General features: G+C 36.0%; 33 protein-coding genes, 1 non-coding gene and 1 pseudogene across 51 annotated transcripts in view; 17 read left to right on the forward strand and 18 right to left on the reverse strand.

Annotated features, from left to right (window-relative positions):
- Positions 1–1789: 1789 nt before the first annotated feature.
- LOC133876475 (WEB family protein At5g55860-like) lies at positions 1790–8030 on the forward strand. 3 transcript variants are annotated; one of them, XM_062314755.1, is made up of 3 exons: positions 1790–2227; positions 4761–4976; positions 5998–8030. In XM_062314755.1, the coding sequence occupies exons 2-3, from the start codon at positions 4800–4802 to the stop codon at positions 7777–7779; spliced, it is 1959 nt and encodes a 652-aa protein (XP_062170739.1). In that variant the 5' UTR covers positions 1790–2227; positions 4761–4799; the 3' UTR covers positions 7780–8030. The 3 variants fall into 3 exon arrangements, with proteins under 3 accessions (XP_062170739.1, XP_062170740.1, XP_062170742.1); XM_062314756.1 differs by having other exon boundaries at positions 4764–4976; XM_062314758.1 differs by lacking the exon at positions 1790–2227 and adding an exon at positions 3039–3136.
- A 411-nt stretch (positions 8031–8441) lies between these two features.
- LOC133876476 (uncharacterized) lies at positions 8442–12630 on the forward strand. Its single transcript, XM_062314759.1, has 5 exons — positions 8442–9106; positions 10720–10805; positions 10892–11197; positions 11358–11441; positions 11878–12630. Exons 1-5 carry the CDS (start codon positions 8726–8728, stop codon positions 12323–12325), a joined length of 1305 nt encoding a protein of 434 aa, XP_062170743.1. The 5' UTR covers positions 8442–8725; the 3' UTR covers positions 12326–12630.
- A 560-nt stretch (positions 12631–13190) lies between these two features.
- On the reverse strand, positions 13191–19912 carry LOC133875938 (phosphatidylinositol/phosphatidylcholine transfer protein SFH1-like). The gene is made up of 11 exons (XM_062314218.1): positions 19516–19912; positions 19385–19413; positions 18312–18395; positions 18135–18188; positions 16027–16104; positions 15857–15910; positions 15383–15442; positions 15211–15306; positions 14591–14692; positions 14431–14511; positions 13191–13754 (listed from the first exon to the last, which is right to left on the reverse strand). Exons 1-11 carry the CDS (start codon positions 19568–19570, stop codon positions 13467–13469), a joined length of 981 nt encoding a protein of 326 aa, XP_062170202.1. The 5' UTR covers positions 19571–19912; the 3' UTR covers positions 13191–13466.
- A 6763-nt stretch (positions 19913–26675) lies between these two features.
- TRNAF-GAA (transfer RNA phenylalanine (anticodon GAA)) lies at positions 26676–26748 on the forward strand. The gene has a single exon. It is a non-coding gene; the product is annotated as a tRNA-Phe (tRNA).
- Positions 26749–27374: 626 nt separating this feature from the next.
- LOC133874804 (serine/threonine-protein kinase D6PK-like) lies at positions 27375–32504 on the reverse strand. Of its 3 annotated transcripts, none has more exons than XM_062312663.1 (3): positions 32287–32504; positions 30305–31397; positions 27375–28381 (listed from the first exon to the last, which is right to left on the reverse strand). In XM_062312663.1, exons 2-3 carry the CDS (start codon positions 31261–31263, stop codon positions 27526–27528), a joined length of 1815 nt encoding a protein of 604 aa, XP_062168647.1. In that variant the 5' UTR covers positions 31264–31397; positions 32287–32504; the 3' UTR covers positions 27375–27525. The 3 variants fall into 3 exon arrangements, with proteins under 3 accessions (XP_062168647.1, XP_062168646.1, XP_062168648.1); XM_062312662.1 differs by having other exon boundaries at positions 30305–31504; XM_062312664.1 differs by lacking the exon at positions 32287–32504 and adding an exon at positions 32040–32181 and having other exon boundaries at positions 30305–31504.
- Positions 32505–37058: 4554 nt separating this feature from the next.
- On the reverse strand, positions 37059–44566 carry LOC133874586 (uncharacterized). Its single transcript, XM_062312444.1, has 9 exons — positions 44177–44566; positions 42909–43094; positions 42402–42528; positions 42200–42283; positions 41874–42076; positions 40492–40587; positions 40314–40407; positions 39941–40060; positions 37059–37297 (listed from the first exon to the last, which is right to left on the reverse strand). Exons 1-9 carry the CDS (start codon positions 44393–44395, stop codon positions 37194–37196), a joined length of 1233 nt encoding a protein of 410 aa, XP_062168428.1. The 5' UTR covers positions 44396–44566; the 3' UTR covers positions 37059–37193.
- A 3283-nt stretch (positions 44567–47849) lies between these two features.
- Positions 47850–54736, reverse strand: LOC133875866 (26S rRNA (cytosine-C(5))-methyltransferase NOP2B-like). The gene is made up of 18 exons (XM_062314120.1): positions 54593–54736; positions 53800–54057; positions 53541–53707; positions 53346–53409; positions 53103–53236; positions 52854–52937; positions 52691–52765; positions 52531–52602; positions 52360–52433; positions 51752–51804; positions 51060–51169; positions 50549–50617; positions 50381–50455; positions 49922–50014; positions 49748–49827; positions 49561–49660; positions 48449–48732; positions 47850–48295 (listed from the first exon to the last, which is right to left on the reverse strand). The coding sequence occupies exons 2-18, from the start codon at positions 54050–54052 to the stop codon at positions 48214–48216; spliced, it is 1869 nt and encodes a 622-aa protein (XP_062170104.1). The 5' UTR covers positions 54053–54057; positions 54593–54736; the 3' UTR covers positions 47850–48213.
- Positions 54737–64088: 9352 nt separating this feature from the next.
- LOC133874611 (oligopeptide transporter 1) lies at positions 64089–68546 on the forward strand. The gene is made up of 7 exons (XM_062312474.1): positions 64089–64690; positions 65000–65445; positions 65983–66080; positions 66189–66761; positions 66967–67234; positions 67317–67499; positions 67702–68546. Exons 1-7 carry the CDS (start codon positions 64618–64620, stop codon positions 68320–68322), a joined length of 2262 nt encoding a protein of 753 aa, XP_062168458.1. The 5' UTR covers positions 64089–64617; the 3' UTR covers positions 68323–68546.
- A 2483-nt stretch (positions 68547–71029) lies between these two features.
- Positions 71030–71636, reverse strand: LOC133876343 (aquaporin PIP2-5-like; annotated as a pseudogene).
- A 1067-nt stretch (positions 71637–72703) lies between these two features.
- Positions 72704–76323, reverse strand: LOC133876463 (ER membrane protein complex subunit 8/9 homolog). Its single transcript, XM_062314740.1, has 5 exons — positions 76007–76323; positions 75252–75398; positions 75090–75149; positions 73160–73326; positions 72704–73057 (listed from the first exon to the last, which is right to left on the reverse strand). The coding sequence occupies exons 1-5, from the start codon at positions 76214–76216 to the stop codon at positions 73027–73029; spliced, it is 615 nt and encodes a 204-aa protein (XP_062170724.1). The 5' UTR covers positions 76217–76323; the 3' UTR covers positions 72704–73026.
- Positions 76324–79307: 2984 nt separating this feature from the next.
- On the reverse strand, positions 79308–82845 carry LOC133875440 (heterogeneous nuclear ribonucleoprotein 1). The gene is made up of 6 exons (XM_062313575.1): positions 82653–82845; positions 82411–82451; positions 81696–81859; positions 80781–80880; positions 80472–80641; positions 79308–80198 (listed from the first exon to the last, which is right to left on the reverse strand). Exons 1-6 carry the CDS (start codon positions 82706–82708, stop codon positions 79680–79682), a joined length of 1050 nt encoding a protein of 349 aa, XP_062169559.1. The 5' UTR covers positions 82709–82845; the 3' UTR covers positions 79308–79679.
- Positions 82846–88149: 5304 nt separating this feature from the next.
- Positions 88150–94717, forward strand: LOC133875513 (GBF-interacting protein 1-like). The gene is made up of 9 exons (XM_062313672.1): positions 88150–88438; positions 88990–89033; positions 89871–89937; positions 90556–90679; positions 90825–91366; positions 91656–91923; positions 92130–92430; positions 93075–93512; positions 94053–94717. The coding sequence occupies exons 1-9, from the start codon at positions 88240–88242 to the stop codon at positions 94332–94334; spliced, it is 2265 nt and encodes a 754-aa protein (XP_062169656.1). The 5' UTR covers positions 88150–88239; the 3' UTR covers positions 94335–94717.
- A 1136-nt stretch (positions 94718–95853) lies between these two features.
- LOC133875632 (nucleotide-sugar uncharacterized transporter 2) lies at positions 95854–98573 on the reverse strand. Its single transcript, XM_062313830.1, has 7 exons — positions 98042–98573; positions 97406–97557; positions 97088–97296; positions 96916–97009; positions 96655–96821; positions 96383–96553; positions 95854–96251 (listed from the first exon to the last, which is right to left on the reverse strand). The coding sequence occupies exons 1-7, from the start codon at positions 98118–98120 to the stop codon at positions 95969–95971; spliced, it is 1155 nt and encodes a 384-aa protein (XP_062169814.1). The 5' UTR covers positions 98121–98573; the 3' UTR covers positions 95854–95968.
- Positions 98574–104008: 5435 nt separating this feature from the next.
- Positions 104009–126785, reverse strand: LOC133874924 (AAA-ATPase At2g18193-like). Of its 8 annotated transcripts, none has more exons than XM_062312850.1 (3): positions 126651–126723; positions 104754–105773; positions 104009–104667 (listed from the first exon to the last, which is right to left on the reverse strand). In XM_062312850.1, exons 2-3 carry the CDS (start codon positions 105723–105725, stop codon positions 104269–104271), a joined length of 1371 nt encoding a protein of 456 aa, XP_062168834.1. In that variant the 5' UTR covers positions 105726–105773; positions 126651–126723; the 3' UTR covers positions 104009–104268. The 8 variants fall into 8 exon arrangements, with proteins under 8 accessions (XP_062168834.1, XP_062168835.1, XP_062168833.1 ...); XM_062312851.1 differs by lacking the exon at positions 126651–126723 and adding an exon at positions 106777–107294 and having other exon boundaries at positions 104775–105773; XM_062312849.1 differs by lacking the exon at positions 126651–126723 and adding an exon at positions 106777–107289 and having other exon boundaries at positions 104754–105770.
- Positions 113067–114629, reverse strand: LOC133876344 (uncharacterized). Its single transcript, XM_062314611.1, has 6 exons — positions 114527–114629; positions 114186–114424; positions 113887–114084; positions 113691–113783; positions 113503–113604; positions 113067–113438 (listed from the first exon to the last, which is right to left on the reverse strand). The coding sequence occupies exons 1-6, from the start codon at positions 114627–114629 to the stop codon at positions 113067–113069; spliced, it is 1107 nt and encodes a 368-aa protein (XP_062170595.1).
- On the reverse strand, positions 116769–118595 carry LOC133876345 (uncharacterized). Its single transcript, XM_062314612.1, has 2 exons — positions 117495–118595; positions 116769–117257 (listed from the first exon to the last, which is right to left on the reverse strand). Exons 1-2 carry the CDS (start codon positions 118593–118595, stop codon positions 116769–116771), a joined length of 1590 nt encoding a protein of 529 aa, XP_062170596.1.
- Positions 126786–134751: 7966 nt separating the features above from the next.
- Positions 134752–138891, reverse strand: LOC133876397 (uncharacterized). 3 transcript variants are annotated; one of them, XM_062314669.1, is made up of 6 exons: positions 138519–138891; positions 136902–137429; positions 136412–136635; positions 136043–136189; positions 135637–135861; positions 134752–135121 (listed from the first exon to the last, which is right to left on the reverse strand). In XM_062314669.1, exons 1-6 carry the CDS (start codon positions 138777–138779, stop codon positions 134878–134880), a joined length of 1629 nt encoding a protein of 542 aa, XP_062170653.1. In that variant the 5' UTR covers positions 138780–138891; the 3' UTR covers positions 134752–134877. The 3 variants fall into 3 exon arrangements, with proteins under 3 accessions (XP_062170653.1, XP_062170655.1, XP_062170654.1); XM_062314671.1 differs by having other exon boundaries at positions 136902–137458; positions 138519–138656; XM_062314670.1 differs by having other exon boundaries at positions 136902–137452; positions 138519–138655.
- A 1870-nt stretch (positions 138892–140761) lies between these two features.
- LOC133876396 (ABC transporter G family member 26) lies at positions 140762–144525 on the forward strand. The gene is made up of 9 exons (XM_062314668.1): positions 140762–140968; positions 141424–141713; positions 141830–141985; positions 142104–142287; positions 142382–142660; positions 142746–143030; positions 143138–143422; positions 143501–143608; positions 144256–144525. The coding sequence occupies exons 1-9, from the start codon at positions 140762–140764 to the stop codon at positions 144523–144525; spliced, it is 2064 nt and encodes a 687-aa protein (XP_062170652.1).
- Positions 144526–147188: 2663 nt separating this feature from the next.
- LOC133875495 (uncharacterized) lies at positions 147189–151099 on the forward strand. Its single transcript, XM_062313642.1, has 2 exons — positions 147189–149479; positions 150617–151099. The coding sequence occupies exons 1-2, from the start codon at positions 147605–147607 to the stop codon at positions 150713–150715; spliced, it is 1974 nt and encodes a 657-aa protein (XP_062169626.1). The 5' UTR covers positions 147189–147604; the 3' UTR covers positions 150716–151099.
- Positions 151100–152375: 1276 nt separating this feature from the next.
- On the reverse strand, positions 152376–156649 carry LOC133876421 (uncharacterized). 3 transcript variants are annotated; one of them, XM_062314702.1, is made up of 8 exons: positions 156522–156649; positions 155865–156022; positions 154903–155009; positions 154692–154733; positions 154505–154592; positions 153397–153490; positions 152959–153059; positions 152376–152837 (listed from the first exon to the last, which is right to left on the reverse strand). In XM_062314702.1, exons 2-8 carry the CDS (start codon positions 155993–155995, stop codon positions 152714–152716), a joined length of 687 nt encoding a protein of 228 aa, XP_062170686.1. In that variant the 5' UTR covers positions 155996–156022; positions 156522–156649; the 3' UTR covers positions 152376–152713. The 3 variants fall into 3 exon arrangements, with proteins under 3 accessions (XP_062170686.1, XP_062170688.1, XP_062170687.1); XM_062314704.1 differs by having other exon boundaries at positions 156529–156551; XM_062314703.1 differs by lacking the exon at positions 156522–156649 and adding an exon at positions 156311–156447.
- A 6531-nt stretch (positions 156650–163180) lies between these two features.
- On the forward strand, positions 163181–165565 carry LOC133876346 (extensin-like). Its single transcript, XM_062314613.1, has 2 exons — positions 163181–163237; positions 163868–165565. Exons 1-2 carry the CDS (start codon positions 163181–163183, stop codon positions 165563–165565), a joined length of 1755 nt encoding a protein of 584 aa, XP_062170597.1.
- Positions 165566–173403: 7838 nt separating this feature from the next.
- On the forward strand, positions 173404–177356 carry LOC133875395 (E3 ubiquitin-protein ligase At4g11680-like). The gene is made up of 3 exons (XM_062313519.1): positions 173404–174831; positions 176086–176467; positions 176853–177356. Exons 1-3 carry the CDS (start codon positions 174329–174331, stop codon positions 176997–176999), a joined length of 1032 nt encoding a protein of 343 aa, XP_062169503.1. The 5' UTR covers positions 173404–174328; the 3' UTR covers positions 177000–177356.
- A 3981-nt stretch (positions 177357–181337) lies between these two features.
- On the forward strand, positions 181338–185924 carry LOC133875625 (farnesyl pyrophosphate synthase). The gene is made up of 12 exons (XM_062313815.1): positions 181338–181634; positions 182996–183020; positions 183141–183256; positions 183386–183472; positions 183564–183680; positions 183760–183848; positions 183953–184004; positions 184531–184626; positions 184840–184884; positions 185022–185111; positions 185198–185269; positions 185510–185924. Exons 1-12 carry the CDS (start codon positions 181524–181526, stop codon positions 185636–185638), a joined length of 1029 nt encoding a protein of 342 aa, XP_062169799.1. The 5' UTR covers positions 181338–181523; the 3' UTR covers positions 185639–185924.
- A 2756-nt stretch (positions 185925–188680) lies between these two features.
- Positions 188681–188995, forward strand: LOC133876347 (uncharacterized). Its single transcript, XM_062314614.1, has one exon. It carries the CDS (start codon positions 188681–188683, stop codon positions 188993–188995), a length of 315 nt encoding a protein of 104 aa, XP_062170598.1.
- A 1816-nt stretch (positions 188996–190811) lies between these two features.
- Positions 190812–194355, forward strand: LOC133875500 (protein FERTILITY RESTORER RF2, mitochondrial-like). Its single transcript, XM_062313653.1, has 5 exons — positions 190812–190990; positions 192059–192133; positions 192809–193029; positions 193733–193802; positions 194032–194355. Exons 2-5 carry the CDS (start codon positions 192088–192090, stop codon positions 194226–194228), a joined length of 534 nt encoding a protein of 177 aa, XP_062169637.1. The 5' UTR covers positions 190812–190990; positions 192059–192087; the 3' UTR covers positions 194229–194355.
- Positions 194356–211656: 17301 nt separating this feature from the next.
- LOC133876348 (AAA-ATPase At3g50940-like) lies at positions 211657–212658 on the forward strand. The gene is given in 4 exon segments (XM_062314615.1): positions 211657–211767; positions 211809–212087; positions 212089–212208; positions 212299–212658. Coding segments are annotated over 4 exon segments (870 nt in total).
- Positions 212659–214849: 2191 nt separating this feature from the next.
- On the reverse strand, positions 214850–222202 carry LOC133875241 (uncharacterized). Its single transcript, XM_062313291.1, has 10 exons — positions 222041–222202; positions 221381–221473; positions 220714–220832; positions 218813–219576; positions 217255–218645; positions 216482–216561; positions 216285–216377; positions 216133–216206; positions 215717–215849; positions 214850–215182 (listed from the first exon to the last, which is right to left on the reverse strand). The coding sequence occupies exons 1-10, from the start codon at positions 222123–222125 to the stop codon at positions 215099–215101; spliced, it is 2916 nt and encodes a 971-aa protein (XP_062169275.1). The 5' UTR covers positions 222126–222202; the 3' UTR covers positions 214850–215098.
- A 4197-nt stretch (positions 222203–226399) lies between these two features.
- On the forward strand, positions 226400–231922 carry LOC133875975 (calcineurin B-like protein 3). 2 transcript variants are annotated; one of them, XM_062314266.1, is made up of 10 exons: positions 226400–226614; positions 229234–229305; positions 229394–229548; positions 229855–229937; positions 230121–230180; positions 230332–230440; positions 230605–230657; positions 230732–230812; positions 230975–231087; positions 231647–231922. In XM_062314266.1, exons 3-10 carry the CDS (start codon positions 229425–229427, stop codon positions 231702–231704), a joined length of 681 nt encoding a protein of 226 aa, XP_062170250.1. In that variant the 5' UTR covers positions 226400–226614; positions 229234–229305; positions 229394–229424; the 3' UTR covers positions 231705–231922. The 2 variants fall into 2 exon arrangements, with proteins under 2 accessions (XP_062170250.1, XP_062170249.1); XM_062314265.1 differs by having other exon boundaries at positions 226401–226567.
- A 1550-nt stretch (positions 231923–233472) lies between these two features.
- LOC133875807 (heat shock cognate protein 80) lies at positions 233473–237076 on the reverse strand. The gene is made up of 3 exons (XM_062314042.1): positions 236773–237076; positions 235587–235728; positions 233473–235483 (listed from the first exon to the last, which is right to left on the reverse strand). Exons 1-3 carry the CDS (start codon positions 236893–236895, stop codon positions 233652–233654), a joined length of 2097 nt encoding a protein of 698 aa, XP_062170026.1. The 5' UTR covers positions 236896–237076; the 3' UTR covers positions 233473–233651.
- Positions 237077–240452: 3376 nt separating this feature from the next.
- On the forward strand, positions 240453–244666 carry LOC133875833 (peptidyl-prolyl cis-trans isomerase FKBP16-1, chloroplastic). 2 transcript variants are annotated; one of them, XM_062314075.1, is made up of 8 exons: positions 240453–240765; positions 241518–241706; positions 241879–241913; positions 242262–242355; positions 242547–242607; positions 243436–243481; positions 243914–243984; positions 244402–244666. In XM_062314075.1, the coding sequence occupies exons 1-8, from the start codon at positions 240704–240706 to the stop codon at positions 244477–244479; spliced, it is 636 nt and encodes a 211-aa protein (XP_062170059.1). In that variant the 5' UTR covers positions 240453–240703; the 3' UTR covers positions 244480–244666. The 2 variants fall into 2 exon arrangements, with proteins under 2 accessions (XP_062170059.1, XP_062170060.1); XM_062314076.1 differs by lacking the exons at positions 243914–243984; positions 244402–244666 and having other exon boundaries at positions 243189–243482.
- A 760-nt stretch (positions 244667–245426) lies between these two features.
- On the forward strand, positions 245427–250307 carry LOC133876445 (protein transport protein SFT2). Its single transcript, XM_062314726.1, has 4 exons — positions 245427–245835; positions 249262–249529; positions 249658–249762; positions 250069–250307. The coding sequence occupies exons 1-4, from the start codon at positions 245636–245638 to the stop codon at positions 250177–250179; spliced, it is 684 nt and encodes a 227-aa protein (XP_062170710.1). The 5' UTR covers positions 245427–245635; the 3' UTR covers positions 250180–250307.
- A 9936-nt stretch (positions 250308–260243) lies between these two features.
- Positions 260244–264202, forward strand: LOC133874809 (leucine-rich repeat receptor-like serine/threonine-protein kinase RGI4). The gene is made up of 2 exons (XM_062312668.1): positions 260244–263150; positions 263259–264202. Exons 1-2 carry the CDS (start codon positions 260324–260326, stop codon positions 263714–263716), a joined length of 3285 nt encoding a protein of 1094 aa, XP_062168652.1. The 5' UTR covers positions 260244–260323; the 3' UTR covers positions 263717–264202.
- A 594-nt stretch (positions 264203–264796) lies between these two features.
- Positions 264797–269148, reverse strand: LOC133874810 (uncharacterized). Its single transcript, XM_062312669.1, has 6 exons — positions 268993–269148; positions 268387–268646; positions 267667–267808; positions 267278–267370; positions 266492–266579; positions 264797–265457 (listed from the first exon to the last, which is right to left on the reverse strand). Exons 1-6 carry the CDS (start codon positions 269064–269066, stop codon positions 265179–265181), a joined length of 936 nt encoding a protein of 311 aa, XP_062168653.1. The 5' UTR covers positions 269067–269148; the 3' UTR covers positions 264797–265178.
- A 1017-nt stretch (positions 269149–270165) lies between these two features.
- Positions 270166–271152, reverse strand: LOC133876349 (uncharacterized). The gene has a single exon (XM_062314616.1). It carries the CDS (start codon positions 271150–271152, stop codon positions 270166–270168), a length of 987 nt encoding a protein of 328 aa, XP_062170600.1.
- Positions 271153–271897: 745 nt separating this feature from the next.
- LOC133875376 (kinesin-like protein KIN-14F) overlaps positions 271898–279775 on the reverse strand; it is a 10096-nt gene continuing 2218 nt past the window's right edge. The window contains exons 3-18 of the mRNA XM_062313493.1: positions 279073–279236; positions 278602–278745; positions 277848–278210; positions 277442–277510; positions 277068–277292; positions 276743–276824; positions 276236–276331; positions 275966–276145; positions 275726–275832; positions 274927–275107; positions 274617–274779; positions 274252–274505; positions 274013–274176; positions 273736–273930; positions 272764–273575; positions 271898–272417 (exon numbers count right to left, since the gene is read on the reverse strand). Coding sequence (XP_062169477.1) covers positions 272267–272417; positions 272764–273575; positions 273736–273930; positions 274013–274176; positions 274252–274505; positions 274617–274779; positions 274927–275107; positions 275726–275832; positions 275966–276145; positions 276236–276331; positions 276743–276824; positions 277068–277292; positions 277442–277510; positions 277848–278210; positions 278602–278745; positions 279073–279236 — 3350 coding nt within the window. The 3' untranslated portion in view covers positions 271898–272266. The remainder of the gene's footprint in view (positions 272418–272763; positions 273576–273735; positions 273931–274012; positions 274177–274251; positions 274506–274616; positions 274780–274926; positions 275108–275725; positions 275833–275965; positions 276146–276235; positions 276332–276742; positions 276825–277067; positions 277293–277441; positions 277511–277847; positions 278211–278601; positions 278746–279072; positions 279237–279775) is intronic.

Here is a 279775-nt window from a genome sequence, read left to right on the forward strand (position 1 = left end):
TATTTGAAATTATGTTGATCCATTTACATATATATATATATATATATATATATATATATATATATATATATATATATATATATATATAGAGGTAATTAACTTCAGGTCTGCTAGCTGTTGGTTCACCGAAGCTGCAGGGAATTTATCTTGTTGATAATGAGTCTGGAGCTAGAAGCTATAGAGGTTGAAGATTCCTAGCAAAGTAGCAATAGACTTGACACAATAATTGAATTGCTAACCTACAAAATGTCGGTATCTCACTTTTTTATCAAATTGGGATATGATGGTACAAAGCATTAATTCCGATTTAATGAGATTAAAAAAAAAAAAAAAAAAGGTTGATATATTTACAAAATTAATTAATTTAGTGAAATTCCAAATAAGGCATATAAATATAAAAAAAGCTGTACGTGTCAGTCAAGGTGATCCAAGTCCCACCTAAAACGATGTGTGTGTGTGTGTGAGAGTGACATGATTCACATGAAAGTTGAAACAGCTAAAGCCCAAAAAGCCATACTTTTACGAAAGGTATGTTTGGAATTACAATTTTATATATAAAAAAATGTAATTTTAAATTAAATTGTAAAAAATAAATAATTTGGAAATTAATTTTTTTAAAAATTTCAATTTTAAAACGGGAAAAATTATTATTATTATTTTAAGAAAAACTACTTTTTTTAAATAGTAAACAATGTAGTATTTTTTTGAAAATACAAAATTTTAAATATTAACTTATAATATTATTAAATGCTTAATTATATTTTTAAATAATATATATTATTTTAAAAATCATACTTTCTAAAATTACAAATTCAAAAAAAGACAGTAAACTTCTAAACTACTAAAACCAAACCCTAATCCCACTTTTCCTTCTTTTTCGTCATCGTCACCGCACCTGACTTGTCTTCGACAGTGCCACCTGCTGACGTGTTTCCCCCCCACCCCCACTTTCCAGTCAAATTCGGGTTACAATCCGGTGCGGTATATCCCCTAATTTTTTTTTTTTTTTTTTAAATGTAAAACTGTAAATATTTGCATTAAGCCCCCTAAATGTAAAGTCGTTTAAATCTTATGGTGGTAAGTATAAATGATAAATAACTTTTCATTCTAAATTTTAATTTAAAGTTTTGATGAAAATCGGCCTTAGAACGATTCAGCTACCCTATCTAACCAAATCTGAGGTGGATGAACCGCCCAAGCTTGAAGATTTTTTTTTCTTTTTATATTTCTATAATGTTTAGTATATGAGGCATGTATCTTATTATTGTTGGTGTTACGGTCCGGTCACTTTTGTCAAAATTTCGTAAGAAAGTTTGAGAGAAAAATTATTTGCCGTTTACGCTTATCAAGGAGTTTTAAGATACGTCTTACGAAACTTTTTGCAAATTAGTACAATTATATGGATTAATTTTGTATTATATATATTTTTTTAAAAAAAATTGCTTAGATACTATCACTTTTATTACAATAATTTGCAAATTTACATAATAATTCATATTTTATGAAAATAATTACTACATAGACTATAATAAGTACCATGTAGAATGCTTAATAAGTGTTACGTGGACTTTTACGTTAGCATGTAATGTGATAATTATTATGTGATAATCCACATTTTTTACTGTTTATAGTGAAAAAAAATGAACACGTAAGCCATTTGAATTCGAAAATTAAGGGTAAATTTGTCCAAGGTGTACAACACATAGGCCACAACATAGAGGGAGTACATAAATAATATTGCACCTGATTTTGGCCCAACTCACTCTCTCTCTTTCAGAAACTGAGACTCGCTGATATAGAATTTGTCTCGAACAGCTTTTCCAATTTTCAAACCCAATTTCTCTCTCTCTCTCTCACGCACTCTCTCTCTTACCGTTTCGATTCTCTCTGAGACACCATTCAAATTCAAAACCCTAGAGATTGATTCTCCGTATCTTTAAATTCCTATTATACAACTTTCCTGCCCGTTGAAATTTTTTTGGCGAATTTTGTTGGAGTTTTTCTTGCCAAGCTGAGAACTTTTCTTGGTGGCCTTTCCTGTTTGGCGCGTTGAAATTCAATGGGTTTTTGACTTCTGTCAGAAGCATGAAGATCGGGGAAGTTGGTCGAAGAAGATTGTCTCTGATTGGAACATCGTGTTCGGTGGTACTGTAACTGTAAGGGGTACTGTTGCTGTTTTTAAGTTGGACCCCTTGGATGATCTCTAGGGTTTGATTAGGCTTTCTGGGTGAGCAAGTCTGTTCTTTGTTCTTTTCCGCTTTTCAAGATCAAACTTTTGTTTGCTTAGAATGATTTTCAGTGCTTGTTCTTTTTGTTTCTTTGTCTTCTTTGTTGCTTTTCAGCCAATTTTCAAAATTTTCGTATTTTCTTTTTATATTTTTCTTTGGTCTGGAAATAAATAAAAAAAATTTATAGAGAAGCTCAAGGTTTCTAATTTGGCGGTTGTATGCGTATGTGTATGTGTGTGGAATAGTTGACACATAATTTAGTTCTTTTGCTCTTGTGGAATAGCTTTGGAAACTTGTGGCAAAAGTAGTGAGCAATTGAAATTCCTTCTAAATGTCTGTGCGTTATCTTTTCTGTTGTATAAAGTTTAGAGTTTGCGGGGATGGTAGGAGTCGAATCGCTATGAGGTTTTCAAATTTTGTAGAGTTTGATAGCCTCTCGTGAGAAGGGATGGTGAGATAACTGCCAACTGATGGACAATTTACTTGTAGCTAAACTTTGATGCCCACCACTACATATTTACATTTTCTTTTTCCTTGTTGAGATGTGGCATATTTTCTTGGAAGGCTGATTAACAAGCCTAGGCTAGTGGATTGTTTAAAATTTTCTTTGTTGGCAACCAAGTATGTTTTATCACTTATTCTTTGCACTTGACTAGATACAATCTGCTTCTCATGTATAAAATTAATTATTTGATGTTTTATATCTGTTTCATGGTTAATACGTACTGTTGAGAAAACTAAGGTGCTTTTGGAGGGGAGCCAGATCGATTGCTATTGTTTGACGGTTGATTTAGGTTGCAATATACAAGGTCCATAGACTTCCTTTGTACTTGTATTCGCTTTTCATTGCTATGATTTCTGTCCTGCCTATCAAGGGTTGATTCAAGCCTCGTACTGATGAAGCATTGGTGAGTGAATTGAAATTGATGAGATTGTAAAGAATTAGATAACTTAGTTTTGGTACCATGCTTTAAATTGGAAATTTTGAGTAGTTGTTAGTTGCATGGCAGAGGTGGAAGTCATCTCTAAGTCTATGAGGATTGTTGGTCTTGGGGAATCCATTTCGCACATCTTATACCGGTAGTTTGAAAGTAGGGTCTTAGAGGATTTAGGAGGGGACATGGAAAGATTTGAGATTCAACATGGTTGTTACCTTGTTGGGAGATGGGCATACCATATGCACCATATTTATGCCAAATTATAAGGATTTTGTCTCTTAGGGCTTTCATATCCCTTGGCTTACCTTCCATGCTCTATTTGTTGAGAAACTCTAGCATAGTCTCAGAAATTGATAGATGCCTTTGTTACCTATATAGTCGTAGCGATGGCCTCAATGTCATTTGGACCTGGATTTTTTCTGTTCCAATATGCTTGTTATCGCATCGGGGTTAGCCGTTATATGTAGATAGGGGCTTGTATAGTATATCTTATGGCACATGAGTTTCGGAGATATCTTTAACAGGATTTGAAACTTAAGTCCATGTTTTTTAGGTTTTGGGAGAAGGGATTCTTTCTTGGTTCATTGTTCGGTAGTTTTGTCTTAATGAATTTTAGAAGGCTTGATAAATGATGTTTGTGACCAAATTCAGTCAATTTTGATTTGGTTTCGACTTTTGAGGTGTCGTGAGTATCTGAAGTTGAAATCATGGGTTTTCATTAAGTGCTTAGTTTAACCCACCCCACAGACATGCTCTTTAATGGAGCTTTAGCCTCCGCCGGTCATGAGCAAGATACCAATGGTTTTGATTGGTGGGCTGGGGGCATGTTATCAATTTATCTGGTAAATTACTGGGAGCTCATGTATCCATGCCGGATTGCTCCCCACATAGGTCGTAGTGGGGAAGTTATGGATACCTTTCCATACCATATGAAGGTTTGGCTCTTCCGAACTAAGTATCTCCAAATTTGAGAATGTATAATTACTGTTCCTCCCATAACTTTTTCAGGCCCATATGTTTGTGGCCCGCGCTTGGGTATCTTGAGAATTGCATCTTCATTTGTAAATGTATACTGATAGTGATGGGAAATGGGATGAAGTTAGGTTAATATGTTGTATTTCTTTCCACTCGGGGTTTATTTTCTCCTCAAAGATTGATTGAGATTTGAGGATGGTTTTGCATTTTGTTTGCATTGGAGTGTGGGAAAACCTAATCTCAGCATTAGTTTCCAAAATTGACTGGTTATCTTCCTTGAGAATATCCTGGCTGAGATTGACATGTCTCAGGAATTTTTCCAGGCTGGAGAGTGGTTTCTTTGAAATCAAGGTGCTTTGTAAATTGGTAGATCCTGTTTTATTAAGAGCCTCATGATTTTGCCATGTACGGACATATATTTTTCCTGTCTTATTATCGTCTTTTTTACCCTTAATGTGGTATCGAATTTCTTTGTAAATATAGAGGAGAATGAATTTGGGTTGAAGTTCAATTTCTATCTGCTGAGACATGTTTGATCTGTTCTCAACTTGTTCTGGTCACCCTTTTCCTTCTTCTTTAAATGAACTCAAAATTAACTTCTTTTTTAAACTGCTTTCAGCAGGTGGGATTCACAGAAACAAGTAATAGATTAAGCAGTATGGTTGCAAAAGACCCTCAAAATGTTACCAATTCGCCTAATCCTAAAGCGGAGGTGGGAGAGATAGACACCAGTGCACCATTTCAATCCGTTAAAGATGCTGTTACCCTATTCGGTGAAGGCGCTTTCTCAGGGGAAAAACATGCCATTAAGAAGGCAAAACAACATTCTGCTGAGGTATTTGTGGTTCTTCTATATTCCAAGTCTTATAAAAAACACACATGTAAGACCAATACCAGTTTTTGTTTGAACTAGTTCAATAATCACTTCCTATATCTCACAAATATTTGGAAACTTGATAGGATTGAATCTAGTGGGGCCTGTGTTTACAGATTTTTTTTTTCCTTTTAAGAGTATCATGGCTAAAAGTGGTCAGTTGTAGTATTGCTACTAAAATCTTTTCTTCTTCTTGATTGTGTCATTATTCCAGACGTAGTACTTAGTTAAGGAATGAGTGGACCTTTTTGCTATATTTCCTGTGGATGCTGGATGGTTCCCCGGATTTTAAAGTTTCCTCCCCCTCTTCTATTGGATGATGTTCCTAATTTGGATAGCAAGGATTTGTACTCAAGATTGAAGGCATTTTTTTTTTTTTGGAGCAAGAAAAGTTATCTACTTGCTATCTTGCTCCGTTGTAAAAAATTTTTAACAAAAAAGGAAAAGAAAAAAAGAATCGAGAATCAATAGTAAACAAATTGAGAAGATCTATAGCCAGTCTGAAAGTGTTATTTGAAATATTTTATGCGTGCTTGTGTCTGTAATGCATATGCTTCAGCTTTTTGTTCTTGTTTTAGAAATTGCCTATTTAATGAAATAAATCACGAGAAAACTGATTATATTCCCAATATTATCATAAGTTGTAGACTCTTGTAGCTTCTTGTTTATTTTAGGTTCTGTAGCGATGGATGCAAGTGAGGGTGATGTCGCAACTGAATTAAGAGGGAACTTGTGCTTTTAAAGGGTCTAGGGGAAAGAGTTGTGATAGCTTTTCCTTTTCTAGAAACTTAAGCAAATTTTATTTTTGTCATTAAAATTTTGTATTATCCAGGCACACTTAGTTATTGTAAGATAGTTAATTACCAGAGATTTTTGAACACTGGGACACTGCTAAGGTTTACTCAATCATGTAAAGCAAGTTATGCAGTTACTCTTTTTGAGTTTCAAGATGCTGTTTATGATTTTATGGCATCTCATGCAGAGAGTACTGGCCAAGGAGACACAGTTTCACCTGGCTCAAAAAGAGCTGAACAAGTTGAAGGAACAACTACAGAATGCTGAAACTACTAGAACCCAAGCCCTTGTAGAGCTTGAAAAGGCTAAAAGATCAGTCGAGGATTTGACTCAGAAGTTGACTTCATTTAGTGAATCCAAGGAATCAGCAATTGAGGCAACAGAAGCCGCAAAGAATCAGGCAAAGCAGCTTGAAGAAGCAAACTCGGACAACCCTATTAGAACTAATGGTGCTTGGAAACAAGACTTAGAAAGTTCAAGAGAGCAGTACATGACAGTCATTACTGAACTTGATTCTGCGAAGCAAGAATTAAGGAGAATCCGTCAGGACTGTGATGCGTCCTTGGAAGCAAAAATTACTGCCTTCAAGCAAGCAGCGGAGGCAGAAGATGCAGCCAAAGCAAACATGGAGAAAGCTATTGAGCTCTCCAAGGAAATTTCAACTGTACAGGAATCAATTGAGCAAGTGAAGGTTGCAACTTCACAAGCTCAGCAAGAGCAAGGAAAGATATTTTCTGAAAAGGATGTTCAGAGACAGTCATATAAAGCTACTCTGGAAGAGTCGGAAAAGAAATTGCTTGCCTTGAAGAAAGAGTTGGATCCTGAACTCACCAGAAATCTTGAAGCGCAGCTCGCTGACACAGTGAATGAAATTGGGACTCTGCAAAAGCAAATGGAAAATGCAAAGGCTTCAGATTTAGATTCTGTGAAAACTGTCACTTCAGAGTTGGATGATGCTAAGGAGTCGCTACAGAAGGTTGCAGAAGACGAGATCTCCCTGCGAAACTTGGTAGAAGCTCTCAAGGCAGAGATGGATAATGTGAAGAAAGACCATTCTGAACTGAAGGCGAAGGAAGCAGACACAGAGTCCGTTGCTGGGAATTTGCATGTCAAGCTCCATAAAGTTAAGTCTGAGCTTGAGGCATGCCTAGTGGAGGAATATAAGGCAAGAGGTGCTTCTGAGGAGATGATATCCACACTTAACCAGCTCTCTTTAGAAGCTGAAAATGCAAGGCAAGAAGCAGAAGAGATGAAGACTAAAGCAGAGGAGTTAAAGAAAGAAGCTGAAGCTACCAAAATTGCTTTAGAAGAAGCAGAAAAGAAGCTTAGAGTTGCTCTGGAAGAAGCTGAAGAAGCAAAAGCAGCAGAGGCAAGGGCCCTTGATCAGATTAAGGTATTGTCTGAGAAAACTAATGCTGCACGTGCATCAACGTCTGAGTCTGGTGCCAATATCACAATATCGAGGGAAGAGTTTGAGTCTTTGAGCCGTAAAGTTGAGGAGTCTGACACATTAGCAGAAATGAAAGTGGGTGCTGCTATGGCTCAGGTAGAAGCTGTTAAGGCTAGTGAAAATGAGGCCCTCAAGAGGTTAGAGGCAGCCCAGAAGGAGATGGATGATATGAAGGCTGAGACTGAGGCAACTTTGAAGAGGGCAGAGATGGCTGAAGCAGCCAAGAGAGCAGTGGAGGGAGAGCTCCGGAGGTGGCGTGAACGAGAACAAAAGAAGGCAGCTGAAGCTGCATCTCGGATTTTGGCGGAAACAGAGATGTCGTCAGAATCATCCCCCCTCCACTACAGGGTTCAAAAGCAGAATATACCAGCAAATATTATTGAGACCCGAAAGTTGGAGAAGGGGAAGACCCTTTCAAAGAAAGTACTTCTGCCTAATATTAGCGGCATCTTTCACAGAAAAAAGAACCAGATTGAGGGTGCATCTCCTTCGTACCTGCCTGGTGAGAAACCTGTGTAATTTTTGTGTTTGCCAGCCCGTTGCGCTGAGTATGAATGGTTGAGAGGGGGGAACTTGTTTGATTGTGTGTATATTTGAGACTCATGGAATTAATTTTTCGTGCTCTAGTCTGTTTTGAAGAGAATAGTGAACCATCAGAAGAAGAGTTTGGCAGCATCTTCAGGAAAGTGTGACTCTGTAAATGGGACAAGCTATTAGATTATTCGTCTGAATCTTTTCAGTAGAAATCTGAGCTTTGGCGTTTGGTACCATCAGCATTTTTCAGCTACTATCAGGATGGATCAAAATAATCTCTTGGCCACCAAAACAAATCTTGTTTAGAAGTAAGCCTTTCACATGCGTCCTTTAAAAATAACGCTTAAGCAAAAACCGCGATAACCAGTTTGGTCATAAAAGGCTACTTCTAAACAAACCCTGCACCATAATTTTTGCATTGTTTTTTTTTTTTTTTTTCAAAGTTGATTTTTGCCTTTTGAATGAAGCTCATAGTTGTAAAGGATGAAGCTCATAGTCTATTTACTTGAGGAGTAATGTTACTCTTTACACTTATTTCGTATCAGTTGATATAGACAAAATTTACTAAAGAATTTCTTCAAATAACGAGGCAAACAAATAGAAAGGGCAAAAAGAATAAAAAGAAAGGCGAGTCCAAAGCCCATAGCTTAGCCGAAAGATTTACGTAGTATCCGATACTTGGTAAGTACGATTAATAAGGTAGTCAAACAGTGCCACCAACAAAAAGAAAATTCAAGTGTCAAGAAATTTCCCCTGCATGGCACGTGTCCTCCTCTCCCAAACAACGACCAAACTCCACCAGCATAGCTCTTCCTAGTTCCCATTCCACTGGAACACATCCCTCTCTCTCTCTCTCTGACAATCCTCAAACACGCACACAGACACAGAAACAGTCACTCTCTCTCTCTCTCTCTGTGTGTCTCAGAGTCATATGGCGAGCAACAGAGATAGAGACGACGCTCTGACATTCACAAACCCATCGTCATCGTCGTCCCCAATCACTGTCTCAGACCCACAGGACAGCTTCCTCACCGACCCCGGTTCGGTCATCGGCAGCGCCTCCGGGAGCTTCCAGAACGAGGGCTTGCTATGCGCCGACAACACAACCAGTGACGCTGAGTTCGGCTTCTCTCGCCCCGACTTCCGGGCGAGCCAACTCTCCGGGACCGTCGAGTTCTACCAGCGCCACGTCTTCCTCTGCTACAAGAACCCCAAGGTCTGGCCCCCCAGAATCGAGGCCTCCGAGTTCGATCGCGTGCCGAGACTGCTCTCCGCTGCTGTGTTGGCCAGGAAGGCTGATATGAAAAAAGAGGTATGTGTCAGTCTGATTTTGTTGGTTTTAGTGAAATGAAAAGGGTTTATGTGTGCTCTGTAGACTGGTTTTGTTTGAGGGGGGATTTGGAGCCTTTTGGTTTCATTTCTGATATGGGTTCAATGTCAATTTAGTGAATTGAAACGGGTTTGTGTGTTTTGAGGATTGATTGTGTTTTAGGGTTCAAATGGAGGTTTTTGTTTTCTCTTTTAATTATGGGTTGATTTTGAATTTGGTTATTTGAAATGGGTTTTCTGTGCTTTGTGTGTTAGGAGTACTTTGGAAGTCAGATTTTTTTTTTTTTTTTTTTTAAAAAAAAAACGAATCAAAAAATTATGGAGGTTTGGTTGTGAATTTGGTGAGTTCAGTTGGGTTTCGAGTGTTTATAAATTGGTTTTGTTCTGTGAGTCATTTAGGGATTTCTGATTTTTTGATGTTCATTGGTTTGAAGTTGCTGTGGAATTATTTGTTTTTAGGGGTTTGAAGTGGGGTTTTTGGCGTCTGGTAGATTGTCTGTGTTTCTGAGTGATGTGAGGATGTGGATTGTTGAGGATTTAGAAGATTGGTAAGAGGGTTACAACGGAGGTTGCCTTTTGGGAAAATTTGGGATGACTGATGCTGTTTTAATGTTATATTATTGGAACTGTTTAAAAAATTTAAGGTTCTAGTATTGCGTCTTAATTGTAGGATCTGTGGTTTAGTTTGTGGGGAGGCTATGATGAGGAGGAAATGGTATTTTAGATCTGAGAATAAATAAAAAATGTTATGCCCCTTAAGTTATACAAAATAAAAGGGATATTTGAGTTTAAAAATATTAATCTAGATTACAGCACCTGGCTTATTCAGTTGGAATTGTATCCATTTTCTTTTATTTTAAGTTTTTGATCTTTTTGTTGTATCAGTGGAGTTAAGGAGTGCCTTATATATCATCAATCCACCAAAATGCTGAGAGCTTGGTTTTCAGAGTACCTATTTTTTTCTACTATTATTTCAAGAAATATTGAATTACATTTATCTATGTAGACACAAGCGTTTTTAATGATATTATTAGTAAATGTTAACAAATTATCAAAGCTGAGTTCTGGAAGGTTACTTCATATAAAGTATATTCATAGCAGCTGTGGTATCTTGATTACCGTTTCAGCTAGCATACTAGTGCTGTTTCAAATAATTATGTAGGAGATTAGTCCAGCTCTGTCATAATATTCATGGGTGTGGAGCTAATCTCGTGTAGGTGTGGCATTATTTTCTTTATTTGGATATATCATCTGCTAGTTGACAGTTTAGTACCTAGATTCAAGTAATGGTGTTAAATGTGGCAGCAAATTTTGAATTTGATTATGACTGTATATTTGTTTCATACAGAGAGTAGTAGTAATGAGTATACACTAGGATTTATGTCACGCAAATTAACGAAATTATGTGATATTGTAAGGTTTCTATTTAGATGGTGGATAATTCTGTTGATTGAACCTGGTGTTGCCTGGATTCCTGATTTGCATAGTTCTTTTTTGCCTAAAATAGTGTCATACATGTTGCTTGCCAATTTCCTCAACCCCCTCAGTTTTGTGGTATAATTTCAGCTCATGTTAATCTTCTTTCCTCGTATTTAGACCCGCTTGACAATATGTGAGGGACATGATGGAACTGAGACATCAAATGGGGATGTACTAATCTTTCCAGACATGATCAGATACAGGTCAATTACATTCTCACTTTGGTATTTATTTAGGTTTTTTTTCTCCCTGCAAATTCAGTACTGATTGAGTTTAGTGAAAAATGCAGGAGATTGACACATTTTGATGTTGACACATTTGTTGAGGAAGTGCTTGTGAAGGATGGTGAATGGCGTCCTGGAACTCCTGAAACACTAAAAGTTTCATATGTTTTTGTATGTTCTCATGGATCCCGGGATCGCCGATGTGGAGTTTGTGGACCTGCCCTTATCAGTAGATTCAAAGACGAGATAGAATTTTATGGTCTTCAAAGTAAAGTGTCTGTTAGCCCATGCTCACACATTGGGGGCCATAAGTATGCAGGAAATGTTATCATATTTAGATCAAATCTCAATGGAGAAGTCACTGGACACTGGTAAGGGGATGCATGTTGATTGATCTGTTTTTAACAGCTAATGTTTTCAATTTTTCTTAATTTTTTGTTAATCAGGTAGTTTTTTTTTCCTTCTCGAAAAACATTGTTTAGTTGATTGATAATGGAGTTATCTGGGTTTAAAATAAAATAAAATCTACAGGTATGGTTATGTTACCCCAGAGGATGTACCTGAATTGCTTGAGCAGCATGTTGTGAAAGGAGAAATTGTAGATGGGCTGTGGAGGTAATGTTTTTGTATCTTCCCTTATTCTTATTATTAGTATAATTTTTTGGACTGTAGGGTTGCTTTCAAGGCGGTTTGCATTTCTTGCATTTTATCCATTCCCTCTAGAATCAGACTACAGCAGAGCTGGATCCACTTTTGATATCGGTTTTAGCTGTATTTTAGGACCTTATAAGAAGCTTTCTTGGTTCATGTAATCAGAATGCTGGACACAGAAATTTTTTGTTGATTTTTTTTTTTAAAAAAAAGGTTTGAGAATTGGTGCTTTACTTATATTTCTTCAAGAACAGATGTACATGAGTTTCCCCACCCTCCTGGTTTTTGTTTTGCTACATATTTGTGTCATATATATGTTGGTCCCTATTTTTTTCCGCCAAGTTTGATTTAATTGAAAATGTTGACTAGGATTTAATGAAACATTTGATCCTGAGTTCAGGGGTCAGATGGGTTTATCAGAAGAAGAACAGAAGAAATCCCAAGAACTAAGGCTCCAGTTGAATGGCGACATAAATGTTGGGGAAAACACTGAAGAACTGACACAAACACATACGAGTGAGACGTACACTGCTGCCTGTAGATCTCAAGGTGAGGTAATGGGGTGTTGCCAGGAAAATGGGAACTCACGCTGCTGTCAGAACCCCGTGTTACCGGAAAAGCTAGATAATCTAGATGCCAATTTGGGTTCAGCCAAGGTGACGGCCGAAAAGAAGAGCAGCAAGAAACTAAGTTCCAGGGTCAACAGTGGCAAAGGTACACGCAAAGTTTGTACCATGCCAACATGGTTTGAGAGCTGGGAACGTGAAGATACTTATGCAGCTCTTGCAGTTGTTTGTGCTGCAGCGTCAGTTGCCATTGCCTATAGTTGCTACAAACAGTTGACATAAAATTAAACTTCAAATTCAATTCTTGTTTTGTTTTAATGATATAACGAGTCTCAATACTCTTTCATCTGTTCCATCTGTATAAGATATGGATGTCCCATCATGTTGTGACGTCTCTGCAGAAAGATCCTTTGATACAGAAGGGTAAAGAGTTGGAGAAAATCATTAGACAGATGTGTATGAATGCTGGCTTTGCCTTGGGGGCACTTTGAACTCTTTGTTCTTCTTGTTTTTTGTCTGCTTGATGTCTAGACCAGAAACGTGTACTTGTGCAAATTTGTATATCTTAAATCTCTGAATTCTCAAAATTTTGCCACTATACTTTCTATTGGGTTTGCAATATTAATCAAATTTTATTTAGAGCACATGCATCTTCCTAACCATATGATATTCAGGAGGATGTCTTTTGATTGTTGGAGATTCTATAAATTTGAAAATTCATTACCATAGAAGCTTTGGCTTGTGAGAAACATTCAAACCCCAAACTGGTGTGGCAATTCATGTTTGCTTGTCGAATTCAAATTGTGTTCGTGATAAGTATAAGGTTATACAAGTCAATTCTAATTCGATCCATTTAATTACACAGGTCAGACCTTCCGATTGTAAATCATTAATTTTGTATTAGATTCACGTTGAGTTCACAATTTATGTCAAAAATTATCAGCATTAAATGTCACGTGTCAGATTCAGACCATGTCAAGACATAAAAATAAAATTATATAAATTAATCATAATTCGACCCACTTAATTAAACGGAAAAGACCATTCAATTCTAATCCGCTAATTTCGTGTTAGATTTGTGTCGAATTCACAATACGTATAAAATGTTTTTATTCCTAAATAACTCAAGCAATTATCATAACTCGCAATAGCTTACACTTGTCTCATGCTTCTTTTATATCATCCACTAATGTGGTAACTTCAAATTACACCAAGTTAGCTTTGCCCTTAAAAAACCTGCATCGAGTTGATGCAAGGAAACATTTTTTAAGGTCTGATGGTTGGAGAACAAACTCTCACTCTCATTGTAGTCGTCGAGTGCTAACCAATTTAGCATCGGGTTTGAGGGCCATGAGGGCTTTGCAAGAGTATACTGTATTCTCCAAGGTCTCAAATATCAATCACAGCCAACTTTAAAAGCCATTCAGTGACGGCCATTCTGATTTTCTAACTTGTGGAACTCAGTTTCTATGGTCTTAGTGATCATGGCGTCTTCCGGGTCTTGCTCGGGAATATTTACATGGACCGAACCCTGTCTGATCGGGGAAACGGACTCCACACGCGAAGCTTGCTGCTTGATATAATCATAGAGCTCTTGATGGAATGCATGGTCTAAGGAGAAACAATTGTCAGTGTTCCCATTTCCACAATGCCTGGACGATCCAGAGCCCTCTCTTCTACAAAAATGCGGGAGGGATCCATAATCCATTACCTGAATACAAGTCAACAGTGTTATTGTCAAACAAATGGACACAACAGTGGGCAGAAGAAAACAGTAAAATATTCAGTGTATACTGCTGAGGCACCATGGGAGAGGGATTACATGTTGAAGGCAGTCGTAGCTCATAACATTATGGCAGTTCAAAACAACAATTAATAAGTTGCATGCAAGGAACAGGAAAATTTCCAAATTCGCTTCCCATATTATGAACAACTAGCCAATTACCCGCGCTATGCGTGGATTTTTTCATTATAATTTAATTTTAAAAATCTTCTGATGGAAAAAAAAAATATAAATAATAATAATAATAAACAAGAAAATAAAAGTTATTGAGGAATTCATTAAATTCAAACAACTGATATTTCTGCCCTATGGTGACAGTTGAGTTGATCGAATTAAACCAATATTAAACAACAAAAAACAGTCAAATGATGGTATGAAATCTGAGATCTTTTTGGCCAAAAGTCTTCCATCTTGAGAAAGAAGAATCTAAATGGACTAAATTTGTTATTTGTTCTAAATTCCTAAATATGATTTGATTTGTATTTATTTATTTCCTTATTTGATTTGGACATTAAAGTGACACTTGCAAGCATTTTAGACGGTCACTTGTCGCAGTTCTAAGCAATTCCAGCATGATGATAATCAGACTGGAAAGCATGCTTACCTTCAGTAACTCATCTATCCCGCAACCCTGAAGAACCTGGATTTTCCTCCTTGTCCTTTCTTGCACAAGAGGCTTTACAACCTACCAATGGTTCAAGCATTAAGCATTTTGTTGCACAAGAAGCAAACAAACTTTTCAAAACACGAAGATAGACACAAACCTTCCAACATGCTGAAAATACATAGGGGGCATTTACAACGTAATACGTATCTGTCTTCTCTGGATAGTTTAAGTCATCGATTGTAGATATAACGGACAAAAGCTGCATTAAGATTGAACACAGTGCCAAAAAGTGTCAAATATAGAGTCTCCAGAATGAGTTTACGCAGCATATTAATTTGGTATTAAAATTGAAAACAATCATCTGCTTGAGATGTATAAAGAAACAATTACACAACCTCATCAGAGAAGCATAGAATAGAGTATGATCGTCTTATAGCCACCAAAATGCACACAGGGAAAGACAATAATACAGAACTTATGCTTCATTATCGAAAGATCTGAAAGCCAAGATGACATCATGCTTCTTGTTGCCAGTGCAACAGCATAGAGAAAGATGGCTTTATTCAGTTTTAAACCAATCAAATTTCCACACAAAAAAACCCTTTAATCCACTCCACAGGTAACTACCATTCTTTTATCAATTGCCTATGGCATTATTTGTTAAATAAAAAAAATAATATGCCCACCACATGAGTTAATAGATTAAGGGCGTTTTTTTGGGGAAAAGAGTAATGGTTAAAAGAAAAGTTAAGAGTCTTACAAAATACAAATCGATACCTTTATTTGGTTCAATGCCGAAAGCTTTAAACCAGTCATGTCTAACACTTTTAGACCGGCACCAATATGTCGCCCTTGCTTCTTTGTTGCAGAAGGCTACAACAAAAGCAAAAATCAGGACATAGGGAAAGTTACAAGTTACAAAGATGATTAAATAATCTCAAGTACGTGCCAGTACTACACAATCTCTGTACTCGTTCATCTGGATGTGAGACTGCACATAGTAATGTACCTAAAATAAAAAAGAACTATGTAAGTGATAGAAAATTCTAATATTACATGATGCATATAGCAGTATTAAATGCTGCCTTGTGCATAAGAAGTTTCCAGTGGAGCATATTTGACGACCATAAGTACAGTCATGTAGTTGCAAGTAATTACTAATATTTATTCAGAAAAATCATTATATTCCATATTTCATGGGAGCATGAAACAGAAAAACCCAGTATGATAAATAGGATCGCTGGCATAATCATTTATTAGGAAAGGAATCATTTGAAATACTCAAATTGGCATACTGTAAAGCCCACAAACAAATCTCATACACGCATTCCATTATACACCAAATTGCAGGCTTACTAGTCCAACACAAATTTGTAACTGTGAAAGTTAAGGAGATTTCATTTAATATAGCCAAAATCCTTACAGATGCTTTGTCAAATGTGCTGAGCCCCACACCAAGAGCAATGACTGGAAGGCCCTGGCAAGAGTTGGCAGAAAAAATGAAAGAAAACATCACAATTAAGAATGCAGGGAGTGAAATAATAATCATTAAAGCCTTCATTTCTCAAGAATGCAACAACAAGACAGGTATACCTCTTTTGAGTAACCAGACAACCCTACAAGCTGAGAATCTCGCACTGCTCTGTACAAATCAATGGGGATGATAGGTTTCTGTATAAAGAAACAAAAGAATTTTGCAATGTAATGAATCCTTGATCACCATATGAAGTACAGGGTTGCTTTACCAACATGGTTTCAAAATAATTGAAGACTACAATCCATGAATGGGAAGCACAAAAGAGGACATAAAACCATAAATGCAACCATAAAGTTTACTTTTGATCTAGACCAAATTTTACCAAACCGACAAATACTACATTTACTTGCGGTACTTATGTTAGATGCATAAGCATTATTGCAACTCATCATGACATTTCTTTTAAAAAAACCTTTTCGGCCAGGGTTAAAAATCAACCTTGTAATCACCCCGAAAGTGCTAATTAAGGCTATACAAACTTGCCCTAGACATGCCCATAACATGACTCACGATTGATCATTAATATATGCTCTTGGCACTAAACTGAGGCACCAGAAATGTCTTGTGTTAGGGAGGTTGATCCCTTGGAAAGTCTTTTAGTGAGACCATAATATAGCATATTAAGATACCACACAACCCAAAAGCTTAAGCCCATGGATTTGGGTCCAACTATGCTATATTAACCACTCACATTTCTTACATCTTTCCATTGTGGGACTCAATCCTTTTATGCTCATACAAGTATACTCAACAGTCTCTCCCTCATGTGTGAGTCTATCACTACATAGCTATACTCCCCCTCAAATGAAAGGGGACCTTTGTTCGTGCTTGCGTCACTCTACCATACACCACCATCGGCTCTGATACTACTTGTTAGGGAAATTGATACCTTAGAGTCTTTTAGTGAACCCATAATAGCATATCGAGACACCAAAGAATCCAAAAGCTTAAGCCTATGGGTTTGGATCCAACTATACTATATTAACTACTCACTTTTTTTTTTTTTTTAATAAGTAATCTAGTCTTATTGAAAGCGTAAGGCGCCCCTAAATACACTAGAAGTATACAAAAAGAAACACCTAACTAGGAACCACTCACACTTTTCAATGTGGAACTCAATCATTTTACACTTACACATGTATACTCAACATCTTGAATGCTGAATATGTGGATGCTGCTAATTAAGGCCATACAAGCTTTCCCTAGACATTGCCTATAGTGCAGTTCACAATTGATGATGGATACATGCTCTTGGCCCATAACTGAGGCACCCGAATTATCTTGAAAGTATAAATACACAAATTATGTCTTAATATATGCTTTTACAGTACATATATCATATATCTATGCCCATGCAATTATATCTTTGATGCATAAACATTATTACCATCCATTATGACTTTTTTTTGGCTTGTCCAAAAACTCAATACGTTTAATTATCACATGCACCAGAAGCGTTAAAAACAGGTTACACAAGCGTACCCTAGAAGTTTCCTGTATATGATTCATGTACTTGAACTGCAACTTAAACCAGAACAATTGTATTCACGAGAACAGAAAATTTTACATTCACAAAATAAATTCAAAACAGTTTAACACAGCTTGCAATAGACATGCTTTGTTGACATTAGTCCAGATGGTCAACAGTTTGCTGGTAACATCCTCAGGGTTCAATAATGTGGAAAACGAGACATTGTGGATTTTGATTCTCCACATAACTTGCTGGTGTATGGAGAAGTGGAGGTTTTAATCATATACCTTAGCGAATTTTCATCATAGAGCTACTTCATCCTCACTTCTTAGGGATTATAGCATCATCCAATGCATGCATCATCAACAGGGTTTTTGATTTTTTCTTCTTTTTTTGGTTTTTTTTTTTTTTGCTCAGGATATGTGTGACAAGTAGTTTTCCATCTCTTTTATATTAGTTGCTCATCTGTAAATCTCTAATTTTACAGTCCATATGATGCTTATGACTGATGCAGAAAAAGAAACAATGTATTGATTAAATGCAAGAATTCATAAAAAAAATAAAAAAAAATAAAAATAAAAAAGAAAAAAGAAAGAAAGAAGAAGTACAAGCATCAAATAGAGAAATTTCAGTGAGTGCTTTTAGCAACAGAATTTCGTTTTTTGCTAATAATACCATAACGATATAACTCACCTCCAGTATTTGGTCAATCTCATTTTGTATTCTCCACTGTAAACAATCAACCAACTGGAACAGATTTGAATGGTCAGTAAAAGCAGAAGCAGCAAAGATAAATCGCACTAAAAGGAGAATATAAAATTTTGAGATGAAACAACTTAATAGAGAAGAAGTGAAATAAATGGATCTAACCATTTTATGTGCTTTGGCAACATTCCAGTCCCTAGCTTTGAGAAACCGGACCAATGTTTCGGTTGGATAACCCTGGTGCATATTCTGGAGATCAAAGAATGCGCTTTAAGTTAAAATATACACATCATAAAAATATACACATTGGTCACTTATCAAAAAAAAAAAATATACACATCATCAATAAAAGAATTTCAAAACAACCAAATTTCCCACTTCGATTCACTGAAGCAGCACAAAATACAAATAACCAAAAGCAAAAGAATTCAAAACTAGTGCTAAAAACAAGGGGGAAAACAACTTGAACTATACTACAAAGAAACTTGTGTTCTTCCTCAAATGCACTTAAAATGCGATTCGCCATGTTAAACTGCCCTCCAAATTATAGATGTAAGCTAATATTCCATTTGTGAATGGGAGAAAGAGAAAGGAAAAAAAAAAAAAATCAAGCTGCAAAGTTCTGGGAAAAAAAAAGCACTCGACTCAATTGAAACTCGACCTGAAGATTGCATTAAAAAAATGCAACTATTATCTTAGCCAAACTCCTCTCAGCTCTACATAAAATGCAAATATAACTATAAAGATCAGAAAGGGTTTAGCCAATTCAGAGGGAACTCAACATCATACCAAAGCAAAATGTATCAACAACTACAGTCAAAAAGCTTATCTACCCCAAAGTGAATTGGCCAAGCTTCACATTGACAAATCCATTTATTAAAAGAAAAAAAAGAATGAAAACGCAAGATCGAAGACCCAGATCACATTCAAAAGAATTCATGATTTAACAGTTTCTTTTTCAGAATTTAAAGTACAATATAAATAACATAAAGAAGAATCAGGGCCAAAATAAGCTTAATGGTTGAGTTATTTGTCATCCCCCCACCCCCCCCCCCCCCCCCCCCCCCCCCCCCCCAACACAAAATAATTTCTTTGGGCGAAGTTGAGTAGAGGGTAAGTAGCAAATACTTAAAAAGCTATACATCTCCCAAAATAATAAAACTTTATTTTCCTTGACTGCCTTTTTTTCTCAGCATCCGAACAGAAACAGATCAAAAACTAAGAAAGACGAGACTAACCTTGAATGTCTTCTTCAGTGGCTCATCTACTGCAGATTTTAAACAAACAACCAAAAAAGAAAGAAGAGTTAGCAATTCAAAGATCAAAGCAGAGGATCAAAGAAACTCAAAGTTGGCTTTTTGAAGCTCACCCTCTTCCATTATAGACTGGAGCTGCTTGATCGCCTCCTCATTGGCAATACCCATCTCCTCTTTTTGCTGTCTAAAGCGTAAATTCAAAGAATTCGATCAGAATTCGTAAAAAATACAGAAACTTCGAGCTAAATTTTGAAAGCCCCAACTGGGTCTGAGTTTTCTGATCCTTTCAGGCTCTCTCTCTCCACCCTACAGACCTCCAACTTTGAGAGAGAGAGAGAGAGAGAGATGAAAGTGCCCCTGAAAAAATATGGGTTTTAATTTGTTTATATGCTAATTCACCTCCTCCTGAAGCTTTTTCAGCTTTTGTTTTGAACTTTCCTTCTGACGTGGGTTAAAAGATAGAAAGAGTCTGAACAAACACAAATTTGGAACAAAAAACAACACAGGAAAAGAGTAGCTGGATATGTGTGATTTGTGCTACTAATTACTCTTACTTAGCTGGATTAGTTGGTGAGTAGATTTCAAACTGAATTAATTTCTCTCTAGATTTTTGTTTCTTTTTCTTCTTCTTTTTTGTGAATTTAAATAAATAAACTGAATTAATATTATGGAGGAGGATTAATTTGTTGAATTCATAAGGCGGTTTAAAATTATTAGATCAAGAAATTCAACAAATTAATTTCTTGGACATATAGCTTAACCCGGAAATATTTCAGCCAAATTTAGTAAATAGTTTAGGAAGTTGAACTAGATATTTGGGCATGAACATCACGTGGGCTTTGAATTTTTGTTTTTAATAGAAAAAATGTTTGGGATATTACAAAGTTTATTTTAATCTCGTATAAATTAATGCGGTAGTTGCGTGAGTGCTGCATGGCATAATATTTGTGAAAAAAATTAAGCAACAGGATTTAATAAATGAAATTAATTATTTAATAACTTATATAATAAGTAAGTATCAAGTGAATTGTTTTATCAATTTGTAAAATTATAATACTATATTTTAAAAATAGAAGAATACCACGAGAATAGAGTTAATGATTAATTCACAACTTTATTCAAAACATAGTTAAGCAAATTTACTATTTACTTAGGAAAATACTTAGGTTACTATAATATTTACTTACAAATTTACGTCATTTTATATTTTATGAAAATGAGTGTCACGTCGACTATCAAGTAGCATTATTCATTTTAATGCCTGACGTGGTAAGTATCACACGAACTGTGGGTCCGTTTGGGTTTACGATTTAAAATAACGATTTTAAAATGCGCTATTTGAAAAAAGTAATTTTTAAAAACGCAGTTAAGCGTTTGGCAAAATCGCAGTTTAACCTTTAAAATCACGAATTTACCTTTAAAATTCTGAATTTTCAAAAAAGCACAATCTTATTTGCGATTTGAAAAAGTAGATTTTCTGCGTTTTCAAATCGCAATTTTTAAAAACGCAGTTTCCAAACGATCTATGTTCTGTGATTTAGTTTAAAATCGTACTTATTGTCTACGAAATCGTAATCTCAAACACACCCACCCATAACCACGACAAGTGCCCATTTTGATGTAATCATACTATTTAGTCTTGCCCATAATCATTGCTTGTCAGTAAGAAGTTAGATCTCCAATCTAATTTTGAGTCAAATTCTTAATAGTCAAAGTCCTAGTTATTTTCTTAATAGACTTAGAATCTTGGTCTTAATCCATCCCTTAAATAATTTGGAGTCCTAGTTGAATTTCTATTTATTAGGGCCACTTGGATGTGGGTTTTTCAACCACCAATCACGCAGCTGAACAAGACAGACATGATGAACTTGCCCTAATTTTAAAGGAATATATGCTGCATTTTGTTCCTTCTCATGTGGCATTTTCTTTTTGTTGGGCGGTGTCCTCATGTGAATCTTTCACATGTTTGAGATGTGTTTTCCATGTTCTTCCTCCACTCCAATGATTCTGTTTGTGAGTTTCATAGCACCCCTTGGGCTCCATCTATACCATTGAAGGGTTAGAATTTTGTGTGATTAATTAAAAAAAACAGTTACATCTTACCATAAAATTTTAATAATTTGTTTTGTTGTATTCAATGGTGTAGATGATTTAACGTCATTTAAAAATTTTAAATAACGTAACAATATATATACCATCAGATCTATAAAATCTAATATATATATATATGAACTATTAGATGAATGAGACATGATACACATACATTTGAATATGTAAGACCCAATAAGACCCACATGTAAGTTATAACGATTCAAGGAAAAGCGCTAGCCACATTTGAGCTATCACTTCAAAAAGGATTAATCAATTTAGAGTTTCTTTAGAATTCCTTATAAATTTCGGTTTCACCTAATAACATGACTATCTTTATAAATCATCAACTTTATGTAAGTTATTCATCTCTTTTTAATATGAACCCGGAATGTTACATAAGTCCTACAGATTCAACGGTTAATATTTTTAAATAATATATTGGAGATGTACAAAAGATATAAAAATATCATTTTTTTTAAATGAATAATCTCTATTTCATGATCCGTATAGAAGGGACATTGGGTCAATCACAGGAGAGAAGGGCTCATGTGATTAGTTCATATGATATCATAAATGAAACGAAATTTAGAGACATAATCTCCTCACAAATAACTTGTTGCTTATTGGAGTAAAGTTTGCCTAATTGTCAGTGAATTATCTTCTTAAACAAATAGCAAAAACTTGATATGACTTGCAAATTATTCCAATTATAGAAAATCTTCCTCATTAAAAAGTAGAAATTTCCCTTTTACAAGTTCCTCTTTTTTTTCTTTTTCTTTTTTGTTCTTTATCGATAAGGGAAAAAAGGTTAAAAAAGAAAAATCTTTTTTCATTTTAATCCGAATGAAATAAAAAATAGAAAACCTACCGAAAATGCTTATAAACGTTAGGTTAGAACCGATTCACTTAGCTAAGAGTAATGATAGACAGGGGACCACCGAAAATGCTTATAAATATAAGGTGAGAAGCGATCCACTTAGCTAAGAGTAATGATAGACAGGGGACCATTAGTCGTTCCCTGTCCGGCACTTTTCACAAAGAAAGTGTTTTTTTTTGTTTTTTTTTAATACAATACACTTTCGTTGTGAAAAGTGTCGAATAGGGGACGGCTAATGGTCCCCCATCTATCATTAATACTTAGCTAAACCATATGCTCTAAAATTGAAACTACGATAAACTTTTAAAACCTTTCCAACTATGAAAAAAACCAATTGTAAGTAGATGTCAGGGATTATGCTTGCAAAGTTTCAATAAGCAAATAAGCTAGGATAATTGATTGCAAGAGTAAGGTAACATTTGGCAAATAGAATGATTATTCAATTAAGAAAATGAATAGCTTTTATTATAAATAAAATAATATGAAATATAAAAGTTTTAGTGTTAGAGTATATGAAAAGAATCATCATTCCCAATGAGCAATATGAATGGTTATTCCAACATTACTTCATTATATTTTTTTTTTATTTTCAATAAAATATATATATATATATATATATATATATATATATATATATATATATATATATATATATATATATATATATATATTCATTTTCTTAATTGAATAACTAAAAATAATAATTAGACTACAAACAACATCTAGAAGAGGGTGTTGAATGTGTATGCCAATATAATGCAGAATTAAAAATTTAATCAACCACAAACAAGCAATCACCAAAATATGAAGAAAAAAAAAACAATAAAGTAATTCACACAGATATTTGGTGAATAAGTGGAAAATCTTTGGACTCAAAGAAAAAAATCACTCTGGGGTAGCCAACATAGGAAATCAATTCAATAACAAAAAATTCGCGCATTACAAGATGTTAATACTCACAAAATATTTGTAGTCGTCGCACTCTTGAATAATAACAAATCACCCACTTGTATGCTTCTCTCCCAGATGCTCTGGAGAGTTCTTCTTCTTGATCTTTTTAACCAGAATTCTGGTTAACTTCAATTGTTCAAGGTTGATAGTTAAATAATAACCAAAACTCTAAGAGAGATATAACGTTAATACTCAAGTATAAAACCCTATCTTAGCACATTGAATTTTATAGTAGAATCCTTAATAAATTCATGCCTTAAAGTCTATTTAAATAAACTTCTGAAGAAAACCGAGTTCGAGTTGGAATAGGATCTCAGCAAAATTCGTCCAAATTTTTGGTCTAATAGTGCGGGGGGCGCAATTTTGGCATAGTAAATGTCCAAATTATGGAAATCATATTTCAGAGAGATATGTTTTCTTTTGAGTTAGAGTTCCAATGATGCTAATTTCATCTCAATCTAGAATTGACAAACCTAATTTTAACTCTACTTAATGAAATTCCAATTTACTCTTTCCCTTAATTGATTAGAATTAACCACATCATATAGGTCTTCTATTATTTGATGGGATTTGACTCTTGTACAACATCAATACAACAACTGTACAACAACCCCTCACATGAGGGTGGGCCCCAGTATGTGGGATCCGCCCTCATGTGAGGGATTGTTGTACAGTTGTTATATTGGTGTTGTAAATCTAACATTTTCCTTATTTGATTGATTAGGCTCAACAACATCTCATAGGTTTTCCCATTTAAGTTAGATTCAGCACACTTGAATTTAAGTCCATCATCATGTCTTGAATAAAATTCTTCGCGACTTTACCAATTGGCTAAAACTTATAACTAAAAAAGTTTTAACACCAAATTTACCATAACTAAAAACCTAATAATAACCATTTCACATTACAAAACCTACAATAACATTAAGAATCATTAAAAACATTCCCTTCTAAGGAAATTGAATCCACAAATTAAAGAGAGCAATTTGAACACAAATAACAAATCTGTGAGCAGGACAGTACAAATTCCTCTTCATTGGAATATAATAGGTGGCAATTGGAGAATTTAATGAGAACCTTCTAGCCCCGCAAAAAGTCATGACAAATACTCAAGGTTCGGCCCCCTAAAAAAAATCCTTTTTTTTTTTGTTTTTTTTTTTTTTTTTGATATTTAGTTGGATTGGTTTCTGATAAAATTTATTTATTTATTTTAAATAAATTATCTTTTGGTACTTACAGAAATTATTTTTAAGAGAAATTATTATTATTTTTTTTTTACGGCCCTTTTTTCATCTACCCATTTTTTTAAATTACCATTGGATATGTGGGGATTATGTAAAAATCGAGTAGATATCTTTATCTATAAAATAACAATTTTTGAATATTTTCTTTTATATAATATTTAAATTCTATTTCTAATAAAATTATTTCATACCTAAAAGAAAAATCTTGACTTTGCCACTATTAACATGTTTCTTTCCTAAGATTTATTATTTTTTTAGGCAAAAATCCCAAGATTTGTTTTACTTTTCAAAGTGAAAAGAGAGGTGATGCCAAAAAGCACACTATGCTGAAAGACATTAGAGAGGATAAGAGATGCTCCAAATAATTCAAAATTGTGTTTCCTGACTTGGTTGTAGGGTGGGGGAATCTCAAATTCTCAATCAATGCCTTATTGAAACATAAAGATGATATTTCTCTTCTACAAATTCCCTTTCATTAGGGAACGTTTTTCTTACTTATTTGGTTCCACCAAGCAAGCATAAGAAATATGCATGCCAGCAAAAGAACACCTAATAGCTTTGAAAAATGTTTGTTTATATTCTCTTATATATCTTTTGTCTATTTCCGTATGAGAGAGGTATAAATCCATCGTTAAATTTGTGGAACCCACACGTGAGTCCTTGGCATTTACTACAAAAAAAAAAAAAAAAAAAAATTATTAGGTATTGTACTTGCTCTCTTATATCCTCATAGTGAAACTCATTGTATAGAGATGTGTTATTGCTGCTATGGCAGTTACAATCCAAGTCAAGAATTAATCATGTACTTTGTTTTTAGAAGTCTTTGTACCCCTAATTACAACGTTTGGCCATTTGGGTCTCAAATTATAATGAAGGTTATTCTCTTGTTCAAGAAATATATGGAAAGAATACTATTTAGGCAATATTTACAAAGGAAGTACAAATAGATTCATAAGTTATCAATCATTGATGTTTCTAAAACTGCTATAATTATATGCAATAGTGCCTAAAATTTCTATGGAAAATTTTGTAAAAAGAAATGTTTAATTTTATTTTTTTGCACATTTCTTGTCTATTTCTCTATAAGAGAATGACATCAAACACATATTTTTTGTAAGAGATCTTTGGACCATGTGGGTTATTCATAATAATTATGACCATGTCTTTAAGGATTTAGATCTCATACACTTTAGGTGTGCAATTCGGGCAACCCCAAAGAGAGAGGAGCTGCGGGGCTTACTTGCCCTTTACATCCCCACTCTATAAAAGTTATTGAATTGTTAGTAATTCGAGCACCTAACTGCACCAAATCCTCATTTTGCCTTTAGCAAATTTAGCTCTTAAAAGTTAAAACAAGATCATTCAAGTCACTTTTTTATGTTATTGCGGTAGGTGAATTATGGATCCAACCCTTGAGGAAACAGAACATGATAATTTTTCATCATTATGCTCGAGCACAAATCAAATGAATTCAAGTAATTCTTGTATGTAAATGTCTATTGTAAGTACATGCAAAGAATTGGAAGTTTCTATCATAATGCATAGCTACTTCTTCAAGGGAGGCATTCACTGCAAATACTAGGGTTTTTTTTTTTTTTTTTTTTTTTTTTTTTTTTTTTCAAATGAGTCAGCAAAAACTAGCTTGTTTACTCTTTAGTCCAATTCTGTAGCTTTGAAGAATTGGACTAACATTTAGAACTTAATTCAATTAAAAGCAATAATTTTGAATGGATATGATAGGTAAATTTTGTTGACTTGCAAAATTCAGCAATATAAAAAATAAAAAACTCCATGTTTTACAAAAAAGAAAAAAGAAAAAAAAGAAAAAAAAAAGACTTACCTAGAGAAATTAAAGCAATAATGTAAAGATAGGACCACAAAATAATGAGATAATCTTTCATCATCTTTTTCTATTGATAGTGATGTGTTAACTATTATTTTAAAGCAATAACTAGGGTCAATGTCAACTGGAATGTTATTTCCCACCACATCTTAAAAAGAATTATTAAAAAACAAATTATATATATTGATAACCACCGAATATGCCTTTACGGGTGAATATTCGAATATTTAAGGAATATATGTAAATATTGACTGCTTTTTAACACATGCGGGGATAGCTCAGTTGGGAGAGCGTCAGACTGAAGATCTGAAGGTCGCGTGTTCGATCCACGCTCACCGCATACCCCTTTTTCCTCCAGGCCGAACCTGAAAAAATTAAAAAGGGCTGGCCGAAGCCCATCCATTTTTCTATTTCTTTTTTTTATGGGTATGCTAAGCCACTTGGTTAACCGCATACCCCTTTTTCCTCCAGGCCGAACCTGAAAAAATTAAAAAGGGCTGGCCGAAGCCCATCCATTTTTCTATTTCTTTTTTTTATGGGTATGCTAAGCCACTTGGTTAACCCTTAACACATGTTTCCATGGCTTAAAATTAAATGCACTAACTTCAAATTCTAATTCTAATCAACTGTTCTAAAAAAAAAAAAAAAAGCTTTAGCAAATAATTTTTAATTTTTTTATTTAATCTTCCGGTACATGAAAACACTTTTCCAGTCCCTAATCGTGAAAATAATTGTTTCCAAGTCTAACAAATAGATGCATCGGATTGGAACAGTAAACAAAACTGATTACAAATAGTGCCATACATACATACCATTTGATCACTCATGCATCTCTCAATAAATCAGACTACATGTGTTTTCAAAGTTAGAACAATACAGGCAGATTATGGATGGGTTCAATGGGTTAGTCGTTCCTCACAGGAGCAAATACCATGGGACTAAGAACACTGACTTCTGCAACACAAATTTGAAAATGTTTCATAACATTAACATATTGTCATTATGGATATAAAAACCCTAACTTTCACATAATCAACATTTCAGAAACTCTACATCTTTCTCAAGCAAAAAAAAAAAAATAACAAAAACAAATAGCGGATTGGTTCTGAAAAATTAACTAAAAGAAATCAAACTCTAAATAATTTTTATCAGCGGCAGAAGCAGCTTTGTCACTGGTGGACGGCATAGGGGCTGGAATTCGCTCAATCTCTACCGGCTTCGGGATCTCTGGTGGGCTAGCACACCGAATCAAAGCCCAATTTACACCTTCGAAGAAGGGATGCTGTTTGATCTCTGTAGCTCCTCGCTTATATGCCAACCTATTTTGTGGTTCTTTCACTAGTAAGCCTCTTATCAAATCCCTTGCTGAAAAGCTGACCAACGGTGACTCTGGGAACCGCAGTGGTTGACCCACAACATTGAACAACGTGGCCCGGTTCCCCGATCCCTTGAAAGGAGTCTTACCAAACAAGAGCTCGTATAGAAAGATCCCAAAAGTCCACCAATCAACAGCACTGCCATGCCCTTCACCTTTGATAATTTCAGGTGCCAAATACTCATGAGTCCCAACAAATGACATTGAGCGAGCATTGGTTGGCTCTGCAATAAGCTCTGGCAATGGACTGACTTGGTTTCCCATTTCATTCTTGGGTTTCCGGTCTTTCTTGGATTTGCTTGAAAACAGACGAGGCCCGAAACATGTCGTAGGCGCCACACAAGATGGTTGGATACAGGAGGGCTCAATGCAAGCTGGTTGCACACAATAAACTGGGTTCCTGCGCAAGGGTTCTGACTCAAGTGCAGAAGACTTGACTAGTGTTGGACTCACCGCGCAGCGGAGGGAAAGGTCGAAGTCAGAAAGCATTATATGTCCATCTTCCCTCACAAGGACATTTTCCGGCTTGAGGTCACGATAAACAATTCCAAGCATGTGGAGATACTCCAGAGCAAGGAGAATCTCTGCTACGTAGAATCTGCATATTGAAGGTTAAGAGATGATAACAATGAAAATCACAGCCAATTGTATGCAAGGCAGCAAGATTATTGGTTTGCAACTACTATGTGACACAGGACCGACGAGCGCAATTCACACAGAATTTCCTCTTGCTATGTAATTATCTATAACGAGTATCACAAACAACCAAAGCATATTCTTGACATTGTATTAGATGTATTTGGTTTCAATGGAGGCAAAAAGCCCAAGAGAACATAGGTCAAGCACAGGTCCAAGTGACCCCAGTATCTTCATTCTTTAACAAATTTCTCAAGCCTTCAGAGGGAATTCTAGCAGAAGAAAAACTAATGGAAGCTTACAAATCTCACTGGCAAGCCAGTAAACTTACTCCCTTCTCTATAGCTTGATCAATTTTGCATTACAAGTCAGAAGTTTACCGCAGTACACAAGCCACTTTCCAGAATGACTTATACTGAAGTCTCAAGGGGAAGGTGATTCTCAATGTGTACGGTAGCTCAGTCCAAGATTAAGGCCAGAGCTGTAGAAAAGCTTCTACAGCTTCTTCACTCTAGTTCAATACTGAATGTTTTTTTAATGGGCATTGTTTCTCATCTGAAAAAAAAAAGGTGGAAATACATAAAAGAGAAGTGGGTTCAGCTATCTTTGAAACAGGCCAAACTAAATTAGGGTGCTAAAACTTCATCAATCAACTCCTTGAAACTGTAATCATAATTTGTTCTCTGAATTCTTCACTGAAAAGAATAACAATACAAAAGACTTGTTTTGGCCATTTAGTATGATACCACCGTAGTAACCTGTGTTATAGCTTTTCGTGTTATTTTATGCAGTAGCACATAAATGCTTGGCCTCTTTGTACCAAGAACCCACTAACCCAAAAGTTTACCCCCCAGTTTATTCAGCCAATGATTTCATCAAATTTCTCATCATTGTGCTGTTTCATATATATTATATCTGTTTATTGCACAAGACATCTTTAGCATTACCAAAATGCATTCCAGCAAATGTCCTATTAACTGATTAACACATTTGACAAAGCAACTAGAAACATCTCTCCTACTGATATGGCCATTGGGAAAACCCATCATTATTATCCTCACAATTAGCCCAAGCAGCATAATGTCCTCCCTTTCATTCTCTCTAATGACTAGTGAGTTATACCGACTTCCTTGTTTGTTTCGCTCTTTCTAGTTAGTTCTCTTTGTATACTTCCTGTGTACTTAGGGGCGCCTTACGCTTTCACTGAGATTGGTTTATTACTTATAATAAATAAATATATAAATGAAGAATTAAGCAGACTATCCAGCATCCTGGAGATGGCCATTTATTTTAGCAAATGGGATAGTCCAGCTTGGAAGAAAAGCAAGAAAGACCCTCTGAATAAGCTATCATGTAGATAGCCAATGAATGTTAAAAAAAAATTAATTAACAGATCTTCTAGATGTATAGGGCTTTATCATTGATTCCTATTTTATTTCAAAGACACATAACTCTAGAGCTTGTTATCACGCACATGCAGAATTGCTCCTCAATGCCGAATATGCACAACACCTAATAAAGAAAATAAATTTTCCTCGAAATTGATACACATTAACATTTCCTAGAGATTTTACTGGAGACCCATATATATCCACCTGAAAAGATTTTGTTTGCATGAGTAGTATTTCATCATATTATAGATCAGCAAGATGAAATCAAAATTTTATTCCACAGCATGAGACTAATAGGTAGGCACTCTCATAAAAACTGAAGGTCCAACTTCTAACAATAAGTTTGCAATAAACCAATGAAGCAAGATGGCAAAGAAATCCAAAAAAAAATAAAAATATGAAAATATGAACCAAGACTAACACAAACAGTCAAAAGAAAAATTTATGTGCCTTGTTTGAATCATATAGATAATGTGTAGGGACAAGTTTCTTACTTTACTGCTTGTTCAGAAAAATGCTTCCCTGGTTGCCTCTGTCGAAGTGTGTGCAAGTCACCTCCTGGGCAGAACTCCATCACCAAACATGAAAACTTTTCTGTCTCAAAATGGTTATATAAGGTCGGGAGGAAGGGATGGTCTAAAGATTGTAGTATTTCTCTTTCCGTCTGAGCCCGAAGCAGTTTTTTACGGTTTGCTAAAGACTCTTTGTCCATAATCTTCAAAGCAAAATAACACTTTGTTCCAGACAACTCCGAAAGATACACGCTTCCAATATCACCACAACCCAACTTCTTAAGATGTCTAAAATGGCCCATACCCAATACACCAACTTTTGCTCGGACAGCCTGTATGGCTTCCCATCGAATGTCATTTGCCTTGTGAGGTTTGTTGATACTGCTACTTAAGGTGCTACAAGTGCTTTCATCACTCACATCACTGCTTGTGCTACCTCTACAGATACTGCTCTTCCCACTCTCAACAAAATCAGCTCGATCACTAATTTTGGCACTCCCACTGGTCTTGGCAACACTGTTGGTTCCATCACTGACTTTAGTCGAAGCTGGGCTAACTCCATACTCCGACGTTTTCTTTTCTTGATCTGCCCCACCCTCTAGTGAACTCTTAGTCTCATTCACCGCAGGTCTTACATAAGCTGGCACATGTTTTGGCTCACCCAACGATAAACTTGAGTCTAACTTTCCAGCTAAAGAACTGCTAGACTCCTTTTGATGAGAACTCAGCAATCTTTTTTCCTCTCTGGTTTCCACAGGAACCTGCTTCGATGTGACTTCTTGCACACTCTTGGATAATGTTCTTGGTGTAACTGGCTCCGATTTGCTAGTCTTCGTAATCTGTAAAGGTGAAGGCCTACGGAAATTTCCTTCTGTTGTTTGACTACCAATCAATTTTCTCTGTTTTTCCGGAGAAATTCTGGCACCAGATTTTGAGGCCATTGACAGAATGCGGACTTGTTAAATAGATCAGATTGAACAAACCCATCACTCAACCCCCAATTTCACCATATGACTCCCACCATTGATAGTATCGACTTTTTCCATCTCCAAGTCCACTAATAGCATAGTAAAATCTACAAGACATCAACCAAACAGATCACCGCTGTGCAACACACTTAATATGCTTGAATCTAAGTTGTCAAATCCATACTGTAACCTAGGTCAGACTAATTAAAGGACGCTGTTTGAGCAAAAAAAAGAAACATATCAGAGAAATCGTCATGTGCAACATACATAATATGCTTGAATGAAAGTTGTCAAATTCAGACCATAACCTAGGTCACCCAAATTGAAGGACACTATTTGAGCAAAAACAGGAACATATCAGAGAATCACAATCATTATTTTCCCGTATATCTACATGATCCATGTATTGGATCAAAAACCCAAATTCATGCAACATCCTTTAATACAGTAGTAACGAAGTAAAAAGTCTATGCTCTAGCAGCTTAGACTTCAATTATTTACTTAACAATAAATGAAAAACTTGTTATATAAAGGGGAAAAAAAAAAAAAAGATTGCACGCAAACCCAGATCACATCTCAAACACTATCAACAGACCAACCAAGAGATAGGTTGAAAATTTACAAAATAGAAAAGCACAATCATCTACCTCAAAATGCCAACCCTTTTTCCGTGAAAAATAGAACTTTCGAGAGGAAAAATGTCATGGATCAAAGAACCATAGAAAAGTAAGAAAGACTCAATGGATTACCACAAAAATGTAGATTCTTCATAGCTCTGGATACACAACAAAGGCCGAAAGAGCAAAAGATAAGAACAAAGTAAAGAGGGATGATACAGATCTCCAAGAACAAAGACCCACCTCTTTGGATCCAAGAACCCCACAAAGACACAGTTGCTAAAAAACAAAATAGAGTGCAAAGAGAAGCAAAAACCCACTCAAGCAAAATTAGAGTAACCAGTTGAAAAGTAAAGAGAAAAGAAGCCCAAAAGAGTACCTCTGATAGAGTCTCAAAGATCAGAACTTTGGAGGGGTCCTTCGCTTTAGCAGAGTGGGAAAAGAGCACTCACTCTCCACTGTAGAGAGAGATAAAAGAGACCAATGTGTGAGAGAGCTCCTTCTCCTCAAATGTGTGGAGAGAGAGAGAGAAAGACAGAGAGAGAGAGAGAAGAAAAGCTTTGAGTGTGTTAGAAAGAGTTGGGTGTCTCTGTGGGCTACCCATCCATGTAGAGAGAGAGAGAAGAGAGAGAGTCAAAGTAAAAGTGATTTTTTTTTTATTTTTTTATTTTTTTTGGGTTCAATTATTTCCATGTATTTTGTTCCCAAACAGAAGGGTCTGAGTCAACATATGGGCCTTCAAAGGCTCCAACCTGTCCCCTCATGTTTTGTGCTTTTTGAGGTTCCCATTTAGGGCTTCAGCTTTTCTTGGAATGACTATTATCTCCCTCTTTGTAACATAACATTTCTTTTTCTTTTTCTTTTTTTCTTTTTTTTTTGGGTCCTTGCCTAATGCCAAACATTGAGTTCTACATAAATCGCCTACTTTTGCCTTTTTTTGTTCATGGATAATCAAGTTATGGGCAAATGGTCCATGATGGTGTTAAGTTGATAAGTGGATGATCAGGATAGACGGCCAGGATGGGTTATTGAAAGGTCAAAGAGGTGGGGTTAGCTAATTATTGGGTTAGGGTTTGGCAGCAATGATGGATAGAAATTATGCTTACTTACCATTTTTACTTTTCTTTGATAATAAGAACCAAAACCCAAATATTTATCCCATAAAGATAAAAAAAAAAAAAAAACACCAAATCCCAATTATTTATACTACCACGAGTTCTATACAAACTAACATGATAGTTTATGTAAATGTCACTCGACACAATATGAGTGAAAATAATTAAGTAACAAAATTTAACAAGTAAATTTAATTGTTTAATAATTGACGTAATAAGTGACACATTAATTTATAATAAATGTGTAAAAACTGTAGTGTCCTTAACAACGCTCATTTAAGTGTATTATCCAAAGACCTCTCAATGGTCCAATTTTTTTGAGCATAAAATATGAGTATTCCAATGTTAATTTTATATTATAATTAGTTGTTTAAGGCAGATTGGCAAAAGAGAGGAAGATGGACATGACAATAAGAAAAAGGCTAAGGAATGAGAGAAATGTCATAGACTCGTAGCCTTGTTGGGATTTCCTCAATTGGCCTGCCTGATGAACTCTATGCTAGATTTTCCAAAACCATTTTTGGCACATTTTTTTTTTTTTTTCCCTTAATAGGATGAACCCAAGCAGACAAGGAATCAATGGAAAAATTTGTGCAGTATCTCCTTTCAGAAGTACTTGTACAAGCCTGAAGTCAGACCAAAATTCAAGAGGAACTGGACAATTCATGTCAAATGGTCAGATTCGGGTTTCTAATAATTTGCTGTCCAGATGCAAGTAATTTTGACATTAAATACGAGATAATTTTTATGGAAGCCTTACTCTAACAGGGGACGGGCAACCGGACAGATAGGTTCCATAGAGGCTCTTTCAAATTGCTATTTAGATCCATCCGAACATCAAAATTGTTGAGAATCTCTATCCCACGTAACAACCACAAAATCCACATTAATTCTAACAATATTTAGATGGGGTAAAATTAAATTATAGCCACTCATGTCCTTCAACAGAGTTGTGTCTGTCTAGGAATGTTTCAAAAGAAACCCAACAGCTCAATCTTTCCAAATTGATTTGATTCTTTACCTCCTTGGCAAGCATGGACAGCTTAGTTATTGCAATAATTCTCCATTTCCCACAACCTCAAATGGAAGATGAGTAGTTTTCTTAATAAATGCTGAAATCATATCTCTACTCTATGGTTGGTAACCAAATTGCTTGTTTACCTACAAAAGAAAAAGGCATCGATTTTTGGAGATATTTCTTAGTGTATATTTGCTGGAAATTCCAACTTAAGAAGTACCATTTTTATTTATTTATTTTTTTAGGTTTATTTCCAAATCAATCAAGTACATTGAAGACGCATGGCGACAGCATCTTGACACTCTAATCATAAATACTTCAATAGCATGCAAATATTAGGCAACCAATTTGCTGGTAATTCCATAAGCATAAGCAAGTTTTATGGAACTTAGAACTAACCCTTTGGTTTATTCACCAAGTGCGGTCAAGGATATTACAGCTTTTATTATAAGTTTCTTATAATGTGACGTGGCAATCTATACGGTACTTATTATTTACCGCGGCAGTACTAAACAATTGAATTTACTAGTCAATTTTATTTTTTTTTCACCTATATGGCACCATATGATATGACTGTTACGTAAGTTTGTAGGAATTATAATAAGAGTTGTAATACCCCATATATTTTCCTTATCAATATATTTTTACACTAAGTTTGTTCAGATATTACATGTTTATAAACTTTGTGTGAACAAAATCGATATTTAGGATCTGTCTGAATTTGCGATTTTAAAAATAGCAATTTGAAAACGTGCTATTTAAAAACATGATTTTTAAAAACACAATTAAGTATTTGAACCTTTAGTAAAATCGCAATTAGTTTTTAAAATCGCAGTTTAACCTTTAAAATTGTTCATTTTTAAAAGCTACCCTATTGCCTGCGAGTTGAAAACAATTTTTTTTTTTTAATCGTAACTTTTAGTTCCTCAATGAGACCCATTTGACCTGCATGATGGATCAACCAAATGCAAACCCTTTTAATTTAGGCAACTTGAAGCCAGACCCCTTTAGACCTTGGTTGCCAAATGATCAGAATTCAAGGTCTAAAATATTGATAGGATTTCAATTGAAACCGAGATATATTCTACATATTTGGCATCAAATTCAGGACTCTGTGCTTACACTGCTGTCCTGCTTAGCATTTTAATCACAATGCCAAATTTGGTCCTTCTAAAAGTGAAAATTACTAGCTTTATCTGATATATGGTAATAACTCGTAGGGATTAGGATTGACTGCAATTAACTGACCGAATTGCAATTTGGCCAATTCGTGAATGAGAGTGTGTCGCAATGAAGCTCACATGTTTGGACAAGTAGACGCCATCGAGATAGTCAATTGTAGAGAATTCTGATCGGAAGAAAAGATAACTTAAAAGTTGTGACTTCTCTAATATATATATATATATATATATATATTTCGAAACATTTAGAGGCTGCTTATAAACGATTAACCATGTTAGCTGATCAAGGATTCATTAGTTTAAGAAATATGATACAAGATAAAAACAAACTAGAGCCTATCTCTGACTTGTTTGCTCAATAGGGCTAGTGAGCTGCCAGAGAAACAGGATTCCTTTATTCCAAATCTCCAGGCTTGGCCACATGGTCATATAGACATCAATTACAAATGGAACTGTGCACTGACCAATAAATTTAAAATAAAAATAAAAATAATTCTTTTCATCAATTAAGAAATATATATGCACATTACAGAATCTTTTCCATCAAACCCTAAGCCTGTGGTGTTTATTTTAACACTGGCCATTACAGTTGTCCCAGGTGTATAAAGCTTTGTACAGTTTTATGTATGTGGCAATGTTTGATGATCTGGCAATCATTGTATAGAGATGGTACACGTGGAGCAACATGATTGGAGCAGTTAGCTCTTTTTTTACACGTGGCAAACGACTCACTGACGGGGTAGACGGAAGGAGAAATTTTACAATGTTAGAAAGCCTAATGACCAATTTTATCATTTCTGAAAAACTCAAAACACATCAATAGCAGGTGGACGAATTTTGTATTTAATCCTATATTTTAATGAGAAAGATGCTACAAGATCCAAATGAAGATCTCCACGACAACATTCAACAACTCTGCCAATGGATCACAGGTTTTTAAGGCATATGATTTAGTTAACTCCAATAATTTGGATACAACCCCACAAAAGTTGTGTTATTGCTCTCACTAGTGGGGGTGGCTACATTTGTAATAACCCAAGATGAGCCACAACCGCAATGTAAACGGGAAAGGACAAAAATTTTCTTTTAAAAAAAAATAAAAAAAATAAAAAATCTTCAAAACCTAGTCTATTAAACTGATATTTGTCCTTAGAGTATATAATTTTCACACGCATTAAAAAAGTAGGTAAGAATTACATACTCGGTTACGACGGTTAATATTTCAACCTAGTCTTGTTGAAATCCATTTCTCCAAGTATGCCACCTTTCCAAGACAAAAATCCTAGATGAAGCAATAGGATTATGCTACTTTAACCATCATGACAATTGACAAGACAGAAGAGCTGGAGTCCATGCAATGAGATCTATTTGGATCCCATTATAAACTTTTCACTGACTGTGCTGAATAACCTGAGAAGCACTTGATAGGACATTCATACAAAGTATCATTCAAGCCTGCTATGCCTCAGGCTGAGCTAAAGATAACATGGTTTCGAGCATTTATTCATTAAGGAAAGGGCATTAATTGTGCAATCTTTGTTTTCCTGCCATGATTTAAAGGATTTATGTGAGTTCCTGAGAATTGAGTGACTAAGAATTAGCTGGGGTCATGAGCCAGATGGAATCATTCTGTCTATGACTATGAAGCCCAAAGCAAAACATTCAAGTGAACACCAACACACCATAGATCATGTGTTCACTACAATGAGTGTAAATTTTATGCCAAACATTCAAGTGACAAACACAGAGGGAACACCAACACCCCTACCCCCTCCCCCCAAACGTAAAAAAGATAAAAAGGAGGAAATTAGAATAAAATTCATGAAGATTCAAGAAATCATGAAAGATTAGCCTTTTATATTTTGATATGAATATGTCAAACATCAGTAATCAACCATGCATAAATGTAAACTAGATCCTCTGCAGTCCTCTCTACTTCATTCTCTTTTAATTATCTGAAGAAAAAGGCATATTAAGAGAGATCAGAAATCACACTTTCACACTTGCTTTCCAAAATCTTTACAGCTTCGGTAAATAGTACATCGGGAGGTAATGCTCCAGTTGATTCAATCGTAACTGTAGATCAAGAGGAAACAAATAAAATTTAGAACTGACCTCAGAATCTTTATACAAACAACAAATATTGAACCCAAACCCTGTCGTCTAAACTGAAAATTCAAGAACTATTTATGATTAAAAGTTGTTGGAAGTCAAACAAGTGGAATCATCATCAGTTTCAGTGCCTAAAATGATTTATTTATTTTTTGATAAGTAATAGAAGTTTTATTAAAACGCGCAAGGCGCCTCTAAGTATATTGGGAGTATACAAAGGAACAACCAAAGCCAACCAAAGAAAACAAACAAGCCCAAAAAAGCTAAACCCCAAAACCTGAAAAGAACACCGAAGAAGCAGACTACAAAATAAACCCAACTAAACCCACAAGGAAACAAACCCAAAACCCAAGAACAAAACACCTCAAGACCCACAAAGGTTCTGCCTAGCCTTTGGCCTAAAATGATTACTGTTATCATTGTTTCGAATGTCTGTGTGCCGAAGAAAAAAGAATAAAAAAATATTTCTAAATTGTATTTTATTGAAACTGAAGAAAATCTAGGTGGCCCTTGTTTGGCATTGATCCAAGTTTAGCTGTAGGAGCACTTTTAAACCACCTTCATCACTTAAAAGTAAACAGTTACAGCCCTATATTCATTTTAGTTTAAAAAGTAAAAAAGAGTTGACTTGTAATGCCCAGATTTTCAAGCTTCTACAGGTAATCTGACTCCTCTCTAAAAAACAATACACATTTTCCTCTTTTTCTTGACAAGTAATCAACAAAAAATTATTCTGAAGTTCAGGTGTTTAAAATCATGCTCTAACCAGATGAGCTTGTGGCTAAGTAGCACCTCCCCATCCGCCTTATTAGACTCATGTTCCAAGACGACACTAGTTGCTTATACTTTCTCGATCCGGCCCTCCAATACCAGGACCTTCGGCCAATACTTCTCATTCATGACAACCCCCAACCAACTAAGGGCAAGAACTATTTTTTGATCTCTTTATCGATTTTTATTTTCCAAAAGAGAATAATTCCCATCCCACCGCACGTCTATCAATAAGAAGTTTGGGCGATAGAAAGCCACGCTTTGAGGACCAACTAGTAGTTTAGGCCAGGTTCAAATGGTTTACCAGACCAGACCTAGCCTGTGATTTTTCTAGTTTGAAAAATAGCTTGATCGAGAGAGTCTTACTCAGATAATAAATAGCCCACTCTTTTCCGCCCATATCATCATGCTGTCCTAATATGCATCGCATCGACGTATAAGCCACCTATAAATTTAAAAACAGGGGCCTCCCAGGCGTTGGTTTCTAATTCAGTATGTATTGCTCTAATCCAAAAGGCAAGGAGCTACATGACCCAGGGTTATACATCCAGAAAGTCCAGTGGCTACATCTAGCTATCTGAAGCTAGCTTGTCCTTATATCACCAGAATAGATAAACTAGAGTAAGAGCTCGATCTCAAGTAATAGCAGATGAAGACGTGTCTTATTGTCCACATCTATAACAACTTTTATAAGGGAACAACCGGGAGACTATCCCCTCTCTATTCCCTCTAGTAGCTGTAGCTAGTAGCTCTCTTCTTTCCTATTAGCTAGCAGTTGCATTCCTCTAGTAGCTAGCGGGAATAACCTGGGGAACTTGCTACTTGCCTTTAATGCTGCTAGACGAAGAGCGTAGGATAAGAAAGAATATCTCTTAGGTTTTGGAAGGTAGCTTCGCTTGCTTAACTTACTGGTAGTTGCATAAGGACTCTTAGCCCAATGGGATCTTTCCGCTGTCCTATTAGCAAGATGGTTTTGCTGCTTTTTTTTTGGGGGGGGGGGGCATGTACTAGAATCCAACTTCATGGTATAGAGCAGATGATAATTGAGGTAATTTAAAAGGGGACCACATCAACATGAATCATCTTTATTAGGGGAGACGATGCAATTTGGTTCCAATACCATTGGTGTACCGTTTCATTATGTGAGGCATATGTGGACCCACATGGATCCCACATAGTACCCTGCATGGATGGTTCTGATCCTAGCAATCTCAGCACTGCATTGCAGAAGATATGGCCCTATTTAAGAATGTTTAGTTGCAGGCTTCTTTCATTCGACTGAGTTACACATGAATCTTTTACACCATTAGTTAAGCATTTTTCAGATAACTAAAAACATGGACTAAAACAACACACCTAGAACCTTGTCAAATTACGTTCTAAGAAGGATTCAAGAAGATTTCATTCTCAAGCCTCACAACCTGCCAGAAAGCATGTTATTGGAGTACCCTACATTTAGGCAAAGCTCCGGGCCATATTTCAATTGCTTCCATCTTGAAAATAAGAAATCGGCTGTAACTCAATGATTTCAGGCAGCAACCTGGTGGGCTGTAATCAACAACTTCCTTTGGGGTTGAATATTACTTTTCTTTTGCATTCATTAAACACTTAAGCCACCATGGAGTCATGGACCGAATAGGTGTTACTATCCTAATATCCTGAGAAATGTCGCATTGTTGCATTTTTAATTAGTGCCTGGCAATTAACCCACCCACTAAACAGAATACTAACCCATCAGCCCCAAAGATATGGGGGTGGAGATGCCAAGTAACGCAAAATTCATAGGCACAATGTCCAGCCTAGCTCTAATTAATGCATAAACACCACATTACTTACATATGAAATGATCCTTAACACGCCGTAATGACACGCGTTTCTCCCATTCTTCCCCTTCTCTGATGCATTCTCTACACAATGTGCAAGCTCGTGGTTGGGACACAGTTAACCTTTTTTTACCTGCCCAAGAGACAAATCGTCAATTAGGAAAGTGAGTTCTCCCAAAGAAACGGGAAAATGTGATTGCATGTACAGCTTAATGACAAGACAAAACCCAATATTGGGACAAAACCTTTTTTTCATTTTTATGAATACTATTGGGACAAAACCTGCATTCTATTTGGCATTTATAACATAAAATCCCTTGCAATCAGTCCGTACACTCTAAAGATCCTAGAGAATAAATGTCAAAGAAATAAAAAGAACACCTCACCATTGGCAACATCTTCGATGTCAAATACTCCAACTGGGCATTTACTTTTAAGATTTTCAGCCACCTCATCTTCAATCTCTTCCAATAGTACAACCTGAGCAAAGTAAACTATTAATGCACCTGCTCTTCAGAAACCTTCATGGTGTTTAGATGCAACCTAAATAAAACATCATCTCACCTCAGGAAGCATCCTATACCAAGCAGTGGCCACGGGCGACCACTTTGCATGTGTTTTACCAAGGCCTTTAACGGCATGTACTTCAAGTTCAATTTCCTACAAAAGATGGAATATATATATAAATATATATTACAAGCAACCAAGATATCATTAAAAGCGTAAAGTGCACTCAAGTACACAAGAAGTATACAAGAGAAACAACTAGCTAGAAGGAAAAAAAAGAGCTAAGCTCCAAAGGAGATACAATTGCAGTTGTCCAAAGATAAAGAATATTGAAGAAAAAAGCCTTAAGCTCCTCCAACGTCTTCTCACGGTCCTCAAAACTCTTATCCCAAGGTGGTAAAAACGAAGCATGACAGTACATTGATAGAAAAGCAAGCATTAATTGACTAAGAATTGTTTAGAATCCTATAAGTACCTATTTAAAACCAGAGACAATATTTTTATACAAAACATTTGATCCTAAAACATAGATTTATGGTGCACGCCCAAAACAATGCACAACAAATTGATTGATTTCAAATATGGAGTTCTAACTTTGTTTGGGCCAGCAGTCAGAGAAGAAGGTCATCCAGGGGTCACAGTGCATCCAAGAAAGAAGCTTAGCGTGGTTGTTAGGAAGGCAACAACTAAAAGAACACAGTTATAAATATTACCCAGATTGACATCAACGTTGGCAAATCTATCACTCTAGGAACGGAATTCTTTCGCAGAAGTTATACATATAAAATTTGATTAACTGAGTAAGGGATATTCCAAGCCAGAACTGCTCCGACATATGTGCCCAATTTGGTCAATACATGGAGTCTTCTACAGTTACTTGTATCTTTCCAGAAGTATTTGAATGTTTTCCATTAGCAACAAGCAGGGATGCTCTTCATTTTTTATTTTTCCTGAGGAAACCACCATAACCTCACTTGCCCTAAATATGCAGAGGATGAACTCACCTTTATATAACATCAACGTACACTGTGCTTCTCAATCTCCCCTCTCGGTTGCCCATTCTCCCCATATGCTAAAGTGACACTCCCATCTCATGACTACTCATTGTAAATTTACCTAATAAGTTACCATCCACAACTACTTTACTCGAAAGAGCATATTTTTCGGATAAGCACTTTATTCAATAGCATATAACAGTCCAATTCAAACCATCAAGTATACATGGTTCTAATCAACCTCCAGTTAGGCTTTTTCCAATCAATAATAGAAGTCAATTTCTGAAGTTTATAAAGTTTTAGCTTGCACTTACAAAACATCGAACTGTCCAAATAAATGGTTATGCTAATGTATACATTATTAAGAAACAACATATAACCAAACTTTATGAGTAATGGCCAAAAAAACCCCCAAAAAGAGAAGAAGGGGAGAGGGGAGGTTACCTGACCAGGGCCAAGTTTAGCAATAATAGTATCACCAAGTTTTCCCTTAAAGCCAATTGGATTGTCGGAAAATTCTGGCAGAGAGTCTTGGCGGCAAGTAAATGAAGTGTAGGTTTTTGGTTTTGAGGAGGAACTGGAATTCGAGATTTCTGATTCCAGAAACTCAGACCCATTAGGTAACCACTTCAAGTCACTTGCTTTTACTGCATTGTTCATTGCATCATCATAAAAAATAACCACAATTAGTCCAAAAGAAATAGAAATAATCAACTTAAGTTTTGAGAATTAAAGCTATAAATATCATCCAAAAAACACAAGAACTATACCTGTAAGACGGTGGCGTTTCTTTAGCTCACAACGAACATGGAGTTTAAAAACAATGGAATTCCTTTCATTCAGTGGATTATTTCCTAAGGTTGAAAAGAATAAGAAAATGCAGGCTCAGTTCCCTAAAAATGCAAGGGCAAGCAAAATGTGATATTATCTGTTCCGTCAAAAATTGGACCACTATGTCTATCTGAACCTAACCTGCATATTCAAAAAGCCTCGGATCAACACTGATCGGAATGAGCCCCAATCTGTGGGCAAGAACTTCGTCTTGGATTACTGATGTATTATTTGCAACAAGAACTTTTTCAATAGCCATCGTTGGAACCTACATGCAAAACAACACAAGCAAATTCACCATTACCACTAATACCACATGGTAAACTAAATGCGTGTACGCACATAAAATCCCAATATTCAAGAGAAGGTGCAACATAGAACATAAATATACACATCATTGACATATAATCAGCATGGTCTTTTACCATAGAAGTGCAAATGAAGCATAAGAAAAAGGAAATAGATTTCTTCCCCTTCCATAATCTAAATTAAAAAGAAAGTGACAGAGATGGATGAAAATAAAAGAAATAGGTTTCTAATCAAAATTCAACTGAGTACAACCAAATCATAGAGAATTATCTATGAAATCAGGCATATTGGAGTATTTTTTAACATTAATTGGACAGAATCATTCATAAATATCACAACCTCAGCAATGAGGATTCTCCGAAATGCATTGGCAAGTGCTGGATCTACACCAATCATATCAAACTCCATGTCTTCATCTGAGTATCGAGTCACTTCAACTCTAAATTTGTCGCGGAAATGGTCCAATCGGAAACTATTATCTACTCCAACAGCTGCAAAAGCACCAGAATACTGTATTGTATCTGTCTACATACACCAAGATCACAAGATGTAAGAAACTAAGCAACAAAAAAAGAACAACCAACAATTCCAAACCCTCACACTTCTGACCAGTTAGAAAGGAAAACTGAAAAACAAATAGGGATATAATTCAGGTTTCCTCTTTACGCCAACTGGTTCAATTATGCTGAAGGTAGAGGGCTTGAGTCTTGAAAAAAAAAAGGAACTTTATGTTCAGTTCCATATATTTATAAAAAAAATAAAAAAGAATTTTAATCCAAACTTCTATCTTACTCAACCAGCTAAGCTTATACTTGAAGTACGCTGGGAAGAGGGATAAAGCTTGTTCTTTCACTCCCAAAACTTTGGAGTGGTCACAAAGAAAAACTGAAAAAGAAAGGGTTATAATTCTGGGTTTCCTGTTTATGCCACTTGGTTTGAAGAAGTCAGCGAAGCTTATAGTTGAATTACACAGGAGGGATAAATTTTTATATTTTCAGACGAAAAAATTTAGAAAAACGAACTTTAACCCAAAGTGCTATTTTACTCAACCAACTAAGCATATAGTTGAATTATGCAGGGCAGAGGGATAAAGTCTTCTTCTGTCAGTCGCAAATAATATTTTCTTCAACTTTTTTTTTTAAAGAAAAAAAAAAAGAACTTTTGATCCAAATTTCTGTTTCACTCAATACCTCCAATGAAACAGCAAGCATAAGCAAAATCCAGATATCGGTACAACATTGGAAAAAACTTGATAACACATATTATCATAAGGCTTAGCTGCGGCTACATACATGTATATATACATATACATTCTTTCAGAAAGCATACACATATACATAAGCAAGTACTGAAACATAAGAATTAAACATTCAGCTAAAATATATTCCTAAAAAACGAAGAGAACCCATAAAGTAAAGTTTCAGGTTATTTCAAATTTCACACCATAAAAGAGAGAACAACAATAACAACAACAAGAAGCCCAGAAACAAATAAGAGGTATTTATGAAATTGGAAGAAGACCCAGTAACAAATAATGGGTAGTTATGAAATTGGAATAATTCGACATATGAAATAGTAAAAAGGGTTTGTAAGAGTCAGAGGAAAACATGGTTGGGAGCGTCAGCGTTGCAGAGGACCCGGGTTCTCTGGACCTCCATGTGCGGTGGGAGTTTCATAGGAACATCTGGAAGACTCATTATGTAATCTAGTCCTCCTTTTGATTTTTCTCCTCCTGACTGCGACTCAGACTCAGACTCAGACATTGATTCCGCTTCAGTTTCTTCTTCTTCTTCCTGTTCAGACATTCTTTCATCTCGCTTGGTCATTCTTTTAATGGACTTTTCTCTCTCTCTCTCTCTGTCTCTCTTTCTGTGTGTTTTTTTTTTTTTCTCGGGGAGGTTTTGGATGCTAGGGTTCTAAACTGAGGTTTAGTGGAAAGACACAGGCAGAGAGAGAGAGAGCGAGAGCAAGGCCTCAAGAGGTTTAAGCTACCCAAGAAAAAGACAGGTTTCGACTTCGAGGGTTTTAAGGTCGAGAATAAATAAATGTAAACGGGCCTAATTTGGGAGAGTAGTACAAGGATAAGGTCCGTTTGTATTTGCGATTTCAAAAAGTGTGATTTAAAATAACGATTTTAAAATGTGCGATTTGAAAAAAGTGATTTTTAAAAACGCAGTTAAGCGTTTGGCAAAATCGCAGTTTAGCCTTTAAAATCGCGAATTTACCTTTAAAATTCTACGTTTTCAAAAAAGCACCATCTTATCTGCGATTTGAAAAAGCAGATTTTCTGCGTTTTCAAATCGCAATTTTTAAAAACGCAGTTCCCAAACGATCTATATTCTGCGATTTGATTTAAAATCGCACTTATTGTCTACGAAATCGCAATTCCAAACGCACCTTAAGCCTAACTTATTTAAATTTATTACGAGCTTGAGCTCACATGACAAGTTTTAATTTTTTTTTTTTTTTTAGATGAATTAAAAGCTTTATAAACCAAACTTAGCAATACAAGCACTCCGGTCAAAACAAATGTTCCAAACTAGAACTACAACCAAGCTGCATACTCAGCTACAATTAAAACATAAAAGCTCAACAGAATTAAAACAACCCAGACATTACAAGGGTAATTTCGGATGAAACTTTGCCAAGACCCTAGTTTTTACTTTCCATATAATTCTAGATACCATATTCTCCTTAGTCCACAGAGTTTTACTATGGAGTAAATAATTTCTCTGTAACCACAAGTGATATACAGTAGCTCCAAGATAAATTTTCCGGATACACGCCTTCAAGCTCCCCCCCCCCCGGTCTGCCACACTCCGCAAATAAATACCGATTTTTTGTGGTAAAGTGATACAGTTACTACTAGTTCCTAATCTTTATAGTTTATATTATTACGAATTGTATACTTATGAGTTTGAATTTATGAACTATGTGACATTATATGGCTATAATTTATATATATAGATATAGATATATACTTAATTATATTACATATAAATCTGTATATCATATTCATATGAATTGTTAGATTATATTATATAATTTACATGATTATATCATACTTAGTCACTAGTCATACAAAATAAGCATTATTGTCTTGTTGATTTAAATAATGAATCATATGTTTATTACATAATTTACATTATATAATGAAGATATACAATCCTCTATCAGTATATTACCTAAATTATAAGATTTAGTATCATATAAACGAGCGAGCCGAGTTTTATATGGGTTGTATCGTTTAATAATCAAGTATATTTTTGTGTCCACGAATAACTTATTTAATAATCGAGTCGCGCACGAGCCGAGTCTGAACAAGCTCACGGGTAGCTTTGCTTCGTTTACATCCCTACTTGAGATATGTTTAGTTTCACATTTATTCTTTATATCTTTTTTTTAAAAAAAAAATCTACCATAATTTGTGAAACTCGTAAATTTAATTGTGAATTTACACATTTTTTATACAGATGAAAAAAGGAAAAAAGTGCAAAAAATAAAACCAAACATTTTTCTTTAGAGCATAGGAGGATTACCAAAAATTAAGAAAGAAAAACTCATCATAACTTCTTTAGCTTTCAACTATTTCAATTTATTCCTTACTTTTTAAAATAACATTTTTAACTCCTTAATTCTATGCCATTTCAATTTACTTTTTCGTTTTCAAAATCACATTTTAACTCCTTAAAACTTTTTTGCATTTTTCATTGGCAGACATTAACAAAAGAGTTTTTTTTTTTTTTTAAAAGGAAATAATAGAGTTAAGTATACTTAATTTGGATGATGTGGTAATAAAAATTAATTTTTAATTTTATATCTATACATAAGTCGGGGTTTGATTTTTCAACCCCCAACTTAAAATATTTTTTTTGGGGCTTCTCAAATGAATTGCCCAGCCCGCATGGTTTTTACTTTCTACTCCACATGCATGGATTAATTACCACCAAACGGTAATTATTTTAGAGCAAATCCATTGAAGTGATTCATGGCTGCCATCAAGTCCAATTATTCTTTAGTAAAAGGCGAAAGAGTAGCTCGCTTTGTGCCCACCGATTGGCTGCGTTTGGAATTTGTAACGAGTCTAACGAGTAATCGAGTATGGGTTTCATGGAGACAAAAAAAATAAAATACAAAGTAAAACTGAGGTTTCTCACGTAACGGAAAACCTATATTTGCATATAAATTTGTACTGAAAACAAAAACAAGAGCAAATTCATCAGAGTTTGAGTTACCGGCAATTAAGAAACCAAGAAGTTGGAGTTTCACTTTGCTATTATATTTTAGTTATAGCAAGTGTTTTTTTTCCCTTAACAAGTTAAAAGTTAGTAATTGCAAATAGACTTAAGGACTAGGGCTGACAATCTGAGTTAGCGTGTCAAGTTTGTATTGACGCGCTTAACTTGTTAGAGGTTAACCTCGACACGTCATATTTACAGAAGAGACACAACATAAACTATTTGACAACGAGTTGTAATGGGTTGATCCGACACACACAATCCATTTAATAAACAGGTCTATTGAGTTAATCCAAAAACGGCCCAGTTGACATGTTATTTGATAAACTCAAAAAAACAAAAAATACATTAGAGAAAGGGTTTTGTATAGGACAACTGGACAAGAGTCAAGACTATATAATGGATTTCGTATACTTATTGTTACCCACTGCACATATTTAAGCTATTGAACTATGAGGTATGAAGTGCATAAACGAACACTATATTATGCACATGAAATGCAATGTGAAGTCATGTTCTGGCAGCACCGTAACCTTCTTTCTTTCTTTTTTTCCAAAATAACTGGAAATCAGTGCAGAAAACAAACAAAGAAACTAGAGGAATGAGTCAAATAAATGAATCGGCCCATTAAGAGAACAAGAGCGGCCACAAAGGGCTACTAATAGAGGCAAAGCAAAGGGCTCCGTAAGAGGCACGAATCTCGAGAGGTCCCCAATTTTCCCGAAGGACACAAACTTCAAAAGGTTCCTCAAACCTTCCAAAACCCTCACAAGGAGTACAACAACAAAACAGGCACAGAAAGTGGTTGGATCAGCGACACCAAAAAGGGCCACACCACACAGTCCACAGCAAACAAACTCAGGAAGGAAAAGTCTCCACCATACAATAAAACAACAAAGCAGGGAGACTAAAATCCACATAAGACAACAACTAGATGCAAGAAAACAAAATTTGAATTGTGAGGATCCTTATTGTGCAGAAAATGGGGGTTAATTTAAAGTTCTCGTGCTAAGCAATTTATGCAAGTCAAACACAAAAAGAATTGCCTCCAAAACAGCGAACTGACAATATTAGGGTAATAATCAGAATTGATTCTTTGACAAAGATTAGAGAAACAAAACTTTTGGAACTTGTACAGCCCCAGAAGTGCGAGCCATTACAGGTGTTCCCTTCCACTGATGTTTACAAGAATGAATTTTGATATTTTTTTTATGAGCAAAACAAATTTGGATATTATAAATACCATGCTGGAGATCATTACAGTAAGGTTGAAGCACCCCTTGATTCCCTTGCAATCACATTGCAAAAGCATAAATGAACTTCTCTGGTGAACACTCCCCCTATTAATACAGTCATGCAGGCAGTTTGTACCAGAACTTAATCATTAGTAATTTACCGACCACAATTCATGTGCTGCCGCTGGTCGCTCCCCTTCCACCCCTCACGCGTGGAGCCTTATTTTCCCTCAATGCTCTTCTCTTCTCTTCCCTGCAGATGTTTGAAAGAATGAAGATTTGGATTTACAAAGCAGACCCACAACACCCTAATATGTGAACTTTAAACCTACATTATAACGGATGTATAGAATGCAATTATTTTAATGGATGAAAGAGGCTGGTAAAACATGGAGACTGATGTTACCTTGCTTTCGAGATCGCCTCTCTTGATAGGGATTTCCTTTTCTCCCTCTTCTCCTCTCTTGATGGGAATTTCCTTTTATTCCCTCGTTTGGCAGTTGTCTGTGCTTCATTTTTGTCATTTTTAATAACACCGTTTTCCAAAACCTCTTCTTCTTTTGTAGTGTCAACTGTCAATTCCCCAACATTATTTCCACTGTCGCCCTCATTTGTCCTCAAACCTTGCTCCAACGTTTCTAATGGTTCAGAAGGTTCAGCGGCTGGCTTTGAATTGCTTATTTTTTTCAACTGCAAGAAATTTTTGTAAAAGTAATAAGATGGAGAAATCAAAGTTACCCGCAAAAAACTGACATGCAGGACATTACATAAACTAATCCAGAAAGCAAGGTCCAAAATACTAAATTTGGACAGAGCAACTATCAAGAAAACTCATTCTGGTTGAAGTTGTCATTTGCTGCAACAATGCTAGACTGCAGGCCATTCATGTTTTCTGAATCCAACTCCAAGCCTAGACTGTCAATTCCCCAGCATTCTTTCTACTAAGTTTTGTTTTCCCTTTTCTTTTTTTGTGCAGACATTGATATAATTGGTAAGAGTACGACTTCCAATAGGGAAAATACAAACTAGATTTCCAAACTAGAAGATTTAAGGGTAAGATTTTGAGTGGTCAGAGGCACTGACAGTAAGGGCCTGTTACATGAAGAGACGTCCTAGTGGTTGTCGACTTTTGCATTTTATACTTTGGGTTTAGATAACAACATATTTGAGAAAGTAGAAAGTTTGAGCAATCTCAGAAGTAGCTGAAGAGCTACATCAAAGGCCATCGCTTACTATTACCTGTCTATGCAGTCTAGCAAGCTAAAGTTGGGAAGCTAAAGAAATAGAGTCCATCATTTCAGGCAGGTGCTTGGAATCACAAATTCATTTACTTTTGCCAGGTGTGACAAATTTAGGTGCACATGGTGCGGGCAGAAGCATTTGAATTATTGTTTTATCAAAGGTGTGGCTTCTCCAAAACCCCACTCCCCACCAACCCAACGCGCCCGCACACACTCACGTTAGGGAAAAAAAATGTCTGCTATTTAAGAAAATACATTATTTTCAAAGACTACCTACCTTCGCCACAAAAAAGCCATCCATATTGTGAACATGAGGATAGAAACGCCTTGTCTTTTCCAAGGATGGGTGAAAGCGTTGTTCCCTAAACCGGATAAACCTGGTAGATAGGAAAGCATAATTAAATGTGGAAATCCACAAGGTTTGACAAAAACTATGGTGCACAAGAGTGACGAATTATTGTTACCCTGGACGCCCAAAGTCAAGACCACAAGACACCAATTTAACATTCCTCTTCTTGAGAGCATAGTCAACAACTGCTTCATTCTGCAAGATGCAACTTTAGGATAGGAACGAAAACAAAGGGGGAAAAAAGAGACAGCGTACTTGGAAATCCTCAAGATAGTTCTTATAAACAAACCTCAGCAACCATTATGGAACAGGTGGAGTAAACAACAAATCCGCCAGATTTTGAATTGGCATCCACCATGTCGATTGCCGCAAGAATCAATTGCTACAGAAAAAAGAATACAGCTTGAGAAGAGCTTCACATGCTAAAACATCTGAATGACAAAGAAAGAGGGTAATTTTGCCACCCATCTCTGGGCAAGTAAAAAAGGTCACAAAGCCAGAATTTTTTGGTGCACTTCATTTTCAAAATATTAAGGGTAATTGGAGAACTGACTAGTGTTTCCATTTTCATATTTTGGCATTAAACTTTTCCACTTTAAGTACATGAAAAATACGTGTAATAAGAGCAATACCATAATTACTTTGTGCTTCCACCCCCTTCTAACTTATTAGTTAAACAAGCAATAAATAAATAGTTCTCCAAGATAAATCTTAGAAGGCTCAGGAACAGTATAAAGTACAAATTCACCTTCTGCAAATGTGCACATTTCTGCATTTCTTCAAAGCTTTTAGAATTCTTAACAGACTCATCTTTAGATATGACCTGCAAAATAAGTACAATCACTTAGTTTTGTAAAATAGTTAATGAAAAAAGAAGTCAAACAAGGAGAGTAAACAGTTGAACATCACCACTTACCCCAGTCCCACTGCAAGGGGCATCCAGCAAGACTCTATCAGCTGTATTGACACCCAAAACCTTGGGGAGCTGAAATAGAAGAATGATGAAACAAAAAGAAAAAAATTGTATACATGAGTCGAGTTCAAGCCCTTCTTCTTTTGGAAAAGCAAGGATAATATATCGTTAAGTAATTTCCATGTTTAGCATGCTTAAACTTGTAGATAATTGGAATGTTCTAATCATCATACATAATAAAGCAATGATAACAGTGAAGTAATTTCCATGTTCAACATGCTTAAAATTACAGATAATCAGAATGTTCCTATCCTCATACATAATAATTAATAATTATTACGCATTTCGATTAATATGAGAAGCATTTTGCAACAAAAACAAATATTTTTCTATTCCACAAAATTAACTTTGCAACATTAATGAAACAAATGCACATGCTTGATTAAATAAGCATTCCTTAAAACATTAAACTTTCTATAGATTATGCAAGAACCATGGGAAACAAAAATCATACCTCCTTCCCATCATAGTTACAAACTACAGTGTTCGTCACCCCCATACGATGCAAATTTGCAGTGAGAGACTTAAGCCTTGGTGCCTTCATCTCATTTGCGAAAATTATTCCTGGTGAAATGGCATCAGAACACCAGAAAATTAATGGAATAGAATTATGGAACTTCTAAACTATACTTAACAAATAAGAAAAGAGAGTACTGACCACGGTAGCACAAGGACATCTTAACAACAAAGCATTATGTATCTTTTCCTTTCAGGCAATATAAAACAGTTGACCCTCTGATAATTAATGTTCTACATTTTGATAGTCTGTACTAACTAAGATTTTCTCCAGGAACAAACTTGTCCCATGTTGATATCTAATGTTCCTGTTAATTTTCAAAAAACATGTACCTTACAACTATAAACAATTAACTATTAGAATAAAGTACGTACTTTGCTTTAAAAAAAAAAAAGTACTGTACTTGTTTTTAAAACACTGCAGATTTAACCGCCTTTATTTAAAAAAGTAAGCAGTTAAGGCAAGAAGAAGAACAAAGCTCAGTATTTTATAGTAACACCCCCCCCCCCCCCCCAAACAAAAAGAAAAAAAGATTCTTAGGACTTAGATTATAGATATCTTGCATTGTATTTCTCTATTACAGATTAAGACCTACATAACACGTGAATCAATTAGATATTACCACATACCACTATTTTTCATAAGAGCAGCAATGTAAGTTGTTTTGCCACCAGGTGCAGCCCTGCATGAGGGTATAAATGAATAATTGTTATAAAAACAGTAGAATGTAATGATAATTCTACTTGCAGAAGAATTGTATAAACATTCTGGCTGTTTGTATTTTCATGTTACAATAAACAATATGAAAGTTTCAGATAATTATATTTTTGAACACAAACAAAGTCTGTGCGTGCGTGTGTGTGTGAGAGAGAGAGATAGAGAGCAAGTTGTGCATGTAGATGATATTATATGTCCCACGCTTCAATTACTTTACTGATCCCTCTACCTGAGGCTTAAGCAAGTAAGTAGTTCCCCAATAAGCAAAAGATATTACTGTAACCAGCATGCATCTGTTTCATTCTCTTTACCTGAGATTGTGTCAAAAGCCTGGCTAAACTAGCACAGGTTTGCAACACAGAAATTTTAACTTTTAAGTGGAGCTACAAGTCACCCAGGCATTTGCAAAGAAGTGCACAGTTTTGCGCGGCTTGACCATAAAATCCAGAAACAACAAAGTTTGTGGGAAAAACAACACAAAATAATAGCTAAAATTTTCATCTTTTTTAGTATCACTTACGCCATATCTACGATCCGTTCCCTTTCTTGAGGAGCAAGGGCCATGACAGGCAAAAATGAGCTTGCACTTTGGAGCTGTGGAAAAACAAAAATTAGAGCCCCAAGGACAACACATAGAATAAGGGGAATGAGATACAGTGTCAGCAGAATGTTAACAAATGAAGCCACCTACCATGTAGAAACCAGCCATATATTCAGGAGTTGCACCAACGGGCACTTGTGACTCATATACAACCAGTCCAACCTGCAATGGTCATATCAGTACATATTATATTATTGAGTATGATAAGATTGAGATAGAACAGCAAGTAAACAGATAAACCACTCCTTACTTTTGACCACTTGCTTAAGGGATCTAGGTTCACTCCTCTGTTAATCAGAACATCCGCCAAATCCCGCCTCCGTGTCTAAGTTCAAACCAATATTTTATAGATTAAGAAGAAAAACATAAAGTAGTCACAGATCAGATCTAGCAGCATACAACTGTTATGTCACCTTTAAAGTATTAGTTCGCAGACATATGGGTCGAGGCTTCTCAAAGGCTTCAATAAGTTCCAGAAGTTCAACAACTGGGAACATCTGTAACAGAACACAGATCGTTATATAGAAGCCCAGAAACACCTCCAAGTTTTTTCTTTTGTTGGGGGGGGGGGGGGGGGGGGGGTTGGATTAGGAAACATAGATACAATGATTACAGGGAAAAGAGAAAGAGAGAGAGAGACAGACAGAGAAATGATCACCCACCTCCACTAAAGCCCCAATTAGGAAATCATTGTAGCCATAGTATGAACTTAAATCCTTCTTAAGCTGCTCAATGTAATCCTTCCTTGCTGCCCCCTCTTGCTTCAAAGCCTTAAAATTTGAAAGCACTCGAACAACTGAAGGTAAATATTAAAGTTAAATTTGAAGAAAAACAAAACAGAACTTTGAAAATAGTAAAGTCATAAATACAAAATAAAAAAACAAACTAACAGAAATATTACTCACTCTCTTTTATCCTCCTTTGGAGATTTGAAAGATCAGGCGGCGCACGGAACTCTTCATCAAGTTCCTAAGTTATTTTAAAAATAAAAGAAAACTAAGCATGGTAGAAGATTTCAGCCGACCAAGACAGAAAATTCAATGAAATTCAAAAGTCAAACTAATTATTTTACAAATCATAACATGGCAACAAGAATAAACCTTCTTGGTTGGCAATCTGAATTCATCAGATTCCTCTTTAATGTTGAGCTGCAATTCCTTCCCGGCTTCTTCTTCTTCTTGAGCCCTTTCAGCATCAATAGCTTTTGACTTCCCCTCAATATCAGATTCATCTGAATCTGAACCCAAGTCTGAGCCCGAACCTTTCTCTGCACCAATATAAAATAACTTCAAATAACTAAATAGCCAAAAATTGGAAGAAGAAAAAAAAATGTGAACCTTAACATATGAGAAACACAACCTCCATCATCACTTCCTTGGAGGAAATCATCAGCTAATGGATCATCCCCATCAGAAGAGATTTCTGAACCAGAACCAAAATCTTGCTCATCTCCATCAAAATCCTCGTGTTCCTCTACTTCTTCATTCATACTACCAGAATGGTCGGAAAGGTCATCTTCTTTTGTGTGTTTAGAAGTAAAAAACTCGTTCTTTTGCTTCTTTTTAGGTGGAGGCTTTTGTGACTTAGCCCCCTTTTTCTTATTAGCACCCATTACAGCTGTGGAAACAGAGAGATAAGTTGTAAATATAATCGCTAACATAAGGTGTAATGAAAAAGATCAAAACTAAGACTTAATTACAAATTCAGAATGGCAAATTTGCAACAACCCATCAAACAATTTTACACAAAGAATTATACTATCAACTGAATCAGTTAAAATGGGGTCAGAATGAACCGAGCCAATACGAATATTGGGTTATTCGAGCTCCAAGCTCTGCCCGAGCTTGGATTGACAAAAAAATTCTTAAGCTTGGAGCTAAATGGGTTTCTCTCTTTATGACTAACCTAATTCAAATAAACTTCATAACTAACACAACACCAAGCAAGCAAGCGCGCACACGCACACACAACTACATAAGCAGAAACAGCTCCAGAAGTCGATGGATTTGACGCACATTATTAAGCAATGTATGCGACGGAAAGCTCCAATTTTGAAACCATGGAAAACAAACTTTGAAGCACAAAATCAAATACAAGTTATAACTAAATATACACTGCCAAAAAGAACTAGGCTGAAGCATGAGCAGCTTACCTGGTCTTATTTCAAAGAGAGAGAGAGAGAGAGAGAGAGAGCAAGGTTTTCAGGGTTTAGACGTCGTCGTCTTCTTCTTCTTGATCGGCTAGGGTTTAGGGTTTATGAGAGAGAGAGAGAGAACGAAGTTGCCAAAGTAAAAGTAGCAAAATTTAATGGAAGTATGGGCCTTTTTTGCTTGGGCTTATTGAGTGGGTTGGCTAGGGCTCCAGTTGAGCTTTTCTGGGTACGAGGAGATCAGCCTTGCCAATACACTCAATACGGGCTGCAAAGATTGAAAAAGAGAAAGTATGATTGGTTTGGGCTATGACGGTTGTTAGCCCTTTGGGATGCTACAACTTTTCTTACATTAATGTTAAACGTCACTCTCTTGTTCTTTTTGTGTTTCACCAAAATTAATATTACTTTTAAAATTACTATTTGATTAAAATCTAATATGATCTATTACAAATTTAAAGTAATTTTTAAAAGCCACATCAATTTTGGAGACATTTAGTATTACTCATTTTTTTATAAGTGCGACACTTATCACGTCAATTATTAAATAATTAAGTTTTTCGATAAATGCTAGAGATATCAAATTTTTTAATAAGAGATGGGTATCAAAATGACGTAGAGCTTTTAAGTCTCTTTGATTCCTTATTAAGTGAGATTGAACTGTATTTAGTTCCTTATTAGATGAAAATGTATTTTATAAGTGATTATAGAACACTTCAATTGTAAGTTAACCATTTCTTTTAGAATGATAACACTAATGTTATTGGGGTGAGGAGTTTATAATTAGGTTGCCATTTCTTCTCCATCAGCAAGGGGTTCATTTCCATAGATCAATAAGTGAGGGTTAGAGAGGGTAGGAGAGAATAAGAGGTAGATAGGGTTGGTTGTTAACTTGATGAGTGTTGGAATTTGCCCTGTTTCATCTTCTAACCCGAAAGTAGTCGAAAGTCGAGAGTCAACCCTCTAATTCAACCTACACCTTAAGAGGATGTCGAGCCGAACCAACCTTAATAACGTCGGGTTGAAATTCGGTAACCAGTTTAGTGGCCACCGTAAAAGTACATAATTAGCAAATAGGTAATGACCCAAAATCTCCATCCTAGTAATTAATCATATTGAACAATTAATAGCCAAAACCATCATGGTAATCATCAAAACATAGGACCAATTCCTTCACATAAACTTCTCTTGAGCACAAACATCATTACATGCCCTTTGCTGAAATTTTCTGAAATTCAAAGAGTGGCAACTTTAGCACAAATAACAGACTAAACAAACCCTAGACCCTAAACTCTAAATCCATCATCACCAACCATAGAGGCAAAAATGATTGCCATGATTGACATCATATCTTTATCACAATCATGATATTCACCAACAACCGTAAGGGCATAGATTGCATTGATGAAAACCATCATATCTTCCCCCATCTCTCACCACATTCTTCTCTGTCAGTATGGATAAAAGTATGACAGTTCAACTAGTCATTTAGAAGCCAAATTCCGAAATTCGGGCCATTCCCATTTTAACCAATAGAAAGTGGCTGTGAGTGAATGAGGCAGCATGGAGCACGGTGGACCAACATTCTATTTTGACATCTTTTACAAGTGGGTCTGGGTGTGGCCTCAGCCTTCAGCTAGCCCATGTTTGTAGCCATCAACTTGCTTGTTCACTGTCTCATTTGCCACATGGGGGACCTTTTTACCATCTTATGGAAAATCCACTAGGCAAGTTTGTTGGGAACTAATCTATAAAATTTTATTTTTAGGTCTCGTTTAAGTTTGCAGTTTTAAAATATGCACGGTTTCAAAACGTGCGATTTGAAAACCCATTTTTCAAAAACGCCGTTAAGCGTTTGGTAAAAGTCGTGGTTAGGCCTTTAAAAGATCTGGTGTTTTTGAAAACGCACCCATTGCATGTGATTTTAAAACGTCAAATTTCATATTTTCAAACCCTAAGATGAATTATTTTTGTTTACTTAATATGTGCAAGGATAGAATTATCTAAGAATAATATCAGAAACCCTAAGATGAATTTAACCTTCTCTTTTTTTCTTTTTTCTTTTTGAAATCTTAAGATGAATTTAACCTAAATAGGATTATTATCTCATTATTATCATTTATGATTTGTGATCTTATTAGGATTAGAAATATTGTTTTATTATGATTTGAATTAGGCCAGGGGTTGTATTAGGTTTTTGGATAGGAGCACGAAGGATGAATATATTATCCTTTAGAATTGTAATTTCATTCAATAAGCTTCAAGGTGAGGTTAATCGGAAAGAAACTGCATGGACATAGAATTATTATCTCATGCATTATCTCGTTTATGATTTGTAATTTTATTTGGATTATAATTTTTATTTTTTTATTTTTTTTGAAAAGATTGGATTATAAAAATTATTTACTATTATATTCACCTAGAACTTTTATATATGTATTAGTGAAATTATTTTGTTGTATAATATTATCCATATTTTTATTATCATCACTAAAACTTATTTTTTTAAGAAGAGAAGCAACTATTTGTGATCCTCTGTGTGAAAGGGTAATTGATTCATAAGGGGATATTCTTCATGAACAATCTCATTAGTTTGTAATTTCATCCAGCTATTTTTAGCTCTACTGATTGGATCTTTGATTGCAAATAAAATGACTTCAGGATATTATAATGGTCCAGGAAGAATACCTAGGAATAATTACAAAAGAAATACACAACGCATACTTCTGTAACTCGTAATTGGTATCCTAAACTCACACCTCTAGATATACAATTTGAAGAAAGAGAATTAGGAATAAGAGCGACTTACACAGCTGATGCTTTGTATGAATAGAATATAGATGGTTTGTCAGAATATGAAATTTTGAATGTCTTACATGAAATGATGATGGTAGCAAATGCTTATAAATGTGCTAATAGATCAGATCATTAGGTAGCAAGTAGTTTAATAATAGGATTTACAGGTCAATTAAAAGGATGGTGTGATAATACATTAACAGAAGAACAAATATCATATTTAAAAACAACTTATAAAACTGATGTTGCTGGGAATTTTATAACAAATGAGCATAATCAACCTATAGAAGATGCTGTTAATACTTTAATATTTGCAATTACAAAACAGTTCGTAGGAGATCCATCAGTATATAGAGAAAATATTTATGATAGTTTATAACATTTAAAATGCCCTACTTTAACAGATTTTAGATGGTATAAGGATGTCTTTCTTTCAAGAGTATTAATCAGAACGGATAATAAAGCCCTTTATTGGAAAGAAAAATTTATAGGAGGATTACCAAAATATTTTGCTCATAAGGTTAGAGAAAAATTAAATAATGATGGTCACAATGATTATACAAGTCTTACTTATAGAGAAATTATTAATGCAATAAAACATATAGGATTAAATTTGTGTAATGATTTAAGACTAACAAATCAATTAAAAAAGGATATGAAATATGTCAAACAAGAATTATGATCTTTTTGTGAACAATATGGTTTTCCCCATTTGATAGCACCATCCACTAAACATAAGCATACAAAATATAGTAATAAGAAAATGAAGTCATATAAACCCTATAAGAAATATTATGAAGCAAAAAACTCTAAAAGTTTTCAACCAAATAAATTTAAGCATAATAAAAAACAACATGTTTGTTATAAATGTAGACAAACTGGTTATTATAAAAATAATTGCAAAGTAAAAGATAAAATTAAAAAACTTAATATTGATGATAAATTAAAATCTCAACTCTTAAATATATTATCTGAATCTGATACAGAATCTGAAGAATTATTTCAAATTGATGATAACAATACTACGTCCCAAGATGAATATTCTGACTCAAGTGAATAAAATGAAATAGGATTTTGTTTCTGCAAAGATAAGAATATGTGTACATGTAGAAAAAAAATAAATACTTTAACAAGAGAAGAAAGAATAATATTAGAACTAATAGACCAAATTGAAGATCCAGAAACAAAAATAAAATATTTATCACAAATTAGCCAAAAAGAAAAAATTATTACTAATGGCATAAATTATAATTTTACTGATGTTTTTAATAGATTTAAAAAAGAAAAACGTTCTATTACAATACAAGATTTACAATTAGAAATAAGTAATATAAAACAAGAAATTAAAGAATTAAAACTGTTATTTATATCAGGAATAATGACACCCAGAACAATTCAAAATCCTAAGCGCCTTACTCCAGCGGAGAAAGGAAAAGCTAAAGTGAATGAGTATGAAGAATTTACAGCGGAAATTCAACAAAAAATTTCTCAACGGATTAAGTTTCTTAATCCGGATAACTCTAATAGTATCATCCTGTAAGAAGTTCTTCAAACTTTTGCCAAATTTTTAGGGGATAATTCCAATAATTACCATTTTCATATTCAAACACTATTGGATAATCTAACTCGAACTTTCACTAAAATACACAGAAATCTTCATGAAAAACCTATGAAAGCCCTCGAGTATCATTTAATCTGCAATGAGATTTTGTTACAATCCATTGCCTCTTATAATAATCCGCCAGCGGCGAAGATTATTAATTGGGCCAGATCTCCCACTGAGATCTACCAGATCCAAAGAATTAGTCCTAAGGAAATGAGAAAAGCTCGACAAAGGATTCTTGACCTTTCTGGTGAGATCCAAAATCTTATTTTTCATAATCCTTTCATATACTGAATATTTTGATAGATGGATTTAGAGAATGATGATAATTGCCAATGGAGAAGATATAGAATATAAGAAAGTCTATGGTGAAAAGTCTCTTAGGGTTTTTGAACCTCATTTTAGCTTTCTTGGATTAATTTATATTCTTGAAAAAGATTATGGTATATCCAAGCAAAGTATGAATAGAGATTGGGAACATTATGAAATAGAAAGTCCTGAATTAGGAGCACATCTTTTTAAATAATGATTTTTATCATATTATCCTGTCAAGCATAATAAAAAATTACGCGACTTTCCTCCCATAATCCATAATATTGTAAAAAATATACGACGGAATTTACAGAAACAGCATCCAGGCATGAATGTTAATCAATCTACTGTCCTGAGAATTTGGAGTACAGTTCCAGAATTTGATCCAGAAAATTGTATGGAAGTCAAACCAGCTCAACATTGCATCTTAATCAACCCTTCTAGTAGTGATCAAGTTGCTGAATTAAGAATGGGAATGATTCCTCTTAAATTGCATGATTCATTAGGAATTATGAACTTATAGAGGATTTTTAAGAAAAAAAAGCTATGATAAATGCTGTCCAAGAATTATCTCCAGTAAAAAAAGTCTTAGCTAAGAATGATAGAATTATTATTTTTGGAAAAGATATTTCTGATTTAGGAATCTAGGAGAAACTTCTTCGTCAAAGCAAATATATCTACCAAAATGAGAAGTGGGGGAATCAGACAGACATGAGTCCTATAGATATTATAGATAAAAGCATTGCATTAGACTCAAATGGTACGAAACGATTAGAATATTGCACATACCGTAATGAATGAGGGCATGATAGGGGCGGAAGGGAGGGGCCCCCCTTCACCTCCCAAAAATTCTTCTTACAGTTGTAAAATTCCTACCTATGCTTGGATTGCCCACCCTCACCAACTCATGGGAGCAAATTTGCCTACCTTCCACCGTGATTTACTTTTTCTACCCTTGGTTTCATCATTTTAGCTGTTTCTGTAATTAAGTTAAAAAACTTACAGAGTTACAGTCCAAAGGTTGAAGACGACGAAAGCCCTCTTTTTTCTTTTTCTTTTTTTTTTTTTTTTCCAAAATGCACCGTTTGAGGCTTGAGCTTTGTTTTATCAAAAAAACGCACCGTTTAACTAAAAGGAAGTCATCTGGGCACACACGACTTGAAAACTTTTTGTTTTACCATTTTTTATTTATTTTTGTTTAAAAAACTGCACCTACTTTAACTAAGCTGAAAAGTGAAGTGACAAAGCACTGCCCATGACTTCATAGGCTTTTGTTTATACCTAGCTAAACACAAAATATGTTGTTTGTTGAAATTAAATATCTTGCGGCATAGATGAATTCTACAAAATATACTTTTTTGTTCAAATTTATTTATATTTTATTCATTAAAAAAAAATGCCCACTCTGGATTAAAATCCTGGGTCCGCCATTGATCATGATACATTCATATGTGATTATCCAGGAAATGAATGGTGACCTACTTTCACGGATCATGATTATGATTTATATGATGATTATTATAGTGACGATTAACAGGAATAATTGCACTAAGGGGTATTATTTGAAGAAGCATTTATGATATGAAGACTTTATGAATCCTTATCAGTTTTGTATTATGACATGAATTATGACATAAATACTTTTGAAGAAGCATTTATGATATGAAGACTTTATGAATCAGACTTTATCAGTTCCGCCGACGCAAAAGACAAAATAATCATGTTCAAGAATTATTGCTGCATCCGCCGACGCAAAAGACAAACTAATCAATGTTCAAGAATTATTGCTGCTCAAAAGACTCAAGAATTATTGCTGCTTTTACTGTTAAGAAGACATGTAGAATATTAAATTATTGTTATCTTTACTGTTCAAAAATATATGCGAAATCTTTACTATTATTCATATTTGTAATTTTCCTTTTCTTTTAGCCTATAAAAGGCTTGTAACATATGTTAGAAAGCAGAGGTCTTTTGAGACACAACTCAAAGAGAAAACTTGATTGCCTATCGTCCTTAGCCTTTCAATCTTGTAAAATTTTCTATCTTTCCTTTCCTTTCATTAAATCTTCCAGCCTCTGCATCAACGCTTTGAAGCTTGTAATTATTCCAACTTTGAATCAATATATCAAGTAAGAATGTTTGTTACTTCATCTCTATCTTCACTAAATGATTCTCCTTTATATTATGTGTTTGAATTATTTTATTAAATTATTATCTTAAATTATCTTCATTATTGAACTGTCATACTTATTACTATCACCTGAGTTAGTTTATGGTATCAAAGCCATATATATATATATATTATCCTTTAGAATTTTAATTAATTTCATTCAATTCTTATCGTAAGCCTGTTGTCGTTTGATAAAAGTATTAATTTTCTTAAACATTTATCGTTTAATTGGGATAATACTCCACAAGTAAATTAATTAAATTCGAAATTTGGGGTATTTTCCTTATAAAAGAAAAAAAGGAAGGCAGGTGTCAAGCTAAAAATGATAATAAGTCTGATAATTAATTAGACAGATAAACATCATTAAAAAGAGGATATCATTCTTCGTGTTCTTGATATGGTAGAGAGATTTTCATGAGCCCCTTGGTTACCATACTATTGCCCTTCCCATATCTTCTTCTTTTTCCTTTTTTCCTTTTTTTTTTTTAATTAATTTTTTGCACTTCCCATATCTCACACGCAAGAGATCTCCATTGTCACATCTGAAGCAGACTAAGCAGTGAAACCTTACCCCATACAAGATTGACTAAATTGATCATAACCACTTCATTAGTCTCCCAACTATCTCCATTAAAGCTCGAATTAGCTGTCAAGCAGCTCCAATCTTGAAGGTCTAAAATCAACCTGGCTCTCAACAGCCAAACCTACCTAATTCACTTCACTATATGTAGAAAACATATTATTCCGTTTGTTAATGCTTTTTTTTTTTAAAAAAAAAAATGTTATTTTTTGTTTTTGTTTAAAAAAATAAAAAAATAAAAAATAAAAAGGAAAAAAACTCCACTTTTAATCCTTGATCTTTCGTCCCTTCTTTTGAAAAAATGTATCTCAACTTTAAAAAGTGTCAATTTAGGGTATTCATCTTTTATTTTTATTTTTTTAATTTCAACATTCCATTAAAATTTTTCGTTAAATCCTATCAAAATTTTCAAAATACCCTTATGTTTATTTTTAAAAAAACAAAATTTATAAAATTTTTCCAATATCCAGGCATGAATATTTTTGCAAATTCTGTTAAATTCTAACCAACACCTAAATCTTAGCAATTTTTTTTTTAAAAAAAAAAAATATGGGTATTGTGAAAATTTTGACAGGATTTAACAAAAAATTCTAATGGATGGCTGAAATTGAAAAAAATTGAAAGATTGATACCCTAAATTGACACTTTTAAAAGTTTAGGTACCATTTTTCAAAACTGATGAAAGATCAGGGAATATAAGTGAAGTTCTCCCAAATAAAAATGATATACATACATCTTCTGCACATCTCCATACAATAACTTTTCAATTTTACAATCGAATTTGTCCCATAAATCTAATGTTAAATTTGAAAATAAGATGTCACATAAATGTGAAATAGTTTTTAATTTTTTTTTAGAGGTTGTCTTTTGTTTTTTTTTTAAATGTTCTAAATGCCATAGGTTATTTTTTTTTATTTTTTTTTTTCTAATTTCAAATACATCTATTTGTCAACATAATATGACTCAATTAATAGCATGTGATTCTTGTTTGACTATGCAACAACTATAGGGTCACGTGTGATAATTATTTATAATTACAAATATATTATAAATAAAAAATTAAAATTACCAATCATATATATATATATATTTTATTTTTTATGAAAAATTACCAATCATAAATGTTTGCAGCTTAGCAGATAGCTTTCTTTCTAAGAAACAACGAAATGATATCTAGCCGTAGCCCCATATGTTTAGGAGATGGTGGACCAGAGAAATGAGAGAATCTCCCGAATTTATCGCCTTCTGTTTGCATGTCTTGGGAGAACAAAAACGCCCCTACCATGAGGTTGATTTCTTAATTTGCCTTTCAATTGAATTTAATCTTCTAATTAAGAGTAATTCCACTCTTCACAAAATTTAGAAATTTAATAATTTAATTTAACTTTTTTTTTTTTTTTTTTTTAAGCAATTGATGGCATAGAAATCATTTAAAACATATCAGGTTAATAACTGCCGACTCGTAACGAACACCTGCTCTTTAATTAAGATTCTGACACACTCCACCTTAATAAGTATTAGAACTGTAGAGTCAAGGTTCGAATGCAATATTAATACAAAAAGGCGAGTTTATAATTATAAATAAAAAAAACTTCACTTATAATTCCTGATATTTTATCACATTTGCAAAAAAGTACACAAACTTTAAAAAATGTCAATTTATGATATTCATTTTTCAATTTTTTTCAAATTCAACCCTCCCCCGCAAGAATTTTTCGTTAAATCATGTCAAAATTCTCAAAATACCCATTTTTTTTAGAAAAAAAAATTGCTAGGGTTTTAGGTGTTGATCAAAATTTAATAGAATTTACAAAAATACACGCCTGCATCTTTTTTTAAAAAATAAATAAATACAGAGGTATTTTAAGAATTTTTGATTAAGAATTTAATCGAAAATTCTAACAGACGGTTGAAATTGAAAAAATTAAAATATTGATAATTTAAATTGACATTTTTTAAAGTTTAAGTACATATTTACAAAAATGATAAAAAAAAATCCAATTATAAGTGAATATGTGTGTGTGTGTGTGTGTGAGAGAGAAATAGGACATACTTCCTTTCCCACGCTGTGTTCTCTATCTTAAATCTTCGGTTATTGACAAGGAATGAAAAACAGAGCAATATCTTAGCCTTAATTAATTTCCAAATATTATTACTTTCTAAAGAGTCGGATCTTGTTAGGCATGAACACATATTGAAATGCATGCAAGATCAAAAAAGAGCCGTAATGTATATTCAGATTCATGCCGGAAAAGAAGGGCCCTATTTTTCCGGTCAGTTTAGTCTAGGATAGTTTCTTTACTTTGTCCAACAAACAGCTGGAACTTATCTGGGTCTCTTTGAACCACATTAAATGGAAGTTAATTTCAGCCTAAAAATAGAACTCTTCACGTAAAATTCTGAGAAGAATTTGATTTGATTTTTGTGTTCGATATATATTGGGTGTGTACAGTCTGTGTACGGTGTGAATTGCCTTAAAAAGGAAGAGTTGGGGTGTCTCTATATATAGTTTTGTGCGGTTGAAGGAACTGAGGGATTTGGCGTTCTGTGTCCAAGGAGAAGGAGCCATGACAGGTTACGCTGAAAATGGAGTCCCTGTAAAATCGCCTGAGAAGCGTGAAACCAGTATCGACCTCACCGGTAAGCCATGACAGGTTTTCTTTGCATTTGTTGTTATCACCGATCGACTACGAACATGTTTTCTTATGATTATTTACTGCACGTGTGTAGACATAATAATATAATCCCCATAGAAAAGTTGAATCTTTCTTTGTGAATTTGACATTCAATGAGAGACAGATGAGATGATGACATGGGTCTGAAATATTGTAGAAGTTGATAGAAAAGGACCCAGAGTTATTGTTATTATTCAATTCTATTCATATTGATTATTACAGAAAGGATTCTTTTTGCCTGAATGAGTTTGTTTTTGTCATTGGGTTGAAGCAGGGGGTGAAGAAGAAAACGATAGCCCAATCGAGCAGGTTAGGCTGACGGTTTTACCGACCGACGACCCAACACAGCCGGCCTTGACATTTCGAACATGGGTTCTTGGGACGATATCATGTATCGTCCTTGCTTTTGTGAACCAATTTTTCGGGTACAGACAAAATCAGCTATCAATTTCCTCAGTCTCAGCACAAATTCTTGTGCTCCCTGTGGGGAAGCTAATGGCTGCATGGCTTCCAACAACCGTAATTCGAGTCCCATTAACAGGCTGGTCCTTCTCATTGAATCCTGGGCCGTTCAGTCTGAAAGAGCATGTTCTGATCACCATCTTTGCCAGCTCTGGAGCTGGTGGAGTGTATGCAGTTCATATTCTCACCAGTGTCAAGGCTTTCTACCACAGGGGACTCCATCCAGCAGCAGCCTTTCTGTTATCACAAACTACTCAGGTATTTTTGGTTTCTTGTTTTCGTTTCAATATCATCATTGCTGTAGGCAACCGACCCTGCTTTTTCTTATAACCGGACTAATTCCCAGTACAAAAAGAGAAGAAACTTGGACAAAAAAGGAAGTAACTTGAACAAAAAGAAAGGAAATGACTTGGACAAATCTTTATTGTCGATAACCTCATACCAATCAATCGAATACTTTCATTTCAGATATGAAATGCTCCAAATGTTCCTGGAAATTCTTGCTCCCATTGGACCATTTGTATCTCTATGCATTAGGATCCTGATTCATAGATCTCTCGGTTTGAGAAATAAAAATACGAGGATCAAACCATTTCTTCTGGCTCTTTTTGTCCGGCCGACTCAAGGGAAACCTGACCAAATTGCTTACCACTCGAGCCAATTCCTTTCGGTTAACTGACCCTACTTTGCACATGGAGAATGTATGCTACAAGTGCCATCAATGTCTGTATACAGTGGTTCGTTGTATTTTTTTTTTTCCAATATCCCTCACTGTTTTGCATATGAAATTTTCAGATGCTTGGGTATGGATGGGCTGGACTGTTCAGAAAATACCTTGTTGACTCCCCTTATATGTGGTGGCCTGCAAACCTTGTCCAAGTCTCTCTGTTCAGGTACTTTGCATCCTCTTTCCCTGTCTTATTCAACAACTGCATGATACAGAGATTTCTTTCTCCATTATTTCTTCATATTGAACCAAGTTACGTACATGTGAAATACAGAGCATTGCATGAAAAGGAAAAGAGACCAAAGGGAGGACATACGAGGCTGCAATTCTTCTTCTTGGTTTTCGTTACAAGCTTTGCTTACTACCTCGTCCCAAGCTATCTTTTCCCTTCAATATCATATCTCTCCTTCGTTTGTTGGATTTGGAAGGACTCCATCACTGCCCAACAGATTGGTGGAGGCGTCCATGGCCTTGGACTAGGCTCAATGGGGTTTGACTGGTCCACCGTAGCTGGCTTCTTGGGCAGCCCTTTAGCCACTCCTGGATTTGCAATTGTCAATACTTTAATCGGATTTTTCGTGTTTGTCTATATCGTTAACCCGATTTTCTATTGGAGTAATGCATATGACGCTAAGAAGTTCCCACTCTTTTCCTCCCACACTTTCGACAGTGATGGCCAACGCTACAACTTAACCAGAATTCTAAATCAGAAGACTTTCGATATTGATTATGCGGCTTACAACAGTTACAGCAAACTTTATCTAAGTATCTTCTTTGCCCTCACTTATGGGTTGAGCTTCGCAACTCTAACAGCTACTATTTCACATGTTGCCCTCTACAATGGAAAGTAAGCTTCTTGACATCAATTACAGTTCTGTTCTAGTTCTTTTTTTCTTGTAAACCCTGCTCGTAAGAACCGTGAATCGGTTGAGTGAGGACTCTAACAGCCGATCTAGCAAGCAGTCATGTTCTATATCTTGTGCTGTAGTCCTTTTGAGTTAACCAACTTTTTCATGATATTCTTCGTTTTTTTTTTTTTTGGGACTGAGCAGAACAATTTGGCAACTGTGGAAGAGGACAACAGTTGCAGCAAAAGATCATCTCTCGGACGTGCATACAAGGCTGATGAAGAAGAACTATGAACAAGTCCCTCAATGGTGGTTTCATGCCATCTTGATTTCAATGGTGGCTCTTAGCTTATATGCTTGTGTAGGTTTTGACCAGCAGCTCCAACTCCCTTGGTGGGGACTTTTACTAGCCTGTGCCATTGCACTGTTTTTCACCTTACCCATCGGAGTTATTCAAGCCACAACAAACCAGGTATGTTCTTGCAATCAGCTGCATTTTCTGCATTTTTTAACAGGCTACATTTCTCAATAAACTGTGTTAATGTTAATTGCAGCAACCAGGGTTAAATGTGATTACAGAGTTGGTTATTGGATATCTTTACCCAGGGAAGCCCCTAGCTAACGTGGCTTTCAAGACCTATGGTTATATTAGCATGGCACAAGCACTCTATTTTCTTAATGACTTCAAACTAGGTCATTATATGAAGATCCCTCCAAAATCTATGTTCATTGTTCAGGTCAGTACAAATTTATTTGATTTTTTTTTCTTTTATTCGGTAAACCTACAACCCTGCCCCCAATAGCCGTGTTTCGGTTGAGTGAGGACTCAAACAACCGATCTCGTGGTATTAACCAAACGAGGGCAAATTTATTTATTTTAAATTCATGTTCACAATGTTGATATATAACGAGTGGTATTTTGTTAATTTGCATTCTCAGTTAGTTGGAACTGTAGTTGCTTCAAGTACTTATTTCGGCACAGCATGGTGGCTTCTCACATCTGTTGAAAACATCTGTGATCTAACATTGTTGCCGGAGGGGAGTCCATGGACATGCCCTGGAGATGATGTTTTCTTCAATGCTTCGGTTATATGGGGAGTCATAGGCCCGCTCAGAATGTTCACAAAGCAGGGCATCTACCCAGGGATGAACTGGTTCTTCCTCATTGGCTGCCTAGCCCCTTTTCCCGGCTGGCTACTTTCCCGCAAATTCCCCAACGTAAAGTGGTTTAAGCTTATACACATGCCTATCATCCTTGGAGCTACATCCGCCATGCCACCGGCTAGAGCGGTGAACTACTTGGCTTGGGGAGCCGTCGGAATATTCTTTAACTTCTATGTTTACAGAAAGTTCAAGGGATGGTGGGCTAGACACAACTACATCTTATCTGCAGCTTTAGATGCTGGGGTTGCCTTTATGGGAGTTATCCTTTTCTTCTCCCTTCAATCCAGGGATATTATTGGCCCGAGCTGGTGGGGTCTGGACAGTGATGACCATTGTCCATTGGCTTCGTGCCCAACAGCACCCGGGATCCAGGTCGAGGGGTGCCCTGTTCTATGAGATGTCTTCAACAAATCCCCATGACCAAAGGGTTAGGTCTTGCACATGCTGATAAAGGTCAAAGGTGAAACTGTAGCGTTCATATATTTGAAATATGTTGCTTCTTTTAGGGATAAGGGGTTGTAGAGATTAATTTTTTAAAATTATTATTTGTAATTAAATAAGATTTATTATTGTTTTTAATTCCAAAAGACAGGACAATTATTGGTTTGCCTCATCATATGACTGAATAATTCTTTGATATAAAATGCAATTCATTTGGAAACTGTACAAAATAGCAATTATAATGTTCACCATGAGGGAGCCTCAGCCACTACCTACCAATAATCCCTGCAAGCACAAGAACCGTCTTTGAAACAATTGACAGCAGCATGATGTTGGCTTGCTTCTTCAGCCAGCTCAATGTTTTTGTAAACTCTGCATCCACCAAGCAAAGCTCCCCACGTACACAACCCCATTGGATTTGATAGGCATGTTCATGATAATAAACTCGTAGGGCCTCTTGAAGAAGGCCTGCCCGACTGAACAAATCAACCATACAACCATAATGCTCGATTCTGGGAATTATCCCATAATCTCTAGTCATTCTCCCGATTACCTCACTGGGCTTCATGTCTATCTGATCAATCATCTCAGAGAAGAGTCTCAAAGCTTCCTCAGCTTGCCCATGCATTGAAAGCCCAGCAATCATGGCTGACCATGACACAATAGTTCGTTCTTCCATCTCCTCAAAACTCTACGAGCATCTGCCAAGCATCCACATTTGAGATACATATCGATCAAAGCGTTAGAAATCATATGCCCCCTCAATATCTTCCCTCTTCACCAATATTTGACTGATCATTATATTCCACTTCACTACATCTCGCTGCGACGTTTTCTCAAGTAACAGCCGAGCATCCCCAAGTAACAGCCGAGCATCCCCTATCGCTCCGCACAAAGCATATAAATGAACAATCATGTTTTGCAAAAACAAATTCGACTGCAACCCAAGTTTCTCCACATAACCATGAACAATTGTTCCATTCAAAATATCCAACAAATTTAGAGTGATTAGTTAATGTATAACCAGTAAAAATTTAGAAAATTAACAAATTTGACAATCAAAATTTTCCACATTTTGATGCAAACAAATATTTCATAGAACCAGGTCAACCCTCAGAGCAGATAATTAAGCCAATCTAAAGCATAATAAATTTGAAGGTCACATGCCCCTGCATTAGAAACCGTTACATAATCAAAAACGCAAATTGAACACCTTTATCAATGCCATGAACAAGAAGAGTACCCACCCTCACGTAAAGCTTCAAGCTTTTTGTTATCCTATACAGCAAAGAAGTAAAACAATATGCAGTAAAAAAATAAATAAAAACCCATCACAAGACACAGGCACAAACTCAATTACAACTAAGGGTGGCAATTCGTGTTCGGATCATGTCGAGACATCGGAATAAAATTATATTAGTCAACTTTAACTTGATCATTTAATTAATGAAATAATTGTACCATTAGTCCCTGAGGTTGGCCTAAATTACTAATCACTCCCTATGGTATAAAAAGTTCATGGAGGGTCCTTGTGGTAAACTACAATTACGAAGTACTCCTTAAACTCGTTTTCCGTCCACCAAATTAACAGATTCTGTTAGTTTGACACATCATACCTAATAAGAAATCGACACATGTCAATTACAATAAAAAAAATGAAACTTATATATATATATATATATATAGAAAATAACAAAAGGGTGGCCCAGCCACGTCTTGGGGTGGCGCAAGACCTCCCCTAGGCCTGGGGTGGCCACTTGTCGATTTTTTATTATGTATGACATGGCAACCTAACAGAATCTGTTATCTTGGTAGACGAAAAACGAGTTGAAGGCGTGATTCGTAATTCTAGTTTATCACAATGACCCTTCATGAACCTTTTGTGCCACAAAAAGTTACCTATGCCACAATTATCCCAGTTGTAAGTCATTCTCAAAAATTGTTGACCCTATTTACAACCCATCTTTCTTTAAATACGACAGCACTTTCAAAAAGAGCCGCATTTTCAACTAAAAACGATACTTATAGAAACATTCCTCTTTAAGAATAAAAAAAATACTACCGCAGAAAATTCTCATTTACCCAAAAAAAAAAAAAAAAAAAACAAAGAACTAATAATTTTTAAAAAGAACAAGATATTTCACATGACAATTTCATTCTTAAAACGACAAGTCGTAGGCTTTTATGATTCCAAACTATATATACAAATTCATTTTTCCACCGCCTTTGGACTCTAACAGCGGGAAATTTTCAGCCTCAACGTATAATTTTTTGTCTGGCTCAATGGCTTTGGCTACTCCTAAGCCTAATCGGCAATTGAGATTACTATCCCCAGTTCCACTCGGAGTAGGATTATTCCCAAAATCATATAAGTCCCACTTACTTCACATCATTCTCTTTCACCTGATCAAAAACCTCTGACTGACTTTGTTTCTTAGTTTTGCTCTCGGTGCGACGGTGGATTCTCGAATGTCCGGCGAAGCCGGTTCATGGGGAGAGTTGGGTTTATTCGGCAAACCCAATACTAGAGATATCACGATGACCATGGCACGTGACTTTTCCCGGGAGAAAAAATACCCAGACACTGTCACGATCAATCTTTCCTTAGAATCACAGGTACCTAAAGTTTTCAATGAAGATAAGTTGGACTGCATGCCATATGTCATGCCAAACGGTCCTTAGGCAAGTTGGTAGAGTAACCCTTATAAACAATGCAAGCTAAAAAGGGGCCAATTAACCCAGAAAACCCAATGGCCATGCCACAATATCCCTCCGTCCCGGACCCACAACGCTGGCCCCAAGCACCTTGCAGGGTTCAAGCCTACACCAGCATAACCAGCATGCCCATGCAGTAACCGTTATCGACACAAACACTGCCAATGCCATGGCCCCTGCCACCACCGCACACACCATGGCTAAGCCAAGTTCCTTGCACCTTTTCTTGTCAAATGCCACGGTCACAACAACAAAGAGCACCACAAACGTGCAAAAAAATTCCAAAACCAACGCAGTCTGTCGGCTTATTGCAGATGTTGCTCCATTGCTGTCAATTGTGCATCCGCCTAAGTAATACTTGTGCGAAAAAACCCATTATTGAGCCAAGACACTGCGCCAAGACATAGATGGAATCACGAGCAAGAGTTATGACACCCTCGAGGCAAGCTATGCATGATAAGATCGGGCTCATGTGGCCACGTACCGGATAAAGGAACTGTCATCATGAGGAATAAGAAGATTATAATGAAGACAACAAGCGGGATAAGATCGAAGATTTAATTTGAGCCATTAATTATTCGGCCTCTCTCTCCTAGTTTCTTTTTTTTTTTGCTAATTTTCTTTTCTTTTTTTTTCTTTTGTTTTGAAAATATTGTTGCTAATTTTCTATTGAGAATGCTAGACTTTCCAAAAATAAAAAATTTGGTTCTCAAATGAGGTGCCACAATCTTATGAAATGGTCACATATTTTTCAAAATAATAGATCACATGAGATTGTGACACATCATTTGAAAATTAAAATTTTAGAAAAAAGAAAAAGAAAAAAAAGCATTGTTCTTTTCTAATTACCTTGTATTTCTCTTTAGCTTTATCCCTATCTTTTTTTCTTTTTTTTTTCTTCCCATTCCAGGCCATGTTTGTTTTCTGTTATGTTGGAAGTTGTAAAACAACTAGCTCAGTCTTTCTTATTTGTCAAAGAGAGAAAAAGATAAGAAAATTGGCAATTACTGTAAAGTCGGAAATAAATTGATGATGAATTATTCATTCCCAACAACCAAAAAAAAAAAAAAATCCTGATTTGTGTCATGTGTATGCCAACAAGTTATTTCATGGTAGCCCAAAGAAGTAGGCAATAATAGGGGCCCTATCATAGGACTGATCATTTTTTACGCAACTCACAAATCCAACACAAAATTAGTAGATTAAAATTAAAGGACATAACCCATTTAATTAAATAAATCGGATTAAAGTTTACATATATGTTCTTATACCTCAATACGACCTGAACCCAACATGCGAACACGAATTGTCTCTCGTATATTGTATCCTACCTTGCTCAATTAAAGGACTTAGACACAATTAAGACAACTAAATTAAGAAAGTTCTCTACATTGCGGATATGTTACGTCCATGTATACAGTATACCCAGGAATATGCTAATTGCTATTGTGATCAAGATGATATCTTGACTCTTGGTTGAGTAGAAGATCCTTTCAATTGTCAAGATCCCATTACTTGAAAGTTGAAATAGGATGATGTAGAAATCCCATTGATGACCCCTCATGCCTGCCTTGACCGGTTACAAACAAGACAAAAATAACCGATGAAATGGGCACAAAAATAAGACATTCCAACTCTGTAATCATAAATTTAAGCTCTAGTGTTTTAATGAAGAAACCGCTGAGGCTCTCCACGAAACTCAAAATTTAACAGTAAATAATACATTTTCGTTTGATACATAAACCAAAAACTTTCTCAAAAGTAAAACAAGCGTGGGGACATGGTCAACCTAATTCTCAGATCAACTTAGCCATGTCACCGACACCAGCGGATCCATTTAGCCTTGTCATCCCAAATCCAACATATGAAACTGAGTTAAGCATAAACATCATTCTGCTGCAGTACAAAATGTTTGGCAGAAAAGCTGGAACCCTAAGCACAAGATTACTTGAAGAGTTCAGGATTCAGCCAGTCACTGCATATAAAGAGTAAAATTTCTGTTAGTAACAGTTAATCACATGACAGCAGAAATTGGCGGAAAAATGAGAGAAGGAAGATATGGATGTGCGGTGGTTACTTGCTGATGTCATCAAGGTGGTCATCAAAATCAACAATATCCTTCCACTTTTCTGTTGAAATATAATCCAGTAGGACTACATTTGCTGATGGCTCCCTAATGGTCAACTGGCTGCCTCCATCAGATCCAGCCAGTTTCCAATTCTTTGATGCATCCCTTGTGTAGAGCTGATTTACAAGAAAAGATAATATATAAAACCTTCTTTGACAGATATATAAGAGGTTCTGGGACAACATGCTGAAACTTAACAACCAATGTAAGAAAAAGCAACTTATATTCTAACATAACTAGATTCTACATCGGTACGAAGACAAGAGAAAGTAAGCAAAGATGACTTTGTGAAGCAGAAAAAAGACCAATAACAGCATCAAGGACCAACAGACAAAAAATATGTGTAGAAGAGTAGGGGTTTTTAATGATCAGCTAATATAAATTACAATAGCATCAAAATTATTGTCAAGTTCTTTGAAAACTCTAATATGTAAATCCGCACATAGCAATTTTCCCAAAGTCCATGCTTCTTATTAACTGATATAAAATTAGAAAAGTGATTCTGTAAAGATCATATTCAACTGATCAAGGAAACATCAGGATTAATGGATTACATGAAGACCAACATCAGATCAAGGGAAACGACGTGAGTGGACAGTTCAAATCTTGAAGAAGAGTGGCACTTAAAGAAGGTCAGAAGCAGACCTTCAACATAAAAGAACTCAAAGAAGGAGCAGTAGATTTTTATCAAATTCTGGGGCATATATATTTCTCTTGAATAAGGTTGACACAAATGGCGCCAGGCGAGGGCACTGCTCTGCTGCAGCTGGCCCCTGAAATGTGCAATGGGCAGTTTTGTTGACGCATTCCTGTTGAGAATGAAGAAAAAAGAGAGACTCTTGAGAGCAAGTTCACAATGTGGTTCAATCATCCACAGATCGTGACAAAAGCTAAAGGGTAGGTGGTGTGTTGCCGATTGTGGCAACAGCTTTGACAGTAAGCAGCAATGGATCTTATCTTAATCTGAAAGTCAATAGGGTTATCCAATAGCTACTCTCTTCTAATGTTCATTCACCAAAGTTATGGGTACAAGCAAACATACATACATGGTGGGTGTTTGTTGTTGTGGGAGGGGAGAGGCAAGTAGAAGAGAGGGGGGTGAATGAATCAGTGCAACATGAAAATAGCAACTTTCAGCTTCTTTTTCCTCTAAACGCCTCTGCACTTATGCTTGAAAGCTAACTCTTCCTCTATACTATGTTGGCAGGTGCTAGGTGGAGTTCTGAGTTCTGCTGCTGCAAGCATAACTGCAGCCATCATAAGAAGTTCATTCTAAACACTTCTTGAAGATGGAGTGAAGCGATTTCAAGGAGAATACGAGTAGACAACATCTTCTAGGAAGTCAGTATATAAAAAACATATATGTTCTAGTTAATTTACACGTCATGTATGCATGTTACCCCTACCATGTCCCATAAATTTTCCAGTAATGTATCCCCTCCATACCCAATGCCCATCACTGCAGCATAAAATTTTATGTATGCACCCAAAACATTTGCATTGTTTCACAATAAAGAAACTCATCACTGCTTTATAGCCTACACAAACTGCAATGCTCTAACGTCACACAATAAAGTTCCGCCATGAATTCAAATTCAGCAGAATATCAGAAGCACTACCATCAAACCAAGAGTCAAATCATAGAACATCTAAATTCATACGCAAAAAATTAGATAATTAACAAATTTGGCCGTCATAATTTTCCATAATTTGATACAAACAAATAATTCATAGAACCCGATTGACCCTTGGAGCAGAAAATTAAGCCAATCTAAAGCATAATAAACTTAAAGTTCACACACTCTTGCATTAAAAACCATTACATAATTAAAAAGGCAAATTGAACACATGTACCAATGCCAAGAACAAGAGTACCAACCTGCATTACAGGGCTCCTGTCCTTACCCTTAGGTAAAGCTTCAAGCTTTTTGTTATCCAACTGCAACAAATTAAAACAACGTGTGGTAAAAATCAAAAACCATCACAAGACACATGCACAAACTCGATTACAACACTTCTGCCGATGAATGCAAACACATACCAACAGGATAGCAGCTTGTGGAAAGTACCGGTAGATGTGATCACCGATATTCTTGGCCACACCACCGAGCTCATAATCATCAAACCTCTCATTGGAATGAAAATAGCCCACGATGTTCACACCTGTAGCGGCATAATGCTCCTCTATCTGAAAACCAATCAAGCAAGCATTCAAAAGAGCCACATTTTCAACTAAAAACGATTCCCAGAGAAATATTCCTCTTAAATAATCGAAGGACTAAACTTTGTTCCAATGTGAAAATTAGTATAACAGCACATTCCCATATACCCGGGAAAAAAAAAAAACATAACATAATTTTTGAAAGTGAACGAGATTTTTCACATGACAAACAGAGCCTTGGAACCTCTACCATACATACAAGCATACATTTTTATATTCATTAGAATCATTACAATGAAATTGAATATCCCTAAACTACACAATATGAAACAAAAATCAAAATTTATTCAGATAAATCATTAACAATTCCCAATAAAGCATTGTTCGTATCTATGTGAAAATTAGTATGACAGCAACATTTCCATATACACCGAAAAAAAAAACCATAAATTTTAAAGAAAACAGTATATTTCACACACGCACTCACATAAACACAGCCTTGAGCCTCTAATATCTACACAGGACCATAATTACATGAAATAGAATAAACAAATTGAAATGGATTTTCAGATAAACCCTAAACAGAAAATTAAACCTAGATCACGAGAGAGAGAGAGAGAGAGAAAGAATTATACGAGGATGAGGGAGATCTCGAGCTGGGGGAGGAGGCCGATGTGGGAGTGGAAGAGAGGGACGGAGTCGGTGATCTCGACGACGTCGTTGTGGGAGGAGGAGGGGCGGCCGAGGAGGACGGCGTTGACGGCCGAGGACTTGTGCTTCAGAGCGTGGAGTACGAGCTTTGCGTACGCGTTCTGCGCGATCTCGTACCGCACCTCGCCTCCCATGACTCCGTGAGTTCTTGAAATTATCGCTGACGCGAAAGAGATTGGCAGGAACTCTCCGTTTCGACTTGATTCGAGGAGACAACTGAGAAGGGCTTTTCGGTGCTCGCTGACTCACTCGCATATTTGCAGGAATCTTCTGAACGTAGATACCCAACGACGTCGTTTCTTTACGTGGTTGTTTACATGGACTCTAACTGAGTAGAGCCCACACCCAAATAAATAAATTTAAAAAAAAAAAAAAAAAAAAAATACTGAGTAGAAGACAATTTTATTTTTTATTTTTTATTTTTTTTAACATGCTTATTACAAAGCTAGATAATTTGTTCAAATTCTATAGATTTATTTTTTGAGTCAAATCTAAAAATTTGTTCAAGCTTTGTTCGTTTAATAAATGAATATATTACAAGTTGAGTTAATCCAAACCGAGTTAAACCTGTTTTGCGAGCAACTTTGTTTATTTACAGTCCTAACAAAACAAACTAAACATTGGGTTTTCAAATTTTATTAAGCTTAAATGGGAAGATAAACTTTCAAAGAAAAAAAAAATTGATAATTGTTTTCGAAAGCGTTTTTTGGTTTTGGTTTGAAATATATATATATATTGAAATGATATAAAGGCAAAAACAAAAAAAAATTGTGAAAGCTATATTTAAAGTGTTTTATGTTTTAAATTGTTTGTGTATTGACGGCTAAATACATGTATATATTTATTTCCTTTGATTCTTATCATAGGTAAAAATAAATCTCAATTTTTGTTTTGGCATGCCAAGAATGAATCACACAATATTAGGATCTAATCAACGTACATGATCGTTGCTAATGCATGTGTTTAGAGTAATGTTTATATTGCAAGTCTGCTTAGCTCTGCAATTTTACATGTTAAAAGTGTATTTTAAAATAAAATCATAAAAAATATCTTGTTTGAAAGTACATATTTTTTAAAAGAACAGTTTATCTACATTTTTAAATCGTTGGCAAGGGGTGAGAAGCCAAATTACGATTTTAAAAGACAAACCGCAATTGTATCAAATATTTAACTGTATTTTAAAAAAATTGTCATTTCAAATCATACATGTTTAAATCACAATTTTTTAAATTGCACATTTTAAAAACTGCAAACTAAATGGACCTTTAGTACATGGTTATTACGCAAAAGAAACGACTATTCTTCTGTTATTCCATAGTATGAATGTGATAGTCATAAGCGGTCCTTAAATTTTATTTATTTTTTTATTTTTAACAAAGACTCGCCCAAGAGTTGGGTTTTGAAACTGATATATCAACGTTGTGGAATAATGTGAAACAAAAATATAGTTTTTAACATTACTCGCACAATGATTGATTTGCTATGGTTCTATAATGTGTACAGTAATTTCATATATTATTTGCAATATCCACTAAGTTTTACAACATTTTTTCGTTTCGTAAATCCTCCATTGATAGATCATTATTGTCTTATTTTGTTTTATAAGCCACGTGCAACATTACAACAATTAGATTTAAAAAAAGTCCCCAATCCCAAACCCACACACATCGCTTGCATTTGAATACAAAAGATAGATATTAAGATGACGTGAAACTTATTCATTGGTATCTGTAACATTTCTTTTTATTAATTGTTTTGGTCATTTTCAATGAATAAATTCCACATCAAATTAGTATCATCTCGTGGTAAAAAATTTAGTACATTCAGCTAGCTTACCCAATATTTAAGGAAAATATCTGCTTAACGTTGCTTTAAAAAATTTGAAATTTTTTTTTCCTATATACAAAGAAGAAAAAAGCTGCAGAAAGTGTTAAGTCTATTAACACGTATCAGAATGATATTGAAAGGTGTTTAAAATATTTTAGTTCAGATAGACAAACACCAGACCATGTTGATTTTGCAGAGTTTGTTGTTTAATGCAAACAGGGTTGATATAACTTTCAGCTCTAAAGAGCAAGGATAAAAGCCACATAAACTCAATGAAAAGGCAGCCTTAGCATGTACGAAAATTTTATTGAAAGGTGAAAATTTTAGTTCAGATAGACAATCGCCAGACCATGTTGATTTTGCAAAGATTATTACAGTAAAAAACGAGGCCAAGTTCATAAGTCAACTAGACGTGAAAAAACATGATTTCCAAGCCATATTTGGAGTCCCCACATACAAGTTATCTACACCCGTATAGTGAGAATGCGTAAAAGTCGTCAAATGGGCACCACATTCAGCACATCACCAAACCAAAAATTGAGTAATGCTATAAACTAAATTTTTACCTCAAAATGGCAACATGACAATCAAAACCAACCCTTAAATCCGTATTTATTTTTAAAAATAAAAAATAAAAAATGGTCAAAAACTGTTGATGAAATATTTGTCGACTAAAAATGTAATTTCCAGCATTAGTCTCAAAAATATTAAAGAGAAGCCAAAAACCACAATTTTATCCCTTCCCTTATATCCACTTCGTTGACGATGCACTACCTAATCATGCCTTGTTTTTTTTTTTAAAAAAAAAAAAAGGAAAAAGAAAAAGAAAAGAGAGATAATGCTATACACAATACTTGTATCTCACTTTCCCGATGTAGCCTCAGCCATTGCATCAGCTAAGTGGTATAGAAGTGTGAGAGAGAGAAAAATTCCAAAGGCTTATCGGCAATACCATATCAGTAAAGTGAGATTAAAGTTAAGTTAGATAAAGTGTGGCTAATAACATTACTCAAAATTTAAAGCATTATATCTGCAAATGAGTAGATAAAATAGGAATCCCAACAAGAAGTTAGCATTGTACTATATTTACACACAAATGGATATGATACACTTTTTTTTCCCCACGACAAGGTAAATACAAAAATGCCACCCCAACATCACTCTTTATCGTACGCAAAACAATCAGCCGCACAAGACAACTAACTCATAGAAACTAATAGATTATGCTAAACCACAATTGCTTGTATATCTAATGTCTTGTCTATAGCACATCAAAATTCTCAATAAGCCGAACTAAGCCATCAAAGAACTTTCTATCTGCATCAATCACTCTAAAAGATCCAAATGCTAAAGTAAATAACATGCTAAACAGATATTAATAGAACAAGAATGCCTATCTAGATCAAACTAAAGTAGATTATAAATAACACCACATAAGATGGCTATAGTCTAATAGTCTACATAACAGGCTAAATGAAATTAACTAAAAATGACTGCAATAGTAGACATCAAGGACTAAGTCTGAAGCAATCTATAAGTTTGTCTAAACCACATACAATAGAACAAAGTCTTAGTAAATCTCTTCTGATCTTTTAAAGCTTTCCCTCTAGCAGTAAAAGGAGACCTCTAGTAGTTGTGAGAAAGTGCCTATCAATGCACGAGAAACAAAACTAGAGGAGCCTGCGTGTACTTCTAGGGCAAAGCTTAAGCAACTTCATCGAAAACCTTCATTTCTACCTCCCACAAGGAAGATACTACTGTCTTTCAATTCTACCTTGCATAGGGATGGTACCGACTAGTGCCACTATAGCCTCCCCTTCCATACAGCCCACCTGCTCCACCATAACTAGGACCAGGCCCAGATTCATAACCAGCACCATAGCCTGAAGTTCCATAACTTCCATAGCCTTCGCCACCTCGACCATATCCACCTAAACCACTTCCATAACTGCCACCAAAACCGCCACCATAGGGTCCAAAGCGACTAGAATAACCAAGGGAAGATTCACTTCGGTAGCCGCCTAAGCTACCAGCTCCAAAACCCCCATATCCACCACCAAATTCGCCACTACCACCACCACCACCATAACCATATCCACCACCAAGCCTACTGCCAATACCTCCTGGTGTCCTATAGGGACCAGGACCAAACCCTCCATCAAAACCTCCATAAGAACTGCCAAAACCACCGTAGCCATCATTGAAAGAACGAGACCTAGAGTTGCTACCATATGCAGGAGCAGGTGGTGGGTTTGAGGCTTTCTTTGGTTCAGCTTTCTTGATCTCCACCTACAACAAAGCAACTTAGTTAACCTAGGTTCTGCTGCATAAACTAGCATGATAGCCCTTTCCTGAGAAGATCTATACCTGTAACAACCTCCATCTAGAATTAGTAACAGTGACTAAAGTAATTTCTTTGATTAAATACCTCAAAACTAAGCAAATAATAACCCTTAAAATGTATGTCATAAATATAAATGGAGAATGCAATGATCCGTGCTCCATGATAAACAGGGATTGGTTTACATCCTGATTTCTTGGAGCCCACCTAAACAAGCTCACCTGGGTACCCGCCATATCAATCATATTTCCATTTGATAATATTTCATCTACAACGTCATCACTATCAAAAATTATGAATCCAAAGCCTCGAGAACGGTTGGTTTCATGATCACGTATGATCTGGTGTTCCACCACTTTCCCATACTTGGAGAAGAAATTCTGGAACTCATCTGAAGAATTAAAAAGGCCAATTGAAAAAGACATACCATGCAAGCTAAAACGGTAAATGCAAAACCTTAAAACTTTCACAAAGTAAACAACAATATCCAATCAAGACATAACACAACAACATAACTTAAAAGCCCCTACCTTCACTGACTGATGATGGAATTCCACCAACAAATATCTTCTTTGTTTTAAAATCCTTTGCCTGCCCTTGGCCTTTCGGAATAGTCCTCTTAATCTCAACCTGCTCCAATTTAACTTAGTGAAACTTATATTTCAGATGGGAAAAAAAAAAATACACCTCATATCCTATACAAGCGAGTCAAATACATTTTGTAGCATACAAACCACTATTTTTTTTTGCAAGTAATAAACTGGTCTTATTAAAAGTGTAAGGCGCTCCTAAGCACACCGCCACTATTTACACGACTACACTATATAAGGAAAGCAAATATCCCATATCCTACTTTTGAGGGGCTGATACATTTTCTCTTTAATCTAAATAAATGCCCTGGACTACAGGCCATCAGAACCTAAGATATTTTTAGTGTTTGTCAGAGCATTAACCAATATACGTATTATCCATATAACAAACATAAAAGGCCCACATGTCCCCACCTTATACAATTAATAAAGTGGAATTTTGCAGATCAGAAAGATGTATGTTACTAAACACCCAATAGCGTGTAGTTTCGGAAGACCCAAGCAAAAGATAAATGACAAATAACTTCGCTACTAGATTATTTGGTATCCTAAAAACTCCAAACGTGAGCTCAATTGAGATAAACTATAATATTTTTATAAGTAATTCAATCTTATAAGAAGGCTAGGTAAAGAACTATCTTAAAGCCAGTAATTGCAAGTTTTTTACGAACTATCTTAAGACCAGTAACTGCAAGTTTTTTACAATAGGATTTTCTTTTCTGCATTTGTTTCACAGCAACTGAAGTATGAGCCTCGTCAAGAAGAGAGGAAGGTGGGAAAAGCACATCCCAATGTGAACCAAAAGAATCAAATGCAGTTTCTAATATAATAGAAGCATTACAGAGACCCTTTTACCTGTTTCCCATTGATGATATGGGTGTCTTCAATGACCTTGTCAACTACTGAAGGATCAGCATAGGTGACGAAGCCAAACCCCCTTGGCTGATTAGTGTACCGGTCTCTCATTATCACTGCGTCTGTTATTTCTCCATATTTTTCAAAGTGGTTCCTAAACGTCCCTGATAGTTTCAAAAAATATAGCCAAAAAAGGCACAACAGAAAATAACGTATAAGCAAGCAACATAATTAAAATGACAAACAAAACGCCCAGATTACTATAGTGCTACAGCATCTAAGCTATTTAACTCAATTAGTAACTACCCAAGAGAAGCAAAGAAAAGGTCTAAATCACCTTACATGCACCGGATAGATTTTCATAGCACTTCTTTGATTCAGTTATATGTGCGTTCAATGATTTACTCAGATCAAACGATTGAAGCAAATTAAAAACCAACTAAAATTCATCACAAGCATAAGGGTATAAAATGCAATTACACATATAGCCATACATAAGTAGAGGGCTTCTCCTATGCTTACAGTAGATAGCTCTATTCTTCTAAATTCATCTATAAATTTGGTGAAACATATAATAGATTTGAAATTCAAGTTTCAGTTTTTCTTTTCCCCTTTCTTTTTTTTTTTTAAAAAAAAAAAAAACAGCTTTTCACAATTGAAATTTTCTCTCGAAACAAATAGAGCCTCAGAAACGATACTAAAAAAAAGGACTTACCAAAGCTCGTTTCTTTGTGCAATCCACCAATAAAAATCTTTCTGCGTTTCACAAAATAAAAGATAACAAAATGTTAGAATAACACAAAACAGATCAAAACCAAACGAAACGCAGGAGACAACAGAAAACATGCAGGAAACCCAACAGATCCAAAATCTTCCCTTCCTCTTCTCTTTTCCTCACAATTTTCTCTGGAACCCGACTAAACCGAGGCACACAGAAAGAGAGAGAGAGAGACGAACCCGGGACTAGCGCCATCGCCAGAGTGTGGATGATCGCTCCTTGATTTCGAACCCATAGCGTGTGATTTTGGACTTGGATTTTCCCGAGAAAGCGAACGAGGAAATTGGAGAGATCGAGAGCTACAAGAAGATTTGCGATCGGGTAAAGAGAGAATAGGAGGATAGTTAGGGTTCTGATCGAGGGCTATGCGAGCGAGTGGAGAATATAAAGAGATGTTGTGTATGGTGAAACGTCCACTTTGCCCCCCGATGTACCGTACCGTTTCCGCCGACCACATCTACCATCTCAGTAACGCTACCCATCACCTTTTGTCTCTAAAATCCACGTCGGTTTTAAAATTATTATTGAATTTATAACTTATTATTATTATATTTTGATAAGTAATAATTTTAAGATACAAAATTCTTCATAAAAAAAAAAAAAAATTGAGAGACAATATAAAAATACAATAATGATATATACCATTACTCTTCTTATACATCTATATTTCTTTTTGTTTTAATTTGGTGTAAATGTAATGTTATATATATCATATTTTTATTTCATAACTATATCTTAATGTTAATGTGACAATTCCAATCAACGATTAATCAATATTTAAAATATAAATTAAAGATTGATTAAAAATGTCACATCAATATTGTGAATAAAAACGTGATTTCGAGTATTATTCCTTTTTTTTAAAAAACAATAATTAATCCAAAAATTGGTTGGTATTACAACGTGACGACGTCGGCATTGCGATATAATTGTTAGATAAAAATATTATTTTTAGCATTACTCTTTATCTAAATGTGAAAAATATTTTCCCTCCAAAAAAAGAAAAAAGTGAAAAATATTTTTCGTAGGTCTGCTTTTAAAATGTGTTTTATATTTTAAAAAAGTGTTCTAAATTATTATTTTATGATTTTGAAAAATTATTTTCCAATGTAGAATGTCATTTCTCTTTTTTGTTAAGATCTTCGTACGGACTTTCATTTTCTTCTCTTATAAGTCTGAGCATAAAATTCATCTTCTATACTTTGTTATTTTCACAAAATGCAATTTCTTCATTCTATTATAAGTTTATAAGTTCCTATAAAAACTATAACTTGTAGATATTGTTAGGTTTTTGAATTGACTAATTTAGTGACAAATTTCTTTGGGTGAAGTTTTTGTATTTAGTGTGGTATTTTTATATATTTTTTGGAGCTTCAAGACATTAGAGTATGCTTTGAAGCGGACGAGATTCGTTTATGAATGTGATCAATATAGAAGAAGGCCATAGGTTATGGGTCCTTGGTAATAGGGGGTGAACGTATCGTTTGCTAGAATTACAAGATTGAGTCTTTAGGTTACAAAGATTTCGTAAATAAACGATCGGTAATATTAAGTCTTCTATAATTGATGTTTTTGGAGTTGGTTAGCTCTCATAATAGTTTTAATAATTGAAGAGTTATTTAAATAAGTTTTCACTTCGTTATCAAAATATATATATATATGTTTATTTTTTGTATGCTTGCTTCGATTTTGTTATTGATATTTGTAGTGTTTGGATTTAAAGCTTATAACGTATTTACATTATTGTTTAAAAAAGTTAGTCGAGTTTTAATTAGAGTTTTTCAAAATCACTTAAAAAACATTTTACCAATAAGGAATTAATATGAGGCTAAATGCTAATTAACACTTTTATAATTTACCCATTTAACATGAATAGTCTATCCATTACCACCCATATTAGTTGAATAATGATGAATTTAATGTGGTTTGAATTTTCATTCATTATCTCCAGGTCAATCCACCCATAAAAGAAAAAAGAATGAACCTAATGGTTTTGCCAGCCTTGTCACTTTCACAATTTTTTATTTTTTTTTAGGAGAGGTTGGTTTGCCAAGAATTTTATGAGTAATGTTATACACTAAACCATTATTTAATTTTTATCATATTTTTGTTTATGTGACATTTTTAATTTATCTTCTTCTTTTCTTAATAATGGTTGAATGTTAAATCAATAAAGTGAGATAAAAGTGTGAATTTATAGCATTTATAAACAAAAACCTTTTAGTTAGTTTTATAATAGCAATAGCAGCAGCTTCCTTAAATCACATTTCCTTGTTTACATATAGGAAAAACTCATAAAAAAAAAAAAGAATCAAATTCCGTTGTTGTTCCATAAACTAATGAAATACCAAGGAAACCAAAAGTTGTACCTTACATCTATGGAATTAAAAATGGTTCCCTTAACATTATTTTAATATAAAAAACTATATCTTTCCTCTCTCGTTGCTCTAGTATTTATTTCAAACAATATTTAAATAATTTACCATTCTTTTTTTTATTTTTTGAACAAAGTAGCCAATCTTCATTGATGTAAACAAATTGACCCCACAACATGATCTAGGAAGACACAGTCTCCCTGAGTACATCATTCAAAATAAAATTAGGACATTGTTCAAGCCAAACACAATCCATCTCTTTTGTATAGCCCTCTTTTGCTAATTGAAGATCAACATTGTTAGCATCTCTACTTACATGAGCAATAGAAGCTCCTCGTAGTCCTTGAATCTCCATGATTATACCTTCCACAAAATGTTCAGAAACATCATGTTTAGGGGTTTTTGAATTCACATCATCTACAACTTGTTTTGCATTCCCTTCCAAAATAATCTCATAAAATCCCACTTCTTTACAAAACACCACTATCTCCTGGAACAGCTACAACCATTTTTGTGAGGGACTTTGTTCAAAGGACATTTCCATAAATGTCTCTCGCCATAACACCAATACCAATACACTCATTTGTAATGTTAATTGAAGCATCCCAATTGACTTTGATGAGACCATTGAGAGGGGGGCACCAACCTGTTTGGAGTCTAGGAGTGGTCTGCATAATTTCCACATAAGAGAGATCATCCTCCTTTTTATCACATCTTTGATACTCCTCAAGGTGAGTCACTGCCTCTGGATAGATAATCCGTGAGTGGGCAAACAATTATTCAAAAATGAACTTACTTCGCCTTAGCCATATTCGCCTTGCAATAACAGCCATTAAGTTTAGTTCTTCAATTTTCAGCCGATCCAAGCAAAATTCCATGAATTGCATTATCTTGTCTCCATTGAAAGCACATTTTTGAAAAATCATAGATCCATTACCCCATACATCTTGGGCAGCCGGACAAGACCAAATAACATGTACCACCGTTTCCTCCTCTCTGCAGCAGGAATGACACATGCTCTCTTCCACCATCTTTCTCTTTAAAATGCTACACTTCGTTGGGAGAAGATCATTACAAGCACGCCACATGGACATTATAACAGAATTTGGAACCTCCAAATTCCAGATAACCTTCCAAATTCTGTTATCTAGAGAGATACTAGATGCCCTTCCCCTCCCCCTAAAATTATTTTCCATGCCCATATGGTAAGCACTCCTTACCGAGAAAACCCCATATGTGGTACCCTACCAAACAAGTTTATCCTGAGGGAGAGGACACAAAGGCATAGAAGCAATTATCTTGACCTCGTCTGGCATGAAAATGGAATTGATGAGTTCCAAGTTCCATGTGTGATCCTGATCAATAAGGGTCGAGACAAGAGAATCTTCAGGAATGACCTTGGGAGGAGACTGAACTGCATGAGTGATAAGTGTTGATAACCACTTATCTTTCCAAATTTTCACATTACGTCCATCACCTATTCTCCACACCAATCCATCATTAAGCAAATCCCTTGAAGATAATAAATTTTCCCACACATAGGAGGGCCTATTTCCCATATCAGCTGTAAAAAAGAATCAGGAGAGAAGTATCTGGCCTTCAACACATGGCTAACAAGGGATTATGAATCTTTCAAAATATGCCAACCCTGTTTAGCAAGCAGTACCTTATTGAACATAATCAAGTCCCTGAATCCAAGACCCCCCATAGTTTTTGATCTTCCCATCCTCTCCCAACTTATCCAGTGCACCCTTGAATCATTTGCCATGTGCTCCCATCAAAACCTTTGCATCATCCCCTCAAGATCCCTACATAAAGTGATAGGAATAAGAAAAACACTCATATTTTAATATAAAAAAAATTATTTACCATTCTATAAAAATGATTTACCATTCTCACGTAGGCACCTAGGGGGGAAAACAAATTCATCGTCAACTAATTACTTATAAAAATGATTTATTTTTTTCAAATAAATATTAGAGCAATGAGAGAGGAAATATAAAGTTTTTTATATTAAAATAATGATAAGGGAATCATTTTTACTTCCATAGATGTGAGAATTTACCATTCTTCTTAATTTCTCATAGCATTTAATTTAAATAATATTTAAATGATATAGGAATATAATAAAGAAATCTATTGTGAAGTGTATTTAAATAGATAAGCAAAAAGTGATTTAATTCTATAAATTGATGAAAAGTTTAAGGAAAGCTGTTGTTAGTGCTTTAAGTAATCGAGACATGCCATACATCATTTTCCTATCCTTCTCCCATCTTCCCTCTTTTTAAAATTACTATTGAATATTTGGGTCCATGTGTGAGATAACACGAGCCCCATAAATTTAATGGTGATTTTGGAAAATAGGAGGACGAGAGAAGGACAAAAGAAAAAAAAATAAATCATTTTTATAAGTAATTAGTTGACGATCAATTTGTTTTTCCCCCTAGGTGCCTACGTGAGGCCATTCCTAAATCAAAATCACGCAAAATAAAAAAGCCAAGCACCAAAATTATAAATAGATGTGTTTGATGTCATTTTCTTATACATTTTGTTTGTAAATTTATTATTGAATATGTGGTATAGATTTAATGGTGGATTTGGACATCTCTTATACGGAGATGAACAAGAGAGTGAAACCAAACATTTCACAAATTTTTTGATGAGTAAAACCAAACATTTATCAATTATAAAATGAAGAAAAGAAAAGAAAAGAAAAAGTCCATAATAAAAACCCTCTCTCTTCTTACAACCTATGGTGGTACCAAAACTAAATAAAAACGAGGGTAAATATATCATAACTCATTGAGTTGGAGTACAATTTGAAAATGATCCCTCACTTTTTAAAAATGAGTTTTATCTCCTTAAGTTTTTCACGAATTTGAAACGAGTTATTCCGTCACCTTTCCATCAATTTTCGCAACCTTTGTTAGTGCAAATCACCTTAAAACATTATTTTTTTAAATAATTTTATTTAAAAAGATATAAAAAAAAGAAGGGTTGGCGGTGGTTTGCGAGCCCCCGAAGTAGTTGGCGCCACCTCTAGGGTGGCACGTGAGTGGCCGTACGACTACCCCCAGCCACTGCGGGGGTAGCTATAAAAAAAAAGGCCCAAATATTAATGGGCCCATAAATCAAAATCAAAATAAAAAGCGATATATATATATATATATAGAAATAAAAAAAAAATACATTTTTCCTGCTAGCCCATGGAATTCGTTTTCCATTTATGATTTATCTTTTATCATTCGCTTAATTCTACTAAAATTTGTATTAGTTTTATATAAAAACTCAATCTCTCGACTCCTAGATTGATTGATTCGCCTTGTGTTTTCTCAAACACAACAAACAATAAGCGAAAGCAAAGGAAGGAAAGAAAATAAACAGAAGCGGCATGGCGGCTGTGGCTTCTGAGAGAGGAGGGGGCGGGGGAAAAGCTAGGGTTTCGCAGTCGATCCCTGACAATATGATAAAGACGATCCAGAACATCAGGGAGATCACAGGCAAGCAGCACAGCGACGACGAAATCTTCGTCGTGCTCAACGAGTGCTCCATGGATCCCGACGAGACCGCCCAGAAGCTCCTCTATCTGGGTATTTTTACAAGTCTAGCTATCTATGTATTCTTTATCTGCATTAGGGTTTTTGCTGCTTTGGGTGTGTTTCTGTGCATTAGGGTTTTGTGTATGCGTGTTTTCTTGGGGCTTGGATGGTATTTCTTGGGGTTTTTTTTGTTAATCGGTGGGGTTTTCTTGTTTTTGGGTTATATGCTAAAGGTTGTGTTTGGTGGCTGAGAAAAAGAAGCCAAAGTTGTAATCTTTTAGTCAACATAGCAAATCAACTGCATTATGGTGATCGAGAAGAAGTAGAAGTATTCTTTCATCATTTCTTTGGTTTGTGTTTGGTTCCTGATCGGTGGGTTCTTCTGACTTTTGTGTTTAATTATTCTAACGGTTGTGTTTGGTGACTGAGAAAAGTGGGGGAGTGGGGGGAGAGGGAAAATTGTAATGTTTAATGAACATATCAAAGCAACTGCATTATTGTAATAGAGAAGAAATAGAAGTACGTTTTCAGATTATTAATTTGTTTAATGGTTGGTTTTTTTGGCCTCCTGAAGATAATGTGTGTATTGTTTGGTTTGGCAGATACTTTCCATGAGGTGAAAAGTAGACGAGACCGAAGGAAGGAGGTAAGATATCATTGTCCTTGTTTATTGGCTAAAACTAATTTTTTTCCATGGTTCACTGAGAAAGCTCTCATTTAGCCCTGGTTTAATGAATTTAATGATTTAAGATGCCGCTCAGTGCTGTGAAATAGATTAAATCTGGTCTCACTGTAGCTCATTGGAGATAAATAAATTAGCTATTAGTGATTTTTATCTATTAAGTAGTTTAATTTTTGCTGGGGATTGGTGGTTTTTAGGACTTGGATCTAGAACCATTGTTTTTCATTGTTACCAACATGCTTTAACCCTCAATTTATTAATGACATGAAAAGATAACTTTTAATATTTACATAGAGAGAAATACTGTCTCTCTTCAAAATAAACTTCTGTTGTTTCATGTGCCATGTAGTCACATCTCTGGTTTGGTCATTTTTTTCGTTTGTTGTTGTTGGACTGAAGATGAAGGTGGACATTGAATGGTCAGCTGATTTTTTTCTCCACACACACGCGTATGTACATGTTCCATATTGATCAGAAAGGATTTACTTTTGATCATTAATAGTCTGACTTGTTCTTTGTTCTCTATGTTGAAATTATGTGAGCATTCAATTCCTGGACATATATGCAATAGCTATTTGAGACCAGTCTCTTTTATGGCATTTCTAAAGTGTAGTTGGTTATCTTACTTAATTTGTGTGGTTGTTTAGGGAACAAGTGTAGTAGATTATATGGGTGATGCCCTTGGAAAAAATTTTGTGGGTGAAAAATCATGTCTAATTTGATGTTTCTTCTACATCTGTTGTGTCTTCTTGTATCAAGCTTGCTGGATGACTTTATGCTTTTCTGCTTGTACTGTTGCAGAGTTTGAGCAGTGGAAAATCTGAAGGTTCTAGGTTCATGCAGGGTCGATTGGCTAGGGGTGGTCAAGGTAACTGTTCTGATATATCTTATGGTAAATTCACTTTTGATTATTGGATAAGGATTATGCCAGATGCATATGCTTCTTTCTTTCCTTTCTTTCTTGTTTCCTCTCAAGCAAAACCTCCAAAGGTCCACCTAGGATGGTTTTTATATTTAAATATGTGATGGTTTCTGGGGCTGAAGTTTAGGGCCTTTTGCTTTATCTATACTATGTGAGTAGAGATTCATGTAAAAGTCCATGATCACCCTTTTTTTTTGTTTCTGAGTGTTGCAACTAATAATTTGAGATGTTAGATTGCAGGAAATCTTTGGTTTTTATTCCTTTTTTATTTTTTTATATTATTATTATTTTTTTTTGGTTTCCGATGGAGAACTTAGTGGCCATTGTAACATGGTAAAATATATAAAATTATGACATTATATAGATATGTATTGATTCAAAGTTTAGGTCTCTGTGGGCAAGACTTTCAGATAACTTGGATTGTTGCACACTTTTAGAACCCCATTGTTTTTCTCTAATTGTTTTCAATGCTTGGATACCACAATTATATCTCTGTCAGGTTGCCTTTTTTTTTTTTCTTTTTGATCAATTTTATGTTATTTTGCCTTGCAAACTGCTCTTCAGATTATGGTGGCGGGAGGAATATGGCTGCTAGAAGGGAAAATGGTATCAATCACATCACAGAGAGGGGAGGCTCCCTCCGAGTTGCTCAGAAAACAAAAAACAATGCTGCTCCTTTCCTGAAAAAGTAATTGTTCTATCCAAGTTTGGTATTTTGGTGTTTTTTTATTGATCATACCAGTTTGCATTTTTATCTTATTCCACTAGTCAATATCTCTTGAAATAGATACATACAAATATGAAATTCACATACATGTTTTTATCATTTACAGAGCTTCAGCTGTCATGCCAAATGGCCCCACAAGTCTGTCGAATGGTAGTCTGACTCATGTTCCTTCCTCCCAATCATCTGTGGGTGGTCATGTCCCTAAAGGTAGTTCAGCTGTCCTTGCTGCCTTTCCTCCCACTGGCTGTGCAGTTAAGCAAGGAAACTCCACATCAGGTTCTGATCAACTGTCTCCTTCTGCTGCTCCAGCAACTGTGTCTGGTGCTTATTTTTCTGTTTCGGATCCGGTTCTGATGCCAACTGTATCCCAACAACCTGGTGCTGTGGTTACAAATAAACATGTAGGAAACAAACATGTTTCCCAAGATGTTAGTGACTTGGAGTTGTCCAAGAATGTAAAAGCAGCCTCAAAAACTGTGAGCTCCATGCACAAAAAAGGGGCCCCAAGCAAGTCCCAGGCGGTTCAAAAGAATAAGGCGTCTGATCCTTCACAATCCTCTTCTACAGTTTCTGATGGTTCTTCAGCCATTAGGTCTTCTTCAGATTATGCTAATCAGTCACCGGAAGAGTCTGTTGTCCCTAAAGAAGGTACTGTTTTACTAGTATATATATATATATATATATTTTTCCTTTAGGCTACTTGTTGCATTGTTGTAAGGATAAAAGTTTGTTTTTCTGTTGTTTCTTGAAACTTTGCGGTATCATTTATCTTGCACATGTTGTACATTTTCGAATTCTCCACGCTCCTAACTATGTCCTTTTCCCCATAAGGTTTCATTTGAATTGTTTTTTGAGTCCTCCAAATTTGTGAAGTTTTTGTACTTGGTTGCATTAAAACATGCTTAAATTTTTGTACTTGCTTGTGTTTCTGAAACAGTGATCGCATCTGAGGTTGCACCTACTACAGTTGAAGCTGTATCTCAATCAGCAGCTGAGTTGAATGTTAATAATGACAAGCAACTTGTTACTTTTCCAAATCATTTCCAGGTCTCTGAAACTCTGAAAAGAGGATTGACCTTTGGAAGCTTTGATTCTAATATTGAATTAAGTATGAAATCTGTCGGTGGCACTGGTGGCAACAATAGCACTTTATCTGCTGTTGAGTCTTCTCAGGAGAGTGATGAAACTGCTAAAGAACCTTCTAGGTTGGTGAATGTTTATTTGTAGCTTAGTTTTTGTTTTATGTTCAGATTTGGACTAGGCTCTGAATTTGCTCTATTGTTTGTGGATGGTCTTCCATGAGAACATGAATGTAGGGGGGTTCCCATCCTTGGTCTGTCATTTTAAAAGAATTCTGGTTTGCTTTCTAGAATAACTTGAACTAACCATGCTATTTTATATTTGTGTGCAGCAACCAAGTTGTATCCGTAGATGCACGAGAAGATTTTCTTGATCATCCAGAATCTCTGTCCGAGCCTGTACTCGAAAATGTACCTCCTTCAGAAGGCACTGTTTCATCTAATGCAGACTCAAAAGATGACCAGATGAAGCAGGAAATATTATTGCCTCCAGAAGGTTCCCCAAACACAACTGTTCAAAATGCTCCAAACTACAATTTTGGTTTAGTGTCAACCATGCTAGGGAGCCAACTTGTACACTTTGAAGGATCTGAATCTCAGGCACAGGAAACATCTCGCTTTTCAAACTTTGTTGTAAGCTCTAAATCCCATTGTTCTCAGTTATTCTCATATCCATCTTTTTTATGTTAATTTGTTTGTTCCTAGTAATTATGGGAATCCTACTAAAAGCTTCTTGATTTGTGACAATTTCTCTTTATTTCAAATTCATTTTCCATTGCTTTTGTTAATTGTGTTCAGACAGTTAAGAATTTTACTCAGTATGCTAGTTAATTATCTGAATAATGGGCCTCTGTTCTTATTGAAGTTTTCAAACTTGCAATTGGATGTATTTGTCACGTGTATTCATGTCTTTTCATCTATCAATTCATTTAAAATGTTTTAGAATTGGTTGTGTTGAGAACAATGTCTATTTGTCAAAGTCGTACCAAATTCTGTATTCAAGACGTAGGCAGTAATTTAGTATCATGGCCATGATTAAAAAAATTTGTATTTCAGTGCAATATTCATGGGAAAAGTAAGAATCATCTTGTTGGGTGTGATAGTGTTATATTAAATCTTAGATGGGCTAAGATCTTGCATGTATAGAGTAGCACACAAAATTTTAGGATCAGCATTAACTTGAGTAGTCTGCATTTATTTTCATTTTAATATCATTTTCTTCTTTTTACCGAAAATTATATGCTAATGTATGCTTCTGATTCTATGTCATATTGTAGAGTGGGAATTCTCCAGCTCTTTCTAGCCGTAGTCCAACTCCACCTATTCAGAGCTCTGTGCCTCCACAGTCGGTTCCTCTTTTGAGGCAGCCTTATCCTCTCATCCCATATGGCCACTATTACCATCCATTCTATATACCACAAATGCATCAGTATTTAGGCCACAATGGGTTTCCCCAGCAGCCTTCTCCTGGGAATGTGTATCTAACACCAGCATCTCTAGCTGCTGCTGGGGTTAAATCATCTCTGCCTCAATTGAAGCCCGGGGCAAATGCAGGAAATCCAAATCATATTGGACTTCCATTTGGTGGTTCATTCATAGCTCCCCCTGTTGGTTATAGTCCTGTTTCAGCGGTGACCTCTGGAAGCTCTACTGGTATTGAGGATCTTGCAACATCTCAGTTGAAGGAAAATCATATCTACACGACTGGACAACTGGTTGGTTTTCTTCATTCTTTCTCAACTCTTTTTTTTTTTTTTTTCACTTTGCATGGTCATCAAGATATATCCATTTCTAGTATATAGAATACTACTTTTCGATGGGGCTTGTAATCTCAGTTGTGCTATCTTATTGGTTATAATATGGAATATCCCCCTTCTCTCCTATATGTGGAGATTTTATTTGTCATTCTTTTTTTTCTAATCAGTAATTCAAATTCATTAAAAGCACAAAGGGGCACATCCCTAGTACATAGGAAGTATACAAGAGATTCAAGAGAACCCCTAATGTATATAAAAAGAAGAACAAAACTTCAAAAGCTCTATATTTCTTTTTTTTTTGTTTTTTTTTTTATGAATAAAAAAAAACTGAGAAATTAGAAATGGGCAAAGCTATTTGAACGCCACTATCTGTGTAAAGGGATTGGAACATCTTCTTCAACTCGTTTAACATCGCAGTCTCACGATTTTACGTGTCACATTTACCTCATAAATTTTCATATTCATTCACACAATGTTTTCTTTTGGGTATTTTTGCAGAATGAAGGTCCAGCTGTCTGGATTCCAAGCCAAGAAATGTCCAGCTTGCGACTCAATTCTTTGTACAACTTACCCCCTCATGGACAGCATGTGGCTTTCCCACCCGCTCAGGCTGGTCATAGTGCCTTTTCTGGAATCTACTCAGGCCAGCCGCTGGCTGCTTCTTCTCCAATGCTGCAACACTCACAGGCCATGGCTGGAGCTGTCGAAACAGTTGCGCCTCCATCTGGTGTTTTCCAGCAGCCTCAACATGCACAGATGAATTGGATTAGTAATTTTTGATCTAGCATTAGGCTACATTGTAGAATTAGATGATCATTGTGGTCCGTGGATCAAGTCTTGGGGAGCATGAAAAACTAGCCAGAGTGTAAATATGACATGCAGAGCATTTTGTGGGGGGAGAAAGGTCGAGGCGTTTTTGAGTTAGTTTTTTCCTCATCCATTTTCTAGTCTTTTATTTTTGCTAGTGAGCATTAGTTGTTTTATTAGACTTGGTAATTTCTTAAAGATGTTATAGGGAACGAAGAGGTCAATAGAATAGGTGGGCTTTACCAATTTTTCCTTTCTCTTGTCTCACCTGTATATTACATTTTGGTCGAGCATGAAACCTTGGACTATACAACTGTAATTGGTATATGAGAACTGGCACTTCTATTTTGTTTTAATTGTCAAATTCAGATTGTTTGTTGGTTACAAGATTTTGATCTTTCTTTCTTTTCTTTTTTTCCTTTTTTTCTTCTGCTGCTGGTACAAAGTTATAGTTTTTGAATCAAATTCTAGTTGTAGAAAGAATATAGGAGTCAAAAGAATTGACAATGTGATAGGAGTTCTTTTAAGGGATTTAAGAGCATCTCCAGCAGGAAGATGTAGAATACTTAATCGAAAAGCTTTATTTATTTATTTTTTATTGCTCATTTTTCAATGTAAACTACAATAAATTCCTTATTATACTCATCCGACTCTCTCCCTTTGTGAAGTGTGGAAGAGGCATGAGGGAGGGAGGAAGGGGAGAGAGAAGATGATTGAGAAAGAATAAAATAATCATCTAGTGTGCTACAGTTGCTATTCACTGTAGCACAAATTGCTAATCTGTTGGTGGAGAAAAATTGGGCAATATTGCTCTAATTGCTCTAATTTGTTGGAGATGCTCTAATTGCTCATGTCTTATCCTAATAGGTAGTTTGCCTGTAGTTTTCTAGCACGATATGATAAAAAATGAATGGTATTATATGCAATCATTTATTGATTGGGTTTTAAAGCCAACTCTACACTAATCATTCTTTTCTCTAACAAAGTTTTCTTTCAATTTGGGTCAAATAAAATTTGTCAAATTGATGTTTGTCCTTAGAGCATTTATTTTTAAAAATAAATATAATCTTACTTCTATCCTTAACGCATCTGAAAATCACATGTAACTTTCCAATTCAGTCTTTTATCTCTTCATTCCTCCCAATTAATTATTTCTTCCATTAAATTGTAAAAAAAGAAGCTGCATTGGGAAATGGTTAGGTGAATCGACTATGATTATCCTCCTAGAATAAATAAAAGGGAGCTAAAATCCTTCCCAACCATTGCTCTTCTATGCTTATTTCACATGACAAGAATGTAGTCAAGGTACTATAGTTAAGTTTCATTGTCTCATTGCAGTGAGCAAAAAGTTGGATATTTTCTGGAAATACAATAGTATCTGTCTGTGTTGACTTACTGCAGAAATTCTAGAACAAAAAAAAAAAAAAAAAAAAAAAAACAAAACAAAATTTCAGAAATAAAATTGGGCAGAATTTACATCCCATGCAAAGAGTGAATCAGGATTCCTAAGGTTGAAATGACATTAGGAACCTCTCTTTCTCTCTCTCAAGAGGGTTGATATGCCAAGACCCTATTCTCATTCGCAGAAGAATATGTTAATTCACATTTTAGACAACATTTGTGGCATCTTTAACGTCTGACTCTAAGCTCTCTTCAGCGTTTGTTTTTGGTCTCGGGGATGGTAAGTTTTGCTTTGGAAGCTGCTTACACAAACTTTCACCCGATTCGTGCAAGTTCTGTGATGTATAAACTGACATTCCAAAAAGAGCAGCAAATGCTCCACAGATGCTTATGTACCCTGGGTCTGAATCAAAAATAAGATAGCCTCCAAGCATTATCACGCAAGTCTTGAATTGTCCTAGAACAACATGAGAAGTTGCCGATGTTGCTCTGCATAATACATACAACATGCACATGTCAGGAAATAACAGAACTTGTCCGTAACACATTCCATTACTGCAGATTTTGTTTCTTTGCATGACTACTAATCTGAAAAGCTCTAGAAAGTATTAGGGTCTCACCCAAGTGCCAAAGCTCCAGACCATTGAAGGAGAAAACCAAGCGCGGCCGATATAAGAACGGCGGCAGCGCTATTGAGATTCCACTTAAATAATAGCACTCCTGGTGGATCCAGCCATGGCATCAAAGCTACTAAGAAGAAAATCGTCATTGGTGTAGTCTTCCACATCAACCTACACTCAAGAAAATGTTGTTTTTGCATATATATATCAGAGATTTCTAAATCTTCTTGCCAGGGCTGCAAGGCCAGATAACAGGTGGTAGTTATACTTACGCAAGAGCAGTCCAATTGCCTTGCTGCTGCAAGTTAGACCACAGGATTTTGTTTATGGCGCTTGGGATTATCCATGCAATAGCAACTAAAGCACCAAACAAATTGAACTCCAAATCTGTTACAGTTGCTACTGCCACACCTGTAGAGACAACAGCCAGAGCCAAAACCTGCACAAACATGGAGTACTTTTATGTAAGTCATAAGTTTTAAACTGAAAAAAGTATGGCAGTAAGAGAAAGAAAGTGCAAGGTTTTAGCTCACCTTCTTGGAAGAAATGGTTTTCCTGAAGAGGATGAACTCTGCAAGAACAATGGTAGGAGTGACAGCAATTTTAGCCATTTGGTAGAAACCAACACTGCCCATAGCTGAAGAGTGAGGACACAAGACAGAGATGAATTGGAATTTATAAAGATGTAGGATTATGGATTAGAACCTGTTATGCTTTAGGCTGGTATTGGCAAGGCCAGAGGCAAAAGCCATGACAGCCCCCAACGAGAAGAGGGAAAAAAAGGGAGTTGTTTTAGAAGATGGGGAGGCTGGAAGCAGTGAGAATGCCTTCAAAATGGCAAGTAGAAGCCATGCAGTAGAGTAGTGGATTAATGTGAGAAAAATTGGGAAGTTAAATCCAACTTTCCCCATCACCTGTAAAAGCACATACATATACCACTAATGTTATAAGCCTGATTGTATAAACAGATTAAAGAGACAAAAAATTATGCAATATATAAGAAGAGAAGGGAAAGGTACTCACCAATTTGTTTGCCAGAATAATGCCTACAGCAACTATGAAATTAAATGCCATTGCCACGACTGGCCCACAAAATCGTTGCTGTTGGCGCTTGGCACCTTCGGAGGTTCGTAGCTCATTGTAGAGAGAACTTTTTAGATCTTCCAGTGCTCGACCTGACAATTTGGAGTATGAGAGCCAGTCAAGATCATGACAAATCAAGTCATGAACAAATGCATATATCCTTTATTTTTTTTCTTTTTTTTTTTGTGAAAACATTCATTGCTTCCTTGAAGATAATGGACTAAAATTAATGAACAGTTCATATCACAGAAAAGAACTACCCATTTGCTTGAATTGATTAAATAGCAACAAATCTACAATGGTGATGATCAAGGAATGCTATAATAATCAACTAAAGAAATGAAAAAACTACCCACTTTGAACAACTCGACGAGTAACACGATGAAGGGTGACTGATAAGCCGTTTCAAAGGAAAAAGAAAAAGGTAATTAAAGGAAAAGGAGGAATCTAGCTAGCTAGCTCCTAAAAATTCAACATAACCACATGACAGATTAACTTTTTCTGGGATAAAAAAGAGATTTTGAAACTAAATACGAAACAAATAGAAAATTAATGATGCAAATGACATGATAAAACCTGCTTCGCCTGCATCGCTGTCTTTCCTTTTGATGAATTTTCTGGCAGCTCTCCCAAACAAAGAATCAGAGAATCCCATAACAACCCAACAAAAGAATATGTCGTTGGAATATCACATATTAATCATAATGCATAAACTATCTCATAATTTCATTGATATATATATATATATATATAGTGAAAGGAAGAAAACGATTTCTATAGACGAAAAGAAGGAGCTTTGTTTTGTTTGAAACTCTATATATGCAGAAGAGACTCCTATATACATTTCTACACCCAGTTGTTATTTTTGGATAAATCTTCAAAAAGGGATGAGATTTATCATGTTAATCCGATTCCAAGAGCCAATAAATAGTCCCTTTTCTTTTTCTTTTTCTTTTTTCTCTCTTTTAATCTCCATGAACTAGATATGGGGTTCGTGAGAATTGAAATAGCACTCCCATCACAATACTATGATGTTCATGGATTTACGGAGAAGTTAAGGAATATCATGTAATGTAATCAAAGAAACAGTCAAGACATGTGCGTACGATGAACGTTTACTGCTATTTAGGTGAGTAGTGATGATTTTGTGTAGCTGTCCATACAATAAGCAAGAATGAGTACTCGACTCCCGAATATTTTGATGATCATGTGCCGTCCGTCCATGTGATCGAGCATCAACGGTTGTATTGATGGGACTTCTTGTCAACCGGTCAAGATCAAAGCAACAAACTTGATCATCAAAGAAATTGAGTTTGATTGAAAAAGACTTTCTGGGAAGTAGTTCTAATGGCTATTTAATTAAGAGAGTGAATTTGATTGAAACAAATTGCTGATAATTAGTTCAGATGGTTATTTTAACCTACAACCGGGTCCCATATATTGGTTATTTAAAAAATGGGTATGGTTATGTACCCCTCAAATTACTGTCCAATTGACAATGTCCTCCCCGAACTTTTAATTTGGATAATGTTCTTCCAAAATACCCTTAATAAAATAAAAATAATTTTTAAAAAATAATAAAAAAAGGGTGGTCAAATTTAAAAATTAAAAGAAAAATTATACAGTTTTTCGTTTTCTTTTTTTAAAATTTAATCTTTTTTTGAAGAAATTAATATTTTTTTTTGAAAAAAATTAAAATTTTGTTTTTTTTTTTTGAATTTATAAGAATATTTTTGTGTTATTGAAAAAATTGTAAGATTATTTTTGTTTTTTTGCTGGCCTTGGGGGTACATTGACAATGTTTTTGTAGTTTGGGAGAGACATTGTCCCAATTGAAAGTTTAGGGGACATTGCCAAGTGGGTGGTAGTTTGAGAGGGGTATGTTGACTTTTCCCAAATTGGACTGATATAAGTTTAAAATTTTTAATAGTTACTTAATCCATAATGGGACGGTAGATCCATATTCTTATGTAGGGGTGTAAACTAGAAGCCAATTATTGAATTTCAATAACCAAATCTGGAACCGGGTGAAAACTGGTTATCCGGACCAGGTAGTGTTTTTTTAAAAAAATACTATAACTACATATCAGATTTATTGAAAAAAATACTACAACTATATGTTATATATCTCAAATGTCTTATATATTTAATGTCAGTTTACCGTGTCAAACCCAACCTAAAACATAGGTATATATGTTAAGAATACTACGAACATATATATATATATATATAATGATTCAATGCTATCCAAATATATAATTTTTCACCACTTTGCCACATTGACAAGGTGGTCCCCCACTACTTTTTGAATTTTTTTATTTTTTAAAAATAAATTAAGGTGAGAGACCACCTTATCACATAGATAAGGTGGTGAAAAGTTGTATATTTAAGTGGTAGTGAATCATTACTCTATATATATATATATATATATATATATATATATAGGGATGGTGTTAAAGCACAAGATCAATTCAATCCAAAGTCTATTACTCCAGCTCATAATGATCCTATCCTAGTTAATCACGACACTATCTCAGGAAGCAATCATTAGTATAACTATGTAACAACACTCACATAGGTTGAGTGAATCTAGTAGTCCTAGTTCATATATGTAACATATTCCTAGTATAACTCTGATATGTAGTTGTAGTATAATTCCAGTTGTAATTTGTGTTTTTTTTAAGCAGAACTCAGATTTTGTGATGAAGAAGAAGAAGAAGTTGGAGTGAAAATAAAAGTGGAAAATGAAAATAGGAAAGGGTTGAGGGACGTGTGTTTAGGGTAAAGGGTAAGGGGTAATTTTTTAATTTTTTTTTTAATACATTATAACTCGGAGCCGGTTACCTGGTTATAACCAGGTGCCTAGAAAACTAATACTCGGCTTCGACTCCGGGTAACAAACTAATTTTTCGATTTTTCGGTTATCCGGAACTTGTTTTCTTACCGATAATAACCGGTCTAGAATTACACCCCTATATGCGTTAACTTATGGACATTTTTTTTTTTTTAAAGAAGAAATTCTTTTAATCAAATCTATTAAAAGTGACATATGTTCTTACATCATATGATTTTTATATTCATTTTTTTTATTAAGATTGACAGATCACATGCATTCTCACATATGTATTTTAGGCTAAAAGGACGTGAAAAATGACAAAATACCTTGGTTGACCACCCAAAGATACAATTTTTCACCATCTTGCCTATGTGGCAAGGTGGTCCCTACTACTCTTTGAGTTTTTTTTTTTTTTTTTTTTTTTTAAAAAAAAAAAAATTAAGGTGGAAGACTACCTTACCACATATGCAAGGTGGTGAAAAGTTGTATATTTAGGTGGTAGTGAATCATTACTCTCTCTCTATATATATATATATATATATATATATATTTTTCCTTTTTAAGTTTATTTATTTATTATTTTTTTAGTTTTCAATCTTCGTATTTTTTATTTAAGAGTATTTCTGTCCTTTTACGTCTAAAAACACACATTCTATTAACGATCTCAACTAACGAAGGCTTTTTTTGCCAAGAAATGGGGAGGTTGAGTGTGACATCTAGCAGTTCATTGGGAGTAATGTCCTAATGCTTGAAACCATTATTTTTTTCTGAATTCATCCCGAACAATTGAGAAAGTGATGTGAGATGGCAAAAAGGTAATTTTGCATTTAACATCTACTTCTTTATATTATCTTTTTGTCATCCCACATCACTTTTTTTGAATTTTGAAAAAAAATGATGATGTCAAGCATTACTCAGAATGTAATTAACCCTTTATTTCAAAATTGCATACAAAAATCAACTACATAATAGATATTAGTTTAATAAATTGAGTTTAATTCCATTTTAAAAAAAAAAAAAAAAAAAAAAAAAACCTTTGTCCTATCTAAATATATAGGATGATCATATGTATGGTAGAATGTAAATTTTGAAGTTGTTGCTGTTATTCCAAGAATGCGAGTAATAAAAGAAGTCTATATCCAATGAATTGAGGTTTGTTGTGTTCCTCGATGGTCCAACAACCGAGGCCCATACATAGTAGTTAGATTGTCATATGGGAATTAGGTGCATGTGACGCAAAATTCTACCAAAAATAAAATAAAAAGAAATGCATGGGCTTAGATTTTTGTAATTGGATTCACATCAAAATGTGTTAGAATTTGAATGTGACAAAGTCCATTCATGGCATGTGAAAATGACATGGAATCAAACTCGTACTCTACTAAATATACATGGTAATCACCAAAAACAGTCCCATCCACATTAATTATGTAGATGTTCCTCTTGACATGGTGGTTCTTGAATTTGTTGTTCGTCAAGTATATCAAGTTATATTTTCTTTAAATAGATTCGTCTTATTCTGAAAAAATGATTTTTATTTAAAAATGGAATATGAGAATATTCATTATTTAAAGAATCCAAATCTGTATCTTTAGTATATCATGAAAATTATACCAAATTGTAAAGGGAGTTGCTACACTTATTTACACCTAAAGTCTCACAACCATTTTTTACACCATGATGTAGCGTTTCTATGTCAGTTTTTTTTTTTTCAAAAAAACACCCTTGAATTAGAAAAAAAAAAAAAAAAAAAAAGACATCCCAAAACAACCCATCCTAAACCACTCGACGACTCGTTCCCCAGCCAATAGGCCGGAATCCGGCCGTTTTGGCTGGGAAAGGCAAGTTCCCTGCCAGCCGGCTGAGATCCAACCGTTCTAGCAGAGGCGAGCTTTAGAGTCCGGCACTCTCTCCCGTCGTCTGGCCGTTCTCCTGATAAGAGAGAGAGAGAGAGAGAGAGAGAGAGAGAGAGAGCGTTTTGGCTTTAATGAAGAAAACGCAATAAAAAAAAAAAAAAAAAAACTGACGTGGAAATGCCGGATCAAAGTGTAAAAAATGGGTTTGAGTATAGCATTTTCCAACTGCAAAAGGCATGATGCGCCTTAGCAAAGAGACAGCTAGCCAGACGGGTTTGTCTAACACTTAGTCCCACATCGATGGAATAAGTGCATCCGGAGGTTAAACACTGCTTATAATAAACTAGGATTGAAGAAAATGAAGATGAAGACCTACTGATTCCCACAGAAAAGACCCTCTTCTCACCAACAGCTTCCTTTCGTCCATGGTGGAGTAGGCAGTGGAGAGGGAGGAGGAGAGAGCAGTAGCTGTAATTTGGATGCTAGGAGATGTTATTCAATGGGTACATTTCAGTATGTAGTTTTAGCATGGGCATATAAGGCCTTTTTGCGTGATTACTTTACTTTTATTTTGTATTAGAATGGTGGCCGGTAAGATTTATTTTCATTATTTTTGTATCACAGAATGTCACCGTCGTCGTGGCGTCCAAACAATCAGAGCCGGCTAAATGGGCAACACAAATGATTCCTTGGTTAAGGTCTTCCAATTCAGGGGACAAAAAATATATCAAATTTAGTCCTTTTTTTTTCTTCCGTTTTTAATCTAATTATTAAGTTTTTCAATTTTAACAATTACGTTTTCAGGGTCTTTTCTAATTTTAAATAAGTTCATTTTTCAATTAATTAATAATATATCATGTCAAAGCTTCTTTGTTTTTGTTTTTCTTAGAAAAAGTTGAAGGAACGAAGGCAACACGGAGAGAAAAAAAAAAGACCCCTCGGTACCATGCCACCTACTTTTTAGTAGGTGGCATGTTCTAAGCCGTGAGATATTATGAACAGAAGAGGGCCTTCCTGAGATTGAAAAAAGTGCTACATGGCAATTCTTAAAAGAATTGCCATGGATCCGAATCCATAGAGAGTGACGTTGGGCTGCTTATCTATTGTCAATGTCACTGACATGCGCACGTCTCAAGGCAAGGAAAAAAATGAAGAGAAGATGGTTTGGTGGTATATGGGTGTCCACTTGCTTTCATTTTGGTGGTATCTGGACTCCCTTTCGTCCATGGGTAGAAGGCGCAAGGAAAGAAGATGTGAGAATCATTTGTCTGTCAAAACAATGGATGACCCGGCAAGTTTCGTTGAGAAAATGGATTGAAACGACAGTAAGTGAGTATCATTTATCTTAGTCTCTTTTTTTGTTTTCCTTTTTGTTTTTTTTTTTTTTTCTTTTTCTTTTTTCTCCGGTTGTAGATGCTTATTTTTTTGTTGGATAATTTTGATATTTTGTTCTGAAATAAGAACTGCAATTAAATCTCAACAATATTTTTCTGTCGTTCTACAATGTGTTTTCAAAAAAAGACAGTAGGAAGAAGATAAACGAATGGTTATGAATTCGCTAGAATACTTGATTTGGTAACAAAGATGATTACAAAAAATCATATGCAAGAACACAACAAATTACAAATTAAGAAAAATAAAAATAAGTAATAATCATATAATGTTGAAATACATATGATCTTCACAATCTACAATCAAAGAAAACTCAATGTACAAACAGAGAGAGAGAGAGAGTACCTTTTGATAGATCAGATGCTAAGATAGTAAGATAGTAATGGAAAGCAGACAGTTTTTCTGTATAGATTGGTTTTGTAACTGTAATGCAGAATTAGAAATAAAAGTAAAGCAGAATTGTTAAAGTAAATATTATAGAACCAAATAAACGACAAACTTAACGAAGTTAAATTAAAAATATTAGAATTTCAAATATTTAGAAAAAAAGGGCACTCTTAATTAAGTCTCCCTAATGCACACATAACTCTTTTCTTGCTAGTTTTCAAAAAAAAAAAAAAAAAAAAAAAAACTCTTTTCTTGCTAGCTTGCTCTTCGTTTGTCATCAATGTTCAACCTGCATCGATTTTATTGCCCCCCATCTCTTTTTTTTTTTTCGCTCAAGGACAACTCTGTTTTGATTCAGATGCTTCGATTTCATTGACCTCCATCTCTTCTTTTCGCTTAAGGAACTCAAAAAGTTCTCCAAGAGCAACATCAGCATCATCGCTCTTCATTAATTCTTCTGCCACTGATGCGGGACTCACTTGTAGTTTCTTTAGCAAGCCTTCAATTGACTCAAAGAGTGGGTGGGTTTGGACGTCCAGGTAATTGGAGGCTAAGATCCGGAAGCCATTAACGGTGCAGAAGGACAAGTTTATGTGCATGTCCATTCGACCAGGACGTAACAATGCTGGATCTATTAGCTCTTTGTGATTTGTAGTAAACACTATGATTCGTTCGTCTCCGCTACCTGACCACAAACCATCCATGGCATTTAGTAGACCCGAGAGTGTGACCTGCAAAAACATGCAGCACAAACCAATATCCATAAGAAGTGAGAGAGCTTTGTATAATTAATTGTTTTCTGATCAACACGCGTTACCTTAACGAACTTGGGATCTACCTCAGCAGCTTCTTTGGATCGATCGTGTACCACTTTATTGCAGTCTATGTCCTCAACCACAATTACAGAACGACTGGACGTACAACGCAGCGCTTCCATGAGTTCAGAATCAGAGAAGAAAGTGGTGAGATCCAAATTGTAGACATCAAACTTCAAGTAATTAGCCATGGCCGCAATCATGCTGGATTTCCCAGTTCCAGGAGGGCCATACAATAAATAACCGCGCTTCCAAGGCTTGCCAACCTTTTTGTAGAAATCCTTCCTCCTCAGGAACCGATCCAGGTCATCGATAATACACTTTTTCAACTGAGGTTCAATGGCGAGTGTGTCGAATGTGGATGGATGCTGTAGTGCCAATGCTGTCCATGATCGACTATGAATCGTCCTATTGTAGATCTTCATCGCCTTCCTTCCCTTTTTGATGGCTCTGTATTGGCTCAGGACATGAGGCAAATAAGAATCCATGACTTTCCCCCTATCCTTTTCGCAGAAAGTTAGCTGGTACATACGCGTCACGTCTGGCTTAATATTATGATTTTGTTGTCCACCTCGCTGTTCTTCCTGAACGCAAAATCTCCAGGTGAGCTTGACGTTGCCAAAGACATCCTCCACGGCTTCTCCATCTTGGACAGCCACGGCTATCTTATCATTCCTCGTTAAACTGCCGACTGTAAGATTCTTGTTTGCATCAGTAATCTTGGAAGGCAGGAATTCTTTGACAGCATCATAGAGTTCGTTATGGTGGTCCTCCCACAGCTCATCGATGGTGATCGTGACATGAGAAACGAAGTAACCGGAGAAGAAGCGCTTAAGTATTGAGAAGATGAATGACCGAAGACGCGCAGGTAAAAGTTGATTGGTGGCGGTTTGTAAAATCATGATTGATGTGGACAGGGCTGCATACGCTTCGAACCATGTTGATGTTGAGCTCTTCAGACCAGATATCATCATTTTGATGGATGTACGTAAGACAGCTGATGAAAGAATCCACGTATTCTACTGGAACTCCAAGAAGAAGCAGTGTTTTAGTACGTATGACTACTCTGACTCTAAATTAATTAATAGCATATATATGTATAGAATAAAACTAAAAAGGATAAAGTATTGAGATAGTATAATTTTAGGGATCTCCAATTAATCATAAAATAGCAAAATAAAAAACAACACAATCGCACAAGACCAAAGAGAAGCATATATGTTCCAGTATATATAGCAGCCAAAGGGAGCTTCAAACCTCTAGCAGAAAACTTGCAACTGTGTAACAATTGGAATCTTCATCCTAATATTCTGGGAGGTGGGGCATGAAGACCGTATGTATGCAGTGTTTTGCTGACTGTTGATTTGGTTTGGATTTTATGGTCTGTTGAGGCTTAATGGCTGATACAGATTTTGCTATATTTTTTTGGAAGTTTTGAAAAGAAAATGCTAGCTGCGGTATGGCAAAGCTCTGTTTTGCAGTAGATGATGGGATTTATGGCATGCTGAGGTCTGTTGTGTGTCTGCAGTCTGCTGAATTGTTGCAGACTTGAGATGGCCAGGATTTTGGCCCTCAAAGTCATGGCGTCGAAGAGAAGTTGAAAAACCAATATAAAAGCTAAATTGAAGAGCAAAGTTTACAAGGGGCGAGGTATGTGCATCATGCCTTGGCATCCACCTTGGTTTGTGGAAGTTTGGTGATATATAGTTGGGTTAGGAATGCTCCAGATTGGCAAGCTGTTGATCAATTTCTGCAGATTATGTGTTGAGTTGTTGCTTGTTTTGATTTAGTGTCAAGCTAGAGATGCTTTTTGTTACATTCTTGTGTTTTAGGAAATTATTTGTTTCCTTTGAGTTTTCTAGCTAAAATGATTATCTAGATTGCCAATCACACAAAACACTAAGATTTAAATGGTTCGATTTAATAAGCTTATATTCATTATCAAAAGATAAGAGTATAAAATATAGTATAAAGAGAAAAAGCCCACATAAAAAGGAATTAAGTACAAAAGAGAATAATACTCACTTAATTCTGTAAGCCTTGCTGCATTCCAAACGTGAGATGACTCAAAGCAAAAATGGTGTATCTCCCTCCTTTCTATCTGCAACTCAAGTCTCTCCTCCTCCTTTTTCTTCTTCTTTTCCCACGAAGTCAGTCAGTGTGCTGGATATACTTATATAGTGGGCGGCTAAGTCGGTCAAAACTTGCCGATGAAGTAAAGAACAAAACTTCTCTGTGAAGAAAAAAATTGTACTGGTGACACAAAAGACCAGGAGAGAAAAAGGAAGAACTCTACGGGGCCCACCGTGACTCACTCACTGACTTTACATGGTGAAATACAGGTCACACATGCATCACATAAAGAGCAAATGAAAAAGCAGAAAAGTAAAAAAAAAAAAAAAAAAAAAAAAAAGAAGAAGAAAAAAAACCAGAAAAGTTTTTAAAGCTTTGCGTTTTGATGCGATTTATACTTTGGATTTCTTGCAGTGGCGTACTTGATCTTAAGCAAATAGTTTGATAGTACTTGAAGGGAGGTGTGAGGAAGTTTGAGGGGACTTGGGAGATGGGTGAGAAATGAGGGAATGGAGGCCAAAGCAATATATATATATATATATATATATATATATATATATATAGGGTAATTACCTTTTCTCCCCATGAACTATCAAAAAATGTGCGATGCTTCCATGAACTACCAACTCGACCAAAATGAAGCATTTAACTACCAAAGACAACCATTTTTTCCCATTCTGTCCGTTAGAAGGATTAAAAGAAACAGTCAACGGGTCATGTGCCATTTTACATAGGGGCATATTGGAAGATAGTGGTAGTTCATGGGGGGAAAAAGGAAGATGGTGGTTGTTCATGGGGGAAAAGAGGAAGAAAATGAGGGTAAAATGGCGTGTGACGGTCACGTGACCCGTTGACCGTTTGTTTTAACCCCTTTAATTGACCGAAGGGGGGAAAATGGTTGTCTTTGGTAGTTGAATGCCCTATTTTGGTCGAGTTGATAGTTCATGGGGGCATCGCGCATTTTTTAATAATTTATAGGAGAAAAGGTAATTATACACACACACATATATATATATATATATATATATATATATATAGCCAATTAGCCGTTGGCTCACTGTGGTTAATTAGCCACTCCTAGGTCCTAAGGGTTATTTTCTTGTTTTTGTCTTGGAAACCCCATGGTTAAATATCATGAAATGGCTACATCAACATCAAGAGTTATATAGCCGATTAGCCGTTGGCTCACTGTGGTTAATTAGCCACTCCTAGGTCCTAAGGGTTATTTTCTTGTTTTTGTCTTGGAAACCCCATGGTTAAATATCATGAAATGGCTACATCAACATCAAGAGTTATATAGCCGATTAGCCGTTGGCTCACTGTGGTTAATTAGCCACTCCTAGATCCTAAGGGTTATTTCCTTGTTTTTGTCTTGGAAACCCCATGGTTAAATATCATGAAATGGCTACATCAACATCAAGAGTTATATAGCCGATTAGCCGTTGGCTCACTGTGGTTAATTAGCCACTCCTAGGTCCTAAGGGTTATTTCCTTGTTTTTGTCTTGGAAATCCCATGGTTAAATATCATGAAATGGCTACATCAACATCAAGAGTTAACGACATGTGTTTGTCTTGAAATCCAAGAGGTACAATTTTGTAAGAAAAATGCCAGAATTCCTACCCCCATCCCACTCCAATCCCACCAACTCTAAGTGATTTTATTTTTTTATTTAATAAATCAATTTTCAGCTTTTTACACTTTAGGGGTGGTGGGATTGTGGTGGGATGGGGGTGGGAATTCTAGCATTACCCTTTCCTCAAAATCTAGGTTGTCAATTGTATGAAAGATGAATAATTACTTCTTTCGAAGGTCCTTCTCTCATCATCCTACTTTTCACAATTATTGTCAAAGATGTAAAGTCATGTATGAGATACACATAGCCCCACAGATCTAATAACAATTTTACAAAGTGAGAGGATGAGAGAAGGACTATAGGAAAATGTATAGCACGTCTCTGTAAATCACCTTATTAATCAAGAGTTTATGCTAAATTGAAGTTATGAAATTTTAGATCTCATTGTCCTATATATCAAGTACCATAAATTCAACCATTTAATCAATATGAATATCACTAGGGATGGAATCGAATTTTTCAAACTCATACGGTTTCTTTTAAAAGGCTATGATCCAATTTTTGCTAAGCTCTCTAGGCTCGATATTGAAGGCTTGTACATCTGAGCTCAACACTTTGGAGCAATTATGTACCCCGAATTTGCTAAGACTCTCTATCTAACCATCATAACAACACACAGAGAGAAAAGTCTCACCTGCATAAGCCTATTTGATGAGGTCTCACCGACGGACTTACTCAGTGCAGGGTCCTCCTTTAGAGCTTCCTTTCCCTCACCCGGGGAGAAATTTGACTTGGAATTTGATTTGGTTGTGGATTATAGCCATGTTTCTAACAAAAGAAAAAAAAAGAAACATGGCAAATAATCCTACTCCAAGTCAACTTCCAAACCTTCCCCCTTATATCGGCCATTCTCATGACACTAAAGTCTTATATAAATACTGAGATGAAAGCGTATTTACATGAATCAACTTCATGCAATTTATGTGACTCGATCAGTCAATGCACATGCAAAATTGGGATTTACCTCACAACCAAATCATGAACTTCATGCAATTTATGTGGTCACTCATGCAAAATTGGGATTCACCTCCTCAATATTTCGTAATTACTATTGAATTAATAAAGATAAAAATAAAATAAAATAAATCCTCAGTTCGATCACTTCATTATTATAAAAAGTATGTATCGAATATAGATAGAACAATTTTATGTATGTACATGCAATTTATTTTTCTTTATTTATACATGTAAATGTACGTACTAAAAAAAAAAAAAATTATACTTCATATTCTTGGGTTTTTCTTCATAGAAAAAACATCCAATGTTTTGGTTTTTTTTTTTTTTTTTTTTTTTTTTTTTTTTTTTTTTTAAGTTAATAAATTTTAATTAATTAATTAAACATCCAATGATAATGAGTATCGTAAATTTGGTTTTATTCTACTTCTTCTATCAGTTAGATCAATAAAATCTTTTAAGTGTTATTTCTGGGTTACTCTCATTTCTGAGTTGTTTGGTCGTCCTTTTCGGGTTACCCCCCTCTTTAAGGAGTTGGTCATTTCACTAATTGTTCTTAAAATTTTTGTACAAATTACATCAAAGTAATAATGTATGTTATTATTTTTTTGGCCAAGTATATGAAGAAGAGCGGATGAGACCCATCAGAGTAATAATGTTTAATTACTGAAATGAAAGAATGGTTTCAGAGACAAAAGTCACGCATTAATGATCCTGAAGGCGTTGCTCTAGGTACTCAGTTTCCTTCCTTATGGCATCGAGATCAGCTTGTAGTTTGTCTACATTTAAGCTCCGGGATGCCATGGCTGCTAGCTTCTTTTCATGGTCAGCTACTTCTCTTCGTACTCTATCAGTGGCCACAATTTTCTCAGAGATCTGCTCAAATGTCTCGTGGAATTGAAGCTGGTGAGAAGTCTATAAGCCTGTCGCCCTACTGTGTCTTTCTTGGCTTCGATCCCTGCACATACATGCTTCCTTTCAGCAAGCAAGCTATATACATATGGCTGTAAAATACATCTATCATCCAAGTTTGCCACAATTGTGTCATGATAGAGTAATGCACAAATAGGTCAACTTCAATAAGAACACTGTTAGGACCGACAATTTTTGACACGATTTGCGAATTCAACACGAAATTAACGAGTTAAGGTTAAAAGATATGGCCTGTTTAATTAAATGAGTTAGGTTAGAGTTGACATATATACCAATGTCTCAATATGACCTGAACCCGACAAGCTACATTTAGGACTTATAAAATATCAATTTAGTATATCTATCTTTTAATTTTTTTCAATTTCAACTATTTGTTAGGATTTTCGGTTAGATTTTATCAAAATGCCCCCCTCCCCCCTCCCCCCTTTTTTTTTCCCTTAAAAATAAGAGGTATTTTGAAAATTTCAACATCGATCCCTCCGTTAGGATTTAGCGAAAAAATCTTAACGGAAGGTTGAAATTGAAAAAAGTCGAAAGATGAATTAATAAATTAAATTGCCACTTTTTAAAATTTAAGGATATAATTACAAAAATAATTAAAGACGTGGTAATTGAAGTTTTCACAATAATTTTTTGTTTTGTATAGTAATCTGCACGTAAGGATTTGTCTGAGCTAAGCTGCCCAGCTCGTTCCAAAGAAAGATCAACGTACATCAGCCTTTCTTCTTCTTCTTTCTTTCTTTTCTTTTTCCTTTATTTTATTTTATTTTATTTTTTATTTTCTTAATTAACATTATGATGTATTTAATATATATTGTAATGGGTGCTGGCCATTGCACGATCTATTGTTGTATTAGTGGGCATCTAGGACTAAAATTATGTATGTACGTTGAGAGATAGAGGAATAACATCTTAGCATGATTACTACAGAGATATTGAAATCTGATTTTGTTCTTAATTTGCATGCGGATATATGATATATCACATATATAAGAGGTTGAGCCTTAAGCCTAACTTGTTATTAAATTCAACGATTTCTATTAATTTAAGATTTTTTTAGAGAAATAACAATTCAACATACCAACGATCAAAGTATTCTGAGTGTGAATTCTAACTCTATAGTTTTTTTTTTTTATTATTTTGATTATAATATTATACGCGTTGTCTGGTCCCATACGTGAAAGCTAGACTATTAATATATTAATTAAACAATTAAATTGACATTTTTCTATCAATTTTTTTTAAAAAAAAACACTTAAGAATTGCATATAATTTTCTTTTCTTCAAACTTTTTTTTTTTTAAAAAAAATTGTTGGAATATTAAGAAAGATGCACGATCGGGAGTGTGGTGTGAGTAGCATATATACACATAGAGAAATGATAAAATTACAACCCTTGCAAAATTATCTCACAACTAAGACACATTAGGTGGGTCTCACCTAATGTACCTTAGTTGTGGGATAGTTGTGCAATATGAATTGTGCATGAATCAATTCCCTACACACATATTTAGGCTTGTAATAAGGGGAGTAATTCTTACACAACTCCCCTCACGCAGTCTCTCTTATAACATTTATCTTATCTTTTCCGAGAAAGACATTCACTACAAAAAAAAAACCGTCCAGAAATCGGAAAAAACCGTCTGGAAAAAGGTCCAGACGGTTTTTTCTGGACGGTTTAAAACCGTCCAGGATAATGGGTCGGTAAAAGTATTTACGGACGGTTTTACTAGAACCGTCCGTATATGTTTATAGACGGTTTGGGCTCAAACCGTCTGTAAAAATTATGGACGGTTTGGGCCCAAACCGTCTGGGATTGAGGGAGAATACCGAATAATTCTGGATGGTTTGGGCCCAAACCGTCCAGAATTATTATTATTTTTTTAAAAAAATTTATATTTAAAATAAAAAAAAAAAACCCTAATACAACATTTCCAATCCATTTCCAAAATTCCAAATTCAAATCTAAATTCAAATACAAATACAAATTCAAATTCAAATCTATTTCCAAATTCAAACAACTCACAACATAACAATAGTCCAATAGCTTACATATTTAAAACATAATTAAACAACTCACAACGTAACCTATTACAGAATTCAAATATAAATACATAACTAAAAATCCAAAAATATTAAAACAAGTTGTTTCCATACACAATTATAATCATCAATGCATGCAAGCCAGCCCATCGGAGAATTAATCTGATTTACGACCTGTGTGCATTGCTTGCTTCAACCATCTTGTTCATTTCTGCTTCCAGTGTTTGCTGCAATAGGTATACAAATCTCAAATTGTTAGGTAAGAATCATCTTAATGAAGTTATGATTAACATGTTTTTAGGTGAAAACTAAACACAAGTAATGAGAAGGTGTTTAAAAGTTTTGTACACACAAGACTATCTCATCATACTCCCATGGCGATTCAATATTCATAATTTGATATCGATGATCAATTATTATCTTCTCAAGCTCAACAGCATTATCAATCAAATACCTGACCTAATCGACATCAATTGTTTGACGACGTTTTCCCCCAATAACTAAAAAGACATGTTCACGAGAATTCCAATATTCAACCTAAGCATATAATAGTTAAGATTCCTCTTAACTATTAGCATTCATCTTTAACCATAAATTATTCTAGTGTAATTTGAAATAAAAATATAACAATCCCAATGAACAGTAAGAGGGGACAATTAGTGACTGAAGATGGCAAAGTTAAGTGTAAACCAAAACATCACCTTCTTCGTTGTTTCCCATTGATGATTGTTTCTCTGCCATAATCAAGGCTACCATACGTTTGACAGTTGCAAGCTCTTCTTGTTGTGCTTCGTACAAAGTCTTCAAACGTTCAATCTCAGCAGCCATTTCTTGTTCTTTGGGAGTAGGCCCACTAGAGATTGATCCTTGTCCGGAGGTATAAGAGGTGGATTTACCGGGAGTCGGCCCTAGCCCTACCCCGCGTACACGACCGGGATGTTCTCGTCCTAGCACTTGTGCACACGCATCGTTATGCGACCAATAGATTGACCCCTGTGAACACACTCGTTCTGCAGGCGACTGATTCACAATAATTTCTCTTATCTTCTCCTGCACAAAACATCCGCGGGTGAGAATTTGAACCTAGAACTAATATTTTGTATTTACCACTTACGATAGTTTCTCCAGCCGCCGCATTCACAGGGTTCCCATCTTTCTTGGTGTGCGAGACAATGAACATATCATCTCGGTTCGGTGTTTCTCCTATGTCTTCCTCCTGCAATATCATTAAAATTATCAGTTATAAGCATATTATATTAATTAATTACGTACAAGCTGTGAACGTTTATCTATTAGACATACCATTTCTCGTGCAACCTGTGCGATGCTCTTGGATCCCAAAGTGTGAAGAAGTGTGTTTTGGCCACGGCTTATCTTGGACTTCAACGCTCTCTCCTATAAATTTGGTAATGTAAATATATTGATTTCTTCTACAAAGAAAAGACCAATAAGAAATACATTAAAATACCTTATCAGCTGAAGACAATCACGTATCAACTTGCATTTCGAAGTCTTCTGCATCAAACACTGGCGCTGGTGAAGCCCTATTGACCACAGATTGTACGGTATCACCTTCTTTCAACTTTAGACTCTTCTTCACCTCGTACCCGTGTTGCCTTCTTTTCTTTGCTAGGTCCTTCAACGTTAATCTTTTTATGTGCGCAAGTAGGTGAATAGGCTCAAAATAAAATTTTTGCTACACAGAAAATGATATCCCATATATTAATTAATTGGAAATGTAAGACTACAAAAACTATAAATAAGAAATTATTGACATGGAAATAGAAATTTTGTTACCGTTAGGGTGCGCCACATATCTTCCTTTCCTTCCAATGGTAATGTCCTCCAGTTACCATGCAGCCGTACGAATTTACCACTTCTTACGATCTTCCCACAAATTCTTCTAAATTTCTCAACCCTCGGGCCGGTTGCTTGGTAGGATAGGTTGAATTCGATCACCACCTTTTCCCCATCAGGTATGTGCCATATGTCCTTAGGACTACCAACAGTCCTAACATTCTTTCTACCCTGCTCATCTGCAATTCATAAAAAAAATGTTAGTCACACTTGATTATTACTATAATAGTAAAAGATTACTAAAGTGATTGACTACCATCAAATATAAAAATAATTCATACCTATTGTGTAAACTTTCCCATCCCGTAATATACGCGGCACCCGAGTAGTACCACTATGTTGTGAAGTCTCGGGTACTGATTGTGCTGATGATCCAAACTCCATACTAGGTGCTAGACATTGTTCAGAATCTACAACCCCTTGTGTCTCGTTAGGGTCCTGTGTCGTTTCGTCTGATCCTACAACCGGTTGGTCATGTACTATATGCTGAGAATGTACGCCCCCTTGTGTCTCGTTAGGGTCTTGTGTCGTATCATCCGACCCTACAACCGGTCGCTCACTCGGTGTGCGGTCTATAGGCGTCCAAAAATCCTCTCCTGGTCGTGGCATTCTTTGTTTAGGGGGCTACCTACAAACACATGAAAATTGGTCACATTTAATAGTAAATAAAGTATTCAATATTTTTTGCAACACAAACGACATGCAAAGAAAATAAAAGTGAGACGACTATAAGTCATTCTAGACACCATATAATTGAATTCTATATCATAGTTTAACCATATTCTAACATACAATTATTATGTTACTTGTGTGGCCAGTACATTAGCACGTGCACAATCAATGTCATCAAAACCAACGTCACCCGTTACGTTGACGTTGAACGGCTCGTGCTCATGATAACTGTCAGCCTCAACAGAATCATCACTTTCACCACTGCCAACATCTTACACATTTCTAGGTTTTGTCCTTACAGCAACAGCCCAATTTGGATTTTTAGGATCCTCGACATAATACACCTGCGATACTTGATTTGATAGTACGAACGGATCATCGGTTAGTCGCGCACCCGTGTGTATTAGGTTCTTGAAATTGACAAGATCGAATCCATATTCGTCTTTTTTGTATCCCTTATTCGGTTGAATGTCGGCCCAATCGCACTTGAAAAGCACATACCGTGTCAAGTCGTAGTATGTAACATCGATTATTCGAGTTAGCTTACCGTAGTAGGTGGGACCATCTTCAATGGTAACACACACTCCACTGTTTTGACTTTTTTTTTCTTCATCGACATTCAGGGTGCGGTATAACACGCCATTAACCACATACCGCTTATATTCTACAGCATCAAACATTGGGCCTTTAGCATGACTTACAAGTTTCTCTCCCAATGTTCTTCTATCCGCCTCGACCAACTTATCAACCTGTGATTTAGACACATTGTTTAATCCGGGTTTCATGATGCTTTTATAGGCAAATAATTATTCAAACCAACAATTCTCTTACGTATGACTTGTACCAATTACAGAATTGGTCCCTCTGTTGCTTCTCCAACTGTTGATGCGAGATACGTTCCCGGTTGTTTTGTTCCATTAGCGACTCCATGTGCATCCTATACGTCAACAAAAGATGTATAGGTTACTTTTCATTGTATTTAGAGGCGTATAATACGTATTTACTAATGTCACTCACGTGCGAAATTGAAGGAAATCGTCAGAGTTGAATAAAATATATCTGTGTGCTTGCTCAAACGTGATATTATCAAGTTGTATCCAATTGGTCGCCCCTCTCGATTCCTCTTGGTGTCTTGGGGCCTTATTGTGGACCGTTGGCGCCGTCACTAAATATCGCGAGCAAAATGTCAACAATTCATCTCCAATGTAACCCTCTGCAATAGACCCTTCGGGTGCGGCCTTATTACGAACGGTACGTTTATATCTACCAAGGCACCTACATTAAAGGCAGACCATGAGACCATCACATAAGACATATATATTGTAATAGGTCATTCGGTTGAACAAATATCAAGTTAACAGAATTTTAACATTACCTCTCAACGGGATACATCCACCTGTAGTGTACCGGTCCGCCCAGTTTGCATTCACGTACTAAATGTATGATTACGTGCACCATGGATGTAAAAAAACCCGGAGGGAATATTTGTTCCAATTTGCACAAGATTATGGGTATTTGATTCTCTAAACGATCCAGATTTTCCACCCTCAGTGTTTTTGAACAAATATCCCTAAAGAACCCACATAGCTCAATCAAAGGCCTCACAACATCATCCGGTAAGTTTCCTCGAAGTGCAATTGGCATGAGTTGTTGCATGATTATGTGATTGTCATGACTCTTCAAACCCCCAACAGTACATTCCTTGAGCTTGACACAACGTGATACATTTGAAGAATATCCATCGGGCACTCTAACATCATGGAACACTTGCAGGAAGTCAGTCTTCTCTTTTTTCGTCATTGTGAAACAAGATGCGGGAAAATATGTTTTACCGTTTTCCGCGATAAATGGTCAGAGTTCTGGTCTCAATTTCATCTTACGCAAGTCTTGACGTGCTTCGTGGTTGTCTTTGGTTTTACCGCTCATGTCCAATAGCGTGCCAAGTATGTTATCAACCACATTTTTCTCTGTGTGCATCACATCAATGTTATGACGTAGTAATTGATATTTCCAATAAGGCAAATCATATAATACACTTCGCCTCTTCCAATCTACTTCCCCAACCGGCAACTTCTGTCCTGTCGTTGCCCGATTGACAACACACTCTAACTGGCTCATGATCTCATCGCCATCCGGCACTTTGGGAGGACCAACCATTTCCTGCGCACCGTTGAATCGTCTCTTGTTTCTTCTCCATGGATGATCCGGAGGCAACCATCGCCTATGTCCCATAAAGCAGAATTTTTTACCATAAGTTAGCCACGTTGATTGCGTTTCATGCCTACAACAAGGACATGGTTTCCGGCCATGTGTACTCCAACCTGACAAATCACCGTATGCCTGAAAATCATTTATCGTCCACATTAAGGCCGAATGCATTGTGAAATATTTTTTCGATGTTACATCAAAAGTTTCTACCCCTACTTCCCATAGTTTTTTCAACTCACTTACAAGGGGTGCTAGATACACATCTATATTCTGTCCTGGTGCATTCGGACTAGGGATAATCAAGCTTAACATAAAATACGGTTGCTTCATGCACATCCAAGGAGGCAAATTGTAGGGTATTAACATTACCGGCCAAGTACTGTGACTAGAGGACATGTTCCCAAAAGGATTAAAGCCATCTGCCGCTAAACCAAGCCTCACATTTCGCGGGTCTGATGCGAATACTGGGTAACGTGAATCGAATGCCTTCCATGCTTCTCCATCGGCCGGATGCCTCAACACACCGTCTTTTGTACGGCCTTGAGCGTGCCACTTCATTTGTGGCGATGTATGATGGGACATAAACAACCTCTGCAGCTTTGGTATTAGAGGAAACCAACGCAACACTTTGACCGGCTTTTTTTTCAAACTTTTTGTCGACCCATCTTCATTAGTTAAGTCATCCTTCCACCTGGACTCATTGCAGAATGTACATTTGTTCAACTTTTCATTTTCCCTCCAAAACAACATACAACCTTTGCGACAAGCCGATATCTTCTCATACTCAAGGCCCAAATCCTTCAAGTACTTTTTTGCCTCGTATGTGTCTTTAGGCAAACTTGTGTCCGGAGGCATCAGCTCATTGATGAATTCGAGCAACATGGAGAATGATGTATTGCTCCAACCGCTCATACACTTAATACTATATAGACGCACAATAGCTCCCAATTTGCTATGTTTTGTATTTCCATGGAGTGGCGTATCGGCATCCTTTAGCAATTCTTCTAACTTATTCGGCACCCTGTTAGAGTCGTCAATTTCAACATCCACAGACTCGAATTCGGCTTCGGCGTTAACTCCCACTTGAGGCCCACCGACTTCTACACAAACATCGTGCATCACAAAAACGTCAGTAAGCATGTCTTGCATCCCACTGGACCCCCCATTTAGTGGAACGCTATCCACTTGAAGCGTCCTGGGAGCTTCATGTGTTGTCTCGTTATGAACGGGAGGGATAGGTAATTCCCCATGCATTATCCACTCAGTGTAACCCTCAATAATCCCAGCACCTGACGTTAAATGGGCAAATACAACTTCACAGGACCATGATTTGCCCAACAAACACTTCTTACAGGGGCACACAATGACCCCTTTTCTACTCTCATGTTCACGTGCAAATTTCACAAACGCCATAACCCCGCGAATATACTCTCGCGAACTTCGTGGCAACTTCATCCAACTCTTATCCATCTTTCTAACTACATCATGTGAAGAAGAAAAAAATAATGAAAACTGAAAAAACAGAGGTGTTGTTCCTGTGCAAAAACTATTAGAAGACATTTTTATGGTAACAAAAACATATATACCGCATAAGCTATATGGTTGTTCATGTACAGATTATGTTTCTAATAAAGGGTTAATCGTTCACGAAAGTTAGAAATATGAAAAGATGAACAAATTATGTATATGTCAAGTTTAGCAATCTTAAATCCCATGTCAAAACAAGACCTAAACACCATGTGGATTCATTTATAACTTCAATAATGTGTCTAAGCAATATTAATGTCAATAACACAGTAGTTGTCCAGTTCTAATTTGTCCAACATACAAGTTATTATATAGCCTACCAATATTTTAATTAAGATAAACATTAGAAACAATATTTTTATTGTTTAACAAAAGAAAATCATTTGATCCAAGGGTTCAGTTTGTCTGATTAGCGGTGGGTGATACAAATAACAAATCCTAAGGGCACACATTTTCAGACAGTTGGGTCCACCTCAAAGAACTCCTGTAATGGGGACTTGTTTTTATTTGGCTTGACACAAAATGAAGATGGAAAAGTAGATGGCTTGTTTGATGAATGAAGATAAAGGCTGAAATTTAGTCCTCTCTCAGCCACTTGCTTAATGAACTGGTGCAGATTGAAAGTGTAGCCAAACAAAATCACATCCTACTTCACTCAACATTTAGGTGATTGACACAAAACCCCACATTTTATCCTTTTTGGCTTTTTTTCTAAGACTTGTCCTTTTGTGGGTTTGTGCTCATTAGGCAAAATATGGAGAATCTCATTTTTTTTTTTATTTTTTATTTTTTATTTATTTTTTTTTATTTTTTTTGTGGGTTTAGGGTATAAAAAGTTATGCTCTCAATCATCGACCAATAATTTCATATTAAGTTCTAATAAAATGAAAACATATATAATCCAAGTCGTTTGGCCGATGAATTTGATGGTGTAAACTCGTCAACAAGATGTTTTCAAAAATACAAAGACTACATAATATTTCTGTGTAGTTAATTTGTTAGCTCTTATTGGGAGTGAGGGTGCTTTGTTGTTTTTGTGTACTAGTTAAGTCTGGTCAAATGAAGCTTATTTAACAAAACGAATGATTTGAAAGCAGAATTTATTTAGGCCACAAAGCAGAGTTTATGTATAGTAGGGCACAAGTTTGGTTTAATAAAATTTGTTAAAAAGTACTTTAATATTGGTTGAGTGTTTGGATAATAATAGTATAAAAAGTATGTTTTTATGGACAAATTACCAATAAACACTATTTATAAAAAAAAAAAACCTAACGGTTGTCAAGCCACTATTATCTTTTAAAATTAATGTGATAATGTGCTTAATATATATATATATATATATATATATATATATATATATATATATATATATATATATATAATTTTTATAAATAAAAATATCTATCTCTTTAACTTATGAAAATAGTTCAATATAAATCTTCTTAATTTATGTGCCCACACATGATTTTGTCGGCTATGGTATGTTTTGGAGTATAAAATCTATAAACAGACAAATAAAGATATAGAATAAGAGTAGGGCTAGGCTGAGTTTTCTTTGTGCAGGTTTGATGGTGGACTAAATTCATTGATTTTTAGTTGGTGTTACTTGTGCTACTAAATTTATTGCTGATGTAACCCTACATACAACTAAAACTTTCTTTTCAAAGCATTTGCTGCAATTAAATTATTATTATTATTTTTATATAGATATTCATTGTTGATATAAGCTCTGAGATCATCATGGGACAGGTCCAAAGGTTTAAAACACTAAAAAAAAAAAACAGCAAAATAGAACCTGGATATATATATATTTGTTCCCTAAATAAACATACTGGTTTGGCTATCTATTTTATAAATAATTGAACATTTGTTTTTTACATCAAACACTTGGAGTTAAAACTTACACGTGCATGAAAGATAGTCAAAAGTTGCAAGCAAGACAATCTTTGTGATAAAATGAAACATGGTACTTATTTGATTTTAGTAAAAAAGATCAATAGGAACTCTTGAGTGCATGATGCAGCTAATGGGAAAAGCAAACGATCCAATGTTTCCCAAGTGTCTGCCACTATTTTATACACTCCAGTTGTGTCTCAATTTTAAGAAGTTTAATTCTAATTAGAACATAACTCAAGCCACACCCGAACACCAACACCAACATCCATGTTTTCTACTACCGAAAACCCAACACCAACATCCATTCGTTCTACTACCAAAAATCTAAAAGGAAGTACCCAACCGATTTCATCCCCAACAAACCCAGAATTTAACACAGAAAAATCAATCCAACAAACACAAAATCTCCAAATAATTCGACGGAAAAACAAAAAACCTACAAAATAAAAATACACCCTAATTAAAAGTCCATAATATGCAAATCATCATCCTAATTACAAATAACCAAGTCCAATAAATAATTGCGAATAGCGAGCTAGGAAAAAATTTAATCAAACCTTTAAACCGGGCGTCGATCGGCGTATGTCGGGAAAACAGGGTATTTGTCCCGGGCTAGCTGAGACGCGTCGGGCCGTCGCCGGAGAAGATGATGTAGGGACAACCAGGGTCGACTTCCAAAGAGAGGGCGCCGAAGAAGATGATGAAGGGCCAGCCGGCGGGATTGACTTCCAGATATCGAGAGGGATCGGACGGGATACTGAGCTAGAGGGGATACAGAACTAGAGAGAGAGAGAGAGAGAGAGAGAGAGAGAGAGAGAGAGAGAGAGAGAGAGAGAGAGAGAGAGAGAGAGAGAGAGAGAGAGAGAGAGAGAGAGTGCTGGAGAAGAGGAGGAAGAGGGCAGCCGTCGATCTGGGTGTGTGTGAGAGAGAGGGTATGGATCGAGTATGGGGCGCGCGACAGGGGGCTAGGGATTTTCTTTCTACTTTTAGAATTAGGTCTAGACGGTTTTAGAAAAACCGTCCGGAATTAGAAAATTCCAGACGGTTTTTCTGAAACCGTCTTTCTATTTATAGACGGTTTTAAAGAAACCGTCCGGAATTTTCTAATTCCAGACGGTTTCTTAGAACCGTCTATATATTTATAGACGGTTTTAATATAACCGTCTGTAATTATATAATTACAGATGGTTATATTAAAACCGTCTGAGTTTTATGGGCGGTTTTAGTAAACCGTCCGTAATTTTTTTTTTTTTTTTTTTTTTTTTTTTTTTTTTTTTCAGACGGTTTAATAAAAAACGTCCATAATAGTTTTTTTATAGACGGTTTTTAAAACCGTCTACAAAAAAATGCGGTTTTTTAGTAGTGATTTATCTTATCTTTCCCTCCACTTTCTCGGCAATCAAAGAAAGGGTAAACCGAAACTGCACTACAAAAACTTGAAAGAATATAGTCACTAATCTAACCCCAAATTCACAACGGAAACAAACACATCAAACGAAACCCAAAAAAAAAAACACTCAATAAACCAAAAAAAAAATAAAAAATAAACAAACAAACGGCAAATGTTTCGTAGAGTGGCTACCCTTCATTTCACTGTTCAAATATCCCCAAAAACAAGAAACAATTAGACCCTTCATTTCTCTAATTACTTCTAAATTTTCCTTCGATTTCTTGACAACCAAATAGAGGTGTACTAACCAAGTCAACCTAATCTGATTTAGTCAGAACAAAGCATATCAGACACAGAGAAAACAACGAACAAAACGATACCGTTAAGGGTTTTGGATTATTACCTCAGAGTTAGTGAGAGTAAGCGCGGATCTGTGAGCAAAGAGGGGATCGGAGCGAGGAGCCTTGGTGAGGAGAGGCAGGCTCGATCTGATGCGCCTGGCAAATGCCATTTCCCTTTGAAACCCTAGTTTCTCTAATTCTTCTTCTTCTTCTTCTTCTTCTTCTTCTTGTCCTAAGAGACCGAGAGAGAGATTATTGCATAGGAAGAGTGGCTTTGCGTGTGCTAATATGGTTGTCTTCGCAAGCGGGATACAAGTAAAGAACTTCGACTTATTAAACTCATTTTCCAAATAATTCAAACAATTTTTTTTAAGAGAAAATTACATTGGTCAATGTAGTTGTCTTAAATTATAGACCGCTTCTTGTGGTATCAAAATTAATTTAGATATCTCTAAGGTTGGCCTAATTTACAAATAGCTCACTTAAGTCAAATTATGCATCAAAAAAATGGCGGCACGTCAATCTTAATAAATATATATATATATATACATATATAAAATTTAAAAAATTGTTTAAAAACAAAATAAAAAGAGAAAAAGAATAGCTGTTGGTAGCTGGTTCGAACTAGAATAGTTCACATTAGAATGAGAAGAAGACAGTGAGTCCGAGTCATGTTCAAAAGCACAATCAATAGCCATTCGAGCAAGGTGAATTAAAACTCCCTAGCTTGTTCAAAGTCATGACTTTTCAATTTCTGGGGTTTATCGTTTTTCAATTTCAAATTTTGATCGATCATCTATAATTTTTGTAATGTGAAGTTACTGACTTAATTGCTGACAAACTAACTTTCTGCTGCAAAACAATTGACAAACTAGAGAGAATTTGACTTAGATGGTCGTTGTTACTAGCATTAACCAACAAACTAACTTTTTGCTGCAAAACAATTGACATTGTGAACCACAACATACATGCAAGGACCATCACAAACTAATTTCATCAAGCCACTATATGAAGATGGAATAGCTCTCGCTACATGAAAAATAACTGCACCATTGATCAGACAATTTCAACGCCACACGGTATGCCATATTCAGGATCTTCTCACGTTAAAATGGGTCACTTTCTCCAAAAAGAAGAGGAAGTTTAGATATATTCTTTCTAACTAAATCTAAACTTTTCCAAAAATAGAATTAGAAATAAAAGTAATGCTACAAAGATTGTTATCGTTGAAGTAAATATTATAGAGCCAAATAAACGACAAACTTAACGAATTGAAGTTAAATTAAAAATAATAGAATTTCAAATATTCAGGAAAAAAAGGGCACTCTTAATTAATTACTCTCCCTTATGTGAACTCTTTCTTGCTAGCATGCTCTTCATTTGTCATCAATGTTCAACCCTTTTGGTCTCCGGAGTTGTACTTTGTTTTGAACCAGATCGATGCATTGATTTCATTACCCCCCATCTCTTCTTTTTACTCAAAGGACAACTTTGTTTTGATTCAGAGGCTTCGATTTCATCGCCGCCCATCTTTTCTTTTCGCTTAAGGAACTCAATAAGTTCTCCAAGAGCAACATCAGCATCATCGCTTTTCATTAATTCTTCTGCCATTGATGCGGGACTCACTTCTAGTTTCTCTAGCAAGCCTTCAATTGGTTCAAAGAGCGGGTGGGTTTGGACGTCCAGGTAATTGGAGGCTAAGATCCGGAAGCTATTAACGGTGCAGAAGGACAAGTTTATGTGCATGTCCATCCGACCAGGACGTAACAATGCTGGATCTAGTCGATCTTTGTGATTTGTAGTAAACACTATAATTCGCTCGTCTCCACTACCTGACCACAAACCATCCATGGCATTTAGTAGACCCGAGAGTGTGACCTGCAAAAACAGCACAAACCAATATTCATTGGGAAAATAATGTAGCATTAATTCCAATGAATAAATAAGAAGTGAGAGAGCTTTCTTTAATTAATTGTTTTCTGATCAACACACGTTACCTTAACGAACTTGGGATCTTCATCAGCTTCTTTGGATCGATCGTGTACCACTTTATTGCAGTCTATGTCCTCAACCACAATTATGGAACGACTGGACGTAGTACGCAGGGCTTCTATCAGTTCAGAATCAGAGAAAAAAGTGGTGAGATCGAAATTGTAAACATCAAACTTCAAGTAATTAGCCATGGCCGCAATCATGCTGGATTTCCCAGTTCCAGGAGGGCCATACAATAAATAACCGCGCTTCCAAGGCTTGCCAACCTTTTTGTAGAAATCCTTCCTCCTTAGGAACCGATCCAGGTCATCGATAATACTCTTTTTCAACTGAGGTTCAATGGCGAGTGTGTCGAATGTGGATGGATGCTTTAGTGCCAATGCTGTCCATGATCGACTACGAATCTTCCTATTGTAGATCTTCATCTCCTTCCTTCCATCTTTGATGGCTCTGTATGCGCTCAAGACATGAGGCAAATAAGAATCCATGACTTTTCCCCTATCCCTTTCGCAGAAAGTTAGCTGGTACATATGCGTCACGTCTGGCTTAATATTATGATTTTGTTGTCCACCTCGCCGATCTTCATGAACGCAAAATCTCCAGGTGAGCTTGATGTTGCCAAAGACATCCTCCACGGCTTCTCCATCTTGGACAGCCACGGCTATCTTATCATTCATCGTTAAACTGCCGACTCTAAGATTCTTGTTTGCATGAGTAATCTTGGAAGGCAGGTATTCTTTGGCAGCATCGTAGAATTCGTTTCGACAGCCCTCCCACAGCTCATCGATGGTGATCGTGGCATGAGAAACGAAGTAACCGGAGAAGAAGCGCTTAAGTATTGAGAGGATGAATGACCGAAGACGCGCAGGTAAAAGTTGATTGGTGGCGGTTTGTAAAATCATGATTGATGTGGACAGGGCTGCATACGCTTCGAACCATGTTGATGTTGAGCTCTTCAGACCAGATATCATCACTTTGATGGATGTACGTAAGACAGCTGATGAAAGAATCCACGTATTCTTCTGGAACTCCAAGAAGAAGCAGTGCTTTAGTACGTTGGAGTACTCTGACTCTAAATTGATTAATAGCATATATATACATAGAATCCCTCCCCCTTTTACTCTCTCTGCTTCAATCTGACTGAAACATACTCGTATATTCAAGGCTCAGGGTATTTCTCTCTTTCTCTCTTTCTCTGCATTTATTATCTGTTTAGTTTCATTTGCATCCTTTGGAATTTAATGCCCCTTCGATTTCCCAGACCACGATTCATTAGGCAGTATGTTTTTCTAATCATATTAAACCCTCTCAAACCCATTGATGGAAGAAATCATGTTTCTTTGTTATGTTTTTGGCTGTTTAATTTGATTACTTGTTTTGTGCTCTTTTAACGTGGGGCATGGCTTTATGCTTTATGGGTTTCGTGAGTTTTTTGGGATTCTTATGTGGATAGATGACGACGTAGTTCGTGATTGTGATCTTCGTGGATAAGTGGGTTTGTTTTTGTCTTAATGAGCGTGGTTGGAGGGTTTTCAAATTGACATATTTTTGCCTTCTCATCACAGATTGAGGTATGTATGCATGTGTATGTTGATTCGTTGAATGCTTGATTTGTTGTCTGGGATTGGACTTGGTGATTATAATTAGAATCCCGTGCTTATGGGTCTTAAATGAATCGTCGATTACTGCTTAGTTTTTGTTTCTGTTGTTGTATATATATATATATATATATATATATATATATATATATATATATATATATATATATATATATATATTAATTTCACTATATTCTGGAATCTTCCTCTTAATATTCTGGGAGGTGGGGGATGAAGACTGTATGTATGCAGCGTTTTGCTGACTGTTGATTTGGTTTGGATTTTATGGTCTGTTGAGGCTTAATGGTTGATACAGATTTTGCTATATTTTTTTGGAAGTTTTGAAAAGAAAATGCTAGCTGCAGTATGGCAAAGCTCTGTTTTGCAGACTCCAGATGGGGTTTTGGCCCTCCAAGTCATGGCGTCGAAGAGAATTTGAAAAAGCAATATACAAGCTAATTAAGTTGAAGAGCAAAGTTTACAAGGGGCGAGGTATGTGCATCGATCATGCCTTGGCCTGCACCTTGGTTTGTGGAAGTTTGGTGATATATAGTTGGGTTAGGAATGCTGCAGATTGGCAAGCTGTTGATCAATTTCTGCAGTTTTTGTGTTGAGTTGTTGCTTGTTTTGATTTAGTGTCAAGCTAGAGATACTTTTTGTTACATTCTTGTGTTTTAGGAAATTATTGGATTATCTACAGTATATTCATCCAAAAAGAAAATTAAAGAAAAAAAAAACAAAATCACACAATACACTAAGATTTAAGTGGAAAAATACTCACTCAATTCTGTAAGCGTTGCTGCATTCCAAACGTGAGATGACTCAAAGCAAAAATGGTGTATCTCCCTCCTTTCTAGCTATCTGCAACTCAACTCTCTCCTTCTTCCTTTTCTTCTTCTTTTCTCACGAAGTCAGTCAATGCGCTGTATATAAAAAAAAACATGTAGTGGGCGGCTAAGTCGGTCAAAAATTGCCCATGAAGTAAAGTACAAAACTAATCTGTGAAGAAAAAAATTGTACTGGTGACACGGGCTTGTTTGGCAAGGGGGAAAATTCTCCCCCTCTTTCACTTTTTTTTTTTTAAATTAATTTAAACATTCTAACTTCATATCTCATCAATAATTTTTTATTATTATTTATGCTCCGTTTGTTTTGACGTAAAATTGTTTCCGGTGTAAAATGGTTTCAGAGAAATCATTTTTCAAGAAACCATTTTCCGTCGAAACCATTTTTCGGTGTTTGGCACGTACGAAAATTCGCAAATATTTTTTTATATTTTTATTCAATCCTAATAACTTATAAAAATTAATTTTTATTCACAACATAAAAATATTAATGTAAAATAATATAAAAATCATCGATGGCGAGATTCGGTCACTGACAGACAAGATTCTGACAATTTTTACCTGATTCCAGCTAATATAGCCAGAATTTGAGATAAAGGCCGGATTCCGGCGAAAGTGGCCGGATTCCGGCACAAAAGGCTGGATCTTGCCAGAGAGGCCGGATCCCGGCAGGCTGGCCGGATCTGGCCAGATCCGTCAGGCCAGCCGGCCGGGATCCGACTAGATGGCCGGAATCTGGCAGGTCTGCCCGATTCCGGTCAGATTGGATGCCAGAATCTGGCTGATCGGATTCCGGCGAAGGTGGCCGGATTTCGTCGCCAAATTCTGGCGACATTAACCGGATGTTGTCGGATTCCGATATCGGCAATATTTCGATGGTGGTCAGCTGCTTGAACGTGAAAGTCGACTGTGCCGTTTAAAATAGATCGACTGCGTCTGGCGTCTTCGGAAAACGATTTTCTGAAATTTACTAAGCATTTTTGGTCAAACAGAAATCATTTTCCGGTTGACTATTATTTTCGCCCCTACCAAACACCGAAAAATACCGAAATCATTTTCCAGAAATCATTTTACGCCGAAACAAACGGAGCATTAAATAAAAAAATTTACTACAATAATTTTTTTTTTAATTTTTATATACAAATTCTTTTTATTTTACATTACATTTATTATTTGTTACTACTTGTAAGTCGTACTTTCTTATTAAACAAGGCCAATAAGAGTAAAAAATGAAGAATTCTACGGGGCCCACCGTGACTCACTCACTGACTTTACATGGTGAAATACAGGACACGCATGCATCACGTAAAGAGGAAATGAAAAAAGGTCAAAAAGTTTTTAAAGTTTTTTTATTTTTTATTTATTTTTTTTTTTTTTCAGAGGTATCGCAGAGTACTTATTTTTTGTGGATGATACCACGGGTTCAGACCACCCTTGGGTAGGGCAGGACCCGTTCCACATGCAGAGGTCCATAAATAGCCTTAGACTAATCTCCGACCCTAAACCCGTGGCCACTCAAAATTGGAGCGTGCTTAATTTTTCGTGTGACTATTTTAGCATTAATCATAACTGTTCATTTCTACATATGGGATACGGTTGTAATGCATTATCTTTCATTGAAATTATATTGTGTCTAAAATTTACATGAGCTCACTCTTATTGATATTATCGAATGACTTGCATTGAATCATGAATCTGCGATTAAAAATTAACGGTAAAGATCACATGCAACACTTATTTTAGCTACAGAGCGCAGACTTATATAATATGCAGTGAAAACTAAAAAGTGGGTACCTATGCGCAGAAAAAAAAAACAAAACAAAACCTTGTTCTTCTATCTCACTCATTTTCTCACATAACCCTTGATCTTCCCTCTCTCATTTTCTTAAGTTGTTCAACAAAGTTTGCATTTCGGGGTGGCCGGTTGGCCACCTTGGCAGCCGCCCCGGCCCTTTGCTTCTTCTTCTTCCTTTTTTTTTTTTTTTTTAAAAAAAAAATAAATAAATAAATAAATTAAATTAGTTTATTTATTTTTTTAATATATTTATATTTTTTTTATTAAGATGGACACGTATCGCCATCTTATTGGTGCTAAAGTAGCGTATAACGAAATCTGTAAAAAATTTTAACAGAGTTTGACTCCAGAGATTGATTTGTAAATTAAGCCAACAACAGGGATCTCTGAATTTATGTTGATACCACAATGAGTGATTTGTAATTTAGGCCAACCAAAGAGACTAATAGTATATTTTTCCATACAAAAAAAAAATTAAAAGTAAGAACTCACTAGATAATCCCAACTTGAATCATCTTAGTATATAAGAAAAAAATAACTCTACATCTTTTTTTCCTGAACCAACTATACATAAAAATTAGATTAGATATATAAATATTAATATATTGTCATCATATAGTTACATAATATGTTCAAAAAATATTAAATATAGATATGTTTATTAATATGTTTTGGGATTGCTCAATCACTCCATTTTTTTTTTTTACTTTAATATATTTTTTTTATTTTGTGGGATATGTGTCACAATATAATTAGTGCTGATGTCATATTTGATGATTTCCGTATAAAAATTATATATAAGTAGATTTAAACATTATCATATGATCTTGAACAAAAAAAAAGTATTATCATTTGATTTTAGATCTTAAATTATGTGATTTAACAATTCATAAGTATCTAATGATAGGAAATTGTGATGATAGTCAATATAAATTCTACCTACCTTATATTAAATTAATAATATTAACAATGATAATTATTATATAATCATATGGTTATATGTATCTAATGTTTTAGTCTAATGGTAATACTTTTTTCTTTTTCTTTTTCTATCACATGATCTAATAATTATGTGACACAATGTTAGATCACATGACCATGTGATCTAAATTCTAATGAGAATACTTAATTTATAATTATAATTGACACATTGGTGATTCAAACCATAATCACAAAATTTGAAATTATATGAATCACATTATCATTGTATATACTTAATATGATTAAGTTTTGAAATTGTCATTATATCATATGATTAATGTAAATTTATACTAAGAGCACTCCCACCGGACTCCTTAAGTGGTTCCCTTCCCTATATTTAGGAAAAATATCATAAAAAACATAAAAAAAAAAAAACAGCTCCATCAGTCTCCCTAAATATACATGCTATCGTTGGGAATCTACAGTAACCATGTATATATACATGGTTATTGTAGATTCCCAACCTAATATTTTAATAAAAAGAAAGTCCCTCTCTCCTCTCTCCTCTCTCCTCTCTTGCTTCGCGCGTCCTTCCTTCCTCGTCCTCCTTCCTTTCCCAACCAAGACGCCATGAATGAACCAGCCCTCGCCTTTTCCCTCACTTTCTCATCAACCAAACACAAAATCACCATTATCAGAGAGAGACAAGAGTTTCTCATCTCTCTCTCCTCTCTCCTTCCACCTTCCCCGTCCTCCATCGTCTCCACCCTGTCCAAACTAAAACTCAATCAAAATCAAAAATTTCTTCAACCACAGTAAAGCCCCAAGCCCTAGGATCACCAAAAAATTCACAGTTCAGAATTCCACCGGAAATTTCCTCCGAAATTTCACTGATATTTCACAGTTTGAAATGTCCGGAATTCCACTGGAAATTTCCTCTTGTTTCACCGGAAGTTTGCACCTGAAGCCACTAGAATCGCGCCCTCAAATTCTACGGCATCGACCTAGCATCACCCACCGGAGATCAGACCTTCCTCTCACCGTGTCTCTTCTTAGGCCACCGGAAATCGGACCCACGGGTCTCTCTGCATCTCTGGTTTTCTCTCTGATTCGATCTCTCTTCCTCAAGCTCTTTCTCTCCCTAATTCGGTCTCTCTCCGGGGTTCTCTCACTCACAGAGAAGAGAGGAAGGAAGGATCAGGAAGATGAAGAAAGGGAGAAGAAAAGAAGAGGAGGAAGAGAAGAAGGGGCGGTGGACTGGTGGGTTTTGAGAGAGAGAGGACAGAGATGACAAGAGAGGAGAGAAGAAAAAAAAAAAAAAGTAGGAAAGATAAAAGATAATAAAATAAGAGTAAAAAATAGTATTTAATTGATATAGGAAAAATTTAGGGAAACTATTGTGGGGTGTTTTTTTATAGGGAAGCAAAAAGTAGTTTTGTTCCCTAAATATAGGGAAAATGGTTGGGAAACTAATGGGAGTGCTCTTACACATGTAACCTATATACCTAATAATTACTGTATTTGAGTATGGTTAAGAATTTTTAAATACTTAAAATATTAAATCAAAGTTAACCATTGTATCTAAGTATCTAGATGTTTAATTATTATATTAGTATGAATTTTATACTTATATGGCATTATGTGACTATAATTTATACATGTGCTTAATTTATGTGTATGTGTGTAGCTATATATATATATATATTTGTTACAAATTATGAATCATATAATATCATATGACTTATGAGATTACCAATGATAAGTATGATCATTATAAGTCATAATTATCATAATTTCCTATTATCTACTGATAATACTTATATCATATGATCATACGACCTAAGTATTATCATATGATCATATGATCTAACAATTTGTATGATCTTAGATCTTGGATCATGTGATTTAATGATTCTCAAGTATCTAATGATAATACTTAGAATATATGATCATATTCATATGATAATACTTAGGTTCTGAATCACCTCTATTTTTTTTTTTTTTTTTTTTTTTTTTTTCCGAAATGGCATAGCTGCAGTAAATGCATGTCTTTGTCGCTTTTTGCCTTCTTTTTAGGTCTAGGTCCTTCAAGAGTCTGGACGATGTCGGGGTTGTTTGACAAAGAACAGAACAGAACAGAGTAGTGGGTTGTTAGTTTTGAAATTAGTAAAAAGTGATGATGTGATATAAAATAAAAAGAATTTGTATAAAAAAGTGAAAAAAAAATTTGTATTGTAGTGAATTTTTTTATTTGAATAGTAATAAAAAATTATTGATGTGATGTAAAAAGTGAAAAAAAAAAAGTGAGAATGTTTTGATGTTGATTGTTATTGGAAAGTGTAAAAATAAAATAAAAAATTGTGAATAGTACCGGCCACTATTCTGTAATGTTCTGTGGCTTATCAAACAAGCCCGTCATTTCTGCATTCTGGTTGTTTGTCAAATTCCCATGATAATCGATTCCTCATATCTGCGTGGTGCTCAAAAATCACCCGAAAGTCATTTGATATCTGGGTGCTCTCTGAAAAGCGGTTGTATGCTTTTGCGTCGGAGCCGATGGTGGACGAGGTGAAAATGTGGACTTCTTTTTTTCTTTTTTCTTTTTTTCATAATCCTTTAACAAATGAGGCTGAGGGCAAATCATTAAAATTGCACATGACGTTCACATGATGGGTTGACCATTGAACTTAACACTTCTGACTGATAGAATGGGAGAAAATGAGTAATTTTGGTAGTTGAATGCTCTATTTTGATAAAGTTGGTAATTCATTGAAGATTTCTACAAAAGTTGGTAGTTTATGTGGGGAAAAAGTAATTACCCCTTAATTATATGATCATATAGTCCTATTATATTACATGAATAATATAATTAAGTATCTGGATTATTATTATATTATATGACTAACAATTAAATATTGATATTATTCATTTTTACTATTTTACATACATATAATGAATAAATTATAACCAATTAATATATACTAACCAATGACCATTGTTACTTAATTTATGCTTACATATAGTATATTGTTTGTTAATATACTATATTGTAAAAATAAGTTATATATTAACAAATTAAAATATAACTTATTATTATTATTATTATTATTATTATTATTATTATTATATATATACGAGTCGATCCTTATACGAGCGGGTTCACGAGCTTTAATCGGGTCGAGCCGAGTTTATACAAGTTTGTATCGTTTAATAATCGAGTTTAATTTCGTGTTCACAAGCAGTTCATTTAATAATCGAATCGAGTACAAATCGAATTTATTCGAACCGATTTCGAGTAAGCTCACGAGTAGCTCAGCTCATGTACATCCTTACGGACTTGGGAGATGGGTGAAAAACGAGGAAATGGAGGCCAAAGCAATATATATAGCTGATTAGCCGATGGCTTAATATGGTTAGCCACCCCTAGGTCCAAAGGGCTTCCCTCATGTGTCAAAGGTTTTTCTCCTAAACAAAGGGTTATTTCCTTGTTTTTGTCTTGGAAACCCCATGGTTAAAGATCATGAAATGGCTACATCAACATCAAGAGTCAATGACGTGTTTGTCTTGAAATCCAAGAGGTACAATTATGTAAAGTTGTTCTTAATTTTTAAAGATTTTTTATTTTTTTATTTTTGTAATTTTTTTTTATTGTGACATGTGTCAACTCTTAGGGGTTGACACGTGGCGGACCGCTATTTTTTGGACAGAAAACTTGACTGAGGTACTAATTTGATATTTTTTCAAAACTGAGGTATAATCTGTGATGCAAATTGGAACTCATGGACTAAAAAAATAAAGTTCAAAACTCTAGGACCAGAAATATATTTAACCCAAAATTTAATGAATTTGAATACATATAGCAAATGAATTTGATTGAGTGGATTCTTGATTATTTATTTTTGTATCAGTTGTTCATAACTCTCATGTCCAACCTGTTTACCTAGTTGGGCTTTGAGAATCTTATTTTTACTCGCAGTTAGTATTATTCTACCTCTTTGGGATCAGGAAAATCTTTTAACTGTTATCTCTGGATTACTCTCCTTTTTGGGTTATTTTGTCGCCCTTTTCGGGTTACCCCACTCTTTAAGGGGTTGGTCATTTCACTGATTCTAAGCTTGGAACTTGTTCTTTTTGTACAGAGTGCAGGACCCAAATTTTGTATGCCAAGCTCGAGACAATAGGGTTTTTTTTTTTTTTTTTGGTATCAAAAAATTTAGTCTTTTCATATCGAGCGCGGTACAAATATGCAAAAAGAAGGGTGTATGCAATATGTAAAATAGGCACTTCCCAAATGTACCCAATCAGAATGCTTAATTGTTCTTAAAATTTTTGTACAAATTACATCAAAGTAATAATGTATATTATTGTTTTTTTCTCTTCTACCGTTCTCTCCGTTCTCTCTCCTCCTGATATTTCTTCTGGGCAAACCACTATGGGAGGGAAGCCGAAACCTTCCCTCTTCCCTTACCTTCTGCCTCTTTTGAGGTTTTTTCACCCAGCTTCCCACCACCTCACCCCTGTTCTTTACAGCTTTTTTGGCCATTGGAGATAAGACCTAAACTCCAGAAACCTATCCAGCCTCTTCTGAGGTCTATCTTCCTGTTATCTTTACTTTTTCAGCTGTTTATCTCCACAACTCTCTCCCAGTTCATCTTCTCCGGTGACTTCTCCTCCATCCATGTCTTTTGTCAGGTTTGTCAAGGATTTTGGTTTGATTTTTTCGAATCTAGATCTACTATCCTCCACCACTTCCTGGCTGACACGCGCCAGCCCACCTCCTTCTCCGTTGTCTTCCGCCTGCTCCTCTGCCACCTGCGTCTCCAACGGCCATCTTCATACCAGCGCGTGATCTACACGCGCCAGCAAGTGGCTCTCACTTGCTGATGCGTGTGGACCACGTCCCGCCTTCACCCCTGCAACAGTTGGTTCTCCATGGTAGAACACCTTCTTCCAACCATCTCTGCAGCTTTTTTGGCATCCGTGCCTCAAATCATCTATCCGGCCATCCACCAGTCGTTGATGTTCTGTGTTTGTGATGTTTATGTTATTGTTTTTCCTTTTCTTTTTATGTTTTTCTGGGTTATTTTGTTGGATCTTTTTCTTCCTGTTCACCCATGTAATGGTGTTTGGGTCCTCGTGACTCAATACACTCCAAATATCACCTTCACTGGTGACCCCGGTTTTGTGGCATCCGTGCCTCAAACTATTGGGCCCGCATCTTCGGAAGCATTTCCCCCGCGTACTTTCGTTCTTAGTTTTAATTTTGAGTTGCCCAGCCCTAGTGTTTTTTCTTTCCTGTAATTTTGTTTCACGTATCTAAAAAAAAAAAAAAAAAAATGTATATTATTATTTTTTTGGCCAAGTATATGAAGAAGAGCGGATGAGACCCATCAGAGTAATAATGTTTACTGAAATGAAAGAATGGTTTCAGAGACAAAAGTCACGCATTAATGATCCTGAAGGCGTTGCTCTAGGTGCTCATTTTCCTTCCTTATGGCATCGAGATCAGCTTGTAGTTTGTCTACATTTAAGCTCCGGGATGCCATGGCTGCTAGCTTCTTTTCATGGTCAGCTACTTCTCTTCGTACTCTATCAGTGGCCAGAATTTTCTCAGAGATCTGTTCAAATGTCTCGTGGAAGCTGGTGAGAAGTCTATAAGCCTGTCGCCCTACCGTGCCTTTCTTGGCTTCCCTGCACATACATGCTTCCTTTCAGCAAGCCAGCTATATCCATATGGCAGTAAAATACATCTATCATCCAAGTTTGCCACAATTGTGTCATGATAGAGTAATGCACAAATAGGTCAACTTGATAAGAACACTACTAGGACTGACAATTTTTTACACGATTTGCGAACTCAACATGAAATTAGCGAGTTAGGGTTGAATGATCTGACCTGTTTAATTAAATAGGTTGGGTTAGAGTTGACGTATATATTCTTATACCAATGTCTCAATACGACCTAAATCCGACATGCGACATTTAGGACTAACAGTTTTTGACACGATCCACAAACCCGACACGAATTCAACACAAAATTAACAGGTTAAAATTGAAAAGTTTGACTCATTTAATTAAATGGATTGAATTAGCGTTGACCTAGACAGTTTTATATCCATGCCTCGACACAACTCGAACTTGACACGTGAAAAGAAATTACCACCCCTAGACACTACATTGTGGCTGCAACAAGAAGCAATCTGTACCTGAATACTATTTCATCTGCGACAGCATAGGTTCGATGTAGGCGTTCTTGGATAGAATTACTCTCTAACTGAAGCTCCCTGGTCTCTTTTAAGATCCGTTCTATGTCAGCATCTTGTTTCCGACTGTTTTTTGTTATTTCCTTTATCCGATGTATATAGGAACTCCTAGATGCAATTTTGTGCTGTCTCTCGAGTTCTGCAAAAAGTTTAGAATGCTCCTCATCCCTGTAGAATGACAATGCAGTTGCATCAAGAACAAGTAAAGTAATTTACAGAAAATGTGAAAATCTTTTGATAAGCAAGTGCAAGGACAAAAGGAAAAAAGAGAGATAAATAATAAAAGAACGTCTTTACACTTCAGAGGAAGCAACGAAGTGTAAAGATCTTTCCCAAGCCAGAATTATACCTCTTTCTAATTTCAGATAGGACAGACTGCTTTTCCAACTCAACTTCTCTCAACTTTTGGAGCTTTTCTTGAGCTTCTGGGCTGTTTGCATATAGAGACTCCTCAAGACTTCTCTTTTTCTCTTCCAAAGACTTTCTGTCAGTTTCCCTGTCAAAGATTGTTTATGTCAGACGAAATCAACAGTGCATCTTTATGCTAGCAAAAAAGTTGGTTCTCCTTTCAAATGTATATTTTAAATTATTCTGAAGTACAATATCTTCTGGCTGTGCCCATCCCAAATTAGAAAGGAGTATATTTGACCCATGTCTTTGCTAAAAAAAAAGTAAGATACATTTTAAGGAGAAAAAAAAAAAGGCAGCTATTTCCTACCACTCTGACCCCAACTCCCCAAGATTATGCTCTTTAGCAGCTACTTTCTCATTGAGCTGCTCAAGGTAGAAGTCAATAGGATGTTCGTTATCAAATGACATCTCTGCTGCTGCCCTTAACAATTCCAATTCTTCTTCAAGTTGCTGTAATCCAGAGTTTTTTGCCGTTACCTCCCCTGTAAGCACTTTTTCTTGATTTTGTATTTCTTCAGTCTCATATCTTATCTGGTGAAATAATAAACATCAAATATAGCCCATTATCAGGATTTTGTTCACAGAATGCTAAGAATTTTTTTTTTCTTTTTTTCTTTTTAAAAAAAACCAAAGTAACTCGGATTCCAAATTAAGCTTTTGAATGCCCTTCAATGCTTCATATTTCACATTGTTGTCAGAAACTAGATCAGGTTGACTTCAAGGTTTGATTCCTAATTCCATTTTAACAAGTCCCTCCAGACAACTGTCCAAATTCACATTAGTTCAAGTAAAAATACCTTGGAAACTTGCTCTCTAGAAGAAGATCCTTTCTGTTCAAACACTAGAACATCATTTTTCCAAGCTGCAGTTTCTACATTTCCCGATGTATCTCTTCCAGCATCCACCACTTCTTCAGTCAAATCCTTCCCACTTAATACGCTAGTAAGTTCGTCCTTGCTGAAATCTCCTGTCCTGGAGCAGAATATCTCATCAACAGCTGTTTCATCCATTTTTTGTGGAACAAGATCAGCCTCATAGAGATTGCCAACATCTTCAGCTTTGGTATTCAACGACTCTGGCACTTCAGTCTTCAGTCTTAGATCTTTCAATCTGGCTCCAACTTTCTCACGACTAAAATCTACCCCTTCATTATCAGCCTTCTTTGGCCAATCCTCTGAAGACCTTTTTAAATCATCTTCTTCTATTCTCCTTCTAGCATTGACATCCTTCACATCAGCAGTTCTTCTATCTTCAGATAACTCAGAAAGCCTCTCCACCAGGAATCTGACCAACTTATACAAGTCCTCCTCAGATGGATACAGGAACTGCCGTAAGCAACACATATAGTCTGTTTCTAAGCATAATTTCAAAACAATAAGCAGAATGATAACCATTAAGAGTAGAAAACGCAGCAGATGCAGCATAAATAAGCAAAACAAAGAAGAAAAAAAAAGCAGAGTTATAAAAAGAATTTAAGAAAGATTCATTCACTGCAATGATCTTAAAGCTCCTCCATCAAAAGAAACTAGCAAGTGCCAAATTTCACCAACCAAAAACAAACAAACAAATATTGGGGACAAAGTTGGAAAGGTCCATGGCAACAGAAGAATAAATGCGAAAGCTTTTAGAACCATGTCTTATGTTAGCTTCTACTGCATATTCCGGTGGATATATGTACATTAATTAAAACAAGTAGCCATTATTTCAACAAAGATGCATTAGCCGATTGCTATAAACACTTGAAATTTAAAAATTATAGAAGGCACTCTCAATGGATTCAAGCAACGTTACATTAGATCTATACACGCTAATTTACTAAAGAGGCTTTGACTTAGATGGTCGTTGTTACTAACTTACTAGCATCAACCAACAAACTAACTTCCTGCTGCAAAACAATTGACATTGTGAACCACAACATACATCAAGGCCCATCACAAACTAATTTTTTCCATGAAGATCCATTTCTATTAGCCAAAAATCCAGGTAGTTAACAAGAAAATCACACTCGAGTCCAAAACTAAAACTTTATGAAAATTGAAATTTCCTATAAATCCAAATTCTATGTTTAACTATGTCAGTTTTCCTCTCAGGAGCCAAATAAAAAACTTAATAAAATAGTCATCTTTCCTTTTCCTTCACTTTCTCCTAACATTTTTCTGAGCAACCAAACACCGACCCAAGATTCAAAAACCCAACATCACATTACATGACATCCAAAATCCAAACCTTATGAAAATCCAAAACTTCATAAAATCCAAATGCCACGTTTCACTCAGGATCCAAACAAAATGCTCAATAAATAGTCACACTTTCTTTTTCCTTCCCTTTCTTCTCACATTTTCTGGGCAACCAAACACGACCCATTATTCAAAACATAAAAAAACAACACTATTTTTATTCTCTCTTTGACTGACCTTATGGAAGCTCATGTCTCCGATATAACCCAGGCTCTCAATCCGGGACGCGATTTCCGTACAGATCTTGAATTGGTCAGCCACGGAGCCATCGGGAAGAGAGGTGGGAAACGACGCCGTGCGGTCGAGAAGGTTGAGACACTGGGCACAGATGGAGACCAAGGTGGTCGGGTTCAGGTCTCGCACCGACGAAACGCTCGCTGGGATCGAAACCCCCGACTTCCCCAGCGTGCTCACAAGTATCTCCTGTGACTCTTCCATACGTTTCCCTTTTGGCCTTTTCGGTGGACTTCGAATGCGTGGGTTTTTCACTGTGTTTTTTGCTTTTGGTCTTTTGATTTTACGGAACCAACGAAGTGTGTTTTCGTTTGTACCGAAAGAGGTTCCTTCTTTCTTTTAAGCATTGGCGGTGGGAGGAAAATCCCCTAATCTACTTCATTCAATTGATTTTTTTTTCTAATTTTTTTTTTAAAAAAAATGCCAAAATTATTATTAGATTCAAATTTTTAAAATTCAATAGTAATTTTCAATGCCACGTCAAAAATTTAAAACTTGTATATATAAAAATTACATATTTGATAATAAATGTTAATTTAGCGTTGGGGACAAAAATCACTAGACTATTTATCAGTCAATTTCAATGCCACGTGACAAGCATTCAAATGTCAAATTTAGGAGTTTCTCACGTTAAAATGAGTCGCTCTCTCCAAAAATAGGAGGAGGTTTAGATACATTCTCTCTAAATCTAAACTCTTCCATTTAGTTTTCTCTTGAGCACTGTATTGAGTTAAATATCGAAGTGTTCCTAGTAGCTTGGAGTCCGACAAATTTTTGGTGACTATTTTCTATATTTTGCAGGTGGCCAATCGCCGGTACAATTGTTTGAAAAATTTGTTTCAACATTTTAGTTGGCATTTATGGCTTTTATAATGACCCAAACCTTACTTCTTTTTTTCCTTTTTTTTTTTTAATTCATATTAGTATTTGTATATTTAAAAAAATAAGTATTGATGTGATAAATTTTCAACTACTTAATTTAAAAATAATAATTAGGATTTGAAAACCTACATAATAGTAGTTGAAAATTCTAAAAGAACTTGATGCATGTTTAACTTTAGGTGCTGTGTCACCCGTGTGGTTTAAGGATCTGTTCTCCATCGGATTAGGATCTTTTAGATCTAAGTAAGGTTTAAATGATTTAATTAAAAATAATGAAGCTAAACTATTTAGTAAAAATATAATAATTGATTATAAAATCATCTTAGAAAGTATAGAGAATCAGCATAACCACCTAAGCGCTTGTTTGATATTGCGCTTAAAAAGTACTTTTAGTGAAAAAGTTGTGCAAAACAAAAATAGTATGTTTGGTAAAAATCTGAAAAAGTACTTGTTTAACTTTTTTGCTTTAGAAATAACCAAAACACACTTATGAGTTATGAAAAAAGCTTCATCAAAAGTTATTTTTTATTATAAAAACTCTATTTTCAAACACAATCCCAAACAGGCCCTAAGTTGCTTCAGGGTTGAGCCGGGACTGCATACAAATCGTTACTTACACCAAATGAGAAAAACTTACAAATCACTGCAAATTCCGAACAAAATTAAGGAATTTAAAGCTATTTTTTAATATTTGATTTTTTCTTTTCTTTTCTTTTGGTATGTTGTGCATTCAAATTCAGCACACACCAATATGCACCATTTTTTTTTTGGTCCTTCAAAGCTTTAGGACTTTGAGATGCACAAACCACAAGTATAGTTCTATATGAATGTCTACTTACAAATGCTATGGTCATAGGAAATGTTATTAAATCATCGCTTATTCTAAAAGCTTAAGCTGATAGAAATGAGTATCGGAGCGGCCGACTCCATAGTTTACCTCTTATTTCAATTAAATATTCTACGAGTTAATCGAACTCACAAGTAAAGGAGAGAATATTAAAATATTAATGAAGTAGTTAAATTAGCTTTGAAAACAAGTAGCGATTTAACAATGAGCAGAGAATTCCTAGTCATGTTCTTGGCATGCTCCCTAAGCAAGTGATAATGGCTGCAAGGGCATGTGGGAACTAAAACCGCAAGACTTTCATACTCCTGAACTAGGCATGGAAAGTACGTGGCTCACCAACCTATAGGCTGCCTCAATAATATTACAGGCAAGCCTTTGATTCTTTACAGTTAAGTCGATCACTACATTACAAATTTGATTCAAGACAGTTTTAGGTTTTAGCTACCTCCCTAAGAACATGGAAATTAGGGGAGAGGATGAAACTGAGGACAGGTCATTGCCACCCCCAACAATGGGATCTATGCAGATTGCTGGGAGTACTGGTTTTGGTCACAGCATTGAGTACATGTCACAAGCATACCTCAGAAAAAGGTACTCAGAGATTGATATAGAAGATGTGAGTCCTGATACCAACAAATATCACCCTCTTCCAATATTTCTCAAGGTAGTAAGCCTGTCTAACTGTCTCTATATTCTTATTTCATTTCTTAGCTACTTAAAGGCAATTAAGCCCTTGATCTAAACTATACTACAAAAAAAATCAAGATTTGCCTCGTTTCAAAAACTGTTAAAGTGTCCCATATCGCCAAGAGATATATGACTTGGGGGCTTTATAAGCCATGAGCATCCCTCATCTCTCAAGGCGTATTTTGAGAGTGAGTAAGGCTCATGAATTTTTACAAAAACGCCACCAATATGGTAAAAAAACGCTGTTAATTTTCTATCGGCGTTTGCTTGGCGCCATCAATACCAGTGTCGAGAATCTACTTTTCACAGCCTAAGAAAGAACTTAAAAAATTCTCTTCGTTTCACAAAACTAGTTGATTCAAAATTTCATTTGAACAAAAAGCAAGTTTCAATAAAATTGCTACATATTTTCTCCACCTCTTGGTAATGCAGTTCGAAGATGTGAGGTATAGAGTGAGACATAGCCAAGCTTCCTCCAACAACCCGGTGAAGGCAGTCGTGTCCAAGGTAGCTACACAACTGAACATGGAGCAACAAAATCAGAAGCAGATACTGAAGGGTATAACTGGAAGCATTGGCCCAGGAGAAATACTTGCTCTGATGGGTCCTTCTGGTAGTGGGAAAACAACCTTGTTAAAAGTGATAGGAGGAAGATTAGATGACAGTGTTGAAGGAAAAATCACTTATAATGACATCCCATATAATGCAGCTGTAAAGAGGAGGTTAGCCAACTTAATTCACAGAAGCTTTATCCATGGCTTCTTAACAAACTCTCAAAGGTGTAGGTGATGTATTTATAACGTACATTTGATCAACTGTTTTAATTTTTTCCTTACAGGATTGGATTTGTCACACAAGATGATGTGCTCTTCCCACAATTAACAGTGGAGGAAACATTAGTTTTTGCTGCATTTTTAAGGCTTCAAAGCAACATGAATCGACAACAAAAATATGCAAGAGTGGAGATGATTGTGAAGGAGCTAGGCCTTGAAAGGTATGTGTGTTAAATGGGAGTGTGGCTAGAGATCCTCTTGATATAAGAACCAAGTATTTTTTTGAAAGGCTTTTTTAGGAACTGTTTCTCTAAATTAATAATCTCTGGACAATCATAGATGTCGTCACACAAGAATAGGAGGAGGATTTGTAAAAGGAATATCAGGAGGGGAAAGAAAAAGAACCAGCATAGGTTATGAAATTCTTGTCGATCCGTCGTTATTGTTGCTCGATGAACCAACTTCAGGCCTCGATTCGACCTCGGCAAATCGACTTCTGATAATTCTTCATGGACTTGCTAAGGTTACCATAACTAAATGCATTTTCATGTGCCATACTCCCAAAATTTAACTACCAAGTGGAACTTGTTCTAAAGACTGCATTTCATGGTCTACAGGCAGGAAGGACAATAATCACAACTATTCACCAGCCATCAAGTAGAATGTTTCACATGTTTGACAAAATTCTGCTAATATCAGAAGGCTACCCTGTCTACTATGGGAAGGCTAGAGAGTCTATGGAATATTTCTCTTCGTTAAGATTCATCCCAGAAATACCCATGAATCCTGCAGAGTTCTTGCTTGATTTAGCAACTGGTCAAGTGGATGACATAAGTGTCCCTGGAGATTTATTGGAAGCTCAAGGATCTTCTGACTCTGAGAAGGCTGTAATCAAAGTAAGAAGTTGAAATTTACATGCATGTCTTCTGAATTCTCACAGTTTCTTTCCCCCTCTCAAAATCTTTTTGTCTATGATATTAGTTTCTACAACTGAAATACAAAACTCAGCTGGAGCCGAGGGAAAAAGAAGAAAATCACCGAACCACGGACACACCAGAGCATCTTCAATTAGCCATTCAAGTAAAGAAGGATTGGACATTGACTTGGTGGGAGCAATTCGTTATACTGTCAAAGAGAACATTCAGAGAAAGGTCCATGGATTATTTTGATAAGCTAAGACTTGTTCAATCTCTTGGAGTTGCAGTCTTGTTGGGCCTTCTATGGTGGAAATCCAATATTGACACTGAGGCTCATCTCAGAGATCAGGTAAGTTACTGTGACTCCATTTTACAGGCTTTCAAGATTTAGCAGCTATTCAGTCATCTCTTTTATATCATACTATTCAGACTGAATCTTCATAAACTACATTGCAGATTGGTTTAATGTTCTACATTTGTATATTTTGGACATCTTCATCCCTTTTTGGAGCAGTATACGTGTTCCCATTCGAAAAGATCTATTTGGTAAAAGAAAGGAAAGCAGACATGTATAGACTAAGCGTATATTATGTGTGCAGCACTCTGTGTGACATGGTGTCTCATGTTGTCTATCCTACGTTTTTCATGATCATTTTGTATTTCATGGCTGGCTTCAACAGAACTGTCCCCTGCTTTTTCCTGACATTATCTGGGATACTGTTGGTAGCTGTAACAAGCCAGGTGAGTTAGATCAATTCCAAATTCCAATACAGGGTTTATCTTGCTTTGACAGTTAAATGAATCTCTTTCTGTTTCTAGGGGGCAGGAGAACTATTTGGAGCTGCAGTTATGAGTATTAAAAGGGCTGGAATGGTTGCTTCTTTGATACTAATGTTGTTTCTTCTCACAGGAGGTTACTATGTCCAGGTATACACATCTGTTAGCACACATTCAGTATTTTTTTTTCAAGGAGAGAAAAAAGCAAGTATGCTAGTTCAGATGAATTGCTTCTGGCTTATTTCTAGACTGGCTTCACAAATAAGAAAGCAAAAATAATGGTCTGTCTATAAATTCCCATTCTCAAGTTTCATGAGAATTTGCATTTCATGTGAAAATGATATAGTTACTAATTACTATCCACCAACCCCCTCCTTGGCTTGTTGCCTAAGCTTGTTAATAACAACGGCCAACGGCCAACAACCAACTTAACTATTTAAGCTTTTGGGGATAACTGGTGATTTAACTTGGTATCAGAAATGTTCTGAGTTCGCACATTGCCTTCGTCATTCACTTACCATTTATATTAAATATTTCATGTGTTGGACCTCATTTGTATAAAACTAGTTTGCGCCCAAAAGTGAGGGGGGTTCAACAGTTACTCCTGGAGCAAAAAAAGATTAAGAAAAACATCTGTTTCTAGAATATTGGCCATTTAGAGCTTTGCCAATGTTGCTTCGGTTGGTTTTTCTTGAAGCTGTTCAGGCATTTAGTGTAATTAATTGCAGTATTTTGGGGATCAGAGACGATTGGAGACTCATACATAAGACTCACAGAATGTTTTGTTTTGCTTGCAGCATATACCAAAATTTATGCGGTGGTTGAAGTATTTGTCGTTCATGTATTATGGCTTCAGACTTCTCCTGAAGGTGCAATATTCTGGAGACCAATTATATGATTGCCAAAGCCAAGGAGGGTGCAGGCCTCTGCAGAGTTCTCCTTCTTTTGACATGGTGAACCTCAGTGGTGGCTTGCAAGAAGTATGGGTTTTGTTGGCCATGTCTTTTGGTTACCGGTTGTGTGCTTACTTTTGCCTTCGTAGAAGAATTAACATGTGCAATCTTTGAACAGATGTCTCAAAAATATAACAATAACTTTTGAGAAAGCTCCATATATGTTTCTCAAGACTTAATAGGTTTGTACTATGATCCTGACCTTCAATGTCTCACTTGAGTTTGCGCTCTCGATCTCGTACCAATGGTTAACGATCAAACCATTAATCCAAAAGCCCTACAACTATTGGATTTCGAATCAAAGTTTTAAATAACCAAGCCAATGAACTACCTTCGAGCATGTTTCATTATACGTGTAACAACCCAGAGATCACTTCAAAATGACTAATCTAATTACAACTGGAGTTTCCTATAATTATTTATAAAGCTCAATTTCACATAATAAGGAGATGAGCTTCTTTGTAATCCACTCACTATATGTGGACTATACATCTTTAATCTTCCCAATATGAAAACGGGGCGTTACAATGCCTTACTGCAATGTTATTGAACTTGTCTGGAACTCTTTTTTAACACCAAAAGAAAAAGACCATTGGAAGTTTCTGACACGGTAAACAATCCAATATATTGCATTGGCTGTAATACTTGTAGGGTTCTATAATTATGTGACATCTGCAGACATAAAGACAGTTTATTTGGTTACTATAAAGATAGGAGTTCACTCTTTACCATGTTGAAGAGGTTGTAGGGAAAAAATTGGGAAAAAAAAGTGGATCTCGACTATATTCTACTTCATGATTGAATTGGGAAAAAAATTGCTAGAAAGTACTTTCCCAAGTTCCAACACATTGACTAGAGTCTAGAGAGCGCTCTTCTTCTTCTTTTTTTCTTTTTTTTTTTTTTTTTAAAAAAAAAAATATATTATTTTTAGTTTTGACAATGTTTGTAAGGAAAATGTTTAAATTACTACATCTTTTACTGTGACGTCCCACATCGCCTGGGAATGAGGATGTACTTATATGTATAAATACACCATTTATGACACAACGCGTTTTAAAGCCGTGATGGCGATGAACTTATCAGAACTCTGCAGTTAAGCGTACTTCTGCAAGAGTAATCCTAGGATGGGTGACCTCCTGGAAAGTCTGGTTCGGGGGTGCCAAAAGCGGACAATATTGTGTCATTGAGGGTGGGTCGTTACAAATGGTATCAGAGCCATTGCCTAGCCTAAAATGGTGGGAGCGTGCACAAGCCCAATGAGGGACGCCAGCGGGGACGCTGGGTCCAAAGAGGGGGTGATGGTGACGTCCCACATCGCCTGGGAATGAGGATGTGCTTATATGTATAAATGCACAATTTATGACACAACGCGTTTTAAAGCCGTGATGGTTATGAACCTATCAGAACTCTGCAGTTAAGCGTACTTCTGCGAGAGTAGTACCAGGATGGGTGACCTAAAATCTTTATGTGACATTAGCCGTATGCATCAGTCTAATCCTAGCAAGTTCCACCTAAAATCTTAACATAAAAAACTCCGTCACACTGACATTAGCCGTATATATATATACTCATATAAATGATCTATATATATATATATATATATATATATATATATATATATATATATATATATATATATATTTGTATAATTTCTTTAATTATAATGAAATTTCCTTAATTTCCTTAAAAGTAAGCCTCAATAGCGGATAATATTGTGTTATTGGGAATGGGTCGTTACATTTACTATAATATAATTACAAATTCATATAACGGTCCGAAAAATGTCACGTGATACAATACGGATGAAAGACTAAATAATAAATTTGACACGTAGATTTATTTATTTAGAGTGATATGACCATTTATATGAGTATAACAGTTTCATATGAAAATTTATGACCATAGCTGTATGATAAATAAGGCTTTTAATGGGCCAAATGGCTGTTAAGAGGAGGTATTAAGGCTTGTAATCCTCTGTCCAAACACATCAAGTTTCTAGAGAAATAAATGATAGCCAAAATTTCCACCAAAAGATATTTAGATAAACATGCAGTACATGACTTTAATCTTTAAAGAATAAGAAAACAAGAATTTCTTTTTTTTAAAGCCCTTGACTTTTTGTTTCTTTGGTAGACATCTAAGACACGGTTATGGATGGGATGTTTTGCAATTGTCTGTCTCAAATTACAATGTAATCATAATCAAGCAAGCAATTAATTGAGAGAGGCTTTCCATAGAATTCGTAGGATTCATATATTCGACCAAATTTCAATCTGTCCTGCTTGATAGCCCTCCTTTTTCTTTTTCTTTTTAAATTATTTAGTAACTTTTTTTTTTTTTTTAATTATTCAATAAAGGGTTGAAAAGTTGAAATGGAGAGAATCCGTTTGCTAAAGGGGTAAGGGAAAAAGAAAAATACAAACTAAGTGGAGAAGTGGAGGGGACTCCCCTGCAATAAAATTCAAACGAAAAAAGACAATGCAAATAAAAATACGAACAATAAGCCATGGTTCTAAAAAGGTTTTGGGCCTCTCAAAGGGCTACACAAAGTGGTACATAAGGGCAAAAGAGTTCGGATAGGAACCCCAAGCGGTTAAGCAACAATCATCATTAAATAGTTGTCGTAAGAAAAGTACTGTCAAGAACCGAACATGATCCATCAACTAGGAATAAAAAAACACAAGCAAAGCAGTCAAAATACAAACAAAATTGTAAATAAACACTAAAAAAAAAATTGGAACAGAACATCTCGGCAAATGATGAGGCAGAGGATGGTGCTCAGAGCCGCCGCAGTCGCGGCTGCTCTTACAATTGCAGTAGGATTTAAGATTTTATTACTGCATGGCTTGCTAACCGTCTAATAGAAAGGGAGAGGGAGAGACGGAAAAAAGTAATGACATTTTGGACGTTATCCCCCACAAAACAAAACCACAACTCATTCATCATCTCTATCATCCTCTTCAATATCCAAAAAAGAAGTCTTTCCAAATCTGACGCACCACACACAGCTTCAGCAGAATAAAATCTCTCTCTCTGCAACCCTGAATTACCCTTGTACCAGTACAACATTGCAGGAAACATTAACCTCAAAACAATCTCTCTCTGTCTCTCTCGGAAACTGAAGCTTTTTGATTTGTTTAGCCGAGGACATCTCTGAAACTGACACTCAAAACAGAAAGTCAGAGACTTGGAAATGGAGTTAGTTCCGTACTCAGACCCAAACTCCAAAAACTCAAGCTCTCCAACCCCACCATGGCAAGACATGTTCCGATCCGCCTCCAACCGCAAACCCGCCGAAACCCCATCCCCATCCCCATCACCACCTCCCCAACCCAACCCGCCACAGCCGCCACCACAACCGCAGTCGCCACCACCACAAAACTCAGATCACTCACTCTCCGGGGACCCCCAGGTCCGGCTCGCCCTCTACATCGCCATGGCCCACGCCGGCGTCGCATTCGCCATCTTCATCCTCTACTTTGTTTGCAAACTCCTCGAGGGGTATCTCCGCCCCATCCAATGGGCCGTGCTCTGCTCCATCCCTCTCAGAGGCGTTCAACAAACACTTGTCTCCTTCTGGTTCGAACCCCTGACACTCGGCCTCACAGAAACCGTTCTCGCCATCCCAGTTGCCGTTTTCAAAGTCTTCGTTCACACCCTCATCGAAATTCGCCTTCTTTGCTTCCGGGTCCTTCTCAGAAAGCCGAAATCCGAGACCCCGAGACGGTACCATAGTGGATTTTCGAAGCTACTTCAGTTGCTCTTGTCGTTTGGGATCTTCATCGTAGTGTATGAGAGTCTTGGGGCTATTGGGTCTCTGGGGTTGATTGGATTGGGATTCGTGTTCAGCTCCAAGAGGGTGGATTCCACAATGTCGGCCGTGTCGTCGTTTCGGAGCAATAGCTTTCGCCGCAGCGCGATCAGCGCGTTCTTCACTCGTGGGATATTAAAGAGGTTGAAAACCATTGTGGCAATTGGGCTAATTGTTGGAATGATTGTTGGGTTTTTAGCTGGGGTCATATTCTTCTCGTACAAGATTGGGGTCGAAGGAAAAGACGCGGTGATTTCATTAAAACTACACGTCGAAGAGAGCAATTATGCTGAGAGGATTGGTGTGAAGAAATGGGTGGATGAGAATGATGTGCCTGGGATGGTGGATAAGTACACTACTCAGTTCTATGAGACTGTGTTTGATCAGATTGATAGTTTGGCAATGCAGTATAATATGACTGAGCTTGTGACCGGGATTAAGCATTTCGTGATAAGGACACCGGTTAACTCTTCGGTGCATTCGACGGGTTTAGTTAGTCCTTCACCATATGAAGAGAAGCTTTTGAGCTTGAGGAATCGGATTAGTAAAAGGGAATGGGGGCAGACATATACAGAATTGGATGAGATGTTCAGGGAACTGATAATCACAAGGGAGGATTTGGTTGTGAAGGCTAAAGAGTTTGCAGTTAAAGGTATGGATGTGTCACAACGTGTGTTTGCAAGTAGTAGAACCGTGTTAGGCAGCGGTGCAAAGCTTGTATTTTCCATTGGAAATTCCGTACTCTCTGGAGCGGTGGAGGTATTCAATTTCGTGTCTCAGTCAATGGTGTTTTTCTGGGTGTTGTATTATCTGATCACATCGGAGTCTGGTGGGGTGACTGAACAAGTTATGTGTATGGTCCCTATGTCAAAATCAGCGAGGGTTAGATGTGTGGAAGTTCTTGACAAAGCGATTTCGGGTGTGCTTTTGGCCACTGCTGAGATTGCATTTTTTCAGGGATCTGTCACTTGGCTTTTATTTAGACTATTCAAGATACATTTCGTGTACATGTCAACCGTGCTTGCATTCATCAGCCCTCTCTTCCCAATTTTTCCAGCTTGGTTTGCCACAATTCCAGCAGCTCTGCAACTTTTGGTGGAAGGCAGATACATATTAGCCATTAGCTTGTCCATTATTCATCTTGTGCTTATGGATTATGGTATATCGGAAATACAGGAGGATATACCTGGTCATAGTGCCTATCTCACAGGGCTTAGCATCATTGGCGGAATGACATTGTTCCCTTCTGCACTTGAGGTAGTATTTATCTTCTTCTTTTTTCCTTCTTACAGCATTGTCACTATTTGTCCTTTAGGTATTCTCATTGCAAGTTTCTTCTTTAGTCAATCTGTGACTGTCAGCTCCTAATGCAATCTTAAAGTATATCCCCTTTTCTTTGTTTTCAATAGGCATGCATAGATAATTGAAGTTTTATCATGCGCTGATTATGGATTTCTATATGGAAAATTAGCTATGTTAGGGATTGAGAGAGGTTCTTTTAGCATAATTTGATTGGAAAGCCACTTTCTTTACAATGAACTTGGAATTTTGTTTGGAAACTGGAAAGATGCAGCATCATTTTCCGAATGAGATGTAATTAATGTGCATCAAGCGTGTTAAATAGTCAAAATTGAATTGTGATGATAAATGTGGTTTGCTCTTTAGAAAATAGCTACTTGAATTAAATGAGTTCCGGGTTAGTTTGAGTACGATCTTGTTTTCTTCATAGTGAACTAAATTTTCATCTGGAAAATTGCACTTTTAGATGGAAAAGCTACAAATGACCTTGCTTGTAGTGAAAAATTCATGAGTCAAATCTCTACGTTCAGACTTTCTTCTTAATAAAGTATGATGAGTCGGTCTGTTTGAGCCCCATTCACATAAACTTGCAGCTCTCCTATCTTTTGTCATAACTTGTATTCTTCTGCCACATTTGTTGATTTTTAATGAAATTGATGAAGTTTGGTTCAGTTTGTAATGGTTGCTTGATTGCTGGAACTTTTATCTATTGTCAAAGAAGTGAATGAATTATCAGCCAAGTGTTTGTTTAGGACTAGTTTCCTTTTTACTGAACTCAATCTTTCGGTAAATCTGCTCCCTTTAATGAGCAGGGGTTAAATGACCTTGTATGGTCATGAAAACAATCGTAGGGCTTTGTTAATCAAGATTTATATCCTTGGAACACAATTCACTTGTCCATATTTCTATTATTCTGCCAAATGTGAGTGTTTTTTCAATGGCAAATTCATTATATTTAATTTTGGTGCTTGTTCAAATTAAATTAATGGCGACTGGTTTAGTTTGGTGTAGAATGGTCTTGTTTTTAGCTTTTTTGCAGAACTTCTTCTAATGATGCTTGCTGGTTTGTTTGGACTTGTATTTATTGTTCAACAGGGAGCAATTATGGGCCCGCTGATAACAACAGTTATGATCGCTCTTAAAGATTTGTATGCAGAATTTGTTCTGGAAGAACACAAGGAGAAGGACGAGTAGAATGCAACAAAGCCTCTGCGAGTGCTTACTTCTGTATTTATTTGCTAGGAATGGAATGGAACACACTACACAGTTGATGCAAGCAAATGATTCTTTGACACTTCCAAACCCCCCAAGCCTTCCTCTTTTTTCCCATTTGTGTAACAATAGATGGATCATTGTATTCTTTATGTTTTTTTTAGCTGCATCATAGAGCGAGAGTTGTAGATTATTTATCCATGTAAGAATTTGGGTTGTTCTTTTTGGAACATGCAAAATTTAGTGTGATTTTTCAGTTTTTACTGTTTAAATGGGTACTTAGCATAGACAATGCATATATACAACACCAATTGAGCCCTTGATGTGATTCAGTGAAAACGAGATAAAGGGCAAGTATTTGGTGCACATTTTCTCACCTTAAATGCAATACTCTTTACACTTATGCTCCGTTTGTTTCGGCGTAAAATGATTTCCGGAAAATGATTTCCGGAAAATGATTTCGGTATTTTACGGTGTTTGGTAGGGGCGAAAATAATGGTCAACGAAAATCATTTTCGGTTTGACCGTAAAACCTGCTTTAATTTTTGGAAAACGTTTTTAAAACCGTAAATCGTTTTCCAAAATTATATTCTTCGTCCTTACACGCACGTTTGATATCTGACTGTCCAAATCCTACAATAGTCGGTCGTTCGAAAATAGGCAGCACCGGAATCCGGCATCATCAAGTCACTGGAATAATGCCGGCGTCGGAATCCGACCACCGGAATCCTGCCGGATGCCGGAATCCGGCCGCCGAAATACCGCCAGCCGCTGGAATCCGGTTGCCGGAACACCGCCGGCCGCCGGAATCCGGCCATGGACAGAAACCTGCCGGACCCCGGCCTGATCTGACCGGATCCGGCCACTGATCCGGCTGGATCTGGCCGAAATGGCCGGGATCCGGCCGGATCTGACCGGATCCGGCCACTGACCTCGCCGGAATCCAGCGGGATCTGACCGGATCCGGCTACTGATCCGGCCGGATCTGGCCCAAATGGCCGGAATCCGGCGGGATTTGACCGGATCCGGCCACTGATCCTGCCGAGATCCGGCCAAAATGACCGGATCAGGCCGGATCTGACCGGGCCAGGAGGTGTCCTGCCGGAATCCGGCAATTTTGGCCGGATTCGGCCAAACATGTTCGCCGGATTCCGGCGACGGCGACCGGTCGTCACCGGATTCCGGCGACAATTGCATTTTCACTTTTCGTAATTTTTTCGTGCGAACCAAACGCCGAAAAATAATTTCGAGAAAATAATTTCTTTTGAAATTGATTTCGTCGAAAATATTTTACGACGGAAACCATTTTACGTCGAAACAAACGGAGCATTATTTATCATATGTTTTAAGTAATTTTTCATATTAAACACTTAAAAACAAAAAAAAAAAACAAAAAAAAAATCATTTAAAACACAATTCGTCGTCAATCGGTGTAAAATAAATGTGTAGTGTTTGTAATTTCAAATATTTCAACGTCTACCATCTCACCAAACAACAAGATTAAGTCATGGCAAGGTGCTTGAGACAGCATTGGGAGGCTATTGGAAACTACGCCATATTAAAACCCAAAATCAAGAGTATCGAGGAAGTAGGCATCAGAAGGCAAGCTTGAGACATTCCACCAAAATATCGGGCATCATAGTTGAGACATAAAACTCAGGCATGTATTGGGGAAGACCTATCAGAAGGCCAAGTGTTGGAGACAACACAACTGTAAAGGCAGTCATTATATGCAGCTTACATATCCCAATTCAAAAGATAAACAACTCTTGCCAACATATATTTCATAATCTAAATGAACAATAACCAAATCCATATCCAGCACAGCAATTTGCTATATTTTGGTACATACAATCATTGCATATCACAGTGCTAATGAGAAAGAAGTACATCCTGCACCTGCTGAAATCATTACATATCACAGGTTTCTTTAGACTCCAACATTACTCAGGCTTCTACACTCAAGATTTGAACAATATACTACTTCATGTATTTATGCAGGAATTTCCGGTGGAAGTCATTCCTGATGGTGTCATTAATGAAGCGCTTCGGAGTCTTGGTTTCACCACGGGCCTGATTCTTAAACACCACATCATCATCCCACCTAAGCCAATGAATGCATACAAAAAAGTGCATCAAAACAGGACTACACTAAAACTAAAAATTATTAATAAAGTTCATAGATTTGATCACAAAATTAGTGGAAAGTTGGATCAGCCACTGACCTTCTTTTCACGTTAAAAGATGTTGGATTATTTATCAGTGGGTTTCCCCGAAGAAGCTCTGCTTCCTTAACTTTAAGCTCTTCCTCCCGCTGTTGTCGCTCCTATAGACACACAAAGCAAATTTGTCATAACTACTGTAGCCAAAGCCATAGATACATAAAGGTGACGAGTATACAAATTTTAGAAGAAATAAACTGCAGCATGTACTGATCCCTTTTCAAACAGAACTCCCATACTCTCAGCGATGCATAGTAAGGAGTTTGAGAGTACGACACCAGAAAACAGCAATGACTTCCGACCAGCCAGCAAATAACATCCTCACAGCCATATTGTACACAGCTAGTTCATGGGCTCCAACAAGCAGAGCCCAGACATATTCTAGTCTTTCAACGGCATAATGGGACATCAATAGAGAATAGAGAAACCCCTGAGACTCACCATCCGTAGCTTCTCCTCTGCTCTTTCCTTCCTTATTTGCTCAAGCTCAAGTATCAGAGCTGCTTCGTCATCCTCATCATCGTCGCTTTCATCACTAGCACATATAAAACGCATTTAAAAATAGTGATGAATCCAGAGGATATGTCATTGAGCAATGGAGTCAATAGGCAAACGGGTTGCAATTGAAGTAAAACATATGAATACAATTTTAAAAAGAACTTCCTTTTTTTTATAAGTTAAAAATATATATATATATATATATATATACATATAGGAACCAAGCTCAAGTATCAGAGCTGGTTCGTCATCCTCATCATTGTCGCTTTCATCACCAACACATAAAACACATTAAAAAATAGTGATGAATCCAGAGGGTATGTCATTGCAGATGCTAAAACACAAATGAGCAATGGAATCATCACTAACACATAAAACACATTAAAAATAGTGATGAATCCAGAGGGTATGTCATTGCAGATGCTAAAACACAAATGAGCAATGGAATCATCACTAACACATAAAACGCATTAAAAAATAGTGATGAATCCAGAGGGTATGTCATTGCAGATGCTAAAACACAACTGAGCAATGGAATCAATAGGCGTTGGGTTGCGATTGAAGTAAAATGTATGAATACAATTTTAAAAAGAACTTTCTCAAACTAAACGTATTGTTCAAAGAAAGTAGGAACCAAGAATTTTGCAATGTCATCCCCCCTCCCTTTCTCTTTCTAAAGAAAAGCCTGACCTGGGACGACAATTGCAAATGCTCAAGTACAGTACAAAGGCAACAATCAAAACATAAACAGAGCACAAAGACAACCATTGTGAAGTTAGAGGCATTAAGTTATTGCTGCCAGAGTTCCAATACTGAACAAGGCAGAAGTTGAGAATCAGCAACAGTAAGCCTTACTTCTCTTCCCCTTTTTCCAAAGGGGGAAAAAAAAAAAGGCACTTCATAAGTTAAGATCTTCTATTCAATTCCAAAGTTCATCACTTATATATCATGCATGAAACATGCCTTCTTAGCAAATCCAAACTTAATGACTTGAAACAACTCAGCGATCAAAAGAAAGCTATAGTTAGATGTATCAGCCAAGAGTAATAACCTCTCATCATCACTTTTTACTTCCACATCAGAATCATCGGCATCTACATTACGTGGAACAATACGATCTTCAGCGTCCCTCTTTGTCCCTGTAAAAATTAATGATCTATGTAGTTAATAGACAACTGAAGTATATATTGGATTCATTCATAGGTTGATATACACATCAGGGGAGCCAGTAAATTCACCTTCCAATAGGAGATGGCTTCCCCTCCTGCGATCTCTGTCATCTGCAACAATATATGATTCAATTAAAAATGAATAACAAATGCTAGCAAGTGCGTTGCAAACACAATACATGAATGAGGTAAATTCAACATATCTAAAATAATAAGTTGCAGGATAACAAAAGGCTAGTAAGATACTCTTCTTCTTCGTCTTCTTTTTCCTTTTTCTTACCAATATAGGACTTATCCTTTGATGAGAAATGCCTCCGCTCACGATCTTCGAGCTCCTCACGGAGGTTCCTCTTCTGCAACTCATCCTGGGTGTCTTGCCCTTCCTTTCTGAAGGTGCATACAACAATCAGAAGAACTTCACACATTGTCATGAAGGAGAAACACTTGCATATGCATATAACCATAAATGTAGAGTACAATAACGGAATCTCTCTTCATTTATGGACATTTGGGATATAAATGAATGATCAGGTAATATATATAAAGATATGAAGCACGAAATCTTCAAATCACACACACACACATAAATATATATCACTCCCAAAAACAAATGTAAGATATTGAAATCTTGAACCATCGCCAATCACTAACATACAAAGAGAAAAAAGAATAAAGAATAAAAAAAACAAACATTTTAGACCAATTCCTATCTCTTTTTCACTGTTATACAACATCCGGGATTTCCTCAGCTAACAATGTATTCCCCATTGAGATCATCTTACAACTAATAATTCATTAAGCAGAAACATTGAATCTCTGTCAGGAGATAAAACAGAAATACACATTTCTGCCACTCACTCATTAAATGACGCAGATTTCCAAGTTATGAAATCAAATCCGAGTCTCAACTCTCACCACCCCCACCCCCCCCCCCCCCCACCCCCCCCAAAAAAAAAAAAAAGAAAAAGAAAAAGAAAAAAAAGCTTACAGTCAGATGTTGAATAAACATGTGCAAGTGAAAAAAATTGTGGTATTTCCAATATTCTACCCAATGATCTCACTTAAAAGACTCCATAAGGTGTTTATCTCCTCAACATCCGAGGACGATTATAAATAAGACCCCTCAATTTGCCAACATGCTAAAGCATACTTCTATAAAAGTTCTACTCATTTTACAGAACATAAACTGCTCAAGACAAGTAACTAGCAAGACAGCACGCACACAATGAGAAAGAAACTTACCTTGGTTTTAAATTTGTATGAGCCGCAAGGTCTCTCGATGAAAATTTCTGGGATGGACCAAAAATCCGAGTACCGCCTTGCTCGTTACCGCCTTTCGCAGGTGCCCATGTGGGTCGAGCAGCAGTTGTCATATCTCCTCACAGCGCTGTCACGTATACCTATCAACCCACAACACCACAAACCATTCTTAAAAAAACAAACCCTTCCAAAAAGTTCATATTGACACTAAATGCGCATTCATAGTACAAAGCATAAACTACAGTCACCCAGAAGACCAAGATGATTAAACTCAAAATCAACAATTGAAAATTACAACCTTTACAAGCTAAATAACACCTATTACAGTTATAAGCACAAGGGTATTCCGTTCAAATTACATTATTGAATTCATTCAAAGAAACCGAAAGAAAACCAAAATTACAGAAAGAACGAAAAAGGCACAAAACCGCATTTCTATGTTTGGATTTTGAGTGTTGAAAATCTAGGGCTCAGCCGTGAAGCGAGTAAAATTTGCATTTGTAGGTTCTACCGAACTTGCTTTTCTCGGCAACCAAACAAAAAATTACTCATGAATTTCGGGCAAAAGTCGCATGAGAAGCATAAGAGATTGAAGTTCAATTTACAGAAGCCGTGGCAATTGTGAGATTAGGGTTTTACCTTTCACCTTTGATTCTTCGATTGGTCTGCGATCTGAGAGAGAGAGAGAGAGAGAGAGAGAGAGAGATTAAAAGGATGAATGGGTCGGTGGATGGGTCAAGATGGGCCGGATGACCCGTGAAGCCCGGACGGCTGAGCAAGAAGGCCTGGTCCCTCGGCTCATAATAAAGCTTTTGGGCTATTCTTTGGAAATTTCGGCCGGGCCAAACCCACCTGAACTAAGTTGTGTTTTTTTTTTTTTTTTTTAAAAAAAAAAAAAAAAATTTAGGGTTAAATACCTTATTGAAACTTGAGTTTTAAGCGTTTTTAAATTTAGTACCTGAATTTTAATTATATCATCGGTGGTACCTGAGTTAGGGGTAAAAACTCATTTGATACCTCTCTTAGATTTTCCGTCTTAAAATTAACGGTTTGCTACGTGTCAACCGCTGAGGTGGACACATGACACTATATAAAAATAAATAAATGAATAAAATAAAATTTTTAAAAAAATATATAAAATAATAATAATAATAATACAATTTTAAAAAAATTGCAAAAAGAAAAAAGAGGGGGTGGCTCCTTCGCCCCCATGGTGGCCATGAGCCACCCCTCTTCTCTTTTTTTTTCTTTTCCTTTTTTCAATTTTTCTTTTATTTTTATTTTTAAAAAATTGTCTTATTTTATTATTTTTACATAATTTTTTAAAGATTTTTATTTTAAATTTTTAAATTTTTTTTATATAGTGACACATGTCAACTTCAGCGGTTGACACGTGGCAATCCGTTAATTTTAAGATGGAAAATTTAACAGAGGTACCAAATGAGTTTTTATCCCTAACTCAGGTACCACTTATAGTACAAATTAAAACTCAAGTACTAAATTTAAAAACGCTTAAAACTCAGGTACCAATGAGGTATTTAACCATTTTTTTTAAATAGAGAAAATAAACAAGCACTACAATGATTTAAAAAATAAAAAATAAAAAAAAAAACACACACACATTATAGACCATAAAAAAATTAAAAAAAAAATAATAAATAATTAAAAAAAAAAAAAAAAACCATATCCTCAATATCAATTCAAAGCAAATTCTTTCCACAGTCTTGAGGGAAACCTCGCTGATCGAAGGCCAGAGGTAGTGAATTGGGATGGGCGCGAGCCAAATTGGGCCGGATTTGCATGTTTTTTACAACCCGCCCCGCAGTGAACGAATTTGAAAATTGAGATCCGTAACCCGTGTAGTGAATGGCCAATCTGATAGGCCATGGGTAGCACGGATCGAGGACGGGTTATGCGGGTTTGGGTATTATGCTTCTTCTTTTTTTAAATTTTTTTTTACCAAAAAAAAAAATCTGAGCCCAAAACTAGGTGGGCTGTGTGATATTTGAAATATTTCTATTTTATCACCTTAAAGGCCTAAATGTGATCCACTGGCCCGTGAATCTACAGGCTCCTTAGCACCTTAGCAATCAAACAAGTTAATTAAAAACTCTGATACAATCATCTTTTTTTTTTTTATGAATAAAGTATAAATTAAAGGGGGATTATGAGAAATTGAGAATTGAACTCGGTAGTCTCAAGCCTAATACAATCATAAATCATACAAACCTAACAATCACACAAGTAATATATATATTGTAGTTCATTGCAGGATGCATCAAGAATCATAACAAATTTTAAATCAATAGCTAAGCAGAATTAAAAGTTTCAAAAAAATAAAAAATAAACATAAACTTGGTCCAACAAAAATTAAAAGTTCCAACAAAAAAATTAGAAACTTAGACTAACAAATTTAAATTTCCAACAAAAAAGAACAAAAACTTAGTCGATTAGTCCAACAAAAATTAAAAGTCCCAACAAAAGAACAGAATCCTTAATTCAGTAGAATCAATAAACACACACAAAAAAATAAAAATCAATAGTCCCATCAACAGCTGAATGCTCTAAACCAGCAATAAAAAACAAGAAACCCCACATGAGAGCATCTTCAACTAATCATCTTCAAGCAAAATGCTGACGTTCTTCAAAGTTATTTCTACAAAGGAGAACAAAAAAAAAAAAAATTGATTTACAATCATAATTCAAATTTGATAAATAGAGTAAGTGAATATTTAAATAATAAAAAGCTTACCTGATTCGAGCCTATAACTTTCAGCATCATCAATTATCTCTGAATTATAATCATTGCCACCGCTTATGGGTTTTGACCTTAACCAATTCTGTGAACATATCAAGGCTTCAACTATTGTTGGAGCCAATGAACTCTGAAAAGGGTCCAAAACACGCCCTCCAGTGCTAAAAGTCGACTTTGAAGCAACCGTTGTAATGAAAATTGCTAAAACTTCTCGTGCTATTTGGGCAATTACTGGGAATTTGGTTGAGTTCACCTTCCACCAATTCAAAATATCAAAATTAACATTTATTTTCTCTATATCCTCCATCAAATACCAATCTAGCTCCGATTTGCTTTCTACATCACTTTTAGAAGCCCAGTACTTTTGAAACTTACTCATGAAGTGAAATGAATTGTCACTACTCTCACTTTCATCTATTATGGTTGACAAATCACTACCATTATGAACTCGAGAGGAACTCCCACCATTGTTGTCATAGTGATCATATAATTTGGCCAAGTGGCACCTCAATTTTTGTAATCATTCGAGTTGCTTGCTCAACACTGAGAACTACTTTGAACCAATAATCTAATAAATCCAATTTGGTACGTGGATCAAGAACAATGGCAACAAACAGCATCAAGTTATCCCTATCAAGATCTCCCTAATACTTGTTGTACTTCATCTTCATCTTATCCGCCATGGCACTTAATACATAACCCTCACTCTCACTAAAAGCCTGTAAATGTGCTTGGATGTCACAAATCTCTTGAAAGTATATATTTGATGTCACATACAAAAAACTAGAAAGTCGCATGGTCACATCATAAAAAAGTTTAAAAAACTTAAGAAAAACCCTAACATTTTTCCAATCCTCAAAAGTAGGAGGTCCCAAACTCCTTCTCACTTGCTCTCCCTTAAACAATGTAGAAACAAAGTATCCATCTTTTTCTTCCATTAAATGTAAAGCATTTTGACATTTTTCAACGGCTTCTAACATCTTATATGCGGAGTTCCATCTCGTTGGAACATCAAGACACAACAAACCATTAAACTGAATTTTTTCTGTCTCCATATAAGTCTTAAATTTCTCAAACCTTGAAGATGAATACTTCACATATTTTACCGCATTTCGAACCTTCACAATAGAGTCACTAACCTCTTTTAAACCATTAGTCACAATAAGATTTAAAATCTGTGCACAACACCTTATATGCATAAACTTATTATCCAATATGACGTCCACCTTATCTCTATTTTTCCTCTTCAAGTACTCAATAGCAGTATCATTAGCACTAGCATTGTTAACTGTGACAGTAAAAATGATACTAATACCCCACTCAAGAATACAAGACTCTATCTTTTTCCCAATAGTCTCTTATTTGTGATTAGGAATTAAAGATAAATTTATAATTCTTTTATGTAAATTCCAATCACTATCAATAAATTGACAAGTGACACACATATAATTAAGGTTTTGAAATGAAGTCCATGTATCCGTGGTAAGACAAACTCGAGCACCAGTTATCAAGAACATTACCCTAAGCTTTTCCTTCTCGGATATAAAGATCTTCATGCAATCCTTCATCACAATGTAACGGGAATGAATTTTAAACCTAGACTCAACCGTCTTCATGAAATCGTGAAACCTTTCACCATCCACAAATTTAAAAGGCAACTCATCTACAATTACCATCTTAGCTAATGCCTCCCTTATTTTTTTGAACATTATATTTCGCAATGAACAGATTGCCAACAGACCCGTCTCACACTTGTCCTTCCTTCTTAGCATCAAAACTCATTGACTGTGACTTATCTAATTTGCCAAACCTACCAGGATATTTCTTGCAACTATTTATGATATGTGATAACATGGATGAAGTACCTAACCTTCTGGAGTGACAACTAAACAATTTGTTATAATAGTTGCATTTTGATTTAGAATCTTCAGGATCAGCCCCATCTACCTTGGTAAAATGTTCTCATACAATTGATTTTTGCACATTTGTTTTATGTTTTGGTGGGAGAGCTTCAATTGAATTAGGATTTTGAGTACCACCATCACCAACATATTCAACATTCTCAATATTAATGGGAGGCATAGTGCTATCTAAAAGACTAGGAGTAGGACTAAGTGAAGCCGAAGCTCCAGCAATAGAACCAATACTCTTAGCACCACTATTTGTATTACCAGCCATGAATCTACAATTGGGTTTTTTTTTTAAAAAAAAAAAAAAAATCAACAATTTATAAAATATTGAACTTTATATATATATAAAAAGATTCATAACAAATACATATATAATCGATATAATTTGCATATAACCCAACCAACAGATTCTTATATGATATACAATTAAATTTAGGATTTGCATAATTCAAAAAGATTTAACATGTAAAAGATTCACATAAGGATTCATAACAAAAATTGATGCAAAAACACACACTTAAATTCTAAAAACCAAATTGAAAAGTTTTATTTATCCAAAGACTGAAAAGGTAATGACTCTGTTTGTTAATGTACTATATCAAACCAATAACTCTAACAATGCGAATTTGCAAACAAAGAACTATTTTCCTAAGAACAAAAACATTTACATGCTTGTGCGCAATAAAGTATCGAATGTGATATGTCCATAATAACCAATTAACCATTAACCAAGTTTGTAAAGTATGGGGACAATGTGCATTTAATTAGTCACAAAAATAAATAACAATTCTGCTAACACAATTCAGAATTTGAAAATCCCAATTGAATCAACTTCACTAGCAAATAAGAACAAGAAGAAAGAACCAGAAGAATTACCAACAAACCCAACATCAAAATCAAAACTTTTCTAATAACCCTTCAAACTATACTTAGTATACTGAAACAACACCAACTAGTTTCTACAATAATTATTTAAACAGCACCAACAATAACATATCACAAGGCTAATATACAGAGAGCTACATATATATATTTAGCAAAAATATATATCTAAACAGCATCAACTAGTTGGAAAATATATATTTAGCATTCTGTGAATCAACAATAGTTTCTAACTTTCTACAATAATTATTTAAACAGCATCAACTAGTTACTAGTATACCCAGTTCATGACATCAGTCCTCAAACTATACTGAAACAGCACCAACTAGTTTCATAGCTTAAAATCCTTTGATAACCATGGTTTTCACAATTAAACAGTCTATGTGATGAACTTATTGCTATTGGAGACAATTTGAACTCTAATTGAAACAAAATATACACAGATTAAAATAAAAAAACCACATAAAGATCATATTCTGTTATCAGACGAGTCTCTGTGACTGGAAGATTGAGGTTGAATAGGGCCGAAATCAACTGAAATATATAAAAGATTTATCGTCAAAACTCAAAAACATCAAACATGATATGAAGGAGCTGTTTTTGAGAGAGAGAGAGAGAGATTGAACTACCTATACCAAAAGCCGGCGGTGGAAGTTAAAGAGTGAAGATTTCTTCAGCACAGGGTGGTCGAGACACAATTTGTATGAAAGACAAGTGATGGCCGACGATCAATGTTTTAAAGAGTGAAGGACCCATTTGATTTCAAACACTAAATCATATAAGAAATCAAATAATGGGCTTGAATAGGAAAGAATCAGTGAATCACGCGATTTCAATGAGCAACTGCTTAATCTTAGGAAGAAATTTGCTGAGCGCCGCCTGGTTTGAAATTGAGGGTTTCAGTGTGTAGGTTTTTTTTTTTTTTTTTTTTTTTTTTTTTTTTTTTTTTTTTTTTTTTTTCGGGAAAACGGAAAATTTTGACGATCTTAGGTATGGCCTGCTGCGGAGCGGGGCTGGTGTACGAATAAGGAAACTCTTAACACTACAACACGCCCCAAAAATGCCGGATTCCCTGATTTATGACCCGCGCATTACCCAAGAGTCATGAAATCCGTTATTCACGGGCTGGATCGGTGCGGTTTGGGTCGGTTTTGCTGGTGCGGGCTAGTCTTGCCCACCCCTAGTAGTGAATTGTAAAAGCTGCTAGCAAGTTTAGTTGTAACGGCTCATAGTTGATATTGTGAGTATAGCTAAAGCCTAAAGATGCCAAAAAAATATTGGTTTCAGACCAACTGCATAGGGAGCTGGGGAGACTAAGATAAACAAAAGCAAATGAAGAGTCCCCTTTAAGGATTTAATGGCGAAAAAACAAAGAGTATAGTTTTTTGTGGCTCATATTTATATCTTATAATTTTATGTGCACCAAAAGACAACTAGAGGAGCTGGGATGAAGGAGATTTGCTGCAAGAGACAAAAAGTGGTGTTGGTGCGTGTGATGCACATGATGGAGCGGAGAACGACCGAGGGTGGAGCGGGCCTTGGCGAATGTGGAGAAGAGGCGTGTGAACGACGAAGGTGGGAGGGAATGCAATACATATGACGTCTAAAACCCATACAAAATAACATAAAAACAAAAGGATGGGAAAAAGTGAATAAATAAATAAATAATAATTAAAAAAAAAAAAAGAGGGGATGAAAGAGAGGAGAGCATTAGGGTGGGGGAGTAGGGAGGAGGGAAAAGTAGTCCTGAGATGGACCTGGGGGAGCTTTGGGGTTTAGAGGCAGAGAGTTTTTTCGGAGAGAAAATTGTAAGTCTCTTAATTACCTTGCTCAAGATTTAGTTCATCACTAATTTGTAAATACTATCAATTTTTTTCTTCTTTGGAATCCAAAACCTTATTCGAAACGCTCTCCTTTGATTAGGAAGTGAAATAGAGATTATTTATTTCATGATTTTTGTTATATTTTACATATCTAATGGTGTATATGGTGAGCAAAAATGTCACGTCATTTAAAATTTTTAAATGGTATGATACTATGTATGTCGTTAGATACAATAGACAAAACCTTAACAGTAAAATAGATCATCTCCGTTTCAAATAAAATGGTAATGAAAGTGAGAGGATACGCGTAAAATTACTTAAATATGATAAAATTAGAGATTGAATCCTAAACTTTCCTTATTAAGAAAATGTGTATTACTTTGTCTCAAAAATAAATATGGATAGCATACTCTAAATCGTAATTTTTTACTTTTTCCAATTTATTTGAAGCAAAAATTAATCTCTTATTGAAGAATAAAGATTAATTAAACAAAAAAAAAAAATGAAGTTCTTTTTCAATTTGTTGAGAAAATGTTTCCTTTCAATATAATGCTTTGTAATTATAATAACGTCACGTCACAATTTGTATGACACTTAAACGTAACACTCTAATAGATAGATGCAACAAAACCTCTTCTCTCGGGGTTTTATCTTCCTCGTAGTGGACATGACCCTCTGTGGATCAGTTTTCGTTATGAGAGGCTTGGAGATTACTGCACGTTGTGTGGGCTTATTGGCCACAAGAGAAATCAATGTAATCAACCGGTTGCTCGGCATACCCCGGAAAAGTATAGGATTCCCTTACAGACCTTTTCTTTAGTGGGATTGAGGCCTGTTTCCTCTGCTTCACGTGAGGATTCTGATTCTGGTTTATCTTCAGTGGGCACTTCACCATCTTACTCGGATGGCCGGTCTAGTCCTGCTCAGGGAGCTGAGTTGGGCCTCCAGCTGGTGCCTCTCCCGCATGCTCCTCTTCCTTCTTCCCGTGTAGACACAACTTTTGGATCCCCAGCCATGCAGTTCACGTCCCAGACGGCACTCCCTCCTTTTGCACTGTTTCCCTCTGTAGCTGGTTCTTTTCTTCACGCAAACTACGTGTCTTCTCCCCAGCACATGCATATCTTATCTCAGGATGTGGGTACTCAAGTGGGTGTCAATCCCTTTAGCTCCTCGAGCAGTTCAGATGTTTCTATCAGTTCTATAGCTGCCACGTCTTCATTGGGATCATCCCGGTTGTCGGCTGCTGCTAAAGGTAAATCCCAATTGATCCTTCAACCAACGACTACTTCCCCTGTTTACCTTGATCCTATCTCTTCCTTCTCCCCTTTGAATATATCTCATCCTTGTCCAATAACGGTTAGTCCTTCTCATACTTGTCCAGCCCAATTTGCTGACTTTTTGGCCTGTTGGCCATATCCATTCCCACCGAGGCCCACTTTCAACCCATCTCCTTCTCCATCGTCACCTTCCTTTCTATCTATCATACCACCTCCTTCTCCTGCCAATATCTCTCCCTTGCCGTCTAGGCCATTGGATTCTTCCTCCCCTATAACAGCTATTCCAATTTCTACTGTCCATGGGAATATTGCTGCTCCAGATTTCAGGCCTAGCCATTTCCCCTTTCAGCTTTATCCCCCTTATACACCGGTTACGCTTTCACCTATTAACCTGTCTTCCCCTCCTCCTCCTCAGGTGCCTTCATCCATTCCCCTTCCTGTTTCATCAAGCCCAGCTTTTCACCACTCCCCTACCCTCTCACGGTTTCATCCTTACACAAGACCGGCTGCTGATATCAGACCACCTTCCTTTCCATTATCCCCGGATGCTATTCGGATCCGTTCCCCTTCCCCAGCTCTGCAGCAGCAAAAACGAAAATGGACAGAGGACACTATACCTCTGGCAGTTCTTAAGAAAACAAAGTCTCACCATTTGTTTCCTGGTCTTCTATCTAATCTGGAGCAAGCAGCCATTTCACTAACGTCTCTGCAGGATGGAGATGCTTCGGTGGGATCTTTTTTGTCTTTTGACTCTCAGTCTGATGCAATTAAGGTTTCTCTTCCTCCTCCAAGTACTCTGGACCCTGTACCCCAACCAGTGCATCCAGTCAATACTGCTCCAGTTAGGGCAGCGCCGGATCCTGCTTTGACCTCACCAAAGCCCCTGCGCAGGTTCACACGTGCTGCTAGAGGGATAGATGTTTTTTCCCAGCTCCAAGCTGCCCACTCGGCTGCTGACTCTTCTTCATATTCAGCTCCAGCACAGGGAACTGATACCAAGGGGGTGGACCAGGATGGTCTACCTCCCCATCAATGAAACTAATAGCATGGAATTGCAGAGGCTTGGCCCGGGCCTCTGCGATTCGCAGTTTACGGGCGAAGGTTCGAAAACACTCCCCTGATATTTTGTATTTATCTAAAACTAAAATTCCGCCATCTGCTGCTTGTTTTATATTGAATGGTCTGGGGTTTTTTTCAATGGTCCATGCTCCTCCTTGTGGTACTAAAGGGGGACTTGTGTTAGCATGGAAATTAGGGGTTGATCTTGAGTGTTTTCAAATCAATGTAAATATAATAAGTGTTTGGTGTTATTCTGATCCTCCAAATAATCCATGGATGCTCTCGTGTATATATGGTTCTCCTTATGCTTCGGGTAAACCTGAATTCTGGGATAATATGATGAAATTAGGTACTAATTTAACGGTACCATGGCTTTGTATTGGTGATTTTAACATGATATTATCCCAGCAAGATAAGATGGGTGGTTTACCGTATGCATCTTCTTCAACGGATTCTTTTACTGAATTCGTTAATTTATTTGGGATGATTGATTTAGGATTTATTGGAAATCCTTTTACTTGGTCCAACCATCGGGATGGCAATCAACTTATTCGTCAGCGTCTGGATCGCGGTCTGGCTTCCTCCCAGTGGATCCATCTATTTCCCTCTTTCTCCATTTTACATCTTCCGGCTTCGGGATCTGATCATAATCCTCTCCTATTGGAAACCGTCCATTCAGACAAATCCTTGTCAAGGCCTTTTAAATTTGAGGAATTTTGGATCCATCATCCAGATTGCTACTCAACAATTTCTCGGGCCTGGTCTTCATATTTTTTGGGCTCCCCTGGATTCATCTTAAATCAGAAATTACGCTCTACTAAATTAGCTCTAAAGCTTTGGAATCGATTATCTTTTGGCAATATTCAGCATCGGATTCATTCCTTGACTTCTCAGTTGGATGAATTACAGAAATCAATTGCTTTTTCTTCTTTTTCATCTCAGGAATGGGGCCTACGGAAGGCTATAGATGATTTGAGGAAACATGAGGAAACTCTGTGGAGGTCTAAATCACGCGAGCAGTGGCTCACGTGTAAAGACTTAAATACGAAATTTTTCCATCTCTCTACGCTTATTAAGCGTCGTAGAACTGCTATAGATTTTCTGAAATTATCTAGTGGAGCCTGGATTTCTGATCGTCAGGCTATTGGTACCACTTTCTGTGCTCACTTTACTGAGCTTTTTACAACCTCTAATCCAGCTTTCCCAGATGAGTTACTCAATCTTTTTGATACTGTTATTTCTGCTGAAGATAACTTGTCCATCTGTTCTATTCCATCTGAAGTAGAAGTCCATGATTCTGTATTTAGTATTGGGGCTACTAAGGCACCTGGGCCGGATGGGTTTACAGGAGTTTTTTATCAAAAGTATTGGACACTCATTAAACCGGTGGTTCTAAGCTGTGTCTGGAATTTCTTCAATATGCATCATCTCCTAAAGGAACACAATCATACCTTTATTGCTCTTGTTCCAAAGCAGCTTGGGCCTTCTATGGTGCATCATTTTCGACCAATTAGTCTGTGCAATTTCATTTATAAAGTAATCTCCAAAATATTGGCGAATCGACTAAAGGTACTACTTCATTACTTCATCTCACCATATCAGTCAGCTTTTGTTCCTTCTCGCTCAATCCAGGATAATTCGATTATGGCACATGAACTTCTTTATTCGCTGAAGTCCAAAAGGGGTCGTGGGGGTCTTATGGCAGTAAAAATTGATATGGAAAAAGCATTTGACAGAATGGAATGGAATTTTCTGTTGACTATTATGATTAAGCTGGGATTTCATCCCACTTGGGTCAACTGGATCAGGATTTGTGTGTCTTCCTCTTCCTTTTCAATCTTGATTAATGGATCTCCTTTTGGGAAATTTTCACCGACTAGAGGTTTGCGTCAGGGTGATCCCCTTTCACCTTTCCTCTTTATTTTGGGAACTGAAGTTCTGTCTCGACTATTTCATCAACAAGAATCCATTGGGCTACTAAAAGGAATTCGTATTGCTAAACCTTGCCCCCCGATAAATCATCTGCTTTTCGCTGATGATTTGATCATCTTCGGCAAGGCTACTTCCTCTGATGCAAACTCCATCTCTGCCTGTCTCCAAAAATATTGCAGTTGGTCAGGACAAAAAGTCAATTCAGGGAAATCATCAATTCTCTTTAGCAAAAATACATCTTCTGCCAGTATTTCTAGTATATTGGGAATTATTCCTTTTAAATTATCATCTTCTAGGCCTTTCCATTTGGGTCTACCATTGTTTTTTGGAGCTTCTCGTAAGGAGGCTTTTCAGCCTCTTCTAGATAAAGTTCTGTCTAAATTGAATGGTTGGAGGGCAAAGACACTTTCTCAGGCTGGGCGAACGGTACTCATTAAATCTACGGCTTCAGCTATTCCTGCTTATGCTATGAGCACATTCCTATTGCCTTCTTCCTTTTGTAATATTCTGGATCGTCGGTTCAAGGATTTTTGGTGGGGGTTTCCACCGGAAAAGGCCCGTAATCTCTGTCTCAAATCTTGGGACTCGATCTGTCTTCCAAGGAAACAAGGTGGTCTTGGGTTACGGAAGATGACTACTACAAATTTGGCGCTTATTACTAAGCTGGGATGGAAGTTTCTGCACTCTAATTCTTTATGGGTCGAACATTTACATAAAAAATATATTCACTATGGCTCATTCTTCACTACTTCAACTGCTTCTACTGCTTCTTGGATTTGGAAAGGTCTTCAGAGATGTAAAAGTTTTCTTATTGCTGGGTCTTGTCTGAAGGTTTCAGTAAATAGCGCAGACTGTATTTGGACAACATCCTGGGTTCCATCCCTTCCATCCTACCGGCCTTCTCCCCGTAGTCCAAATTCAAGTTTTCTTCCCCCATTGTCTATCTCTGACCTCATTATACCAGGAACTCGTCTTTGGAATAAGCGTCTGCTTTCAGTTCTATTTGAACCTTTCTCGGCTGTCGCAGTTGGGGAATTACCGATCATGGCAGCCTCTGATAAGAGCTATCTCTGGACTTCTTCTTGTTCTGGGCGTTTTTCCACTTCAATGGCCTATCTTTCAATCTTGAATAATGATTTTACTGGATCACATCTATGTCCTTTGTCTACTTTTTGGAGAGATATCTGGAAGCTCCAACTAACGGATCGTCTTAGAATATTCATATGGAAGATAGCTTGGAATATTTTGCCAACTACTCAGCGGTTACAGTCAATCATTCCTACATACCATCCTGATGCTTCTTGTCCGCTCTGCAAATCTGGTCAGGACTCCATTAGGCATCTTTTCTTTCACTGTCACTATGCTAGAGTAGTTTGGCGTCTTTCACCTTGGCCGCTTGATTCAATCTCTTTAGATTCTCCTGATCTACTAAATTGGGTACGAGTTATTTTATACCCTGATGTTTTGCTTAAAATTCCTTTCTTGGAGAAACATCGGTTTCAGGTCTTTGCAGCGGTTGCTTGTGACCTTCTTTGGTTCCATCGAAATAAGGCCTATCATGATGGGCTGACTTTTGATGCTCGTTCCATTGCCAATCTTGTTTGTATTTCCTACCATCAACATTGTGATGCTTGGTCTGCTAAGTTATTTCCTAACCCTGAAAAATGGATTCGGCCTCCGTTACACTGGTACAAAATCAACTTTGATACTGCTATACGTGCCACTTTTTCCTGTCAAGCAGCAATTTGTCGAGATAATAATGGGAAGTTAATCAAAGCGGCTACTCGAATCCAGGCTGCATGTTCATCTAATAAAGGCGAGGCTTTAGCTGCACAACTCGCTGTTTCTTTAGCATCATCCCTTCGCCTCGACCGGTTTATCATTGAAGGTGATTCTCAAATAGTAATCCATGCTCTACAACAGCCAAATATTGTTCAAGATTGGCGTATCACTGACATCATCCAACAAACACTAGACTTGTTCCCTCCTGATTCGACTTGGTCATTTCGGAAAGTCAATAGAAGTGCAAACTTCGGTGCCCACTATGTGGCACATTGGGCCGCAGCTCGATTCCAATCAAGCAGCATTCCCACATCCTTATCAGTCATCTCTTCCGCTACTACTCAGATTGTCAGTGTTATTTTAGATCCTGGGCATAATTTTCCTGTTTCATAATAATTAGTTGTAAATTTTCCTTTTGTTGTATTTCAATCGTACCTATATTAAAAAAAAAAAAAAAAAGAAAGCTATCATGTGACACGTAAATATATAGGAAGTTGTACTAAAAGTAGGACCCACAAAATTTCCTTACGTGTATACATTTCTGAACGTGATTACTTTCCCTAACAAAAAAAAAAAAAAAAAAAAAAAAAAAATACTGAATCTCAGCATGACACGTTGCCCTGGTTACCGACCAAGACGGTCAAATCTGAGTCAACTACGGAATCATTGAGCTTAATTAAATTATTTTGATCGGCAGCCTACATTTTCATTTTTTTCTAGAAATATAGACCATTTTCCTTACACGTTGCCAGTATGAGTCGTGCACGAAACCTCTACGTTTGTCAATATCTAGGATGTAACAACAACTTTAAATACACGTATTAAATTTGCTAAAACAACAATTTTTTTTTTTTTTTCAAAATTTATGTGTGGTAATGATCCAAACCCTATACTTAATATTGACAATTTTTTACACGACTCGCAAATTTAATACAAATGTGACATGAAGTTATAAAATTTGAGTTTAGGTTAAACGGTTTTGGATCATAAACGATCCGTTTATAAACGGGTCAACTCATTTATAACACATTTATAACCCGTCAACTTTTTTATAACCCTTATAAACATGTCGTGTTCAAATTTTGTGTTTAGCTAATCGTGTTGGGTATGAGTTGGTTTAAACGGGTTGGTAGTTCAATCGGGTCGACCCGATCTCGACACGGTAACCCGTTTTGTCAACCCTCTGACTATATTTAAATGATAATTTTTTTTTTTTTTTTTAAAAAAAGTTCAATTGGATGGGGTTTTTTTAAAATATATATATATATTTTATAAAATTGTCATGTATTTATTGAGCATGTGAGATATACATGCTTTTTTAATAATAATATTAAAAAAAAAATTTATATAAATCTTTTTTTAAAGTTAGTCTTTAAAAATCTCATGTGTTGCTTGAACATATAAAATTCCTTCAACTTAATATAGAGAAAATTTATGTAATTCTCACATCCTAAAGAATAAACGACAAATTTATAGACTGAATTAAAAAAAAAAAAAAAAAAAAAATCCAACGCAATTTAAAGGAAATTTGTGTTCAAATCTAAATCTCCAATTATATTGGTGAGAAACATGTTGAATGGGATGTAGACAAATCGCTGTTTTGGAAGCATCCGGATATCAACAGAACATTTGGTGGGACAAAACGCCTTTCAATTCTTGGGGCACACACGTGAGAATTGCCTGTTAATTTTTAGCCTCAAATTGAATGTGATTTGATTGAAGTAAAGGTCAAGATCCAATATCTTTTTTCAATCTTCTAAACAATTTTTCAACTTTTAGCCTTTTTCAGTCGAGATAGGATTGAAGTAATAGTACTTATCCGATCTATCCATCCAGAATTTTGGTCTAGATAGGATTGAATTCATATTTATCCAACCTATATTGAATTGGGTAATATCCAAATTTATTGATTAACAAAATGCTGACATACTACTAACTTAGAAGATCCTGGAAGCTTGTATAAAAATTTTAATCTCGACTGATTATTTTAAATAAGGAGTAATGATTCAATGCCACCAAAATGTACAACTTTTCACCAACTTACCTATGTGTTAAGGTGGTCCCCCACTACTGTTTGAGTTTTTTAATTTTTTAAAAATAAATTAAGGTGAGGGACCATCTTGCCACATAGACAAGGTGGTAAAAAATTGTATATTTAGGTGGTAGTGAATTATTACTCTTAAATAAAAGGAAAAAACTTTATTTATTTTTATCATTTTTTGTAATTTTGTCCCCCAAACTTAAAATTCTAATTTTGCTCCCTATCGCCACTAATAATATAATATCCCCACCACCACCACTATTTTGAGTGGTCGGCCACCCTTTAGCCCAAGGTTGAGCAACCTTATAAAATGAACAATCTATATTAAAGTTATTGTACAAAATATAATAGTATAATACTTAGAATAATGCACTCTTAAAAAAAAAAAAAAAAACAAAAACAAAAGCATTGAAGGATAATGAATGTTGTAAGTTGTAACACATGGCTGGTTTCCTAGAGATCTGAAGGTGACATCTGATAAGCCCTTTAGAAATTATCATGCTCCGGGTAAGTTTTAGCCACTTGATATGAGTACTTCTTAGGCCATCTCCAGCGGTTGGAGTTAAAATAGCTACTCAAAAAGTACACATCTCTACTTTAACTACTGACTATCTTACAAACACTCCAACAATAATCTCTATTCCACTCTTCATTTTCTTAAAATATTGTTTTTTAATCTTTTTCTTTATTTTTTATTTTTTTTCCACTTCTCCCTCTCCCTCTCACTCTCTGCTCTCCCCCAACCTCCAACCCCAACCCATCTCCGGCAGTGACGATGCAGAGATCGGATCCGACGATGACGGCGTAGTCAATGAAGGCGTAGATTTTGGTGTGGGGGAGGAAGGCAACGACGTGCTTATCGGGCCTTCCTTAAATCCCTCAACTTCTACCTCCACTTGCCCACCCACACCCAAGACCCAGAACCGGTGCGATTGATGGTGGCTTCTCGAGCAGCAGGCGTTGCTTCTTCTGGGCGACGAGAATGGCCCAGCGTACGTAGAGGTCGGTGGGCAGGGGCACGTAGACGGCGTCGACATCTAGATTGTCAAGGACGGCCTCGTTCGGCGCTGGAGCTTTGGGAGGATCGGTCGGATCTTGGCGTTGGCACAGAGAGAGGAGACCGGTGCCTATTCAGAGGAGCGGCGTCGGCGTCGGACCTCGTCTTCTCCGGTGGGCGAGAGAGGAGTGAGAGAAAGAGGGAAGAGAAAAAAAAAAAAAAACAATAAAAAAATAGTGATATGTGAACGGTGAATAGCCACTAGTGGCTATTTACTGTTTATGAAGTTAGCAAAAAAGTTAGAATAGCTACTCTGTTGGAGCAAGAAAAAGATAAAAAAAACAGCCAAATTTAATTTATCGGTTAAAGTAGCTCTCCTGCTGGAGATGGCCTTATGAAGCTGACCAAAACCAAGTGGTTCAAATGCTCCAAATTCTAATCATGCTACATAGTACATGTGTACAAAACTTGTCTCTTAAATTTAAGAACCATCTAATTGTTGTCCTAGATTTTCTCATAGGATGATGTTACATCCTAATCCTACCCGACGACAGTGTTCTTGTAAGGATGCAATGCCTCTAATATGTACCATTCATTTTAAATCAACGGTCCAAAAATTGTCAAATTGTTTTTTTTTTTTTTTTACATTAAGTTGTCTCACTTCTTCGTTTATTACAGTCTCTTCTTCTACTTTTTCGCCACCTCAACTACCCTCAACTCCGATCTCAACACCTTTCTCATATTATCCTATGGTGGCCGAACCATTCCAATCGCCAAACCTTCCATGTTTTAAGAACATGCTATATGTTAACAAAACAGTCAAAACTTAAACTAGTCTCTTAAATTTAAGACCCCATCTAATTGTTGTCATAGATTTTCTCATAGGACAATGTTCTGCCCTACCCAAGGACCAAGGTTCCCAACTGCAGGAAGGTATGGCCAGTATAAACATGCAATGATGCATCACAAATGAGGGACCATGGCTAGTTGGATTAGGTAGCCAACCGCTCACCATAAAATCTCTCAAAGCCACAGTACCCGCCAGAATTCGAATCAACTTATTTATTTTCTATTGCATAAACAACAATTAATTAGTAGACGTAATTATCATATAATATCTTTAAGTCTTATCCAATTAAAGTTCTTAGTGAGAATAACATAACTTAATTTAATATACTGCAATATCTTCGCTTTTACTTCAATTTTCTATTAGGGAGAGAAAGAGAAAGAGATGGAGAGGGAGAGAGAGAGAAAGAGAGAGAAAGGGATTTGCAGTTGAAGAACAACAAGGTTGCTCTCTCAGCTTTGCTTGCTTAATAAACAATGGCCAGAGGGAAGTTAGGCCAACGGTTAACTTCCCTCCAAACCCTCTGATTCGCTTGGAATCAAAGCAAAGCTTTTGCAGTTGCTTATTGGTCACCATCTGAGACACCCAACTTCACCTTCCTGACATACTCTTCACAACCATCTTGCCCAATCCTTCTATATACAGTTGAATTCCAAAAACTTTTGTTCATATTTGAGGTCCATCTACAGATACCCATAAGAGCTTCTGACCAGCTGCTACAGCCACAGTTGATTTCTTTAGCTGAGGGACTAAATTAAACAAACCCACCTGTAGTTGGTGCTTGAAGTTTTCAATGTATTGAGCTGTGGGCTTTCTGGGATTGTGTTATGTTCGAGTTGGTTTCTGAATTGCGGGTTTTGGCTTGCTGCAGCTGACATGCTTGAAGAAATTCTGATGGGCTGCCCCACCCACCCAACGGGTATCTTTTCATGTTTGCCTCTCAGAGCTCTCATGAATGGTGTGACGCTCTGAATTACAGGCTTTCAACCAAAACCAACTGCTGGTCAGCCACTTTTTTCGTGACTCAACAATACAATCTTTGTGATTTGAAAGACCCTTATGCCCGTATTCCGATTTGGTTAAATTCATACAACACTTGGTCATTGTCATTACTTGGCATATCGCTCTGCAATATCTCCAAATGAATACCCGGTACTTTTTTCCACCGGACTCCTTGTGCGCTTCAGGCAGTGCGGTTTCATTTTCATCAATTCCTCCGGCAAGACAAGATGGTGGGGCTGTTGGCAGTCGACACAGGCCTTCTCGTGCTCTCCCTTCTTCGTTCTGGGCAAGGATGGCGATGAGGATCTCTAGAGCAAGGTGGTTCACCTTCTTAAGAAGAGTTTTCCACTACCAAAATGGATCAAGATCTGATCTGGGCTCTAACCCTTTCAATTCAAGCACTTGGATGTTGCTGGAGTTTACAGCTTTGATTGTTCAAATAAGCTTCACAACATTTACTCTAGCCATTTCCAAGAGGGAGAAGCCTGTTTGGCCCATGAGAATCTGGATTGTTGGTTATGATATTGGTTGTGTGCTTGGTCTGTTGCTTCTCTATGGGCGCTACCGGCATCGTCATCTGACTCAAGGAGATGGTTTAAGCCTTTCCGATATAGAACAGCAGAGGGGCAGCGAAGAATCCAGGTAAAGGGCTATACCCTTCAACTCCTATCAATTAGTTTTGTCCTAAACAATCATAAGCACTTCCCATGCGCTGTACTAATGGTGGCAGTTTTTCTGTTATTATGTAAATTTGGGAGCTGGTCACGAAAATATCATGTAAATGTTAGGTGCCAATTATTTCTTGGTTGCTCATTGGGTTCAGGTCGAGTCGAGTCATAAATATAAAATCATATAGATCAACTATAATTTGACTCATTTAATTAAATGTGTCAAATTTATTAACTCTAATCTGCTAATTTCGTGATGGTTCATATCGAATTTGCGGGTCGTTTAAAAAACTCTTAACCCTAAATGTTAGGTATCGGATTTGGGTCGTGTCGAGATATGTGTATAACATCAATCATAATCTAACCTATATAATTAAACAGGTAAGACCCATCAACCCTGACCTACTACTAATTTTGTGTTGGGTTCGTAACTCATATAAAAAATTGTCAGCCCTAGTAAATGTTGGGATTAAAATTGAGTTGGGTAGAAAAGCATGCTAGAAAAATAAGAAAATCATATGTTAGTAGAAAATTGTTAGAAATTATACAAACACCTTAGTAGTTATGAATCTTATATATTTGGCTAAATACTAAATTCTAAAATGGCTACAGTAGTTCAGATTGTGTGGGTTACGAAGACATTGTATAGGTGTTTGCTAAGTTCTGCATCGATTATGTAAAAGGGCCATCTGGGTTATACAAATGATTACAAATAGCCCAATTGTGACCGGTTGTTTTGGGTATTGCACAAGGATCAGGATTGGCGGCAATTCGTTAATTGAATTGCAGCCTGCCCGAGCTCCTAATGAGAGGGCTTCGATGAAGCCTACTTGTTTGGACAGGTATTCGGACAACCAGATACTTGTTCGGATAGGTAGACTACATCAAGACTTTCTCTTAATTGGCTGCAATTCGGTTATCAATTGCAAGGATCCTAGTCCATTGCGCAAATATAGCCAACACATCTTTGGATTGTAACAAGTAATATTAAAGTATAATCTCATAACACCATATTGTTTGACCATACTGTAGCCTTGTCAGTAGGGGATATTATAATATATGATTATTGAGAACATCAAATATGTTTAGTAACTTAGACAACCTCAAAGTTCTAATTAGCATGATGGTAGCAATACATAAATGATAAAAACATTATAAGCTACTTGTTTTTACTGTTTTAATGCACATAAACAAGTGTTCGTAGATTTAATTGAAATGGTGGATACAGGATCTCACATTTGATGAACAAATGCCGGACTTCACTTGAGCTGTTCTTTGCAATATGGTTTGTGATGGGCAATGTTTGGGTTTTCGACTCTCGCTTTGGGTCCTTCCTTCGAGCCCCAAAACTTCATGTTCTCTGTATCTCCCTGCTGGCTTGGAATGCCATCTGCTACTCTTTTCCGTTCCTGCTGTTTTTACTGCTATGCTGTTGTGTGCCACTAATTAGCAACCTCGTCGGATACAACATGAACATGGGATCAACTGATAAGGGTGCATCTGAAGATCAAATTTCCCAGCTTCCCAGTTGGAGATATAAAGAAGTCGACACCAAGTTAGAGCTTGGCAATGATACTGAATGCAATCCAGAGTTAACAAATGAAGATCCAGTAAGTAGATTTTAACTTGCAGATAGCTAATCTTGCCTAATAATAGAGAATAAGAGATTGTTTAGAGTAATACTATTTAATAGACAGTTATACGACTGCCATACCAATGGATGGCGTGGTAGTACAAATCAGTCTTTAAATCAACAAGGGCTTGTAAAAAGAAAAAGTGAATGGCTTTTTAATGACAGGTCATCCCAGTCGTATAGCGTTCTACTAAATAGCATTTCTCGGTTGTTTAATTGGCCTTGCACAAATGAATCTTTATAGAAAACTCAATTCCTCTTCTCAAGCCTAATTCAACAAGTAGATACTATGTAAAAAAGATGATATCCTGTTAAAGTTTATCTGATGAGGTTGTTCTGTTTTCTTGTGGGGTGATTGACAGGAATGTTGTATTTGCCTAGCTAAGTATAAGGAGAAGGAAGAATTGAGACAGCTGCCTTGTTCCCATGTGTTTCACCTCAAGTGCGTGGATCAATGGCTCCAAATTATATCTTGCTGCCCTCTTTGTAAACAAGAACTAGAGAGGTAGAAAGCAAGATAATCACTTAGAAGCTGAAGTTTTTACTGGTCTTTCATTTCATTTCATTTCATTGTTTTTTTTATTTTTTATTTTTAAATTTTCTCACTATGGCGTGAATTATATGTATTAACATGGTTACTCGAGTGAGTATTGCTTGTACAGTAGAGGTCACCAGTAACCATGAATATACTGAAGTCTACTGTCTTTGAGTATACACAGCAGGATAATGATGTTGGACTCCTTGCTTCCTAAAGGTAGCCGAGTCTATTACTCCACCAGGATTCACCAACACTTGTATATGATTTAAAGATTTTTGATTGTCATTAAAATGTGAAATACATGCACTAAATAATGATTGAGTACTTATTCTAATATATAAATTTATGCTCTCTTACACAGTGCTTCGTTTTGTGCGCACTTGGATACAATTTCTTCGTCATTTTTTTTTTTTTTGGAGCGCAGGGAGTGTAAAATAGCTCTACAAGCCTACCTCCTCTTAAGTAGAGGTGATACTTCTTGCTCGCGTGTCGGATTGAAGTCGGATTAATGCATGAGTATAAGACTATATAGGTCAATCCTAACTCAACCCATTTAATTAAACGAGTAAGACCTCTCAACCCTAGTTTGCTAATTTCGTATTAGATTCATGTTGAGTTCGCCAGTTATTCAAAAAATTGACAATCTTATCCATAAGAAGAAATCATTTTGTTGAGAAAATGAACTAACTTAGATAATTCAAAGCTGGAAGTAATATTTGGTTAAAGATAGTGAGGTACTTGGCTCAATTATCAGCACCACCTATAAAGTCCTACTCAGTAGTAGACCATAGTCTGTCAAACTACGACCTCATTACTTAACATCACTAATCTGCTTTGTTCTACAGAAAAACTCAGGGGGTCATTGTAACACCCCGGTCCCATATTGGGAAGAGATGAATAGTTCACAGAGTGAGTAGTTTATAAAGATACTCATGGGTGTTAAGTCTCACATTGCCTAGTTACTAGGTGAAACTGGGCTTTATAATGGATTCTTGGAAAAGTTTCAAATTGACTAGTCCTTTTGAGGTGATAGGCAATGTGGGACTTAACACCCATGAGTATCTTTATAAACTACTCACTCTGTGAACTATTCATCTCTTCCCAATATGGGACCGGGGTGTTACAAACTCCTCCCCTTAAACCAATGACCCCAGGGAAAAGCGCTAGCCATATCTGCGCTATCACCTCAAAAGGACTAGTCAATTTGAAACACACCCATGAGTATCTTTATAAACTACTCACTCTGTGAACTATTTATCTCTTCCCAATATGGGACCGGGGTGTTACAAACTCCCCCCCTTAAACCCTTGACGTCCCCGTCAGGGACATGTCATGCGGTGCTCCAGTACCACATGACCTGGCATTACTAGGTGGCTCTGATACCATTTGTAGCGACTCACCCTCAATGACACAATATTGTCCGCTTTGGTATCTTGGGACTACTCGAACCCTCAACCTCAAGGTTTTGTTCCTTACACCCAACCATTTGGGCTCCAGATGCGTTGTGTCATAAATGGTGCATTTATACATATAAGCACATCCTCATTCCCAAGCGATGTGGGACGCCACAGTCATCGTTTTCTTTGCTTTGGTATCAATTCCATTATTTTCTCTTGGGAGCTGGTAAAATATGTATGCATAATCTATAAATTTAAACAGTTGTTAGCACTAATGATGGAAGAAAATGGTTATTAGGTGGATTTTGTCAGCATATAATTCAATATGAGTGTGTCAAGACAACTGCATTTTCAACACATTTGACTTCTTAAGCAACCGGCTGAGGTTGTGTTTCCCATCCATCTCACCAACCCTAGTAGCAGTAGTTGTACCTGTTGTCTTATGGTAATAGTAATGCAAAATACTTAGACCCACAGTCATTCTACAACTCTTTTTTAACATGTACGACACGTGTTGGCACGTGATTGGAGGGTGTTAAAATTGTTTCAAGTGACTGACGTTACTTCAATCACATTCTGACGCATGCCAACAAGTTGTAAAAAACTCGCAAAGAGATTATAGGTCTAGCATTACTCAAATGGTAATAGCACATATAGTGATAATATAGATGTGTTCAATGGGGAATCACACATTAAGTCATTTCATGTACAATTGCCGCTACAATATTGTATACATGGCCTTAAGAAAGTCTTATGCAAAATACTTGTAAAGGCTTTGGTTTGTGTTCTGTTACTGGCACGGGACACAAGCTGGGAATGCCACACATCTCCAATTCCAAGTTCCTGTGAAGGTGTTGATCTCCTGGAAAACAACCTGCTAAGGAAGAAAAAGTTGTTTAAAATTCACCATCGATGGTGACTCTTCACAACTTGTGCACCTCTTCCAAGAGTTGTATCTATTTAACGGGTACAACTCTTGAAAGGATTACATTTATTCATGGTGAAGAGTCAACAAATATCTTCCATAAAAAAATCTATCACTATGAGAGGTTATGATATGTGAAGGTGCACACTATTATACTGTGATCACCTATCACATTCTTCTTACTTATGTTTTGTGTGCACATAACACATAATGCAAGCCCGTACTAACAATGTGTCTTAATCTATTATTTATCTTGTGTTCTTTAAGGTCGAATTTGAATTTTCAATATAACCAATAGTTTTGACTTAAAACATTCTTTTCAAAAAATCAACATAAATTATTCTAAAATTAAAATTTTTTTTTATCTCTCTAGAAAGTAATTATTATTATTATTATTATTATTTTTTCAGTTTTGTCCTCTCAAACCTGAAATTTTAATTCCGTCCCTGTCGATCTTGATTTGGCGTGATCAAATATTCATTTTTTTGTCTGATATTCTATACTTTAGTTCAAATACCCATAGATTTGGTGTTTGATTACTGACTTTTTATAATTCAGAAAGGTTGGTAAGATTTTGTCAATCAAATTTAGTCAAATGAGACAAAATTTGCAACTTTGACTTTTTTTAAGTATATTATTGTTATTCATCTAGTTTTTCAACAATATTTTGATTAAATACCTTCATACAATTTTCTATCCAATGTTTAGATCTAGCCAAAATATATGTCGGTAGCGTGTACCAAATTTTACTCAGGGACAAAATTTTCTCCAAACTTAGCTGGAGGCAGGGACGGAGCCAAAAACTTTTATAATCAGGAGCCAAGGACAAAAAAATTTGTTGATAGGGAGAGTAGGCTAATATAATATATATATTCCTAGCACCTGTTGCTCCATTTTTTTTTCTTGAAAACTCATATCTTAGCTACCCTCCATTAATTCTGCACGACTTTTCACCCAAGCATTTGGCTTGCACACTTCACACGAGCACTCCTGTTTCTCTGCAATTCGTCCCTTTCCTAGGCAACCAACGAACCAGTGCTCCGCCATTAATTTCTTTTTCCAACGTCTTATGCCTACAAGCCCACTCTTCAGCTTCCTTGAACCCGCGTCATAGCAGAAGCTGCCCACTCTTCAGCTTCCAATAATTTTTATTTTTTCTTCATTTTCTCGGGAATCAATCGTTGTTTACTATTTTCATTTCTTTTATATTGTTGAGAAGGGTAATCGGTTAAAAATATACTCCGATCTATAATTTTTTGATTTTTTAACCTTATAATTTTTTTTTTTCAAGAAAAAAAATTATAAATTTGTCATGTGTTATTAATATGTAAAAAATACATAATTTTTTAATTAGCATGTGAGAAGTACATAATTTTTTAATATAAGTAATAAAAAAAATATATGATTCTCATGTGTTTCAGAAATACATGATAAAATTTTATAAATTAAGTTGAAAAAAAAAAAAAAAAAGGTTCCAATTTGAGAGAGATTGTTGGAGAATATGGTTGGTAAGGTTTCTACATTGGACTTTGCACGTAGTCCTCAAACTATTGGGATTGAGATACCATTGCAGCATGTCACTTATGATGCTCTGAGTCAAACCCCATTTGGTGCAGTAGTAGAAGGCCACGTGTATGGCCGTCGGTCACAGCCGTCACCCGTACCAAGAGCAATGGAATTAAAGCGGCTCTTCGCCGTACGGTGTCGTTTAAGCAAGTGGGCCAGAGTGGCCGTACGTTAACTGTTAAAGCGTTGACTTGAGCAACTGGGCGGAGAAAGAAAGGTGGCTTCTCTCTCAGCTCTCGAGAATATTTCGATGGTGGGGGCCTTTATCTCACGACGGGATTACTAAACGACCTCAACATAGGCCAAAAATAACAGTCATGCCCCTATTTCCTCGGATAAGAGAAAGTGGACATGGAGCCGGTTTCCCCTCAAAGAATGTGGCAAGTTTGCAAATTTAGACCAAATTGAAGCCCACTCTCACAGTCGCGCTCATACAAGTAACCAACCACTACCCCATATTCGACGTTTAAAGACGATCGACTACAATAAATAGAGCCGCAACAAAATCTCCGCCACCACTACTCCCTTCCCTTTTTAAAAACACGGACCCTTCTCCCTCCCACCACAGCTCTCTCTCTCTCTGGGTGTGTTTGTGAAGAAAGGAAGAATGAGCGAGTTAAGGTCGAAATTCTTGGAGGTCTACTCGGTGTTGAAAGCCGAGCTCCTCCATGACCCGGCTTTCGAATTCACCGACGATTCTCGCCAATGGGTCGAGAGGGTAAATCTCCATTTCTCTCTAATGTTTCACACACACACACACACAAACGTGCACGTTGTATATTTTATATATTCGTTCTGTGTGATTGGGTGCTTTGATTTGAGGCTACTGGGTTTTGAGTGTTGGTGGTGTTTTGTTTCGGTTTGGTATGTAAATATGCGAACTTGTGACACGAATTATGTCTATTCTGTGTGATTTTGATGCCTTGGGATAAAGCTTTATTTCTTCAAGAAAAGAAAAGTTCGATTTTTGTCACTTGTTTTGCGAGTTCTCAATTGATTGATTCTTTGTTTGTTTGTTTGTCCTTTGCTCAACTGAGCTCATGGTTGTAGAACTAGGTGTTGGTTGGTCTTAGACCTCTGAAATTTTAATTGGGAAGGAATTATAAGTTTGGTGAAGTTAATATTTATTAAAGAATACGTGGGTATTGGGTAGTTGACTAAGTTAGGTGGGTTTTTTCAGCCGAATGTATAAAATATAGTAATGTTATGGGTTGTCCTTAGTGGCCCGATATTTGGTTTTATGGGTCAAAGTCAGGCAGCATGTCCTTGGGGGAATGAATAATGTGAAAATTGATGGTCAAAGAAGAAAACAGAGGGGGGTTTATATGTTGAACATCTTCTAAGAATCTAAGATGAGAACTTTAATTGTATATTAAGCATGATACTGAAAAAGAGCCATGGATTCCAGACCGATAATAAGCACGGTAGATGGCACGAAGTTGCAAGATTCAATGAACTTGAAGCTCATTTATTCTTGGGGATAAATTAATGGAACTAAATTTTGTGCAAATGTTTGACTATATTGCAACTAATGCTTTCCCGTTCTAAACATTGATGTTTGTGCCAAATATGGGGTGAGGAAATATGGTTTCTATCGTCTTTGATACCTGATATGACAAGCTGTTCTCTAGAGGTTTTTCTTTTGCCATGCTTGGAAACCGATAACTTTAATAATGGTGGAACAGGATGGCCTTCGTGTAGTCTATTCTAGTTGCATGGATGCAAGAGCAACCTTTCTTGCATTGTTTTTCAGGCATGTTGAAGTGCAGGCATCATAGAAGCTGTGAAACCAAGAAAAGCCCTTACCGTGTGTGTGCCGATGTGTGTGCTGTGAGCGCTTGCAAGCACATAGATGTCTGTGCATATTATTCTAATTTACTGTATTCTTGGGCTTAGGCTATGTGTGTGTGTGCCTGCGCATGTACGTGCGGCATATGTATCTGTTCCAATGTGTTTTGCAATGATATAAGCGTCTACAGACATGTATTCTTTAGCTGTCTACTAGTTCTCTCCTTCCCTTTAAAAATTATAGACATTGGTACTAGTCCTGATTGTGTCTGTGTTCCCCATTCTTTGCAGATGCTGGACTACAATGTACCAGGAGGTGTGTAAAATAATAAAATAATATAAGAAATTGTCTTCTTTGTTCTCATGACCTCTTTGTGCTAAAGCTTCTGCCCTCCAAACAAGAGGAAATAACTTTAATTGGATTGGTTATTGGCAGGCAAGTTGAACCGAGGGCTATCTGTCATTGACAGCTACAAGTTACTGAAAGAAGGGAAGGAACTAACTAATGATGAGGTTTTTCTTGCAAGCGCACTAGGTTGGTGCATTGAATGGGTATGGCTACAATGTACTTCTTTGTTCTTTTGGCTGATCCTGATTTTTTCACTCATGATAATTACCACACCAGTTGTTTCACTTTGGTTGCACCAAAATTTAGTCCCGTCTTAACAGTGAGTCTTGCAGCTTCAAGCATATTTTCTTGTTCTTGATGACATCATGGACAATTCTGTTACACGCCGCGGACAACCTTGCTGGTTTAGGCAACCTAAGGTGTGAAGTTTTAGTGAGAATGAACGCTTTCCTTCTTACCATAAAAAGCATGTTAATGGTTTTCGCTAACATCTGCAAAAACTCATCATAGGTTGGTTTGATTGCTGTAAATGATGGCATACTTCTTCGTAACCACATTCCAAGAATTCTCAAGAAGCATTTTAGACAAAAGCCTTACTATGTGGATCTGCTGGATTTATTTAATGAGGTGGGCTTATCTTTGTATTATTGTAAGGCAGGACTGGTAAGTTTCCTTTCTGACCATGATATCATTTTTCTGTATCCAGGTGGAATTCCAAACAGCATCAGGACAAATGATAGATTTAATTACCACACTTGAAGGAGAGAAAGATCTATCTAAGTACTCGCTGCCTCTGTAAGTAAACATTTGAGATGGTTGTGATGTCTATATGATTTAACTTCCAATAATGAGTTCCTTAATGTGTCCTTAACATATGAAATATTTGTGTTCTCATGCAGGCACCGACGCATTGTTCAGTACAAAACCGCTTATTATTCATTCTACCTTCCAGTGAGTAATTTTCTCATTCTATGTTCATAACTCTTGTTGCTTAGTCTGATTGATATTTATCTTTTTCATTAAACCGATTAAGGGAGGTTTTTTTTAAATAAATTCCATTTAAATGATTCTCAACTGTTGTTTCTTCAGAGTCAATTTGAAAATATGTTGATTGTTTTCCTGTAAACTTGCTGACTTGTTGAAGCTTCTTTCCACATGAAACTGCTCATTTATGGAACTTTTGGATGTTGATGGCCATGTTTTATAGGAGTTTCGCCCCCTCTTTAGAGATGTCAGTAGCACACAACCCCCCGGCCCAAAAATAAAATGTTCCTGAGCCCATTAAACAGTTTGGCTCAATAATTCATAAGAATATTGCTAACATGCTCATAGATTTATGTTCTTAAAGTCCTAAAATGTCACCTAACACTCTTATAATCTTAATATTTCTGCTTCTTTCTAAGAAGTTCTTGTTTATGTCCAACTTTAGTGAATCTGCGTGGACGTTTTATTCTTTATGCTCACTCTTTATACCCAGGTTGCTTGTGCATTGCTTATGGCGGGCGAAAATCTCGAAAATCATATTAATGTGAAGGACATTCTTATCGAAATGGGGATCTATTTTCAAGTACAGGTAATTGTATATTGCACATGAAAATCATTACATTCCTTTGGTTGCCGAAAGACGGTGTGAAGACAAAGTATTTATCAGGAGTGTAACAGCTGCTTTTCCAAACTCAAACTATTACAGCCAAGCTTTGTATTCTTTTCCCATGTCTTGTCAGTAATCAAACACGCATATATAGTTTTCTGGCAGTGCTAATGACATTTAAAATGTGTTGTGTAGGACGATTTTCTGGATTGTTTTGGTGCTCCTGAAGTGATTGGTAAGGTATGTTGTCTGATGTACCCATACGACTCTTGGTAATGAAATTTCTATGAATGTTGATTTAGATTTTAGAACAAATGTTGATTTGTCTGTTCTATTAAATACTTAGACACCTTACTGGTGGCCTTTTGAACTATCAGGTTGGAACAGATATTGAAGATTTTAAGTGCTCTTGGTTGGTTGTGAAAGCACTAGAACGTTCTACCAAGGAACAGAAGAAACTATTACATGTAAGCCAGCAGCTTCATCCAACTTAATTGTATTACGTTTTGGGATAACAGTTACTAGACTTTTATACATTATGTTTTATCATCAGGAGGTTTATGGGAAAGCAGATGAAGCATGTGTTGCAAAAGTGAAAGAACTATATAAAGTTCTTGATCTTCAGGTTTCTCTCCCTGCCTCATCTTTCTTCTTTACATATTTTTGGAGCGTTATTCATTATTAAGAGAGAGAAACGAGAGAGAAAAAAAGAAAAAGGAGGGAGGGTCCATTTCTGAATAATAAATCACCCAAACAGTGCAAGAGATCTTGTTGAACAATCCCCAAATAGCATTCTGTAAAAATATTTGAAATCTCCAGTCCTTTCAAATTCAAGTTTAACCTGAGGGCTGAGGTTATTTTGTAGGGTGTTTTTGCGGAGTATGAGAGCAAGAGTTATGAAAAGCTTGTAAAATTCATTGAATCTCATCCAAGTAAAGCAGTGCAAGCGGTGTTAAAATCTTTCCTGGCAAAGATTTACAAGAGAGAGAAGTAGGAACTGAGGCAGAAGGCTCAACAGAGTTGACATCCAGTTCTTCTCACCGTTAGCATTTGTTCACTACCATTGAAGTGTTTGTACTATGAAGATTTTCTCATTTCTAGGTTATGTTTTGGCTTCTAAAATCCTCTCCCCGTCTCTCAGAGTGGAAAATCAATCCGCTAAATGGGTTGGTGAATCTTTGCAATCAGATGGTTGTACAAGGTTCTAAATAAACTTTGCAATTAACAGTATACTTTAAATTCTCCAGTGAAGCTTGTTCGTGGTCTTGCTTATATACCCATTTCAGGTTCAAGCACTAGCAACTCAGTTGGTCTTTAGTGTCTTTCCTTGTTAGTTTGGGCATTTAGGAGCCTGAGTTACTCAAATCCAATGCCATAAAAAGTAATGGAAACTACCATTTTATCCAATTTTGTTGATGTGTCAGCTTCAATTAATTTTTTTTTTTTTATTATTATTATAGACTAATTTAAGGGTTGATTGACACTGTCGCATCCAATGACAGCGTCTTGGATGCCTGAAGGGGTCATAACCCTTCAAAAGGCCCTATATGTGTTTTTTACTTTTCGAAATGGCCCTATAAAAAAGTTTTAATATTTTTTGTTTGAAACTTTCAGTGTTTTTTTGTCGGAATAATAAGAACAATAAATAGGAAATGGGCAAAAAAAAAAAGGTCAAATCCTCTGGATCTTGGTCAAGAAAACCAAGAAATGGATTGTACAATGCAGTTTTTTAAGCAGGTCAATTGAACGTTGCTACAACTATCGAAAGGAAGCTGTTAAAGGAAGCACCGTATTCCGATTGGTAGCTGTCAAAGGGGAGATAACAAGGTGTGAGATGTTTTCTAAAATGTGTTTTATGTTTTGAATTATTTTTTATTTGTTTGAAAGAAAATGAATTTTTGATTTTGAAAACTAAAAAAGTATTTTCAAAATTGTTATCAAACGGCGCCCAAATATTTTTAGCATCATAAGATCGCAAATGGAAGGATTTATAGCCAAGTTCACGATCATAATATATGCTATTGACACAATGGGCTCCATCGTTATTGACACTGGGCCGTTTTGGTTTGTGGTTTCAAAAAGTAAATAAAAAATAGCAATTTGAAAACGCGATTTTTCAAAACGCAGTTAAATGTTTTGTAAAATCGCCATTTGACTTTTAGAGTCATAGTTTAGCTTTTATTATTTTTTTTTAAAAAAAATAGTGTTTTTTGAAAATGTACCTCTTGCTTGAGATTTAGAAACACATTTTTCTTACATTTTTAAAGTGTAATTTTTCAAAACTCACTCCCAAACTAAAACGAGATACTTTTTACGATTTGATTTAAAATCACACATTTAGCCTTTGTAATCGCACTCTAAGAACACATGGTTTGTTTAACCAACTACTTACTTTTTTTAAAAGAAGAAATGTACAAATGATGTGAACACAAAGATGTGATCATATGTTAAATAAAGTCTCCAATACAAACATCACAAACTTTTCTAATATATTAAATCGATATCTATCTTTATGCATTTTTAATAAGATTAATAGAGTAAATACACGTGGAAATCACATGCTCTAAGAATAGATATCAATTTAATAGATTGAGTTAGATAAACTTCTCTAACCCAGTTTGAAAGAGATTTTTTTTTTTCATAGAAACTTTATTGTTTTATCATTTTTGTTTTTTGGTGACAAAAGTTATTTCTATATTCATATGGTACTTTAGCTTCATAATCGTTGTTAAGTTGTTCTTAAGGTCTACGAGTCCTGAGGAGAACAAGATTCTCCCCCTTTTACTTGAAATGGAGATAAACCATTTTATGGTCCAGATTAAATATCACAATATTTAACGATGTACATGTTATCTACGTTACCACGTTACCATGTATACCGTCAGATATTATAAAATCCAATCTAAATCATGAAATAATTCCTCACTATTTCAAGGCCTCAAGAAATAAATAAGCATATGGAGCCGAAGTAATAGCAAGGTGTAATAGATGCTAGCTAGTATTGGAAAACAGGGTGGCTAATAACAGCAATTTTTTGTTTTTCTCCGTTGAAGGATGAGAATTAGTGGCTATAAATTGTTGATTAGGTGTAACCACAGATTTGCCCAACAGAATATAAATAGTGTCGTCAGATTTGGTTACATATTTCTTCTTTGGAACTCCTCAATTCCTCCCTATGAGAGAGAGAGAAGTCAATTCTTCTTTGTGAGAGAGGGAGAAGAAAATCAATTTTGGTGAACTTTTCCTTCTCACCCTGAAAGCAATTCGTACCAGCCAGGGAGAGTTGTTATTTTCAGGTAAGTTAGTTATTCTGAACATTCACAATGTCGAATACTCCTAACCTTGAATTCTTTTGATTTTTTTTTTTTTACTTTACAAGAATAAAGCTCATGAACCACCATCATGCATCTGCCCAGATTGCAGCCAATCTGGATGCAATTGAGAGAGGCTTTTGATGGAGCCTACAATCCCAAACAGGTTTTGGCTGTCCGAGCATTTGTTCGGATAAGTAGGTCTTATCGAAGTCCTCTCTCATGCAAGAATCGGATAACCTACAATTTGGTCAATGAATTGCAGTCAATTCCAATCCCCTTTGTATCATTCTTGAACTATTGTGCTTTTAAAAGACTATTTTTAAGTGTTTATCTCAATGCATGCTTTTACTTGTTGAAAATGCCAATGTCGTGCTCAATTGTAGTCCTTTCTCATTCACCAAATTAATCAAAACTTGCCTTGTTTTTCCTTCTTATATGTCAAATCAATAGGACTATCTGCTTTTAGAGTATGCGTTTCTCACATACATTTTAAAAAAATGCACGTGAGAATTATATGTTTTAAAAATATAAATCGGTTTAATAGATTGAATTAAAAGAATTATTGTGTTATTATAGTAAATATAAAATATCAGCATTGTAGCATGCACATATCTAAATGTAACTTATGAAACCACATGTGATCCACATTTAACAACTTATGTAAATGTTCATTAATTTGATTGGTGATGTCTTAATTTTTCTCAAGGCTGCCACACAAAAATATGGATGAAGTGGAGCAAAAGCCCCCAAAGATGAACTTAAAGCAGATGAACCCCAAGATAAACATACCAGAAATTAATTTGGATGATCTCAAGAAGCAGCCTCATTTACATGTGTCACCATCGTTAAAAGAGACCAAAGGCAAACAAAGTGCAAGGTGGAAGAATTGTCTTTGCTCGCCCACTACACATGTCGGCTCCTTCCGGTGTCGGCACCACCGGAGTTCTAGCTTGCACCGTGGAGGTTCTGTTGGCTCCAAGCTCTCCGAATTGGCTCATAAATCAGGGACCGTCAGTGACTCACTCCAAGCTCAATAGCTTTCTATATGTCATGGGGTACCAAAAGTGGCATATTGTATGGTTTTATATTCATATGTCTCCTATTTTCATGCACATTTCATTCAATTTGGTTTACTATCTATATATATATTTGAGTTAAGCACCTAAATTCTTTCAATTCAGTCAGATGCTGACTTGTATCTTGTAAGAAAATCCCATTGTACCTTGTAAGATATGACATTGTGTCTTGATATTGTGAATATGGTAATGCTATATTGTCAGGCTTGAACACAACCGCCGCCATCCATTAGCGAGACGTGATTCACAGGGGTCGGGAAACCATCCCCTGTCCGTTATTTTTTATTAAAAAAGTGACCACTTTTTTATTAAAAAACACTATTTTAATAAAAAATGACGGGTGGGGGACGAAAACTGTCCCCCACAAATCATTTTCCTCCATTAGCATTTGCACTTTCATGGCCAAAAGAGAAAAGAAGGCAAACGAACTTTGATCATTTGGCAAATATAACAATAAATTAAAGGTCACAACTTTGGTTAAAGAACTGCATTGAAACTGTCGCGACAAGGGCGAAACCACGTTGAAGCCTCAATGTGTTTGCCAAATTTCTCTTTAGTTTTGCCTCTTTTACACTTACAATTCTAGTTCCGCTCCTGGATGGTGAGTTGTTCGATAAGTAAATTTCACCAAAACTATTTTACATTTCACATCTTTGGTAAGGATGAAAGATAAATTCATTTGTGACTTAGAAGTAGCAATGATAAGTTGATTAATCCATGCATTGACAAGTTTTGAAAAAGAATAAGGAAGTTATATTTTATCAGCCTCCATGACTTGCACCCTAAAGTTTGGATTCCCTGGCCCAAATCAGGTTCCATGTTATTAAAGTGTGTTGGAGGAGGCATTACCTTTAACAAATTAAAGGAAATTGTCATTCAGTTGAGTAGCACATTGGGACCCTAAGAGCTCTCCGGCATTCCTCTCCCCCATAGAGGATTCTATCCTCAGTGAGTGCAGATTGGGAAGCTCTTCCCTCCTTCTCCCCTTTTTGAAGATTGACAAAGTCCTTCTGCTTCTCCTGTGAATCCTCTCCTTATGTAGAGATTTTATAGCTCCTGATAAAAGGCTTTTCCCTTCCCAGTGAATTCTAGCACAGACTAAGGAAAGAGCTCGGCCTCCTTCTTTCTCTCCCCTCCTCCCTTTCTCCACCATCCTCTTTGTTTTCCTCTTTTGTTTCTGTCTTAGAGGCCAGATCTACTACACATCCGTCCCCTCCTTCACCCACGTGTTTCTCCGTCATCTTTGTCAACTCTGCTCCACCCACCGCGTGTGCAACCCGCACCACAATGCGTGCATGAGCTATACGCGCTGACACTGTTTCTGTCAGGAATATTAGACAAGATACTCGACACGTGTATTGGATAAATATAAATTTAATATGATATCAAAACAGCCAATGAGAGATTCAGGGAGCTAGGGGATAGGGCCACCCTTAGTTCGGTCTTTGAAAGGGGTGATCCTAAATTCAAATTTTGTCTTCAAAATTCACTTCTTATTTTAATTATATATTCTATACGTTGTGCCCCACTTACTAAAAAGAAAGTATGAATGAAAAAATAAAAAAATAAAAAAAATTACACACATGGACCATGACTCCTTGAGCCACGAAGTGTCATGGTGATTGGACTACCCCATTGTTTTTAGGCTTTAATGTTCATTGGGTCGGGTTAAAGTATAATCTAGGACCGACCCAGATTGCTTTCAGTCCAAAGTTCAGCCCAATTACTGTATCGAGGATAAAAATAAATAAATAAGATTAATCACTCGTCACCGTCCTGTATTTCTCTTTCCTTGTTTGGTAGCTCAGAAACTGCGAGAAAACGAGAGAGAAACGAACCCGGAACTTCGAGTCTTAGATTCTTCTTCAAATTATTTCTTGTTTCCCATCATTTCGGACCCCAAGAGGAAAACCCACCTCCCAATTTGCGTATAGTTCGAGAATTTGGTTTCTTGAGGTGAGCTAGTTTTCAATCAATCCGCAGTTCTACGTAAAATTTCTCCTGTTTTTATTCTGGGTTTTCTCGTCAGCTAAACGCAACATGAACAATTTTTTTTTTGTTTGTTTTTAAAGTTTTAGATTCGTATTAGAACATCATTACCTTAATTCACTATTTATGGTTTTTGTAAGCTATTTGTTTGGTAATGTAATAGAGTATTTCGTAATCAGAAATTTAAGATTTTTATTGTTTGATTTTTCCTGATTATGCAAATGGGTGATCAATGTTGAGCTAATTTATTGGGTAATTTGTGTTATAGATTTGCTGTTTAGGGTTCTGCTACATTTTAGTTGGATTCTACAGTGCTATGACAATGATTATCTCACATAGGAAGAAGTATTCTTATTTTTGGGTATTATAGCATTGGAGCAAATGCGAGCTTTGTCAATTACATTCTACGTAATCTAATCGAAACACGTAGAAATGATTGTCGTGCTAGGTAGATTGGTGGTTTGAAGCTGGAATCTTTCATATAAACCTTTGTGAAACTGAGGACTTGCATCAAAAACTCCTTTGCTCCAACAGAAAAGTATTGCAGGGGTCTGATCTAAGAGACGATTAGTTCCAAAGCATTCCCAATTGTAGGTTTTTATGAAACATTATCTTCAGAAAACAAACTTTATGATTAAATTGGAAGCTTTTGATGAGATTATTCATGTATAAGGGCACAGGACTAAAAATTGTCCAATTTATGTATGATTCTTGCTGCAGTATGATTTTTGCTTCCAATTTTTTTGATGCCTAATTATAGTATATATGAGTTTTATAGTAATGTTATTTTTCAGATTACTTATAAAAAAATAAAAAATAAAAAATTGTGAATTTTCATTTCACAAGCAATTCTAGGGAATATAAATTGTATGTGAATGTTTTTGGTCTATAATCGTGGACTTATATCTACAATGTTTTGGATCATCTGACTCTGGAGTGCGATTCTAAGAGTAACCAATTTAAGGTGTATCATCATTTCTTTTATTTCTCTTTCAGCTGTTAATTTCATCAGTCTTTTAATGGCTATTTGTTCAGGTTGTTGCTCCACAAACATCAAGTTGCCAATGTTGACTGCAAATATTGTGGCCACCTCTCCTCAATTTCAATTGGGTATATATCATTACGTCCTTCCTGTAATTTAGCAAAAAAATACATTGAGTTAGTATCTGTTCTTTAGTTTCTAAAGCTGCAAAATAAGACCTTTTTTCTTTGACCTAAATTAGAGGATACAACAAATGACTGGGAAATATGAGTTAGATTTTTCTTTCAGTAGATTGACACCAAAAAATATGTAAGCTACCTCTGTACAATATGCACATCTTGGCATTGGTGTGGATGTAGGCTACGTGTATAATAATCTTGTTGTGCAATTGGTATGGCCAGCTGTGAATTTTTGGGGCTTTGATACAAAACATAAATTTTTTGTTGAAGTTGATATTTTTGGTGGAGCAGTGAAGTTCTTTCACCTGTGCACGCTCACACAAATGTAATCATTGATCACAGAAAGTTTGAGAGAAACTTGATTCTTTTATTCTTTTTTTCCTTCTTTCAGTTTGAAATTACTAGTGCTGTAAGTTCTGGCCAGATTTATTATATATAGTGTGCAGGTGCTTTGTTGTTTTTCTCTTCTGTAAGAGATCTTATATTTGTGCCACAGCTACTTTTAACAATTTGTTGTGAAAATATGACATGGCAACTTGAAGCTGCAATAATCTTGGTCCCTTTTTAGCTTTTAGGTTTTGATTTTTTTATAATGCTACTCACCAATTCTATTTTTTTATACAGTGAAATTTGAGGGTCAATGCAAGGGCCATTCTAAACTTACTGGATCTAATTCAGTAAAGGCTTTCATTCCATTTCAATGCTTCGATGGAAAATTGCAAACACTAAAGATTGCTCCACCTAGACCACTGGGGCTTGGAGCCCAGCTTTCTCCTTTTGATAAAAGACCTATCATGCATTCTACTCGAACACAGTCTGCTTCTGTCATATGTCATTCCGCTTTGGTAAGTTTTTTCTTGCATATCTCCCATTACTTGTCATGTATACTTTTCTTGTGTCATGCTGTGATGGATTTCCTCCTTCCATATCAATCATATCTCTCATAGGGAGTAGTGAAAGTCTTTTGTGATTCATTGTTACCTTTATATCAACACTCACCATGTTCTAACATCCAACGGGGAGATTATTATTTTTTGATAAGTAAGCGAATTATCATTAAAAGCGCAAAGCATAACTCAGGTACACATGAAGTATACAAGAGAAACACATAATTAGGAGAAGAAAAAAGTATTAAGGAAATAATTAAACTAATCACTAAGAGAGCTAAGTAAACATCCATCGGGGAGATTATGACCTGTTACTTGAGGTGATAGCCCCTTATAGCCCTTTTGCGGCAAGCATAAGTTTCAGAGCTTTCCAGGATGGTTATGTAAGTGATTTTTTATATCTAATCGACTTTATAGTTATATGCATCACCCTTTAATGAACAACATAGAACAGCAGTTCGAAAATCCTTATAAATGTAATCAAATAATGAATGAACCTATAATAGACGTGCATGCTAAACACACACATGGACATTTCATTTTATGTTCTCCTCATAAATGTTTGGAAATGAAAGTAAAAATAAACGTGGGATTTTAAGCCCTGTTGATATTGCTCTGTTTTTTTTCTTCCCAAACCTTTTATCTTTGGTTTCTTGTGCAGAATGCAAGATGTGGTGCAGAGCAAACCCAAACTGTTACACGCGAGGCTCCAACAATTACTCACCTTCCTGGTAATAGCTAATGTGGACCGTTGATTGTGCTTCACAATTTATTTAGTCTCCTTTTCTGCTTTTCTGTTTGATGTAATGGAATCTTTGTTTTTCTCCGGGTTCATTTTCTCAGCATTTCCTTAGGGTAACCTAGAGTTTTTTTTTTTTCCTCACAATAATCTTCTGTTTTCTTTGGAGTTTCTGCCAAGTGTTGTTTCAAATGGCATATAATGGTTAACTGAAATTTCAGGCAAGGAAAAGTCACCCCAACTCGATGATGGAGGGTCTGGATTCCCACCCCGTGATGATGGTGATGGTGGCGGTGGAGGCGGCGGAGGTGGAGGCAATTGGTCTGGTGGATTCTTCTTTTTCGGCTTTCTCGCTTTTCTAGGCTTCTTAAAGGATAAGGAAAGCGAGTCGCCTTATCGTGAAGACAGGAGAAGATGATAGAAGGATTGGAAGTCAGCATTATTTTTGGAGGTACTTCATATTGTAGTTCTAAGTTTCTTTTCTCTTTGTATTCTTTCTTAACAACTTTGCTCGCATAAAAGTAGATGGACTTGAGTTTAAAACATGCCTACTATGAGTTTAAAATATTGATTACATACATGTCTATTAAATTATAAATCATCGGGTCTCTCATCCCTGATCTGTGTTTGGGGTGGTGGCAGTGGAACTAGCATTATAAGATAGAACATTTGCTTATTCATTATATTATATTTATTATAATTATATATATATTGTTTTGAGTAGTAATTTTACATTTATTACGTCATTTATTTATATTAATATAGTGGATTATTATTGTTATAATGAATAATAACAGAATAATGAGAAGTCGTCTCCTTAATCCCTAAATGTCCCCTTCCATTGTTCCAAGCATATATTCTAGCAATAAAAAGGAAAAAAATAATAAAAAAAAATAAAACCCAAAGTTTTAACCTATAATTATTCAATAATGTTGATATGACAGTTCTAAATAACCTTTTATCAATTCTTGTAATTGTTAAAAAAAAAAAAAAAAAGAATTAAGGAAAGCAATATATGATAGTTGTAGACATGTAACCAACATGTCTGTTAAATGTGCCACACGTCCGCCAAATTTAGGGCATATTTGGGTGATTTTGTTTTTCAAGTACTTTTTTTAGAATTCAAATTTTATTCAGATTTTATATAACTTTTTTTAATTTTGTCTCAGGTTTTCTAAATCATTCAAACATAATTTTAAAAAACAAATTCTCTCGGTATTTACAATTTTAAATATTTTTCAAAAAATTATCGGAGTATTCATCCGCGTCAAACTTCATAACCAATATTTACTTTTTGTTGAAGATCTCCATAGCTCTCCAACTCTTCCGTGTCTTCCAAACTTCCAATCCAATTCCAGACTTCCAAGAAAGAGAGAGTCTTTGATGCAGCTTAACTGGTTTAATTGAAAGAATCATTCTTTTACCAGTAGAACCTTTGCCCCAGCTTGCTCTACAAGAAAACTAAGAGGGTTTGCCTCATAAACTAAACGAAGATGGTCCTGGGATTCATTGCTACCCCTCCATGCATTAGAGTTCGATGGAGATCAGCTACAAGAGAACATATATAACGGGCTGAGTGCGTCTTGGGTATCTGCATTTCCCTTGTCTGACAATGTCAATATACCGCATTAATCCTTCAGGCCAGTCAAAATATCATGCATCATTTACTGAATAGATTTGTCCTGACATAATAGAAATGTCTCAGATGAAATCTAAAAAAATCTTTATTAACTTTCATATAAGTTTTTCTTTTTTCTGTTTTTTTGGGAAACTAGTTTTCCTCTTTTGAGTTAAAATGAATACTAACAACGATCTGCCAAAAAATATTTCCAAGACAAGAGTAAAATCCACCATATAATGCCATGTATTAAAAGAGTTTACCACACTAACGCAAATCAAATGGGTCATTCTAATAATTTCTACCATGTGCAAAGAAAAGTCACGGTTAATAGATACACTCAAGCTATGATAGCATATATCCATGCATTATTAACATGCACTTCACATGAACTTATTCATCATTACCTCGAGGAGGAATTTTAATGCTAGGATGTGTGAGGATGAAATCTTTGGTTGCATGTATTTCTGAACCAAAGCTGATGCAGAGTATTGGAGTTGGATTGTTTGCCAACTATCATGCTCTATTGACATGGCAAGGTCTAATAGTCTTTGAATTTTTATTTTATTTTTTATTTTTAATTTTAACAATGGTTTATCCAAGAACTACTAGACCTTACTACAATTCAACTCCAAATGAAATTGTCATCTTTCCGGAAAACTTGCAAATTCTTTTTACTAAAGAGATTATAAAAAAGATATTGCGAGGCAATTAGTAATGGTGAACATTTTAAGAGTTTGTCCGGCATTCAAAGTGAAATACATGATGCAGGAAGAAAACTACAACATTGCGTAGTCCTCAAGGAAACGTCTAGGCGTTCTAAAAAGTTATCGAGATTCTTATGAAATGCAGAATCAAATAAATTAAGCATGCTCATTCGAAGGTAAAATTCATGATCAAGTAAACTCACTAGTACCTCTCTCTTCGCTGTTGTAGTTAAAAGGAAGAAAATACAAGATACTAAATTAAGGTTAGACCAAAAATTGGGTGTTTATGTTGTGAAAGATGCTCAAAAGGAGGAGTGAAAACTTAGGGTAGTAAGTTGGCCAAAATCGCTAACCGGGTAGCCGGTTAACCAGTCATTTAATAACTGGCGGTTACTGGTTGGTACTTGGTTATCCGGACTAGTAACCAAAATTTTAAAAAATTTGGTCTTTTGGGCCAACTTTATGGGCTTAATTTAGATTTTTTTTTAGCCATTTAAAAAAGAGAAATGCTATAACATTACTGTGGACTTTCTTGGGTCATTTTGTGCTGACTTTACTCTATTTTTTTAATAAAAAAAAAACAACTTGAAATCAATTCTCTCTCTATCTTTTATGTCAAGTCAGCACAAAAAAACCCAAGAATGACCACAGTAGATGTTTTAGCATTTTTATTTTTAAAAAAATTCAACATTTTTTTGGCCCAATATGTTGGTATAAGTTAGAATTAAAGTAAAAGTGTAAAACTCAAAATTTTATTATTTTTATTTTTTAAATAAATAAATACATTTAAAATATTTTATATATATATATATACTCGGTTACGGGTTATAACCGATTTTAATATTTTGTAAAACCGGTAACCGCTTTGGTAAGGTCGGTTACCAGTTATTTTCAACCGGGTACCAAACCAGTTGACCTATTAGCCGGTTACCGGTTGCCGATTGATACTTGATTATCAGTTAACAGACTAAAAAATAAAACAAATCAACAGAATTATACTTTTACCCATTACTCATCTTTCCGAGAGGATGGATGTTCCGTTTCTCATTTGCTAGTATTAAGATGATTTTTTCTTTTTTGAAAGGGTATTAACATGAATTTAGTAAACCGAAAAATAAACAAATCGATCAATTTAATTGTATAGATTTATAATTAATTGCTCTTAATTGGCGTTCGAGTTGAAGTAGGAAACGTAAAACAAGGACCACATACGTAGTACTGCCACGTCATCTTGATCACCACCGTCCAATTGATTACGTGATTTATGCTAAAACGAATATGATGCCCAAGATCGATATTCAATTTCTTATGCATGCTGTAAATTGGCTTAAGCTTAATTGAAATCTCCCGATGCAACTCATGAAAGCTTAAAGAAATTAAAGAGGAAACCATGGCAAACCAACCTATTCCAACTCAAGTTGCTATTCCTGAAGGAAACTTGGAATATCTCTTCACTAAAGACATCATGGTAACTGATATAACTAAGCAACTTGTAATGGTCTGTACAAGTACGTGTTTCAGAAGTTTGTCCAACATTCAAAATGACTTATATGGTGAAAAAGGAAAAGAAGAAAGTTTGTGGAGTCCTCAAGGGAATTATTCCGGCACGCTAAAAGGTTATGGCACGTATGAAATAAGAATTTATAGAACATGGTGGAGTGATATAATCAACCGCAACGGATTTGAGGAAGGAACAGAAATTAACTGTTGGGCCGTCTACAATAAGGATTCAAACAAACTAAGGCTACTCTTTGAAAGGGTAAAATATATTATCAGAGTGAATTTACTTTGCTATAGATTTTTTTTTTTTTTTTTTTTTTTTTTTTTTTTTTACAAGTAGCCGATGATAACCAAGTCTAGGCGGTCAACCAAGCGATCCAAGATAATCAAGCGGCGGTGGTCAACCAAGCGGGCCAAAACAACCCATCGATTTAGTAAGTTAGGAGCCGTCAGAGATATAATGGAAGCCACATTGTGACGACCGGTTTTTTTTTTTTTGAAAACATACAAACGAATCTTCACAGTAGCACGACTACATGTCGTTCAGCCAACATATGGCACATGCTCCATAATATGCACCTGATAATCAGAGTTACATCTAACAGCGGAATATAATAATTAATGTGCAGCGGGACACATATCATAAGCGAAAATACATCTATTACATAACAGTTAATTACAACATGAGCCATTTACAAGTCCATCTATTCAAGACTTATAAAATACGTTACACTAATTATATACTAAAATATAGGCTCAACAAATACATATGACACGTAAGACACGAGCCATAAATAAAATACCCAAAATGCGACTACCCATGAGTCTGTGACTTATGACTGTCTCATTAATGTCCTCCAAATCATAGCATCTCATACGCTAGGTAGACGAGTCAATATCTATATCCGCAAAACCTGTAACCAACGCATCAATGTCTGCACGGTTGTAGGGATTGCCGCATCCGCATAGGTGAAAGAATAAGTTCACCATTTTAGTATAAAACATACCGAGACCTCAGTGATATTAAACTAACTGATTTTTTGCAAAGAACCAACTTTTCTTTTATAATCTTGTGAGCACTATAACAGCTACCAATTTTATGAACTTTTGTTTGAAAAACTCCCATAGCTAATATAACAAATACCAACTAATAGAAAACATTTAAACATACTAGGCAGCTAAGATTATACATAGAAGTTCCGTTATAGAAACAACTACGTACGACTTCAACTACGATAATACATTGTGATTTGTTTGCTTAGGTTTACATACACTCGAGGATATTTGCATGCACATAACCCTTAAGCTAGAAGTAATGGCATCTAGTTATTGGTACTAAGACATCCACATTACTAGAAATAGGCAACACTAAGCCTAAACCTCTAAGCCAATTGCCTTTGAACGTCAATGTTATCATGCGAGTACTGGAGTTAGACTCCAAAATACAATCATGTCTTAGTTGAAGAACAATGACAACTCGCAAGGCCTTACATAGACGTTAGCATCCAATAATACTAGGCCTAAACCTCTTAGCCAATTGCCTTTGAATGTCAATGTGATCATGCGAGTACTAGAGTTAGACTCCAATATACAAGCATGTCTTAGTTGAAGAACAACGACAACTCGCGAGGCCTTACATAAACGCAAGTATCTTTAATTCTAGGCAATGCATGTGACGACCCATTTTTATTTTTTATTTTTTATTTTTTAAAACATACATAAACGGATCTTCACAGTGGCACGACTACTTGTCGCTCAGCCAACACAACGTACATGTTGCATAACATGTACTTGATATTCAGAGTTACATCTAACATAGTGGAATATAAATATCAATGTGCAGCGAAACACATATCAAAAGCTGAAATACATCCAATACATAACTGTTATCAACAACAATAGTCGTTTACAAGTCTATCTAATTAAGGCTTATAAACACATTATACTAACTACATGCTAAAATACATACTCAATAAATACATATGTCACGTAGGACACGAGCCATAAATAAAATACCCAAATACAGACTACCCATGAGTCCGTGACTTATGATTGTCTCGATGTGCTCCAAATCATAGCATCTCATACGCTAGGTGGACGAGTCAATATCTATATCCGTAGAACCTACAACCAAAGCATCAATGTCTGCACGGTTGCGGGAGTTGCCGCATCCGTATAGGTAGAATTATGAGCCCACTGTCTTAGCATAAATAATTACACTAAGACTTTAGAGGTATACTATTCACTGAGTTTTCGCAATGAACTAATTTTTCTTTTTAGTCTCACGTATACTATAATAGCTACTAATTTATGAACTTTTGTTTGAAAATTCCCATAGCTAATATATCAAACATTGACTAATAGAAAACATTTAAAGCATACTATGTAGCTGCGATCATATATAGAAGTTTCGGTCATCCCACTTTGGAAGCAACTACATACCTTCTCATCTACTATAATACTTTTGTATTTGGTGGCTCAAATGTACAAAGAAACAATATTGCCAGATGTAGGTAACTTCGTGTCAAAAGACACTTACATTACCCAATCCAGTAGCGTACAATCTAGGTACATCAAGCATAAATCAATGGCGGCTCAAATGTACAAAGAAACAACATTGCCAGATGTAGGTAACTTCTTGTCGAAAGACACTTACATTACTCAATCTAGTAGCGTACAATCTAGTTACATCAAGTATAAATCAATGGCAGCTTAAATGTACAAAGAAACATCATTGCCAGATGTAGGTAACTTTGTGTCAAAAGACACTTATATTACCCAATATAGTAGCGTACAATCTAGGTACATCAAGCATAAACCAATGGCATCTTACTCAGCAATACAAAGAAACATCATTGTCGGATGTAGGTAACTTCGTATCGCAAGACACCATTATCCAATCCAGTAGCGTACAATCTAGGTATATTTAAGCTCAATGCCTTTAAATCATGCAAATAGAAATATACATATTATAAAAACAGCACACACAAACACACCATGATATATGTATGCATATGCCAAGCGAACGTGGACTGTATCCCAAGGAACATGGACCGTATCCCAAGTTAACATAGAGTTTGTAACTCAAAGAGAACAAAGACCGTATCCCAAAGAACATGGACTATATCCCAAGGCTTGTGCCATTAAGCACGCAATGCACCATGACCCAATTTTATAACTCACTAAAAATCCCAATCATTTGCAATTCAACCATAGTCTACAAAATTTCCCAACCACCACATACAGTCACTCAATTCATTCAAACTCCACATATCATATTCATATTTTCAAACATTTATCATAATCTCAAGATATTCAAAAGTACTCAAAACAACCAAAACAATTATAATCAACATATAGTTGGTTTAAATTTATAAAGCATTATATATTTTGCAATTCATTAATATATGAAAATAATATTTTCTCAGTGAATAGAATACTCATTTTGGTTGTGCGGATTTAAACACTATATCTCCTAGACACCACCTTGCAATGTATCATTGTGGAATAACACATTGCACTATTTAGCACTTTACATAATTAACACCTTAATTAGCACTTGAATCGCTCAAGGCTAAACCGTGTAAATCTTAAAGATAAACAACAATTAAACTCCAAGTTTCAAGATTTAATTCAAAATCTTAAATGACAAGAGTTTATGAAAATACCTCAAACCAATAGGTTGAAACATGAGTTTCGTAGATCACATTTTCGAAGTTTGGACTTGAGTTTGATTGATTAAATTTTCGTAGATTAAGGGTTTTCTATGAAAAGTATAACAGAAAATGAGAGAACCTGGAATTTTCGGACAAGCCGAGTGAAAAAGAGGCTTTGCCCGATTTTAATAAAAGGGCCATTCGTGTCTTTTTTTGTTTTGAAAGGCATTCAGTGTCTGTTTTTATGTTTTCTTAATGGCTGATAGTCATTTTAATTGAATGGACGTATGGCCTTTTAATTGCATGGCCAGCCCTTCTTTTTCTTTTTCTTTTATTATTATTATTATCATCTTTTGAAGAAAAATACGAGGGTTTCTAATACAATTAGGAATCCTAATCCCTGTTGAACATCTCCATAGCTCTCCAACTCTTCCATGTCTTCCAAACTTTCAATCCAATTCCAAACTTCCAAGAAATAGAGGAAGTCTTTGATGCAACTTAACTGGTTGAATTAAAAGAATCATTCTTTTACCATTGTTGATGCAATTTTTTGGTCCGGTGACGTGGCATGATCAGAGACGTCCCCTTCGCCCGCGCCTTGGCCTGCAAAACAAGAAAGGCCTGCCGGGGGTTGGCCGGCAGAGCCTCCTCCGACGATCAAGTCAGCCAAGTGTTTGTAAGAAGAAGAGAGAGAGAGATACCAGAGAATGAAATTGCCCTTTAATAATTTCTATACTCCCTTTTTATACCCATATGTACATGTGCTATATGTCTCTTTTACCCCTGTCAAGCACAGGGCTCCATGTAGACGTCTCATATCTTCCCTGACTTGATTTGACTGGTTTCATAAATACTGAAGGCTTCCTGCGACCAAGGTCATTGTCCGGGGACCAATCCTTTCCGGTGTCCGAAATCCCACTTGGAGGGCAAATCTGGCCCCACCTTGGGTGGGAGAGGAATATTCCTTAACAACCATCAGGACCTTTGCCCCAGCTTCCTCTACAAGAAAATTAAGAGGGTTTGCCTCATAAACTAAACGAAGATGGTCCCTGGTATATATTCATTGCTACCCCTCCATGCATTAGAGTTTGATGGAGATCAGCTACAAGAGAACATATATCAGCCCACTTTTTGGGGTATCTGCCTTTTCCTTGTCTCACAGTGTTAATATATCGCCGCCAGTCAAAATAGCATGTATCATTTACTGAATAGATTTGTCCTGACAAAATACAAAGATGTCTAAGATGGAATCTAAAAGAATCTTTATTAACTTTCATATTAGTTTTCCTCCTTTTTTTTTTTTTTTTTTTTTGGAAACCAGTTTTTCTCTTTTAAGTTAAAATGAATAGTACTAACAACGATCTGCCAAAAAATATTTCCAAGACAAAAGTAAAATCCACCAGATAATGCCATGTATTAAAAGAGTTTACCCCACTAACCCAAATCAAATGGGTCTTTCTAATAATTTCTATTATGTGCAAAGAAAAGTAATGGTTAATAGATACACTCAGGCTATGATAGCATATATTCATGCATTATTAGCATGCACTTCACATGAACTTATTCATCATTACCTTGAGGAGGAATTTTAATACTTGGATGTGTGAGGATGAAATCTCCAATTGCATGTGTTCCTGAACCAAAGCTGATACAGAGTGTTGGAGTTGGATTGTTTGCCATACTTTTCTCTCATCTTTCTTTCTTCTTCTTCTTTCAATTTTTTTTTTTTTTTTTTTTTTATTATTATTATTATTATTATTAAGAAAACTGCTTTCACCTAGTCTTGTAAATAAAACTAAGTCATGCAGATTATGTGACCCACTCATGCAAAATTGTAATAGTTTCTTTGGACATGCAAATTATTTATTCGTTTCACCATGCAGATTATCTTTTTCATTTTTTGAAATTATGACCCACTCATGTTAATTTGAAATGGTTGGTTTGACATGCAAATTATGTGACTCATGCAAAATTAGGCATTTCAACTTCATACTTTTTATTTGTAAATGTACGTAATTATTTTTCTTTATTCATAGGGAAATGCCAATCGCACTATTCCACAACTATCATGCTCTATTGACATTGCAAGGTCTAATAGTTTTTGAATTTTTATTTTATTTTTTATTTTTTATTTTAACAATGGTTTATCCAAGAACTACTAGACCTTACTACAATTCAACTCCAAATGAAATTGTCATTTTTCCGGAAAACTTGCAAATTCTTTTTACTAAAGAGATTATAAAAAAGATATTGCTAGGCAATTAGTAATGGTGAACATTTTAAGAGTTTGTCCGGCATTCAAAATGAAATATATGATGCAGGAAGAAAACTACAACATTGCATAGTACTCAAGGAAGTGTCTTGGCATTCTGAAAAGTTACAGAGATTCTTATGGAATGCGGAATCACAGAAATTAAGCGTGCTCATTCAAAGGTAAAATTCATGATCAAGTAAACTCACTAGTACCTCTCTCTTCGTTGTTGTAGTTAAAAGGAAGAAAATGCAAGATACTAAATTAAGGTTATACCAAAAATTGGGTGTTTATGTTGTGAATGATGCTCAAAAGTAGGAGTGGAAACTCAGGGTAGCCAGTTGGCATAAATTGCTAATCGGGTAGCTGGTTAACCAGTCATTTAATAGCCATCAGTTACCGGTTGGTACCCGGTTATCCGAACCAGTAACCAAAATTTTAAAAAATTGGGTCTTTTGGGCCTAATTTAGGTATTGGGCCTACTTTTTAAGCTTAAGTTAGATTTTTTTTAGCCATTTAAAAAAGAGAAATGTTATACCATTATTGTAGTCCTTTTTGAGACATTTTGTGCTGACTTGACATAATTTTTTTAATTAAAAAAAAATTACAACTTGAAATCAATTCTCTCTATATCTTCTATGCCAAGTCAGCACAAAAAGACCAAAGAATGACCACAGTAGATGCTCTAGCATTTCTAATTTTTTATTTTTTATTTTTAAAAAAAAAAATCAATATTTTTTGGCCCAATATGTTGGCTTAAGTTAGAATGGAAGTAAAAGTGTAAAACCCTAAATTTTATTATTTTAATTTTTTAAACATATATATATATATATATATATATATATATATATATATATATATATATATATATATATATAGGGTTGGTAATTTTTGACACGACCCACGAACCCAACACGAGCACAACACAAAAATTTAGGGTTTGGGTTTGACATTATTGGGTACGGGTCATAATCGGATCAACCCGATTATGACCTGTTTATAATCGTGTCTGGCGGGTCAACCCACGTTGACACGACCCACGAACACGACACAAAAATTTAGGGTTTAGGTTTGACATTATCGGGTTCGGGTCAACCCGATTATGACCTGTTTTTAATCATGTCTAGAAGACACGATTAGTATTTTTTTTTTTTAAAAAAAAAAGTCCGTCCAAAAGGACCGAAAGTCCAAAACCATCATCATGTTGTTCACCGTCATGCATCACATTTCTATTTTCTAGTTTTCTTTTCGCTTCACCCAATTCACCGTCTTCAAGAAGTTCACGCCGCACACCTCTTAAACGGCCGAGACGCCTCTCAGAAACTCGGATCCTCCACAAGGTCCAGGGGCTCAAGCTCTCAAAGCCGCAAAAGCCGAATTTTAGCTCTCAAAGCGAATCTCCACCATGCAAACCTCCAAAACGGCATCGTCCCCACCAACTCTTTCCCTTCGATCTCCACCAGTGTCGTCCCCGCCGGCTCTTTCCCTTTGATCTCCACAGGCGTTGTCCCCAACGGATCTTTCGGGGTCCAAGCCCAGTCAAACCTCCTAAAGGCTAAAGTCTTCGGTTCTGGTCGTCAGATCCGGAGGCTTGGGCTCTCCAGCCCTGCTCGGCTGCTCTACCTCGTTGACGTCGTGTCCTGTGGGCTGTGGGGTGGGCACTGGGCAGTGGGCATGCGTTACTGGGTTCATCGGGTTCGTGTCGTGTAACCCGGTTCACAACCAGGTCGTGTTCGGGTTATAGTGTTTGACCCAATTAATAATCGGGTCGGGTTCGTATTGAACCCAATTGTGTAAACGGGTCAACTGAGTTGACACCAACCCGACCCATTAACCCGAATTGTCAAGCCTATATATATATATATATATATATATATATATATATACTCGGTTACTGGTTATAACCGATTTTAATATTTTCTAAAATTAGTAACCGCTTTGGTAGGGCCAATTACCAATTATTTTCAACCGGCTACCAAACCAATTGACCTGTTAGCCGGCTACCGGTTGCTGGTTGGTACCTGATTACCAGTTACCAGAATTGGGTGTATTTTGTTATTTGGATTTGTTATGTTTTGGATTTGGATTTGTTACTGTTTTGGATTTTGGATTTAAAATCTGCATTAAAACCAGCCCAAAAGTGGCCAAAATTGGGTCAAAACAGGCCCAAACCCCAAATTGAAAAGCGGTTATATTACAACCGCCGATTATCTACTCAATAACCATTTATAACCGCATCCGCCTAGGCGGTTAGCAGTTACGGTTGTTAAAATACAATAACAACTAGGCGGTTAGCAGTTACGGTTGTTAAAATACAATAACAACTAGGCGGCTAGCGGTTTTAGCCAATAACCGTCGGTTATAATCGTTTGTACACCCCTATTCAAGAATATGAGTATATAAACTCTTTTTTTCTTTCTATTTTGTAATGCTAGAAAATACAAATTTTTTTTTTTTTTTTTTACAATTATCACACGATGCTGATCTAGTAGTCTCAACTAACCATTGAATCATTCAGTGTTAAAAATAAAATAAAAATAAAAAAAATTCAAGGGTTGATTGAGGTTATTATGTCAGCTTTCTGAGATAGTTATCAAATAAAAAATGTAATTTCTAACGTTGCTCTATTTTTCTTTCTTTTAGCTATACTTGTTTGACTTCATTTACATTATATGAAGAAGCTCAATGTTAGAAATCTCTTTATTATCATGCAATTATCTCTTATGTGGCAGGAGCTAGCTATTAGCATTTGGATTAATCGTTGTTAAAAGTAAAATAAAATCTAAAGACTACTAGACTCTGACATTTCAGTAGAGCGGGATAGTTGTAGAATATCTGTACGACGCTTTCTAGCCGCATTTCTCTATGAATGAACAAAAATATTTACATTTACACATAAAAAGTACGAAGTTGAAATGCCTAATTTTGCATGAGTGAGTCTCATTATTTGCATGCATGTCCAACCAACCATGCACTTCAATTTGCATGAGTGGTTCATAATTTCAAAAAAAAAAAAAATATATATATATATATATATATATAATTTGCATGGCCAAACGAATACATAATTTGCATGTCCAACCAACCATTTCAATTAACATGAGAGTCACTCGATTTGCATGACCTAGTATTATAGATAAGACTCAATGAAACTGATTTTCATAACAAAAAAGAAGAAGAAATTAAAGAGGAAACCATGGAAAACCAACCTATTCCAACTCAAGTTGCTATTCCTGAAGGAAACTTGGAATATCTATTCACTAAAGAGATCACGTTAACTGACATAACTAAGCAACTTGTAATGGCCGGTACAAGTAAGTATTTTAGAAGTTTGCCCGACATTCAAACTGACTTATATGGTGAAAAATGAAAAGAAGTTTGTGTAGTCCTCAAGGGAATTATTCCGGCACCCTAAAAGGTTACGGCACGTATGGAATAAGAATTTACAGAACAGGGTGGAGTGATATAATCAACCGCAACGGATTTGGAGAAGGAACAGAAATTAACTGTTGGGCGGTCTACAATAAGGATTCAAACAAACTAAGCGTGCTCTTTGAAAGGGTAAAATTCATTATCAAAGTGAATTTACTTTGCTATAGTTTTTATTTTTTTATTTTTTTTTTATTTTTATACAGGTAGCCAATGATAACCAGGTCAAAGTGGTGAACCAAGAAAAAAGAAAACCAAGATAAAAAGGAGTCGGCGGTCAACCCAACGAACCAAGATAATCAGGTAGCAGAGGTCAACCAAGCGGGCCAAAACAACCCGGTGCGCAGTTTAGTAAGTTAGGAATAATATGTTAGAGAAGAAGAAGAAGAAGAAGCCTTTCTTCATTAGAATTTTTTTTCCCCTACAAATATGTTCTTTATCAAATTAGCCGAAAGAACAAAATTATGTAACAAACATTAATTTTATGGGAAAATTAATGATTGGAAACTGCATTATAACATTTAGAGAACAAGTCATAAATATCCAATTTCAAACTCCGTAATCAAAATCGTCCCTAAATCTAAATGATCTAAATGGGTCAGATATAAAATAAAAATTGATGACAAGGAAGCAATATATATTCTACCGATAACTAACCCTAAATTATATAAGATTGGGAAGAGACGAAGTGTATAACAAAACAAAAGAAAACCTATATATATATACACTATCCTGCACCCACCAGATTTCTGCCATCTCTAATCCCGTTAAACCATTGAGTAGAATGGATCGAATAACCTCTCTCAACGTGGAGTTGGGTAGACAATCCCCAGTACTACGTACTCCTGGATCCCCCAACTTGAAATCAAACAACCGGGGGCGGGGCGGAATTACGATTTGAGATGAGGGGGCATAACTTTTCTTTTTCTATATATATAATAAAAAAAATAAAAAAAAAATAAAAACTTTTAGAGTAAGAAGTTAATTTTAGGGAACGAACTCATTAATAATAAAATAAAATTAGATGACTTTTTTAAATTTTTAAGACTTTTTAAAAGTTTATGGGGGATGATCACTACTGTCCTTCCAAGGTTATGGATAGTTTCACCCTTGCAAACAACTATAATATGCTTGGAGCCCTTCCAGTCCACCTAATTAGTACTCTTTTATGGGGCCGTACAAGTAGGCGAGTATTAACCACTACTAACCGTCTATGTGGATGTGCAAATGGTTAACAAAAATCACTAGCCTCATATTCGGATAGCAGTTTTAAGCTAAGCATATATATATAATAACCCACGTTGCTATCATGTACTAAGCATGGTCCCTTATGCTCATCTTCCGGTCCACATAACGTGGCCTCGATGCAGCCCTTTCAAACCTGGAGAAGGATCCTGGTTATCTTTTTATTTTGATTTAATTTAAGTACTTAGACTCCCACTAAAGCTAGAAGGGGAATAACTTTAATTCGATCGTGGTAGAAATTAGGCTTTGTTTGCCTGTCAATGAGAAGTTGACACGTAAGCCTGGAGCAAGAAAATGAAATATATGCAAAACACTCGATTTCTTGGCAGGCCTCCCCCAAGCCCCAAAGTTCTCCCCAAAAAAAAAAAAATTAAAATTTTATCCCAAATTTTGTTATTTTTTTTTTAAAAAAATTTTGGCCCCTCCAAAACTTTTTCTTTCAATTTGGCCTCCCCCCAACTTGTGGGGTTGGCTCCGCCCCTGGATCTTACGTACATACAGGATACATCCATCAAAAAAATCATAAATCGTCATAAATCATGATATCATGGTGTTATCATTAAGCCACTAAACCGCATCTATAAGGATACTTTCACGTTTATGAATTTATGGGAAAAATGCAATTTAGTCTCTCAAATTACTACTCTTTTTTTGAATGGCCTCTTAAACTACCAAGACTTACACTCTGACCCTTCAAATTACCAAAATCTTTGAAAAATGCATCTTTTAACGAAATATCTCCATAATACCCATGCCAAATGTCATTTTTCAATTTAAAAAAAAAACTAAAATTTAATTTTTTATTTTTATAATTTTAAAAAAATATTGCAATGGACCGGAGGACGTACTGCTACTTTCCAACATCGTCGTTGGGCACGATGCACGCTTACAGCTCGACGAACTCGTCCCCGCCTCTCCAAACGCAAATATGACTAATTTTCTATCCTTCGATGTTTATGATATTGATCTTTCGAAGGTTACAAATGATTCCAATCTGAATTTTATTTTGTTACAAACGACGAACAAGTCTATCATCATTGTGGAAAACCTCGATCGGTTTCTGACGGAGAAATTAACGGCCGTGAGTTTGTTCGTTGATGTTCATATCCATTTTTCTCTCTGTGATTTTTTGGCATTTAAAACGTTGGCCAATAGCTACCTGGGGCTCAAAGATCATAAGTTTTTCTCTTAGGTGGAGGATATTTTTTAGAGCGAGGCGATCTTGAGCTCGATCGAGATCAACGAGCTAATGATTGCGAATTGGAACTCGCCGAATCGGGCTATAAAATCGGTCATAACGGCGTTTCAAATGGAAGGTGATCGGAGGGTTGTCAGGAAGATTGGGCCGTGGTTGAGAAATAACGCCACCCCAAACACTCATCTTTTTTAAAAAAAAAAATAAGAAACAAAATTTCAGTTTATTTATTATTTAAATTTTAAAAAAAATAAATAAATAAAAATATTTTTGAATATTTTTATTATTTTTTTAATTGAAAAATGACACGTGGCAAAGGTATTATGAGGATATTTCGTTAAAATTAGCATTTTTCAAAGGTTTTGGTAGTTTGGAAGGTCAGAGTACAAGCCTTTGTAATTTAAAAGGCCATCCAAAAAAAGAATAATAGTTTGTGAGGCTAAATTATATTTTTTCCTTAATTTATTTATAGTAATTTTGAATATTGTTCTAAAAATAAAGTTGCTAAAGGGTTTCAAACCGGCCCAATCCTAAGGACCATTGAAGAATGGCTTAACCATCATGCTATTGTGTCATTATTATTTGTATAACAAATAATAAAGAATAATAAAAAGTCATCCCCTTGAATCCGTAAATTTACATTTCCATTGTTGCGAAGATACATTTTTATTTTATAATTATTTAACATTGACGTGAAAGTCCTAACCAACTTTTTAATCACTTCTTGTTTAAAAAAAAAAATAAAAAAAAATATTGTATAATAATTTTAAGATAAAAATATGGTGTATATATATATATATATATATATATAGCGTTACTCTTTATTAAAACATGTCCGTTTAATGTGCTACACGTCCTATGCCAAATTTTATTTTTAGAATATATATATATATATATATATTGTTGACTATGCATACTAAAACGTCATTAAATTTATGAGCCTTCGATCGGCCCCCTTCAATTTCATTTTAGTAGCCTTTTGGCCTGCCTCAGGTCTACCATTTTGTGTTGACGATCAACGTTTTTTATATGAAGAAATGCCCAAGAGTATGCGTGTATAAGCTTCTTTTTTTCTTTTTTCTCTTTTTTTTATTACATCAGTTTTGTGAGATAATTATAAAATAAAAATATAGTTTCTAACATTTATCTTTCTTTTTTAAGGGATACTTGTTTGAGTACATTTAGATTATATGAGTAAGATTAACACTATAAATTATATTACTATCCTGCAACTATTTCTTATGTGGCAAGTTCTAGTAGCACTTAGATTAAATATTGTTGTTCACAAGGGGTACCTCAATCGGCTGGGGACTACGCCTCATAAAACGGAGATCACTAATTCGAATTCTCCCTCTCCCTCTCCCTCTTATGTGGATATGTAAAAAAAAAAAAAAAAAAAGATTAAATATTGTTAAAATTAAAAAAGAAAAAAAAAAAAAAATCTAAAGTCTACTAGACTATGCCATGTCAGTAGAGCAAGATAGTTGTGAAATAATACTATGGTTTCTAGCATTTCTCTATGAACGAACAAGAAATAATTACATTTACACATAAAAAGTATGAAGTTGAAATGTCTAATTTTGCATGAGTGATCGAGTCACATTATTCGCATGTCCAAGTCCTACCAACCATTTCAATTTTGCATGAGTGGGTCACATAATTTGCATGACTTATGTGAATGGAATAGATCGAAGAACCTAAACCGACCAATAATACAACAACTACTACATACGTACGTTTAATTAAGTCTATATATATATAAAAGCAAGCCGATCATCAAGAACAAATATTTAAAGCCTAGTTTACCCACATCGATCGATCATGATATCTGGTCTGAAGAGCGCAACATCAACGTGGTTCATGATTTTACAAACCGCCAATCAACTTTTACCGCCGCGTCTTCGATCGTTCATCTTCTCAATATTGAAGCGCGCGCGCTTCTTCTCTGGTCTCATGGCTTCTGATAATCGCGAGACATGCATTCACCATGCATCAATGCGTCGTGGGAGAACTCGACTCGTAACGGACTCTATTACGCTGCCAGAGAATACCTGCCTTCCAAGATTAGTCACGCAAACAAGAATCTTAGAGCGGGCAAGTCAGTAAATCGTCAAGACATAGAAGTCGACGGAATCCAAGTTGGAGAAGCCGTCGAGGATGTCTTTGACAACATCAAGCTTACCTGGAGATTTTTCTTTCGGGAAGATGCATGGTTTTGAGCCAATTCATAATATTCGTATGTATAATGTACGAGCTAACTTTCTCTGAAAAGGATAGGGAGAAAGTCATGGATTCTTACTTGCCTCATGTCTTAAGCACATACAGGGCCATCAAAAAGAAAAGGAAGGCAAGGAAGGTAATTGCCATGGACATCTACACATGGATTCCGAGGGATAGATATTGGGAAGCATCCCCACTAAATTAAACCATCCATCCACATTCGACACCCTCGCCATTGAACCTGAGTTAAAGAAGGCTATTGTCGATGACCTCGATCGGTTCCTGGCCAGGAAGGACTTTTACAAAAAGGTCGGGAAGCGTTGGAACCGGGGTTATTTATTTTACGGCCCTTCTGGAACTGGGAAATCCAGCCTCATCGCTGCTATCGCAAATTACTCCAACTTTGATGTCTACATTTTGGAGCTCACCAATTTTAACACTGATGATGAACTGTTGATAGCGTTAATTGCTTCATTCGCCCTCTCATTCCCTAATTGTGGTTGAGGACATAGATTGCAATAAAGCGGTCCAAGATCGATCAAAAGAAGTTGGCGTTGATCCGGCCAAGTTCTCCAAGGTTAGTATGTCCACAAAGCATTCTAAAATCTGTCGTTTCGAATTCATACATTATTTTCCCAATCGATATTTGTTTCTGCTGTTTTCGCAGGTCACCCTGTCGGGTCTACTAAATGCCATAGATGGTATGTGGTCAAGTAACGGGGACGAGCGAATCATAGTGTTTACTACAAATCACAAAGAGCGACTAGATCCAGCATGGTTACTTCCTGGTCGGATGGACATGCACATTATTTTGTCCTTCTGCACCTTTAATGGGTTCCGAATCTTAGCCTCCAATTACTTGGACGTCCAAAGCCACCCGCTCTTTGAACAAGTTGAAGGCTTGCTAGAGAAAGTAGAGGTGACTCCTGCAGCAGTGGCAGAAGAATTAATGAAGAGCGATGATGCTGATGTTGCTCTTGGAGGACTTGTTGAGTTGCTTAAGCAAAAAGAGATGGGAAGTGAATAAATCGAAGGATATAGATGAGAAAGTGCCCTACGATCTTGATATTATTTTCTTTTTAAATATGTAATTGTTATGAGTAGTAATTTTTATCAATCTTTAATGTTTACTTTAACATTTATTACATGATTTATTTATGATGAGAATGTAAAATGTTATATTTTTTCCCATTATATTTAATCTCTTATACTTATTTAATGCTTAAATACACTCATTTTTCTTATATTTTGATTTATGATATAAATTGAGGCATTAAATGCAAAACAAAGCTAATTGGGCGATTTTGGACAGTTTTGACATCAGTTCGTAATCTGAGCATAACTCTCTCATAAAAGCTCCGATTGAGATGATTCAAGATGTTGTGAAACGCCAAGAAAAAGATCTACAACTTTTATGTTTTACGTTTTGAGAGATACAGGATGAATCAAGGTCGAAATCGGGCTTGAAGTTGACGTTCTGATGTGGATCTGATGCGATTTATTTTAGGAAGTTTTCAGATATGGAAATTTCTTTACTTTGAGCCTTTTCATAATCATCCAATCAATTCCAACCAAGCCAAGCAATAAATACAAAGTCAAGCAAAAGAAAGAAAAGGAAGGAAAAGATGCGTAGAGGACCAAGAAAATAAAGAAGATATTCGTGGGGACCACGTGAAAGAAGACAACATGAAAGGAGCATCTCTTTCCATGACAAAGGAAATTGACTTTCTCTCCATACTTGGCAGATTTGTGGGACTTATACAAGAAAGAATCGAGAAAGCATATGGCAACAAAAGTCCCCATTGAAATCATCACCTTCCTAATTATCCTAGCATTTATTTTATGTTTAATATATTCCTTAATTAGTCAAGATTTGGGTAGTGTTATTTTAGGATAGTATTTGGAATATCTTTCATTAGGAGATTTCCTAGGCTTCTAGCATATGGGATGAAACGTGTATAAAAGGGGGGAACCATGACACACCTTAGACCTTCTATCTTACAACACATCTCCAATCTTCTATCTTCCATCTTCTCCCCTCTTCTCTAAGTTTTAGTCATGGCCCTGCGTGGCTAAACTTTCATAATTGGTCGAAGGAAACGGAAGCCTCGGAATCAATAAAACTGTGAGATCTAATTTGTCTTTATTGTTTGATTTATGCTTTGAGTATCAGATGTTCTTCTATACTTATTTTCATGATTGTCTCGTTTAATTGCTAGGAGTACTACTAGTTTATTATTCATTACAATCTATTGCTAGGTTGGATATCAAATCCGTAATTGTTTGATCCATCCAATCTGTGAAGCAACTAAGATTTAATGATTTGCCGCGTCTAAGCAATTATTAAATCTTAGGAAGAACATCCGACGAAACTAAATGCAACCGCGTGGCTTGTGTTGTTTCGCTTCATCGATCTCTCTAATTCTTAAGGCTGCTACTAGATTAAACCTATAGAGCGTGTCTTAGGTTGTTTAGTAGTTAGGGTTAATTAGAGCGCGTCTAACTCTAATTAACTACTACTAAGGGGAGATAGGAAAACAGTTCCAACGATGAATATTCAAAGTATGAATTGATATATATTTGCATCGATGATCAGTTGTAAAATTTCGATGGTGGAAGTTGACTTAGACCAATGTTTCTTACTTGATTGATATTTTAATTTGAATTGTTTCTTAGTTATTTTTCTTAAAATTATTTTCATATTCAAAACCCCCCATCCTTGTTCACATAAGCATAAAACTCGGCTAATTACTCTATGTGGGATCGATCCTTACTTGCACTACTACATATATTTTAGAAGTAAAGTTTTTATTTTTGGGTGCTCGCGACAACACGTCAATTTATTTATTAATATAATGAATCATTATTGTTATAATGAATAATGAAAGAGTAATGAAAAGCCCTCTCCTGTAATCCCTAAATACTCATCTTTCCATTGTCCCAAGCATATATTCTAGCATAGCATTTTTTATTTATTAAAACATGTCTATTAAATGTGCCACACATTGGATGCCAAATTTTATAAATGGAATTATCAAAAAAAATCATTTTTTTTATTGGCTATGTATCCTCAAATATCAACTAATTTATGAACTCCTTCAGCCCCTTCAATATCAAATTAGGATCCCTTCAATTAGGGTGCCTGAATTGCACTGAAATTCTGACGGTCCAAAGCGCGGGAAGCTGCGAAACTCACCTCTAAAAAGGAGACCAACAAATAAAGACGACTGTGTACTTTTTGCATTCACAAGAATGGGGTAAGAAATTGATTCCTAAACTGCCTTTAAAGATATACAGGGTAAAAACTATAACCAATGAAAAATTACAACCAGTAATTCAACAAGTACATGAATTTCTGAACTACGTTACTCAAAATTTTAATGAAGGCTCGTGGTGTTGTCGATAGGGTCCATGTTGTCATGTTGTCTTCGACGTCTCAAAATTACCATAAAATTTATAATAACGGCTCATTTTGTCGGTTTGGTCCATGTTGTCTCTGCCGTGTCAGAGTTTCCGTAATAAACCTGCTTCGAGGATTCATCCCAATAAGCCTGAAAATAAGGGAAGTGAATGATGAAAAAAGGAAATCAAGCAAAACCATTTTAAGTGTGTATTCTACGTAAATAGCGGGTTAAAATCTAGCACGTGCATAAGAAAAGACTAAACAGTAATGCTACTATTCACACCCACTTATCACATCGGTTGATAAATAGGTGTGAATAGTAGCATTACTATTCGGAAAAGCAGGCCAGTATGGCCTCCATATATTCAATACTATGCGCCAAATAGAATTCAACTATTCAATGAATTTGGTGATAACCATAATTTGCCATCCCCTGAACATAACCAAAAAAAAAAAAAAAAAAAGACTTCCTCCTAATGATTCTTTGTGAAGGTGCAAGTTTCCATGATTTGCTATTCCCTTGGTTGCACTTCCATGCTGATAAGGGGAAGGTTTTAAGATGCTTGTTTATCACTCCACCTTAAGGTGTTAGGATTAGTAGCAGTTTGGCAAACTGATTTCATTTCTCTCAGAATAGAGAACCAATTTACATATAGCATATGAACACAACTATCATATATACCTGCCATCGTGATGGAAGATCTCTTGAGAGTTCTATCAAATCAGGCTGCTGGTTTCCATCACTACGTGCCTCTGGAGGAGTCTTTGCAGCTTCATTGGCTAATTTAGCTCTCCTGCGCTTCACCCGCTCACGCCTATATAAAAAAGGAATAGCACAACACATGAAAGTCAAAAAAAGATAAATTCAATAATAAATTAGATGTGCATGCATCTCTGCGTAGAGAGAGTCCAAACTCGAAATCCAAAGTGGGGGGGCAATTGATAGCCATGGAAAGGCCAAAAAGGCAAATAATAGATGTAGAATATTCATGAAATTCAATTGAACTAACAAAATAATAATATTATCCCTGGTGTTGCACATTCACCTAACAATTTCATGAAATGGAAGATTGTAAAAATGGATTTTAGGACCCATACCAATCCCCGCCCAGAGGCTGAAAATTAGCATTATCTTTGGCCTCTCCACTGGCAATTTGCCGTGCACGCCATTCCTGCAATCAGAGGAAACGTAAAGAACAAGTAACAGCAAAAATTACAGCAATTCATCAATAGATGCTCCATCTACAGACCTCTATTTCCCTTTGTCGCTTCCTCTCTAAGATCTCATAAGCATCTTCGGGTTCTTTCTCATCTTCTAGCAACTCCTCTTTTGCTGCCTTCCACTGATACAATAAATAAATCAATGATAATAGGTCCACAAAATGAAGTAGAAAAAAAGGGGGAGCAGGGGGGTAGCACTTGTACTGATGCAGCTTCTTAAACATACCTTATCCACCAAACTGGAGACTTTTTTATTAGACCTCAAGGATGGGGCAACTGCAGTTGTACGCTTTTTACTGCGCAAAACTGATGAAGAGAAAAAGAAGTCTTGAGTAATTTTATAGATGCATATGGAACCACACAAAGACAGGTGTTTAGCATGCAGTTAGTTAACATCAAGAAAGACACCGAGTAACTAAAAGAGCTAGCTACCACAGAGGGAGATGGGGGATAAGTGAGAAAAACTGAAATTAAGGTCAAAAGCTTTTCATTAATGCTCATACATGGGATGTGTGTGGTCCAACAGGAAACTTCAAATAGGCATGCTTTACTCCCCAAATCTAGTAGAAAAAAATAATTTCACAAGTAAATAAACTCAAGGCATTAAAGCTATATGTTCCACATCCGGGACACACAAAATATTTGCCAGCACACCATTGGCATATAGATACAGCATCCATCAATAGTCTCGGTAGGAACATCACCTAACTTGCAAAAAGAATTGAAATGATACAATCCAATGAGAGTTCCTTACAAATGTACTATATCTCTCCTAAACCAGTAATCATATTCTATCATGAATATAGTTAATTAATAGGTTCTTGTCTCCCTAAATTCTTTCCATCTAAGAACCACATAGATATCCAAGCAAATTGGAGTTATAAATGTATGGTAATCAGCCAGGGCCTTATACAACAGCCCTAAGGTTACAACCAAGTTTGAGGTAAGATCTCATGAAAAGTAGGACCATGTAATGACCTAGGAACACAATAAACTTACCCTTGGATTGAACCTTGGTACCCATTGATGTGGCAGCAACAGCTGCAGCAGCAACAGGATCAGTTGGTGGCACAGAAAAACTCTCTTTCACTGAGATGCTTGCAGGAGCTTGAATAGAAGATGAGGTAGAAGGAACCTCTACAGATGCCTTATCAGGCTCACCCCCAACAGCAGAAATATCGACATTCACATTTAGTGATGAATTATGGCCCACTCCCACAAAGGGGTCGACAAATGCAACTTGTTCAGCAGGAAGGCTGTCATAGCTAACAGAAGCCAACTCACTCTGAAACCCAGAGGACTCAACACCACTAACTACAGGTACAGAAGGAATTGTTCCATCTTGAAGCTCATAATAAGCAACAGGCTGAACAGGGTGAACTATAACAGTGGCAGTCTGAGTATATGTATTAGGATCCGTGTCATAATAAATTGGTGCATGGGGCACAGCAACTTGAGATCCTTCAGCATGTCCATACAAATTACTGCTCGGGACTTGAGCCACTGAATGTACATGATATTCAAAACTAGAATCCGGATATGATAAATTGTATTGCTCAGTGTAAGAAAGAGGTTGCCCTGTCTCTGTGTAGGAAGGAGGATATGAGGGTTCAGGTGGCTCATCAGGTGGGGGAGGAGGAATATGTTCATTATCAGGCGGGGGTGGGGGAATCCATTCCTCATCTGGAGGAGGGGGCACAGTAAACCCATCCTCTGACGTCAAGGACGTATAATCTGTAGGTAGATTTGGCTGAATTGGATGCTCTAATGGAGGAAAATCACTAGGGTTCAATGCAACCAAGGTACTTGTGTTGCCTGAGGAAGTTGTATCTTCAACTTCCATGTCCACGTCCATGTCAACATCTTCTGCAGCATTAAACTTATGCTCATGAATTGATTCATCACCCAATTCAGCACCACTGACTTGTTCACTAACTCCAGCACCACTTCTTAAAACTCTAGTAGGTGAACTTAATGAAGAGTCATGTTCAGCATTTACAAGAGGTTCTTTATTGTGTGAAACCTTCTGGGAGACCGTTGATGTGTAAATATAAGGAGCAACATCAGGATTTTCAGAAGTAGAAAGAACACCTTTAGTTTCTGTTCCATTTGATTCAGCCTCATAGCCCATGCTTTCCTGCAATTTGCCCTTTCTACTGAAGGCAGAAACATGAGTTGCCTCAACTTCATCTGTATGTACAGATTTAGCAATCTTGGAAATTTCATCATTAATCACACTTTCAAGCCGTTTCAGCTGCTTTTCAGAATGCAACCAAAAAGGAAGCAAGGATGAGCCATAGTATGAAAGTGACTTTAAATCAGAAAGTCTAATCTCGACTTCCAAAATATACTTTGTTATCGAGTCATGAGCTTGTAGGTGATTGTCAGACCTGAAACACATACTTCAGTTATTAGGGGGGTAGGAAAAAAAAAAAAAAAAAACCAACTAGTTATTTTAGAATCTTCTCTCTTTTTAGAAAATAATAATAATAATTTCTGACACTAATAATTAAAAGTAAATGCTAAGAGCAAATGAAGGAGAAAAGCAAACCAGTACCCTTTAAGTGACTTCAATCTCTGTAACAAACACTCACACTGTTGCACAAGATGAGAAGAAAGAGCAACCCCTGATTCATGTCCTCCAGTAGCTACCATATCATGCATATGCTTCTCAGAACCAGCTCTTAATTCTCTTGAATTTACATCAGTGCTCCAATTTGAATCTTTCCAAGCCTCATTCTTGTATGCTTCACTGCAATCATCCATCTGGTATTCATGTCCATAAACTTCTATTCCCTGAGGAATTATATTGGCACCCATGGTCCCTTCAAGTGGGTGAGCAGCTGAAGAACCACCTAATATTGCACCTGAAATGATGTTGGGCTCATCCATACCCACAGCCACAGGAGCAATCTCTGTTTTTTCAATAACAGTAGGGATTGTCTGACCATTGGTTAATCCAGTTGCCCGAGCCAAAACATCAGGTTCTTCCCATGAAGTCTCCCCAGTTTCAATATTCCAGTAATAGTAACGGCTACTCTCCTCATGCATTACTATCTTCCAGCCCAAAGTTACATCACCAATAACTTGTACATCAGATGTTCCAGAAATGGAATTTTGTTCTGTCAAATCCATTTCATTTTGTAAATCACCCGATATGGCAGGATCACTGTCTCTTTTATCACTTCCCTCCAGATTCTGGGAAACATCAGGTGGAATAGACTCCTGCTCCCATTCCTGTTGTTTGACCTTCTGAACGGAAAGGTCTTCAACAACATTGACCTCCAGATCTTTATAATCTTCATCAGGCAAATGCTTAACCTGACAAAAAGAAGCACACATTTAGCATTCCAAATAAAATAAATTATACTAACAGCATGGGATCTGTTATTTAAACAAAACACATAAATTTAGAGCATAGCTTGTCTTACAAAAGAGATTCAACTCATTAATTAATATAGACAACTTTTTCCCTTGTTCCAAGCACATGAAAATAGATTTTCAACATGAGAAGTAAACATATTTTACAAGTGACCAAGTGAACAGACTGGTAAAATTTTACCACATTTGAACATTGTTAGATAAATCAAGTTATATCACATTGAAACATTCTATTTTCTGCTGGTAATCCAAATTTTTAGGCATCACATATGCATTTCCAAGAAGATGCCTTTGAAAATTAAATGACCAAAAAGAAATGGTAATTAAATTTCTTGTTAAAGAAAAGATTAATTATCACGAAATATTAAAATCTTATTAAAAATACCCATAATTTTCTAATTAAAAATCACCCATAATTTCATTCGAGAATCACATTAGAAGAACTCATTAACCCTATCAGTGGTTGTTTGAGTTAGGATAAAAATCAGTCACGCTTTTATTAACCATATCAGTGATTATTAGAGTTCAGAATAAAGACCAGTAACGCTTTTCAAACAGATTATAGCAATGGATATACTAAGACTCTCATAAGTGCTCCAATTGGTACATGTGATCACATGAACATAATCTCTAATAATCAAGAAGCCAATGGGATTTTCACATATGGCAAAACGTCATGGTATTTAAGCAATGGAAAATCTCCAATAATCACACTTTAGAATAGAGATCAGTCACACTCTTTAAACAGATTATAGCAATGGATATACTAAGACTCTCATTAGTGCTACAATTGGTACATGTTATAACATGACCATAATCTCCAATAATCAGGATGCTAATGGGATTTTCACATGTGGAAAAACTTCATGTGTGTTTTGTGTATGTGTGTGTGTGTGTGTGTGTGAGAGAGAGAGAGAGAGAGGTAATCAAAAAATATATTAGAATATTAAATGAGTAAAGCCTAATAAGCAGTTCCGTTCAAAGCAAGAATGCTAAAAGGCTTATCCTCGACTCATGGGAACTAGTGGATCCCTCACAGCCCGAGTGAAAAAGGTACAAAAAAAGTCCATTAATTACCTCATCATTAGGTGAGGAACTTTCCACAGTGGCATGATTAAGTTCTTTATTTGGTTCCTCGTCTAATTCATCATCACTATACTGCCCAAGCAACAGCAGAGGATTCTGTGGTTGCTGACCTGAAGACAAAATATTAGTAAGTCAGATACTACCAATATCATTAATTATCTAATTATTATAACCAATATATCTGTATCCACACAAACATATGCCCAGGAAATTCAAGTAATATTGAAGTGATTGCTGTCAACATTGGAGAAAACAAAAGGTTGTGTAAAAAATGCAATAAATTGAAATTCAACATGAGCAGCTATCGTCACAGCCACCTGTTACACATTGGATAAAACTGTCAGTGGTACGTAAAGCAAATAAAGCCAGAGACATACGAACCGATAGAAAAAAAATTCTGTCGAAACCTCCAAAATGCTTTGATGCTGCCAAAAAGGGCATAATCGAATGGGAGTCATTCATAATATCACTGTGGCAGGGCCCAACCTGATCTGAGGAATGCTCCCAAGACCACAGCCACCCTACAGTCTGAAAACAATTTCTTGGGGCAAACTACATAACAAGTCTTGTACATATAGTTCCATATTTCCACCAAAACAATGTTGAGCACTCAATTCCTTTCTACATAGTCCTTTTGAAGAAAACCGACGGAACCCACCTGAAGAAGTTGGTGAATTGGGTAACCCATCACGATGGTTCGTATCTTTATCACCTCCATCTTCATCATGTTCAGTGGATCCACCCAAATCTCCTAAGGAAGTCCACAAAGATTGCAAAAAATTATAACCACAATCTACTTTAACTCGACACAAACTAGTGATTTCCCACAAGTACGAAAGCATACAAATCATCAAGCTGACAAGAGCCGATATTTAACACAATAACCCCGCATCATAACCAACCACAATTATCAATTGTTAATCAAGTTCACAACACTAATCTTATGCATAGTTATTTCAACACCACCACTAATTCATATCTAGCTCTATCACTCTTCAATTCGATTATAGGTAGATATCAAACTTACAACTGAAACAAAGATTTTCAGTAAGGAATCTGAACAATTGCTAATAAATGGAGCCCTAATTTCCTGAAAACCCCAATGATAGCCAAAAAAACGTGATTTCTCATTCAGCTAAATCAAAAACAAACCTTTCATCGAAGAAAAACTCCAAACCCTAAGACAAGCAAGCAAGCAAACGCATACAAGCTTCAAAATAAACATACACGAATTTGAACACAAACACTGAAAATCCAAACAAATCCTAAACATCTAAAAGATGAATAGCATCATAAAATGACATAAATATGTATATACCAGAGGGTTCCGCGAACAGATCGAGCTTGACACGGCGACCGGCGTTGCTCTGAGCGGCGAGGCGGCGCTCTTTTCTCTTCCCCATCCAATTTCGACTGTGTGTGAGGGCGCGATTCCGATACGATAACAATGATTTCGTTTCGACGTTTCGCTCTCTGATTTCGGACCAGCTTGTTCTAAACTATACCACGCGGCGAACATTTGGGCTTTGGGCTAAACGCTTGCCGTGTCAGTCAGGCCCAGTAAGTTCCACATATAGTGGGGCCCTTGGACTATCACTTGGGCCTGATTAGCTTGACCTTGAAATTGGACTTGACCACGGGCTGGACTTAGGTCTTATGTCTCCAAGTTTTTGAAAGACTCAATTCAAAATTATGAGAAATGCTAATTTTCAAAAAAAAATTATCCAAAAGTGATATGTTGCCGTTTTATAAAATAGTGACACACTTTTTAAAATAATAGATCTTATGGAACCGTGACATATCACTTGAGAATTAACTTTTGTAGAAAAAAATTTAGAAAGTGTAGCATTTTTCGTTTTGCTCCTTACTAGATTAAAGAAAATTTATCTAACTATTTATTAATCTGACATTTATTATTAATATATATAATTATTATTTACACTTTTAATAGACTCCTTCCAACTCATTCTCACATGCATTTTTAGGGTTCGTTTGGATTTGCGATTTGAAAATGTGTGATTTTAATATAACGACTTTAAAATGTGTGATTTGAAAAAATAATTTTTAAAAACGTAATTAAGCGTTTAGCAAAAACGCAATTTGGCCTTCAAAATTATGTGTTTTCAAAAAAGTACACAATTGCATGTGATTTGAAAAAATAGTGTTCTGAATTTTTAAATAACAATTTTTTAAAAACGCAATTCTCAAACAATTCATTTTCTACAATTTGATTTAAAATAACACTTTGACTACAAAATCGTAGCCTCAAACATATCTTTAAACTGACATACATTAATCTTATTCAAAATGCATGTAAAAATCAAGTACTTTAAAGATAAATGTCAATTTAATAATTTGTTATCATTCTAAAATTCTATACTTATTTTTATTTTATTGATTTCGTAGGAAAAACTGTGATTTTGCCAAAAATTTAATTAGATTTTTTAAAATTGCATTTTTTTTAAATCATAAATTCAAATGAACTCTGCATAAATCTAATAATATATGCAAAAGCAAGTTTTTGAACAGTCAAACCGAACGGTAACTCACCTACAAGACAAGAAAAAAATCACTGAAGTGGCCCCAACCAACGAAAAAACATCAAAAGCTTTTTTTACTTTTTTTGGAATATAAAGTTTTTATTGATTCATGTTAATGAAGTTGGTCTGCAAGTACAAACGGCCGAGCCGCCAAAGAACAGTACGTCATCCTCCCAAACATGATCTAACGAACTAGAAACAGCCAGCTTTGCTAAATTGTGAGCCACACATTTGGCTTCCCGATATACATGGTTAAACTCAACATGCTGGAAACTGCTCAGCTGAGAGTGAATTGCAAGGGGAGCCTTGCCTCAAAGATGACTTGCCTGAAACCCAACACAAGGCAAAACTGGACCCCCCCCCCCTCCCACAAAATTGGGCTTAATTATAGTATCATCAATATATCAACAAAATTAAATTAAATGTTAACATTAAAATAAATTGTCTAATGATTGTGTTTCCTATCCGGTTATGTCAAATTTATGAAAATAAGAATAAAATTATCTTTTTATATTTTTTCACTTAAAAATTCAAATTGAGGGCATGGTCCATTGGCTTGCGGGTGAAAGAGGTTGATGTGGATGAGAAAGTGAGAACTACCTACGTGGCATTGGCAAGGGGGAAGGTGCCAACGTGGGACTGCTTGCCCATCTGATGACATCTCATTCCTTTCCAGCAGGGTCTACCTTTTTGTCATCCTTCATTCATAGAAAGTGAAATATGGTCCCGAAGGCGAAAGCCAAGCAAAGATAAAAGAAAAAAGATGCATGCCTGTTCATTAGAATTTGATTAAAGATAAGAATGTCTATTAAATATGAAAAGTACCTCAAAAATAAATTCAAGTAGCAATCACATCTTTCTGAAAAATATTAGGGTTTGTTGATCTGACAAAGATTGTACATAGATTAATTGTTCCAATACATATACATAAACATATATCATAAATGTATTATTTAGTAAATTGATATACGATTATCATATAATTAATTAAAATAATGCAATAATAAAAATTAATTATGATATTTTCGTGGCGAATCAAAATCTGATTGCCCTCAAATTAAAGGGTTTAAATTTTGTTACATAAGTATTTATTATTTTAAAATGTGGTCAATATTGAGGTAATAATGAATGCTAAGTTGGTAAAAACAAAAATACTGATCTGGCAAATCTCAATCATTTACTTTGACAATAGTAGTTGAAATTTAAAAACTTATACATAATATAATATATGAAGAATATATACAGAACTATGATATATATATATGTATTTTTTTTTTTTGTAATTTAGAAATATGATCTATAATGTATGTATATTGATGGATACAGAAAATAAGTATGGGATTAAAGGCCTACTATTACAAGAGTCCAAAAGAGTCTAAGAGAGCCTAACATAAAGCTCATTGAGAGTTCAAAATAGTTCGAGAGAGTCGTACAATCCACTCTCCCTAATTAAGGTACACGACTCTTTTTTCATATAAGTTTTTTCATTATTGTTTTCCTTCGAGCTAAAATTAACCGTCGAAGTCAACTCTGAGTTATGTTTGTAATCTTCTCGTTGACAATACAAGCCCTCTTCAAAAAAAAAAAAAAAAAAAACCTACCAACCACATGCCGACGCCACTCTGATAGTTCTCATATTTTTATAGTTCTCATATTTTTTAGGGGTAATTACATTTTTCCCCTATCAACTACCAGTCATTGTCAACATGGCCCCATGAACTGACACCTCGACCAAAAGAGAGCATCCAACTACCAACTTTACATACTTTGCCCCCTTCCGTCAGTTTAATTCGTAAAAAGACTTAAATACCCTAACTCAAATTCAAAAATGACATAAATGCCCTCAACTTTTTTAAACATATTAATTTTAATATTTTTTTATTAATTACTGTTGGAGGGCATTTTGGTCTTTAAACCAAAATTAACGCCCAAAAATAGAATATTCCGTCCAAGTTGAAGGGATTCCTTTGCGGAGGGAGGCAAAGTATGTAAAATTGGTAGTTGGATGCTCTCTTTTGGTCGAGGTGTCAGTTCATGGAGGCATGTTGACAATGGCTGGTAGTTGATGGGAAGAAAAAGTAATTACCCCTATTTTTTAAGTGATCATCGGTCCAATCCAAATTTACAAAATCTGGATCCATTGTACACAAACGAACTCCTTATCTATATTATGCACGTTGACATGGACAATGAGCAAATGTACAATTAAGTTGGTTTTTTTTTTTTTTTTCAATGTAAATTGGGTTTTTGAGGGAAAATATTATCGATCGAAATTTTTTTTCATGAAAATTAATTATATATTCTATTGTTTGGTTGAAATCATTAATATTATATCGAAAATGATTTGTTTTGTTTGTATTGTACCAAAAATAATTTTTCATTGCAACTAAAAACCAATTGAAAATACCAACAATTATATATATATAGGGTAAAAAAACCTATTGACCCCAAAAGGGGTTAAGACAAGATATTAGGGAGGAAACAAATGAAAAATGCTATAAATTATATTTTTATCCTCTGTAATGTGATAAAGTGACAGTGTTGATCAGTTTCTAGATCATCATTTATTAAGCTAAAATTTAAAAGTTTATTGACACTGTCATGCTAGCAAAATAAAATAACAGTGAAGTAAAAGTGTTATTTTTAGTACTATTGAAAAACAAATTTCGGAGAAGGAGTTACACCTTTTAAGAGACGTAAACCATTTTCGCCTGTAGTTGCAATTTTACTATTAAACTTATAATCATGTTCTATTAGCTAGCAATTTTTTTTTTTACCAAAAATAAACACTAAAAAATAATAATAATAATAATAAAGGATAAATGCTTTTTTTTTTTTTCACTTGATTTGAGGTTTTGACAAATAGTTTAAATATTTTTAAAAGCGGGTAATCATTTCTTAGGATTAGGAAAAAAAAAAAAAATGGGTCTTACCCTAAAAAGTTATTAAAACACACCAAAAAAAAAAACTATTTGTCAAGACCTCATACCACGTAGAAGAAAAAAATAAAATAAAATTACATCAAAAGTTCAAAACCATAGCAACCAAGTGGAAGCCAGTTTTGGGATTCCTGAACGGCACCGTTTAACTTAACTTTCTTGTGGCAAAATGATTTTTTTCCTATCAACATCTTCATGTCGCGTGGCGACAAAATTAGTATGGTTTTTCGAATTCCCAGCTGCACTTTCCATCACAGTCGTCACCTTCGCTCTTGGATTTGATAGAACCACCGCGAGGTGCACGGAGAGGGTATCAAAATCAATAAACTCGTCGCAGAGCTCTCCCTTCTCTCTTCGTGAACAGAGGTGAGCGCTTTCTCTTTTATGCTCAACCGTTTGGCGGCCGAGAAACGGTGAGGAAAAACGAAAGAAAATTTGGTTAAAATTCGTTTATTTCTGTTTTAGTTCGCTTAAATCGTCCACAGAAAAAAGTTTAGAATATTGAATTAATGCGTGAAGTTAAATTTATGGTTTTTTTGCCGCTTGTGGAATTGGATGATCGGATCTCGGATCGGATCATATAGATGTGCTTCTTCTTTTTTTTTTTTCTTTTTTGTTTTTTGTATCCAGATCGGTATGGATGATTCTAGGAGTTGAATAGTAGTGGATTCTGAATATGTGGTTAACGTATTGTTCATATTTTTGTTAACCAGTGGAATTACGCCTCAAATTTCAATAATTAAATCCAACTAACGCGTTCTTAGGCATATAATGCCGTATTCTAGGTTCTGGTGGAGTAAATAAAGAAAAATGCGGGTTTTTTCGTTGTTTTAGTTGAACCTAGATAAACCACATTTTTACCCTTCAACTTCAATGTTTAGGAGTGTTCTATTATCTTCTATGTCATGATTCTGAATGACTATTTGACCGTTGATTTCAACTGAACAGATAGAAATATATTTTATTCCTCGTGAGTCATTGATTACTACTCTCAGTCATTCAAAACTAAAGTATGATTAAGTGTTATCAACATGGGCACACCCATAGACACTATTATTTACAAGAATTTGTAACTTTGATGTAGATAATATTTCTATCCACAAGTCTGCTTTTGGTTGGGGTATTCTCTCACACAATCCTTGTCTTAATTGGTTATGCCTCCTTTCGTTTTGGCCTTAAAGAAAGAATACAAGAGGATTACCTATCCACACAAATGCACTAACATGTATTTGTGCGCAGATCTTTTCTTGTTCATAAAATGCAGTATAAATTGGGTAATTGAGTTTAGATAATTGAAGTTGTATCAATAGAGTAAAACCGTATTTCGTGTCTCTTTTCCCCCTTCCGGTGGGTGTTGCCAACCGTATAGAGAAGTTACAATGAGATTTCTTATGGGGTGGGCTAGGTAAATAATTCAAATTTCACCTGGTAAGTTGGTTCAAGGTTTGTTTTCCGATGTCAGAGAGAGGGTTGGGGGTCTGGAAAACTTCTTGTTGTTCAATCGTGCTCTTTTGGGAGGTTGCTTTGGCGCTATGTGCATGAGAGAGAGACTTAGTGCAGAGTTATAGTGGATTTTAAATATGGCAACTCCTGGGGTAGATGGTGTTCTAATGAGGTTTATGGGTCGTATGGGATGGTGATATAAAAAAGTATTAGAAAGGGGTTTGGGGGAGTTTTCAAGTCGTATAAGATTTGAGGTGGGAGATGGCATCAAGATTAGATTCCAGCATGACCTATGGTGTGGGGATTAAGCCCTAAAGGAAGCCTTTTCAGACTTATATAGTATTGCTTATGTTATGGATGCTTCCGTAGCAAATCATGTGGCGCTTTCTAGTGGTTCCCTTCAATGGAACGCTTGGTTAATCAAAGCGGCTCATGATAGGGAGATGGACGTCTTTGGTTCGTTTTTTAATTTATTGTACTCCCTTAGATTAAGACAGGGAGGTGAAGACAAACTTTGTTGAGCCCTCTCTAAGAAAGGGTTATTCGAAGTTAGATCTTTCTAATCGTCCTTTTTCCTCATAATGGCACTCACTTCCATTGCAAGAGTTTTTGGCGGAGTAATGTCCCCTTGAGAGCGATCTTCTTTACTTGTTCAGCCACCCTAGAGAAGATCCTCACCATGGAACCATGGATAACCTAAGTTAGCGGCATGTCATTGTAGTCAATTGATGTTGTATGTGTTAGAGAAGTGGGTAGTCTTTGAATCATCTTCTTATTCATTGTGAGATTGCTACTGCCTTGTGGACTTCTATTTTCAGTCGAGTTGAACTGACTTGAGTTATGCTTAGACAAGTAGTGAACTTGTTTGCCTGTTTGAGAGGGATATTTGGCAGACCTCAGAGTGTAACAGCGTGGAAGATAGTGTCGTCTTGTCTTTTGTGGTGTCTTTGGCGGGAAAGAAATGATAGTTGTTTTTTCCCCTACTTTCTTGGTGGTTTCTCTTATATACTCCCTGTGTACTTGGGACGCCTTACGCTTTTGATGATATTTCGATTAATTATTTAAAAAAATGGACCATGAGAGGACGGTGGTGGAACTTAAGTATTTCTTTTTCAATACTCTTTACCTTTGGACTAATGCTTTAGACTTTGCTAATGTGCTTGGTTTTCATGAGTTTTTTGATCTTTTTTCTCTTTCTAGTTAGGTGTTTACTTCATGTGTACGTGGGTTGTGCATTTTGCGCTTTTTAATGATATTCTGATACTCATTAAAAAAATAAAAAAAATAAAAAATAAAAAAAATTGAGAAAGAAACATATATGCTTCCACGAACTAGAAAAGGAAAGATGAGAAAAAGGAAAAGAAAAAATGATTTCCCGATTTATCGGGGTGTTAAGTGCTTTTCTTTCTTCAATCCATAATTCAACAATCACATTATACATCACTAGATATGTCCATGTCCTGACTGAAATATGAGGCACTTTGTCCTGCTGTTCTACAGCTGTTGGAAGTTATATGTTTCATGTATGATTGAGGATATCTCGCTGTCTCAGATGGCATTGAACATTTTACTTTCATTCCTGGAAACAGATCTCTGGGTCAGTATTTCTACAACTTTTGGCATTTGGACTAGGGATAGCACAAGCTGGAAATGGTTAAAAGGTTGATTCTGGTCTTTGCCTCCATATGGAGCCTTTCTTGAATAGAGTGACCTAAATAAAATTTTTAACCGTTTTCTCTCTTGAAACAGGTATGGAGTGCTTTGATTTGCAGAAAATATCATGTTGCAGTGCATACAGGGGTTTAAGCATTTAGGTGCTTCCCTAGCTCGGTGTTGTGATCTTGATTTATATAAACAATCACGAGGCCTCGAAGATCCGGAACTTCTTGCAAGGGAGACAGTGTGTATGCTATCAACCTGTTGTTTGTTTGTCATGACATTAATTATCTGTAATATGTATTGCAGCTAATGGATGTGAACGATAACTGATGAGTACTTATCTTTGTAATTAATGCCATTTAGTTGAGAATGGACCTTTTATGATTCTATATTGTTTGACTTTGTGCTTTCAGTTTGTAGAACTAAATAAAACAGATATAGAATCTTACGTACTTATAATGTCTTTAATTAACTATTCCTTCTCCTCTTCTCAAAAGAACTATAAAAGCATTCTACTGAAGATTATTGTCATCTCTCTTACATGGATGCAGTCAGTGTAAGTGAAATAGAGGCGCTTTATGAGCTCTTTAAGAAGATCAGCAGCGCCGTGATTGATGATGGGCTGATTAACAAGGTTTGTATGTGTCTTGTACAGTTGTACAGGCCATTGGACAACTTCTGCTCTAGGCATATATTTGTTTACATATTTGGAGGGGACATGTGTTTGTGGTCTTGTTCCTTCATGTGAAATTGATAATCCCTCCTTTTCCATTTTCACTTTATAGCTTTTCTGATAGTGTCATATACCTTGTTGCAGGAGGAGTTTCAATTGGCGTTATTCAAAACAAACAAGAAAGAGAGCTTGTTTGCCGATCGAGTAACCTCCTTTTTTTTTCCTTGACAAACTAGTTTATTGTTGCATCTATTAAAGCCTGCTTTCAAGTGTTTAAGCCGTCCAATAAGTAGTATCCAATCCATCCGTTATGTAAACACTCAGCTGTTGTCTATGTATTGCTCATTGATTGCAGGTGTTTGACTTGTTTGATACAAAACATAATGGAATACTAGGTTTTGAAGAGTTTGCTCGTGCTCTCTCTGTTTTCCATCCAAATGCCCCAATTGATGACAAGATTGAGTGTATGTGATTTGGAATTTGATAGAGTTTTCCTTGTAATTTTTTTTCCCCATCTCGAGTAGATGAATTGGCATATGAGATTGAATTTTGAAATCATTTCCTTATTTTTCAATTATACTACTGCCTAGTTGTTTCTTTATGTTAATTCCATGTTGTCTTCTTCCAGTTTCTTTTCAGCTATACGATCTCAAGCAGCAAGGTTTCATTGAGAGACAGGAGGTAATATTGTCCTTAAAGGAGTAATTTCTGTGAAGTCTAGATTTGATTTTTCAAATTTCCTATGTTCTTTCTAGGTGAAGCAAATGGTAGTGGCTACACTTGCTGAATCTGGGATGAATCTTTCGGATGATGTTATAGAAAGTATTATTGACAAGGTGCTCACTTAACTTTATTAATTACCTCGATGTTGTGCGATAATGTTCATTATCATTGTCACTTGTCACATTGGGGAGGTCCACGGCTTGTCTTTGTTCATTGCAACAATGTGTGCACATTGTTAAAAGTATTACTCTATAACTTTGGAGCGTAATTTTCAGACCTTTGAGGAAGCTGATACAAAACATGACGGAAAGATTGACAAGGAAGAGTGGAGAAGCCTTGTTTTGCGACATCCATCCCTTCTGAAGAACATGACCCTACAATACCTGAAGTAAGTTCTGAATATAGTGTCTGCCTTTTCTTCTCCACTATGATTGAATTGTTACTTGTGACAATTTTTTTACGTGACTCTTACTGGTCTTGGTCGTTATGTCTGCACTCGAAACATAACTAGCCCTAGGTCAGGCTTTTGGAAATCTTTTCTTGGGTCACCTCATGTAAGCAAACGAAAAGTCGTTTCTTACTGGTGATTCTGCTGCAAACATAAATACTTCCAAATATTGAACTCCAGACCTGTGGTGGGTTGGACAAGGTTCCTCTTCATTTCACTTGAAATGGATATGAGCCATTTCATCATTAGGATTTAATGTTGTTGTATCAAACGGTGTAGATAATGCCACGCAACATTAAATCCTGATTATAAAATGGCTCCTCTCCATTTCAGGTGATGCTATATACCTACAACTTCTGATTTACTTGTGATGCCTTTCCAACTGAAATTATGTGAATGAATTGTCAGAAGTTACCTTGTCTTTTAACATTATTAGTCACTCATATTTAGCAATGTATGCCAAATTTCTGAGTAGTATTTATTTCATTTCTTCGATCAGGGACATCACCACAACATTCCCAAGCTTTGTGTTCCATTCACAAGTGGACGATACCTAAATTCAAGATTTGCAGTGAGACCAGTAGAGACATTTTTAATTATGGTTGGTTTGTTTGTAGACACTATGGCCCTCACATATGTAATGAGGCCTCGAGAGAGTTTTTATATCATTCTGGCTTTGATTGTTTATTTGAGGATTTTTTGTGGTGTGTATTCAATGACTGGATTTTCACTTCCTTGGCAATATAATGTGGGCTTCTATCTTGCGACTTGCTGATATTGGTTTAAAAAGTATTCGGCTTTTTACGTTTTTACAACAGAACATCTCTTGTAATAAAAATTAGCGGTTATATATTACTTCATTTAAGTAAAAACGACGTCACTGAAGGCAAACGTTTAAGCAAAACCAAATATGTCGCTGTTTGTTCAAGCTCTTAGGTGGAAAAAAAACAAAAGTAAAAAGCTTCTTGTCTAAATTATAAATAATGGGGCCGCATAACCTCGTCTTAGAGAAACCTCTTTAACATTTTTTCACTGCACTGCCCCCTTCTCTTCTTCTTCTCGAACCAAAATTTCTTTCATCCTGCTTTCTCCAAAGTGAAAATCTTTAAGAGAAAGACAGCATAGAACCAAAAAAGAAGGCAGAGCTTCAAGGTAACTCAAGCTAGCCCCCATCTCCCAAGGGCCCCAACTCTATTGCCACTCTTCCCATTGAAAGATCCCTCACTGCACACTTTCTATATATCTCAATGTACAGCAAGCATTACCTGTGATGATGGAGCACAGGGTGGGGCAGCTTTTCGTAGCTTTCTCAGCGGACTTAGAGCTGTTAGCCACTCGCACCGACTGATCCGATGAGGAGGTACTTCACGGTCTCAAGCATCTTTCTGGTTTGGTGGGTGTGTGAACAAACTGACTACGTTGAGGGCCGGCTGGAGATTGAAAAAAAAACCAAGCAGGTACGTATCGGGCTTGTTCTGCAGCTTGCAGTAGTAGGGGTCTCCAGCATCTTTGTTCCTATTTATGTGTGATTTCAGATGAGATAAAATTGGTGCTGGTGTGGTCTTGAAGCTCTGCAATTTTTATTTATTTTTTCTTTTTTTGGGCTCGAGAAGAGAAACTTTGAACAAACGGCAGCTTTCTGCAGATCCGGTTTAGAATCATCAAAGACCTCAATAATCTTTGACAAGATCTATAAACAAGAAGGAAATCCTTGTGTACAGTCGGTTTTCAAAAAGGTTCTAAAACATGAATCTTGTTATTCATATTGTAGTATTGTTTGACACGTAAGCTCCGCTCCAACCCTACCCACCCTCCGCGTGAGTTCTGCAGAGCCTTGATTAATAGTCCCTAATAACGTAAAGAGATTAACCATCTAGGCTCCTCCTTTCCTATTATTGCTTTTGCCATATACCAAAACCAGAAAGGAGATATTCTGGCTGTTACTAGCAATCCATTCCATCGTCTTTCTAATAAACAGAAGCAACGAATAGATTCCAACTACCCCACCGTGCCCATCGGGTAAAAATATTTAAGATGATTCTCCGGTGGCATGATTCCTTAAGTGGACGACAAGCAAACAAGAACATTCAAACTTTCAATTTTACACGTAGAAAGTCTAAAGCATTTCACATGATTAAGGGGCATGGGGCCGGGTACTGTGGTCTCTGATGAACGAGTCCACGATTCTCCTTCAAAGTCACGCCAGGGGTAAATTGACACTACTTCCCCAAGGCAAACGGTCAAAAGGAATAAATGTCGTCCTAATAATAGTTAGGATCAGATCACTAACTTAAGAGATCAAAATTTAAAAAAAAAAACTTCAAAAAAAAAAAAAAAAACTAGGCATTTATAGCAGCTAAAATCATCATCAGAACTGTAAAATTCCAAACACACATAATCCCGAAGGACTTGGCAAAAATTGTTCAGAACAGAAAATATATGTAAAGGATACTAATAAGATAAAGATAAAAAGAAACTAAATCACGTCAAAGGGGGTGGTCAATTTAATCAACTTCCTCCATCTTGCTGCCCTCAGCATCAGCATCAGCTTCCTCCAGTGCGGGCATGTCAGCATCGCCATCACCAGCTTCCTCATCAATGCTCAAACCAAGCTTCAGCATCCTGTGGATTCTGTTGCCAAAAGTGTTGGGCTCGTCCAGGCTGAAGCCAGAGGTGAGAAGAGCAGTCTCGAAGAGCAAGAGAACCAGGTCCTTCACGGATTTGTCGTTCTTGTCAGCATCAGCCCTCTTCCTGAGCTCATCCATAATGGGGTTCTCGGGGTTGATCTCCATAGTCTTCTTGCTGGACATGTACCCGGCCATGCTGCTGTCCCTCAAGGCCTGGGCCTTCATGATTCTCTCCATATTGGCGGTCCAACCATACTCCCCGGTCACCAAACAGCAGGGAGAATCAACAACACGATCAGAAACCACAACCTTCTCAACCTTGTCACCCAACACATCCTTGATCACCTTGCAAAGTCCCTCAAACTTCTCCTTCAGTTCTTCCTTCCTTTTCTTCTCGTCTTCACTCTCATCAAGCTTGAGGCCTTCCTTGGTAGCTGAGACAAGTTTCTTGCCCTCAAATTCCTTGAGCTGGCCAACAGCATACTCATCAATAGCATCTACCATGAAAAGAACCTCGTAACCCTTCTTTTTCAGCTTCTCAAGGAATGGGGAGTTCTCTACAGCCTTCTTGCTTTCACCGGTGATGTAATAGATATCACTCTGGCCCTCCTTCATCCTGGTCACATAGTCCTTAAGACTGGTCAACTCATCACCACTCTTGGTGGAGTGGTAACGGAGGAGCTCAGCAAGCTTTGTTTTGTTCTGTGAATCCTCATGGATACCGAGCTTGAGGTTCTTAGAGAAGGACTCGTAGAACTTGTTGTAATCTTCTTTGTTCTCAGCAATCTCAAAAAACATGTCAAGGCATTTCTTGACCAAGTTCTTGCGGATAACCTTGAGGATTTTGTTCTGCTGAAGCATTTCTCTTGAAATGTTGAGAGGAAGGTCCTCAGAATCCACAATACCCTTAACAAAACCAAGGTATTCTGGGATCAGCTCCTCACAATTGTCCATGATAAAAACTCGGCGAACATACAACTTAATGTTATTGGGCTTCTTCCTTGTGTCAAAGAGATCAAAAGGTGCCCTCTTAGGAACAAAGAGGATAGCCTTGAACTCCAGCTGGCCCTCAACTGAGAAGTGCTTCACAGCCAAGTGTTCTTCCCAGTCATTAGTAAGGCTCTTGTAGAATGCAGCATACTCTTCCTTGGAGATCTCCTCAGTCTTCCTCATCCAAATGGGCTTTTGCTTGTTCACCAAGGACCACTCATGGGACACCTCCTTGATCTTCTTCTTTTTCTTCTCTTCTTTCTCCTTCTCTTCATCAACTTCCTCAACCTTTCCTTCCTCATCCTTCTTCTCTTCCTCATCTTCATCATCAGAAACTTCCTTCTCAGTGGTCTTCTCAATCCAGAGAGAAATTGGGTAGCTAATAAACTCAGAATGCTTCTTAATCAAATCCTTGAGCCGTCGCTCCTCAAGGTACTCAAGCTGGTCTTCCTTGAGGTACAGAGTAATCTTTGTACCCCTGCCAATGCTCTCACCAGGATCTCGGGTAACAGTGAATGACCCACCAGCTTGGGATTCCCAGATATATTGCTCATCGTCATTGTGCTTTGAGGTGACAATGACCTTCTCAGCAACAAGGTAAGCTGAGTAGAAACCAACACCAAACTGTCCAATCATACTCACATCAGCACCAGCAGCAAGCGCTTCCATGAATTCCTTGGTTCCAGACCTGGCAATGGTACCCAGATTGTTCACCAAATCTGCACATACACAAATTACAAAAAAAAAAAAAAGTGAGAAAAACCATATAGAGTGAAAACTCCATGAATATATTATTGGCTGCAAACTCATGCTACAACTTACCAGCTTTGGTCATGCCAATACCACTGTCAATGATGGTCAGGCTGTTGTTTGTCTTATCAGGGATAATGTGGATGAAGAGATCAGGTTGAGACTCTAGCTTGCTCTTGTCAGTCAAGCTCTCAAATCGGATCTTGTCCAGAGCCTAAACATAGTCAGGAGTGAAAGATTCAGAATTAGGTTACGAATGCAAAGGCACACTTAGAATGGCTGTCTTAGCAGAACGCGGACTATAAAATAACATGTAGACAAAGTGCAGAGAGCCACAACTATAAACACTACAATGTTAAAATATAATTAATAACTTTCAACAATAACCTACACAGTGCCACACGAGGTACAACCACCTCACCAAGCACCTCAATCAACTGCATAACATCCTATTTTCGTAAACCAGGAAACGAAATTTGGAGAAAACAAAGTGATGTATTTCTATGACCAAAACCAAAAAGACATATTCAACGTTTTAGACAACGAAAAAAGCACGTATATAAAAACATGTGCGAGAAACCTAAGCACAGATCTAAACCTTGTGTGAATGACATCAAAACTATTCTACTGTATAATTCTCAAAATCAATCCCTGAAAATTACAGCAGATGCATATACAAGGCTACGTAATAGCAGTGTCACTAAACCGTAGCAGTATCACTACACCGTTCCACGGCTAAAAAACTCTTAACAAATTCCCAATAACTTCCATTAATACTAAAATTAACAAAGCACGCGAATAATTGAATTGCAAAACAGAACAATGCAGCAAATAAAAATCCTTGAAAGTATTCTATAATTTTCCAAATATTAGCTCAGCAAATAACGAATTCGAAAAGTGCCCTAATGTTTCCAACGGAGTGGATAGTGGATCCAGACTACTGTTCTAACACAAAGAGCACATAAACAAATTCGAAAAAGTACAAACCACAAATTTAACAGCAAGTCCACAATCTACGGATTTAGGGTATCGAAATAGCCAACGAGAACAGAGAACATGTTGAACAGATCGAAAAAATATACGAAAAGAAAAACCGAACTCGTAGATTATAAACTGATAACTAAACCACGACTATCAAAGAGATCAGAGAATCCATAGAACTAAATCGAAACGAAACGATACGAGCTGACATTCAACCAAAAAGATCCTGAACGTTTCGAACAAAAAAAGAAACACGGAGATTGAGAAAAATACGTACATCGGAGGCGTTGCTGATGAGCTCGCGAAGGAAGATCTCCTTATTGCTGTAGAAGGTGTTGATGATGAGACTCAACAACTGGTTGATCTCCGCCTGGAAGGCAAACGTCTCTGTCTCCGCCATCTCTCTCAGTGAAAACCCTAGAAACTGGTAGAATAAGAAAAGTGGAGAGTCTCTGGGAGAATTAAAGAGCGTAGGATGTAGTGTTAAGGCAGAGGGCCAAGCGAGGTTATATATAGGAGGCTTTGCTAGGGTTTCTAGATCCTTCTATTTCTTTTTCTTTTTTATTATTGTTATTTTTTTTTAACTTTAGTCTTTGATAGGCAAAGTGCGAAGCGGGATATCTAGATCCTTCTTTTCTATTTTTTTTTTTAATTTTTATTTTTAACTTTGAAGAAAATATCGGACGGTTTGTGGGTGCGGGGTGGTTTCGTAGTTGACTCGTGGCACGGGAGGAGTTTGTTGGGCATCTATTTCTTTTTCTTCTTTTTTTTTTTTTTAAAAAAAAAAAAAAAATTTGATAGGCAAAGAGCAAAGCGAGGAATGAGGATATCTAGATCCTTCTTTTCTATTTTTTTTTTTTTTTTTAATTTTTATTCTTAACTTAGAAGAAAATATCGGACGGTTTGTGGATGCGGGGTGGTTTCGGAGTTGACTCCTGGCACGGGAGGAGTTTATTCGGCGACTACAATTTTAAATAAATTTTAAATTCTAAAATTATGTAAATTTTAATTATGTTTTACATCGAATGATAAGAAAAATGTTACATATTAAATATATGACATGTTATCGAAATAACAAAAAAAAAAAAAATCATTTCAAATGGTTTTTTATTCACTTTTAAATAGACATTTCTTCTTTACTAAATCAAAATATAGTTTTTGTTCAAAGTTTTTATACGGCATAAAGTATAATAACCTGATAAAAATATATTCAATTGTCATTATTTAAATGTCATATTTTTAATGTGTAGCATTTTTCATGTTCGATGAATGAAACGACTCAAATACAACTTTAAATAAATTATAAGTGTCAGATTTTAAAACTACACATTTCTCTCCATGAATATTGTGGGATCATTATATTGATATTTATAACAACTACACAATCATTCAACTTTTACTACAATTATAAATGGTTACAACTATTTACCTCCTATTTTACTATACATTTTCTAACGTTTTATATTCAATATATTGTGAGATCTCTTCAACTATTTCATTATTATTATTTTCAATTATTAATATTTCTTCATGTCTTCATTGAATGTTTGTCATTACTTGTGTGAGTTGTATATTTAACAATAAGGAATCCTCATTGTTTTGTGTGCGAGTAGTTCCGACAGCATTTTAGTGTTAAAATGGACAAAAAAATAATAATTCTATGTGCGTCAAACCGCTACTTTTCAAAATGCTATTTATAATTATTAAAATAATAATAATAATAATAATAATACTTAAGAGACGATTGAACAACTCCTCAACTACGAGTGGTGGTTCGACCACTTCCTTGTTTAAATAAAATAATTCGGTCGCCTCTTTTACCATTTTGGGGGAGTGATTTGAGTATCTCTTAAATAAAATAAAGGGTGATTAAACTCTGGCCATATATTACGAAGGTAGTTCGGTTACGGTGTCACACCTTCATATTTTTTGTTGTTTTTATTGTTAATAATTTTAAGGAGCAATATGAGAAGCTTAAGTAAACAAAATAATAATAATAAAATCGAATGTGGCACACGTGCGATGTTTTTTCATTCAATTTAATGTCAAATGCTAACATAGTGTATAGTTTGTAACAGGTAATGATTTGAAGGGTTCAAGTGTCGCATTTTAAAATTTGGTGGTCTGAGTGTCAAAATAATGATAGTTTTAGGCTTGTGATTTTTTTTCAAATAACAAACTACAATTAAATTTTACCACATTTTGGGATGATTTTCTACCATATATCATACATTTTTAAAACAAATGTTATATATATATATATATATGATGTAATTGTTAAGTGCTAGTTTTTAATAAATCAAATGGGTTCTATTTAGTTTTCAATACTGGGCAAAACAAGAAAATAGTTTTGGGGAAAATATTTAATAATATGTCTTACATAAACACTCTAAACTATTAGAACATAAATTAGCCTGATATGTGTGTAGGCTAGACTTTATTGTAAAACATGTGCTTTAGCTTAATAAGGGTTAAAATATTAATTAAATAATTAAATTTATTATTTTTTAACAGCTTAAATATTTTGAATAAATAGTAATTTAATATAATATTAAGGTAAAAGTCTTGAATTCGTCGTTTAGCTCCCAATTTAAGATAAATAAATGATGATTTAACGATCGTAACATATGAAAATACTATTATAGTAATAAACTAATCACATAGATTAATAACAGTGAAGTAATGGCCAATACTACTTGTTGATACAATAAATTTACTTAAGCACTATTTAAGCACCCCGTTCATGAAAACAATTTGACAACTCTAACCCGTTACATGACAAGTATCAAATGATCGTCTTTGTTACGTATCAAATGAGATAACGGATGAAAACAAAAGACTTTACAAGCAGTCATGTATCTTTGTTATTTGGTTATTATGTATCTTTGTTATTTAGTTATTATTTATCTATTAGAGTTTATCTTTAAGCTGGGAATAAAGGGATAGTAAATAGTTGTGTATTATCTTTATTAATAGTTATAACATTTATTTGTAAATTTATATAAATCTATTGAGTTGATGAATAAATAAAGATTATTAATATTCGACTCTTTAGTTAATTTGAGAAGTATTAGAATTCTTCGAATTACCCTTATCTATCCGTTACATTTTGAGTAATTAGGCACGTAAGAGTCTCTCCCAAAGTTAAGTATTATCACTATTTCATTCTCTCTCAAAAGTTTTCGCTCATAATAGATTTATTGGCTTATGCATCGAAGTGTTTATAATGAATAGAGATCCACAACAATTATCTATTCCGAATTAGTAGTAATTGGGGCATGTAATGTGAGAAATTTTATATAAAATCAGCTTGTCCGAATAAATAATTAGACAGTCCAAAATTTATATGAATAAGTAGGTCCATATGTGATATCTTATATTACTTGTTGAAATTACTAGTAATTCGGTATGTAATTGTCCTAAATCCTTATCCGTCCCAATCCTCTCCAAAACGCATTTGGATCATCTCCAATCATTTCTCTCCGGTTGCCAGTGTGTTGAAATGGAAGGGTAAAATTATCAATATATATATATATATATATAGGGATTCTGACAATTACAAGCATAAGCTTAGATTCATTGGTACGAAACATTACAAATGTTTAACTTTTTTGAAAGGCTATTACAATGAAGTATTTGGGTGAACTATCAAATAAGCCCTGCCTTGAACTTCAAATATATATATATATAAAATATAAAATGACAAATGTACCTCCCCACCTAAACTATTAGCCTTATTCGGCTCCTCTTCAGAATTGGAGAGCATCCTTGTCCCTCCAAAACGGGTGATTTTTCTATGACCATTTTATCTATTTAACAGAAACCGACGCGAATCCGACAATCCTAAACTGTACTCAAGCTCATATCCTCCACGTTAAAAAGCCAACCTTTATCGCTTGGGTGAACTTCTGCAGCACTCGATCGTTATCAGTCTTGTTTCAAAAGCGACCATTGGTGTTGTGACTTGCGAGGGTTATCAAAAGCTGCAAAAGCAAAAGTCTCGACACGTAGAATGTCCCACTCGCCATCCCGACGTGGCACAAATTCATTGGCCATCACTCATCAGTAAATAAAGGGCCGGTCTAGATTTGCATCTTTATGGGTCCCAGGAGTTCCACTTCCACACAAAGGTCCATGATATATACCCTGTCCATCTACTTATCCGTAACCAAGAACTTCTGAAACTGCCAGTTCGCATTCTATTCAAAATGGGAGCTCTTCCATTCCAAACCTTTTCTCATTTCCCATGTGCTGCTTCCATATCTCCAAGGTATAAACTTAGCTTTGTTCTTTTTGTTATTTTTATTAGCATTCAGTAATCATAGTTGTGTTGTTGTAGTTATAGACAAATATTCAGCTATTCATGCAGTAGTGTATTGTAAGCTATGGTATTCATACATAACTAGAACTCAGATGTCATTATTACCGTTTTAGTTTATCAAATTTAGTGGCAGGAGAATTTTTTGTTCATTGTTTTTTTGGAATTTCTGGCTGTAGCCTGTAGGGGTTTGAACAAAGGCCATTTGTCATTTGGGTATGCTTTGTTCTTTGTTGGTCTAATGGGAATTTTATTAGGGATCTGTAAAGATAGGGGTTAAATTTGTATTCATTTGGCATCTGGGTGTGCTGCATATTTATGTCTATTGTGTTGATTATGTATGTAATTCTTAGCTGTTAAAAGAATATTGAAGGCATTCTAACAATGGTACCCTCACGTTGGTTTGAAAAGAGGTGGGAAGAAATCACCAGTAAGTAAAATCGAATGTTGTCCGTTAACTGGGTGAGAATTCTGACCAAATTGATAGCAGTTCTGTTGAGCCTTTTATGCCATAAAACATCAACTTGAGGTTACTGACCTTTTGCAAAAACATATGGTAGCAGATACAAGGTCACAGTGTATGATATTCGCATGGTATTATGTTTTGGAACGGTCTTTATATTTCAATATCATTTAGAAAAACAATAAAAACCTTTCTTTTGAGTAGTATATCTCTTAACCATGTTTTCTTTTTCATTTACCAGCTGTATAGAGAGTGAACAACCCAAGAATGCTTTGGCTAAAAATGTGCATGACAGATTTCCCTCACTAACTGTGAAAAGATTGCCAAGAAGGCTGCTTTTGCAGTTTATGGGGTTCAACCCCATCCTATTATGTGTTTATCCTGGTATTGCTGCACCAATGCCAGAGACGAAGGAACCTGAAGTTATTCGGTGAAATATTTTATGTGTTCAATGATTTTTTTCTTCTTCTTTTACATACACATACATATAAACTTGAATCTTATTCTCAAGCTTGGAAGGCAGAAGTTTGTCATGAGATTTCCTTCTTTAAAACTGTATGAGTTCTCATATGTGATTATTATTTGGGATTTGAAGCATCCAGGACCTTCAAGCTAGCCAGTGGCGTGAAAATTCAAGGTATAAAATTAGAAAGATCCAACATTATTTATGATTGAGAAAGATATTCAGTGTAATTGATATTTTTGTTTGGAAGAACAGCTTAGATGATAGTGTCAATTACACTGAATCTTTTGATAATGATATATTGGCTCACATCTCCTGTGTCTTCTTCATACTTCCCGAAATGGATGACCTTTTAAGAGGGGTATTTACTTCAACTGTTGACAGTCATCTAATGTTTCCTAAACAGAACATTAATTTGTATATGGAACTGATTCCCTAACATCATGCTGTCAACACAACAGGGATGTTGAACATTTATTTATTCCTGAATTATGCACTAACATTCTGATTTCCCTTTTCTAGAGATTGTTGAAGGGGAAGGACCCGAAGCCCGTGAAGGAGATCTAGTTGAAGTTAATTATGTATGCAGACGTACAAATGGCTATTTTGTTCACAGGTAATTTGAAATTACTGTAGAGGACATGAGTCTTGATTTCTAAAATTAATGATCCCAAAGTCAAAACATTGTAAAATTTCATGTATAGTTACATTGAATAAAAGTAGTATCCAGTTTTTTCTTTCTTTCACTTATACTAGTTGATCTGACCAACTTCTATGATCTCTTTTTTGAACTCGTGCCTTTTGTAGTACTGTGGATCAATTCAATGGAGAAAGCAAACCAATTACACTTCCTTTGGATGAGAATCAGGTTTGTTCTTGTTTCATTTGTAGAGGCCTAAATATTTTGAGAATATGGTTTATGGAGATCCTCTAGTCTTGACTAAACTGCCACTTTCTTTTTCCTACTGAGAACTAGGACATGGTGTAGTGAAACAAGAGTGTCCTTCCTTATGCTAAAAAGAGAATGCAAGAAGAAGAAAAGAAAGAGAGTATGGAATTTTTGAGATCATTATTTATTATTTGAACAACCATTCGTGATCATCATCTTCATGCTGCCATTGGTGGAATTAACACCACTTCTTTTTATCGCTACCATCATTATCGCTTTAATAATAGTCCAGGTGAATAATGTAATCTTCGTTAAGTGACTGCTTCAGGTGAATTATGTGATATCAGATCCTTCACCTCTAATCCTACCACATTCCTTTTAGTCTCCTTCCCAAACCGCCTTTTCACTTCTTGTTGTTGCTATCTCCATTCATGTTCAGTGAATCAGTGCATGTCAATTGAAAGTCCCTTATATCTACTTCTTGACTTTGCTCAAGAATTTTTTGGCGCAAACATTTATTGTGACTTTTCCTATTCTTCCATGGATGCTACATTAAAAAGGGGGAAAATAAGAAGAAGAAGAAGATCAATTTAGTAATCCTACACGTTATAGAGGTAAAATTACAAAATCATTGATCTCAAGCGCATTGTTTAGAATCAGGAGAAAGTTCCAAGTATCTCCATACATTCCTTTCAAATATTTATTAGAATCACTGCTAGCTTGCGCCCTAATTGTTTATTTATTTACTTTTTGCAAGCATGTAATCAGGTAAGTCATATATAACACATAAGTTGCTTCTCCTGACAGATTATAAAGGGCTTGGAGGAGGTTCTGATTGGCATGAGGGTAGGAGGTATTGCAATGTCCCCTTATCACTGGGTTTCTGACTGCTTTTTGATTCTTAATTTCACCCAATGTTCCTCTACACTATTCTCTTACTAGTAGATTAGGCTGGTAAATTACTTAACCACCATTCTGTTAGAAGTCCAAAATGGAGCCCAGCCGCCGAATAGTCCAAAAGTGAAGAGTTTGCACGGTTCTTTAGTTTAGTGGTTGATTAGGATTAGTTCATTTTAACAGTAGTTGATTTTCTTTAACAAATAGGAGTTAGGATTTGCTTAGGAATTTGTTAGGAGTCTGTATGCATTTCTGTCCTAGATCTTTAACACTAAAGAAGAGTTTAAATAGTTTGTATTCATTTTATATGTTAGCAAATCCCTGCCTCTTGCTATCAATTTGGTTAAGATAAAGAAATTACTAGCATTTCCATGGGTTTCATTTTCAGGAAAAAGAAGAGCTTTGATACCTCCTTCTTTGGGATACATTAATGAAAACCTGAAGCCAATTCCTGAAGAGGTTACACTTTTACTTTATCTGTTTTTATTCTTTTGTTAAATATCTGGAGCTTTTTGTTTGTCGTTAAATGGACTATTTTGCTTTAGATAGACATTTTCAGCAATTTTGCTGTCCGAATTGTTAGCAATTTGAATAGCAAAGATGAGAGTTTCTATGAGATTCACGTGTCTGGGTTGATAGCTGAACAACCCAAAATTTATTTGAACATGTGAGTTTCATATGAACTTTTTTCACAATTGCTGCTCACATTGCTAGAGACCCTAATCTACTTGCTTTGCCCTCGTTGGCATCTCTTTTATGGAAAGCCCCCACCCTATTGCATTTTCTTTCATAATGTTACAAAGACATAAAGGAAAAGAGTTCATATTGTACATGGATTTAATGTAATGTTGTTACATATATGGCTGTTGGTTGCAGTTTGGTCCTCGACGCAGCCTTCTGTCCCATGCAAATGAGCCTTTGGTATTTGAGGTCCAGCTCCTGAAAGTAACATGAGTTCTTTTTGGATACTATGTTCAATTCTTTTGTGAAGATTCAATTTTCTTTCGGGGAGGCAGCACTGAAGCTTTTTAGCTCCTTATTATTTTATTTGGATCTTCCAAGCCGTCGAACATTTGTCATCTCAAATGGGGAATTTAGTTGATCGTTGTTGAAGAATAGATTCAAGCAATGTGCCAATTTATGTGCTAATGTGTTATGAGTAGTGTATTTCACGAGCGATAGTGTTCGATGATGATTTTAAAATCATAATTTAATCAAAATTAAATAGTGATTAATTACAAGTTTAATGATAATTTTAAAAGTTATATTATTTTTTTAGAAACACGAGTGACAAAAGAGTGATCTCTAACATTACTAACAATTTAGCAGTATGATTTCATTAAAAAGTAATTATATTTATATTTAATAAACTGTTATACGACTGTCATATAATTAGGACGATGTGGCAATAAAAATTAGTTATTAATTTTTTATTTTTTTTAAATACTAATCTAAATGCTGATTTTTATTGCTATATCATTAAATTATATGAGTAATGCTATTTATATGTGTAGACTGCTATATAACTAGGATGTCATGATAGTACAACTCATCAAGTTGTATGAGTAAATTGCTATACAACTGTGATTGCGCGATAATAAAAATTAAATATTAATTTTATTTATATATGTTGATTTAAAGACTAATTTTTACTGCTCTTTATCCAATTATAAGAGAATAATATAATAATTTACTAAATAATATTAAACCTGCCTCTTGGCAAATGATTTTTTTACGAAGAAAGTATAACCGGGACAGTTTCAGCCGAAATGTAAATAAAATTATGTATCAACTATATTAATATATATATATATATATATTTTTTTTTGGATATTCTTAACTTATGTGGAAAAAAGGAAAAAAATAAACATAGTAAGATTTGACCCAAAACAACGGCGTACGTAGTATGCCTTTGCTTAATTTCCAAGCCTTTCGCTTAGTTCCGAAGCCTTTCTTTGCGACAATATCCGAGAGACAGAGACCGCGACACAATATCACAATTTTGAAAAATGAAAAACGTTTTCTTTTTTCAGAATTAAATTTTACTGGAAAGCTTGGGAGGTAAAGGGTGTTTGGGAGCTGAGAAAAGAAAAAAGAAAAAAACAACACAATGCAGAAAATGGCGCAAGGATGGTTCTTGGGGAGCACTAACGGCGATGAGCAGCAGAAGCCCTCGTCGTCTCTGCTAGCGGATTGGAATTCCTACGCGGCTACGCAAGCTTCCGAGGAAAGCTCCGATTTGGGGTTGGGCTTCGATCTCGAATCTGCGGTCAGGTCCGCGAACGACACCGTCACTGGCACTTTCAGTGTGTAAGCCTCTGATTTCTGAATTAAGCCCTTCTTTTGGTTTTTCTCTTTACTTTTCTTGCTTTGTTTGGTTGAATTAAGCGTTTTGGGTAGTATGAAAATGTGACAGTCTCTGAAGTTATACATTTATTAGGGTTGTCTGATTTTTTTACTTTGTGTTGTGTGAATATGGGTGAATTAATATAGGAAAGTAATATACTTATGTATGGGTATGCATAGATGGATCTGGCTTTTTGGTTTTAATCATCAGTGGAGTTTAGGGCATAGTGGCCAGTGGGTGACTAAAAATATGTCCAAGTGATTTTGATTATGGGTGTGTGTGGATCTGATTGTGGGTATTTGATTTTGTGCACTGTAAGGTTGTAGAACCAAGTGCTTTTCTAGATTATGAAGTTTCATTTTGCTGGGTTTGGGCTTAATGTTTTTGATTAGGTGCATTTAAGTTAATTCTGAGCTTGCTTTTTGATGGAGGGAGCTAGTGTTATTGAATGACATGAGTCAGTCCAAAATAATTGTCATAGAGGGATCTGGCCGAAGTATGGAAAGAGTTTAGAAGAGTGTACTAGATTCTGGTTTTGCACAACGAAATAAGCTTTCTGTATCAGATTGAGATCAGGTGCAGTACATTTTACTTGGGCCGTCTCCGGTGCAATACATTTTATCTGGGTTCAAATGGACGGCCCAGATCGTGACAGTAATTTTGTTTTTTTTTTTTTTTTAATTTTTTTTTTTTTTAAAGAAGAAGAAGAAAAGGAGGGGTGCTTGGTAACTTTTGGGGCGGCTGGCTTGGGCACCCCCAAACCTGCAATTGGGAGTGGTTAAAACCCCCCCTCCCCCTTGGCCAAGGGAAGTGGTTTGGTCGCCCCCTCTTTGGCCAACGGGGTAGTTCAACGATTCCTAAACCGGCCATTGCAAGTGGCTGCACCACCCCCATTTGTCAAGGGGGTGGTTCAACCACCCAAATCCATCCATTGGGGGTGGCTAAAGGGAGTGGTTCGACCACTGCCAAGGGGGTGGTTTGGCCACCCCCAAATGACCATTTGGGGCCACCCTAATAGCCACCAACACATCCAAAAAAAAATTTAAAAAAAACTTCTTGTCACGATCTGGGCCATCCATTGCTTGAATTTGGTGATTTGGGCCATTTATCATGCAAAATTAGTTTATGTGGTTACACTGATTTGAAATAAGCTCCATGCGATATAAAAATTTGCTGAGCGCTCACTTTGGTATGCAAAAATAACAAATTGGTCTCTACACCCAACTTTTGTCCAAAGTTTTTATGGAAACAGTCAAATGCCACGTTAAAACCAATCAAATTATGGTGCATGTCACCCATAGTAAAAAATATATAAATTTATAAAATATAAAAACTTTAAAATATAAAAAATTAAAAAAATGGAAGAGGGGGTGGCTCACTTTGGCCAAATGGTGGGGTGGTCAAACCAACCCTAAGGCCATGGGGGTGGTTTAGCTATCCCCTTTGAGCATACTTGTGGGTGGCTGAACCGCCCCCATGGCCATTGGGGGTAGTTCGGCCACCCCTAAATGGCCAAAAAATAAAAATTGAGGGTAGCCGAACCACCCCAAGATATGCTCAGAAGGGGTGGTCGAACTACCTGCAATGGCCATGGGGGCGAACCACCCCCAGGCCGGCTAGAGGGGTTGGCCTAATCATCCCTATGCCCATTGGGGTGGTCGAGCCACCAACTCTTCCATTTTTTTCAATATATTTTAAATTTTAATTTTTTTTTTGGGTGACATGTGTCATAATTTGATTTGGTGCTGATGTGACATTTTTAGTTTGCATAAAGCATTTGGGGAAATTGGGTGCAAGGACATATTTGTTATTTTTGCATACTCTCAACAAATTTTTATATCACATGGAGCTTATTGCAAATTGGTGTAACTATAGGGACTGATTTTGCATTTTCCCCTATGTTTAAGGGATATCTATTTTTCACATAGAACGAATCAATTTTACTTGAATCCATTCCTGCCACTGCCTGAAGGACTGATTGTGGACCTATAGTAATAGCAATGTATAACATATACTTTAATTACATAAGTTGCAAATATAGTGGGCTTTCCTCTAAGGAGTTAAAAGAAATCCTGGAAACCTTAATTGGCCTTGACTCGTGGGGCCATCACACCAACCTAGAGTCGTAATTGCTAATTTTCACATGTTAACACTGACTGCAGATAAAGTATGTGCTACCTATTTGAAGGAGCGTGTTGGGAGCTAGGCTAGCTGATGCACTATGAATCTAATTTGAAGTTGAATGAAAGGTGGTGCCAAATTGCCAACATGTAGATTCTAAAGGGTATATGTCTTTTGTGAGAAGGTGATTTGTATGATGTCAGAAGGTTAAATTTAGATTAGGTGCTTTGAGTCACTTTATGTGGATGTTAAGACATGCTCACCAAGATCTGAATTATTCATCAAAAAAAAAAAAAATATGTGGATGTTAAGACATGCTCACCAAGACACTGCTCTCAAGAGTTGCCCATGCCTGTGTCTCACTATAATTCAAGTAGTAGCCTTGATATGTTGAGTTATTGCAATGAAGACTGCCAGGATATACTTTGCATTTCTGATCTACTATATCTCATTGACCACCCATTACTCAGTTACATGGAAGAGTTAAAGCAAAGCATTGCTGATATGGTGCACTGCCAAGCAATGGGTGATCATTCATTGTGAATTACTGGTCAAAGACTTCTTTTACAAGTTTGAATTTGTCGTCCTGAACATATGGAGATGCTCTATAATTATTAGGTAACATATCTTATTGCCAATAGCCCAGTACTTGAAGAAAAGAATCATATACACCCATGTGGATGGTCATTTAATGAGTGATGCAGTGAGGAGTATGTACGGCTGTCTACTTCTATCAACTCAAGAGGTTTGGTGGAAGTCTTTTCCAAAGATCTGGGTGGAATTCAATTTCTGCTGATGGGATCCTAATTGGGCTGAAGTGATATGTATGCTTTGTTTTTCCATTTCTGTAACATGTGCGGTGTGCATTTTTTATATTTTGTTCAACATGATATTAGTGAAGAGTTTCAATCATATATGCTCTCCGTGTCTTTCACTTTATTTGTGATCTGTATCCCAAATCCTGTAAACAACCATGCTTAAGTTGTAATGTGAATTCTTTTTCACGTTATGGGATATAGGATGCGACTTTAGAATTTGTATAAAGGAAAGATGTCTTGTTTTCTTCTCTGCTCAATCTAGAGGCTAGAACTATTGTCTCATTTTTATATGAATCAAATAAATCAGGTGTGGCTACAAAATGGTGAAAGAACAATTGGGCAGGATCTTAAATTAAAAGCTCAAACTGATTAGGTTTTCTTTAGTGGAAACTTGGGAATATGTTAATTTTTGTTCTTTTGTAGTCATTTCTCTGTTTGATACTTGTTCAGGGTTTCTAAAGGAGTGAGAGATCTACCTGGAAACCTACAGTCTGCCACTAGTAATGTCCCTTCAGGAAAAGCACTTATGTACTTCGGTTTGTTTCTGGCTACGGGGGTTTTCTTTGTTTTCATCGCATTTACCATGTTCCTTCCAGTCATGGTGCTGATGCCCCAGAAATTTGCTATATGCTTTACCCTTGGGTGTAGCTTTATCATTGGTTCATTCTTTGCACTCAGGGGTCCAACAAATCAGCTTGCCCACATGTCATCAAAGGAGGTATCTTTGCTAAATTTAGATAGAGATTTTATTTACTTTTGCAACATGGTCTTCTGATGTGTGAAAGACTATCAGCTAAATATGAAGATGCTTGCCTGATGCTTTATTTTTTGTCATTACTTATGCAGAGACTTCCTTTAACATTGGGATTTATAGGAAGTATGGTCGCTACCATATATGTTTCCATGGTGCTTCACAGCTACGTACTCTCTGTGCTCTTCTCTGTGATACAGGTATCAACTTTCATGCTTCCTTTTTTTTCTTTTCTGTATTATTTTTCTTACTGGGTCTTTGGAATTTGGATTGTTGTAGTTCTTGCAATCCTGTAATTGTTGGCTATCTTTTCACCATTGCTTTACTGAAGTAGATGTGCAAATGTTTTGGGTGTTCTTGATTCATTCTTATTTTCTTATCTATTATCCACTGGAGAAATAATATATGTTGATCTCAGTTCTATCAATCAATAATTAACTTTTAAATAGAAGATATTGAATTACCCAATTGAATAATGAAATTTGATGTTTCTGTGGAACTTGCAGGTTCTTGCCCTCATGTACTATGCTATTTCATACTTTCCTGGTGGATCTGCTGGGATGAAATTCCTCTCATCTGCCTTCACCTCTTCAGTAATGAAATGTTTCGGGAGGTGACCTTGACCTTGCTGTTTTTGTTGTTGCCACTTTGTATATTTCTCACTATAATTTAGATTATTGTCAGTGTTGGTTGAAACTTTGGAATTGCATTGAGACTTTGCTGATTCAATTGATCTTATCCATAATTACGCTTTGCCTGCAATGCATTTTATGGTAAAAGAGTAAGAACATTGAAGAACTTTGTTTTATGCGAGCTTCAGTATATTGTAAGTAGTGAGATCTGGTGTATTTTGTTTCTAAATTGCCATCTGAAAGGTAGAATCTTTTTAGTGGACAAAATTTTCTTCCAAACTAACATATGTATGTGATTCTTACATGAATTTTGAGAGCCAAGTGCTTAAGGACAGAAGTCAATTTCATAAACTGAATTAGAGGAGTTTTCTTCAACTCGAGGAAAACTGCCCCTTTTATTTATTCATTTTGGAGAGACTCAAAATAGTAACACCAAGAAATATAAGTCTGCAACTTACCCTTAAAAAAGAAATGGAAGGCATATTTGTCAATTGATCAGAATCATAGTGAAATACTATTCTTTACACTCATTTTACACTGGTTGATATAAGAAGCTATTTTAAATACCCTATATCAAACTGGTGTCAAGGTAGCATTCCCCAATTTTTTATTCTCCGTCCTCATGACTTGATGAGCTATCTTAAAGCATGGACCTTGTGTTCATCTAATTGGTGGTGAAGCCAGTCTGCCCTGCTTCGGCATTTTTGAGTTCATGGGCTTGAAACTACAGAAATTTTGAGATAATCTAAAATAGTTTGGAGAAGTGAAAACCAAAGTTCAGAGATAAACTAACATTCTTCATCTCTCGGTGTAGACTACTATGATCATGCTTTCCTTCTCTCAACCGGGGGACATGGTTGGGCCTCTCTTCCCGTGCCTATTTAGGCACTGTGACAACAGCATCCCTTGCTTTCAAAAGGGTGTCTTTAGGCCTAATTTTGGTCCATAGGGATTCATAATGGACCCGGCACGATCGATTAAGTAGTGGATTTCACTTAGAGAAGAGAATTAAATACATAGAAAGAAAGGAAAAAAAAAAAGCCTAAGATCTGCACGGAATGAGTCAAATGAATGGTCCGGCCTATTGAATTCTTAGCTCTCTGACTGAGAAAGGGTTTGCCTGAACAATGTTTTCTAGGGATAGTCTAAAGGTGGATTTGCCTAAAAAACACTTTATGTAGCAACAAGCAAGCTTGAGAACCACAATAGGGAGGGGAGCTTTATTAGTAGCTAGACCGGAGCCGCTAAAGAGAAGCACCACCATGATGTCCGGTGAGAAAGGTTCCTAGCAATGAAGGCACAAAGGACTCCACATTTGGATTTGCAATTGGATTTGAAGATCTCCATAGACAAAAGTGGGGTATCACCTATGGAGATCCAGAAACTAGGCAATAGGGGAGCCTAAAAACTACTAGGTGAAACAAAAAAAGGAGGGACCACGTGTGTAGACCACAATTGCTATGGTGGCGCATGGAATGCACACGCAATGCAGGAGGTTGATGATAGGTGTAGCAAGGGCTAGTAAAGACGGGGAGGTGGTGTCGTGGCGCATTGGTGGTGGAGGGCACATATGCATGGATTTGGCTTCCAAATTGCAAACAAAAAGGAGAAAGTTGAGAAAAGGGAAGAGGAGGGAAGGAGGAGGGGGAGGAGGTTGAGGTCTTTCCTCATTCCCAAGTGACACTCACAGAAGGATAAACTCACTGGATGTAGGGGATGAGCTCTTTGGAGAGAATCCACCGACAATTGACAGATTTCAGTAGAACAAAATTTGATCAGTTTCACTTTGTACCTATTTGCATTATTTATTATCAATATTGAGACTAACTTTAATATAACTACTCACAATTAAGATTTTTTTTTTAATATATATATATAATTGGCCTCAAGGGGAAGAAAGGGGGATAGGGAAATTCGAACTAGTAACTATCGGTTTGTGAAATGTGACCCCCCAAACCGATTGAGCTACCCTTTAGAATTAATTAAGATTGGATTTAATTAATGCACGCCAATGTGACATCTTTATAATTCCTTTAGATCCAGTTTTAATTAGAACTAACCCGTTAAAAGTAGGACCGTGTATCTCTTATACTTTGTTATAGGACACGTCTCAATTTCAACAAGTCAAATTTCAATTGGAACTGGACCCAGCTAAACCCAAATAGGATTCAGCTTTGATTTAATGACACGCCTTTTCATTGTTCGGTCAAAATCTCAGGAGATATATTTTTTTTTCTTTAAATTTCTTTCTTTTTTATGTGAAAGAGAAAGCAAAGTTAAATAACTCCTAGAAATCTTCCAAATCTCGCACAAAAATGTTGACTGATTATAATTGTTACAAATGTTGTGCTTTAGGTAAAGAAAAGATTTTTATAAGCTAGGTTTCAAGAGCTTTTTCCCACCTTCCATCCATTATCTCTCTCTTTTAATATTTTATGGGATTAAAAAGAAAGCATTTGGGAACAAAAATCCCGAAATTAAGGAAAGATTTGGACGGCAACGTTGGGATTAGATGACAATAATTTGGCCTTTAAGATGGACCTATAGCTTGTGTATGACGAACTTTTGTTTTCATAGCTAGAGCCTTGGTTTTTTTTTTTTTTATAACGAAATTATCAATGAAAGCAAAAGGCCATCTTCTTCACCAAGAATAAAAAACACAAAGCCAACAACTAAAGGTATAAACAAAAAAGAATAATATGTGACAAACAAAACGCAAAGCCCATACTACAACTTTACCATTAACTATACATTAAGGTATTACTCGGGCTTTGACTCGACCTCCCATAACGAAAAAGCAAAAAAAAAAGAGAGTCATAATTAGATAAAGTTTTTCTCCAAATTAGATCGACACTTATCTTTAAAATAAGTGATTATCACATGCATCATACTCTGTTAATTCTATTAAAATATAATGTGAAAATCACATGTTTTAAAGATAGATATCAGTCTAATAGATTGAGTTAAAGAAATTTTCTTCAACTTAGTTTTGAATGAAAACTTTGTCCTCTATTACCATGGGAGTGGTCACATCTATCTCAGAAAATTTTAGCTAAAGAATCACATTTTTTTATTTATTTTTTATTTTAGCTATCCATTTTTTCAAAATACTTACATCTTACTCTCTATTTTAATTATTAACTTTTATTATTTTATTTAAATATTCCTTATTTATCCTCTTTCACTATTCCCAAAAAGGAGAGGGAATCATGCTTAGTTTTGTACTAGCTTATTTTATGCGTTGTTGTGTGCTCAGCAAATTTTGTTGAAAACTATAGCAACTAGCTAGCTTCTGTTTTTTTTTGCTAAAATGTCTACTCGAATGGATATCTGTTTTGCCAATTTTTATTTTATTTTATTTTATTTTTATAACAGGGCTAGACAAAATAACCTTTAGCTGGCCCAATGAGAATGGTACCATATAGATGTGTCCAAATATTATGCACACCGATCAAATGGTTGATCAACATAAAAAAAAAAAAAAAAAAAAAAAAGAGCCCAAACTGATAGACAGCTCACTCGGAATAATAATAATAATAATTATTTTTTTTTGAAAAAAGAAAAGAAAAAAAGAATGGTCAATTATAAGCCTAGGACCAAGTATTATCCAAACAAAGATTAGGCGGTGGATTTTAAATCAAAACAGTAATGTTTGGATGTTTCTTTTAGTCGTATTGGTTAGACAACTCATCCAATAAGAAGCAAAGAAAGGTCTATATATCATAATCTATTACCAATAATACTCACTTAGATATCAGATTAGACCGTGGATCCCTATTAAAAGTGGCCAAGGTCATGCTTTGATGCTTCTTTTGGTCACTTTTTATGCATCTAGATATATATACAATTTGCAATTCAATGACATGGGTTCACAAATTTGACTGTCGTTATAAGTTGAGGGAATCTTGGAAAAAAGGGTTTGTTTCCACCCAAGGTGTACCTTGATAACCAGCAAAAGTAGGCTTGTCATCAATTGTGCATCGAAGTTAACTAATTTTCTAAAAAGATACCCCTTTAAATGGTTCCTAACTTTAGTGCGAATGCGATTGGTACTGCGATTCTATGGGTTAAGCATGCGTTTTTTAGCTTTTTCTTTTACTAATGCTGTTTTTTTATACTTATTTATCATACCCGATTGGCGTGAACTGTTTAAACATGTCATATCAATTAGTATAAAATGGGTATGAAGAGTAGCATTAATCTTTCTTTTTTTTCGTTTTATAGTTTTTTTTTTTTTGTTTTTTTTTTTATTTTTTTTTTAAAAAAGTAGAAGTTTGAGAACATGAAAAAGTTTACGTTTTTTTGCAAAAGATGAGGGGTTGCATTTTAAAAACGCACGATTTTAAAGACTTAACTGACAAAAACATTACTCTTCTACATATTTTATCAAACATTTAACTGTATATTTTAAATTTTTTGTTTTATTAACTGCTTTTTGAGATCACTATTTTTTCAAATAGTATGTTTTGAAGCCGCTAATCAAGCTGTCATGGACTGCTAAACCAAAGGTAGGAAACTTTGGATGAATTAGTGAGAATTGGCCAAATGATTAAAAAGAGTTATCTCTCGATCTTCCACTGGATAGAGATTCCATTTGGACGGCCATGGACCCAATGGATTCAAGTTGATGGGATCGCATTTAGGCAATATTGACAAATCTTGTTTTGGATCCATCATGGTGTATTATTAATATTGATTGGATTTAAAAAGTCTAGAGAGTAGTCCAATCTGCCAAATCCAATGCACGTGTGCCAACTATATCAATCACAAAAAGGTCCTGTGATCGATTGTGCTAAATGCTATTACATATTTTGTATTAACATTGATTTGAAATTAAATAACACTATCTACTGTAGAACATTCATATAGTTCACCTCCTTTTCAAATCCAATCTCACATCTCTCTCATGGGGACGCTTTTGTTAAATTACTTACTTAAGCTTTTGAGTTAAATGACGATTTAGTAGTTTTTTTTTTTTTAATGACCTTTTCCTCTCTTTGTTAAGATTCTTTCCCACATCCTTACATATACTTTATTTAATGTAAAAACCTTCATTTGTAAACTAAAAAGCAGCTCACCCTTCTTAAACTTCTGCATTACATGCTCTCTCTCTCTCTCTCTCTCATGTGCACTCTCATGCCAAAAGCCAGTAGTGACAACATAACCATTTAAAAAATAGGTGTTGTCACATGGCACCTATGTGAAAACATAATGGTCATAATTAAACAAAGCTTAAGACATAAGCTTCATTTAGTCTGTGCACCATACTGCAGCATCTATATTCTGGTGTTCATCAGTCAATTCATTATTGTTTGGGAGTATTATAGTTTTTACTACAAGTTTCAATTCATAATTAGTGAAATGATTACGTAAAAAATCTAACTTATCAACTACACACTCTTAATTCCAGTTATATTAAAAACTGCAGTACTTATAACATTTTCCTAGATAATTGTCCATAAGTTTCATGGGAAAAACTAGCTAAGCCATCTCATATCATGTGCGGGACTGTGCCCCTTCAACAGTTAATTTGTTGCTATTAACCGTTGACAGTGATCAGACTCCTATCAATCATGGTTGTGAAACGAAGAAAATAAAGTATATGATATGACATTCATGTGATGGTGAAAATCTTAACTTTTATAGGAAAAATTGAAAAAATTGCTGCTATAACTAATTTTACTGCCAGAAACAATTAAAAAAAGGAAGAAAGAAAATAAAACAACGCATTACCGGATTGTCCCCTTATTCCTAACATGGATGCATGGCGGCATTTTCTTTTAAACATTTTTCAAAGAACAACCAGAAGAAGAAGAAATGGCACACAGTGTACTTTATTTACTGTAAAAAGCTTCATTTATAAGCTAAAAAGCAGCTCAACCTTCTTAAACTTCTGCATTACATAGTCTCTCTCTCACATGTGCCCTCTCTCATGCCAAAAGCCAGTGGTCACAACATAACCTTTTAAAAAATGCACCAGGAGGTGTTGTCACATGGCAGCTATGTGAAAACATAATGTTCATAAACAAATCTTAAGACATAAGCTTCAGTTAGTCTGTGCAGTGTGCAGCCTTTATATTCCAGGGTTTATAAGTTAATTGAGTATTGCTAGGGGTTATTACAGTTTTTACTACAAGTTTCCTTACAAACAGACCCATTGGAAATTCTCTAGATCATGGAACGTTGTGTTGAGTCAGGAGGGCTTAGGCGGTTTCCTTGAACTCCCTTTTTTAAGGCAATTCGATTTCTTATCCGCAATTCCTCCCCTAGTGTCAGACCCAGTCCTCGGAAGTTCCTCCTCTTGTGGAATTTGCCTTAATGCCGTAGCGTTTTCCTGCAAAGCTGTGGTATCGTGATCCGGCTGCCTCTCCCATTCCCACCAAGTGCTTTTCTGGTCGATCCAAGACACTGACGCGACAATCCATAATTGGTGAAATTATTAAGTAAAAAATATGACTTGTCAATTTAATTAGTTTGTGAACTACACAGTCTTAATCATTTCACCAGTTATAAATTGTCATGTCAATTTGTAAAGAAATTGTAATAAAAATTGTAATACTCATAGCATTTTCCCATATAATTTTCCATGAGTGCCATGGGAAAAACCAGCTAAGGTATTTCATGTGATGTGCCCCTTCTACAGTTTGTTGCTATTGACCCGTTGACAGTGTGATCAGATCCCTATCAATCATGGCCGGCTGTGAAACAAAGAAAATAACGTATGGAATATGACATTCGATCATGTGATAAGATCTACTATCTACTTATATATATATATATATAAAGAAAAAAAAGAAAAAAAAGGATCGATCTACTATCTAAGACCTAAAAGTGATTTACCCCAATTCCTAGACATTGTCATAAAACCCTATTCTGCGGGGTTGTTACCAAGATAGCTTGATTGGTGAAAGTCTCAAGTTTTACAGGAAAAAATTGCTGCTATAACTAATTTTACTGCAAGAAATAATTAAAAAGTAAGAAAGAAAATAACATTTAGACCACAACTCAGCTTGTCCTGCAATTAATTGTCACTTTATTCCTAACATGGATGCATGGCAGCATTTTCTTTTAAACATTTTTCAAAGAAGAACAAGAAAAAAGAGAAGAAATGATTTAGTAAAAAATAGTGTTAGGATTGTTGTGACTATGCGATTTAGTAAAAAATAAAGAAAATATAACTCAAAAGATTTATGTGGTTCAACAATCTGCCTACGTTCACAAGATCGTGAGGCTAATTTTGCTTGCGCTCCGCAAATGTGGCCTTTTATTCTAGAGACATGCATAACCTCCATTTCTAACACACAGCAACCAGAAATAGGGAGGGGGAGGGGGGAGTAATTTCTCATGTCCTTTTATACATTGTTAAATTTTAGTGCAAAGGGGTTTTCTTGTTTCTCCCATGTGGGAGTTTAGCTACCCATTATTGCAAGGTGAAAAATGACATCACCCCATTCGTGCGCTGCAAATTGATATGATTTAAGAAGTCCTTTATTTCATGAATAGGGAAGCCTTTTTAGAGTTTCCTTTTCACCGATTAAACTAAACAATATAAGGTGGGGTTGGAGGAGGGACCATTCTAGATCATGTAACTTTTCCCATCCATATTTAGCTGTCCTTTCTGTCAATGTTATTGGTGTCCCTTTACTTCTCCACTTTGGCTCACAGATCGTCTCCTTTTACTGTCAAATAGTTTAGGAAATGCATGTCATGTACCCATCAACTAGGGTTGTCAATTTTTGACAACATGCGCAAATTCGACACGAACGGGTTAGAGTTGAGGGGTCTAATCAAATTTAATTAAATGGGTGAAATTAGGATTGACTTATATAAATCTTATACTCAAACCTCGACACAACCCAAACCCGAGCTGCAAACACTAATTGCCACCCCTACCATCAACCTTGCCAAGTTGTACATGAGATGATTAATAGCGATAGAGAAACCAAAGCACAGTAGTCTTCCCATGCACACGGGTTTCATCAATCAATGATCTTGGTCATATAAGATATATGCTACCAATTACAAGATAATGCATTAAAATTTTATGGTCAGATTATGCTTATGGATATCTAATCAAATCAAGGGCTCAATCATTAGGATTGATTGGATCTAGCAGGGAAAAAGATGCTTCTTTCAGCTGTCAACGTTCCCTTTTATGGTCTATATCAGTGAGTATTTGTGCGGTCACGGTTAGGTTTGCTACGTAGCAATTGCTGTTTACTAGATATTTTTCATATACATGCTCAATTTCTCTCAGTTTATTGGTATCCTAATCATAATGGAGGTTCCTCTCTATATGTCCAACATGAGACAGCAAAGTAAGAGTCTTCTGATGTTGTTTTGACCATGATTGAAATGAAATTCAGATAGTGCTGCATATGGCCTTGTTTGCAGCTATGAAAATTATATTGCATGATCTGCAATATGACAAAACCCTTTTTATCAGTAAATCCCTCTTCGTGAGCCCAATTGTTCATCTATTTATTCTGGTTTACAAGTCAGATGGAAGTGTATAATTATGTGTTAAACCACCATTTATCTCAGCCCAATACGTAGAACATTTAATTAAATGGGAAGTGAATGACAGAGACAATGTTCGAATTTAAGAACTTTGCCCAAATACCATATTAAGTCACCATTTATCTTAAAAACTTATGTTAATAAAAAATCTTTTCTATGATTGATCATCTATCCACAATCCTAAAGTAAAATTTTCCCCTAATCTTTGCTTATCAATAGAGACAAAGGAAGCATGTTTCCATCATATTTCTTTAAGCATATATACATGTGTAAAAGTTAATGATTTCTATTTTCAAATCAAGCCCGTGAGCTCATAATGCCAAGTGCAATGTCACGAGGGCTGACCATGATCTAATATAATTTTTTTTAGGTAAATTGCCCAACTATTTTTTGCTTTGTATTCATCATCTGGCTCTGGTTTGTACTAATACTAATTAAGAACTCTAAGCTGGTGTAATGTTGTCCCTTCCACTCAAGGCCAGTAAGCCTTTCTTTGTCTATTTTTAATCCTTTACAGCAAAGACTATGCGACAGCATGATCAGACATGCAGGTTTAGAACTATATTCTAATATATTCCTCCCTTCCATGTGCCCTTCACTACTCCATCAGATTCCACACACAGTGGCTCGATTTATAAACAACCCCAAATAGATTTCTACAAAAGCTTTTCATATTGACTAGATATACTCATTCTCCTTCTATAGAATACCTAATCCAGATCCATGAACTTCAAAGTAAATTCAGAATAAAGAAATGAAGGAATACAGCGAAACTGAAGAGGTTCATGGTGGGCTATTGCAGCTGGCCTCATCCGCCCCGCATCAATATGTGTGCTTGTACTTAGCTCCTGTAAACATTGTAAAGTTACAGAAACACAACCAATAACAACCACATGGCCGGCTCATCAACTGTGGCCACATAAAATTGATGGACCACCTCTGGACCTTGCTTATTAAAGAGGACATGACCATCCTTGATTAACGAATCTGGAGCTAAAACATTCAATGGGTCATTGTGTCTGGTTGGTTTGAGCATTAGCCCATCACTATCTATGAGATAATGCACCAATAGAACAGCTTAGTTCTATAAGAGAAAGGGAAAATGTTACTCTTTCATTTTACCAGTCCCTGTACAAAACCAACTGAGTGTTCTCTTCCAACTATAACAACTACATATATGGGGAAACAAGATAATACAACCGTTAAAGTAAGCAGTAAAAAGGGAAATTTTCTTGACATGGTGTTCAGGAATCAGAATCACCATTTTCATTTCTGACAGTTCGTCCTAGTAAAAGACTATCTAACTTACAGAGAGAGTAAAACATAAAAATCAATTTAGAAAGTAAAACATAAAAATCCATTTAGAAACTTTGAGCTCATCAATTGAGAGGCTAAACGAATAATCCATAATAAAAAACCATTTGGATAAAAAAATACAGAAAGCCATCCCCATCACCATCTCTAGACTAAACAAAAATACCAACTACAATAATAATAGAATAAAGAAGGTGGTCTTGGATCCAGATCTTCTGCTTTTCTTCTATAAACAAAACATGGGGTTCCCCCCTCTACAATCCCAAAACAGATCATCTGTTCTCTTCTCTCAGCAATGCCTGCAAGCCTAAGGCATCTCCTGCTTTCTCCCAGTATCTTCTCCTTCATCTTAATTCTTTCGATAAACACTCTTTTCTTCTCTTGTTGTTACTCTATTAATGAGGAGGGACAAGCTCTTTTAACATGGAAGAACAATTTAAACAGCTCCACAGATGCACTGCACTCCTGGAATCCTGCAGACCCAAGTCCATGCAACTGGTTTGGGATTCACTGCAGCTCGGATGGCAAAGTGGTCGAGATAAGCTTGAAAGAAGTAGATTTGCAAGGTCCTTTGCCTTCAAATTTACAATCTCTCTGGTCTTTGAAGACCATTATCCTATCATTAACAAATCTTACTGGCACAATTCCGAAGGAACTCGGAGAATATCGCGAGCTCAGTTTGATTGATCTCAGTGACAATTCTCTCTCAGGTGAAATCCCAGAGGAAATTTGCAGGCTAAGCAAACTGCAAACTTTATCTCTCAATTCAAATTTCCTCGAAGGTGATATTCCTTCCAATGTTGGAAGCCTCTCAAATCTTGCATATCTAACTCTCTATGACAATCAACTCAGCGGCGAAATTCCAAGGAGTATCGGAGCATTAAGAAAGTTACAAGTCTTCCGAGCAGGCGGGAATAAAAATCTTAAGGGCGAGCTGCCTTGGGAAATTGGAAACTGCACTAATTTGGTTATGTTAGGCCTGGCCGAAACCAGTATTTCTGGAAGTCTTCCTCCATCAATCGGAATGTTGAAAAGAATTCAAACGATAGCCATTTATACGTCTCTATTGTCTGGTCCTATCCCAGAAGAGATTGGAAACTGCAGTGAGTTGCTGAACCTGTACTTGTATCAGAATTCCCTCTCTGGTCCAGTCCCAAGGAAAATTGGGGAGCTCAGCAAGCTCAAGAGTTTATTTTTGTGGCAGAACAGCCTAGTAGGCACAATCCCAGATGAGATAGGAAGATGCAGAGAGCTGACAGTCATCGACTTCTCAGAAAATCTTCTGACAGGCAGCATACCAAAAAGTTTTGGAGAACTTTCCAAACTTCAAGGGCTTCAGCTGAGTGTTAATCAGTTATCAGGTACCATACCTTCTGAGATCTCAAATTGCACGGCTCTGACTCATCTGGAAGTCGATAACAATGACATTGGGGGGGAAATTCCTCTTCTTATTGGCAACCTAAAGAGCTTAACGCTATTCTTTGCCTGGCAGAACAGGCTAACTGGAAATATTCCAGAGAGTCTCTCTGAGTGCCGAAACCTTCAGGCTCTTGATCTGTCGTATAACAACTTATTTGGTCCAATACCAAGGCAGATATTTGCATTGAAAAATCTCACCCAGATGCTGCTACTTTCCAATGATCTCTCAGGCTTTATACCTCCTGATATAGGAAACTGCACAAACTTGTACCGGTTACGGCTCAATGGCAATAGGATTGCAGGCACTATTCCATCGGAGATTGGAAACTTGAAGGGTCTGAATTTCGTGGACATCAGCAAGAATCGTCTTGTTGGAGGAATTCCACCATCAATATCTGGATGCCAAAGCCTCGAGTTTCTTGATCTGCATTCAAATGGACTCTCTGGTCTTGTGCCAGACACTCTGCCCAAAAGCCTGCAGTTCGTTGACATCTCGGACAATAGGCTTACAGGGCCACTGACTAATAGCATTGGGTCATTAACAGAATTATCCAAACTCAATGCTGGGAAGAATCAACTTTCTGGCCAAATCCCAGCAGAGATCCTGTCTTGCAGTAAGCTACAACTATTAGACCTCGGGAGCAATAGTTTCTACGGCGAGATTCCAAAGGAGCTTGGTCAAATTCCAGCACTCGCAATCTCTCTCAATCTAAGCAGTAACCAACTTTCAGGTGAGATCCCATCTGAATTCTCTGGTCTTACTAAGCTAGGAGTTTTAGACATCTCCCACAACAAGCTCAGTGGCAACCTTAACACTCTGGCAAACCTTCAAAACCTTGTCTCCCTCAATGTCTCCTTCAATGACTTCTCGGGAGAATTGCCCAACACTCCATTCTTTCGGAAACTCCCTCTCAGTGACTTGACTGCAAACAGAGGTCTCAACATCTCCAATGAGGTTGTAACTACGACCGGCAGCATGGGACTGGAAGGCCACGCCAGATCAGTTATGAAGCTAGTGATGTCCATCCTCCTTAGCGCCAGTGCAGTACTAATACTACTAGCAATCTACATTTTAGTACGTGCCCGCATGGCGAGCAGGAAGCTCTTGGAAGATGACATCTGGGAAATGACTCTGTATCAAAATAAGCTCGAATTCTCCATTGATGACATCGTCGAGAATCTAACATCTGCTAATGTGATTGGCACTGGAAGCTCTGGAGTTGTGTACAGGGTGACAATTCCAAATGGAGAAACGCTAGCAGTAAAGAAGATGTGGTCATCGGATGAGTCAGGAGCATTCAGCTCTGAAATCCAGACACTGGGTTTAATCCGGCACAAGAATATAATCCGGCTTTTGGGTTGGGGATCAAATCGGAAGCTAAAGTTGCTGTTCTACGATTATCTGCCGAATGGAAGCTTGAGTTCACTTCTTCATGGTGCTGGGAAAGGAGCAGCAGAGTGGGAGGCTAGATACGATGTCGTTTTAGGCGTGGCGCATGCGCTTGCATACTTGCACCATGACTGTGTGCCTGCTATTTTGCATGGGGATGTGAAAGCCATGAATGTGTTGTTGGGTCGTCGCTATGAACCTTTCCTTGCTGACTTTGGGTTGGCTAGGATTGTGAACAGCAATGGTGATGATGATGCTACCAAACCAAGTCAAAGACCTCATCTTGCTGGTTCTTATGGATACATGGCTCCTGGTATGTACTTTTTCCTCTACCTTAATTCAATTAGCTTAATTTTGTTTTTCTTCACTAATTTCATTTCAATTAACCACTGTTTCTTTTTTTACTTTTTGGTGTTTTTAGAGCACGCATCGATGCAGCGTATCACTGAGAAGAGTGATGTTTACAGCTTTGGAGTGGTTGTTCTAGAGGTCTTGACGGGAAGGCACCCATTAGACCCGACTTTGCCTGGGGGTGCATATTTGGTTCAGTGGGTTCGTGACCACTTGGCTAGCAAGAGAGACGCGGCTGACATTCTTGATCCAAAGCTCAGGGGGAGGGCTGACCCTACAATGCATGAAATGCTTCAAACGCTAGCGGTTTCGTTTCTCTGCATCAGTACCCGACCTGATGATCGTCCTATGATGAAGGACGTCGTTGCAATGCTCAAAGAAATTCGACATGTCGAGGCCACAAGGCCGGAACCTGACATGTCAAAGGGAGGCTTGTCAGCTGCTATTCGTTCCTCGCCTCCTGCTAGGAATGTTGTTTCACAAGGCTCTTCTAATTGTTCCTTTGCTTTCTCCGATGATTCAATCTAAGAATCCAGTAAATTAAGATTTCAGAAGGCAAATTTGCTAGATGTTTTGTGCATATTCGGGCAGGGAATGAGAGACGGGTGCGGGGATCACTTGCCGAGGCACTTTGAACCCGAGACCCCTCTTTTATTTTCTGAAATTCGGGCAGAAAATTCCAGGGGATTTCGGTTCATTGCACCAAGGCAGAAGATTACAGGAGGAATTGTAGTGTATTTTGGTTTTGCAGTTTCTACTGAATGTGGCTGTTGTAAATCGCAATAATTAAATCTTTTAGAGAAATTCTGAATTTAATTAGTAAAATAGTCTTAGCGTAAGCTATGTAGCATAATTCGGGTGCTTTAGAATTGTAACTTCCTTCATGGCTCCGCCAGGCGCCAGAGAGGGGGATTATGGTGGGAATAGTGATGGCTTAACTGTCTCCTGAAGGGTGAGATGATGATTGATTGTAGGGTGCGTAGAAGGTAATATAAATGATTGGTATTTTTGGAACGATGTGGTCAGAATGTATTGTAGGGAATGAGATTCCCTGACCTCTCTCTCTCTCTCTCTCTCTCTCTCTCTCCAGCAGTGCTCATATGGTCCCACGTTCCATACATCACATGTCCATGTGCTGTCTGAGAGAGACTTGGGACTTTCCAGCAATGAAAAACTATTTTATGTAAAAGGATACTAATCTTGCTCTATATGTGATAGGAGGAAGGACCATTATACTTGTATGCATGCTACCAAAACAGCATGACAATTCTGCAAAAAGAATTGCTGCACATGGTTTGCGATTATAATAAATGCCCCATAGTCACCAACAGCCTGGCCCCTTCTTTACCGGAGTGGAGACTGTGGAGCTATAGATCAATTGATCTACTATGTGCAATCCTCCCCGTCCCAGGTGTGCCTATTAGCAGCCAATTTTTTGGTCTACTACAAAAAATAGGCAATTTTTGTGACCCTTTTCTTGGTTGGTGGGCCAAGAAGATATTGGACCGGATCATTGAATCAAATTGTACTGGAGAATTTCTTAGGGTTTCTCGCCCCTTTATGCATCTTGCTTCTATTTAGTTAATGAAATTATATCTTCAGAGAAGCTTTCAAATATGAATTGAATCTACATTCAACTACTCGAGTAACTACCGTCAAAATGAGAAAATAGATACACCACACAAACAACTGGATTTCGCTAAGAGTTATCAGTGGCACATGAGAATTTCTACATCCAGAAATAAAAATATTGATCCCACCAACAGCATGTCTGTACTGTCACAAAGGTAATTTAAGATGACTCTGGGGTAGCTGATGCAGCAGTTTGGAGTGTAAGGCCTATAGTGACCAACTTTTTTCTGGCCAGAACAGCGCCCTTCAATTGAGAGTGTAACCCTGTCCATATCACACAATTTACAAGTGAAGTGATGAATATAGCATATCATCCCACTTCTTAGAAGCAATGGAAGTAAGAGATCCTACTGGCGCCCTAGGGAGGATACTGTGATTCTAACTTCTTTAATATGATGCTGACAACACCCCAGTTGAACCCACGGTACTGAAGCCACCGAACTATCCTTGATTTCCTTGTCTCTTTCGGCACATCTCGACCTCGGAGCCACTGCTTTGAGGCCTGAACAAATAAATGATCCATGGAAAGCTTTGACAAACCGACACTTGAATGTTGATCGCCAGATTTACCATCCTCAAAAACCAGTTTTACTGCCTTCTCCGCATCAACTTCACGTACTCCTTTCATCAAGAGTGCCTGATCCAACAACAATGCTCAATCATGTAAAGAACAACATTTTCCCTTGAGAATAACAGAAAGTAAATGGAAGCAATAGTCTCATTCTTTCCCTTCTTATACATCATATTTTCTTCTGTCTCTTCTATTCTAACATAGAATTTAACCCAACCAAAGCTGAATAGCAAATAATAAGCTAGTAATGGAAATTTATCAATAAGCCAATTAATAATTATTCTCACTTATAGTCTACCATGAGCTGCAAAGTGCCAGAAACCATAGTCATCTTAGTCTACTCCTTTACTAATTAATTTATAAGGCTAAGAAACGGAGACAAGGATAGACATTTAGCTTCCAGAATGATTTCTTTTGTAATTTTCACCTTCATTTTGGATATGTGTCGATAGATTAAGGCTCAACACTTAAACTAGAAGATCGATCTCATTGAAATACAGATCAAGTGTTCTTTTCAAAGATGTAATAAATGCTTGTGATATCTATACTAGGAAAAAAAATCAATAACTAAACGAGCGAAGCTTTCTAAGTTGAGTATACTGTTTGTTTTGGTAGAATATTCTCAAACTCATCTGATGTTTTACAAACTGTCCCAGCAACTGGCTCTTCTACTTATTTCAGTTCTGCACTATCCTCAATAATCACAAAGAAAAATGAGCTAAATTATCACTAAACTTGTGAGTTTGCAAGACAGACCACAGGATTTTTACACAATCTGTCCTCAAAGATTACTTTTCCTAGATACCACATCCAATATATCACATAATTATAGAATGTCAAAAAAGTTATGGGATAAATCACTTAGAGAAAAATAATAATTTATAATTACCTAATGTTTTTTCCCCTTAAGTTCTATTGAAAGAAATTCCCACAAAAGTAATATGCAAACTCAAGGAAGAAGCAGCTGTTGAGAAGAGAAAGATATCAAATAACATTCAAAAGAGAAACAATGCCCATGGCTAGAAAGACAACACAGCTCTTAGACACACACATTCATTACATTGGGTTGGACACTATAGTACTAAAACTAGAAAGCTTACCTGCTTGATACGCCTTGGTCCCCAACTTGAAGTAGACCATCTAGACCGAGAAAATATTTCCGCATACAAGCTATCATTGATAAACCCCCTACAACAAAATAAAAGGGTCAAACTTGCACAAGACATGCATATGAAATCTATTTGGATGAGTGGAAATCTTAGGATCCAATTATGAAAGTGTATTTGAAAAATGAGATATAGATAGAATAGCCTAGAAAGGTTATCCTCAGATCCTCAGGAAAGAGAGGAAGCAAGAAACTCCCAGGGCCTCCCCTGTGGCTAAAAGATGCTCTCAACTATTCCAGTGTTCTATTTTTTTCAATCTTTTACTCCAGATAGACATGTAATTATAGGATATTCTCTCTGGTTTCAGAATATTCACCACTAGGTAACAAGATCCAACAATACTCAAGAGAAAACTCATGTAACTGCCGTTGTAAACCAAATTTATATCCCTTGTAAGTAACATTGAAACTATAAGGCATAAAAGAGTGCAGCTTCAGAAAAGGAAAACCCAAAGTTCACATTGACCTGAAGATTTGATAATGTTATTTCCTGTGTTTTTAGTCCATCATTCTTATGTTGATGTGAATGGTAGGTGATAAGAGACACAGGAACTAAAACAATTCTTGCCAAGTTGCAATAGAATGAAAAGCCAATAATGGAGAAAATAGTACCCACTACCCAAGCAACTGATCCCTTCAAGTATATATATATATATATATATATATAAGTTGTTAACAGACACCTTAAACATACTGAATATCTTAACTAGTATTTTTGCACCTTCTCTGGAAATCATTTATGACTGCCTCCACTGTATCTGGTGAAAATCTCTTCCCCTGCAATTTCTTTGTCATTTCAACAGCTGTGAATGATCTGCAAAAGAAGGAACAAGCTCAAAAACAGCTCCTAATCTTCTTCTTCTTACAGAAGCAAACAGACGCGCATGATACATCCACTTGTAGGAAACTCATTCAAACCAGCCTCTAAAAGCGACACGTGTCATTTAAGCTATTAAAAAAGCATATGAGAAGCACATGCAATTAAAAAAACATGTGATTCTCACATGCTAGGGACACATATCACTATTAGAAGTTGGTTTGTAGAAAATTTCCTACAAACCAATTTAAAGGAAATTTCTGTCCTAAAGTTAATGAATATAATATTCTAACCTTGTTGCAAGTAGTTTGATTGCAAATTTTTCTGCATCTTGCTTAGTTTTAAAGGCACATGATACGTCCTCTTCACAATCCTTCCCTTGATGAATACTGAACTTTTCAACAACCTCCTCAGGCTCTTCCATGAGTTCATAGTCTACAAATGCAACATCGTAAAGAATTTCATCTTCCAACTATAGAATTGCCATAATGTCTTTAATGCATATTCCTCCACTTTTGCATACATATAGAGCCCGATTAATAACATGAACACAATATGCTAAAGCTGCACCACGTGGCATCTGTAGAATAATCTGTATCTACTCTTTCTAACCTACAATTACATGAAGAGAAAACAAGGTTATAAGAACGTCCTTCTTTCATGTCCTAAAATGAACCTATGATAATACTACCTTAAGAAGCCTAACAAGTAATGGCTTGCACTCTTCCTGCTTGTCCAACTATTAGCTAAAATGTATTTTCAACCTGAACCCTATCATATGTTTTCATCCCGCTATTAAATAGAGCGAGTGAATCTAATAGCTTGAAATCCCACTTAAAGCCCACGCATTATGTAAGTACGAACTTTCAAGATCACCAACCATAACTTAGTTACCCAGCATTGCTCACATATATCACACACACCAAAACACTACTTGTACTCACAATCATTCAAATTAAAAACTAATGTCATTTCACTTGCACTACTTCAACAAATTAAAAAATAGTACATACCTTGTTCAGCATCATCAAACAACACGATGTTCTTCAGCATTTGATCCTGATTCTGAGACTTCTCCTCATCAGAAACAAAATTTCTCTGTATTCCATCTGAATAGTCCCGAAATTCATTTTTCTTGGAACCCTTTATAGGCAGAGGACTTTCCGGTTTGTCAATCTTAGAAGATCTCCTAGGAATGTACCTAACCGGAACTGATGAACAATAGTCTCTGCTCTGCAAACATGTGATGGCAGTGACATTGTTCTTCTTCACCCTATAAACAAAAAGAAACTTACTGTTGAAAACTAACGAACGATTAAATGCCCAGATTTTTTATTTTATTTTATTTTTATTAATAAAACAAAGGTGATTAAATGCCCAGAATTTTTCAACAATCAGTGATCAATTTTTGTAAATCTGAATCTTCTGTTTGAAGCTTAAGACCTTAGAGGTTTCACTGTTCGGAACCAGAGAAATTACTAAACTTAGACAATAATACCCAATTCCAGCAAATACCAGAAATATTCTATATGCAAATTTATTTTCTCCTCTCATACATTTTCTCAGCAGCCAAACAGAGGGTAGAAAAACTATGAAGCTAATCCAGAGAAAGTTCTCACCAGGGGATGAAGAACACTCGACATTGAAGCTGGGATGAGATTGTGAACCTGATATTTCCCGCAAAAACCGCCATTTTCGAATTTTATTTTGAGTTTCAGAGACGAAGCGTAAACCCTAGTTTGCTCATGGGTTAGGGCTTTGTTCTCTCCTAGGAGCGCGGAGATACAGGTTCTGAAATTCAGCTTGTGGACCCGCTCATGGATCCAAGCCCAAACGCAAAACTAAGCCTAAAAAATTATGCGCCCAATGGACCAAAGTATAGGCCCAATGCCAAACTCTAGAGTAATTCTATTTCTAGAAACCATTTTTTTATTTCATATTACTGCCGTGTCAATAATTCTAAAAATCTGTAATGCTAGAAACCATATTTTTATCACATCACTATCAAGCTTTCTATCAGACCCTTGTTTTTTTTTAAAAAAAGAAAAAGAAAAAATTAATGATTGATTAGTATTATCACATCAACGAGATGAAATAGTGGCGGATAAAAAAGTGATTTCTAACCTTAATCGTTACTTTAATTGCATATCTATTACCCAACATCTGTATTAGTCCAAAAATACAACTTTTGGGAGAAAGTTTAGATCATTAGTGTGACTTGTTCAACTTTTTGGCCAAAATAGTTGTTCAAACAGTTTTAACTTTGGTGCCAAAAATCCTCTCATGTTTAGTCAATGTTAAAATGTTGAAATATAAGACAAATGGGCAATATTTTACAACTTTTATTATAATTTTCATATAAATTAATGTAACAGTCAATAATTGGTAAACCAATTGAGAACATATGATTAACAAGTTATATTTTTTGCTTAATCATTTTACAAACTATGAAATGTCATGCTAGGTTGTAAAAACACTTAATAAGGAAGACCCAACAAATAAAATATTTAATTGAAATTAGAGGTAAACTATGAAATCAAGATTTGTCAGGCAAAATAAAAAAATTATTTAATCATTTAACCAATATTTTAAAAGCATAAGTTAATAATATATATACAAAGTTTGGTATTACTGATCGTGAAATGATTCTTTCACAACTCTTTTGTACAATTCTCATACAACTCAGACACATTGGATGGAACTTATATGTGGGATCCACATACATGGGTCTCACTCAATGTATTTAGATTGTGTGAGAATTGTGCAAAAGGATTTTACATGAATCACTCCTCTTACTGATCAGTTCTCCAAGCATATAAAAAATGGCAAAACTCTGGGGTTGATGGGCATCCTTGTGCTGAGGCTGAGTCATATGATCTTCTGCCACCTTCATTTTCCCTGCTGCACTGTCCATGATCATCATCTGATACACATTCTGGCGCGCCTGTCTTAAAAATGAAGAGGCCAGGCCGGCCTGACCCGGGCTTACCATGCAACCAATCATGCACGTCCCATAGAATTTGTACAGGCAAATTGTTCACCATCGCCGTCTCATTTCCTCTAAATCTCCAGTTCAAGTTCATAACGCGAATCAACACTGTGCTGTCAATGCTAATCCACATTTCAGGATCACGAGGCCCAGGGCCAGGGAGAGAAGTCTCAATGAAAATGTAATGTTCTTTATCACCGTCGGCTAACATGGCTCTGGTGCAAAACGATCTCTTTCCATAAACATGCTCTTTCTTGTACAACAAGGTAGCATATTCTAAGGATGGCCTTGACCTGGTTCTTTCATAAGCTTCTTTTTTTAAGTCCCCCAGCAATAAAACCACCTCTTCACCGGAGACCATGGCAACATAATAATCAGAGCAAGGATCCGGGGTGGTGGAGAATTTTGCCTGTCTAAAATCCCAGAAAATGCCTACTAGTTTTCCATCTAACTCAAAGGATTTCAGACCTTTTCTACCCCAAAACTGCCAAGCCCTTATATCAACCTTGCACGTGTATTGATTTTCATCAGAAGGGTTTTCCACCGTGATGCTAAGCGAATGGTTGACGAGATTTTTGCACCATGTCACTGTTACATTGCGCAGAAATTCTGATACTTTGGCTTGGTAGACAAAGGTGATGGAGGTCTCATGAGGGGCTGCTTTATTTGCCGTCTGATCAACATATATTGCTTTCTCCTCAGATGGTGGTTTTAGATTGGAAAATGGTGCAGCACCCAGAATGTGATGTTGATCAGAAAGGGCTGACATTTCAAACTCTTTGATCCCCATATATAAGTCAGTTTTCACTGCTAATCATTAGCCAAATCCATATAAAATTTGATGCTACCTCGAACAGATCGATGAACCCCAAACACTTAAATGTTATATCTTTTTAACCTTCTGTGTTGGAATAACATCAGCATTGAGATATTGGGCCACAGACATGAGATGAAAGAAACTTAATTTAATGTTACCTGGGGTTGAGAAAGTGTTCCCATGCTGATTGCCGTTATGAATTGAAGCCAATCCATTTACAGAAGATATGAAGGAAGTCACCCTACAAAATTTGCAGGCATCAAATCGATTGGGAGGGAGGCTCAAATTAGTCACAGATTGAAAAACTGCCAAAATGTTATGTAAGGAAATGTTGAAACATTTGGAGGTTTGGGAAAAACTAACATGAAAAAGTTATTTAACAGCATCTATGCTGAGGCTGTCAATGAGGTGTCCACAGCAAAAAATTCCTTCTTTCTTAATATTTTTCCTATAAATAGGTTAGAGTCTCTCATCATTAAAATTAGTGCCATGCATTAAGGTTACGTGGCTAACGATTTTAAAAGCCAAATTGTGATTTTACGTTTAACTGAGTATTTAAAAATCGTGTTTTCAAATCATATGTTTTGAAATTACAAATCCAAACGGATGACCCTAACTAGCAAATTATCTGAAGTTGTTGAAAGATTGAATTCATTCCATTTGTTTAAATTCTGGTGACATAAAATTTCTCCCTAAAAGAAACTAAATGGAACTTAGATAATAAAATCTTCCCCTGTGAAGTTTTTGACAATTACAGGATGACCAGTACATATGTAATCAAAAGTTTACATATAGCATCAAAAGCTGCTTTAGGTATGGACACTCAAAACACAAGTATTATAACCAGAAAATACAAAGATAATTTAAATTTGAATTACAGAGAAATATTATGTCCAAAATATTTAGCAGGAAAAGGGAAACGTTCCACCATAATCCTCTTCAGAACATCATCGGAGTCCTTGTAGAAAAAGTATGCAATTTGGAAGTCCAACACTAATAGTAGTCGCTGTACAAAATTTGAAACAAAAAGAAAAAAAGAAAAAAAAAATTAGTGGCAATAAAATCAATGCTTAAAGTTGTGAGATCCTCAAGGTAGAATCATAAATTTCCCGCGAGGTGTAGAGCGACTCCTTCTAAACTCAGGCATTGATGCATTGGTGCCTTCCTTCGGAAAGCGAACTAGACCATTTGGAACCTTGTTGTCAAGTTTCCCTGTCAGTAAGGGCTCCACTAGTCCTCTGCATTTAATAGAGAATGCACATTTATTGACAATGACCATATGAACTTACCGGACAAGGATCCTCTCAATTTCAAGTCATTTCATGGTCGAAATTTAATGTTGTTGCATCTAACGGTGTAAATGATGTTACATCATTTAATTTTTTTGAATGACATATTAACATATTTATCACATGGTATCATCTAAACCGCTAGATACAACAACATTAAATTCTGATCATGAAATGGCTCATCTCCATTTCACTTGAAATGAAGAGGGTCCTATTGAAATCAACTTTTTCTTTTTTTTCAAAGACTTGATCGCTCAATACTTAATTCCCTGAAGAGAGAAGATCTTCATCATACCTTGGTTCAAGATTTTGGGAGATCCGTGGGAAGTTCTGTTGAAGCTTTTTCACCTTTAGAGCACCATGCACTGGTGACCCGACAAGGCCTTGCTCATTTTCTGGCTCAGGGAAGTCACTCTTTCGTGGCACTTCCTCCACCTTTTGACCGGCAATGTGCATGTCAGAGAGCAGTGTTGTTACCGCCTCAGACTTCTGACTCTTACCTGGCAGTTGATTATGCTTTGCCTTGGCCTTGCTCTCAACTTTGCTTTTCCTAATGCCACCTTGCCTTACATTAAGAGCTTGCTTAAACTGCTCCTCTTCATGTTCTGGGTAAACTTTCTTGGTGCTTATCTTCTGGAGGCTGTAGTATGCATCAGAAATATTATCATGCTTCGCTGGCTCTTGTGAACCTATATGTACCCTTGAATTGCTATCTGTTGAAGGGATCATTGGCATTGCGGGAACAGACTTATTAACAGAAAATCTAGCAGGAAATTGCTCTTGTGAACCTATATGTACCCTTGAATTGCTATCTGTTGAAGGGATCATTGGCATTGCGGCAACAAACTTATTAACAGAAACTCTAGCAGGAAATGGTACTTTTGCAATCGGTTGGTTGTCAGTTGTATCAACTTTGACCCTGCTCCTTATGACAGACCCTCTATCAGTGGACAATGATCTCCTAACAGGAGGGGATGGTGATCTTGGCTTTCCAGAGATCGCTAATCGTTCTTCAGCTAGAAAAGATATCTTTGGTGTGATATCCTTGTCTGCAAATGCAGAGGGAAATCTTGACCTTCTCTGCTTACCGGAAGAACAACTTCTAGCCTGAAACAAATTTCATCACAAGTGAGGTTATCTTCTTTTCATTCCTAAGAGGCTTCCAAGCATTTCTTCACAAAACTTGCAGAAGCGCATAAACAACCCCAAACAAAAAAAAAACTACTAACATGTTCAATCAAACAAACTCCTGACTGCTATGACTTACCTCTAAGCTTCTTGTATCGTCAATGGGTCGCTGGCAGGTTTCAGGCTTCAGGCTGTTACTGATACCGCTCCTTGGCATTCGAAAAGGAGAAACAGGCCTTGGTTTTTGGGATTCTATTGTGCTTCGAGTATTCCCAGCTTTCAATTGCTCAAGTTCAGCTGCCTTCCTCTCCAATGCCAGTTGAAGGTTCGATATCTGTATAGATAGAAGGAATTTGAAAGCTTTCATGAAAAAAGTCAAAAAGCAGAATTTCAGAGGAGAATGATGAAAAACAAACCTCTTCTTTGAGTTCTCGGATTTCACCAGTTTCTTTATTAGATCGGGCTGCCCCAAGTTCTATGGAGGCGACCCTCTCAGCAAACTTGAGTGTGCTAATTGTCTCCCCAAGAGCATTAAGTTCAGGATTTATATGTACAAACATCAATGTTTTTGCCTGCCCACCTATTTCAGATGAAAAATGATAAGAACGATGGTGGAAACAAAGACATTAGGAGGAAATTGTGATTAACATGTTACCTAGAGAATCTTGCAATACTTGAGTAAGCTTGCTATTCCTGTATGGAATATGTGTACTCTTTTGTGCAAGAGCAGAGATGACATCTCCAAGTGCAGAAAGAGATCTATTTATATGTTGGGCCTCCTTCAGCCGCTCACCAACAGCTTCAGATTTATCAACTCTTTCACTTCCAGCCAAATCCACTAGATGGAGGCAACCCCTAAGAATGGAATTAGAAACCAACTCTTTTCCATGGACATGAACAGTTAAAACACTGCAGGAGGAAGGCCATACCCAAAAGCCGTTAGTAAAATAATTGGTACTTCGGTAGTAACATGAATAACACCGAAAAGAATCATAAACTTCAAGAAAAGAAACCATCTACCTATGTGAACGGCTACTCCTTTCATTTAGAGCTGTAGCACCCACAGCACGATTCCTTTGTCCAATTCTCATCAAGTCAAGAACATCTTGAGTGCATGTAACCCGAATCAAACTTGCATCGGGTACATTAAGGCCATTCAATTGAGAGTTATTTCGTATATCTAATGTGCATGGAGTTAAGGTACTGAAGTAACAATACAGTATATAAATTTATCAAATCCTCAATTAAAAAATTAAAACTCAAATGGACAAAACACAGAGGAAGGCTTATTATGTTATCTAAATAATAGCAAGTAAATCTTGTAAAAGATATCTTCTGTTAGAGCCATCACTGACTAATAGATCCCTCACTTGTTCATTGTATATCTCAATCATCTGGACTCCAACTTCATATTTTATGATATCCTCCCTCGCCTTTGATATTTGAAACAAGTCACGAAGTGCTCGATAGTTTACACCCCATGTCTCCTCAGAAGTCAAATCTGGGCCACTCTATGAAAAGGATAGGCAAACATTGTTATTTAGGTCAGAAAAATCAATTCTGAGACTACAATTATTTGTTGATTGCTCAATATATTTTTCCTTCTATTTTCATCAAATTTAGATTAATAATCTGGTTAACATTGATGGATTGCTCAACATATTTTTCCTTCTATTTTCATCAAATTTAGATTAATAATCTGGTTAACATTGATGGCTGGAGAAGGTTTAAAGTTCATGAAAGAGGAAATGTTTTCCCTTGTGCAACAAAGAGCTTAAAAAAACACCAACAAGAACAAACCATGCAATTAAAAAAAAAAAATATTTAAAATGTTGTAAATCCAAGAAGGAACCCATCCTTATTCACAGGCATCTTCATTAGCGTAGATATAGCTCCAAATAGAGGAAATAACTAACTGGAAATTGCTTAGAAAAAGAAAAACTAACTGGAAATTGAGGACCATATCATACAAAGTCCAAGTTGCTTATATGATGATTGTATGATATGCAATTATCAGAATGGAATAAGCTTTGTTACCCAAAGTGGTAGGTACATATTTATAGAGTCAGTATGAGATACCATTTGAATGGTGAAATCTACTGATCACAGACACACATGTGATATATTACCATTGTATAGGTCTTCCCTGAGCCAGTCTGTCCGTATGCAAAGATACAACCATTAAAACCATCTAGAACAGACCTGATCAATGGTTGAGTATCAGCATATATTTGCTCTGCATATAGGAATAATAATAAATCATCATGATTAATCTTCAAAAAAAAATTACGAATATAAAAACTATACACAAACGGATTACATTCACTCATATGTAGCTGATACTAAAAGTAGATTAAACCAAAACATACCTTGTGTGACATTTGTTCCATATACTTTGTTGAATGAAAATACTCGTCTTGCATCTTTTCCCTGCTTAAAGGGATTGAAAATCATGATATTTCCATTTTCTCCTATGTGGTCTACAGTAGACTGCCCATTTGATTGCCCTGGTAAGAAGGGCCTCACTCTACAATAAACCCTAATGGTTCCTGTAAGAAACCAGTTTCATCCGCTAAGCTCCATATTTGATAAAACATATAAATGATCAAGTTGAAGATTAAAAAGCTTCAGATGGACACCTTTGAGGTCTTGGACTTGATTGTAGAGTACGCGGTTTTCTTCTAGAATCTTATGATAGGAAGAGGAGGCCACTTCAAGGCCCTTAAAATGATTCTCTGAGGCAACAAAAAAAATGTAATTTTACACAAGTGTTTATAGATAAACATAGTACAATTAACTGAAACGTTTCTGTTCAACCACAATAATATTTTCAAAGAATATTGTTAGAATACTAATTAAATGAACAAATTCACTATTTTCTATCAGCTTAAGCATTTAGGAGAAGTAATAATTTAACATGGTATTAGAGCAAAAATCTTGAGTTCGAACCTTGTCTTCGTAATTCACCTCCCATTTCAATTAAATATTCCACGTGTTGGGCCTTACTTATTGATGGAGAGTTTAAGTCCACACGTGGGAGGAGGGTGTTAGAATATTAATTAATGGACAAATTCACCGTTTCCTATCAGTTTAAGCTTTCAAGAGAATTGATGATTTAACAAAGATCAAGTCTTAAGGTTTCTCACCAAGCCTACTAAGTTCTTTCTCCCAGTCTGAGTGGACCTGTTTCACCCCCGATTTTGTCTCTTCAAAAGATAATTTTAGCTCCTAAAACATCCAAGACAGTACATATCAGTACAAATGTAAAATATGGAAGGACATCAAAAATTAAATTTGCAGTTGGCCTAGCAAGCCATGTAAGAATAAATAACCAAGTGAGAACCCTAGAAAAATATTTTTGAATTCCGTTACCAAGAAAATTCAATATAAGCCAGACACTTTTTTAAGGAAAAACCGCTTGAAACAGTGCAAAGAAATATTGTAATAAGGTCTGTGAACAAATATTGATACCTCAAGCTGTTTCTGTTGAAAGTCAATCAGTTCTGCATGGTCTGCAGAAAGATTGGCATTATGCCGAGTACCATTGCGTTTCCCACCACAAACACAGAATCTTGATAAATCACTTGACAGCAAAGCAGTTCTTTGATTAAGATACTGTGAAATGGCTGCTATAAATTCATGCTTTGGGAAGGAACCACCATCACTTTTCAATATTTTCTTCAAAAACAATCCAAGCTGTAGAAAATAGTGTAAAGTAAATTATAGAATACATAGTGATGCGATGACAATTATAAGGACAGTACTCATATTGGAAAATCAATTGTATGGCAGTACTTCTAAATGGAAGTACTAACAAGACACGCAATGGCACTCCCAACCCTTACCTGAGTGCCTTGGGAAACAAGCACTGCTGAGAAATCCTTGACTACTTTACTGAGCAAAGTATCGATGACCTACAAATTTTCACCAAATGATCAATTCAGACTCCCCATAAAACAAAAGATTCTTCATTTATAGGTTAAGTGAAAAGGATTAATGGAATTTTGTAATCACATCCTCATATATAATCCTTACCACAAAACTAGACATTTATACGCATATGGGCCTAAGAAAAAGATTTTTTGCTGATAGTAAATGGTATGTTAAAAAAAAATAAAAAATTGTGTTCAATCTTGTAACTTTAATGTTTGTGTACTACAGGAAATTAATGAAAGGAATATGTCTGGAGAAATCCAAATAATGACTGGCAATGGTGCAATGGTACAACAAAATGGAAAGAGTCTTACCTACCATTGCATTCAAAGGGAAGTCTTCAATCCCATCACTCTCTCTGAGGTAAGCCTGTAGAAGTCCAAGTCCAAAATGATCGAAGAGGAAAGCCAGAGCATTAGCAGTTCTGGATTCTTCAATGGAGACCTCACTAGAAAGATGTAGAAATTCTAACAGCTGTTCATATGTTGATGACTCAGATTCATCCACTGACTCATCAGCACTTTCAGTACTGCTAAGTATGGAGGATGGAGATCCCTTTGGGAGTGATGTGATCCTCACAGTGCCTCCATACCTCCAAACCCCAACTCCACCAGCTAGCTTCCACCCGTAATATCCTTTCAGACACAGAATGCAGTCCACAACCTTACTTGATGAGCCCCCCTGAAAATCCAAGTTACTCAAATTCAATACTTGCAAAGGCAGTTTTTTAAATCGTCAATTATCTCAAAAGCTTAAGCAAAGAGGAAGAGGTCAATTTTACTATTTAATTAATATTTTAACACTCCATCTAAAATGTGGAATCAGACATCACGTGGAATATTTTAATCACTGCTTATTCCAAAAACTTAAATTTATAAGAAGAGATGAAATTTATTATTTAATTAATATTTCAACAGTAGCCTTTCAAAATCAAATCACAAACTGATATGTAACTTTGAACATAATGAAGTAATGCGGGTTGAAATTTATATGTTTTTAGTACTTCATATTGTTACAAGGTTGCAACATGCATGTTTAATAGCAAATGCAGGACTTGAAGGAGAAACAAAACCTTTTCCAAATCTGATGCTTCAAATGTCAAGAGCTGCATTTCTTTAACGGCCTCCAAGAAATTCCTCATGTTCTCAAAATACTGAATTGCAGACTGTGCTGCTCCCTCCGTGGACTGAACCGCAATTACTGGATTTTCCACCACCTATATGAATTTCATAGAAGTAACAAAAACCCATCTCAATATAAAAAGAATGCTTCACATTTAAAATAGAACCATGCATATAACTAAAATTTAACACCAAAAAAAAGAACTTATCAAAATGATAAGAGTACTAATTAAGTTCTGATAAGAACTATGCGCACAGGAAAGATGTTAACTTTAAGCACTTATTTCTTGTCATGGAACAGTCTGCAATCCGTGCAGGCATATGGAAACATGATGGAAATAGTTAGAAAGAAAAGAAAAGAAGGAAATTTAGCATTGTATTGCTTGTGATGGAACATGGACATGAAAGCACAGGAATATAACCTTGAGAACAGCGCCGGGATTGACTTTGTTGAGGACGTTGCAGAGAATAAGGCCATTGCGAAGTGCAAGGCAGAACTCTTCCTCGGAGGCTTCTTTGGGCAGTGTTGCTGATGCGCCGTGGTCCATTTGACGCAGCCATTCTGCTGCTTGGTACCTCCTTGAAGCTGAAACGCACGCACACACCAACACTTAACAAACTCTCAAGCACATACTTGAAATGTTGGGCTGCTAAATCCTATTCATTTTTGTTACTGTCACTCTCGCGCCGGAGCCGGATCCGCTACTGCTTGTTACGGACTAATTTTTATTTATTCAGGACCAATGAGTCTCTCAACTCTTCTATTAGTTGTTGTATGAATTTTACTAATTACGTGACCGCAAAATTAGATTTAGATTTTTAGTAATTTATTGTCTAAAAATTTGAATAATAAATGTGAGATAATTTTTATAAGATTCATTTAACCGAGCAAGAATAGATTGCTCAAGACTTGTTTGTAAAAGTGGGCCCATAAAATTATTCTTACATTTACGACTCGAATTGTTAACCAATTCAAGGGCCGGTAGCCTCAAAATTAATTTCTTACCTCAAAAAATCCTTCTTCTTTTTTTAAAAAAAAATTATGTCCCTTCATTTAACAAAATTCTAATTCTGCTCCGGCTCAATACATGCTGATTAGGATTTTTTTTTTTTTTTTTTTTTTTT

Source organism: Alnus glutinosa, chromosome 8, assembly GCF_958979055.1.
Source record: "Alnus glutinosa chromosome 8, dhAlnGlut1.1, whole genome shotgun sequence".
Taxonomy (NCBI): Eukaryota; Viridiplantae; Streptophyta; class Magnoliopsida; order Fagales; family Betulaceae; genus Alnus; species Alnus glutinosa.

Excerpts from the sequence above, each read along its gene's own strand:
- LOC133876475 (XM_062314755.1), top strand. The coding sequence starts at position 4,800 with ATGGTTGCAAAAGACCCTCAAAATGTTACCAATTCGCCTAATCCTAAA. Across the intron at positions 4,977-5,997 it reads CAAAACAACATTCTGCTGAG|AGAGTACTGGCCAAGGAGAC; the intron begins GTATTTGTGGTT and ends CATCTCATGCAG.
- LOC133876476 (XM_062314759.1), top strand. The coding sequence starts at position 8,726 with ATGGCGAGCAACAGAGATAGAGACGACGCTCTGACATTCACAAACCCA. Across the intron at positions 9,107-10,719 it reads AGGCTGATATGAAAAAAGAG|ACCCGCTTGACAATATGTGA; the intron begins GTATGTGTCAGT and ends CCTCGTATTTAG. Across the intron at positions 11,442-11,877 it reads ATTGTAGATGGGCTGTGGAG|GGGTCAGATGGGTTTATCAG; the intron begins GTAATGTTTTTG and ends TCCTGAGTTCAG.
- LOC133875938 (XM_062314218.1), bottom strand. The coding sequence starts at position 19,570 with ATGGGTATTGCCAATGAGGAGGCGATCAAGCAGCTCCAGTCTATAATG. Across the intron at positions 16,105-18,134 it reads AGATTGACCAAATACTGGAG|AAACCTATCATCCCCATTGA; the intron begins GTGAGTTATATC and ends TTCTTTATACAG. Across the intron at positions 14,512-14,590 it reads TATTTTCAGCATGTTGGAAG|GTTGTAAAGCCTCTTGTGCA; the intron begins GTTTGTGTCTAT and ends AACCATTGGTAG.
- LOC133874804 (XM_062312663.1), bottom strand. The coding sequence starts at position 31,263 with ATGGCCTCAAAATCTGGTGCCAGAATTTCTCCGGAAAAACAGAGAAAA. Across the intron at positions 28,382-30,304 it reads TTTTCTGAACAAGCAGTAAA|ATTCTACGTAGCAGAGATTC; the intron begins GTAAGAAACTTG and ends TTCAATATGCAG.
- LOC133874586 (XM_062312444.1), bottom strand. The coding sequence starts at position 44,395 with ATGACCAAGCGAGATGAAAGAATGTCTGAACAGGAAGAAGAAGAAGAA. Across the intron at positions 42,284-42,401 it reads GAGGCTTTTTGAATATGCAG|GAAATAATCCACTGAATGAA; the intron begins GTTAGGTTCAGA and ends TTTCAACCTTAG. Across the intron at positions 40,061-40,313 it reads CATCGAAGATGTTGCCAATG|GTAAAAAAAGGTTAACTGTG; the intron begins GTGAGGTGTTCT and ends TCTCTTGGGCAG.
- LOC133875866 (XM_062314120.1), bottom strand. The coding sequence starts at position 54,052 with ATGGGTGCTAATAAGAAAAAGGGGGCTAAGTCACAAAAGCCTCCACCT. Across the intron at positions 49,661-49,747 it reads CTTGACTTTGGGCGTCCAGG|GTTTATCCGGTTTAGGGAAC; the intron begins GTAACAATAATT and ends CCTATCTACCAG. Across the intron at positions 48,296-48,448 it reads GAGGCGATCTCGAAAGCAAG|GGAAGAGAAGAGAAGAGCAT; the intron begins GTAACATCAGTC and ends AAACATCTGCAG.
- LOC133874611 (XM_062312474.1), top strand. The coding sequence starts at position 64,618 with ATGACAGGTTACGCTGAAAATGGAGTCCCTGTAAAATCGCCTGAGAAG. Across the intron at positions 66,762-66,966 it reads GTTGCCCTCTACAATGGAAA|AACAATTTGGCAACTGTGGA; the intron begins GTAAGCTTCTTG and ends GGGACTGAGCAG. Across the intron at positions 67,235-67,316 it reads TTCAAGCCACAACAAACCAG|CAACCAGGGTTAAATGTGAT; the intron begins GTATGTTCTTGC and ends TGTTAATTGCAG.
- LOC133876463 (XM_062314740.1), bottom strand. The coding sequence starts at position 76,216 with ATGGGAGGCGAGGTGCGGTACGAGATCGCGCAGAACGCGTACGCAAAG. Across the intron at positions 75,150-75,251 it reads CACAAGCTGCTATCCTGTTG|TTGGATAACAAAAAGCTTGA; the intron begins GTATGTGTTTGC and ends AATTTGTTGCAG. Across the intron at positions 73,058-73,159 it reads CACCTTGATGACATCAGCAA|TGACTGGCTGAATCCTGAAC; the intron begins GTAACCACCGCA and ends CTTTATATGCAG.
- LOC133875440 (XM_062313575.1), bottom strand. The coding sequence starts at position 82,708 with ATGGGTTCGAAATCAAGGAGCGATCATCCACACTCTGGCGATGGCGCT. Across the intron at positions 82,452-82,652 it reads GGCGATGGCGCTAGTCCCGG|AAAGATTTTTATTGGTGGAT; the intron begins GTTCGTCTCTCT and ends TGTGAAACGCAG. Across the intron at positions 80,199-80,471 it reads TTGATATGGCGGGTACCCAG|GTGGAGATCAAGAAAGCTGA; the intron begins GTGAGCTTGTTT and ends GCTTTGTTGTAG.
- LOC133875513 (XM_062313672.1), top strand. The coding sequence starts at position 88,240 with ATGGCGGCTGTGGCTTCTGAGAGAGGAGGGGGCGGGGGAAAAGCTAGG. Across the intron at positions 89,034-89,870 it reads GACGAGACCGAAGGAAGGAG|AGTTTGAGCAGTGGAAAATC; the intron begins GTAAGATATCAT and ends GTACTGTTGCAG. Across the intron at positions 93,513-94,052 it reads TCTACACGACTGGACAACTG|AATGAAGGTCCAGCTGTCTG; the intron begins GTTGGTTTTCTT and ends GTATTTTTGCAG.
- LOC133875632 (XM_062313830.1), bottom strand. The coding sequence starts at position 98,120 with ATGGGATTCTCTGATTCTTTGTTTGGGAGAGCTGCCAGAAAATTCATC. Across the intron at positions 97,010-97,087 it reads ACCAGCCTAAAGCATAACAG|TGTTGGTTTCTACCAAATGG; the intron begins GTTCTAATCCAT and ends AGCTATGGGCAG. Across the intron at positions 96,822-96,915 it reads AAACCATTTCTTCCAAGAAG|GTTTTGGCTCTGGCTGTTGT; the intron begins GTGAGCTAAAAC and ends ATGTTTGTGCAG.
- LOC133876344 (XM_062314611.1), bottom strand. The coding sequence starts at position 114,629 with ATGGAGTTTGGATCATCAGCACAATCAGTACCCGAGACTTCACAACAT. Across the intron at positions 114,085-114,185 it reads ATATGTGGCGCACCCTAACG|CAAAAATTTTATTTTGAGCC; the intron begins GTAACAAAATTT and ends TTTTCTGTGTAG. Across the intron at positions 113,605-113,690 it reads CACAGGTTGCACGAGAAATG|GAGGAAGACATAGGAGAAAC; the intron begins GTATGTCTAATA and ends ATGATATTGCAG.
- LOC133876345 (XM_062314612.1), bottom strand. The coding sequence starts at position 118,595 with ATGGATAAGAGTTGGATGAAGTTGCCACGAAGTTCGCGAGAGTATATT. Across the intron at positions 117,258-117,494 it reads CTAGTCACAGTACTTGGCCG|GCATACGGTGATTTGTCAGG; the intron begins GTAATGTTAATA and ends AATGATTTTCAG.
- LOC133874924 (XM_062312845.1), bottom strand. The coding sequence starts at position 125,242 with ATGATATCTGGTCTGAAGAGCTCAACATCAACATGGTTCGAAGCGTAT. Across the intron at positions 124,158-124,276 it reads AAGATCCCAAGTTCGTTAAG|GTCACACTCTCGGGTCTACT; the intron begins GTAACGTGTGTT and ends CTGTTTTTGCAG.
- LOC133876397 (XM_062314669.1), bottom strand. The coding sequence starts at position 138,779 with ATGGAAGAGTCACAGGAGATACTTGTGAGCACGCTGGGGAAGTCGGGG. Across the intron at positions 135,862-136,042 it reads CTATCTGAAATTAGAAAGAG|GGATGAGGAGCATTCTAAAC; the intron begins GTATAATTCTGG and ends GTCATTCTACAG. Across the intron at positions 135,122-135,636 it reads GCAGATGAAATAGTATTCAG|GGAAGCCAAGAAAGGCACGG; the intron begins GTACAGATTGCT and ends ATGTATGTGCAG.
- LOC133876396 (XM_062314668.1), top strand. The coding sequence starts at position 140,762 with ATGGAAATTAGGGGAGAGGATGAAACTGAGGACAGGTCATTGCCACCC. Across the intron at positions 141,714-141,829 it reads AATGCAGCTGTAAAGAGGAG|GATTGGATTTGTCACACAAG; the intron begins GTTAGCCAACTT and ends TTTTCCTTACAG. Across the intron at positions 142,288-142,381 it reads TTCTTCATGGACTTGCTAAG|GCAGGAAGGACAATAATCAC; the intron begins GTTACCATAACT and ends CATGGTCTACAG.
- LOC133875495 (XM_062313642.1), top strand. The coding sequence starts at position 147,605 with ATGGAGTTAGTTCCGTACTCAGACCCAAACTCCAAAAACTCAAGCTCT. Across the intron at positions 149,480-150,616 it reads TGTTCCCTTCTGCACTTGAG|GGAGCAATTATGGGCCCGCT; the intron begins GTAGTATTTATC and ends ATTGTTCAACAG.
- LOC133876421 (XM_062314702.1), bottom strand. The coding sequence starts at position 155,995 with ATGACAACTGCTGCTCGACCCACATGGGCACCTGCGAAAGGCGGTAAC. Across the intron at positions 155,010-155,864 it reads CATACAAATTTAAAACCAAG|AAAGGAAGGGCAAGACACCC; the intron begins GTAAGTTTCTTT and ends ATGCACCTTCAG. Across the intron at positions 153,060-153,396 it reads CAGAGGAGAAGCTACGGATG|GAGCGACAACAGCGGGAGGA; the intron begins GTGAGTCTCAGG and ends GTGTGTCTATAG.
- LOC133876346 (XM_062314613.1), top strand. The coding sequence starts at position 163,181 with ATGGACCTGGGGGAGCTTTGGGGTTTAGAGGCAGAGAGTTTTTTCGGA. Across the intron at positions 163,238-163,867 it reads GTTTTTTCGGAGAGAAAATT|ATAGATGCAACAAAACCTCT; the intron begins GTAAGTCTCTTA and ends ACACTCTAATAG.
- LOC133875395 (XM_062313519.1), top strand. The coding sequence starts at position 174,329 with ATGAATACCCGGTACTTTTTTCCACCGGACTCCTTGTGCGCTTCAGGC. Across the intron at positions 174,832-176,085 it reads AGGGGCAGCGAAGAATCCAG|GATCTCACATTTGATGAACA; the intron begins GTAAAGGGCTAT and ends TGGTGGATACAG. Across the intron at positions 176,468-176,852 it reads AGTTAACAAATGAAGATCCA|GAATGTTGTATTTGCCTAGC; the intron begins GTAAGTAGATTT and ends GGTGATTGACAG.
- LOC133875625 (XM_062313815.1), top strand. The coding sequence starts at position 181,524 with ATGAGCGAGTTAAGGTCGAAATTCTTGGAGGTCTACTCGGTGTTGAAA. Across the intron at positions 183,473-183,563 it reads GCTGGTTTAGGCAACCTAAG|GTTGGTTTGATTGCTGTAAA; the intron begins GTGTGAAGTTTT and ends AACTCATCATAG. Across the intron at positions 185,112-185,197 it reads AACAGAAGAAACTATTACAT|GAGGTTTATGGGAAAGCAGA; the intron begins GTAAGCCAGCAG and ends TTTTATCATCAG.
- LOC133876347 (XM_062314614.1), top strand. The coding sequence starts at position 188,681 with ATGGATGAAGTGGAGCAAAAGCCCCCAAAGATGAACTTAAAGCAGATG.
- LOC133875500 (XM_062313653.1), top strand. The coding sequence starts at position 192,088 with ATGTTGACTGCAAATATTGTGGCCACCTCTCCTCAATTTCAATTGG. Across the intron at positions 192,134-192,808 it reads CTCTCCTCAATTTCAATTGG|TGAAATTTGAGGGTCAATGC; the intron begins GTATATATCATT and ends TTTTTTATACAG. Across the intron at positions 193,030-193,732 it reads TCATATGTCATTCCGCTTTG|AATGCAAGATGTGGTGCAGA; the intron begins GTAAGTTTTTTC and ends TTTCTTGTGCAG.
- LOC133875241 (XM_062313291.1), bottom strand. The coding sequence starts at position 222,125 with ATGGGGAAGAGAAAAGAGCGCCGCCTCGCCGCTCAGAGCAACGCCGGT. Across the intron at positions 216,562-217,254 it reads TACCAAGGTTCAATCCAAGG|TTTTGCGCAGTAAAAAGCGT; the intron begins GTAAGTTTATTG and ends TCTCTTCATCAG. Across the intron at positions 216,378-216,481 it reads TCTCCAGTTTGGTGGATAAG|TGGAAGGCAGCAAAAGAGGA; the intron begins GTATGTTTAAGA and ends TTATTGTATCAG.
- LOC133875975 (XM_062314266.1), top strand. The coding sequence starts at position 229,425 with ATGTTGCAGTGCATACAGGGGTTTAAGCATTTAGGTGCTTCCCTAGCT. Across the intron at positions 230,441-230,604 it reads AATTGATGACAAGATTGAGT|TTTCTTTTCAGCTATACGAT; the intron begins GTATGTGATTTG and ends GTCTTCTTCCAG. Across the intron at positions 231,088-231,646 it reads ATGACCCTACAATACCTGAA|GGACATCACCACAACATTCC; the intron begins GTAAGTTCTGAA and ends TTCTTCGATCAG.
- LOC133875807 (XM_062314042.1), bottom strand. The coding sequence starts at position 236,895 with ATGGCGGAGACAGAGACGTTTGCCTTCCAGGCGGAGATCAACCAGTTG. Across the intron at positions 235,729-236,772 it reads TCATCAGCAACGCCTCCGAT|GCTCTGGACAAGATCCGATT; the intron begins GTACGTATTTTT and ends GACTATGTTTAG. Across the intron at positions 235,484-235,586 it reads TATTGGCATGACCAAAGCTG|ATTTGGTGAACAATCTGGGT; the intron begins GTAAGTTGTAGC and ends GTGTATGTGCAG.
- LOC133875833 (XM_062314075.1), top strand. The coding sequence starts at position 240,704 with ATGGGAGCTCTTCCATTCCAAACCTTTTCTCATTTCCCATGTGCTGCT. Across the intron at positions 241,914-242,261 it reads CAGTGGCGTGAAAATTCAAG|AGATTGTTGAAGGGGAAGGA; the intron begins GTATAAAATTAG and ends TCCCTTTTCTAG. Across the intron at positions 242,356-242,546 it reads AATGGCTATTTTGTTCACAG|TACTGTGGATCAATTCAATG; the intron begins GTAATTTGAAAT and ends TGCCTTTTGTAG.
- LOC133876445 (XM_062314726.1), top strand. The coding sequence starts at position 245,636 with ATGCAGAAAATGGCGCAAGGATGGTTCTTGGGGAGCACTAACGGCGAT. Across the intron at positions 249,530-249,657 it reads CCCACATGTCATCAAAGGAG|AGACTTCCTTTAACATTGGG; the intron begins GTATCTTTGCTA and ends TTACTTATGCAG. Across the intron at positions 249,763-250,068 it reads TGCTCTTCTCTGTGATACAG|GTTCTTGCCCTCATGTACTA; the intron begins GTATCAACTTTC and ends TGGAACTTGCAG.
- LOC133874809 (XM_062312668.1), top strand. The coding sequence starts at position 260,324 with ATGCCTGCAAGCCTAAGGCATCTCCTGCTTTCTCCCAGTATCTTCTCC. Across the intron at positions 263,151-263,258 it reads TTATGGATACATGGCTCCTG|AGCACGCATCGATGCAGCGT; the intron begins GTATGTACTTTT and ends TGGTGTTTTTAG.
- LOC133874810 (XM_062312669.1), bottom strand. The coding sequence starts at position 269,066 with ATGGCGGTTTTTGCGGGAAATATCAGGTTCACAATCTCATCCCAGCTT. Across the intron at positions 267,371-267,666 it reads ATCAAACTACTTGCAACAAG|ATCATTCACAGCTGTTGAAA; the intron begins GTTAGAATATTA and ends CTTCTTTTGCAG. Across the intron at positions 265,458-266,491 it reads GACCAAGGCGTATCAAGCAG|GCACTCTTGATGAAAGGAGT; the intron begins GTAAGCTTTCTA and ends TTGTTGGATCAG.
- LOC133876349 (XM_062314616.1), bottom strand. The coding sequence starts at position 271,152 with ATGGGGATCAAAGAGTTTGAAATGTCAGCCCTTTCTGATCAACATCAC.